The sequence below is a fragment of the Musca domestica genome, unplaced genomic scaffold (assembly GCF_030504385.1).
Source record: "Musca domestica strain aabys unplaced genomic scaffold, Musca_domestica.polishedcontigs.V.1.1 9, whole genome shotgun sequence".
In the NCBI taxonomy this organism is placed as follows: domain Eukaryota; kingdom Metazoa; phylum Arthropoda; class Insecta; order Diptera; family Muscidae; genus Musca; species Musca domestica.
Window position 1 is genome coordinate 1443189 of NW_026712435.1, and position 288358 is coordinate 1731546.

At 35.9% G+C, this 288358-nt stretch overlaps 2 protein-coding genes and 1 long non-coding RNA gene across 6 annotated transcripts in view; all 3 read left to right on the plus strand.

The window, feature by feature from the left end:
• Window positions 1-6642: 6642 nt before the first annotated feature.
• On the plus strand, window positions 6643-210618 carry LOC101896948 (intermembrane lipid transfer protein Vps13D). Of its 2 annotated transcripts, XM_059131498.1 has the most exons (11): window positions 6647-6933; window positions 6988-7778; window positions 42055-43173; window positions 43226-44142; window positions 44214-44350; window positions 113897-114022; window positions 114079-114697; window positions 130936-131046; window positions 131101-131455; window positions 176370-176513; window positions 210451-210618. In XM_059131498.1, exons 1-11 carry the CDS (start codon window positions 6837-6839, stop codon window positions 210481-210483), a joined length of 4449 nt encoding a protein of 1482 aa, XP_058987481.1. In that variant the 5' UTR covers window positions 6647-6836; the 3' UTR covers window positions 210484-210618. The 2 variants fall into 2 exon arrangements, with proteins under 2 accessions (XP_058987482.1, XP_058987481.1); XM_059131499.1 differs by lacking the exons at window positions 130936-131046; window positions 131101-131455; window positions 176370-176513; window positions 210451-210618 and adding an exon at window positions 121643-121959 and having other exon boundaries at window positions 6643-6933.
• A 29581-nt stretch (window positions 210619-240199) lies between these two features.
• Window positions 240200-288358, plus strand: part of LOC101897013 (intermembrane lipid transfer protein Vps13D) — a 352800-nt gene continuing 304641 nt past the window's right edge. For all 3 annotated transcript variants that reach the window (XM_059131502.1, XM_059131501.1, XM_059131503.1), the window contains exons 1-3: window positions 240200-240504; window positions 277713-277764; window positions 277829-278041. In XM_059131502.1, the coding sequence (XP_058987485.1) occupies window positions 240398-240504; window positions 277713-277764; window positions 277829-278041 (372 nt within the window). In that variant the 5' untranslated portion in view covers window positions 240200-240397. The remainder of the gene's footprint in view (window positions 240505-277712; window positions 277765-277828; window positions 278042-288358) is intronic.
• LOC131806804 (uncharacterized) lies at window positions 274702-275572 on the plus strand. Its single transcript, XR_009344169.1, has 2 exons — window positions 274702-275264; window positions 275320-275572. It is a non-coding gene; the product is annotated as an uncharacterized LOC131806804 (long non-coding RNA).

Sequence of the window (288358 nt, forward strand, 5' to 3'; positions counted from 1 at the left end):
CTGTGGAAAATGAATGTTCTAGCAAAATAAAAATATTACGTACTGATAATGGAAAAGAATATGTGAACTACCACATATTTGAAAGAACACGGAATAAAACACCAGAAAACTTGTCCGTACACTCCAGAACATAATGGAGTAGCAGAACGAATGAATCGGACTGTTGTAGAAAGGATGCGTTGTATGCTATTCGAGAGCAAATTAAGGGAACAATTTTGGGCAGAAGCAGCTATGGCTTCTGCGTATCTTATAAACCGTGTTCCATGCAGAGGTAACTCACGTGCTCCAGAGGAAATTTGGTCAAACAAAAAATCAAATTTAAAACACCTAAGAGTATTTGGTTGTAAAGCTATGGTTCATGTACCAAAACAGAAGCGGACAAAATTAATGAAAAAGTCCATTGAATGCATCTTAGTTGGATATAGCTCAGAGTCTAATGCTTATCGTCTAGTTAATCCCGCAAAACATGAGATTATCACTAGTAGAGATGTTGTTTTCTTCGAATCTGAATTTTATGGTAAAATGTCTGATCAACATAACAATCTATATTTTCCCGAAATAGAGCAAGTGGTGAATTATGAAGATGACAATTCCGAGGGAAGTACTGTAGTTGAATTGTCAAATGAGAGAGAACCAACAATCGATTTGGAATCGGATAATGATTTGGAACCCAATGATAATAACTCAAGAAGCAGTGATTTTATGGACGCTAATACACCTGATGTTCATAAAGCGGAATCTTCAAAAAATATAAATGAAAATCTTAATGTACGACTATCAGAGAGGTTAGCTAACAGGCCTAAACGATCCTTTGTTTTTAGTGCGATGGAATTTGTGTCTGATGATAAGACTAATATAGTCGAAGCAATTTCATCACCATATGCAGAGGAATGGAAGCTAGCGATGACGAAAGAATATGATTCGTTAATTGCAAAAGAAACATGGATTTTAACAGAGTTACCATCAAATAAAAAAGCAATTCCTGCAAAATGGTGCTTCAGGACAAAAGTTGGTACTAACAATGAGATTTTGCGGTGAAAAGCAAGACTTGTGGCAAAGTGTTATAACCAAGAAAAAGGAATCGACTATAGTGAAACTTTTGCTCCTGTAGTCAGGTATGAATCAATCAGATTTGTTGTTGTTGTTGTAGCAGTAGTGCATGTATGTGTTTGTGTTCTGCTAATCTGGTTCCAGCTCCAGGTTTAGAAATTCGGCTACTTTAACGGGCTGTAGCCAGAGATCCTCTGGAGTGAGTTGGGTAGGTTTGGCTGAGCAATTAAAAAGGTGTAGCGTATTGTGCGGGCCTGTATCGCACGCCGGGCAGGCGTCACGCACATCTTCATCAATTCGTGCCCAATACGAATTGAGGCGACTACACCATCCTGAACGTAATTGCGCCAAAACTACCCTGGTTTGTCTAGGCAGCTGACGTTCTTCGGCTGCAATGGATGGGGGGTGGACTCCGAGGACGGCATTCACTTTATAACTGCTCATAGCATCCGCGACTGCATCGGTGTGAATGCCACTCAGACCTGCCTGATAGGCTTCTTGATCTAGAGGCTCTCTCTTGTAGCGCTGGACCTCCCTCTCTAGATCATGTATGTCCTTCCTGACACGCCTGGGTGGGGGAGAGTTATCCACCATATGATGGTTGGGATGACTCTCACGGTAACACCCAAGCAGGTACTGCAACGAAAGCATATGATTATGCTGACGTAAGGGAAGGACTTTCGCCTCCTCATGTAGATGGTCCACTGGTGTCATGAGGAGGCACCCTGTCGCAGTTCTCAGGGCAGCGTTCTGGCAGGTCTGGATATTCTTCCACTGCGTAGCACTAGTATTCGCAGACCACACTGGAGCCGCATAGTTGACCACAGACCGACCTATCGCGTTATAAGAGGTCAACAAGGTTTCTTTGTCCGCACCCCAAGAGCTGCCGGCTAGCGCCTTGAGGACCTTGTTCCTACTTTTCATCTTGTCGCAGGTAGCTGTGGCTTGCGCGGACGACTTGAACATGCTGTCGAACGTTACCCCAAGAATCTTGGGGTAGTTCGTGGTCGGTATTAGATTCCCCTCGACCTGAACATTCAGCTGTGTTCTCATCTCCGCAGACCATGTGGTAAAGAGTGTGGCCGTTGATTTCGTGGCGGATATTTCCATATTCCTCGCGTGGAAGTATGCGGCAAGCTCCGCGAGATAGGGGTTCAACCTTTCGCATATGTCATCGACCACTGGACCCGACGCCATGATCGTACAATCATCCGCATACGTTACGATCTCAATGCCGTCTGGAGGGCGAGGAATTCCGGAAAGGTAGAGGTTAAACAGTTCCGGAGATATCACCCCGCCTTGGGGAACTCCCTGTTTCACTCTACGGGCTTTGGACTTCTTGTTCCGGAATTCCACGTACGACTGGCGTCCACACATATAGTTGATTATCCAACGTTTCAAACTTGGCCGGAGGGTAGTTCTCTGTACGTCCTCAAACAGTGTGGCATGATTGACCGTATCAAATGCCTTTGATAGGTCAAGGGCTACCAACACTGTAAATCAGATTTGTAATTGCTTTAGCTGCAAAATACAAATTGAAAATCCATCAAATGGATGCAGTTACTGCTTTCTTAAACGGTAATCTAGAGAAAGAAATATATATGGAACAGATCGAAGATATGAATGATCGAACAGGTAGAGTTTGCAAACTTTAAAAGTCCATATATGGATTAAAACAATCAAGCCGTGTATGGAATGATACTATTAACAAAGTTTTGTTGAAGATGGGGCTTACTCGATTTGAAACCGATCAATGCATTTACTACAGAATTCAGAAGGATAAAATAACATACATCGCGAATTACGTAGGTGATGTTTTGATTTTGTCAAATAAATCGCGTCACATTGAACGTATTAAGGAATCTCCGAAGAAAAATTTTAAAATGCATGACTTGGGTGAAGCTTCTTCAATGTTGGGAATATTTATATTTTCTCGAAGAGACGAAATTAGAATTCAAAATTCAAACAAATTGTTATCTTATTTATTAAATCCTATACGTTCAATTTTAAATAATAAAAATATGATTGGCTTTATCAAAAGCTTTGCTGAAATCGGTACAATAAAAATTGTATAAGATTAGTAATGTTTGGGAGAGAAAAAATACAGCTAAAATGAAAACCATTATATGGGGGATGTTGTCCTTCATAAGATGTTGTCCTTCATAAGTAATTTTTTGTCATGGGCTGTAGTATGCAATACGAACTTTAAATACGAAAATGTCTCTAATATCATAAAACTGGAAATGATTCCGGTGAATATTACCGCTAAGATCATCAAAATACGAAATAAAGGGAGGTGTCGTTATTTGTGGTCTATATGAAGACGTGGACCTACATACACAGGGTGAGATTAAAAAACTGCAACAAAGTCATAATTTTTACATTTTTTTATACCCTCCACCATACTATGGAGGGTATATTAATTTTGTCATTCCGTTTGTAACTCCTCGAAATACTCACGTCAGACCCAACAAAGTATATATATTCTTGATCAGCGTAAAATTCTAAGACGATTTAGCCATGTCCGTCTGTCTGTCTGTGTGTCTGTCTGTCCGTCTGTCTGTCTGTTGTAATCACGCTATCTTTCGAACAAATTGAGATAGAAGGCTAACATTTTGCACACATGTATATTTTGCCAGTAGGCAGGTTAAGTTCGTAAATGGGTTATGTAGGTCCAAGTTTTCATATAGCCCCCATATAACGGTAACTCTCGATATTCGGTATTTTGATGATTTTAGCGACATTATTCACCGGAATTGTTTCAAATTTGGCATTTAAAGTTCGTAATGGATACTACAGCCTACGACAGAAAATTATCTGTGCAGGTCCACGTCTTCGTATAGCCCCCATATAACGGTACCCCCCGATATTCGGTATTTTGATGATTTTAGCGACATTATTTAACGGAACCGTTACAAATTTGGTATTTGAAGTTCGTAATGGATACTACATCCTAAGTCAAAAAATGAGCCATGTAGGTCCACGTCTTCCTATAGCCCCCATATACCGTACCTCCCCCGATATTCGGTATTTTGATGATTTTGATTTTAGCGACATTATTTAACGGAACCGTTCCAAATTTGGTATTTGAAGTTCGTAAAAGATACTGCAGCAGAAAACAGAAAATGGACCATGTAGGTCCACGTCTTCGTATAGGCCCCATATACCGTACCCCCCGATATTCAGTATTTTGATGATTTTAGCGACATTATTTACCGGGATTGTTTTAAATTTCGCATTTGAAGTTTGTAATGGATACTTCAGCCCATGCCAGAAAATTGTCTGTGCAGGTCCACGTCTTCATATAGCCCCCATATAACGGTACCCCCTATATTCGGTATTTTGATGATTTTAGCTACATTATAAACAAATTTTTCTTCAAGTTTCTCATTTAAATGTTGTAATAACTTATGACAAAATTTGCCTATGCAGGTATACGTCGTCGTATAGACATTCGGTATTTTTAAGATTTTAACAGAATTTTTAAAGGATTTTTTTTTTTATTTTATTTATTTATTTATTTTATTTTTTTTTTTTTTGGAAATTGACAAATTTGTACCAAATGGTGGAGGGTTTTTTACTTGTTAATTTTATTGAATGAAAGCAAAAATGTCGGATATAGCATCAAATGGCACGAATTATGGCCTTCAAACGGCCTATGAAACCGTCACACGTCATTTTGGCCCATTCCCGGCGAAGCGCCTGCTTGAGGTGATCGGAATTTTTTAGTGCCAACCTTGCTTTAAAAAATACTCCAGACACAATAGTCGAACGGATTGGTATCCGGAGATTTTGATGGCCATTGTGCGCTGAAAATGAAGCGAGGAACCTCATTTTGTAACCATTCTTGTGTAGCGCGTGCTGAGTGCGATGGTGCTGAGTACTGTTGGAATATCCAAGGTCTGCGGCCAAAATGTTTGCATGCCCAAGGCTTTAATACACCCTCCTGAATATTTTCGCGATTATATTTGGTATTTATTCTGATGTCACGAGCGGAGAGCGATCATCGACTGTTATGTCAGCCCATGCAGTTTTTTTTTTCATTTCACCCTGCACTAAAAACATCAATACACCGAATATCGGGAGATTTCGTTTTATGGGGCTATACGAAGACGTGGACCTACTGAATTACTTTAAATGCTAAATTTGGAACCACTCCGGTAAAAACTGTCGCTAAAACCATCATGACTGCTATACGAAAACGTGGACCTACATGGCCCATTTAACAACATAAGCTCCCTACCTGCAAAATACACATGTATGCAAAACGTTAGCCTTAAATCTAAAATCGTTTTAAAAATAGCGTGATTACAACAGAAATACGGGCGAACATATCTAAATTGACTTAGAATACGCTCATCAATAATAAATATACTCTGTTGGGTCTAACATGAGTATTTCCAGGAATTTCAAAGGGAATGACAAAATTAATATACCCTCCCTCTTAGGTGATGCACCAAAAATAACAACACATTCGTATGATTCGTATACTGTGCATTGACATTCTAATGCAGTGCAAACAATGGAGATCGAAATATAATAAATAACTGATAAGTGTGGCAATTACTTTTGCTTAATGTTAGTCTAACTTTGTTATAATTATATAACATAATGTTCCTTAACAAACCGGTTTTTGCTTAAATCAAGCATTATTACGATTATTCCCTTAATGTATGAGTTAGCATCATACATAACTATTTGCACATATATATGCTATTGAAATATTTACATTCTATCTCTTGTTACTGGCAGCCGTCGCATGACCGTCAGTAATAAACATATATACGTTGATTGGCTGTTTTCTTTGTTACGTGTACTCTATACCACTCGGGTATAGTTTGACGCCAAGTTAGACACTTTTTGGAAATATTATATATAAGTGTGTGTATACATTCTTATTTCTATACAGGGTTGCCAATATTCGACAGACCCATGACTCTTTGGGCCCATTCCAATCGACGAGGCTTGTCCGCAGGCAACATTCTTTGCATCAATTGAATTTTGTACGGGAACAAATGCAAATCAATTCGAATAATCCGTTGTAAAGTGGACCGAGCCATGCCCAACTGCTGAGAAGGGCGTTTTTGGGATGTTCTTGGGGACCTCTCAACACTGGCTCGTACAGCAGCGATATTCTCGGCCGATCGCCTTGGTCGATTTTATATGGCCTCTTCGGATTAGAAAGAGAAAATTTTTCGTATAAACGCCTAATGGTGTTCTTAGAAGGCGCACTTCTCACATTTTTTAATGTTTTAAAAGCACGTTGAGTTTTCACAATTGACTTCTTCTGTTGAATGTAAATTTCAGCTACTTCGCGTGGCCTGTATTGGTTCATGGCAAAAACCTGCTTGGACTTGGACGCTTCAAACGCGGTATGTCATTAAGCGATGTGACATCTCTGTCAAAAGTTATGGCGTTGCCAGATGGGTCCGATATATTGGGTTTTAAATTCAGTGCCATTCTAAAACTAAATAACTTCGTCGACATTTTAAGTTTCTATTGGTGGAAATTTTCCAAATGTTTCTGTGTCGACGCGACTACCTGCATTCTTCTACTATGGACAATACATATGAAACAACATTTCGTCTGATGGAGCCTTAGTATATAGTTGTTTGCGGATCTCAGCATCGCCGATAAAAACACAATGTTAGGCATTGGAATAATAATGTTATTATTTTGTTAGTTATTGTTGTTCTGGTTGTGAGTTTTAATCTTATGAAATTCGAACAAGGCAAGCAAGGAAATAAGAGATTTTGAAATTAATATTTGGTGCTGCTGATATAATTATGTTGAATGAATTGATAACATGGGTGCTTAACACCTATCTTGGAAAATATCTGGAGAACTTCAATCCCGCGCAGCTTTCAATTGCTTTAGTTTCTGGTGAGTAATTTCAACGATATAGTATCTCTGTTTAACGTTTACGTTTATATACAGGCGAGGTGGAACTAGAAAATGTCCCTATACGAAGAGATGCGTTGAGGTCATTTGGGATACCAGTTGAAGCTCTTTCCGGAAGTATCGGCAGGATAAAGTTACAAATACCTGTCAGACAATTTCGTACGTCACCATGGAGTATTGTGATTGAACGTGTTTATGGCGTTTTTGGTCCAAAAAATCTCGACGAATGGGACAATGACAAAGAAATGGAAGCCGAATATGCTTATAAAGTACGAGTTCTTGATGCCAAAGAAGCAAACTGGAGGGTAGAGAATGGATGCAAAACAGAAAGTTACTATTCTTTATCATATTCAAATTGGATTAATTATGGTACATCTATAGCAACTAACATACTTGAGAATTTGGAACTTACGATAAAAGACGTACATCTTCGGTACGAAGACCCTCTAACTATGCCAGACTTGCAACACGCTGCCGGAATAAGGATTAACTCAATTTCAGCTCAAAGTTGTGATTGCAATTGGGTGCCTAGTTCGAAAAATTCAGACAAGCAAAAAGTATCTTTTAAAATATTGGAATTAAATGATTTTCGTTTATATTGGGATAAACTACATTTAAAAAATGTCTGCGGAAGCGTAAATTCAAAGGAGCTCTTGGAAAAAATGAACGAGCTTTGCAATTTTGACCATCATAATTTTCTAACCAATTCAATCAACGCAACACTGAAATTTAAAAGAGAACGGTGCAAGCAACCTCTTAGAAGCAAAACAAGACCACGGGTTTCATGTGATGTTTTATTTCATCAAGTTAATCTTTCGTTAAGCGATGTGAGTATACATGTGCCGCTAATCTATATATATATATAAACATGTAAAAAAGCTGTAAGTTCGGCCGGACCGAACTTTGAATACCCTCCACCATTTGGAACGAGTTTGGCAATTCTCAATAACAATAAAATCCTTTAAATCTTAGAAATATCGTGCATTCATAAGCCATTACAATATTCAAATGCGAAACTTAGAAAAAAACTAGTAAAAAAACAGTAAGTGCGGCCGGGCCAAATTTTGAATACCCTCCACCATTAGAAAATTTTCAAAAAAAAAAAAAAAAAAAAAAAAAATCATTAAAATGCTGTTCAAATCTTTAAAATACCTAATATCGGAAGGCGCCTACATGTGGGGGGATATACGATATTGTGGACCTATATAGACAAATTTATGTCTGTGGGTAAAACACTCACAAAGGGTACCGTTATATGGGGGCTATACGATATCGTGGACCGATATAGCCCATTTTCGAACTTGACCTGCCTGCAGACAGAAGAGAGATCGGTTCAAAATTTTAGCTTCCTATCTTAATTCGTTTCGACTGTATCGTGATTGCAACAGACGGACGGACATGGCTAAATCGTCTTAGAATTTTACGCTGATCAAGAATATATATACTTTGTTGGGTCTAAAATGATTATTTCGATGAGTTACAAATGGAATGACGAACTTAATATTCCCTCCATACTATGTATGGTGGAGGGTATAAAAATCGGTGAATAATGTAGCTATAGTCATCAAAATACCGATTATCGGCAGGTACCGTTATATGGGGCTATACGAAGCCGTGAACCTGTACAAACAATTTTCTATCTTAGGATTTCGTATTCAATAATGTCGCTAAAATCATCAAAATACCGAATATCGGGAGGTACCGTTATATGGGGGCCATACGAAGAAGTGGACCTGCACTTCAAATATACATTTCGAAACAATTGCAGTGAATAAAGTACCGAATATCGTTATATGGGGGATGTATGATAACGTGGACCTACATGGCCCATTTACGAACTTAACCTGCCTACTGGCAAAATATACATACATGTGTGCAAAATTTAAGCCTTCTATCTCAATTCGTTCGAAATATAGCGTGATTACTACAGACAGACAGACCGACACGGCTAAATCGTCTTAGAATTTTACGCTAATAAAGAATATATATAATTTGATGGGTTTGACATGAGTATTTCGAGGAGTTACAAACGGAATAACAAAATTAATATACCCTCCATAGTATGGTGGAGGGTATAAAAAAGTTGTGTTAGTTACTACGCTTATACTTCAAGAACCGCTGAACTGATTTAAATGAATAAGACAAATTCGGATTTTTCTCTTGGTAGAAAAGAATAAAATACAAAAAAAAAAAATCGCGTAAAAATATGAAATTTTAAAATTTTCATATTAATTTTGAAATGTACAATCGTAATGTTTTATTTTCAAATGTACATTTGTAGTGTTTTTTAATTCTAATATGAGTAATAATTGGGGAGCATAAAACGACAACGGGAGTAAAAAAATTGCAGAAAAAAACCTCATTGCAAAAATTCTAAAATTGGGACCAAAATCGAGAAAAAATTTTCAATGGAATCTAATTTCAAAATAGTCAATAATTCTATTGACAAACTTCGTAAGGATCTTTAAACATTTGCGATAAAAAATCCGCGAACAAATTGAAGATTTTTCTTTTTTCAATTAGTTTTTCTATTTTTGTCAATTTTATATAATGTACGACTTTTTTCAATTTGGCTTATCATACTGAATTCAATTGGTTTTTATGAACAAAATAAATAATTATTTTCACCACATAAAAGAAAGTTATGTTAGTTACTACGCTTATAACCCAAGAACGGCTTGACGGATTTTAACAATTCATACAATTTTGGAATGGAATCTTGGTAAAAAAAAGCCTGAAAAAAATGTGAATGAAAAAAAATTGGCGTGAAATTTTTTCAATTTGACATACTTTATTGAAGTGCACATTTTTTATTGTTTTGAATTCTGAATTATTAATATTAAAAATGAGATGAGTGCACAATACGATGTTAAATGGCGATATTTCGTGTATAAAATTGGCATCTAGCTTTCAACTCCAGGACCAACATCGCGCTTCAGCAGAAAGATGCGAACACATTTAAACAAACGAAAATGACCCACAAAGCTTTACGGGGCTCATTTCAAAACGTGGACCTACTCCTTTCATATGACAATAATTCGACCAATGAGAACTCAAAATGCAAAATTGATTGGGACTGTAATCAGTGAATTACAGTATACAAATGGCGGAAAATAGTAGAGCGAATCGGACATTTGTAAGATAATGATTTCTATCCTTTTAGAAATTCGTCCTATACTTTCAAGATACCTTAAATCGTTTTTGCAGGTCATGATATGGGTCATAGCCCCCGAATAAGGATACAACCCGATTTTATGTATATTTTACATTTTGACCATATTTTTCATACTAATTTTGGCTAATATTGGTAATTTGAGAACAAACTATCCTTGCAAAAAATGATCATGTTTTGGTACAACCATTATATGATATAATCAATTTCCGGGGTCTTGAACACTTTTTTAATTTTTTCGGAATGGGACATTCATCAATTGATTTGACTAAAAATTGTATTTAGGCTACCCTTAATTACAGATAATTGTCCACATAGGCATTTATTTAAGTATGGTCCCCACATTAGTGTTCCCGCAAGTTCGCTTTCCCAACTAATGTGTGGTCAGAAAAGACAATTTTGACATCTATTGAATTTGTAGGCCCAAAGAGAATATTGGTTGGGAACGTAGATTTGGGATATGTCTATATAAAAAAAACTCCGAAATGTCAAAATGGGACTCATTCAGTCGGAGATCGTTTCAGAAACATGAAAAAGTAGCACGGTACCGAGCATTTGCTTAATCGTATTTAAATTTTACTGCCACGAAAAATATGGACTTCATGGGGTCTCCAACGCACAATTTAAATGTCAAAAAATATTCAACTTATGCTAATGGTTTAAAAGAGTTGTTATCTTTGACTATTCTGAAATAATTTTGGACAAAATCATAAGGTAGACAAAACCAAATACCACGCAATACGGTATTCTAAACGTTGGAAATACAAATTCCAAATTACAGCTCATTTGAATGGAAAATGTTGCTAATGAGCTGAGTTTTCACATGGGGCTATTACAGATGTTGTATATCACATAACCTATTTAACACTATTCAAAATATCTAAAACCGAGGATAGCTGAACATCTATTATAGTTTTTGCCATGAATATTTATTTATATTTAGAAATTACTATGGAGTCATTACTTACGATAAAAATTGGCATTAAAGACTAAAAGTATGGGCCGGCAACACGGACCAGGGACTCAATTCTTGTTCTATGAAAATGTGAAATGAAAACCTTTATAGAGGAAAGAAATGTCAAATGAAAAATATTATAAAGGAAATATTTTTCATTTTATAATTTCATACAACAAGAATCCAGCCCCAGGTCAGCTAGTCTTTTAATAATATTCGAAATCCAGTTATACTTCACATAAGCGCAAGTTGAGTTTAGGGGCTATGCTCGGATTGATCTGAAATTTTACCACGTGTAGAGCTTTTTAACCTGATTACGGCAATATAATTTTCTGTGGGGGAAATACCCGGTTACCCGTTTGTTCGATCCGAAAGTTCGGATACAAAATCCAAGTTTTATTCGGTTCTGAAATATACAAAATGGAGTAATACAAAAAATTGGTATTTTTGTACCCATAAAAAGTTGAAAATGGGTCCATTATGGGGTATTAAAAACTGCATACTACATTGTAGCCTACACTCAGCCCTTTCCAGAATGGTGCCATAGGTATTGATGTCTCTTGTAGTTCCGAAAATATTAGTGTTGCAAATCATGAAATTGAGATTTTCTCCACTAATATGTATCTAACCTTTATAGTTTTGTAGTTCCGAAGATATTGACTTTAAAGTCGAATTCCGGCTACTTACAAAAATTACAAAGTTTTTAAAAAACTATGGATCGCGTAGCCGGTGTTGGACATACGTCTGGGTAGAAAATCTCAAGTCCCGGCCGAAGGCCGTCTACCAACAAAAAATAAAATGTTTAGAAAAACTATGGATTGCGTAGTCGGTGTTGGACATACGCCTGGGGAGAAAATCTCAAGCACCGGCCGAAGGGCGTCAACGTAAAAAAAGGATAGATACATATTGGTGGAGAAAATCCCGATTTCATGATTTGCATCAGAAATATGGATTGCGTAGTCGGTGTTTGACATACGCCTGGGGGGAAAATCTCAAGCACCGGCCGAAGGGCGTCAACGTAAAAAAAGGATAGATACATATTGGTGGAGAAAATCCCGATTTCATGATTTGCATCAAAAATATCTTTAGAACTATAAGAGATATCAGCACATATACCATTTTGGAAAGGCAAGAATATAGGCTATAAAGTAGCATGTAAAACATTTTTTTAGGGGTTTTTCAAAATGTACTGGTATAAAAACACCAATTTTCTTGCATTACTCCGGAATTGGTTCCAATAACCCTATCAAATTACACTTGCTTTCAAATGTTACCCATTTGGTACATAATAGTTTTCTAGAACCGGATGTTGTATTCGAATTTTCGGATCAAATAGCCGGATAACGGGGTATTTCCTCAAGTTGCTCCCCTAAATCGAAAAACCAATATAAATATACAAAGGAAACGTAGATTACAGTGAGGCGAGGTCGACCAACTTACATTTCACTTCCATTTTTTCTAGTTAAATCGGTTGGTAAAAAGTCTTCAAAATTTCGTTAAGGTCATAGTGCCGGTTTCTGTTAAAGTGATTGCCAAAGATTGAAATACCAAATTAAACAAGTAAAAAAGCTGCTAAGTTTCTTGCCGAACTTTTAATACCGTCCACTATTTTAAAGGAACTTGTACAATTTCCATCAAAAAAATCGTACCAAAATACCGCTCAAAGAAAACCCGTTATGTGGCGACTATGCGGTGAATAATTTCCCTAAAATCATGGGAATACCGAATATCGGGGGGTACCGTTATAGGGGGTATTGTGTTCGGAGATATTTATTTTAATGAATAAAATTAATAATGTACAATAAACATAAAAAGTCTTGAAAAGCTCCCAAGCATATTCAGTTTCAAAATAACATGTATATAATATAGTGGTTGCTTAAAATATACTCAACACTTTCTCTTGTTTTATAAGTTAACACAGATTTTATTTATAATATAAAAAGTTCAAGTGATCTTTAGCAAGAGGCTTGGTCATCATATCAGAAAGTTAATTTTCTATGTATATTTGCAATACATCAGCAGATCCAGCGTAAGTAGTTACAATACCAACACATCCTCCAAAATTCGAGTCGCTATAAAACTCGAGTATCTTTTGCCCCTTTCTTTCATATTTGAGGCATTTTGTTAAATTTCCAGATATATATCTAAACACTCTCTACACTTTCTTCATGTGTAGAATTTTTCAAGCATTAGATACATCAATTTTCCAATGGCTTGTCTATACGGAAACCCAGTTTTTGCTTTCTCTTCTATATTGGACGCTGTACTTTTTTCCATGGGCCTTTACATAGACTTGCAATCCATAAAGTTAAATCTTTTTAAAATTCGCTTGGCATATGTTTCTTGGTTGACCTTGATGTCCTTTGTGGTTTTAATTTCAGAAAATAATTGTTGTTATTTCCTAGAAAATAATTGTTGTTATTTTGAATTCCGGTTTTAAATCTTCTAAAAGTTCGTTTAACTCATCTCTATCCGAGGCCTATACTAATCCATCATCAACATACAATGCTATAATTAACTTATTTTCGTTTCTTTCTCTAATGTATTAACATGGATCAGTCGTACTTGCCTTGAAACCTAATTTTTAAAATTAACTTCCAATTCTCTTGTTTCAACATCATGGAGCTTGCTTTAATCCATATAAGCTTATCTTCAATTGACACACTTTTCTGGTACAATCGCTAAACCCTTCTGGTTGCTTCATATAAATAACTTCTTCTAATTCTCCGTATAGAAAAGCTGTAGAAGTATCGAACTGCAACATATGTAAACTTTCTGTAGTAGCAACACTTATTAGTGATCTTATTGTCGACATTCTAGCGACTGGTCTGAACGTTTGACCTATTTCTTGTTTAAACCCTTTAATCACCAATCTAGCTTTATACTTTTCTCCGCTTCCATCTGCGTTCTGTTTTACACGAAATACCCACTTTGCCGAGAGTGCCTTTGTATCGTCTGGTAATTCTGTCAAGATCCAAGTATTGTTCTCTTGCAAAGATTTAATCTCATTTTTCATTGTTGAAATCCACTCATTTCTCTCATTGCAATTTATTGCTTCCTTGTATGTTTGCGGTGTTTCTATTTCCTGTGCTATTAAGAAATAGTCATTATATTTTGATCGATATTGGTTCTTCCTCTATATCGGAATCTTTACATCTCCTTAAATGACACTTATCATTATCAAATTCTTGGAAGTCTTCTGCTGAACTTAGATCATCTCCGATTTCTATTGCTTCAAAATCGGTGTCTTTTCTAGACGATGTTTATGGCTTGTCAGTGGAACTGTAATGTATGTGTCATCAGAATTCTGAGGCTTCTTATCTTAATTTCCAATTGTAGTTTCTGAATCCTCTTTGGAACTTATTTGAAACTCATTTTTGCCAGACTTAATTCTCTCTTCAAATTTTACGTCTCTTGAAACTTGAGTAGTTCGAATTTCTGGTATATAAATCCTATATCTTTCCTCTCCATCATACCCTCCATCAACTAAATATCATTTTTGAGCCTTCTTGTCTATTTTTCTACGGATTTGTTGCGGTGTGTGTACATAACATTTTGACCCACTAATCCGTAAATGGTTTATCCTTGATTTCTTCTCAATCCATAGCTCATAGGGACTTACACCTTTAACAGATGACTTTAATGTTCTATTTAAAATGTAAATGTATGTCTATACCAATGCTGCCCATATTGATTTAAGAAATGTTATTTCAGGATTTGCATATTTGAAGTTCTTGCCATTTCAACAATTGTTCTATTTTTGCGTTCACATCTTCCGTTTTGTTGCGGTGTATAAGGTGCAGTGAATTTCTGTGTCATGCCATTTTCAGACAATATTCTTTTCACATCCATGTTGTTGACCATTACACTTTGCATGAGCCAACATTTGCGCAAGAGTATCTGTCGCCTCGGATTTATTTTTAGCTACATATCCATATCTGTATTTTGTATAGTCTTCTTTGTAAACAATAAGATACATGTAACCTTGAAACGAAGTGTGGAACGGGCCACAATATTTTTCTACTTGATTTCACATTTACACAAGGTTCCACCAATCACTTCCATATGACAGACCTTGTTCATTTGTGTTAGCACTAAGAGCAGTATTAACATTAATAGACGCGGAATTCTTCGCGGGTTTTACATCTGCAATCCATTTTCGACAGTTCTTTAGCCAGTGTCCCTTCTTCTTACAATAAAAACATGAGCCCTCTTTCTTGGAAAATTTCTTCCCTTCATTTTCTTTGTAACTTCTTTTGGGTTTCACCAATAATGCTTCATAATTATTCTTGGTCAATGTCTGAAACTTTCTCCCATATAGGCATATTTGCATCAACAGCTCATTCAATGATTTGTTTTCATTCTTGGTAAGTGTCAACCAACTTGAACGAAATATTTCATATGAAGAGGATAAAATATGCACTATTTTACAAATGAAAAGCATATCCGGCAACATTTTTCCACTTTCCAACAACTTTGTAATCTTACCAAGATGTGGATCCTTTCTTGTTTCCAGTGCAATTCGTTCAGCAGTTAGCGGTAATTGATTATTTTGGCGATTTACAAAACTGTCGAATTCATCAAGGTCATTACATATGGCCTTATCGATACTGAGCTTGTTCACTCCGTTGGCTGGAGTTACTCGAGACAAAAAATCGGCATTACTGTTATCTTTTGAGGTGTTGTGGACCACTTCAAACTCGAAATTAGAAAGGAAATCGGCGTAGTTTGCCATACGGGATATGCATAAAACAGGCAACGGTTTGTGGTCAGTAATCAGAGTCCAATAACGGTTATACAGGTACTTGAAAAACTTTTGGACGACCCACGGTATAGCCAGCGCCTCTTTATCGGTTTGTGAATATCGTTGCTCCGTCCGTTCATGGTGGGGCTCGCATAAGCAATTGGATGTTCCTGTCCATTAGAAAGACAATGTGACAGAACAGCTCACAGTCCTGTTTTACTGGCGTCCGTTGCATGTAAAATAGGCAATGCTGGATCGTACGGGATCAGCACTTGCGGATATATCAACAGTTGCTTAATTTTGGTGTATGCCGCATCTGTATTTTTATTCCAATAGAAAGTTCCTTTTTTTAAAACGTTCCGAAGTGGCCTCTTAAGTGTAGACAGGTGTGGTATGAAATTCGAATAATACGATGTCTTTCCCAAAAATAATTGTAACTCCTTCAACGTTCTCAATTTTGTCACATGCATAATCGCTTCAATGTGTTTGTTGGATTTATGAATTCCTTTGGAGTCGATTTTGTGACCTAGAAATTCATTCGATGTCACAAATACGCAGTTATTTTTGTTTAACTTAAATCCAAATTCCTTTAGCTTGCATAATGCAGTCTCAAGAACTTTCAACAGATCATCAACATCTGTTGCAAACACCAGAATATCGCCGAAAAAATTAAGAATATTAAGATTGCAATGTATAGCCATTTCCACCGTTCTTTGCCAAATGGCTGGAATGTTGGCGGCTCCATAAACTGCTCAAGTTGGACGTATCAGTCCATACAGCGTCAGGACATGGGCAAATTCCTCGTCAAGGACCAAGTGTGAATACGCGTCAGTAATATCCAAATGGGCAAATACCGTTGGACCCTCCATCCTCTTGGAAATATTCTCCGCTTTCGGAATTGGGTGTTCGTCTATTACAATTTGCGGATTTACGGTTGGTTTGCAGTTACCCGTAATACGTATACTTCCATTCTTCTTCGTCACTACATGTGTAGTAGATGCCCATTCTGAATACTCCCGCCGCAGTCTTAGCATCTATTTCCTTGGCATACGCATCCCGTAATGCGAATGGCATTTCTCGGGGTCTTCCAAAATTTGGCGTAGCATCTTGCTTTAATTGCACTTTAATAAGAGAACCTTTGAACTTACCCGCTACATCACTGAATATATCTTTATGTTTGGCTAATAGCAGCTGTAGCCGTTGCCGTTGAGGTTAAGACGGTATGGGTTTTTTATTGCTATAGATGATATCTTCTCTCCTGCCGCTGCTGACAACTCCGTCCCCGTTGATGCTTCTATTAGGTCTTGGAACAATTCGGCAAAATTTATTTCTCGAACAAAATGTGCGATCCACTCACGGCCACAAAATGTGTCAAAATCGCCATCAACTACGTATAAGTTCAGCCTACGACTGGTTCTGCCCAAAGAAACATTCACCACGGTACGTCCTATGTCCGTAATCTTGTGCCCCGTTTAACTTGAAAATCGCCGGTCAGCTTTCTTTAACACTGATGACTGCTTTATGTTCTTTAAATTCTCCAAGCTAATAATACTGCAAGGAGCACCCGTATCCAGTTCCATATCCACTTTCTGACCGTCTATCTTCATTGTGACCATTTTCCGATCGAATGGCCTTTTTGTTCTGACTGTTGCAATCTGAGACGTATGTGCCTCCTCACCCTCATCTGACAACAACGACTCCGCTTTGTATTTGACTTGCACACTTTACTTATGTGACCTACCTTGCCGCATGAAAAACACTTTGCGTTCTTGAATTTACAATCCTTCCGTACGTGTCGACCACCGCAACCATAACATCTCACCTCTGTAGTTTTATTCGACTTCTGCTTCACACCATTTTTTGTCTTGACAGGTATAAATCCCAATTTGCATGTCGGTTCTGTAGTAATATTCTCACTTGTATTTACTACAGCTGTTGATACTTGAGTTAACTCCTTTGCCGTGGCACACTCATATGCCTCCGCAAAACTTTTTGGTTGATTAGTAATAATCTCGTCACAAATATTACGGGATTCCACTCCAAATATCATCTGCTCAATCAGCATCCTATCCAGGAATGCCCCATAGTCACACGAAGCCGCAGCTTACTTCAAGTGCGGTGAAAAATTTGCCAACGATTCTCCTACATCTTGGCATATCTGTCGAAATCTGAATCTTTCCCCATAATTATTTCGCCTCCCTTCGAAATGATTTATCAATGTTGTTTTGATTTCTTCATTTTTCATTTGTTCTGGCTTCTTAGGACTAATTAGAATTTTGAAAGCCGTATTTAGCTCATATGTCAAATTAGTCTTTAAACGTTGAGCCATCTGTGCTTTTGTATTCACTTATTGCAAACCGTGGTGGTCTTGTTGTATTTATGTCTTCTGACGTCACAGACTGCGGCCACGATGTTTGAACAGCCTCCGTCACAGCCGTACGAATTGCCTCCGCCAAGGAAGCAAGAACTGCATTCAACTGCTTTATTTTCTTTATTGTATTTTTGAGGCTGAGTTCATAACCTATTGTGTTCGGTGATATTTATTATAATGAATATAACTAAAAATGTACAATAAACAGAAAAGTCTTGAAAAGCCCCAAAGCATATTCAGTTACAAAAAAAAAAAAAAATGCATATAATACAGTGTTTGCTTATAAAACATACTCAACAGGGGTATACGATATCGTGAACCGATTTAGCCCATCTTCAAACTTAAACTGCCTGCAGACAAAGGGCTGATCTGTGCAACATTTTAGCTGTTAAAATTATTCCAGTGGCAGCACATTATACTGTTTACAAGCGTACAAAATCATTTTTCACGAAAAAAAAGTTATTCGTGTTGGAATCCCAGCGTGATAGTGTGATTTCTTTGTATTTGGTTGAAAACCGCATGTGGCTATCGTTAGAGCAATGCAGCATTTAAATGGTTCGAAAAGTAAAGAAGTGACATAATCGAAAACCGCGTCGCAGTGGCCGAAAAATGGCTCGTGAGGTGAACGTATCACAATATTCCAGTCGGCAAATATTGAAAAATGAGGTCGGGGTAAAGCCATTGAAATTCCAAAAAGTGGAAGAACTTACACCGCAACAGAAAAAACACCCTCCACCATTTGGAACGAATTAGAAAATTTTCAAAAAAATAAAATCCATTAAAATTTCTTTTAAAATCTTTAAAATATCTAATAATCTAATGAATACCCTCCACCATTTGGAACGAATTAGAAAATTTTCAAAAAAAAATAAAATCCATTAAAATTTCTTTTAAAATCTTTAAAATATCTAATATAGGAAGGTGCCGATATATGGGGGGATATACGATATTGTGGACCTATAAAGACAAATCTATGTTTGCGTGTAAAGTACTCACAAGGAACTCCTTATGTGGATTTTCAGATAATTCCATTGGAAAAAGTGGCTAAATTGTGGACCTATATAGACAATTCCGTTTCAGGGGTAAAGTGCTCACAAAGACCTCCGTGTATGGATTTTCAGACAATACGATTGGAAAATGTGGGTAAAATCATCAAAATACCGAATATCGCGGGGTAGCGTTATACGGGAGCTATACGTTATCGTTAACCTATATAGAGAATTCTCTGTCGGGGGGTAAAGTCCTCACAAAGAACCCCTTGTGACCATTCCGTTGAAAAATGTGGCTAAAAACATCAAAATACCGAATATCGGGGGGTACCGTTATATGGGGGATATACGATATCGTGGACCTATATAGACAATTCTTTTTGAGGGGGTAAAATGCCCACAAGGGACTCCTTTTGTGGAATTTCAGACAATTCCATTGAAAAATGTGGATAAAATCATCAAAATACCGAATATCGGGAGTACCGTTATATGGGGGCTATACGATATCGTGGACCTATATAGAAAATTCTCTGCCGAGGTATAAAGTACCCACAAGGAACTCCTTGTGTGGATTTTCAGACAATTCCGTTGAAAAATGCGGGTAAAATCATCAAAATACCGAATATCGGGGGTAGCGTTATATGGGGGATATACGATATCGTGGACCTATATAGACAATTCTTTTTGAGGGTGTAAAATGCCCACAAGGGACTCCTTTTGTGGAATTTCAAACAATTCCATTGAAAAATGTGGCTAAAATCATTAAAATACCGAATACCATGGGGGTACCGTTATATGGGGACTATACGATATTGTGGACCTATATAGATAATTCTCTGCCGAGGTATAAAGTACCCACAAGGAACTACTTGTGTGGATTTTCAGACAATTCCATTGAAAAATGTGGCTAACATCATCAAAATACCCAATATCGGGGGGTACAGTTATATGGGGGCTATACGATATCGTGGACCGATTGACCTGCCTGCAGACAAAAGAGAGACCTGTGCAAAATTTTAGCTTCCTATCTTAATTCGTTTGGACTGTAGCGTGATTACAACAGATGGAAAGACGGACGGGCAGGGCTAAATCGTCTTAGAATTTTACGCTGATCAAGAATATATATATACTTTGTTGGGTCTAAAATGATTATTTCGATGAGTTACAAACGGAATGACAAACTTAATATACCCTCCATACTCTTTTTGGACAGTGTAAAATTCTAAGACGATTTAGCCATGTCTGTCTGTGTGTCTGTCCTTCTGTCTGTCTGTTTGTTGTAATCACGCTATCTTTCGAACAAATTGAGATAGAAGGCTAAAAGTTTGCACACATGTATATTTTGCCAGTAGGTAGGTTAAGTTCGTAAATGGGCCATGTAGGTCCAAGTTATCATATAGCTCCCATATAACGGTACCTCCCGATATTCGGTATTTTGATGATTTTAGCGAAATTATTCACCGGAATTGTTTCCAATTTGGCATTTGAAGTTCGTAGTGGATACTACAGCCTAAGACAGAAAAATGTTTGTGCAGGTCCACGTCTTCGTATAGCCCCCATATAACGGTACCTCCCGATATTCGGTATTTTGATGATTTTAGCGACATTATTCACCGGAATTGTTTCAAAATTTAGTATTTGAGATTCGTAATGGATACTACATCCTATGACAGAAAATTGTCTGTGCAGGTCTACGTCGTCGTATAAGCATTCGGTATTTTTAAGATTTTAACAGAATTTTAAACGGATTTTTTTTTTGGAAATTGGCAGATTTGTACCAAATGGTGGAGGGTATTAAAAGTTCGGCCCGGCCGAACTTACAGCTTTTTTACTTGTTAATCTTTCCTTCTGGTATTTGTAACACCAATATTTTTTTTTTTTTGAATTATGTATAATTATGTACTTTTTTTGAATTATGTTTGTGTTTGGCTATTCATGTTATAAATTCATTGTTTGACGTTTCTTTTTTTTTTGAATTGTATATTATTAGCTTTTCATTTTTCTTTTCTTCACTTACACTTGCACTTGTCTCAAAGAAGGGGGGGGGGGTGGTGGTATACTTGTGGTCTCGATTAGAATTCGATGAGAACTGATTGATGTCCAATTTGCATTGTCACAGCAAACTAATTTTTGGCTGTTGACGATGCTTATTTATTGGAAATCAGCATTGGAATTTACCGGTGGCTGCATAAATGTATGTGTGTATGTTCATGTGTTTACATTATTTATTTTGATGTTTTTTATGCAGCCGCCGATAAATACTCAACCAACAGTGTTGGGCAAAATTATAGTAATTTTATGAACAATTTGCTTCGCTTGGTCGAAAGTTTTGAACTGCCAAATTTGGTTTTCTCCGATGAGAAAACATTCGTTGTCCCGCAGTTTGAGTGTGTGGGCCGCCATAACAGCCGATGGTCGCTCTCCGCTCGCATTAATCGACCGTGGCTTTAGAATAAATGCCGAATATTTTCGCGAAAATATTCTGGAGGGTGCATCAAAGCCTTGGGCATTCAAACATTTTGGCCGCAGACCTTGGACATTCCAACAGGACTCAGCACCATCGCACTCAGCACGCGACACCCAAGAAATTACAAAATGAGGTTCCTCGCTTCATTTCCAGCGCACAATGGCCACCAAAATCTTCGGATACCAATCCGTTGGACTGTTGTGTCTGGATTATTTTGGAAAGCAAGGTTGGCACTAAAAAATACCAAAGCAAGCGCCTCGCCGGGAATGGGCCAAAATACCACAGAGCAACATTTGGCAGTGTGTGACGGTTTCATTGGCCGTTTGAAGGCGATGGTTCGTGTCAAAGGTGACCAATTCGAACAAACCAGAACTTATTCTAAAATTTGATGCTATTTTCGACCATTTTTGCTTTCATTCAATAAAATATTTCTTTTTCTCATCCTGTATATACTTTGTTAGGTCTAAAATTATTAAATCGATGAGTTACAAACGGAATGACGAACATAATATACCCTCCATATTGTGTATTGTGGAGGTCTGCTAAAAATAAAGCTAAAATCACCATAATACCAAATATTCGGGGTACCACCTTATGAGTGAAAAAAGAAATTATGAGCCAATTCCACTAGTGGTTTGTCACATAACAAACGCTACAATCCGAATTTTAAACGATTACCTTGAAAATGTGGCTATCAGAAGGAAGTACTGAAACAGGGGGTCTATAGGTAAATGTGAACCTTTATTAGCAATGATATGTCAGAGGAGGTAGAACCCCTTAAAAATTCTATTATATATTATATTAAATATATGATATTAAAAAATTCTGTTAGAAAATGCGATCTAAATCGTCAAAATACCGAATACTGTCAAAAGACAGAATTGTAATTAGGTTTTTATACCCCCACCCTACTGTTTTATAATACATGCTTAATGTAGATTAGGTTAAAGAATGCGCGAAATGAGAACATGGAGAACAAAATGTTCATTCCCCCTCTTCCTCTCACCCGGTCTGATAAATGACGTGACTTGGCAACCCGTCATTTCTCTTGGCTCAGATCATCTCGCGATAATCGCCTACTTAAGGAGGTAGCCCGATTTCATAACCTCTAAACGCCGCATTTTCCTTAACTATGGGAAAGCTCACTGGCCAGAATTCGGAGAATTCACCAACCGCCACTTCCGAGAACTGCGCCACCCTTCTGATCTTCGAGTAGCAGAGAGGATTTTCCGAAACACAATCAAAGCTGCAACCGCTCGCTATATTCCTGCTGGTTGAATACCCAAGATAAGACCAAACTTCCCAGCAGAGACAGCGGGATTAGCATATGAGCGTACATACATATACATACTGGGTTGGCAGCCGCTGGCCGAAACTGCGATGTTGTTGTTTCGGGTCAATCCGGAATCGTAGAACTCGCTGCCGTAGGATTGAGCAAATGAGCGTGATGAACTCCGTCGTACCAACCCTACTGATCCTAGAATCAATGATTTGACAGTGGAAGTCAGCCGGTTGGTAGAGGAGCATAAGAGGAGAAAAAGTGGCTACACCATCTGGAGTGTTGTAACATTGGAACTCGTGTGAGATGAGAACACAGCTGAATGTGCATGTCGAGGGGAATTTAACACCGACCACCAACTACCCCAAGATTCTAGGGGTCACATTCGACAGCATGTTCCAGATGAAAAGTAGGAACATAGTCCTCAAGGCGCTAGTCGGCAGCACTTGGGGTGCGGACAAGGTAACCTTGTTGACCACTTATAACGCGATGGGTCAGTATGTGGTAAGCTATGCCGCTCCAGTGTGGTCGGCGAATACTAGTGCTACGCAGTGGAGCACATCCAGACCTGCCAAAATGATGCCCTGAGAACTGCGACAGGGAGATTTATTAATTAGAGGTTAAACAGTTCCGGAGATATCACCCCACCTTGGGGAACTCCCTGTTTCACTCTAAGGGCTTTGGACTTCTTGTTCCAAAATTCCACGTACGACTAGCGTCCACACATATAGATTATCCAACGTTTCAAACTTGGCCGGAGGGTGGTTCTCTGCACGTCCTCAAACAGTATGGCATGATTGACCGTATTAAATGCCTTTGATAGGTCAAGGGCTACCAACACTGTTCTGTCACACGGCTTGCTCTGGTTCAGTCCTCTACTAATATGTGTGGAAATGGCGTGTAATGCTGTTGTGGTACTCTGTTGTGGACGGAATCCGAGCTGGTGGTTTGCAACTGTATAGCTTTCTCTAATGCTGGGGAGGAGTAAAGCCTCAAGAGTCTTGGCTACTGGCGACAAAAGCGAAATTTGCCTGTACGATTCGCCTTTACTGGCATGCTTGCCTAGCTTCAGTAGCGGGACCACCCTGTCCATTTTCCAGGTTTTCCAGGCACTATGTGGGTGGTTAGCGACAAATTGATAACTTTCGTTAAGTACTCGATTCCCGGCGTATCCAGCTGTTTCAACATTACCATTGAGATTCCGTCCGAGTCCAACGCTTTGAATGACTTAGCGTTACGGATGACATTTGCAACATCACCCATCGTAAACTTTGGTGGTTCCTCCCCGGCGGAAAGAGATCTGATACGACGTAGTACTCTTCGCTTCGCCCTGTCGCTCTCGGGGTGCTCGACAAATTGTCGGTTAAAATACTCCGCGCACTTTTCGGATCAATCACCGTTACGTCGTTAAAAGTGACTGAGAGTTATTTTGTCCAGGGTTCGAGAGCGACTTAACCGTTACCCACAGCTTACTCATATCGGTTCCAAAGTTGCAACACTTCATATGGTCTTGCAACTTTTTCCTCTTATGCTCCTGTACCAACCGGTTGACTTCCACTGTCAAATCACTGATTCTAGGATCAGTAGTGTTGGAGACGATTATCGAGAGATGGTCTGAGCCAAGAGAAATGATAGATTGCCAAGTCACGTCATTTATCAGACCGGGTGACACTCTAGGGTCACTAGAGACTAGCTTAAGCGAGATAGGTCTGCACTGAAAAGAATGGAATAACAGGAACACTAATCCCTCACCTCCACTTCTGGTGTGATCCTTCCTTAGTACGTTGTATCCATAACAACGTTCATTCAGCTTGGTTTCCTGAACCGCTGCTATCTTAATATTTCTCCGACTCATAAATTCGACTATCTCATCTATTTTGCTTCGGAGTCCATTGCAATTGAATTGCAAGAATGATGCACAGTCCGGAGTTGTAACAGCAACATGTGGCGTTAGATGTTGCGGTTTTGGTTGCTTTTCTGGAGACTGCGGTGGAGTTCCATACTCCGACGACGTCTCTGATGAGGACGACGAAGAAGTGAACTGCAGCAAGTCGCAACATAATCCCTTTCGCTGTAGTCTCGCAGTCCGGAACAGTTCTTAAAGTGCAATCATTCTCTACATCCATTACATCGCACCGAAACAGATCTGTGGTGGACGACGTTCTGTAATCTTAAGGTAATGTGTGACTATGTTTCCCGGCTTTGGGAATATAGGTCATCGTAATCTCCTTATACAGACGGGGTACGAAGTAAAACATAAGATAAGTCATAAAAGTCTTCTGTAAAATAGCCAACACTGAATCAGATGCATTTTGCAACATCACTTGTATAATGAAAGGGTTCAAAGGTATTGATCGCCCATAAAATCTTGGTGTAGCTTGTTATCCTTTCCGCCGCGCAATGTGGGTAGGTTGTTTGTGATATCTCCCTACCATCTACATCCTTACAACCGAGAAAGAGGGTACCTGGTAGGAGGTCAAGAGTCTCTTGTACCATAATCTCGCTTTGTACTGCATATTTACTTGGAATCTGATTCTTTACTTACTTTTGTACTTATTGCAGTCCGCGTTGTAGCCGTTGTTGGTTTGCTGGTCCTGTTTATCACCTCTTTGCTATTTCCAGGTGATTAGTCGCCAAACCGGGAGGGATTTCCCCCCAGGTAAATGGCAAGATTTCTATTAACTTGAACGAAGGACACTTGTGACAACATTCACTGCTATCTCGACATCGTTGATTGATTTCTCCCGTAAATTAAGGATATCAGCAGTGGGTTTACCATTACTACAAACTCCTTCCAGCCTTACGTTGTCGATGTCTCCTTTACTGAAATTGGACAATATTAGATTAAGTTTCTTTTCGCAAGTGAACAGGTCTTTATCGTGTCTCCATTTGTGGAGGTGAAACCCTTATAGTTCTTGCTCTTTATCCAAGAAACCCTATAGTAGAATAGGTAGGGCTCGTGTACCATGGCGATGTTGATTTTTGGAATCCACTGCTGCTTGTTTTGTAGGAAGCAAAAATGAATCCTTCACAACACCAAGGCATAACAGCCCCTTGGCTTCTAAATAAGTCCTCTCCGGTCTTGTCTGTTCCTACTTTAAGAACCATCCAGCTGTTTTTAGTAAAATAATTTAACACACGCCAATTTCCAAGGCTAACACCAGCATTCTGCATCTTAACTTCAGCTTCAGGATGTACTTAAAAGAATTGAAGAATGTGGAATTCACACTGAAGCCATCATTCCGCATGGGGTCTCCAATCCCTGAACTCATCGGAAGGTAGAAATACTGGATCAATATCCTCGCTAATGTACCCATTGGGGTCAGTTTGAGCAATGACCTCTAAGGCCGAGGTTCGTCTTTCCTGGGTACCTATATGGTTTTTAAACAATGCCTCCGAAATCAGAAATATTCCAGAAATCTGGAATATTAATTGCCGGTTATCAGAGAAAAGACACTGTAACAGTTTGTCTCGTTTTTGCCTTTTAGATATATGTTTCTAATTCGCTGTGCTCTTCGGGTTGAGGGAGGTTCTTCACCAAATTTATAATAATAATCTGTGTAAAGAGAAAAAGTTTAGACCGTTCCAAGACAAAATGAAAAAAAAAATGATACTTGAACTATTAAGTTGTTGAGTGTTGTTCGCCCTCCCAATGAAAAAAAAAAAAAAAAACAAATACAAACCGTACCCTTGTATTATTTGGGTTGCTTTCTTGAATTTTGGTCAATGAATCCTTTAAACAATAACAACCAACCATTCCAATGAAAATAATCTAGTTCATATTATAAAAAATATAAACACTTTGTTCAAATCGAGTACTCTTTAAATTTCTTTAAATTTCGACCCTTACTCTAATATTTTTTCGAATACTAATCAAATGAATATTTTATGTAATTTATATAAGTTGGTTGGTTTATGTTTACTTACAGTAATTGGATCGCTGTGATGTTATATAATATTTTAATGAAAATTGGCTGTCTGTAAATTCACTACATTAAGTATTACACATGGCTTCTACCGCATGTAGGGAATTTACTCGTTTAAACTAACACAGGCAATTTATATTAACGAAAATTTAAACTTAAAAAATATTAATAAATATAAGATTTACAATTTTAAGATTTAATATATTTTTTTTATTTATTGTAATATACTTTAACATTAGTAGATGTTTTTAATTATAACTTCATAAAACTTTGGGGTTTAATAATTCAAAAAAATTCCAATTATTATAAACTTTTTATTAACAAACATGATGATGAAGTTAAATAGGGATAGGATATATAAGTTTCAAATTTGAGTAATTATTTATGAGAGGAAATAATTAATTAAATCTTTAATAAATTCTTCTTCCAAATGATGAACCAAACCCGAAGGTAAACAGACAAAAATTAAGAAGATCCACCAATAGGACTTCTCCACATTGGAAATACAGGCATTAGATTATAGATTTAGATGGTTGTTTTCTCCGTAACTTAGTTCAGTATAATTTTTTTTTTTTTTTTTTTTTGTAAAATCAGTTTTGGTATTGGAGTTTAGCAAGATTTCGTATATATATTGTCGGCTAATAAGTTCAAAATATAATTTGGGTGTGGATAATTATCATTTGCAAACTCACTTTTTTTAAAAAATTATCACATTTTTTGACACTTTTTGTCGTAATGTCTTTAAACTCGATGGTTTGGGGATCAGAACATAAGAGATCGATCTTAATAATAACATGTACAACCTAACCCTTAACAAAAGCCACTTTTTTCTTTTCCTCTTTGCTATTTCCAGGTGATTAGTCGCCAAACCGGGAGGGATTTCCCCCCAGGTAAATGGCAAGATTTCTATTAACTTGAACGAAGGACACTTGTGACAACATTCACTGCTATCTCGACATCGTTGATTGATTTCTCCCGTAAATTAAGGATATCAGCAGTGGGTTTACCATTACTACAAACTCCTTCCAGCCTTACGTTGTCGATGTCTCCTTTACTGAAATTGGACAATATTAGATTAAGTTTCTTTTCGCAAGTGAACAGGTCTTTATCGTGTCTCCATTTGTGGAGGTGAAACCCTTATAGTTCTTGCTCTTTATCCAAGAAACCCTATAGTAGAATAGGTAGGGCTCGTGTACCATGGCGATGTTGATTTTTGGAATCCACTGCTGCTTGTTTTGTAGGAAGCAAAAATGAATCCTTCACAACACCAAGGCATAACAGCCCCTTGGCTTCTAAATAAGTCCTCTCCGGTCTTGTCTGTTCCTACTTTAAGAACCATCCAGCTGTTTTTAGTAAAATAATTTAACACACGCCAATTTCCAAGGCTAACACCAGCATTCTGCATCTTAACTTCAGCTTCAGGATGTACTTAAAAGAATTGAAGAATGTGGAATTCACACTGAAGCCATCATTCCGCATGGGGTCTCCAATCCCTGAACTCATCGGAAGGTAGAAATACTGGATCAATATCCTCGCTAATGTACCCATTGGGGTCAGTTTGAGCAATGACCTCTAAGGCCGAGGTTCGTCTTTCCTGGGTACCTATATGGTTTTTAAACAATGCCTCCGAAATCAGAAATATTCCAGAAATCTGGAATATTAATTGCCGGTTATCAGAGAAAAGACACTGTAACAGTTTGTCTCGTTTTTGCCTTTTAGATATATGTTTCTAATTCGCTGTGCTCTTCGGGTTGAGGGAGGTTCTTCACCAAATTTATAATAATAATCTGTGTAAAGAGAAAAAGTTTAGACCGTTCCAAGACAAAATGAAAAAAAAAATGATACTTGAACTATTAAGTTGTTGAGTGTTGTTCGCCCTCCCAATGAAAAAAAAAAAAAAAACAAATACAAACCGTACCCTTGTATTATTTGGGTTGCTTTCTTGAATTTTGGTCAATGAATCCTTTAAACAATAACAACCAACCATTCCAATGAAAATAATCTAGTTCATATTATAAAAAATATAAACACTTTGTTCAAATCGAGTACTCTTTAAATTTCTTTAAATTTCGACCCTTACTCTAATATTTTTTCGAATACTAATCAAATGAATATTTTATGTAATTTATATAAGTTGGTTGGTTTATGTTTACTTACAGTAATTGGATCGCTGTGATGTTATATAATATTTTAATGAAAATTGGCTGTCTGTAAATTCACTACATTAAGTATTACACATGGCTTCTACCGCATGTAGGGAATTTACTCGTTTAAACTAACACAGGCAATTTATATTAACGAAAATTTAAACTTAAAAAATATTAATAAATATAAGATTTACAATTTTAAGATTTAATATATTTTTTTTATTTATTGTAATATACTTTAACATTAGTAGATGTTTTTAATTATAACTTCATAAAACTTTGGGGTTTAATAATTCAAAAAAATTCCAATTATTATAAACTTTTTATTAACAAACATGATGATGAAGTTAAATAGGGATAGGATATATAAGTTTCAAATTTGAGTAATTATTTATGAGAGGAAATAATTAATTAAATCTTTAATAAATTCTTCTTCCAAATGATGAACCAAACCCGAAGGTAAACAGACAAAAATTAAGAAGATCCACCAATAGGACTTCTCCACATTGGAAATACAGGCATTAGATTATAGATTTAGATGGTTGTTTTCTCCGTAACTTAGTTCAGTATAATTTTTTTTTTTTTTTTTTTTTGTAAAATCAGTTTTGGTATTGGAGTTTAGCAAGATTTCGTATATATATTGTCGGCTAATAAGTTCAAAATATAATTTGGGTGTGGATAATTATCATTTGCAAACTCACTTTTTTTAAAAAATTATCACATTTTTTGACACTTTTTGTCGTAATGTCTTTAAACTCGATGGTTTGGGGATCAGAACATAAGAGATCGATCTTAATAATAACATGTACAACCTAACCCTTAACAAAAGCCACTTTTTTCTTTTCTTGAAAATCCTGAGTCAGGAGTCGGCACCCTGACTTCAAACTAAGGAACGGACCAAAATTTTTATGTAATTTGTATGCAACAGATACAATCATGGTGTTTTTGAGAAGGCGCTATCACGCACACGTACGATTTTTTATGAAATAAAACTCTTTTGTGCTTCTATTTAATTTTTCATGATTACTTGTTTTAAAAATTATAGATTAGATTGCTTCTAAAAGTTTTATACATCAATCAGTCTAGATACAGCATTCTTCGGGTTGAGGGAGGTTCTTCACCAAATTTATAATAATAATCTGTGTAAAGAGAAAAAGTTTAGACCGTTCCAAGACAAAATGAAAAAAAAAAATGATACTTGAACTATTAAGTTGTTGAGTGTTGTTCGCCCTCCCAATGAAAAAAAAAAAACAAATACAAACCGTACCCTTGTATTATTTGGGTTGCTTTCTTGAATTTTGGTCAATGAATCCTTTAAACAATAACAACCAACCATTCCAATGAAAATAATCTAGTTCATATTATAAAAAATATAAACACTTTGTTCAAATCGAGTACTCTTTAAATTTCTTTAAATTTCGACCCTTACTCTAATATTTTTTCGAATACTAATCAAATGAATATTTTATGTAATTTATATAAGTTGGTTGGTTTATGTTTACTTACAGTAATTGGATCGCTGTGATGTTATATAATATTTTAATGAAAATTGGCTGTCTGTAAATTCACTACATTAAGTATTACACATGGCTTCTACCGCATGTAGGGAATTTACTCGTTTAAACTAACACAGGCAATTTATATTAACGAAAATTTAAACTTAAAAAATATTAATAAATATAAGATTTACAATTTTAAGATTTAATATATTTTTTTTATTTATTGTAATATACTTTAACATTAGTAGATGTTTTTAATTATAACTTCATAAAACTTTGGGGTTTAATAATTCAAAAAAATTCCAATTATTATAAACTTTTTATTAACAAACATGATGATGAAGTTAAATAGGGATAGGATATATAAGTTTCAAATTTGAGTAATTATTTATGAGAGGAAATAATTAATTAAATCTTTAATAAATTCTTCTTCCAAATGATGAACCTAACCCGAAGGTAAACAGACAAAAATTAAGAAGATCCACCAATAGGACTTCTCCACATTGGAAATACAGGCATTAGATTATAGATTTAGATGGTTGTTTTCTCCGTAACTTAGTTCAGTATAATTTTTTTTTTTTTTTTTTTTTTTTTTGTAAAATCAGTTTTGGTATTGGAGTTTAGCAAGATTTCGTATATATATTGTCGGCTAATAAGTTCAAAATATAATTTGGGTGTGGATAATTATCATTTGCAAACTCACTTTTTTTAAAAAATTATCACATTTTTTGACACTTTTTGTCGTAATGTCTTTAAACTCGATGGTTTGGGGATCAGAACATAAGAGATCGATCTTAATAATAACATGTACAACCTAACCCTTAACAAAAGCCACTTTTTTCTTTTCTTGAAAATCCTGAGTCAGGAGTCGGCACCCTGACTTCAAACTAAGGAACGGACCAAAATTTTTATGTAATTTGTATGCAACAGATACAATCATGGTGTTTTTGAGAAGGCGCTATCACGCACACGTACGATTTTTTATGAAATAAAACTCTTTTGTGCTTCTATTTAATTTTTCATGATTACTTGTTTTAAAAATTATAGATTAGATTGCTTCTAAAAGTTTTATACATCAATCAGTCTAGATACAGCATTCTCCAACTATGTATCAATTTCTGGAAGAATTGGAGACTTTTAATTTTAAGGCTTTTTGCCAAATGACATTGTAATTTCATGCTTATCATTAGAGCATTCTATGTTCTTATTTTGTATATGAAGTAACATAGGTTGCATATCTGCGATTAAGTAATTTTTTTTCTACTTATAGGAAAATTAATTTCCTTAAAAAGTGAAAATAAAAACCTGCCTATAAGACTTTCCATTGTTTGTACAAAGAGTTTAAGCAGTTATTGTTTAGTTTTAGTATTAAACTCTTTCATGAATTAAGAGACAATAGTATAAATAGAGCAAACTTTCAAAAGTTCTTCAGACCAAAGGGCAAATTGTGCACAGTAGGATATTTTTCCGAGCTAACCCAGCAATATTTCTAGCAATGAAATCTTTAAGTCAGATATACTCTCTAACTCTTTCTTTCCTCTTAATTTCATTCTGGACTCGGTAAGTGCTATCAAGCTCGATGTGTGTTGAATTCCATCGTGTTCGTATATATTGCTTTAACGTTTTTCATCATTTTTTTTGTTTGCCTCCAGTCCCTGCTATCACGGCTAATCGGACAATAAAATATGATTGTGTTTGTCTATTTTTCTGCGTTTGGATCAGCATATTCCGGAATGCCTGCTCCGGATTTTATTGGTCCTTGCCGGGATTGAGGGAAAGCCCGGACCTTGGTTCTGCTCGGTTTGTTAGAAAGTCATCCACCACGGGTCTGGCGATGTTGATTTTTGGAATCCACTGCTGCTTGTTTTGTAGGAAGCAAAAATGAATCCATCACAACACCAAGGCATAACAGCCCCTTGGCTTCTAAATAAGTCCTCTCCGGTCTTGTCTGTTCCCACTTTAAGAACCATCCAGCTGTTTTTAGTAAAATAATTTAACACACGCCAATTTCCAAGGCTAACACCAGCATTCTGCATCTTAACTTCAGCTTCAGGATGTACTTAAAAGAATTGAAGAATGTGGAATTCACACTGAAGCCATCATTCCGCATGGGGTCTCCAATCCCTGAACTCATCGGAAGGTAGAAATACTGGATCAATATCCTCGCTAATGTACCCATTGGGGTCAGTTTGAGCAATGACCTCTAAGGCCGAGGTTCGTCTTTCCTGGGTACCTATATGGTTTTTAAACAATGCCTCCGAAATCAGAAATATTCCATAAATCTGGAATATTAATTGCCGGTTATCAGAGAAAAGACACTGTAACAGTTTGTCTCGTTTTTGCCTTTTAGATATATGTTTCTAATTCGCTGTGCTCTTCGGGTTGAGGGAGGTTCTTCACCAAATTTATAATAATAATCTGTGTAAAGAGAAAAAGTTTAGACCGTTCCAAGACAAAATGAAAAAAAATGATACTTGAACTATTAAGTTGTTGAGTGTTGTTCGCCCTCCCAATGAAAAAAAAAAAAAAAACAAATACAAACCGTACCCTTGTATTATTTGGGTTGCTTTTTTGAATTTTGGTCAATGAATCCTTTAAACAATAACAACCAACCATTCCAATGAAAATAATCTAGTTCATATTATAAAAAATATAAACACTTTGTTCAAATCGAGTACTCTTTAAATTTCTTTAAATTTCGACCCTTACTCTAATATTTTTTCGAATACTAATCAAATGAATATTTTATGTAATTTATATAAGTTGGTTGGTTTATGTTTACTTACAGTAATTGGATCGCTGTGATGTTATATAATATTTTAATGAAAATTGGCTGTCTGTAAATTCACTACATTAAGTATTACACATGGCTTCTACCGCATGTAGGGAATTTACTCGTTTAAACTAACACAGGCAATTTATATTAACGAAAATTTAAACTTAAAAAATATTAATAAATATAAGATTTACAATTTTAAGATTTAATATATTTTTTTTATTTATTGTAATATACTTTAACATTAGTAGATGTTTTTAATTATAACTTCATAAAACTTTGGGGTTTAATAATTCAAAAAAATTCCAATTATTATAAACTTTTTATTAACAAACATGATGATGAAGTTAAATAGGGATAGGATATATAAGTTTCAAATTTGAGTAATTATTTATGAGAGGAAATAATTAATTAAATCTTTAATAAATTCTTCTTCCAAATGATGAACCAAACCCGAAGGTAAACAGACAAAAATTAAGAAGATTCACCAATAGGACTTCTCCACATTGGAAATACAGGCATTAGATTATAGATTTAGATGGTTGTTTTCTTCGTAACTTAGTTCAGTATAATTTTTTTTTTTTTTTTTTTTTTTTTTTTTTTTTTTTTTTGTAAAATCAGTTTTGGTATTGGAGTTTAGCAAGATTTCGTATATATATTGTCGGCTAATAAGTTCAAAATATAATTTGGGTGTGGATAATTATCATTTGCAAACTCACCTTTTTTAAAAAATTATCACATTTTTTGACACTTTTTGTCGTAATGTCTTTAAACTCGATGGTTTGGGGATCAGAACATAAGAGATCGATCTTAATAATAACATGTACAACCTAACCCTTAACAAAAGCCACTTTTTTCTTTTCTTGAAAATCCTGAGTCAGGAGTCGGCACCCTGACTTCAAACTAAAGGCCTGCACAAGACGAATTGTATGAATTATGCTTTTTTCGACACACTGACTTTGTCTACTCAATCATGCGCTATGTATTTGAAAAGCAATGACAACCAACAACATCCCCCATTTTGATTCATGTGTGCCATTGTCTAAGGTTCGATCGTGGCATGGCTGACTCGAATATTTGCATGGTGTTCTCGAAAAATGCAGGGTGTCAACGATGACATCGAACCGTGTCATCGTCAAATTGTGTGTCATTTGTGTACGTGTGCTTAAATTGAGAGTGTGTGTGTGTGTTACTTTCGACGACGAGGGTGTGTTTTGTGTGTGCTGTAATTTTGAAGTAACAAACACCGCGTAAATATAAAATTGAGTTCAATAACAAAATGTACATGGGCAACAACAAATGAATAGAAAAAATGAAATATATGCTTAATAATCCCAATTTATTGGTGATTATCATAAAATGTTGGTCATAAAAAAGAGGTAAATATTGTTTGCATATTTTCAATCTACAGATATTGTTCTTTTAAAATTAAAGTTTGTGGGCAGAGATTTGACTCTCATTCGATAACAGAATATACATAGAATTGATAATGGTAGTATATAGTGTTGTTATGTGAATTACAGTAGCACTCATTCTCATTTACATATCAATACCTGAGGCAAACATTTATGAAATTATAATCAAAATGAGAAACATTTTCAGGGGATTATTGTTTTTTAATAAGGATTAACATTTTAGATTGTTTCGTCAATAACCACGAAATGTGAACATTCTGTGTGGACCAATTAGAAGTACCTTTAATATTTTAGTAATCGCCAAGAAATTCTTTATTACAAAAAATGTATTTTTTCACATATCGGAAAAGCAGGTAGCGATTGCGCTTTGCCTTCATCATGTGTGTGTCTTTTTCGTTGGCAATTGTTTCATAATTGTTGTTGTTTTTTGATAGAACATTTCTGTATGACACACTATTCAACATTCCCTTTTATTGGTCATTACATGTTATGACGATGGGTTTGAGTGTGACCGACATGACGAGACATCGAGCATTTAGTTGGATGTCACGTACTGTTATGCGTTTGATCAAACAGGGCACAACATGACGAGCGTTTTTTCTCCATGACATAAATAGAGAAAAGTGTCACATTTGCAGCCCTTTACTTCAAACTAAGGAACGGACCAAAATTTTTATGTAATTTGTATGCAACAGATACAATCATGGTGTTTTTGAGAAGGCGCTATCACGCACACGTACGATTTTTTATGAAATAAAACTCTTTTGTGCTTCTATTTAATTTTTCATGATTACTTGTTTTAAAAATTATAGATTAGATTGCTTCTAAAAGTTTTATACATCAATCAGTCTAGATACAGCATTCTCCAACTATGTATCAATTTCTGGAAGAATTGGAGACTTTTAATTTTAAGGCTTTTTGCCAAATGACATTGTAATTTCATGCTTATCATTAGAGCATTCTATGTTCTTATTTTGTATATGAAGTAACATAGGTTGCATATCTGCGATTAAGTAATTTTTTTTCTACTTATAGGAAAATTAATTTCCTTAAAAAGTGAAAATAAAAACCTGCCTATAAGACTTTCCATTGTTTGTACAAAGAGTTTAAGCAGTTATTGTTTAGTTTTAGTATTAAACTCTTTCATGAATTAAGAGACAATAGTATAAATAGAGCAAACTTTCAAAAGTTCTTCAGACCAAAGGGCAAATTGTGCACAGTAGGATATTTTTCCGAGCTAACCCAGCAATATTTCTAGCAATGAAATCTTTAAGTCAGATATACTCTCTAACTCTTTCTTTCCTCTTAATTTCATTCTGGACTCGGTAAGTGCTATCAAGCTCGATGTGTGTTGAATTCCATCGTGTTCGTATATATTGCTTTAACGTTTTTCATCATTTTTTTTGTTTGCCTCCAGTCCCTGCTATCACGGCTAATCGGACAATAAAATATGATTGTGTTTGTCTATTTTTCTGCGTTTGGATCAGCATATTCCGGAATGCCTGCTCCGGATTTTATTGGTCCTTGCCGGGATTGAGGGAAAGCCCGGACCTTGGTTCTGCTCGGTTTGTTAGAAAGTCATCCACCACGGGTCTGGCGATGTTGATTTTTGGAATCCACTGCTGCTTGTTTTGTAGGAAGCAAAAATGAATCCTTCACAACACCAAGGCATAACAGCCCCTTGGCTTCTAAATAAGTCCTCTCCGGTCTTGTCTGTTCCTACTTTAAGAACCATCCAGCTGTTTTTAGTAAAATAATTTAACACACGCCAATTTCCAAGGCTAACACCAGCATTCTGCATCTTAACTTCAGCTTCAGGATGTACTTAAAAGAATTGAAGAATGTGGAATTCACACTGAAGCCATCATTCCGCATGGGGTCTCCAATCCCTGAACTCATCGGAAGGTAGAAATACTGGATCAATATCCTCGCTAATGTACCCATTGGGGTCAGTTTGAGCAATGACCTCTAAGGCCGAGGTTCGTCTTTCCTGGGTACCTATATGGTTTTTAAACAATGCCTCCGAAATCAGAAATATTCCATAAATCTGGAATATTAATTGCCGGTTATCAGAGAAAAGACACTGTAACAGTTTGTCTCGTTTTTGCCTTTTAGATATATGTTTCTAATTCGCTGTGCTCTTCGGGTTGAGGGAGGTTCTTCACCAAATTTATAATAATAATCTGTGTAAAGAGAAAAAGTTTAGACCGTTCCAAGACAAAATGAAAAAAAATGATACTTGAACTATTAAGTTGTTGAGTGTTGTTCGCCCTCCCAATGAAAAAAAAAAAAAAAAAACAAATACAAACCGTACCCTTGTATTATTTGGGTTGCTTTTTTGAATTTTGGTCAATGAATCCTTTAAACAATAACAACCAACCATTCCAATGAAAATAATCTAGTTCATATTATAAAAAATATAAACACTTTGTTCAAATCGAGTACTCTTTAAATTTCTTTAAATTTCGACCCTTACTCTAATATTTTTTCGAATACTAATCAAATGAATATTTTATGTAATTTATATAAGTTGGTTGGTTTATGTTTACTTACAGTAATTGGATCGCTGTGATGTTATATAATATTTTAATGAAAATTGGCTGTCTGTAAATTCACTACATTAAGTATTACACATGGCTTCTACCGCATGTAGGGAATTTACTCGTTTAAACTAACACAGGCAATTTATATTAACGAAAATTTAAACTTAAAAAATATTAATAAATATAAGATTTACAATTTTAAGATTTAATATATTTTTTTTATTTATTGTAATATACTTTAACATTAGTAGATGTTTTTAATTATAACTTCATAAAACTTTGGGGTTTAATAATTCAAAAAAATTCCAATTATTATAAACTTTTTATTAACAAACATGATGATGAAGTTAAATAGGGATAGGATATATAAGTTTCAAATTTGAGTAATTATTTATGAGAGGAAATAATTAATTAAATCTTTAATAATTTCTTCTTCCAAATGATGAACCAAACCCGAAGGTAAACAGACAAAAATTAAGAAGATCCACCAATAGGACTTCTCCACATTGGAAATACAGGCATTAGATTATAGATTTAGATGGTTGTTTTCTCCGTAACTTAGTTCAGTATAATTTTTTTTTTTTTTTTTTTTTGTAAAATCAGTTTTGGTATTGGAGTTTAGCAAGATTTCGTATATATATTGTCGGCTAATAAGTTCAAAATATAATTTGGGTGTGGATAATTATCATTTGCAAACTCACCTTTTTTAAAAAATTATCACATTTTTTGACACTTTTTGTCGTAATGTCTTTAAACTCGATGGTTTGGGGATCAGAACATAAGAGATCGATCTTAATAATAACATGTACAACCTAACCCTTAACAAAAGCCACTTTTTTCTTTTCTTGAAAATCCTGAGTCAGGAGTCGGCACCCTGACTTCAAACTAAGGAACGGACCAAAATTTTTATGTAATTTGTATGCAACAGATACAATCATGGTGTTTTTGAGAAGGCGCTATCACGCACACGTACGATTTTTTATGAAATAAAACTCTTTTGTGCTTCTATTTAATTTTTCATGATTACTTGTTTTAAAAATTATAGATTAGATTGCTTCTAAAAGTTTTATACATCAATCAGTCTAGATACAGCATTCTCCAACTATGTATCAATTTCTGGAAGAATTGGAGACATTTAATTTTAAGGCTTTTTGCCAAATGACATTGTAATTTCATGCTTATCATTAGAGCATTCTATGTTCTTATTTTGTATATGAAGTAACATAGGTTGCATATCTGCGATTAAGTAATTTTTTTTCTACTTATAGGAAAATTAATTTCCTTAAAAAGTGAAAATAAAAACCTGCCTATAAGACTTTCCATTGTTTGTACAAAGAGTTTAAGCAGTTATTGTTTAGTTTTAGTATTAAACTCTTTCATGAATTAAGAGACAATAGTATAAATAGAGCAAACTTTCAAAAGTTCTTCAGACCAAAGGGCAAATTGTGCACAGTAGGATATTTTTCCGAGCTAACCCAGCAATATTTCTAGCAATGAAATCTTTAAGTCAGATATACTCTCTAACTCTTTCTTTCCTCTTAATTTCATTCTGGACTCGGTAAGTGCTATCAAGCTCGATGTCTGTTGAATTCCATCGTGTTCGTATATATTGCTTTAACGTTTTTCATCATTTTTTTTTTGTTTGCCTCCAGTCCCTGCTATCACGGCTAATCGGACAATAAAATATGATTGTGTTTGTCTATTTTTCTGCGTTTGGATCAGCATATTCCGGAATGCCTGCTCCGGATTTTATTGGTCCTTGCCGGGATTGAGGGAAAGCCCGGACCTTGGTTCTGCTCGGTTTGTTAGAAAGTCATCCACCACGGGTCTGTTTCGGTGTTCCGGACTAAGGCGTTTGCGGAGTATGGTCTCCGAACAGCATCCAATACCGCAGTATCTTACGCCACATGTTGCTGTTCGTTTTTGCAATTCAATCAACGGAATCCGAGGCAAAATTGATGAGGGAGTGGAATTTATGAATCGGAGAAATATTAAGATCGCAAGCTGAATGAAAATTGCAGCCATACAACGTTGTTATGGTTGCAACGTATTGATGAAGAATCGCACCAGAAGTGGATGTGGGGTATTAGCGTTTCTGTTACACGATTCTGTTCAGTACAGACCAGATCTCGGTACAGACCAGATCTCGCTTGGAACTGCCACTCCCAGTCAAGTGCGGAACGAGGTAGAAATGATTAATAGATATGAACCGCGTTTTTTGCCAGATATTAGTTAATTGTTGGAAGGCCCGGTACTAGGGGATTTTAATGCCCACCATGAGTTGTGTCATTCCGCCATAGGTAATTACAAGAGGGGATCAGCGTTGGCAGAGCAGAGGATGTAAACGAGGATGCACCCACCCGAATAAGAGGAGAGTGTGACAGATCGCCAAACTTAACCATAGTGTCACCCTGTTTGATAAATGACGTGACTTGGCAATCTATCATTTCTCTTGGCTCAGAACATCCCCCGATAATCGTCTCCATAAGCAGGTCGCCCGATTTCATAACCTCTGAACGCCGCACTTTTCTTAACCATGGGAAAGTTCACTGGCCAGATTTCAGAGAATTCACCAACTGTCACTTTAGAGAACTGCCCAACGCTTCTGATGTTCGGGTAGCAGGAAGGATTTTCCGAAACACCATCATAGCTGCACCCGCTCCCTATATACCAGCTGGCCGAATACCCAAGATAAAACCAAATTTCCCAGCAGAGGCTGCGGTATTATCAATTGAGGGTGATGATCTCTGTCGTTCCAACCCTACTGATCCTAGAATCAGTGATTTGACAGTGGAAGTCAACCGGTTGGTACAGTAGCATAAGAGGAAAAAGTGACTAAACCATCTGAAGTGTTGCAACATTGGAATCGATATGAGTAAGCTTTGGGTAACGGTTAAATCGCTCTCGAACACTGGAAAAAAGGATGATAGGACCTCAGTCACTTTTAACGACGTAACTGTGACTAATCCCAAGAGGTGCGCTGAGTAATTTAAAAGATAATTTGTCAAGCACCCCGAAAGCGAAAGGGCGAAGTGAAGAGCACGTCGTATCAGATCTCTTCCCGCCGAGGAGGAACCATCACATTTTACGATGGGTGATGTTGCAATGTCATCCGTAACGCTAAGTCATTCAAAGCGTTGGGCCCAGACGGAATCTCAATGCTAATACTGAAACAACTAGATACGTCGGGAGCCACCCACATAGTGACCGAAGCCTGGGAAATGGGTCGGGTGCAAAGGCGAATCGTACAGGCCAATTTCGCTTTTGTTGCAAGGAGCTAAGACTCCCGAGGCTCCCAGCATTAGAGGAGGCTGTCCAGTTGCCAACTATCAGAGTACCAAATATGGGGAGGTTCCATTGTATCGGGGTTATAAGAAAATATGGACCTATATAGAAAATGTTCTGCGACGGAGATAAAAACAATTATGAACTGCAAATACGGAATTTGCACCAATTCCGCTAGAAACTGCGGCTAAAATCGTCGAAATATCGAATATGGGGGGTACAATTGTATGGGGCTATGTGAAGACGATGGCCGATATATCTCATCTTCGAACTTGATCTGCCTATAGATAAAATACAACTCTATCCTAAATTTTAGCATCTTAACACTTGCCGTTTGGACTCAAGCGTGATAACTGACTGACATTGCTAAATCTACATAGAATTTTACGCTGATCAAGAATACCTATACTTTGTTGGATCTAAAATGATTATTTCGATGAGTTACAGACAGAATGACAAACTTAATATACCTTCCATATTATGTCTGCAGAGGGTATAAAAGCTGCTAATAATATGGCTAATATTGTCAAAATACCAAATATTGGGGGTATTCCAGTAATCATCTGCCACAGAACCCATTACAAACTCAACGTAACGAATTTTAAACGATTCCCGTGAAAAGTGTCTAAAATTATCAGAATACAGAGTACCTGGAGGAACAGAAGGCTATAGGTAAACCTATATACGCAATATTCTGCTAAAGGAGGTGGAACCCGTTACAAACTCTAAGTACCGAATTTTTAACAATTCCGTTTTAAAATGTGGCTTAAATCTCCTAACGTATAATATCGAGTGGTACTGTGGTCTTTAAGAAAAGGGTGACATATATATACAATTTTACTTACTTAGAACTTACAATCTCTAAGTATCGAATGTTAAACATTTCCATTCGAAAATGTGAATTAAATCGTCCAAGTACCGAATTTTGGGAGATACAGTTATATGGGGGCCATAAGAAAACGTGAAGCTATATAGACAATGTTGTGTCAATGTTTTGTTCTGCTTTTGCGAAGTATTCTTCAATTCGTTTAGACATTTCGGAAAAAAGAGATCTCTAAATTGTTGTACATAGGTATATGTATGATAAAAAAAAGTGATTCGGAATGGGAAATTAGTTCTACTATAGATATCTAGCGACCGAGAAGAGGTAAGCTTCTTTTGTATGTATTGTATTTTCCATTAATGTGAATGTTCACTTACGAAGTATGTAGGACTTGCTTGTATGCTTGATAATGATGTGGTACATCAAATTTGTAGACGCATTAAATGAATATTTTTTAGGAAGATTAAGTATTTTATATGTGATTTGAGATTGTTCTTCACCTTTCAAAGATATTTTCAGCAAAACGTACGGGATCTTATAGTATACCTTGCAATTGGGCAATTTCCCGTTATTAGAGTTACACACATGGTACACATATTGTAAAAATTTCTTTAAAACTTTATAAAATTTGTTTATTGTAAATTTAAGTTTTTTAAAATAATCTAATAAATGTATAACATTAATTTTAATTAAAATAATGTTTTTTTTTTAGATTCAATACACTGAAATCGTTAGATGCTTGAATGAACTCCAAAATATAACCCAAAAAAGGGAATTCAAGATATTACGACCTTTGACTCCAATTTCGGTCGACCCAAAGTTATGGTGGAAATATGCCGCAATGTGCCATGGTTATACTATATGTTCTTCATATGAAAAAATTGAATTAGCAAGAGAAAATATTAAATATATGTTGATTTATAAACGTCTGCTCATAAATCCGTCGGAAAATCTTGCAAAGGAAGAGAGACACTTCAAAATCAATATAGAAAAAAGAAGAAGTCTCGATAACTTAAAGCTACTTCGAAAAGTATGTTGCGATTACGTATGTTCCAAGGGTATGAACACTCGTCAACGCACTATTGTACAAGGGAGAAATATTCTATATCATTGGTTTCCGAACTGGCTTGGATGGTACGGAGTTTCAGATAACACAATTGGCGAGGATGCAGCCGTAGTAAACGACGATACGTATAAACACATAGAAAATGATATATTGTGTGCACTAAAGGAATCTATTGAGAATGAAGCATTCTCTAAGCGAGACGTGATATTCGGAAACTTTACTTTTACATTATCTGATGTTAAAATTGCATTAAAGACTGTGAAGTTTCAAAGAGAGTTGACTATGTTGGATATGGAATTAACAAACTTATTCTGTTTCATTGAAATTAAACCGAAACTTACATCGTATCGAGTGGGATTATCACTTGGGTCAGTCCATTTAAATGATAAATTAACACATTCTACAGAATTCCCTTATCTAATTAAGCCACAAAACCAAGGAACAACAAACCCAAAATCATTTTATACTGAGTTTCTAAGTTTCTTCTCAAAGCGGGATGCAACACATGCCAGCGAAGAACCTTGGTTTCAGTTGCAGTATGAAAGAAATCCGCCGGAACACCATTCAGATTATCGCCTTATCATAAAGTCTAAGAGTTTGGACATCGTATATAACGAAATTGCGTTAAAGTGGTTAGTTACTTTTTTGATCCAGCCTATAAAAGATATAAAAAATATAAAAACTGTAACGCTGGCTACAAAAGAAAAGGAAATATCCCGCCTGAAATTTTTTAGACATTGGAAAAGTGTTTTAGTTGGTCAAAAGGTAATTAAAGTTTTTAAATGCATAACTTACATTCATTATTTTTTTTTTACAGGATAACAGAAAAAAATGGTCCTTTGAGATTGATATTTCAGCTCCAAGAATTATATGCGTCGAAAACTTTAAAGACAAAAATACTTCAGTAGTAATAATAGATTTCGGGCGTTTTCACCTGTTTAAAAATGAACGCTCCCCTGTGGACTTTCAGGTTGCTAATGTAGACATAAGTGAAGTCGATAGCGATGAAGAGCTTTTTATGACACCTTGTTCCACACCTCCGGGTTCTAAAACCAGCCTTTCAGATATCCCAGTTCTAAATCCAACTACTGGGGATGACCACTTGTTTTCAAGATTTGTCATTAACAATGATACAGGACTGGAAAGTGATGCACATAACGAAATTTATGACAAATATATTATTAATTTAACTGATTTGCAAATACTTGTATGTAAAAATCGAGAATGTGTTTTTGCATGTGCTAAAAGTTCTTCATGTTATCATTTATTAGACAAGTTTAATATAAATCTCCATTTAGAACGGAGAATTGTAATCACAACAGATCCTGAATACCCGTCCTTTACGTTGTTTGGAAACCTTAATAGAATCGTAGCTCATATAAATGAACAAAAGATATCTGAGTGTTTAAAAATACTAAATCCAATTACTTTCGACTTATTTAATTCGGTGGAAAATTCAAAGTTGGATGAAAAAAACATTGAGAGTGATTTCGAAGCTATACACAGTGGCAACACGACGATTATCCAATTTATTATAGACCAAATTATATTAGAAATTCAATCAAGAGAGAAAAGCATAGCTGAAATACAAGTAATTGGGGCTAAAGCTGGGGTTACGCGAAAATCAGATGCAGTAAATATAAGCATGTCTGTGCACGGATTTCTTCTTGTAGACGCAATTCAGTCGTTTGGGCCGGACTTTGAGCTTCTTATTGCTAGCCACAGGCATGTAGAGTAAGTACATTTTGAAAAGCGTTTAATCTCCCAAAATTTAATATATACGTTTTTATTATTAATCTGTAAAGAATGGACAGCAAATCGGGAAGTATTAGACAGAGTGAACCTTGCTCTCCCACTTCCCCTGGCTCACCTGATCCGAATGGTCATCAACGTTGTGCTAGTCCCAATATAATAAACAGGGCATTAAACGATTTGCAAACTGGTAAGCCAAATAATCTCAGTGACTTTGATTTCTTCTTATATTCCTCTAATATTTTTAAATGGTGAAAAACAATAAAGAAGTAAGTAAAGGATACAGTCGGTCTGAGCCGACCATGTGATAGTCTACAACTTGGTAGCGAACGAATTCTATAGATTTTGCGATACCTAATTGTACTTCATTTCATTTCATTTATTTACCTTACAAAGAAATATAAGTAAGCCCACAGGGCCCATAACTTATATTATCTATCTACAATACCCTAACATAATACAAATTCAATGATTAATTCAAACTTAACAAATAAAATATTAAACCTAATAATTTATCTTAATAATTCACGAGAAGCTCGAACCCTACACCTCGATTCACCATCACCAACTAAACAATAGTCTAGTAGAGCAGTGAAAAAGTGTAGCAGAAACGAGCTAAAAATAAGAAAGAACTATTTTATTACTCACAAAACAGAGTATAAATAGTAACTCACATTATACCCAAACAAAAAGAAAAACAAAAAGAAAACCCATAATAAACCGACGCAACCACTACAAAAACATAGCCTACATATTTAGGCGAAGGTATTCAATTACTTTAACCCTAAACAGATAATTGGTATGGGCAAAAGTACGTAAGGCCAAAGGAAGCCGATTCCACAATCTCACCGCCCTAACCACAAATGATCTCTCACCAATGAAGGACGAAAACCTTGGACACAACAATTGAGGATTTCGAGATGATCTACAAAACACAAAATTGTCACGAAGAGGCGAGTCAAAATTGCACATAACACTGTAATGAAATTGAAGAATACGAAGATCAACGTAGCTGCTAAATGGCAATCCCAGGAGATCATTAACAAAACAAGAAACATGATCACCACGACGCAAGCCATACACATAACGAACAATCGAATTTACCGCCCTACGGATACGTTGCATTTGAGAAGAAGTAGTGCCGGAGACTACCTCTAGACAATAATTTACCTGCGATAGCAGCAAGGATACAACCACTCTCTTCCTAACATGACAAGGCAAATAAGCATTAAGACAATACAGCCTCCGCAGCTGAAATCTTATGCGACAAAGCAAGGAATCAATGTGTCTCTTAAAGTCCAACTTCCGATCAATTATAATACCAAGACATTTCATTTCATCAACAAATTTCACTAACACAGAACCCACAGTAATATTAAGAGAACCACCATTACCATGATCATTGAACAGCATAGCTTTAGTTTTATTCCAATTAATCATAAGGCCTTTTAGCGAAATCCACGACGAAAGAGACAAAACAATAGAAACAACCCAACCCAGCAATATCAGCCTCTCTGAAGAAAACATGAATATCATCTGCATACAAAAACAGACAACACCTGTCATCAACAACTGAGTGCACAATGTCATTAATGAACATAATAAATAACAACGGTCCCAGTACAGAACCTTGCGGGACTCCACATTGGACACTACAAACTTCAGACGAAACACCCAAATGAACAACAAACTGAGACCTACCCTCCAAATATAAAGCCATTAAACGACACGCAGAAGATGAAAAACCAAACTTAAACCTCAGCTTGTCAAGTAAAAGGGAATGGTTGATCGAATCAAAAGCCTTTGACAAGTCAAGGCCCAATAATAACCCAACATCAGATGATTTAAATACATCTCTAATCATGTCAGTAAGATATAATAAGTGCGTGGTCGTACTACATCGTCGCCGAAAACCAAACTGAGAACTACTCAATAGCCGTGTTGGCAACCCTGTTGTGATTAGTTCAAAAAATTGTGGTGCTCCATGCTTTTGAAAAAAAATTAATAGTTATTGTGTTATTAAATTAATTAATCTGGTAAAAAAGTGTTTAAAAGTGTTCAATAGTGATTTGTAACTCAAAGTGATAATTGGTGTAGTGTTTTAAAATCTTGTTTTGTGTTTTAAAGTTATATCAATTTTAAAATTGTGTAGTTTTACATTTTCCTTTTATCCTCTTTCTTTTGTTACATTAGCTAATTAGTTGTTGTAACATTATCGTCTTGTTTTGTTTGTCATCTCAAAAGAGTTGCCAACATTTAAAAAAAAAAATAAATAAAAAAGAATAAATATAAATAACAAAAATTCCAGCTACAGATCTAATCTTAAATAAAATATTTGGAACTTGTGTATTAAAAAAGAAATAGTTATAATTAAAATAAAGAAAATGTCGTGCCCTTTTGAATTGTGTAATATTGTTGCTGAGGATGAATTGTGTGTTACCTGTTGGTTTTGTCTTAATCAATGGCATGCAAAATGTGCTAGGATTAATGCAAAAGTAGTAGACACAATTAGAAATAATGTTGGTGTTCGTTGGTGTTGTGTGCAATGCAGGAAACTCTCTGCAGACTTTTATAATTTTGTAAAGGATTTGCAGTCGGAATTGACATCGATGAAAAAGATTTTTCCTCATTATCACTCCGATTTGAGAATTTCTCTACATTGTTTGAGAAATACCAAGAGTTAGATGAGTTTGTGTCGTCACCGTCAGTTTCTGGACAGAAACGCAAAAGGGCTGCGAAAAAGGCACCAACTAAGGGAATGCCTAGTCGCAAAGCAATAGTTTCTGTTGAGAACACTGTTCCACAACCGGTCTCAGTTAATATCACTGATACAACTGAGAATGGACGTGAACAGTCGTATGCCAGTGTTATTACACACCCAGTTCCGGTAGATAACAGCGGTATAGGTAAAGGGGTAATTAATCCTGATGTTATGAATATTGATAGTGAGGTTTCGAAGAAAACCTCACAATCTACTCGTGACATACAGGAATTATCATTTCCTTCACTTATCACTAGTGATCGTCCCGAGACTGCTACTGGCAAAACTCAACCTGTCCAAAGATCAAATGTTATAAGCTCCGATCTGCATTTTCTGAAAGTAGATCTTCTTTCAAAATCGTTGTGCCTGACAATATTTTTGTACAGTTGATTTTAAAAGAATTTTGGCCTGCTAGGGCATTTATTAAAGAATTTGTGGAGAGATCCGATAATTTAGCTCATTTGCCTCTTAGACCAGACTCGGTGCCAAAAAACTAAATGACTCATTTTCTATCTGCTATCAGAATGTAAGGGGGCTTAATACAAAATTAACCAGTTTATATACTGATAGCATTGGTTTCAATTATAATGTATTGGTTTTCTCCGAAACTTGGTTAAAAACATCTATATTAAATAGTGAAATATTATGTTCAAAATATCAAATATTTAGAAAAGATCGTGTTTGTAAAAAAGGTGGTGGCGTCCTTATTGCAGTTGATACCAAATATACCACTAATTTAATTGATCTAAATGATTTTCTTGATATAGAATTTGTTTGTGTTTCCATTGAATTGGGCATATCTAAATTGTTTGTAACTTGCTCTTATATTCCCCCCTCATCTTCACTTGACATTTATAATCAGCATTTATCAGAAATAAATTTAATTACTGAAATAATGAAAGATTCCGATCGCATTCTGATCCTTGGTGATTTTAATATGCCCTCCATTAAATGGCTTCCAATGCCAGATTCTGAAGCTTTGATTCCTTTGCCATCTGAAATGAACAGTACCCAGTATACATTTGATGTTGTAAATAGTTTGTGTGACTTAAATCTTTATCAAATAAACAGTGTAAAAAATTCGCATGGCAAAATTCTTGATTTGGCGTTTGTAAATATAACACAGCATTTTGATATATTCAGAATTCCTCCAATATGCACTCCTGAAGATATATACCATCCAACTTTATATATCTCCATGACTCACAGTTATGTAATTGAAGAAAGTCAGTCCGACTCATTTAAAACTGTCCTTAATTACAAAAAAAACTAATTTTCGAAAACTTAATACTCTCATTTCCTCCATAAATTGGGCTTCTGTGTGCCTGTGTAACAGCCATACAGATTTAGAATATGTAATTGATAAATTTTATGATATTTTAAATAGATTTAAACTGGAATGTGTTCCAACCACTAGAGTTAAAAATTCAAATAAATATCCATGGATAACCCCTGAGTTATCAAGTTTAAAAAATTCTAAAAATAAGCTTTTTCGTAAATATAAAAAATCAGGCTTAACAATAGACTATACTAATTACTCTGTTGCTAGATCTAAATATACTTTAGAGTCTCGACGATTGTATAATCTTTACCTAGACAAGATTAAAAATAATGTTAAATCCAATCCTAAATCTTTTTATGATTTTGTTAATCTAAAACGAAAAGTTTCCTCAAAGCCCTCAGTATTGAAATATAACAATAAAGAATTTGTCACAGGCACAGATATTGCTGAATGTTTCGCAGATTTTTTTGCCACAACCTATTCCAGTACATCTTGCCAAATTAAAGATTCGTATCCTTATAAGTTATCACAGGCTGATCAAATTTGTATGCCTTTTCTACAACGTCATGATGTGTCCAATAGTCTGCGTAGTTTAAAATCGATTAAATGTCCAGGACCTGATGGCATACCTAATATAATTCTTAAATATTGTTCAGAAACATTAGCACTTCCGTTAACTATATTGTTTAATTATTCACTTAAATTTGGTCACTTTCCTACTTTTTGGAAAAAATCTTATATTATACCTTTACATAAGTCTGGTAGTCTTACTAATGTGTCAAATTATAGAGGAATTGCAAAATTAAGTGCCATACCAAAATTGTTTGAAAAATTAATTACTGCAGTAATTTCACAGAAAATTCAATCTATATTGAGTCCATATCAGCATGGTTTTCGTAGTGGTCTTTCAACTACAACAAATCTTATAGAATTTACGTCAACAGTAATAAAAGAATTTGTTCAGCGTAAACAAACTGATACAATTTATACCGATTTTAGTAAAGCTTTTGATAGGGTTAACCATGAACTCCTAATATATAAATTAAATTATATGGGTTTCAACACAAACTTAGTCAAATGGATATCATCTTACTTACAAAATAGATCACAACTAGTTTTGTTTGAAGGGTATCTATCCAAAACGATTAACGTTCCATCGGGTGTTCCGCAAGGAAGTCACCTTGGACCGGTCCTCTTTCTTTTATTTATCAACGATTTACCTAATTCCATAAATTACTCGAAATTGTTAATGTACGCAGATGATGTTAAATTATTCATTTCCCATAATTGTGATAAACAAGCGAGTTTACTTCAAAACGATTTAGATAGCCTTTTTAAATGGTGCACGTTAAATTGTATGGAGTTAAATTTAAGCAAATGTAAGCATATGTGCTTCTCCAGATCTTCTTCTCTGATATTAAAATATAATATTGACGGTCATTCATTATCAACTGTAGATTCATTTGTTGATCTTGGCCTCTTGATGGATCCAAAATTAAATTTTAATAGCCATGTAATAACAATGGTAAATAAAGCAAATGGTGTTTTAGGTTTTGTTAAACGGTGGGCCAAAGATTTTTCTGATCCATATATAACAAAACAGTTATTTACGTCTCTTGTTAGACCTATATTGGAATACGGTTCTGTTGTATGGGATCCTCAATATGCAATATACTCAGATAAAATAGAATCCGTGCAAAAACAATTTCTGCTATTTGCCTTACGAGGTTTACATTGGAATAGTGATTTTGTTTTGCCTTCTTATGCTAGCAGGCTAAAATTAATTAGATTGCCTACACTTAAAAGCAGACGTATTATGTTGAACTCCATGTTTGTACTAAAAATATTAAATGGTAATATACCCTCAGATTTTCTGATTTCATCTATTAGAATTAATGTTCCGTTTAGATCTAGTAGATACTACCAATTATTATATACTGATTTTCACCGCACGAATTATTCAATGGGCGAACCTCTTAGTAAAATGTGTGTTGACTTTAATTCTGTGTACAGTAATGTAGATTTTGGTATGAGTTTAGAAGTTATTAAATCTAGAATAATTTTATTTTTAAACAATTAACATACATGTTTTATTATTTGACAAACTAGCTGAGGAATTAAATTCTGTAGCTGGTTTTAAATTTCCTACTGAATTCCCATTATGATGCGGATCATGATGTGTACGCGATCCCTCCGTAAAGGGAGGTCGCCCCCTCGGTCGGCAGGGGTGGGAATGTGAGGCGTGGGAACGTTCGAAAAAAAAAAAAGTCAACAATCGCTTCTTTAATAATATGCTCAACGACTTTTGACATAGCAGGTAGAATGCTAATGGGACGCAGATTCGACAAATCAAATGATTCACCAGTTTTCGGCACAGGAACAATTCGTGCAACCTTCCACGCTCGAGGAAAAGTAGATGTCATAAAAATCGAGTTAACAAAATGCAGGAAATGTATGGGAATATAAGTTTAAAAAACTTTACTGGCACGCCATCAACCCCCACAACTCCCGACTTAACTTTATTTAATGACCTTACAACATCAGAATAAAATATGCAATAAAACCGAAAAACATCATCTCCCACATAACCCTCACTATGAAGAGACTGACCACGCTCACCCGCAAAACCAGGATTCCCACTGGAAAAATAATGATTAGCAGCATTGACATCAATTGGTGGAGCTTCATTACCACTACCCAAAACACCAAACGACCTTAGAGATTTCCACAGCTGATTATTATTCATACGACCAAAGAAATCATTATAGTACTTACGCCTCTCATTCCTCATCACAGTCTTACAACGATTCCTATACATACAATATATTATTCTATTACCCTCCATAGGTCGCTTGCGCCACTCAAAGTACGCAAGATCTCTAAACACCCGTGCCGATTTCACCACATCAGATTCCAACCATGCATCATTCCTGGGGTTGACCTTACGAACAGAAACAGGAACGAAAGACAATAGCGCGTTAAACAACAAATCAAATAGTGAAAGTTGACAATTCACATCAGAAGTGGAATATAAGGGGTTGAAGTCAAAATCGGATATGAAATTTAAAATGCCCAACCAATCCGCTCGGCCAAAGTTACGATACTCAATAAATCTCTCCTCTGAAAATACAGGCAGGTTAAGCAAACCAAAAACAAAGGCATGGTGTGATATACCAGGACATCGACCCTAAGACGAGAAACCCAATGACAAATTATCACTAGTAAGGCAAAAATCAATTAATGAGGTAGAGTTATGGGCCAAATCATAATGGGTAGGTTTCATGTTATGCACAATAGTTAGCCCCAATGATCTGCATAATCCTCTCATCGAAACAGAGTTCGAAGACACAAATAAATTACAGTTAAAATCACCAAGGACAATGATATTAGAGAAGCGATCAAACAAACTCACAGCTGAACGTTTAGGTCGAGGGGCACATAATTCCGACCACCAACTACTTCAAAATTCTTGGGGTCACATTCGATAGCATGTTCAAATCTTCCGCTATCTGCGATAAAATTAAAAGTAGGAACAAGGTCCTCAGAACTTGGGGTGCCGATAAGGAAACCTTGTTGACCTCTTATAAAGCTATAGGTCGGTCTGTGGTTAGTTATGCGGCTCCGGTGTGGTCTGCGAATACGAGTGCAACGCAGTGGAAAACTATTCAGACCTGCCAGAATGCCGTCCTGAGAACTGCGACAGGGTGCCACCTCATGACTCCTGTGGACCAATTACATGAGTAAATGTTTAGGTGTTATCGTGGGAGTCATCCTAACCACCATATGGTGGACTGAACTCCCCCACCCAGGCGTGTCAGGAAGGACCTGCATGATCTAGAGAGAGAGGTCCAGCGATATAAGAGGGAGCCCCTACATCATGAAGCCTATCAAGCGGGTCTGAATAGCATTCATACTAAGGCAGTCACAGATGTAGTAAATAATTACAGTATGAATGCCATCCTCGGAGTCCATCCCCCAACCACTGCAGCTGAAGAAACCATGGTAGTTTTGGCCCCACTACGATCAGGATGGTACATCCCTCTCAATTCGTATTGGGAACGAATTGACAAAGATGTGGGGAACGCCTGCCCAGCGTGCGATACAGGCCGGCACAATACGCTGCATCTGTTTAATTGTCCAGCCAAGTCTACCCAACTCCATCCAGAGGATCTCTGGCTACAGCCCATGAAGGTAGCAGAATTCCTAAACCTGGACATTGAGAAAGAATCGGATTAATCAGTCTATAAACAACGGAGCATATTAACACTGCTACAACAACAACAGTTAAGCAAGAAAAAAACCAAAATGATCAATACATGACACCGCTATCACTCGTATCACTGGTGTTAGAACCAGATTAGCAGAACACAAACACACCATGTATAAGTGTAACAATAACAGAAACAAGCACAGAAAATAAAAAATAATAACGTATTTCAATGAAACAAAAAAAAAAAAAACAACCATAAAAATGTCAAAAAATGTCACGGCGTCCGATTCTATGTACCGGATTGACTCGAAGGAGCAAATCTTTGACCAGGGGCCGCCAACCCACCAAAAACATGTTCGTGTTCGTCCATTTTTCTGATGTGGAAACAACATTACCCGGAATGTTTGCTCCGTATTTTCTTGGTCCGAGCCGGGATCGACATCAACACCGGGCCATGGTTCTGCTTCTTTTGTCGTAATCGCATCCTCCACAGATTGGTCTCGGTGAGATGCGACGGATGCAAAGAGCATAAGCGGAAAAAGTGGATAAAACATCTGATGCATTGCAACATCAGTACCGGATCGAGTAAATTGGATAAATATGAAGATATCCGCCACTAAATCGAGGACACACTTTTCACCACATGGACTGTGGAGATGATTCTGTAATTCCGACCACCAACTACCACCCCATAGGTTTTAAGGGTCACATTTGATAGCAGGTAGAATGCTAATGGGACGCAGATTCGACAAATCAAATGATTCACCAGTTTTCGGCACAGGAACAATTCTTGCAACCTTCCACGCTCGAGGAAAAGTAGATGTCATAAAAATCGAGTTAACAAAATGCAGGAAATGTATGGAAATATAAGTTTAAAAAACTTTACTGGCACGCCATCAACCCCCACAGCTCCCGACTTAACTTTATTTAATGACCTTACAACATCAGAATAAAATATGCAATAAAACCGAAAAACATCATCTCCCACATAACCCTCACTATGAAGAGACTGACCACGCTCACCCGCAAAACCAGGATTCCCACTGGAAAAATAATGATTAGCAGCATTGACATCAATTGGTGGAGCTTCATTACCACTACCCAAAACACCAAACGACCTTAGAGATTTCCACAGCTGATTATTATTCATACGACCAAAGAAATCATTATAGTACTTACGCCTCTCATTCCTCATCACAGCCTTACAACGATTCCTATACATACAATATATTATTCTATTACCCTCCATAGGTCGCTTGCGCCACTCAAAGTACGCAAGATCTCTAAACACCCGTGCCGATTTCACCACATCAGATTCCAACCATGCATCATTCCTGGGGTTGACCTTACGAACAGAAACAGGAACGAAAGACAATAGCGCGTTAAACAACAAATCAAATAGTGAAAGTTGACAATTCACATCAGAAGTGGAATATAAGGGGTTGAAGTCAAAATCGGATATGAAATTTAAAATGCCCAACCAATCCGCTCGGCCAAAGTTACGATACTCAATAAATCTCTCCTCTGAAAATACAGGCAGGTTAAGCAAACCAAAAACAAAGGCATGGTGTGATATACCAGGACATCGACCCTAAGACGAGAAACCCAATGACAAATTATCACTAGTAAGGCAAAAATCAATTAATGAGGTAGAGTTATGGGCCAAATCATAATGGGTAGGTTTCATGTTATGCACAATAGTTAGCCCCAAAGATCTGCATAATCCTCTCATCGAAACAGAGTTCGAAGACACAACTAAATTACAGTTAAAATCACCAAGGACAATGATATTAGAGAAGCGATCAAACAAACTCACAGCTGAACGTTTAGGTCGAGGGGCACATAATTCCGACCACCAACTACTTCAAAATTCTTGGGGTCACATTCGATAGCATGTTCAAATCTTCCGCTATCTGCGATAAAATTAAAAGTAGGAACAAGGTCCTCAGAACTTGGGGTGCCGATAAGGAAACCTTGTTGACCTCTTATAAAGCTATAGGTCGGTCTGTGGTTAGTTATGCGGCTCCGGTGTGGCCTGCGAATACGAGTGCAACGCAGTGGAAAACTATTCAGACCTGCCAGAATGCCGTCCTGAGAACTGCGACAGGGTGCCACCTCATGACTCCTGTGGACCAATTACATGAGTAAATGTTTAGGTGTTATCGTGGGAGTCATCCTAACCACCATATGGTGGACTGAACTCCCCCACCCAGGCGTGTCAGGAAGGACCTGCATGATCTAGAGAGAGAGGTCCAGCGATATAAGAGGGAGCCCCTACATCATGAAGCCTATCAAGCGGGTCTGAATAGCATTCATACTGAGGCAGTCGCAGATGTAGTAAATAATTACAGTATGAATGCCATCCTCGGAGTCCATCCCCCAACCACTGCAGCTGAAGAAACCATGGTAGTTTTGGCCCCACTACGATCAGGATGGTGCATCCCTCTCAATTCGTATTGGGAACGAATTGACAAAGATGTGGGGAACGCCTGCCCAGCGTGCGATACAGGCCGGCACAATACGCTGCATCTGTTTAATTGTCCAGCCAAGTCTACCCAACTCCATCCAGAGGATCTCTGGCTACAGCCCATGAAGGTAGCAGAATTCCTAAACCTGGACATTGAGAAAGAATCGGATTAATCAGTCTATAAACAACGGAGCATATTAACACTGCTACAACAACAACAGTTAAGCAAGAAAAAAACCAAAATTATCAATACATGACACCGCTATCACTCGTATCACTGGTGTTAGAACCAGATTAGCAGAACACAAACACACCATGTATAAGTGTAACAATAACAGAAACAAGCACAGAAAATAAAAAATAATAACGTATTTCAATGAAACAAAAAAAAAAAAAAAAACAACCATAAAAATGTCAAAAAATGTCACGGCGTCCGATTCTATGTACCGGATTGACTCGAAGGAGCAAATCTTTGACCAGGGGCCGCCAACCCACCAAAACCATGTTCGTGTTCGTCCATTTTTCTGATGTGGAAACAACATTACCCGGAATGTTTGCTCCGTATTTTCTTGGTCCGAGCCGGGATCGACATCAACACCGGGCCATGGTTCTGCTTCTTTTGTCGTAATCGCATCCTCCACAGATTGGTCTCGGTGAGATGCGACGGATGCTAAGAGCATAAGCGGAAAAAGTGGATAAAACATCTGATGCATTGCAACATCAGTACCGGATCGAGTAAATTGGATAAATATGAAGATATCCGCCACTAAATCGAGGACACACTTTTCACCACATGGACTGCGGAGATGATTCTGTAATTCCGACCACCAACTACCACCCCATAGGTCTTAGGGGTCACATTTGAAAGCCTTTTCAAGTCGTCCATACCACAGTTATCTGCGACAAGATTAGAAGTAGGAACAAGGTTCTCAAGTATCTAGCCGGCGGCACTTGGGGAGCTGATAAAGAAACCTTGTTGTCCTCTTACAACACGAAGGCCGGTCTGTGCGGTTCCGGTGTTGTCCGCCAACGTTACTATGTAACTCGATTTGAAAGTAAAATATTTCGGATGCGAATTTTTCCTACCAACTAACTCGAATTCGCATACCCTTTTCCTACTTTCGGATTGCCATATCCGAGTATAGTATAATCATACTCTACTTTCGGATTTTAATCACTATGTACTTCGAATTTAGAAGTCAAAGTCGTTCGAAAGTTTTCTACTCGTAAGATATTTAGCTAACTAATACGAATAAAAAACAGGGAAAAAAGTTGTTGAAATTCAAACAAACTTTCGAGAGTATTTAACCATTAGCTATATCGTATTCTATTAATAATAAAGTGGGTTGAACCGTTGAACAAATACCGAATCTATACATATAAAAGAAAGTTGTGTTAGTTACTACACTTATAACTTAAGAACCGCTGGACTGATTTTAATGATTAATACAAATTCGTCTCCTAGCCGAAAAGGATAAAATCCAAAAAAATCGCGTAGGTTAGGTTAGGTTAAAGGATGTGTGGTTGTGTAAAAACAACCACTCCACTCGGAGACCTATTGGCCCATTGTGATCATCCTAATTTAGAAAAAATGAATGTGAAAAAAGTTAGGTTAGAGTAGAATAGATAGGAAATAAAAGAGTTAGTCGGTTTGCATCCACGGTGTAGTCAGCGTGTCGTCCTTAGCCATTTTAGTCTTCTGGCTAATTGAAGAATAACTACCGGCTCGGTTTCGAAGAGGCTTGACAAATCGGGCAGAATTTGCTTACCTAGAAGCCTTTGTCTTACTCCGATCAGGGTAGGACAGTGAGAGAGTAAGTGTTCCACCGTTTCTGTTTCTTCCTCATCTTGGCAAAGCCTGCAGTATTCAGTGTCGTCACCCCCCCCCCCCATTTTGAAGTCATGGCCTTTATGTTGCAATGACCAGTAATTAGACCCACCACAAGCTTCAGGTCCAACTTCGTCATGGATGTGAGTGACCGTGATCTCTTTTCTGAGTTCACTGGCGAAATCTTTTTGGAGATGTTACATCTCCTTCCAGATAGCCAGTTTTGTTGAAATCTCCCAAGATAGTGATTATGAAGTACTTGAAAGAAGTGACATAAAGATGGCTTCACTGAGGTCTCAATCTCTAGATCTACTGACTCAGATCCGCGTCTGGCCAATTCATCGGCAGATTCATTTCCAGAAATGTTGCAGTGTCCAGGAACCCAACAGAGCTTGACAAATGCCTTAACCTTTTCCAGCGCAATCTTGCACTCCAGAACAGCCATAGATTTGATTATAAAAGAATTTAGAGCTTTTAGGGCCGCTTGACTATCGACATATATAGTCACCGGTCCGTCCCGTTCATTGATTTTGTTTTCCAACAGCTCTATGGCCATTCTGACCTGTTTAGTCTGAAAGATCGTTGGATACTTAAACTTTCACAGTAGACTCCAGCCCCCGTTCCACTTTCCATCTTTGAACCATCAGTATAGACATCTATACCGTTAAAAGGTGGAGTGCCATGGGACCAGATATCCCTGTTTGGTATGCGGATGTCGAGTAATTCAAAGCTGTGCCTAGGGAGTATATAGTCACTAGCTATGGCCTGATTACTTACGTTCTCCACATACTTAAGAATGACAGAGTGTCCGATGGATTGACTCCGCCATTGTCCCAGTTGATTGAGTCGCAGGGCACACCTAGCAGCTAGTTCCTCTACAAATAAGCCTAGCGGCTTTAAATTAAGTAGGGAATCTAGAGCGGATTGTGGCGTGCTCCTGACCGCACCTGTAATTAGTAGCGATGCAACTCTTTGAACTTTATCAATATTCTTGCAGAGGGTGGTTTCCTTAAGGAATGCCACCAAACAAGTCCCCCATATGTTAGGATTGGTCGGACGATTGACTCATATATCCATCGGATAATAAGGGATTTAAGCCCCCAACTCTTTCCTATGGAGTTTTTGCAGGTGTAAAGTGCATTTAAGCCCTTCTTCGCTCGCTCCTCGATATTCCTCTTCCAGCTTAGTTTCTGGTCTAGGATAGTACCGAGATATTTTGCTTTCGAAGAAAGGCTTAGAATTACACCGTCCAGCATTGGTAGAGAGAAGACAGGTAATTTCCGCCTCCTTGTAAAGAGTACAAGCTCAGTTTTGGATGGGTTCACGCCTAAACCATTGCAGCGCGCCCATCTGGATAGTTTAACTAGAGCTCCCTGCATGAGATCCGAAACAGATTGCAGAAACTTCCCAGCAATCAGCAGGACCACATCGTCGGCGTAAGCCACGACCTTTGTTCCGCTGTGTTCCAGATCGAGTAAAATGCTGTTTATCACCAGAAGCCAAAGCAGTGGTGACAAAACGCCTCCTTGGGGAGTACCCCTAGTGACCGTTTTCCTAACAGAACACTCCCCAATGCTTGAGTTGATGATTCTGCTGCTAAGTATAACATCAATCCAATCAATGAGAAGTAGTGGCACACTAAGTCTTTCGAGAGAACTATGAATTGCCTCAATTGTAACATTGTTGAAAGCCCCCTCGATATCGAGGAAGGCCGCCAACGTGAAACATGAGTTGTTCAGGTTCTTCTCTATATAACCCACAACGTCGTGTTGCGCTGATTCAACGGATTTGCCTTTCATATAGGCATGCTGAGCAGTGCTTAGCGATGTCAAAGGTATTAGAGATCTGATCTCTATGTCTATTAGTCTCTCTAACGTTTTCAATAGAAAGGACGAGAGACTGATAGGCCTGTAGTCTTTTGGAAGTACATGGCTTGGCTTCCCAGCTTTGGAAATGTAAGTGACTGTTACTTCCCTCCACAATAATGGAATGTGAGGAAGACGCAAACCAAAAATCACTTCTAGGAATGGTATTATCACCGTCGATGCTTCTGTAGCATAGCAGGGAAAATGCCATCTGGACCCAGTGACTTGAAAGGTTTGAATGAGTTTATGGCCCACAAGATCTTGGGGGCGTTTACAATTCTATCAGCCAGACTTACGTCTTCCGTCCCACGATGCTGACTAGGCCGATCTACCAATCGGTCATATACCGCATCAGAGCAGTTCGGAAAGTGAGTATTGGCTAGTAGATTGAGAGTCTCTAGACCTGAGTCAGTCCAGCTACTGTCAGCCCGCTTTATGCTTCCAATGGATTTTGGATCCTTTGAAAGTACTCTACGGAATCTGGAGGCCGCGTTGACATCATGTATGGACTCGGTAAAACACACCCAAGGCCGTCTTTTGGCCTTCTTGATCTCACTGTTGTACTTATTGAAGGCTGATTTATAAGCTTCCCAGTCCGTACTCAGTTTGGTCTTGTTGGCCCTATTGTAGAAACGTCTGCTTGTCTTCCTGAGCTGGGCTAGGTCTTTTGACCACCATACAGGCTGGTGCCTTTTTGCCGGGAAGGTTAGCGGACAAGCTCTTTCGTAGCTACCGATCAAGATCTTTGTTAACAACTTGACAGAGTCGTCCACATCCGATGCAGAAGCCACTGGAAGATCTCCAGTGGACCTTAGCATCCATGCAGTGTGTTCTGCAAATTGGTTCCATCGAGCCTTTCTCGGGTTCCTATGCGGTTTTTGATGCAATCCCTCTACCGAAATTTGGAATGTTATTTTCCGGTGATCCGAGAAGGAGCACTCAGTCGAAACTTTCCAGTTCAGTATGAGCGATTCATCTATGTTAGTGAGAGTGAGATCTATGACCTCCTCTCTATTTTTGTCACAAAAAGTTGCCTCCTTTCCCCAGTTACAAATTTTGAGATTATGTGTTACAATTTAGTGTTGCTGCTGCCCCATTGAGAGTGGTGAGCGTTGGCATCACATCCAACGATGAGACCGCATTTTCCACCCAATTTTGTGACCAGCTCCTCAACCACTTGGCCTGGCGGGTCGGAGTATTCGAAGGGTAGGTACAGGGAGACGAGGAAGATGATTTTGCCCGTCCGAGTCTCCAGTCTGACCGCCGTGGCGTCTCCTCCGCTGAAATTATTGAGGAAGATTAAGTTTAAGTTTTTCCTAGCAACGATACACGTTCTAACCTTTTCCCCGTTGGAGGTGGCATAGGTGATGTACCGCTCACTCCCTAGTCCAGTTACCTTATTCTTAAAGATGTTAGGTTCCTGGACCAGGGCTATGTCAACTTCAAGCTTGGAGAGGGATAGGAGAAGCTCAGCCCCTGCTGCCTTACAGTGATGCAGATTTATCTGCACGATGTTAAGCAGCTCCTCCCTCCGTACTTGAGCCAACTAAGCGCCAGCTGTCCGTACAGAGATTGGGATTTTGTTTCCCCAATATTGTCAGCACGCGTGACGGGTCCACAGAGGGCGGCGGCACCCATGCTGTCAATATCCTCCTGCAGGGGATTTCCTTCAGGGATACAGCAGCAAGTGCACTTCCATCCCAAAGTCCTTGAAGACCAGCTACTGCGGTCACAAGAAAGTTCTTCGACTCCTCATTTTCGCAGCAGATGACCTTCACTCCTGCACTTGATTGCGTTGATGGTGCATCAGCCGAAGCTGTTTTACCATCTTCGGGAGTGGTGTTGCCCTCCACCCCAGCCTCGTTAGTTGGCTTGTCCTCAGACGGACTTACCTTCTTGGCGAGGTCTGTAAAAAGAGAGGCAAGGTCCTTTTCGAGTGAACATTTTGGCAGTTCCGGATGGTTCTTTTCGAACTTCCGTACTGCCTTTAGGTTCCTCGGGGCCTTATCCCTCTCTGTAATCTGTAGGGGATCACGACCGATGAAGCTTTTACAATATCTCACCGATCGTTTGTATCCCCTCCTTATTTTTCCCTCCTTCGATCCGGAGTCATCGTGGTTAATAGGAACAACTGTGTCCCCTTCCACGACGCCCTCCTCGACCCGGAGGTTGGCCGCACCGGTAGGTACCGATGGAACCCCTTCCACAGGAGTTGACCTCGCATTGGCACTAGATTGAGTGTCCCCTTCAGTATTTCGGATTAACTCACCCCTCAAAGATGAGGGTATGACGGTGACGTCGAGCTCCTCATCAGAGAGGGGTGAGTCATTCCCAAAACCGAAGGCACACTCTCTTGGCTGAGCCTCAGAGTGGTCTTCTCTAGAAGGGCGGACAGCTGTTCGCTTTGTCGCTGTATGCTCTCGCATACCACGTCTCTGTATGTTTGCAGAGTCACGTCCATGCCCGAAGTTAGAATCTTGTCCGTGGCCATGTCATGGGTCGACACCTCCGAAGAAGTGGTTGAATTTTTGTCGGTTGTTGTTGTTGTTTTGTTATTAAAAGAGTTCTTCATACGATATTTGGACAGTGGAGGTGACGAGGTCCGCCATGACATAGCCTCCATATCATGGTAAGGACTTGGCAACTAAGCCTGTTACTCGTCGAGGCGTCCAGGTATCGACGAGGCAACCGTTCTAATACAGTCGGTACCCTGACTGCAAACCTTGAAACACTGATAGTGATATATTAACATTTTCATTTTGACTTTTGAAATGTACAATAGTAATGTTTTATATTTCATGATTTTTCTCCATTTTGACTTACTTTTTTTCTAATGTACATTTGTAGAGTTTTTTATACTTTATTTTTGAATTTGAATATTAATACCAATTTATTTAATTGATTTGATTTCTTGAGAACTGAAATTGAAGGCGGGTTACATGGAAGTGTAGTACGAAATATGTGGTGACGAAACGTAATAGATGATATCAAAATAACTTAACGCGGTCACACCAAAGGTAAAAGATAATTACTTTTTCAAAATCGCTAAAAACTACGAAAAAAATCTCATTGAAAAAATTTTCAAATCGGGAAAAAATCGAAAAACAATTCAATGGAATCGAATTTTAAAATAATAGTACATTCTATTGACAAACATCGCAAGGGCCTTTAAACTTCTGCTGTAAAAAATCATCGAACAAGGTGAAGATTTTTTTCTTTTTCAATTGTTTTTCTTTCCTTTTTTGTCAACTTTATGTACGGTTATGTACGGTTAAATCGATTTTTTGTAAGCAAAATATAGAATTATTTTCACAATATAAAAGAAAATTATGTTAGGTACTACGCTTATACCTAAAGAACGGCTTGGGGGATTTTGACAATTCATACAATTTTGGAATGGTATCATGGCAAAAAATCTCGGTAAAATATATGGGTGTGAAGATAAATTGGAAAGTTAAATTGGATGTTAACAGACACAGTTACTTAACAGAGCTCTGTTAAGGACTTAACAGAGCTTTGTTAAAGACTGAGTAAAAAAGAAAATTTTGAAAAATATAATTATTTGTTAATTATTATATTAAAATTTATTACTTCGGTAATAAAATAGCTTGAATACAAATTAAATAAATACTATGCAGCACCAACTATAGAACAAACCGTTTCAGACACTCAAATTGGGTCATATCTTTATTATGATGTAAAAAAACGGAATGGATCACTGTGCAAAGCCTATAAAACCTGCGCGGATCAAACTAGGCTTAAATGAAAGGGCTCTCCGAGCACTTTCAGCCCATATATAGGTTATAGTCCAAAACCGTTTCAGAGACCCAAATTGGACCCATCCTTAATAATAATAAGGTTCTAACAGATTGAACCACTGTGCAAAGCCTATAAAACCTGCGCGGATCAAACTAGGCTTAAATGAAAGGGCTCTCCGAGCACTTTCAGCCCATATATAGGTTATAGTCCAAAACCGTTTCAGAGACCCAAATTGGACCCATCCTTAATAATAATAAGGTTCTAACAGATTGAACCACTGTGCAAAGCCTATAAAACCTGCGCGGATCAAACTAGGCTTAAATGAAAGGTCTCTCCGAGCACTTTTAGCCCATATATAGGTTATAGTCCAAAACCGTTTCAGAGACCCAAATTGGACCCATCCTTAATAATAATAAGGTCCTAACAGATTGAACCACTGTGCAAAGCCTATAAAACCTGCGCGGATCAAACTAGGCTTAAATGAAAGGTCTCTCCGAGCACTTTCAGCCCATATATAGGTTATAGTCCAAAACCGTTTCAGAGACCCAAATTGGACCCATCCTAAATAATAATAAGGTCCTAACAGATTGAACCACTGTGCAAAGCCTATAAAACCTGCGCGGATCAAACTAGGCTTAAATGAAAGTTCTCTCCGAGCACTTTCAGCCCATATATAGGTTATAGTCCAAAACCGTTTCAGAGACCCAAATTGGACCCATCCTTAATAATAATAAGGTCCTAACAGATTGAACCACTGTGCAAAGCCTATAAAACCTGCGCGGATCAAACTAGGCTTAGCACATATATAGGTTATAGTCCAAAACCGTTTCAGAGACCCAAATTGGACCCATCCAGATAACAAGAAGGTCCTAACAGATTGAACCACTGTGCAAAGCCTATAAAACCTGCGCGGATCCACCTTAAAAAATTCCATGGGACATACACATGCATGCTTCACCAATATTTTTCTTCAACATTTCCTCTTTTATGTTTTATCGCTAAAGTTCTTATTTTATTTTTAATTTCTTTAAATATTCTACGTCTAAAAAAGTAATAAAACAAAATTCCCGTACCGGGATTCGAACCTACGACCCAACAGATTTATGCGAAACACTCAACCGACTCGGCCACTGCGCAAGTGTAGGCGTTGGCTTAAAGTTATTAACAGTGCCGTACAGTATGAGATCATTTTTGCTGTTGTCAACGTTGATAATCAAAACAAAATCGGTAACGGACATTTTATTGGCTTCAGAACCTCTTATGCAGTGGGTTGCATATTGGCGTAGGTAGGAGGTAGGTTTTTTACTTATACCTATTTATACTATTAAATGTACATATTTTTTTATTTGTATATATTTAATTTTTTTATATATATTTATTTTTTCCATTATAGTTTTATATTTGTATTTTCATAATTCCGTATTTATATTTATTAAAATATATAACTTAATTCAAAAAAATATTTTATTTATTATATTTTATTATAAATATGTTAAAATGTTATATTAAAACTAATCCCTTTATACTTATTTATCTTGTTGTTAAATAGAAACATTTTTTATTTTGAAATACCCACATTACGATATTTCACACATTCACATCAGTTCATTTTTTGTATTCAATTGCATTCATGTGAAGTAACCTATCTGAAAAGCAAAATTCCAAGGAATGTGAACCGTTACTTTTCGCACGTACCATTGTTGTTGTTTGTCTTAATGTACGTTTTTTTTTTGACGAATAACTCTTGTTTATGTTTTCACAAAAAATACTACACAACTTAAGTTCAGTATCGTCGTGATCTTGTTGTAGGTTAAGGGGTAAACCCGTTGTGTCTCATGTCTTGTGTCGCGAGTTCGAATACCGCACAGGGCGTTTTTTTTTTCTATTTTTAAAAAATATGTTTTTTTTGCATTTAATTTTACTAAGAATTTTTTTTAAGAATAAATGTAATTTATGTAAGTGTCTGTTTGTAAAATTGTAAAATAATTAACATAGCTGTAAGCCAATTTATAATAGATATGTATATATGAATAATATGGCCTGACAGAATTTTAGACTTAATGATGGCCTTCAATATGTTTACAATTATTTGTCCACTCTTGTTGTTCGAATTTCACTGCATGAAGACTTTAAATATATATATATGATATATTAAATGCAAAAAAAAAACATATTTTTTAAAAATAGAAAAGCACGCCTTGTGCGGGATTCGAACTCGCGACACAAGACATGAGAGACAACAGCTTTACCACTTAAGCTACCACAAGATCACAACATTGGTGAACTTAAGATGTGAAAGTACCATCAACAATTTTTTATGGAAACATAAACAAGTTATTCGTCAAAAAAAAAACGAACATTAAGACAAACAACAACAATTTTACGTGCGAAATGTAACGGTTCACATTCTTTGGAATTTTGCTTTTCAGATAGGTTACTTCACATGAATGCAATTGAATACAAAATATGAACTGATGTGAATGTGTGAAATATCGTAATGTGGGTATTTCAAAATAAAAAATGTTTCTATTTAACAACAAGATAAATAAGTATAAAGGGATTAGTTTTAATATAACATTTTAATATATTTATAATAAAATATAATAAATAAAATATTTTTTTGAATTAAGTTATATATTTTAATAAATATAAATACGGAATTATGAAAATACAAATATAAAACTATAATGGAAAAAATAAATATATATAAAAAAATTAAATATATACAAATAAAAAAATATGTACATTTAATAGTATAAATAGGTATAAGTAAAAAAACCTACCTCCTACCTACGCCAATATGCAACCCACTGCATAAGAGGTTCTGAAGCCAATAAAATGTCCGTTACCGATTTTGTTTTGATTATCAACGTTGACAACAGCAAAAATGATCTCATACTGTACGGCACTGTTAATAACTTTAAGCCAACGGCTACACTGGCGCAGTGGCCGAGTCGGTTGAGTGTTTCGCATAAATCTGTTGGGTCGTAGGTTCGAATCCCGGTACGGGAATTTTGTTTTATTACTTTTTTAGACGTAGAATATTTAAAGAAATTAAAAATAAAATAAGAACTTTAGCGATAAAACATAAAAGAGGAAATGTTGAAGAAAAATATTGGTGAAGCATGCATGTGTATGTCCCATGGAATTTTTTAAGGTGGATCCGCGCAGGTTTTATAGGCTTTGCACAGTGGTTCAATCTGTTAGGACCTTCTTATTATCTGGATGGGTCCAATTTGGGTCTCTGAAACGGTTTTGGACTATAACCTATATATGGGCTAAGCCTAGTTTGATCCGCGCAGGTTTTATAGGCTTTGCACAGTGGTTCAATCTGTTAGGACCTTATTATTATTAAGGATGGGTCCAATTTGGGTCTCTGAAACGGTTTTGGACTATAACCTTTATATGGGCTGAAAGTGCTCGGAGAGAACTTTCATTTAAGCCTAGTTTGATCCGCGCAGGTTTTATAGGCTTTGCACAGTGGTTCAATCTGTTAGGACCTTATTATTATTTAGGATGGGTCCAATTTGGGTCTCTGAAACGGTTTTGGACTATAACCTATATATGGGCTGAAAGTGCTCGGAGAGACCTTTCACTTAAGCCTAGTTTGATCCGCGCAGGTTTTATAGGCTTCGCACAGTGGTTCAATCTGTTAGGACCTTATTATTATTAAGGATGGGTCCAATTTGGGTCTCTGAAACGGTTTTGGACTATAACCTATATATGGGCTAAAAGTGCTCGGAGAGACCTTTCATTTAAGCTTAGTTTGATCCGCGCAGGTTTTATAGGCTTTGCACAGTGGTTCAATCTGTTATGACCTTATTATTATTAAGGATGGGTCCAATTTGGGTCTCTGAAACGGTTTTGGACTATAACCTATATATGGGCTGAAAGTGCTCGGAGAGACCTTTCATTTAAGCCTAGTTTGATCCGCGCAGGTTTTATAGGCTTTGCACAGTGGTTCAATCTGTTAGGACCTTCTTATTATTAAGGATGGGTCCAATTTGGGTCTCTGAAACTGTTTTGGACTATAACCTATATTTGGGCTGAAAGTGCTCGGAGAGACCTTTCATTTAAGCCTAGTTTGATCCGCGCAGGTTTTATAGGCTTTGCACAGTGATCCATTCCGTTTTTTTACATCATAATAAAAATATGACCCAATTTGGGTGTCAGAAACGGTTTGTTCTATAGTTGGTGCTGCATAGTATTTTTTTCAATTTGTATTGAAGCTATTTTATTACCGAAGTAATAAATTTTAATATAATAATTAACAAATAATTATATTTTTCACAATTTTCTTTTTTACTCAGTCTTTAACAAAGCTCTGTTAAGTCCTTAACAGAGCTCTGTTAAGTAACTGTGTCTGTTAACATCCAATTTAATTTTCCAATTTATCTTCACACCCATAATTTTTCTCTGGTTTACTACTCCCTCTCTCTATCTCTCACTCTCTCTCTCTCTTTATTAATTTACGAATTTTACAGTAGCATTTTTAGCTGCTAGTACAAGAGGTTAAAACAAAATTATTGTTCAATTTAAACCTCTTAAAGCAAAAAGCAGGAATTGCTTCTGTACCGATTCGATTTTATGGGAATAGAGAGTATATTGACGGTCCCACACAGAGGAACCATATTCTAATATTGGTCTAACAAGATACGAATAAAGTTGTTTAGTTACACAGTTTAATAAAACCTAAGACATCGGATGCTTTATTTACCCTTGAAATAATATGGTTATTAAAATTTAATTTGGGGTCCATCAAAAGCCCCAGATCAGCGAAGGAATCTACTGTTAATAGCACATACCCATTTATACTATACTGATTTAATATAGGGTTAGATCTAAAAACAAATATGCTTACATTTTTTTAAATTCAACTCCATGGCATTGAAATGACACCAATTAAGAAGGCTATTTAAATCTCTTTGCAGTAAGTCAACATTTATTTGAGATTTATGAGTCATGAAATTTTACATCAGCGTACATTAATAATAAGAATACTCAATTGAATTTGGTAGATCATTACCAAATAACAAAAATAGAACAGTCCCACGATGACTTCCATGTGGAACACCAGATGGGACATCGATAGATTAAGAATGTCAACCTTCAAGCAAAACTATATGTAACCTATCGCGCAAATAGGACGAAATCCGTGAAATTAAATTTCTATTAAATCCTATACGTTCAAGTTTGAATAAAAGTAACGTAACCTTTATCAAAAGATATCAGTTTGTTTGTTGTGAAAAAAAAACCTTTAATTACCTCTGATGAAAAGTGGATAAGATTAGTAATGGTTGAGAGACCACTGCGGAAACCATGTTGGAATGGACTTAGGGCAGATTTAACTTTATGGGAAATTATATCAGTAATTAATCTTAACTTTGGTATGGCACTCCACTTTGCAATTCCTCTATAATTGGAAACATCTACCAAGCTGCTACATTTATGTAGAGGCACCAAATACATTTTTTTCCAATCGGAAGGGAAATTTTAAAATTTAAGTGAATAATTGTGCAAGAGTGTTTAAGGGACTGACAAGGTATTTGAATGTCAAAAAAATGTCGGTCTTTTTAATGCTTTTAAAGTAGACCTTTTGAAACTTCTTAAAACTGAAAATATTGTTAATAGTTACTTCAGGAATTTCTGGTAATTTATATGACAAGGAAACATTTTTTGGAAAGTTGTCATAAGAATAGACAGACGCACAAAACTTAGTAAAACATTCAGCGATTTCAGTATCAGAAACATATTCATTATCATCAACTTTTAACACACAAGGTTTAAAAGATGTTTTTCTTTTTTACATTTAAAAAGTCGTAAAAGGACATTGGGTTACATTTAAAACTTTTTTGACTGTATTTAGATAATCTTTTTGTACGAGCTTCTATAGTATACCTTGATCTAGCAATTCAATAATTAGCATTTTCGAAAAAGTTTGTTCTTAGAGTTTTTAATAGTTAACAAATCAAGAATTTTTTCGTAAGTATGTCTACACTATTTGTTTGATGAAGATTTTATTCGCAAAAGCGATTCACAACATCAAATGAAAAATGATTAGAATTCCCAGATGTGGTTAAAGGTGTCATCGATACTGAATCTGGCAATGAGAGCCACTTAGTGGATGGCAAGTTAAAATCACAAAGGACCAAAATATAATCAATAACATCCATTTTCTGAACTATTATTGATATTGCTGAAATATGGCGATAATATAAGGTAGCATCTTACGATGGAGGTATATAAGAACATAGACAAAACAATTATATATGCCCAAACCGAAAATTATTCTGATAAAATCAATATCATTAAAATCTTTTGAGTTTTGCCTTGTTAAGGCGAAGATCATATGTTTTATGATTTATGTGTTTGTTTTCTCTTTCGAGACGAGCTTAATGATCTGAAATTTACAGTGAAAAGGAAAGCCAGATAGACACTATCACACACTCACCACTATGCGACGCGTTTCGCCGTTGGTTAAGCGGCTCATCAGGCATATTTGGTGTGGATGATGGCTTAGAAGGGCCGTTCTCTGGAAAGTAGTATATATTTCGAACTTATTACAAATTAGCATATGCGAATTATACACTAGAAACTCTCCAGGTTCGACTCAGGTTCTATTGGCAGATCTTTTTCACAGCAAAGTTTTGTTTTTGTAGTGATGGATTTTTTGTCCACAACAACTACATTGTTTCCAATGCATACACTAGTTTTAGTGCTGCTTTAGGAAGACGGGTTAATGGCTCTGAACGTAGAGACGGCAACATCTAGTTGGCTGCACACCGAGGTCCGCGGTTCAAATCCCACAGCCAGGCTCGGCTGAATCTTTGAGTTTTGCCTTGTTAAGGCGAAGATCATATGTTTTTATGATTTATGTCTCTACGTTCAGAGCCATTAGCACGTCTTCCTAAAACAGCACTAAAACAAAGTACTACTCGAAACCTTTCATTTGTGCCCAGCCTCGACAACGCTTCATTTTTAGTTTCTGTTCTCTGGACCCTTTTATCTGCAATTTCCCTAAAATTGAGCGATAATTCTTCAGAAATTTCTAAAAATTCCTAAGTCTGAAATTCTTTTTGACTATAAGAACCATATATTCCGAAAGTACTACTCGAGACCTTTCATTTGTACCCAGCTTCGACACCGTTTCATTTTTAGTTTCTGTTCTGTGGAATCTTTTATCTGTAATTTCCCTAAAATTGAGCGATAATTCTTCAGAAAATTCTAAAAATTCCTAAGTCTGAAATTCTTTTTGACCATAAGGTCCATATATTCGGAAACTACTTCTCGAGACCTTTCATTTGTGCCCAGCCGTGACACCTCTTCATTTTTAAATATTTTGTTCTCGGTTTAAAAGTAGAGTTAAGGGTTTCAAAGTTTTTCAACGTAAATTTTAATTAGGGTTTTATTTAGCGATTTCATTTTAAATTTGAAATTTGTACGGAAAATTATGAAATTTGATGAAAACTAATATTATTTTATTTACCTTTAATTTTTCTCTGGTTTACTACTCCCTCTCTCTATCTCTCACTCTCTCTCTTTCTCTCTCTCTCTCTTTATTAATTTGTGAATTTTACAGTAGCATTTTTAGCTGCTAGTACAAGAGGTTAAAACAAAATTATTGTTCAATTTAAACCTCTTAAAGCAAAAAGCAGGAATTGCTTCTGTACGGATTCGATTTTATGGGAATAGAGAGTATATTGAGGGTCCCACACAGAGGAACCATATTCTAATATTGGTCTAACAAGATACGAATAAAGTTGTTTAGTTACACAGTTTAATAAAACCTAAGACATCGGATGCTTTATTTACCCTAGAAATAATATGGTTATTAAAATTTAATTTGGGGTCCATCAAAAGCCCCAGATCAGCGAAGGAATCTACTGTTAATAACACATACCCATTTATACTATACTGATTTAATATAGGGTTAGATCTAAAAACAAATATGCTTACATTTTTTTTAAAATTCAACTCCATGGCATTGAAATGACCAATTAAGAAGGCTATTCAAATCTCTTCGCAGTAAGTCAACATTTATTTGAGATTTATGAGTCATGAAATTTTACATCAGCGTCAACCTTCAAGCAAAACTATATGTAACCTATCGCGCAAATAGGACGAAATCCGTGAAATCAATTTCTATTAAATCCTATACGTTCAAGTTTGAATAAAAGTAACGTAACCTTTATCAAAAGATATCAGTTTGTTTGTTGTGAAAAAAAAACCTTTAATTACCTCTGATGAAAAGTGGATAAGATAAGTAATGGTTGAGAGACCACTGCGGAAACCATGTTGGAATGGACTTAGGGTAGATTTAACTTTATGGGAAATTATATCAGTAATTAATCTTAACTTTGGAATGGCACTCCACTTTGCAATTCCTCTATAATTGGAAACATCTACCAATCTGCTAGATTTATGTAGAGGCACCAAATACAATTTTATCCAATCGGAAGGGAAATTTCAAAATTTAAGTGAATAATTGTACAAGAGTGTTTAAGGTACTGACAAGGTATTTGAATGTCAAAAAAAAGAAAAATGTCGGACTTGGTCTTTTAATGCTAAGTAGACCTTTTGAAACTTCTTAAAACTGTTAAAACTATAGTTAATAGTTACTTCAGGAATTTCTGGTATTTTATATGACAAGGAAACATTTTTTGGAAAGTTGTCATAAGAATAGACAGACGCACAAAACTTAGTAAAACATTCAGCGATTTCAGTATCAGAAACATATTCATTATTATCAACTTTTAACACACAAGGTTTAAAAGATGTTTTTCTTTTTTACATTTAAAAAGTCGTAAAAGGACCTTGGTTACATTTAAAACTTTTTTGACTGTATTTAGATAATCTTTTTGTACAAGCTTCTACAGTATACCTTGATCTAGCAATTCAATAATTAGCATTTTCGAAAAAGTTTGTTCTTAGAGTTTTTAATAGTTAACAAATCAAGAATTTTTTGAAGTATGTCTACACTATTTGCTTGATGAAGATTTTATTCGCAAAAGCGATTCACAACATCAAATGAAAAATGATTAGAATTCCCAGATGTGGTTAAAGCTGTCATCGATACTGAATAAGGTAATGAGAGCCACTTAGTGGATGGCAAGTTAAAATCACAAAGGACCAAAATATAATCAATAACATCCATTTAAACTATTAATGATATTGCTGAAATATGGCGATAATATAAGGTAGCATCTTACGATGGAGGTATATAAGAACATAGACAAAACAATTATATATGCCCAAATCGAAAATTATTCTGATAAAATCAATATCATTAAAATCTTTTGATTTTTGTCTTGTTAAAGCGAAGATCATATGTTTTATGATTTATGTGTTTGTTTTCTCTTTCGAGACGAGCTTAATGATCTGAAATTTGCAGTGAAAAGGAAAGCCAGATAGACACTATCACACACTCACCACTATGCGACGCGTTTCGCCGTTGGTTAAGCGGCTCATCAGGCATATTTGGTGTGGATGATGGCTTAGAAGGGCCGTTGTCTGGAAAGTAGTATATATTTCGAACTTATTACAAATTAGCATATGAGAATTATACACTAGAAACTCTCCAGGTTCGACTCAGGTTCTATTGGCAGATCTTTTTCACAGCAAAGTTTTGTTTTTGTAGTGATGGATTTTTGTCCACAACATCTACATTGCTTCCAATGCATACACTAGTTTTAGTGCTGCTTTAGGAAGACGGGTTAATGGCTCTGAACGTAGAGAGGACAACTTCTAGTTGGCTGCACACCGAGGTCCTCGGTTCAAATCCCACAGCCAGGCTCGGCTGAATTTTTGAGTTTTGCCTTGTTAAGGCGAAGATCATATGTTTTAAGATTTATGTGTTTGTTTTCTCTTTCGAGACGAGCTTAATGATTCTGATCTCGGTTTTCGACATTATATAAGAACTTATAACCTCAGCAGATGTGTCTGGTGCGAATCTCGATACAAAAACCATTTTCATGGCCGGAGCCATAGATAATGGGTTATCTTTAACTTGTAGAGGTTGTGCCACAGTCTTGTGTCTTGATTAGAAGATTTTTCGTATTTGGGGCATAAAATGATTAAAAATACCAAAAAATCGGCTAAAAATATATAGGGGAGCTATACTAATCTTGATAATTTTTGTGGATTCTGACTTTTTCATGGATTAGACCATATATGTGACCTTTACAGCGATTTCGTGGAAATCCAACCATGACCCAATATAAATTTCTATCGAAATAAAGGTCGCACAGGTGGCACGTATGAACGTTATCCGATTGCCATAAAATTTCAGATTTAAGATTTTTGGATTAAATGGAAAAAATAGGTGGGTGAGGGGAGCTATTGAAAAACCAAAACTTTTTTTGTCATCCTAATGGCCATGCACTCTTGTTCGAAATCGGAGAGAGATCGACTGGCGTACGGTATTATGATCCCGTGTTCAGTGTGACTTTAAAAAAGAGCTACCTCAGACCTAGACTGTCGTCCGTTTCGAGAAAGAATTGGTGTGGAAAATCAGTACAATTACAGCACTCGACAAGGTCTCCACTTTGATCTAGACATGTTTTATCACATACAATTGCAACATCTCACTCATTTTGAAGGGCAAACGGCATTCAACTCTTCTAGTTAATTCTTCCAGTTAATTTCTTTATCCAGCGTATCCAAAAACCATTTTCAAGGCAAGTAAATATTGCAACCCAGCGTTTCTCAGTCCATCTTCTTATCTTAACGTCGAAAGGTAAGACTAGATCGACACCGCAGTACCAAAAAGGACGAAGGAAAAACCTAGGTTAGGTTAGACCTGCTAGTCCATTGTAATCACACTAGTTTATAGAGAGACGGGGGTAAAAAGTATTGTTAAAAGATTATATGGAAAGTGAAGAGTTTCCACGAATCGTGTCTATCGTGTCTTCTTTAGCCATTTTAGTTGTTGCTGTAGCAGTAGTACATGTAAGTGTTTGCGTTCTGCTAATCTGGTTCCAGCTCCAGGCTTAAAAATTCGGCTACTTTAATGGGTTGTAATCAGAGATAGTCTGGATTGAGTTGGGAATGCTAAGCTGTACAATTAAATAGGTGCATCGTATTGTGCGGGCCTGTACCACACGTAATTGCCCCAAAACTACCCTGGTTTGTCTAGGCAGCTGGCGTTCTTCAGCTGCAATGGCCTGATAGGCTTCTTGATCTAGTTCCTATGGCGTTGAACCTCCCCCTCTCTAGATCGTGTATGTCCTTCCTGACACTCCTGTTTGGGAGAGTTGTATCCACAATATGATGGTTGGGATGACTCTCACGGTAACACCCAAGCAGGTACTGCAACGAAAGCATATGATTATGCTGACGTAAGGGAAGGACTTTCGACTCCTCATGTAGATGGTCGGTCCACTGGTGTAATGAGAAGGCACCCTGTCGCAGTTCTCAGACCACCGTTCTGGCGGGTCTGGATGTGCTGCCACTGCGTAGCACTAGTATTCGTGGACCACACTGGAGCCACATAGCTGACCACAGACCGATCTATCGCGTTATAAGAGGTCAACAAGGTTTCTTCGTCCGCACCCCAAGTGCTGCCGGCTAGCGCTTTGAGGACCTTGTTTCTACTTTTCATCGTGTCGCAGATAGCTGTGGCTTGCGCGGACGACTTGAATATGCTGTCGAATGGGACCCCTAGAATCTTGGGGTAGTTCGTGGTCGGTATTAAATTCCCCTCGACCTGCACATTCAGCTGTGTTCTCATGTTGCAACACTTCAGATGGTCTAGCCACTTTTTCCTCTTCAGATCTGTTGTGGATGACGTTCTGATAAACCGAGCAAAAGCAAGGTCCGGGGTTTTCCTAAATTCCGCTACGGACCAATAAAATCCGGAGCGAGCATTCCTGAATATGCTGCTCCCAATGCAGAAAAATAAACAAACACAAACATCTACATACTAGGTTGGCATCCGCTGGCCGAAACTGGGATATTGTTGTTTCGGGCCAATCCGGTATTGTAGAACGCTCCGCCGTGGGATTGAGCCATTTTAGTCTACTGGCTAGCTGAAGAATTACTGTTGGCTCAGTTTCCTGTGATGATGCACGCTACAAGTTTTAAATCTCTTCTAAAGGAGTATTGGCCAGATTCTCTTGGAGATATTACATCCCCTTTTGTTGAATTCTCTCAGAGCAGTCTCTATGAATTACCTGGAAGAAGTGACAAAATGGTGGTTTAACCGAATTCTCAACTTCAACTGATTCGGACCCTAGCTTAGCCGACCTCCTATGTTCTCTACATACCTCAAAAATGACCGAATGTCCAACGGATTGACTACGCTATTGACCAAGTTCATTGTTAGGGTTCTACTGTAAACATTCAAAAACTAGGCATCATTGTTATTATGAAGGCACACATACACACACACTACCCTCAGCTACACTCTTTCTCACTCACTCAGTCTCTTTCAGTCATTTAGACAACTCAGTTAGTACACAACACAATTGTCTTACACTGCAAGTAGCAACGCAACCAGAATAAATCTTGCTCAAGCTTCTTAATTTATCAACATGTGTTTTATTAAAAACGTAAAAGCGCAACTAAATCTTTTACACGAACGTAAGAGTACAACATCTGGCGACGAGGACGTTTAATAAAGAAATAAATTCTTGCATCTCAATTTAATTGAAATTACTAGCTGAACAGGAAACGGCTATGAATCTTCAAACGCAGTTACTACAACAATTAACAAATCTAATTCAAGCACAGATTACTGGAAACACCAACAATGCTACGAGTCCCAGCACTTCAAAAGCAGCATTAATGGAATCTCTTTCGCATTTCATGACAGACTTTGTTTATGAACCGGCGAGCGGATTACTTTTTCAAGCGTGGTACAACCGCTACCAACACGTTTTCGAGAAAGAAGCCCAATCCTTGGACGATCATGACAAAGTTGCGTTACTTTGGAGAAAGATGTCAAACAGTGTTCACGAACGATTCAGGAACTACGTTCTTCCAAAGAATCCAACAGAAATGAGTCTCAAGGACACCCTAGAGAAACTTAACAAATTATTTGGTAAGGTAAAAACTCAAGTGTCTCAACGCTACAAGTGTTTACAAATGAAAAAACTTGATGGAGAAGACTATAAGGAATACGCCGGTAGAGTCAACTTACAGGGCGAACTCTTCAAGCTAAATGAAATGCAAGTGGATCAATTCAAGTGTCTAATCTACGTCTTAGGTTTACACTCAAGCAAAGACAACGACGTTCGCTTACGTTTACTCAAATTGCTAGACGAAGCAAAGGACTCCACAACTCTAGACACTCTTGTAGATGAAACTCAACGACTCATGGATTTGAAAACAGACAATACATTGATCGAGCATCAATCGCAATCAATTTGCGCAGTTAAGAAATTCGCCAAGAACAACAACAAGCATTCCCATAAAATTCCTAAAACGCCCTGCTGGTTATACGGAGATATGCATTACTCAAAATACTGTCCATTTAAAAAGCATAAATGTTCAGTGTCAGCAGACAGGTCACAAGAATAACTTTTGCAAAAGTGCAAAACGAGGCAAGTCCACTACAGACAAAGCCAAAGTCAAGTCGGACAAAACAAAATACAACGCCAACGCAGTTTTCTCATCGAAACAACTTAAATTCCAACAATTGCGAAAATACACTACCGTGAAGATAAACGAGAAACAAGTCAAATTTCAATTTCAATATTTCAATCATATCACGATCAACATGGGAATCTATAGGTTAACCACACCTACACAAAACAAATTATACTGCAACAGACGTAAATTCCAACAGCATCAGCCTAAACGGAAAGTGTCAATGCAACGCAACGGTATCAGACAAAACGCTAACTCTACAATGCTACGTCACGGAAATCGATAACTTAAATATTATGTGTATCGACTGGATACAAAGTTTTAACCTTTGGGACAAACCAATTTCAGCTTGGTGTCGCCAAATATCAAACGATGAATACATATCTAACCTGAGTAGCAAGTACAAACCTGTTTTCGATAACAGCAGTCTGAGCCTTTGTACAAAAATCAAAGTGCATATTAAACTTCTTCCAGACGCAAAAGAAACAATCATTGCAAAACGTCCAGTACCATACGCCGTGAGAACAGACAAAGAAACAGAGCTAGATAGACTTGAAAAAGAAAACATCATCACACCAGTCAATTCTTCAAAATTTGCAGCGCCAATAGTCGTGAGTTGAAGGAACGTTAAAATTAGAATTTGTGCAGACTATTCTACAGGCCTCAACAATTTAATTGAACCAAATCAGTATCCTTTGCCTACTCCCGAAGAAATTCTATCAGACTGTCACGATTGCACGATATTTAGTCATTTGGATCTCTCTGACGCATATCTTCAAGTAGAAGTCGACGACCAAAGCAAAGACTTGCTAACTATTAATACTCACAAAGGGTTATACAGATTTAATCGCCTCACTCCAGGTATCAAATCAGCACCAGGATCCTTCCAGCGAATCATGGATGAGCTATGCACAGGCATCCAAGGAGCTCGAGCGTACATAGACGACAGTCTTGACAAGCAGATCTCTTCACGATCACAAAACTAGTCTTAATTTGTTATTCACAAAATTCAAGATTACGGTTTCAAACTCAAATTCGAAAAATGTCAATTTTTCAAACCATCAATCAATTATCTAGGTCAAATCATAGACAAAAACGGCATACGCCCTGATCCATACAAAATTCTTGCAATACAGAATCTCAAGGTCCCTGAAAACATTTCCGAAGTACGATCCTTGCTGGGCTCCATAAACCACTATGGAAAGTATGTCTACAACATGAGGAATATCCGAAAACCACTAGATGATCTCTTAAAAAACGATCACAAATTCCTTTGGACCAAAGAATGTCACCAATCTCTCGACGAATTCAAACGCATTCTAACATCGGATTTACTACTAACTCATTACAATCCATCACTACCAATTCACATTGCAGCGGACGCATCATCATATGGCACCGGAGCGGTAATATACCATACTTACCAAGACAACAGTGCCAAAGCCATTCATCACATCTCAAGATCACTTACTCCAACGGAACGAAATTACAGTTTATCGAAAAAGAATAACTAGCACTAATTTTCGCCGTACAACGTTTCCACAAAATGATTTTTGGAAGAAAATTCACCCTACATACCGGCCATAAACCATTGCTCACAATATTTGGTTTCAAAAAAGGTATTCCGGTCTATACTGCGAACAGGTTACAACGTTGGGCTCTTATCCTTCTCACTTACGACGGTGACGTTCTGTCAAGATTGATAAACGTACATGAAAAACCATCAGATGAGTACATCATAGCTTCCTTCAACCTAGAAAAAGACATAAAGTATGGTATCACTGACGCCGTATCTACACTCCCAGTTAGTTTCAAAATTATACAAATTGCTACCAAAAACGATCCAACCTTACAAACAGTTTCAAACTACGTATACAACGGCTGGCCAGAAAACAAAAATAACATAGATTCATTAATTGTTCCATGCTTCAACAGGCAAGATTCAATATCAATAACAGATGATTGTCTTATGTTCAATACGCGCATAATAGTACCCGAATGCTACAGAAAACAAATTCTCAAACAACTCCATCGCGGACACATAGGAGAAAAAAGAAGCAAATCAATCGTTTTTTTTTTCAAAACAAATACGCCTCCCTTTGAATTCCTATGGAATTATATTCCAATATCCTCCCCACCTCCTGTATGTAAAGAGAATCATTTTTAAATTGAATATGAGTAAAAGTGTACTGCAATTCTTGCCAACTCCGTTCCTCCATTGCTACCGTACAATTCCCCCCATCCAAAGTCTGACAAAATTTCGCGCTTCAATTGTTGTTGTTATTATTATTATTTTTGTTTCCCCTGTTTTATTGGCAAGCAAGCAATATGGAGCTGTTGCACAGGCAAAGTATTCATCACAAGGGTATAATATGTTGGTTTATGGCAAACCCACCTCCCCAGACCCACATATATGTCTCCCCTATATGCCATACAGTGTTTACATTTGTCATAAATATCCTGGCATTCAAAAAAAAAAAAAAAAAAATAAATAAATAAATAAATAAATAAAATAGCTCTACATGGTATAGCTGAATGGGAAGCAAAATGCCTGCCTTTATTTGCCTACAAGTGTTGCTTATGTGTCGAGGGGGGAGTTGAGAAGTGGGGGCTGAAATCTCTATAAGTGCCTTATTCCTCACAAGGGGAGATTTCTGCCATAGCTACACAGAGAAAAAACATCCATATTTACACTTCATCTCTCTCCCTCACTTCCTTTTCCTCTCCCCCCAAGTCATCATCATTCATTTTATTTAACTATAGCATTTTTATGGCAAACAAGAATATAAAGACTACCCATAAAAAATGTAAACATTTATTTACAATCAATTAATCAATTTTTTACACGAACGTAAGAGTACAACATTCATTGAGCCTCAGGGCATATCTTGCTGCCTGTTCCTCTACAAATGGACTTAAGGGTTTCAAGTTGAGTAGGGTGTCCATGTAGATTGAGATCACTTTCGGAATCGGTAATAAAACCGCCGGTGTATGCTGCAGCATGGCGGAGATAATACCGGTGGTTTAAATGGTTTGAAGGCGTCAATGGCCCTAATGATTTTGGGAATGCTTCCAATCCTGTTAATCAGGCTTATGTCCTCAGCCGCACTGTGTTGGTAAAGTCAATCTGACTGTTGACCACTTGTCGTCTCTATTCAATTCAGAAAGTGAGTAGTGGTCAACAGATTTAGAGTCTCTTGCCAGAATCGGTACACGTACCACTTTATGATTCCAATGGATCCTTTGAACGTAATTTTTGTCGAACCTGGAACCTTCATTGACACCAGATTTCTGTTTAGCCTTATTAATCTTACTATTGTACTCTCTGTACTCTATTGTACTATTGTACGCAAAATTTGACCTAACGGGTCAAAAAACAAAAAGAAAAAAAAATTGAGTCACCGCGATTTTTAGGGATGTTGGTGGGTGTAATACCCTCCTTATCACATTCTACAATGGCATCCTGTACCTGGAGGTTAATAGCATCGGTGCATGCCGATGGTTTCCCTTCATTAAATTTTAAGGTCTGGATGCTTTCGCAGACCACATCTCTGTACGTAAGCAGAGTCTCTTACCCACCCGAATTTAAAATCGTATCCGTGGCCGTTATTTTGGTCAACACATTCGAGGAGGCGGCTGAATCGTGGTCGGGAATTTTGTTTGTTTTTATTGTGTTTATTTTCGTTTTCCAAAAAAAGTTTGGACAGTGGAGGTGACGATGTCCGTCATGACATAGCCATCATACCATGGTAAAGACTTGGCAACTAAGCCTGCTACTCGTTGAGTTGCCCAAGTATCGACGAGGCAACCGTTCGAATACAGTCGGTATCCTGACTGCAAACCTTGGAACAGTGGTAAACGCAACACACCAGCGATAGGGAATCCAATTGTAGTGGACCATTCCGTTCACAGGTTAGTTAGTGGATGACAGTAGCTTCGCATTGTCGAGTCCAGGGATAATGGGCACTCGGGTATATAGTACGAGACTCTTTCCCCAGAAACCGCTGAGCTGTCTGCGACGGCTTATTTAATTCGCAGTTGTTCCACTATCCGCAACCAGAGAACGCGCTTTGTGGCACTCAGCTATGCATCAGGGAACGACCGAAAAGGAAAAGCCTAACTCTGTCTTTAGAGGTTGATATGGCTTGGTTTTCAAAGTTTGTACATGCTCTGCACTGAGACGAAGTACCAAACCTTTCCCAAAATAATCAGCCACCTTGTATTTTCTGATAGAATTGTTGCATTTGCTTAACGGCTATTAACTCTCATGAGCCCCTTCTCATCTAAATAGGGATTAAGTGATGAAATTTGGCTGGATATTCTAATTGAAGATTTTGCGCCAATGCGTATTTTTCGCTGAATGAATGATTGGCAATATAATAGGTTAGGTTGAAGAGAGAGGCGAGAAAATTGCCGCTTGTCCTGATGGACATACACTTAAGTCAGCAAAGGCATGTTTGTTACTCTAGACTGAATGTTATTAAAAGACGACGGACAGTTTACAGTCTATTATATTAGAAATTGAACTGTCTTAACGGTTTTATTTAATATGCCATGATCTGATGGTATGGAGAATTGGGATCTGATATTTTCAAAAGTTTGGCATTGAGAGAGAAAATGCTCCAACGTTTCATTATCTTCCGCGCATTTAACTACGTCTGCATTGTTCCATAGGGATATGTGAGCGTTTGTTGCAATCCGTTGTATACCGCAGAATTTTCTTTTTGGTATGCCACGTTGCCTTTATTTATCCATTCGTCCGTCACCTTGAGCCTTATAGCCGCGACTGCCGGTTCATACCGTACCTGAGTGTCAATTGGGTGTACATATAACTCTAATTACGCTTTGAATAGTCAGTGTGTCATCTTTGGATTGAATCTGCATTTAGAACCTACAGCCCTTTTATATTTTCCCGGAATCTTAAACAGCTTGATGGCTTTTGATTTCATTCTTTGCCGTCGATTCATCAATTGTTGGAGCTTCATCAATCACATTTCCTTTATCTACCGATATATTTACGTGTGGCGTGTGCTAGGCATTATGTTTCCTTGTCCTAGCTTTTCTTTTACTAGTCTCCCAAATTTCATGTCGTCAGTTTTGGCTTCGTTCCGATGTAGATATTAGTGTTGGTAGGGATAGTGAATAGAAAATAAAACATGAATGTTTGTGACATATTATACAAGTTCTCAGTGACACCCTGTATTGAAAGAGAACAGTATGGTTTAGACCTGAGAACTTGCTTTGATTTCTGAACTAATCAAATCTTACCAGTATTCATTTGTGCCATCAGATCTACCGTTGCCGTCTCGCTCGGATTAAGGTTTATCTGGATATAATAATTGCTGGCGGCACGACTTTGAGATGTTGCACATCATCGCCATCGTTCTTTCTCCGAATATTTCAGTGCAGTTTATGTTTTCGGTAATCAAACTTTATCCATTCTATAACTGTATGAGTTCCCAAATTCATGATTATTTACTTTATTTTCTTATAAACTGCTTCATTTTCTGAATAAAATGAAGGGGAAAAACACGCTTTTCCACAATTGCTTTCAGAGTTTTGTTCCGGGAAATATCAGCTGTTTCTGCGGTAACATCAAAAACGAATCACAACTTCTTTTAATTTGATTTTATAACGCATTCAATGTGAAACAAATCGAGGTGTTTCTTTATTTAGGTCATTGGTCTGCTTAAAATGAACAAAAATTTTATAGGTCAGTTATATGCTGACATAGAATATAGAATAAAACTACTAAGTAATAAAACGTAAAAAATGTATATGCAAAAAATGTGCTATTTTGAACGTTCTCCCCCACATTGAACGGGGAATGTCTGGTCAATGACGTATGATGATACTGACTTCCGGGGTATAAGTGTTGGGTTGAAGTTTTTGGAAGTTGTGTAGTGGCGAAACTGACTGTGACGTATATGGCTACTCCAATTCCAACTCCAAGAGCTAAAAAGCTGGTCAGCAGCGGGTGTTTAATAGGTTCTGTTTAATGTTTTGTTGAGCAAGACGTGCTTACTGGATGAGATTATGGAGTACAGTTGCTTAAGTCTCAGATATGATGTGTGCACTGTTGCTTTGTTTTTGAAATGGTCGCATATTATAAAGTTGTTGTCTTAGAAAAAGGCCCAATCTCTAAAGTTTCCAGCCCCATGCATCTCCAGGTATGTAATTTTTGTACCAGAAACAAAGGATATTTCTATTATATTGGCTAGTGTAAACATCCATTAATTTTTTGTGCAATTTGTCTCCAAGTTCGGTGATGTATGGTTGACACCAAGTCACAAGTTTCTGACGATTTATTCCATAGGAATTTCACTTCGCATTCATGTGATCGATCGCCGTAGCTAAACTTTGCGTGGTTATCGGAAATGAAAACGTCATTTGTGGTATGTATGCATGCATTCTGCATTTCTTCTGCTGTTAGCGATATGAACTCGTCCCGTTGGACGTTGTTGTATAAATATAAAAAATACTGCTCAAGATCCACTAATGGAAGGCGAATTTCAAATATGATATAGGTTTTTATAACCCTTCCCTCACTCCTCATTAATTTGAAGAAATCCGTCATGTTATCTTGATCCTTAATGGCTTGGAGCTCAATCAGCATCAATGTGGGGTAAATAGCAATGGGCTTATACGATGATGAGCATCAGTTAAGACATCCATGATGTTATCTTCTATATGTTTCAACCTTGATGAAAGTAGCATGAGCCGCGAAGTGAGGAAGATTACTGATTGTGTTGCCTTTGTAATATCTTCCACCTTCCTTACCTTATTTGCCAGCAAGTTCATTTCTACTTGCATGTTGGCGAAGGTTCTTTAACTCATACCTTCATCCTTTCTGATTATGTTGATTGTTGAATCAATGTCAATGTCTGATCCATTAGCAGCTCCAGCAGATGTTGCTTGTCTTCATTTACCTTCTCAACTGTGACAGTCATTTGTTCCGCATATTCTGCGTCCAAGAGACTAAATAATGAGTGTGCGAGTTTCCCTACTATGCTTAGAGCTCCTCGTCTGCTGCGCCTGGGAAATATGTTCAGTTTACTGAATTCCAACTTCTTCTGTACTTAAACGAGATTTTCTGAATGTATCTCACAGCTTTTATCCTCAACAGCTTCCTAGCTTAGCCCCCGAAATATCATTTATATCTGCTGAAAATGGGGAAAGATCATAATAAGTGATCAATTTCCATTCCGCTGTCACTAACTTCTGGACTCCAATTCCATCACAGTAAATGTCGGTCTTATTCTTACTTGTGTATGTTAATAAAGCCACAAGCATGACCGTTACTAGCATGCTGATTGGCGTCTTGAATCGCTTTGACGATGGCCCTACTACTCTCTCTATGTATAGATGGTAGAGATTCCTTTTCATTTTCCCATAAAGGAGCTAATCTGTTGATGGCTCTTTTAACTTCGCCGTTTCGTGTCTTTGTGCAAACGCAATTTTGCACAATATGCCATAGCCTTCTGTGGAGCTTCCATGCTTGTATCCTCTTATCCATTCAGCAAATCGTAGGAAATAACCGACAATTTGTCGTAGTCGACTAAATGAACTCTTGTTGTTGATTCCATATACGATATCCTGTAACCCACTCTTTGAAGTAATTGTTGACAATGTAAATTTCGTCTTAAATTCCAGATAAGTTCGATCTTTTCATTATTTGAGAAAGGTTCCGGTCAGAGAAATTATTTCCGTGTAGAAATTTGGGTCCATAAAACCACATCATGCAACCTGACAGCCGATCCGGTTTCATGTCTCTAGATATGAAATCTGCTGGATTATCCTTTGTCCCCACATGTCGCCATTGATTGCTTAACGATCTACCTTGTATATTTTTAACCTTGTTGATCCAATTCAATGTAATATCTGAATCTGATCAATATATAGTTCTTAGATCTTCGTTACCCAATTCGGCATTGACTTTAGCAGTAAGTTTTGCTCATAATTCAGCGGCATAAAGCTCTAACCATGGCAAAGTGATCTCTTTTATCGGTGCTATTTTCGATTTTGAACAAAGAAGTCTGACTAAATGCCTTTCATCTGGTAGCATAGTCCAAAGATACATCACAGCTCCGTATGCCTTTTCTGAGGCGTCCACAAATGTATGTATCTCAATTTTTGATGGCTTCTCTCCATCGAACATGTATCTGAATCAGATGTTACTTTCCGCTTGGTGATGATGGTACATTCATTCAAAGAAACCCGGTCTGTTTGGGAAATCCATGTTAATCCCAAAACCTTGGTTGATGACTTGTCAAAATTAAGATCTACTTCTCTATCTTCTGGAGGAACTTCATGCAGCAGTTTCAAGTGGTTAGCACACCATTTTCGTAGTCTAAATCCTGCTTCCAGTAGTAATGTATTAAACTGTTTTTGTATCTCAATTGCCGTTGCTAAACTATCAGACCCGCACATGCAATCGTTAACATAAAAATTCTTTTCAAGTACCAGCGCCCCCAATGGATATTTTTGTTTGTTCGTATCCTTCGTAGACTTGTCAGACATCTTGTAGCAAGATATGTGGGGCACGTCGTACCATATGTTAACGTATTCAAAATGTTATGATCGAGTTCCTTGTCTGGGGTGTTTCTCCATACGATTAGCTGATATTTTCGATACCTTTTGTTGACGAGGACTTGTCTATAAATTTTCTCTATGTCTATTGTGAACCCAAATCTCGGGAGTCTGAACCGAAACAACATTCCATACAGATCTCCTTGAATTCTGGGATATGAGTTTAATGTATCACTGAGTGACCACCCAGACGATGACTTGCAACACTCCTCGAACACAACCGAGAGCCTTGTTGCGCTGCTATTTGGGCGTAGGACACAATGATGTGGGATGTAGTAATGATTACCACATACCTCTCTTGCTTGTATTTTCGTCATATCCCCCAGATCCTCATACTCCTTCATAAATTTAGCATAGACTTGTATCCTTAGATAAGTGACGCTCCAACGCATAGAATTTGGGGGCTACAATATTTAAGGATTCTGATTCTCTGGACCGTCTGAAACGGTAATCGCACCACAAAACGACCATTCTCATTGACTGTTGTATTTTGGTTGAAGTGGTTTTACATTGTTCTTCAGCTATGGTCAACTTCTGATCTTCACAAACTTCGTCTTGTTTCCAGAACTTCTTTAATATGTCTTCCAGAGCACGTTCATCTTCTTCGTAAACTGCGCATGTCGCATTACCTAATTCTCTCTGAATTCTTCCACTAGCAATCCTTGGACATTCGAATTTCTTGTGATAGATCCAGATTGATGTAGAAATCTGCTCCAATTTTCTGCTCGTTTAATAAAAAAGGGATATAATCAGGCATGTCACAGAATGTAAAATCGTTCAAGAGTGAAAACGAAAACGGTTTTAGCTTCTCTAAAAAACGGAAAACGCAAAAATTTTGCGTTTTGATATCACTTTCAAAAAGCAGGGTGAAATTGAAATGTTTAGTGATTTTAACGTAAAAAATAAACAGAAGACACATACATTTAACAGAAAATATTGTATTAACCAAATTCTCTTAGAATGAACATATTTTTGGAATTTATTTTACAAAAAATCTATTATTTTTCTAATCTATTATAAAAAAGGGATTCGTCTTCGGAAGGTTTAACCATTCTAACGTGAGTTCCGTCAATGCATCCTACAATTCCTGGAATTTCATAATTTTCAAAAAAGTACAATTTCGACTTTCTTTTTTCTTTGGAAGACATTCTTAATTTGATCCAATGAGGACAAATTTCAGCTTCAATTGCATTAATAACTCTCCACATAATTGTAGAAACTGTACTTCTCCCAAGGCTTAGCTCCACATCTCTACCTATAACTCCTTGAAATGCACCCGTAGCCAAAAACCTAAGCGTTGTTGCAAGCTGGATAATAGCCGGTATATTGAAACGTTTGAGGTGGGGAGAAATTTTTTCCAAAACTAAAACAAAAGCTTCTTTATTTAGCCGATAATAAGTTATAAATCTGTAGAAATAAATTATTATTAAAATAATTTTGAAAATAACTCATTGCTGGTGGATCCTTACTCTGCATTTGAGTGAGATAAAGGATCTGATGCGTTCCTCAATGTCCGGCGACGAATTTTTTCAGTAGACCGCTGATTTCTTTCTTCATCCATTACAGCAAGTATTGAAGCCCCTGGCATTTTTACTTTTGGTGTTTATATTATAAAAAACAATTTAAACTCCTTTTTTAATTGTCAATAATTTGTTTACGACTTTTTTTTTCATGGAGTTACCATATTTTTATTTCAAAAATGTGAAATGATTTATTTTCCGGATTAGTCAAAACGTACGAGTGCTGAAGAAGCAAAAGCAAATCGTAACGATTTGGAAAAGGTGAAATAAATCGATTTCGTAAAACTTCTGTGACATGCCTGAATATTATCTTTTCTGGAATAGGCCTTGATGTGATGTTGGTATTATATTTGGTAACACAAAATCTTTTGGACGCGTTCTGAATTTGCTTGCCAGCGACTGATGTTCCACGTTGACTCAGTGGTTTGCGGTTCTTGACCTTCCGCCAACACCTTCGATACATAAAGATGCTTCAATGGGTTTGATATTTTGCCTCTGCTCTAGACGTTCTGACACCAGATTAATCTTCGACACGGATACAGAATTGCTTTAAACTCTTAGCTTCTTCCTTTATTGGCTTTGATAGCTACCCGTGAGGTTGCAAGGAGGCTCCATTCGCCGATGCCACTGATGTGTGACATCTACAGATTGTTGTGAAAGCAACCGTCGCCGCTGGTCAACTCTTCTGAATCCCGTTAACTGATTCTAATGATTCGAAGCGACCCCTCAAACATTTCACGAAATGCACCATTGTTTTGAGCTTTTTAGTATCCACAATCGAATGTTTATACAAAACATATTTAGTCTTGTCCATCCAACAATGTGTATTAAGAGTGGATCCCATTTTTTTGGCTTAACTCCAGTGCCAATGACGATTCATGAAGTTTGTCATGAAAGTCCATCACTGATCTGCTATCGCCAGACATATTGGACAGGTTTAGCATTCTTTCAAGTATGGTTGACACTTGAGCTCTCTTGTTGTTTTATCTGTCTTGGAGTGTCTTCCAGGCAATGTGATATGAGTTTTTCGGCTTCCATAGTTACGTTGGCCTTGAGATACCACATTTTTTACAATTGTGGCAAGGCTTGCTCGTTGATCGCTTTCCCAAAAATGTCAGCAAACGTCTGCCACTTCGAATAATCCCCATTGAATTGTGGGATTTAATTTTTGGCAGATTAACTTGAGTTGCCAAGTTGCCGCCGGATCTTTGCTGAGATAATGTACAATCGAACTGTGTTAGCGTCGATACTTTTTTCATAAATTTTAATGTATATTGCATTAAAAGAATATATACTGATGCTGATGACCCCACCAATGTTGGGTCATCAAAATTCTCGAACATGCTGAAGTGGATATCTTTGGCCACAATTTCTCAATTGCAGCCACTGTCTGACTGGGAACAGCTTGACCTGAACTGTCCCTTACTGTAGTTTGAATCGATTGCATTATCGTTGTAAAGCACTTCGTGTACTTTCCTATGATTATGTGGTACGACACTAAGCGTACATTTGTTCCAGATTCTGCATAGCCACCACCAGGGTTAAAAATATATGAAATCGTTGTTTGTTGAAATACGTTTAAAGTTGACGTTGCCTATTCTGTGAGTAAGAGATATCTCTTTCATGAGAGCTATGCGTTTTTTCCAAGCTAGCTTTATCTTACATATTTAAAGTCGTCGGTTAGACTTATAAGTTCGACCATTTTATTGAAATCGTGTCGCCTCATATAATATCGGTTCTCCGTCGGAGACAAATATACGATCTAGGTGGCTCAGATAATTGAGTTGGCGGCGGGAAATCGCCGCATGATTAATATATAATGACTTTTTCTCTGTTCTGTTGCGGACGATTGTAGAAAAGTGTTCAATTTGGTTTAGAAACCGCTTGAGTGGGAAAAACTCTCCGTCTTCGACACGGAAGTCTGCCCAAGATAAGAGCTCTTCTAGTGATGATAGTAGACTATTGTAGGAATGTTATGGATGTTCCGGCCAAGAGTTCGGATATCGAAAATTCAAATTCCCTTTCCAAGTTCACAGCCGATGCATGTGTTCGTGTTCTCCAATATGTTTGCTAAGTTGCTTCCGCAAATACTACAACATAAAAAACTTTGCCCTCGAGTCTGACCTTTTGGTTTTGTTCCACCAACTGCTCTCATTTCAATAAATAGATCCAACCAAGGAATTTCGTACTCAAATCGTCGGTCACTTACAAATTTCCGTCATTATTATTCGACGAATCCTCGCTGCCAGTTGGTTTAGAGTTTACGCTGTTAGTCTGGTCCCTGCTCTGGTGCCATTTATAACAAATAGTTTTATCTAGGAGTGAGGCGAGATCATTCGCTGGCAGGATCAAACTTAGGGCCTACAAACCTTGAGTAAAACACGAGCAATTATAATTTAAATTTTTATTGCAATACTGTGGTGTATATACTACGACTAATAAATAAAGAATATGGAGTGGTTTTGATGATACCGGTTGGAGCGAATATTGGCGGATTTCTTAGTATTCTGACATTTCCATTTTTCGTTGAGTCCAATATTCGACTCATAGTCAAGTCGAACTTCATGTCTATTCCGATGACTCGGAAAAAAAATTCGCGGGGATAGCATATATTTGTGATGTTGCCTCTAATGGGAAAATTTTCACATATTTGCTTACATGCAAAACATTGAATCCATATCCTTACCTCGCTTAGAACTAGTTAGCAGTATTAGCACCCAAACTTCTCAAAGATGTTTTGAATGAAATTGACACAATTATTTTTTGCTGGACTGATAGTCGGTCTTCATTCGTTGCCAAATAGGGTATGTCGTATTCAGAAGAATGTTGAACTAAATAAGTGGTGTCACGTTCGATCTGAGAACACTTCTGCTGATTTAAGCAGCAGGAGGATTACTCCTTCGGAGTTGCCCTATTCTAAAATTTGGTGGCCTAATTAACTGTCCCTAACAGTTCTAATTGGGAAATTCCAAATTTTTCCGTTTACACTAAGACCACTCACTTCTAAAGGTGTCGATTTCGCGGTCCCATTCAACATTAAATCCTTTTCAGACCATGTTTTAAATTGTGTTTTCCTGGGTCTATCTACGAGAGTGATCAGTTTAGAACCAGTCTCCGATTTATTTATCACAAACTTCCTGGCTGCTTTTTATAGGTTATCTTATATCTTCTCACGGAAATTGAATCCAACTGGAGCTCCACACTTGTGTGGACGTTGCATTTAAAAGCTTTACAATTCATTTTATAAAAATTAATAAAAATTTAAATTATACTTTTGAAGAATTTTCTACAATATTAATAATAATTGACTCTAAGGCAGAGCTTGGGCATTTCCTTATCGGATCTCCGATCTTCTCCCCTCTAGATCCCATTACTTCCATTGGATATTGTTAGCCGGTATAGAAAATTAAAATCGCTTTTACCAAAATTCTGCCTTTGGTGGAAACAGGAACATTTATCTCCCATGGCGTGAGAATTTACTACCACGCTCGTACGGCGTCTTCTCTACTGGAGCTTGTACTTGTTGTCCACGGAATTCAACAACGAATGCTAGTAGCCGGAATGGCTGCTCTTCTACGGGAGGTTAAACCAACATTTCCGCCGAAACTTCTAAAGGGAAATACACAGTTAGGTAACAGTGATTAAAGGCTAATTTCCACACCATTTTGGAGCAAACGTGGAGTGTCTTTTTATTTTTGACGCGCCCAACAATTAAGCTAAACAGAAACACAAGAACATTATTGGCATTTATTTGTTGTAATACCCTATTTATTTTGTTGATTCAAAGATAAAATAATAATAATAAAAATTGAATGTAATGAACTTTTATTTTAGCTCTGCAAATTTTCTCTTAACAATGATATTGTCAATTCCGTCAATATATTTGTATTTTAAAGCGCACTTGACAACACAAAGCAGAGAATTTTGAATCCTTTTGTAAAGATTTTAGAGAAAATTCAAGTACTCAATGCAGTATAGTTGGTTCAAAAATAATTTACCCTTAATGTTATTATTTTCATCTATCTCTACTTAGTATTATCATCTTAATCTATCATTTTAGGATTGATTGTTGCGCCACTTAGAGCAAAATTTATCAAATTTAAGTTTATCTTAATAAATAAACTTCTTTACTCATTATAAAGAACCACTTAAAAAATCAGATCGATTAGTTGCATAGGTACATTTTTGTCTCCAATTACCATTTCTTCTCCATGAGTGCTCCATAGAACTTCTTCATCGTCAGGTTTTTCCTCATCCATCTGTAGCAATTTTCCTCCGCTATAATATACGAATCCGTCATTCATCGGTTGCTCTATTTTCACCGAACTTCTATAGTAGTTTTTTATAATGGGTCCAAAAATGCGTAGTTCGCTAGATTCGGCCAGGAAAAATTAACCCACAGGCTTCCAGGGAAATTCAACAACTCTACTAAGTTTAACACTCGAAAATATGAGTTCTATTATAATTAATTCAGGACATCAGATTATAAGAACAAATTAAAAACACCTGAAATTCCTGCTTCATCATGTCAGAATATTTTAATAGCTTCTCTAAGTTCATAAATAGTGTGGTGTGACTAATATAAAAAACTTGTTGGTCCGTTGAAGCCAACCCATTTTTCTATTACTAGCAAAGCAACAAAGTCAAACGCCATAATTTTTACATTTCGTTTTTTTAAATTTTATTGATTGAAAGCAAAATATGTCGGAAATAGCATAAAATTTTAGAATAAGTTTAGATTTGTTCGAATTGGTCACCTTTGGCAAATTGTGGCCTTCAAATGCTGGGAATGAGCACGAAATTGGCTCATTCCCGGCGGAGCGCTTGCTTCAGGTGATCGACACTTTGGTATTTTTTAGTCCCAACCTTGCTTTCTAAAATACTCCAGACACAACAGTCCAATGGATTGCTATTCGGAGATGTTGGTGGTCATTGTGCGCTGGAATTGAAGCGAAGAACCTTACTTTGTCTCTCATAGAGGAACGACCACTCCGCTTTTAGTAGCCAAATCTGTCGATTGAATTCCGTTGAAGACGGGTGCAAGCTCACTTTGTCTCTCATTGAGGAACGACCACTCCGCTTTTAGTAGCCAAATCTGTCGATTGAATTCCGTGGAAGCAGGTTCAAGCTCCTGTAGAGAAGATGCCGTGCCAACGGTCCAGGCAGAGCCTTCGGGGGATGCGGTCCTCGCAGGTGCAATCTCGAAGCGAGGAACCTCACTTAGTCTGTCATAGAGGAGCGACCGTTCCGCTTTTAGTAGCCAAATCTGTCGATTGAATTCCGTGGCAGACGGGTGCAAGCTGCCGTAGAGGAGATGTCGTGCCAACGATCCAGGCAGAGCCTTGGGGGGATGCCGTCCTCGCAGTCAAGTCAAGTTTCAAGACTATCAGTCATGGGACAGATCAAACGGGAATTTAATATCAATTCTAGTTTCACGAAATGCACCATTGTTTTGAGCTTTTTAGTATCCACAATCGAATGTTTATACAAAACATATTTAGTCTTGTCCATCCAACAATGTGTATTAAGAGTGGATCCCATTTTTTTGGCTTAACTCCAGTGCCAATGACGATTCATGAAGTTTGTCATGAAAGTCCATCACTGATCTGCTATCGCCAGACATATTGGACAGGTTTAGCATTCTTTCAAGTATGGTTGACACTTGAGCTCTCTTGTTGTTTTATCTGTCTTGGAGTGTCTTCCAGGCAATGTGATATGAGTTTTTCGGCTTCCATAGTTACGTTGGCCTTGAGATACCACATTTTTTACAATTGTGGCAAGGCTTGCTCGTTGATCGCTTTCCCAAAAATGTCAGCAAACGTCTGCCACTTCGAATAATCCCCATTGAATTGTGGGATTTAATTTTTGGAAGATTAACTTGAGTTGCCAAGTTGCCGCCGGATCTTTGCTGAGATAATGTACAATCGAACTGTGTTAGCGTCGATACTTTTTTCATAAATTTTAATGTATATTGCATTAAAAGAATATATTCTGATGCTGATGACCCCACCAATGTTGGGTCATCAAAATTCTCAAACATGCTGAAGTGGATATCTTTGGCCACAATTTCTCAATTGCAGCCACTGTCTGGCTGGGAACAGCTTGACCTGAACTGTCCCTTACTGTAGTTTGAATCGATTGCATTATCGTTGTAAAGCACTTCGTGTACTTTCCTATGATTATGTGGTACGACACTAAGCGTACATTTGTTCCAGATTCTGCATAGCCACCACCAGGGTTAAAAATATATGAAATCGTTGTTTGTTGAAATACGTTTAAAGTTGACGTTGCCTATTCTGTGAGTAAGAGATAACTCTTTCATGAGAGCTATGCGTTTTTTCCAAGCTAGCTTTATCTTACATATTTAAAGTCGTCGGTTAGACTTATAAGTTCGACCATTTTATTGAAATCGTGTCGCCTCACATAATATCGGTTCTCCGTCGGAGACAAATATACGATCTAGGTGGCTCAGATAATTGAGTTGGCGGCGGGAAATCGCCGCATGATTAATATATAATGACTTTTTCTCTGTTCTGTTGCGGACGATTGTAGAAAAGTGTTCAATTTGGTTTAGAAACCGCTTGAGTGGGAAAAACTCTCCGTCTTCGACACGGAAGTCTGCCCAAGATAAGAGCTCTTCTAGTGATGATAGTAGACTATTGTAGGAATGTTATGGATGTTCCGGCCAAGAGTTCGGATATCGAAAATTCAAATTCCCTTTCCAAGTTCACAGCCGATGCATGTGTTCGTGTTCTCCAATATGTTTGCTAAGTTGCTTCCGCAAATACTACAACATAAAAAACTTTGCCCTCGAGTCTGACCTTTTGGTTTTGTTCCACCAACTGCTCTCATTTCAATAAATAGATCCAACCAAGGAATTTCGTACTCAAATCGTCGGTCACTTACAAATTTCCGTCATTATTATTCGACGAATCCTCGCTGCCAGTTGGTTTAGAGTTTACGCTGTTAGTCTGGTCCCTGCTCTGGTGCCATTTATAACAAATAGTTTTATCTAGGAGTGAGGCGAGATCATTCGCTGGCAGGATCAAACTTAGGGCCTACAAACCTTGAGTAAAACACGAGCAATTATAATTTAAATTTTTATTGCAATACTGTGGTGTATATACTACGACTAATAAATAAAGAATATGGAGTGGTTTTGATGATACCGGTTGGAGCGAATATTGGCGGATTTCTTAGTATTCTGACATTTCCATTTTTCGTTGAGTCCAATATTCGACTCATAGTCAAGTCGAACTTCATGTCTATTCCGATGACTCGGAAAAAAAAATTCGCGGGGATAGCATATATTTGTGATGTTGCCTCTAATGGGAAAATTTTCACATATTTGCTTACATGCAAAACATTGAATCCATATCCTTACCTCGCTTAGAACTAGTTAGCAGTATTAGCACCCAAACTTCTCAAAGATGTTTTGAATGAAATTGACACAATTATTTTTTGCTGGACTGATAGTCGGTCTTCATTCGTTGCCAAATAGGGTATGTCGTATTCAGAAGAATGTTGAACTAAATAAGTGGTGTCACGTTCGATCTGAGAACACTTCTGCTGATTTAAGCAGCAGGAGGATTACTCCTTCGGAGTTGCCCTATTCTAAAATTTGGTGGCCTAATTAACTGTCCCTAACAGTTCTAATTGGGAAATTCCAAATTTTTCCGTTTACACTAAGGCCACTCACTTCTAAAGGTGTCGATTTCGCGGTCCCATTCAACATTAAATCCTTTTCAGACCATGTTTTAAATTGTGTTTTCCTGGGTCTATCTACGAGAGTGATCAGTTTAGAACCAGTCTCCGATTTATTTATCACAAACTTCCTGGCTGCTTTTTATAGGTTATCTTATATCTTCTCACGGAAATTGAATCCAACTGGAGCTCCACACTTGTGTGGACGTTGCATTTAAAAGCTTTACAATTCATTTTATAAAAATTAATAAAAATTTAAATTATACTTTTGAAGAATTTTCTACAATATTAATAATAATTGACTCTAAGGCAGAGCTTGGGCATTTCCTTATCGGATCTCCGATCTTCTCCCCTCTAGATCCCATTACTTCCATTGGATATTGTTAGCCGGTATGAAAATTAAAAGCGCTTTTACCAAAATTCTGCCTTTGGTGGAAACAGGAACATTTATCTCCCATGGCGTGAGAATTTACTACCACGCTCGTACGGCGTCTTCTCTACTGGAGCTTGTACTTGTTGTCCACGGAATTCAACAACGAATGCTAGTAGCCGGAATGGCTGCTCTTCTACGGGAGGTTAAACCAACATTTCCGCCGAAACTTCTAAAGGGAAATACACAGTTAGGTAACAGTGATTAAAGGCTAATTTCCACACCATTTTGGAGCAAACGTGGAGTGTCTTTTTATTTTTGACGCGCCCAACAATTAAGCTAAACAGAAACACAAGAACATTATTGGCATTTATTTGTTGTAATACCCTATTTATTTTGTTGATTCAAAGATAAAATAATAATAATAAAAATTGAATGTAATGAACTTTTATTTTAGCTCTGCAAATTTTCTCTTAACAATGATATTGTCAATTCCGTCAATATATTTGTATTTTAAAGCGCACTTGACAACACAAAGCAGAGAATTTTGAATCCTTTTGTAAAGATTTTAGAGAAAATTCAAGTACTCAATGCAGTATAGTTGGTTCAAAAATAATTTACCCTTAATGTTATTATTTTCATCTATCTCTACTTAGTATTATCATCTAAATCTATCATTTTAGGATTGATTGTTGCGCCACTTAGAGCAAAATTTATCAAATTTAAGTTTATCTTAATAAATAAACTTCTTTACTCATTATAAAGAACCACTTAAAAAATCAGATCGATTAGTTGCATAGGTACATTTTTGTCTCCAATTACCATTTCTTCTCCATGAGTGCTCCATAGAACTTCTTCATCGTCAGGTTTTTCCTCATCCATCTGTAGCAATTTTCCTCCGCTATAATATACGAATCCGTCATTCATCGGTTGCTCTATTTTCACCGAACTTCTATAGTAGTTTTTTATAATGGGTCCAAAAATGCGTAGTTCGCTAGATTCGGCCAGGAAAAATTAACCCACAGGCTTCCAGGGAAATTCAACAACTCTACTAAGTTTAACACTCGAAAATATGAGTTCTATTATAATTAATTCAGGACATCAGATTATAAGAACAAATTAAAAACACCTGAAATTCCTGCTTCATCATGTCAGAATATTTTAATAGCTTCTCTAAGTTCATAAATAGTGTGGTGTGACTAATATAAAAAACTTGTTGGTCCGTTGAAGCCAACCCATTTTTCTATTACTAGCAAAGCAACAAAGTCAAAAGCCATAATTTTTACATTTCGTTTTTTTAAATTTTATTGATTGAAAGCAAAATATGTCGGAAATAGCATAAAATTTTAGAATAAGTTTAGATTTGTTCGAATTGGTCACCTTTGGCAAATTGTGGCCTTCAAATGCTGGGAATGAGCACGAAATTGGCTCATTCCCGGCGGAGCGCTTGCTTCAGGTGATCGACACTTTGGTATTTTTTAGTCCCAACCTTGCTTTCTAAAATACTCCAGACACAACAGTCCAATGGATTGCTATTCGGAGATGTTGGTGGTCATTGTGCGCTGGAATTGAAGCGAAGAACCTTACTTTGTCTCTCATAGAGGAACGACCACTCCGCTTTTAGTAGCCAAATCTGTCGATTGAATTCCGTTGAAGGCGGGTGCAAGCTCACTTTGTCTCTCATTGAGGAACGACCACTCCGCTTTTAGTAGCCAAATCTGTCGATTGAATTCCGTGGAAGCAGGTTCAAGCTCCTGTAGAGAAGATGCCGTGCCAACGGTCCAGGCAGAGCCTTCGGGGGATGCGGTCCTCGCAGGTGCAATCTCGAAGCGAGGAACCTCACTTAGTCTGTCATAGAGGAGCGACCGTTCCGCTTTTAGTAGCCAAATCTGTCGATTGAATTCCGTGGCAGACGGGTGCAAGCTGCCGTAGAGGAGATGTCGTGCCAACGATCCAGGCAGAGCCTTGGGGGGATGCCGTCCTCGCAGTCAAGTCAAGTTTCAAGACTATCAGTCATGGGACAGATCAAACGGGAATTTAATATCAATTCTAGTTTCACGAAATGCACCATTGTTTTGAGCTTTTTAGTATCCACAATCGAATGTTTATACAAAACATATTTAGTCTTGTCCATCCAACAATGTGTATTAAGAGTGGATCCCATTTTTTTGGCTTAACTCCAGTGCCAATGACGATTCATGAAGTTTGTCATGAAAGTCCATCACTGATCTGCTATCGCCAGACATATTGGACAGGTTTAGCATTCTTTCAAGTATGGTTGACACTTGAGCTCTCTTGTTGTTTTATCTGTCTTGGAGTGTCTTCCAGGCAATGTGATATGAGTTTTTCGGCTTCCATAGTTACGTTGGCCTTGAGATACCACATTTTTTACAATTGTGGCAAGGCTTGCTCGTTGATCGCTTTCCCAAAAATGTCAGCAAACGTCTGCCACTTCGAATAATCCCCATTGAATTGTGGGATTTAATTTTTGGCAGATTAACTTGAGTTGCCAAGTTGCCGCCGGATCTTTGCTGAGATAATGTACAATCGAACTGTGTTAGCGTCGATACTTTTTTCATAAATTTTAATGTATATTGCATTAAAAGAATATATACTGATGCTGATGACCCCACCAATGTTGGGTCATCAAAATTCTCGAACATGCTGAAGTGGATATCTTTGGCCACAATTTCTCAATTGCAGCCACTGTCTGACTGGGAACAGCTTGACCTGAACTGTCCCTTACTGTAGTTTGAATCGATTGCATTATCGTTGTAAAGCACTTCGTGTACTTTCCTATGATTATGTGGTACGACACTAAGCGTACATTTGTTCCAGATTCTGCATAGCCACCACCAGGGTTAAAAATATATGAAATCGTTGTTTGTTGAAATACGTTTAAAGTTGACGTTGCCTATTCTGTGAGTAAGAGATATCTCTTTCATGAGAGCTATGCGTTTTTTCCAAGCTAGCTTTATCTTACATATTTAAAGTCGTCGGTTAGACTTATAAGTTCGACCATTTTATTGAAATCGTGTCGCCTCACATAATATCGGTTCTCCGTCGGAGACAAATATACGATCTAGGTGGCTCAGATAATTGAGTTGGCGGCGGGAAATCGCCGCATGATTAATATATAATGACTTTTTCTCTGTTCTGTTGCGGACGATTGTAGAAAAGTGTTCAATTTGGTTTAGAAACCGCTTGAGTGGGAAAAACTCTCCGTCTTCGACACGGAAGTCTGCCCAAGATAAGAGCTCTTCTAGTGATGATAGTAGACTATTGTAGGAATGTTATGGATGTTCCGGCCAAGAGTTCGGATATCGAAAATTCAAATTCCCTTTCCAAGTTCACAGCCGATGCATGTGTTCGTGTTCTCCAATATGTTTGCTAAGTTGCTTCCGCAAATACTACAACATAAAAAACTTTGCCCTCGAGTCTGACCTTTTGGTTTTGTTCCACCAACTGCTCTCATTTCAATAAATAGATCCAACCAAGGAATTTCGTACTCAAATCGTCGGTCACTTACAAATTTCCGTCATTATTATTCGACGAATCCTCGCTGCCAGTTGGTTTAGAGTTTACGCTGTTAGTCTGGTCCCTGCTCTGGTGCCATTTATAACAAATAGTTTTATCTAGGAGTGAGGCGAGATCATTCGCTGGCAGGATCAAACTTAGGGCCTACAAACCTTGAGTAAAACACGAGCAATTATAATTTAAATTTTTATTGCAATACTGTGGTGTATATACTACGACTAATAAATAAAGAATATGGAGTGGTTTTGATGATACCGGTTGGAGCGAATATTGGCGGATTTCTTAGTATTCTGACATTTCCATTTTTCGTTGAGTCCAATATTCGACTCATAGTCAAGTCGAACTTCATGTCTATTCCGATGACTCGGAAAAAAAATTCGCGGGGATAGCATATATTTGTGATGTTGCCTCTAATGGGAAAATTTTCACATATTTGCTTACATGCAAAACATTGAATCCATATCCTTACCTCGCTTAGAACTAGTTAGCAGTATTAGCACCCAAACTTCTCAAAGATGTTTTGAATGAAATTGACACAATTATTTTTTGCTGGACTGATAGTCGGTCTTCATTCGTTGCCAAATAGGGTATGTCGTATTCAGAAGAATGTTGAACTAAATAAGTGGTGTCACGTTCGATCTGAGAACACTTCTGCTGATTTAAGCAGCAGGAGGATTACTCCTTCGGAGTTGCCCTATTCTAAAATTTGGTGGCCTAATTAACTGTCCCTAACAGTTCTAATTGGGAAATTCCAAATTTTTCCGTTTACACTAAGACCACTCACTTCTAAAGGTGTCGATTTCGCGGTCCCATTCAACATTAAATCCTTTTCAGACCATGTTTTAAATTGTGTTTTCCTGGGTCTATCTACGAGAGTGATCAGTTTAGAACCAGTCTCCGATTTATTTATCACAAACTTCCTGGCTGCTTTTTATAGGTTATCTTATATCTTCTCACGGAAATTGAATCCAACTGGAGCTCCACACTTGTGTGGACGTTGCATTTAAAAGCTTTACAATTCATTTTATAAAAATTAATAAAAATTTAAATTATACTTTTGAAGAATTTTCTACAATATTAATAATAATTGACTCTAAGGCAGAGCTTGGGCATTTCCTTATCGGATCTCCGATCTTCTCCCCTCTAGATCCCATTACTTCCATTGGATATTGTTAGCCGGTATAGAAAATTAAAAGCGCTTTTACCAAAATTCTGCCTTTGGTGGAAACAGGAACATTTATCTCCCATGGCGTGAGAATTTACTACCACGCTCGTACGGCGTCTTCTCTACTGGAGCTTGTACTTGTTGTCCACGGAATTCAACAACGAATGCTAGTAGCCGGAATGGCTGCTCTTCTACGGGAGGTTAAACCAACATTTCCGCCGAAACTTCTAAAGGGAAATACACAGTTAGGTAACAGTGATTAAAGGCTAATTTCCACACCATTTTGGAGCAAACGTGGAGTGTCTTTTTATTTTTGACGCGCCCAACAATTAAGCTAAACAGAAACACAAGAACATTATTGGCATTTATTTGTTGTAATACCCTATTTATTTTGTTGATTCAAAGATAAAATAATAATAATAAAAATTGAATGTAATGAACTTTTATTTTAGCTCTGCAAATTTTCTCTTAACAATGATATTGTCAATTCCGTCAATATATTTGTATTTTAAAGCGCACTTGACAACACAAAGCAGAGAATTTTGAATCCTTTTGTAAAGATTTTAGAGAAAATTCAAGTACTCAATGTAGTATAATTGGTTCAAAAATAATTTACCCTTAATGTTATTATTTTCATCTATCTCTACTTAGTATTATCATCTTAATCTATCATTTTAGGATTGATTGTTGCGCCACTTAGAGCAAAATTTATCAAATTTAAGTTTATCTTAATAAATAAACTTCTTTACTCATTATAAAGAACCACTTAAAAAATCAGATCGATTAGTTGCATAGGTACATTTTTGTCTCCAATTACCATTTCTTCTCCATGAGTGCTCCATAGAACTTCTTCATCGTCAGGTTTTTCCTCATCCATATGTAGCAATAATATACGAATCCGCTATAATATACGAATCCGTCATTCATCGGTTGCTCTATTTTCACCGAACTTCTATAGTAGTTTTTTATAATGGGTCCAAAAATGCGTAGTTCGCTAGATTCGGCCAGGAAAAATTAACCCACAGGCTTCCAGGGAAATTCAACAACTCTACTAAGTTTAACACTCGAAAATATGAGTTCTATTATAATTAATTCAGGACATCAGATTATAAGAACAAATTAAAAACACCTGAAATTCCTGCTTCATCATGTCAGAATATTTTAATAGCTTCTCTAAGTTCATAAATAGTGTGGTGTGACTAATATAAAAAACTTGTTGGTCCGTTGAAGCCAACCCATTTTTCTATTACTAGCAAAGCAACAAAGTCAAACGCCATAATGTTTACATTTCGTTTTTTTAAATTTTATTGATTGAAAGCAAAATATGTCGGAAATAGCATAAAATTTTAGAATAAGTTTAGATTTGTTCGAATTGGTCAACTTTGGCAAATTGTGGCCTTCAAATGCTGGGAATGAAATTGGCTCATTCCCGGCGGAGCGCTTGCTTCAGGTGATCGACACTTTGGTATTTTTTAGTCCCAACCTTGCTTTCTAAAATACTCCAGACACAACAGTCCAATGGATTGCTATTCGGAGATGTTGGTGGTCATTGTGCGCTGGAATTGAAGCGAAGAACCTTACTTTGTCTCTCATAGAGGAACGACCACTCCGCTTTTAGTAGCCAAATCTGTCGATTGAATTCCGTCGAAGACGGGTGCAAGCTCACTTTGTCTCTCATTGAGGAACGACCACTCCGCTTTTAGTAGCCAAATCTGTCGATTGAATTCCGTGGAAGCAGGTTCAAGCTCCTGTAGAGAAGATGCCGTGCCAACGGTCCAGGCAGAGCCTTCGGGGGATGCGGTCCTCGCAGGTGCAATCTCGAAGCGAGGAACCTCACTTAGTCTGTCATAGAGGAGCGACCGTTCCGCTTTTAGTAGCCAAATCTGTCGATTGAATTCCGTGGCAGACGGGTGCAAGCTGCCGTAGAGGAGATGTCGTGCCAACGATCCAGGCAGAGCCTTGGGGGGATGCCGTCCTCGCAGTCAAGTCAAGTTTCAAGACTATCAGTCATGGGACAGATCAAACGGGAATTTAATATCAATTCTAGTTTCACGAAATGCACCATTGTTTTGAGCTTTTTAGTATCCACAATCGAATGTTTATACAAAACATATTTAGTCTTGTCCATCCAACAATGTGTATTAAGAGTGGATCCCATTTTTTTGGCTTAACTCCAGTGCCAATGACGATTCATGAAGTTTGTCATGAAAGTCCATCACTGATCTGCTATCGCCAGACATATTGGACAGGTTTAGCATTCTTTCAAGTATGGTTGACACTTGAGCTCTCTTGTTGTTTTATCTGTCTTGGAGTGTCTTCCAGGCAATGTGATATGAGTTTTTCGGCTTCCATAGTTACGTTGGCCTTGAGATACCACATTTTTTACAATTGTGGCAAGGCTTGCTCGTTGATCGCTTTCCCAAAAATGTCAGCAAACGTCTGCCACTTCGAATAATCCCCATTGAATTGTGGGATTTAATTTTTGGAAGATTAACTTGAGTTGCCAAGTTGCCGCCGGATCTTTGCTGAGATAATGTACAATCGAACTGTGTTAGCGTCGATACTTTTTTCATAAATTTTAATGTATATTGCATTAAAAGAATATATTCTGATGCTGATGACCCCACCAATGTTGGGTCATCAAAATTCTCAAACATGCTGAAGTGGATATCTTTGGCCACAATTTCTCAATTGCAGCCACTGTCTGGCTGGGAACAGCTTGACCTGAACTGTCCCTTACTGTAGTTTGAATCGATTGCATTATCGTTGTAAAGCACTTCGTGTACTTTCCTATGATTATGTGGTACGACACTATGCGTACATTTGTTCCAGATTCTGCATAGCCACCACCAGGGTTAAAAATATATGAAATCGTTGTTTGTTGAAATACGTTTAAAGTTGACGTTGCCTATTCTGTGAGTAAGAGATAACTCTTTCATGAGAGCTATGCGTTTTTTCCAAGCTAGCTTTATCTTACATATTTAAAGTCGTCGGTTAGACTTATAAGTTCGACCATTTTATTGAAATCGTGTCGCCTCACATAATATCGGTTCTCCGTCGGAGACAAATATACGATCTAGGTGGCTCAGATAATTGAGTTGGCGGCGGGAAATCGCCGCATGATTAATATATAATGACTTTTTCTCTGTTCTGTTGCGGACGATTGTAGAAAAGTGTTCAATTTGGTTTAGAAACCGCTTGAGTGGGAAAAACTCTCCGTCTTCGACACGGAAGTCTGCCCAAGATAAGAGCTCTTCTAGTGATGATAGTAGACTATTGTAGGAATGTTATGGATGTTCCGGCCAAGAGTTCGGATATCGAAAATTCAAATTCCCTTTCCAAGTTCACAGCCGATGCATGTGTTCGTGTTCTCCAATATGTTTGCAAAGTTGCTTCCGCAAATACTACAACATAAAAAACTTTGCCCTCGAGTCTGACCTTTTGGTTTTGTTCCACCAACTGCTCTCATTTCAATAAATAGATCCAACCAAGGAATTTCGTACTCAAATCGTCGGTCACTTACAAATTTCCGTCATTATTATTCGACGAATCCTCGCTGCCAGTTGGTTTAGAGTTTACGCTGTTAGTCTGGTCCCTGCTCTGGTGCCATTTATAACAAATAGTTTTATCTAGGAGTGAGGCGAGATCATTCGCTGGCAGGATCAAACTTAGGGCCTACAAACCTTGAGTAAAACACGAGCAATTATAATTTAAATTTTTATTGCAATACTGTGGTGTATATACTACGACTAATAAATAAAGAATATGGAGTGGTTTTGATGATACCGGTTGGAGCGAATATTGGCGGATTTCTTAGTATTCTGACATTTCCATTTTTCGTTGAGTCCAATATTCGACTCATAGTCAAGTCGAACTTCATGTCTATTCCGATGACTCGGAAAAAAAAATTCGCGGGGATAGCATATATTTGTGATGTTGCCTCTAATGGGAAAATTTTCACATATTTGCTTACATGCAAAACATTGAATCCATATCCTTACCTCGCTTAGAACTAGTTAGCAGTATTAGCACCCAAACTTCTCAAAGATGTTTTGAATGAAATTGACACAATTATTTTTTGCTGGACTGATAGTCGGTCTTCATTCGTTGCCAAATAGGGTATGTCGTATTCAGAAGAATGTTGAACTAAATAAGTGGTGTCACGTTCGATCTGAGAACACTTCTGCTGATTTAAGCAGCAGGAGGATTACTCCTTCGGAGTTGCCCTATTCTAAAATTTGGTGGCCTAATTAACTGTCCCTAACAGTTCTAATTGGGAAATTCCAAATTTTTCCGTTTACACTAAGGCCACTCACTTCTAAAGGTGTCGATTTCGCGGTCCCATTCAACATTAAATCCTTTTCAGACCATGTTTTAAATTGTGTTTTCCTGGGTCTATCTACGAGAGTGATCAGTTTAGAACCAGTCTCCGATTTATTTATCACAAACTTCCTGGCTGCTTTTTATAGGTTATCTTATATCTTCTCACGGAAATTGAATCCAACTGGAGCTCCACACTTGTGTGGACGTTGCATTTAAAAGCTTTACAATTCATTTTATAAAAATTAATAAAAATTTAAATTATACTTTTGAAGAATTTTCTACAATATTAATAATAATTGACTCTAAGGCAGAGCTTGGGCATTTCCTTATCGGATCTCCGATCTTCTCCCCTCTAGATCCCATTACTTCCATTGGATATTGTTAGCCGGTATGAAAATTAAAAGCGCTTTTACCAAAATTCTGCCTTTGGTGGAAACAGGAACATTTATCTCCCATGGCGTGAGAATTTACTACCACGCTCGTACGGCGTCTTCTCTACTGGAGCTTGTACTTGTTGTCCACGGAATTCAACAACGAATGCTAGTAGCCGGAATGGCTGCTCTTCTACGGGAGGTTAAACCAACATTTCCGCCGAAACTTCTAAAGGGAAATACACAGATAGGTAACAGTGATTAAAGGCTAATTTCCACACCATTTTGGAGCAAACGTGGAGTGTCTTTTTATTTTTGACGCGCCCAACAATTAAGCTAAACAGAAACACAAGAACATTATTGGCATTTATTTGTTGTAATACCCTATTTATTTTGTTGATTCAAAGATAAAATAATAATAATAAAAATTGAATGTAATGAACTTTTATTTTAGCTCTGCAAATTTTCTCTTAACAATGATATTGTCAATTCCGTCAATATATTTGTATTTTAAAGCGCACTTGACAACACAAAGCAGAGAATTTTGAATCCTTTTGTAAAGATTTTAGAGAAAATTCAAGTACTCAATGCAGTATAGTTGGTTCAAAAATAATTTACCCTTAATGTTATTATTTTCATCTATCTCTACTTAGTATTATCATCTAAATCTATCATTTTAGGATTGATTGTTGCGCCACTTAGAGCAAAATTTATCAAATTTAAGTTTATCTTAATAAATAAACTTCTTTACTCATTATAAAGAACCACTTAAAAAATCAGATCGATTAGTTGCATAGGTACATTTTTGTCTCCAATTACCATTTCTTCTCCATGAGTGCTCCATAGAACTTCTTCATCGTCAGGTTTTTCCTCATCCATCTGTAGCAATTTTCCTCCGCTATAATATACGAATCCGTCATTCATCGGTTGCTCTATTTTCACCGAACTTCTATAGTAGTTTTTTATAATGGGTCCAAAAATGCGTAGTTCGCTAGATTCGGCCAGGAAAAATTAACCCACAGGCTTCCAGGGAAATTCAACAACTCTACTAAGTTTAACACTCGAAAATATGAGTTCTATTATAATTAATTCAGGACATCAGATTATAAGAACAAATTAAAAACACCTGAAATTCCTGCTTCATCATGTCAGAATATTTTAATAGCTTCTCTAAGTTCATAAATAGTGTGGTGTGACTAATATAAAAAACTTGTTGGTCCGTTGAAGCCAACCCATTTTTCTATTACTAGCAAAGCAACAAAGTCAAACGCCATAATTTTTACATTTCGTTTTTTTTAATTTTATTGATTGAAAGCAAAATATGTCGGAAATAGCATAAAATTTTAGAATAAGTTTAGATTTGTTCGAATTGGTCACCTTTGGCAAATTGTGGCCTTCAAATGCTGGGAATGAAATTGGCTCATTCCCGGCGGAGCGCTTGCTTCAGGTGATCGACACTTTGGTATTTTTTAGTCCCAACCTTGCTTTCTAAAATACTCCAGACACAACAGTCCAATGGATTGCTATTCGGAGATGTTGGTGGTCATTGTGCGCTGGAATTGAAGCGAAGAACCTTACTTTGTCTCTCATAGAGGAACGACCACTCCGCTTTTAGTAGCCAAATCTGTCGATTGAATTCCGTGGAAGCAGGTTCAAGCTCCTGTAGAGAAGATGCCGTGCCAACGGTCCAGGCAGAGCCTTCGGGGGATGCAGTCCTCGCAGGTGCAATCTCGAAGCGAGGAACCTCACTTAGTCTCTCATAGAGGAGCGACCGTTCCGCTTTTAGTAGCCAAATCTGTCGATTGAATTCCGTGGCAGACGGGTGCAAGCTGCCGTAGAGGAGATGTCGTGCCAACGATCCAGGCAGAGCCTTGGGGGGATGCCGTCCTCGCAGTCAAGTCAAGTTTCAAGACTATCAGTCATGGGACAGATCAAACGGGAATTTAATATCAATTCTAGTTTGTAATTTAGAAAATTCTTCAAACGTATATTTGAAGTTTTTAGCCATTATTCTAAAATGAGTTTTAAAGCTTTTAACCGTAGTTTCCCAAGGTCCACCATTTGTGGAACTCCAGTTCGGTTAAATCTATCACGAATTCTATCTAATGCCTGCTTAAATTCTCGTTCTATCTTACGATATGCAACAACAAAGTTAGTGCTATTGTCCGAGAAGATAGTCTTTGGATATCCACGACGAAATATAAATATATGAAATGCAACCAGGAAGGCTGTGGTAGATAAATTCGAGGCTGGCTCTAAATGGATCGCTTTCGTAGAAAAACACATTGTAAAACACACACAATATTTAAGGTGTAAAGTTGAAAGGCCTTATCAAAACCGTTCTTTCTAGAGAAGAAATACCACAATTTGAGTACAAGTACGTTTATTTGCTAAAACGCAAAATTTGACCTTATCAGTTAAGTAGCGCGAGGAATCCAATACTACATGCGAAGCATACGGAACATTAATTGGTTTCCTCCATGGAGCGAATCTATATATGAATTTGTTCCAACAACAGTCATGCGAATTTGCTACGATATGGTTAGAGAACAGAATGCCGTTCAGAATAGGAAAGAGTCGGAGACTGCAATAGGCGTCCATTCAATCGTACTACCCCTTCTTTATCCAGAAATGGATTTTAAGAGTTAAGTGGTCGTTTATGAAGTAAGCCATAATATTTCTCTGGATGGTATGCCTTCTGAGCATCGCAATGAGACGTTATTTTGCTGCTTGGATTTCTGAATTGCTAGGAAGAAATTGCTGAAAAGAGTGCGTATTGCGGAAAAATCGAAAAATACATGCAATGGCACTAAATACCTATCTATGGGAGAAAACTTGTTAAAAACATCATCACAGACTTTCATAAAGAGTTCCCATAAAGAGGTATGACTTTTAACAGGATGAAGTTCAACCTCAGAGTCAACGGGAACATTTCAATGTTGGAACTATCAAGGTTTATCCAATGAGGACCGTGCCACCAAATTTGAGAAATGGCAAACATCGAAGGAAAAAGTTCCCTACTCCCTAAGTCATCAGGATTGTCCTTAGATCGAACATGAAACCATTTAATTTGCCCAATATTCTCCTGAATGCAACGAAGGTACACCATGTAGATAACGTTATTTGAAGCCGAGAAAGGACGATCGTGAAATCGGCACAGCAAAATATGTTATTAAAAGAAAGAAAAGAAAAGGCAATCTTCGAAGGCGAAAGCCACCTACTACCTAAGTCTGCAGGATTGTCCTCAGATCTAACATGAAACCATTTTATTGACACAACATTCTCCAGAATAAGTTAACGTTTTTTGAAGCCGAGAAAGAGGGTCGTATGTCAATTTGATTCAAAATACACTTGAGAAGTTCGGATGCTAATACTCCGCATAATTCTAAGCGAGGTAAGGAAATGGAATCAAGCGGAGCTGCTTTTGCTTTGCATGTAGCAAATTTATGAAAATTTCCCCTTTGAAGCAATGACTATGTACGCTACCCCCGCGTATGCCTTTGTCGAGGCATCAGAAAAGACATGAAGTTCGACTTGACAAAGAAGTGAGTATTGGAACCAAAGATGGATGGAAATGGAAACCATATTGCAACCTTGATAGGAAACCCCAAATTGTTCCCGTTCTGTCGAAGACGGAAGCTAATCGTCCCAACCAATGTTATCTGGCCAAATACGCTGCATGATGATACTAACTTCCCGTTTATAATATTTGGCCTCATTTTGAAAGAATTGGCGTAAGTAATTGGTCCTAGAATGACCAAGTTGGCCTGCGAATTTAGGAATGATAGCAGGTGTGACAATATATCTGCATTCTGAGTTCCGTCGAGTCGTATTTTTGAAATAGTCCTCACAGAATTTGTCCGAAGGAGACAAGATAGAGCGTTTGGGAAGTTCTTTCAATTCCCAGAATCGAAGAAGAGTCTTGTTTAGACCTTCTTTCTGATTATTGATTATGGTTGTTACAACTGTAATGGTAGAATTGGTAATGGGGCCAGTAATGATCTAGCCGAAAACTCTTCTCTGTTCCATTAAAGAACCTAAGACGTTCGATTGAATTAGCTGTAAAAGGATTCTAGGATATAAATCAACGCCTAGTAGAAGGTGAACTGGTCTAGAATCCCTGAAGTTTCTATCAGCCAAACGAATATTTGGCAAACGTAAAATTATACCATCACCTATTGAAATAGAGAGTAAATTACCTGAAATAGCGGGAACTACTAAAGATGAGACTTCAAAGAAAATTGAAAATTATTTTATTGAATATGATCATTGTACTTTAGTGGATTGAAAATTAATTTAAGCACAGGTACACCATTCTCTTCAAATCTTGAAAATGACACCCTTCCGCCGAAATCGCGTATTGAAACGAAATTCACTGAATATTTTGCAACGACAAATTCACTTTTATGTATTGGAAAATGTGCACTTTTTATGAAAGGAATAAAAGTACAAATATACCTTGTGTTTGATGAAAGTGGAAGACAATATAAGTATGTAAATTAAGTGGAAACACAATATTTCTCCCAGATGAATTTCAAAATTGGATAGAGAAAAAATAATGGAATAAAACACAAGTGCGTCGAGCAATGGACCATAGTGTAAATTGTAACAGTATGCCTTTTCAATGCACTACGATATATGCTTTTGCAAACGATATTGCGTATAGCGTGTCCGAATGACAGCGAAATCCCTAATGTCCATAGGAGGCTACAAAACAAGTGACAACAAATTACTCGTTAAAATGTCAAAGTGACTAGCACAATGATGCTATAAACAGAGAGGGTAAATAAAAATAAATATTTAAAGTGACTCTAAATTAAGCATCGTTACTGTTTTTCATTGTAATATGAAGTCTATAATTTATTTCGACTAAAGCTAAATCTCCTACTTCGAGATTAATTTAATTTGTAATTTCTTATCAATAATTTTGCACGTGCTATTTGTGACCTATACTTAGTATCCTTAAGATAATCATCTATATTATAAAGGTGGTCTTCCATTTGTTAATGGAACCTCATTATTTGTTATTGAGGTTAAGGAGGCCCACGTCGATGTCATAATTGATAGGATTATCTTCATTTTATACTGTGCATTTATATCCTATATGTCAGCACCAGTATCAATGAGTAATATTAGTGGAAAACTAGACTTGGATTAAAAATATATATGTTTTCCGTTTCCCGATTGTGTCACATGCACATTTCTGATATTATCTCTCTGTCTATTTTTATAATGCGGTGACTAAATAGCCTAACTTCTAGTAATCATGGAAGTCACTTCCTTTGGAAGCGAAATTTTGCACAGACCTGCCTTTTGTCTGCAGGCAGGTCAAGTTCGAAGATGGGCTATATCGGTCCACGATATCGTATAGCCCCCATATAACGCTATCCCCGGTATTCGGTATTTTGATGATTTTAGCCACATTTTTCAACGGAATTCTCTGAGAATCCACAATAGGAGTACATTACCCCCTGGAAGGGAATGGTCTATATAGGTCCACGATATCATATGTCCTCATAGACAGGATTTATACGATGCTTAGTAGCAGAGCACGCCGCATGGGGGTGTCCTATCACCATTACTCTGGTATTAGAGGAAACGGGGACAAAAGTAGCCGCATACGCTGTTGATGTCGTCCTACTTATGCCGGTAAATTCCTGCAAACAATATCTGACTGGATTGATACGATGCTTAGTAGCAGAATCATCAACTCGACCATTTAGGAAACATCCGTTAGGAAATCGGTTACTAAGAGCACGCCGCAAGGGGGTGTCCTATCACCATTACTCTGGCTTTTGGTTATTAACAACATACTCATAGATCTAGAGGAAACAGGGACAAAAGTAGTCGCATACGCTGATGATGTCGTCCTACTTATGCCGGTAAATTCCTGCAAACAATATCTGACCTAATGCAGGGAGCTCTAGTCACCCTATCACGGTGGGCGCGTCGCAATGGACTAGTCGTTTTTTTCACTAAGAAACGTAAATATCCTTCATTTATACCATCTAACCTGGATGGAGTCACTTTAAACCTCTCACCAGAAGCCAAATACCTTGACACTATCCTCGACCGCCAATTAAGTTGGAAGAGGAACACTGAGGAACGAGCTAAGAGAGGCTTGATCGTACTCTATTCCTGTAAGAACTCCATAGGTAAAAGCTGGGGCCTCAAGCCACACATCATTAAATGGAAGCATGAGTCAATTGTTCGCCCCATTCTATCCTATGGATCTCTAGTATGGTGGCACTCTTTGAAGAAGTCAACCTACTTACGACACATTAACAAAGTTCAAAGAGTCGCATCCCTACTAATAACGGGTGCCTTCGGGAGCACGCCCTAAGCAGCACTGGACACCCTACTGTGCTTAGTGAGTATACATGTAGACGAATAGGCATTCAGGAGTGCTAATCGACTCAGAGAACTAAACGAATGGCGCAGTCAACCCTTTGGACATTCTGCGATTCTAAGACGTGTAAGGAATGTGGAAGTGGTAGCCAATACAAGTGACTATATTTCACCACGGTTGAGCTTCAACCCACCTGACATACACATACCTAACAGAGACGCCTGGGCCCATAACAACCCACCATTTCGCGGCATAGCTGTTTATACCGACGGTTCAAAGATGGACTGTGAATGGGCTGGTGTCTTCTGTGATACCCTTAATGTTCGTGAATTCTACAAGCTTGGAAACAACTGTAGCGTATTTCAGGCGGAAATCTTTGCGGTTAAAAAGGCCACAGACCTGCTGGTCACGAGGAATACTGAGGTCAGCGGTCCGGTGTCTATATTTGTCGATAGTCAAGCGGCACTGAAGGTCTTAAATTCCAATACCATTAAGTCTAGGGCTGTTTTGAACTGTAGGAAAGCCTTGGAAAACACTGGGTTGTTTATCAACCTCTGTTGGGTCCTGGTCATTATAACATCCCAGGTAACGAGACTGCAGACAATTTGGAGAGGCTAGGATCTGAATCAACTACAATTAAAGTAGTAGAAATCGAGACAGTCGAACACTTGCTCTGCCATTGCCCAGCACTCATTAATGTGAGACTCACGCTGGTGGGAGAACTAGTGTCACATGATCTGTCTTCTTTTTCTAACACTGACCCTATAGTAATCCTTCAATTAGCCAGAAGATTCAAGTGGCTAAAGACGACACAGCAAATTCCTCAGCCGTAGATCGCCCTCTATAACTCTATCTCCTATCTTCTATCAACCACTCCTCCCTTATTTCTTACTATTCTTCTAGGATGAACACAATGGACCTATAGGTCCCCGAGTGGAGCGGTTGCCATATGGTAACTGCGCGTCCTTTAACCTAACCTATATAACGGTTCCTCTCGGTTCAGTATTTTGATGATTTTTGCGACGTTATTCACAAGAATTCTTTCAAATTTCGTATATAAAGTTCGGAGCAGTTACTACAGCCTATGACCAAATTACTTATGCACGACCACGTCTTTGTATAGCCCCCATATAACGATTTTCATTTAAGTGGTATTCTCAGATGGAATTTTTTTTTTTTTTTGAAAATTTTCAAGTTCTTCCAAATGGTGGAGGGCATAAAAAGTTCGGCCCGGCCGACCTTAGCAGCTTTTTTACTTGTTCGTATTTAAAATGTGATGTCCGGCTTTGGAATCGAACCCAGGTGTTCAGAGAGCAAAGCTGGCATGCTTACCACTGCGCCACTGCGGCTTATATTCCTCAGATAGACTAAAGTCTTATTTTTGTTCAATTCGTAAGTAATTGCAAGGTATCGATGATTTATGCGATGGAAGCCACGAAATAGTGTCTGCACATCTTATTTAATCTTCCTTGGCGCCACTACGTAGTAACTCCGTGACGATAGAAAGTAGGCAACAGTAGTTTTGTTATTGTAAATGTACATATCGGATTTATTGGGATTAGAAGCGTCTTAAAAAAGGAGTGATTGACTTACATTCAAATGCTTGTCACATATACCCTTTGAAGCCACGGTATAGGGTATTACACTAAAATAATGCACTGCTATTGCACTGATTCGGTGCAACTATTCACAACTATACATGCGGATATTTAGTGCGGCAGAAGAGAAAATTTTGCTTATTTACGTACCCGCTAAGATAGAAGTGGACCTCGTCACTCATCATTATTTTTGATGAAAAATCATCTTCTTCTTGTTGGTGATTATGGATGGCTTGAGCGTATGTTAGACGCGATTGACGGTCAGCAGCTAACAGCTGATGCATCATCGGGACTTTTTACGGAAACATCTTCAATTCTTGTACCATTTTCGTGACACATTGTCTGGTTGATTTCGACGGCGCTTCCATGACATCCTCGGCTACAGCAGCAAAATATTCTCTGCAGAACGGATACTCCGAAGTCTGCCATCTTTTGTTGTGCCAGTCTCTTCGAGGTGAGCGGCTAAACGTCGCAGTGTTTCACCAGTAGGTGTTGGACGGCCAGGAAATCTGCGACGAAATTGACGTTGTGCCAAAGTCAAATAAATAGTCACCAATATTCCGCGTTCCGGACAGAGTAGCGCAAAATTGTTTAATAACGTGTATTTCGGATGTGTTTACTACAAAAATGCCTAAACAGAACGGACATTAGGAGCCAATCGTAAAATTGATACAGTTCCTGATAAGAGGATTACTTTTGCGCTACCGTATATATATTTATTATTTCTTTTTTTATTTTACTATTTTTGTCAAGAACAAATTACATCTTTTAGACCTTACTAGTGCTTGTTGAGCACTTGGTTTTTTCTTATTATATAATTCTTATAATCGTTATTGTATTGAAGGTTTTTGTTCTAATGAAGTTCTTGATTCTTACTCTAATAAGTCTATTTTCCCACAATTGATTTCTTCTTTCGCAGCTTTGTTCACAATGTGTTGTATCACTGCTATCTGCCTTCCTCTTTTAGCAGAGTAGTCACTCCTTCTTTACCACATTTAAGTTGATGACTCTCGCTCGCTTTCCATCGTTTTATTAAAACAGTGACTCACTAGATCAGTTTTTGTTTGTCGATGACTTAGTTGAGAATATGATTGTGTCATATCGACTTGTAATGTATTGGATTTTAGTCTATATTGTAAAATTTGTTGTTTTTATTTTTCAAAACAATAAATACATACACAAAATTGCCAGAAGTCGGGCACACTTTGAAAAAAAAACAAGTAAAAAAACATTAAGTTCGGCCGGGCCAAACTTTTAATACCCTCCACCCTAGGGTAAAAGAACATTAGAAGAAATGTTTCAAAAAACATTAAAATGCCGAATATCGGGAGGTACCGTTATATAGGGGCTTCACCAACACGTGCACCTATAATTACAATGTTTCGCCACACGAACTAGGAGCCATTATGACCCACAAATACCAACTTTTACACAAATCAGTGAAAAAATGTGACATAAATCATCAAAATACCGAATATCGGGAGGTACCGTTATATGGGGACTATACCAGAACGTGGACCTATACATGCAATGTTTTGCCACACGCTCAGGGACCCGTTGTGTCCTACAAATACCAATTTTCAGACAAATCCGTGAAAAAATGTGGCATAAATCATCAAAATACCGAATATCGGGAGGTACCGTTATATGGGGGCTATACCAAAAGTGGACCTATACAGGCAATGTTTTGCCACACGCTCAGGGACCCGTCATGACCTACAAATACCAATTTTCAGATAAATCCGTGAAAAAATGTGGCATAAATCATCAAAATACGGAATATCGGGAGGTACCGTTATATGGGGACTATACCAGAACGTGGACTGATATATCTCATTTTCAATACCAACCATCCTAGAGACAATACACACACTTGTGCCAAATTTCAAAGGTCTACGTCAAATAATGTGGGCTCTATCGTGATTTCAACAGACAGACAGACAGACGGACAGACAGACAGACAGACGGACAGACAGACAGACAGACGGACATCGCTAAATCGTCTTAGAATTTTATGCTGATTATGAATATATATACTTTATGGGGTCTACGACGAATATTTAGAGGTGTTGCAAACGGAATGACAAAGTTAATATACCCTCCTACCCATGGTGGAGGGTATAAAAATTGTAATCAGCTGGTAGCTCTACCTTATGCCATGGTACAAACCTAAACTTTTTAAATTTTACAACTGCTAAATTTTCTATTTTTGTTTTGAATAAGAGGAAATATGTTCCAACGCATTTCATTGGTTTGCTATTGAATATGTATCATTGTCATATATATTTGCTTTATCAATGCTTTTCGATCTGTACGTATTTTATTGTTAGCAAGCATAAAATTGGAAATAGTTTCATATGTTACCATTCTCTCATATTCGGCCGGACCGAACTTTAAATGCCTTTTTTACTTGTTAAATTTGTGTTAATCCCATAATTATATTTTTTACAGGATTGGATTCAAAATTCGACGAGGAAAATGCTTTAATAACCGTAGATTTAAGTTTCATTCATTCTTCAGAAGAACTGGATTCTATGCAGATTGCAAATATAACGTTTAATAATTTAGATGTCATTGGTAAACATTGCATTGTCTCAAATCAAGTACGTTTTAATTAATTTATTCCGTTCTAGCCAACCAAGAAACTATTGTCGAAATATTGGGATTCGTAAAGAGAATTGTAGATAACTACAGACTGGTTAGAAATGTATCTACTAAGAACAATCAACCGAGTGATATTGCACAACCTACAGATCCAGGGCTGATTTGTAAAATGAAGTCCGAGATTAGTTTCGACTTCCACCGTTTGAATATACTTGTATTCAGAAGTACTCGCTTGGATAGCCTTAACATTGGGAGAAAAGTCGGAACTTTAACAATGAGTGAGGCTAAAATTCATGCCTCGATTGGAAATGAATTTTCCGTCTCCGGTGCTTTGGGTGGAATACAAATTGTGGACATTACGCCAGAGGGATTTAACCATCAACGAATATTTTCGGTTGGCAAGGATCCTTTAACGGACCCTCCTTCTCTATACACAAATGATATCTTGTTTACATTAACGAATGAGATGTATGGCAATGATATTGACGATGATAATTCATACCTAAATGCCCTCAGCTTTAAGATAACTCATTCGAAATCATCGCAGATCGTAGCAAAAATTCGAATGGCTTCGGTATGGTACACTCATTGCCCAAGATTTATTGAAGAGATTTATTTATGCGTAAAAGAATTCAAGCAATACTTTAAGTAAGTAACTTTATTTATAGTATTTATATATATAGAACCCTTGTACTCATATCAGAAAGATTTAGAATTTGTTTTTATAGGCCAGAAATTTTTATTTATGGGACTGTGTTATGCAAAAATATGGTCAATATATTATATTAAAAAAACGCACATTTTATAATTTTTGAAGAAATATATACATCAATATATAAAAGGCCAGGCGTTGTTAATTGCATATGTGAGTCCAAATGTTCAATCGGCTCAATTTATTCTTCGTCTTGACATGTTCTACAGTAGTCAATACCATAGTTGGCCCATTTCGAGGTCATTGCCCTCACCTTGCAGTGACCTGTGATGATGCCCACCACAAGTTTTAAATCAGGTTTCGACAATGACAGTAGCGACTTTGTTCTCTTCTCCGAGAGTGTGGGCCAGATTCTTTTGGAGATATTGTATCACCTTTCGACCAGCAATTTTTGTAGCATCGTTGTCTGGAATATTGTAATGACCAGGAACCCAACAGAACTTGATGGACAACCTACCATTTTCCAGGATAGTGCCGGGGTATTTAGATTCAGAGGAGAGGTTTAGCGTGATCCCACCTAGCATCGGTGCTATAGAAGAATGACATTTCGTTTCCTCGTGAAGTGGGCGAGCTCTGTGTTTGATGGGTTCACGCCTAGTCCATTGAGACGTGCCTTCCTTGATAAGATGACTACAGCTCCCTGCATCAGATCAGAGATAGTTTGCAGGAATTTTCCAGCAATCAACAGGACAACATCATCAGCATAAGCGACTACCTTGTCCCATTTTGCCCCAGATCTATGCGCAGGTTGTTGATAACCCAAAGCCAGAGTAATGCTGATTGAACACCGCCTTGCGGCTTGACCCTGGTGACCGATTTCCTGACAGGTATTTCCCCAATGCTTGAGTTGCTAATTCTGCTACTCAATCCAATTTATGAGGAGTTGGGGTACCCTAAGTCTGAAAAGGGTATCGTGATTCAATTGTGGCGTTGTTGAAGGCTCTCTCAATATCAAGAAAAGCGGCAAAGGTGAACAAGGAGCCACTCATGTTTTTCTCAATGAACCCTACAACATCTTGTTGAGCTTTCATGTAGGCATTTTGAGCAGTGCTGATGATAGTCGTTGCAATTATAGATCTGATTTCTATGCCTATAAGTCTTTCTAATGTTTTCAATAGGAATGATAAGAGACTGATTGGAGAAAGTGTTGGTCCTATTTTGTAAAGTCGTCTACTGTACCTCCTTAATTTGGCTAAATGTTTTGACCATCAAACTGGTTGGCATTTCATACCCGGGTAGGTAAGCAGATATACTTTTTAATAGCCCTCAAGCACGGCACTCTTTACGGAGTTGTCAATATCAAAGGTTGAGGTTAAGACCAAGTTGTCGAAACGGTGAAGCCTAGGCCAAATCCGCAAATTTGTCCCAAATTGCCGATGGAGGCTTGAAGCATCGGAAACGGCCGAAGATCCCTCCTGATGTTGAAACTTCGCACAAGTCTCATGAGAAGTGTTCGTTGTGGCTTTTTGAAGTGTCTCATCCCTTCCATATAAGGGAATGACAGCGATATCAAGTTACTCGTCAGAAAGGGATGAGTCATTTCCATTTCCATTTCTCAGTGTCTTAGTCTTCTCCAGAAGAGCGGACAATTGTTCACATTTCTGGTAAAAAAGGTCACGGATAACGTCATTATCAGTCTTGATCGTGTCGTCCTCCCGAAATTATACTCGTTTCCTTTGAACGGTCCAGGGTCATTGGGTCAATTTGGTCATTGGTGATGTTGGGGTTTTAATATTTGTTTTATTTAATTTTTTCTTCTCCATATCAATTTCGAATTTTGGAGGAGACGAGGTCCGCCATGGCATATCCTCCCTACCATGGTAATGACTTGGCATTTCAGCCTGCTACTCACTGAGGCGCCCAGGTATCAGTGAGGCAACCGTTCGAATACAGACGGTACCCTGACGGCAAACCGAGAAACACTGTTGGGCGCTGTTTACGTAACACCCCAGCGTTAGGGAATCTTTTATCTCGGTAGACAAACACCGATCACTGGTTAATTAGAGGCGCCAGCTATTCGCCCCGTCGAACCAAGGATCACGGGCACTAGTACCGCTGAGCTGTCCGTGACTGCCCAATATATTTATTGGGAGTTCCACTATTAGCAACCTGGTTTGCGTTAATTTGATGGTTTTGTGCTGGGTCAATGCTACCTGATACCTTCACTTAGACTGTGAGATATTAAACATATTCCTTTATTCCTTCTGTTTTATATTGAGTGTATGTGATATGTTTTGCTGTAATTGAACCGCATAGTAAGTAGCACATCTTGTATCGCATTACGAAATTCAAAGTTCTGTGTGAAAAATAGTTTGCGTAATAAAACTGAAATTATCTCATTGAAATATTCATTTCGCATGATTTTCTTTTTTGAAAGGAACAATCTGCTGAAAAAGATTAATTAAGAACGTGCAGAAAGAAATGCACGGAGACGTACCAATATTGCACAGGTCTCCGCTGCACTATCACCACTCACATTGACCAACTGCTTTCGAATACGATTTCTTAATAGCCTACAAGATCGTCGCATTTAAGTTTACATCTCCAATTACAAATAAAAGTTACACATACCAATTCAATAACGGACATTTGCGTAATGAGGTCTGTTAAATAAATTCGGGGAGATTTCACTACGAATAATTATTTCGAGGTAAAATTTTGTTAAGTACCGAGGATTGAAAAAAAATTATAGCCCTTAAATTTAAAAATAATTAACACATTTTTTTGGCCTTTTTATACAAGTGTGACGTTTTTTGCTTTCTTAATGCTGCGAATCAGTAGATCAAATCGTTCGTCTCCCACTCATAACGAAAGTAATAAAAGAAAAGATATCAAAAAACGAAAGGAGAACATAGCAGCTTTAGTATGGTATACTTTCTTTATAACACACAAAAAAAAAAAACATAAATAAGTTTCTGAAAGTATTGAACATATCAACATTCTGAAAATCTATATTAACAACGAACATCTTCTTCAGCGTTTGTATTACCTCCAAAACACAGCTGGAAGGTTAGACAACGAATCTTTCGGGGTAATCACAGGTTATCAACAGTAATATCCAAAGTGGCCAATAGTTGTTAGGGACGAATGTATCCACGAGAGAAATTGTAAACTACAAAATCAATTTTATGGCAATTCCACATCTTTTTTTTTTTGCTTTTATAAATGATTTCAATATATCACAAGTACCTATATGAAACAAATAGTTAAAAGACGTTAAGTTCTGCGAACTACAAATAGCAAATAGTATAATAGACATATCCGTGGGAAAATGTGTCAAAAATCATCATACTACCGAATATCGGGGGGTTATACCAAAACGTGGGCCGATACATCATTTTCAATACCAACCATCCTAAACACAATACAAGCTACTGTGCCAAATTTCAAAGCTCTACGTCAAATAATGTGGTCTGTATCGTGAATTAGGCAGTAAGACTAGATTAGGTTAAAGGTTGTATGAACAACCACTCCACTCGGAGACTTATTGGTCCATTGTGTTCATCCTAATTTAAAGAAGATAGGAGAATAGAATAAAGAGAAGGAGGAAATTAAGAAGCGAGAATCTGAATAAAGAGTAGAGAAGTCCAGCTTCGTCATGGATATGAATGACCTGGATCTCCATTCGCAGTTCACCAAATCTCTTTGGAGACATTACATTCCCTTCCAGTTAGCCAGTTTTGTTGAAATCTTTCAAGATAATGCTTATGCAGTATTTGGAAGAAGTGACATAAGTGTGACTCTCAATCTCTAGATCTACTCTACTCAGTTCCGCGTCTGGCCAATTCATTGTTTGACAAACGACCTAACCTTTTCCAGAACTGTCATAGATTTGATTGATTCTACTTGCCAGCAGTTCTATAGCCTTCCTGATAGCAAAGATTTCCGAAAAAACGCTACAGTTGTTGTTTAGTTTGAATGATCTTTGGATACTTAGATCTACCTTAGTCTACCGTGAAGACTCCAGCTCCCGTTTTACTTTCCATCTTTGACCCATCAGTATAGACAGCTATTCCGTCAAAAGGTGGAGTATCGCGGGTCCAGATGTCTCTGTTAGGTATATGGATATAAAGTAGTTCAAAGCTGTGCCTATGTGATATAAGTCGCTAGCTTAGCCTAATTTCCTATGCTCTCCACATACTTGAAAATGACAGACAGTCGTTGTCTTCGTTCATTGAGTCGCAGGACACACCTAGCAGCTTATTCCTCTAAAAATAAACCTAACAGTTTTAAGTTGAGTAGGGTGTCTAGTGCGGATTGGGGTGTGCTCCTAAACTCGCCTGTAATTAGTAGCGATGCAACTGTTTATACTTTATCACCACCAAACAAGCCCTACATAGGTTAGAATTAGTCGGAAGAATGACTCATATAACCATTTGATTATGTGAGGCTTGAGTCCCCAGCTTTTTCCTATGGAATTTTTGCAGGAATAAAGTGCAATTAAGCACTTCTTCACTCGCTCCTCGATGTTCCTTTTCCAGTTTAGTTTCTGGTCTAGGACGGTACCGAGATATTTGGCTTCCGAAGAAAGACGCCAAGTCCATTGCAGCGTGCCCATCTGGAGAGTTTAACTAGAGCTCCCTGCATAAGATCTGAAACATTTTGCGGGAATTTCTAGCAATCAGCAAGACCACGTCGTCGGCGTAATCCGATGACCTTTGTTACGCCGATCCGATGACCTTTGTGTTCCAGATGGATTAGAATTTCATTTATCACCAAAAGCCAGAGTAGTTCCTAACTGAACACTCCCCGATGCTTGAGTTGTTGATTCTGCTTCTGAGCATAACATCAATCCAATCAACTGGAGTGGTGGTATACTAAGCTTTGCGAGGGAACTATGAATTGCCTCAAGTATGAGGCGAGAAAGGCTGCCAAAGTGAAGCACGAGTTGTTCAGGTTCCTCTCTACATAACCCACGACGTCGTGTTGCGCATATTCAACAGATTTGCCTTTCATATTTCATGTTGAGCTGTGCTCAACGAGGTCAAGAGTATCAAAGATTTAATCTCAATGTCTATTAGTCTCTCCAGATTGAGTTAAAATGCCAAGTTTATTTATAAGTTTTTTACTAACAATTGATGCCTTAGAAGAAGGGTCTACAATTGCACGAGCAGTGTATGATTTGCCATTATAAACGATGTTGACTATTGCAGTTCCCAAGAGCTCATTTTCCTGAATGGTGTTGGCAGACTGGCTGTTAGAATTATTTTCAGCAGAGGGTGGGTGCGTTTTAGAGGACTTTGAACCTCGACTTTTGACCTTCGTAAAAGCCGGAGGGTACTTTGAAACTCGACTTTTGACCTTTGTAAAAGCCGGAGGGGTCTTTGAACATCGACTTTTGACCTTTGTAAAAGCCGGAGGGGTCTTTAAACCTCGACTTTTGACTGTGGTAAGAGCCGGAGGTATATTCTTAGATTTCAAACCGAGTGCTTGGGAAGGCATGCAGGATGGTGAAGAGTGACTTTTTGTATAATTAGTAGATACCAGAGATGGTTTTAAGAGTGATGCTGCAACAACTATACTAGATTGTGGCCGGTGAAGAAGGCTGCGATGCCTTTGTTTGCAAGATTTGCAACTATTTGTGCTATGACAATTTTTAACTACATGGCCACGCGAAAGACAATTTATACAACACTTATTCTTTTTCACAATTAAGAATTTGTCCTAAAACGAAAGTTTTTCAAACTGTGGGCAAAATCGGAGAATATGACTTTGTTTAGGACAAATTGGGCAATAAGTGTTTGGCCGAGGAGAAGGAGCAACACAGTTTGAATCATGTACCAATGACCTGTTAATGGTGGAACTAGATGTACAATCATGCTTAGATGCTAACGATCTAGAGGAGGAGCGATGAGGTGAAACATTTTGTGATGATAACGATTTAGGCAAGAAAGTAGGAGAAACAATGTTTTTGGGCAGATTTCTTCGAATATGTTGAATACATTGCAAAGTTTGTATTCTTTCGGTGAGAAAAGCATCTACTTCTGGCCAGGAAGGCAACAGGGACTTATTTTTGATACTTTGCTCCCACAAAGTAAAGGTGGTTAAAGGCAAGCGCTGCAAACAGATATGTACAAGAATTGGATCCCACTGATCCGTGGCGACGTCATAGACGGCCATTGTAGCAAGAACACTATTTATTCCACTTTGAATATTTTTCAAACCCGAACTAGTTTCGATTTTTAGTGTAGGAATGTCAAACAAGTTTTTGATGTGGCTATTTACTATGATGCGCTTATTGTCGAAAGCCTCCATCAAAGCTTTCCATGTCAATGGAAAGCCGCTATTGGTGAGTGGAAATCTCAAAACTATGGTTCTGGCCTCACCAGTAGTCTTCTGCAAAAGATAGGAGAGACGCTCTATGTTTGAAAGACGTTCATTTTTTACAAAGAGTATGGTGAACAAATCACGAAATGTGGGCCAAGCGACAAAATCACCAGCAAAGACTTCGATATCTAGAGGTGGCAACATGGAACATTGATTATGGAAGGATGGATTGGAGCAACTATTATTGGGAGAAGATTTGGAGAAAACATCAACGGGTGGAGAAACAGACTGCACAGGAACCGATAAGATAGATTCGCTCGAAAGCAAGCCTGAAGGTGATGTCACATTATCATTATTAAGTGCAATAGTGGAGTTTTCAGGAGGTAAGGTCTGAGGAGCCACAGCAGGGGAACAATTATCACTGATTGGGGCTTAAGGCGGTCAAGATGCTTTTTATGTGGTGGTCAAACACCAATGGTATGCAATAAATGCATTATTGTATTTATCCTCAACGACATCAAAATGGTCAGCCTGTGCTGTCTCGGATGCCGTGAGGTAGTTTTTACACTCAGTGTAAGTGTTCTGAACCTTTTCCCATATTTCTTGAATTTCAGAAAGACGATTTTCGAGGCTGTAAATAGTAAACTGTGTGACCTCAATTTGTTCGAAATATTCAACACTCCTCAGAACAATGTCAGCGGCTCTAGTAAAACGCGTGAGAGGAGTGAACGACATTTTGTTACTAAATTTATAACAAAAACAAACAGTATGCAAAGGAAATAAAATTCGAACAAATGTTGCCGTGGTCCAAAGGAAATAAGAAATTTCCACAAATAAAAAACTCCAAATACTTCAAAATATGTTATAAATATTGAGGATATAGCAGGGTTCAATAGGAGAGAAATTAAGAAAATCTTTTCCTATGTGACAAATATTACTAAAATTGCTCCAATATAAACAAATTAAGAAAATAAATGATTTGGTAATGCCAACTGGTATTTTGCAAAATGTATTTACAGTTTTCAGTACTATCTTTGTACAAGTATTTTCCAAAAGTCTTGCAAAATGAAGTATTTTTACAAAATATTTAAAGCTGAAGTTGGTAAACTTTTAAAGTTTATGCCGAAAGTAAGGTATATTCTTCCAAAAAAATTCAAAACTCTACGGAGAATCACAATCAGTATCAACAACTATTAATAAATTGCCTAAACAATTTCCAGAAAAGCCACAAAAAGGAAAAATTTCAACGAATATATGTTGCTAAAATATGTGCAATGAATGCCGTATGTAGGGTGAATTTGTCCAAAAATTCCAAAAAAACCTACAACCACTTGATAATATTTCAATAAATTATCAAAAAAATAGATTCAAAAATAAATTACAAAAATTCACAATTTTTACTGTTTTACCCCACTGTGTCGAACCAACAACGGATATCGCACAAAGAGGAATAAAGCACAAGCGACGTCGGCAGAGAAATGACTATGCGTAAGCAGCTACGCACTAAAGGGCTGCAAATGTGACAATTTTCTCTATTTATGCCATGGATAGAAAACGCTCGTCATGTTGTGCCCTGTTTGATCAAACGCATAACAGTACGTGACATCCAACCAAATGCTCGATGTCTCGTCATGTCGGTCACAATCAAACCCATCGTCATAACATGTAATGACCAATAAAAGGGAATGTTGAATAGTGTGTCATACAAAAATGTTCTATGAAAAAAACAACAACAATTATGAAACAATTGCCAACGAAAAAGACACACACGTGATGAAGGCAAAGCGCAATCGCTACCTGATTTTCCGATATGTGAAAAAAGAAATTTTTTGTAATAAAGAATTTTTTGGCGAATACTAAAATATTAAAGGCACTTCTAATTGGCTCACACAAAATTTTCACATTTCGTGGTTATTGACGAAACAATCTAAAATGTTAATCCTTATTACAAAACAATAGTCCCCTGAAAGTTTTTCTTTTCCATTGTTCAATTCTGTGCATATTCTTTAATTTTAAAAGAACACAATATGTAGATAGAAAATAGGCAAACAATATTTACCTCTTTTTTATGACCAACATTTTATGATAATCACCAATAAATTGAGATTGTTCAGTATATATTTAATTTTTTCTATTAATTTCTTGATGTCTATGCATTTTTTGTTATTATACTCAATTTTATATTTACGCGGTGTTTGTTACTTCAAAATTACAGTACACACAAAAACGAAAGTAACACACACACACGCTCTCAATATTTAAGCACACGTATACAAATGACACACAATTTGACGATGACACGGTTCGATGTCATCGTTGACACCCTGCATTTATGGAGAACACCATGCAAATATTCGAGTCAGCCATGCCACGATCGAACCTTAGACAATGGCACACATGAATCAAAATGGGGGATGTTGTTGGTTGTCATTGTTTATCAAATACATAGCGCATGATTGAGTAGACAAAGTCAGTGTGTCGAAAAAAAGCATAATTCATACAATTCGTCTTGTGCAGGCCTTTACTACGCACCGACACAACAAGCGACGCCACAAATGATCCAACAGTGAGAGTTGGAGATCAAAACAATTTGTTGGTGTTTTAACTGAATATCAAACCGACGCTTAAAAAGGGCGCATGGAATGATGGGCTACTGTTGTTGTAATGTTTTGCAATGTAAATTCTAAACTGAGTATCGATCGACGTTTAGAGAAACGAAGGTGATTTACAACAAAGTGAGGACGACAAAATAACCAACGACTGTTATAACAAGTGTTTTGTTTTTGCAAAAGTAGAACAACAAATGCTTATTACAGGGCTCAGCCTTTAGAGGGGAAAAGAAATGTTGGAGTTAGAATTACAGTACAATTTGGTTGGTGAGGAATGCAAAAACAAATAAACAAAACGACCGAAAGTGATGAAATATGTATGTGTGCTGCAATAACAAATGTGGTGATGCATATTCTTGTGCTAAGGCGAGGGAGTAGGGCAACAACGAGGGGAACACTTTCTATTCTCATAAAGGGTCCAACATTTGAAATGAGATTTAGAAATGAAAATAATGAACGAAGCGAGCAAGAGCACCAAATATTTTTATATGATCAACGCGACGACGGATGATCAGTACAAGGAACTACTTGTTGTAGGGGAATGCACTTAGTTAAAACAAGAAGTGTTAATATAAGTCGACCAACTGACTTTAGGATGATCAGTACAACGAATGCAATTTAATGCAACAATAGTGGACTGTATTTGAATTGCAATGAGACACGCGAAGGGTGATTGAAAATCGACCAATATTATGTTTTTTCGAATGAAAACAATTAACTTACGCACTAACAAACGCGGGTAGCTCACATCAAATAGAAATCTGAATTTACGTACCTGGTTTTTAGTCTTATGTATGTTGATGATTATGATGATGAGAGATGTTCCAAGTAATCTCCATCCAAATAAAGGGAGCAACGACAAATGCAAGGCAACAGGCTTCTATTCGGCTCGATGCGACCAATGTTTAACTCAGGGGAGTGGAGGAATGGCAGACAGCGGCAACAACAATGAGAACTCCCCAGAGTTATTATGTGATGGTGAGAGGTTTGGTGAGGTGCGGGTGATACGCGTGTGTGGTGTAGGATAAAAGAAAGACAAATGCAAGAAATAAAACACAGAAATATAATTAGTGGAATTGAATATAAATTCATGGTTTTATTGGTGATTCTTTCTTTTCTAAACGACAAATTACCTTCAGTAATTGGGGTGGCGACAGAGGCCGTGTGCTTACGTTTTCGTTTCTACAAGACAAGTGAACGCAGAGGTTCTAAGTGATCGCAGAGGATCCCTTGTCTATTTCTAATACATATGCAAATACAGACAAGTGAACGCTGAGGTTCTGAGTGACCGACTGAGTGAGGGTCCCATGTCTGTATATTATTACAACTACAACTACTTCTAATGAGAGCAAGGTGAGCCTACCGCCAACAACCAATACCCAGCGGCGATCCGCTCACTACGGTATCCGCCAAGGGAATTGTAGAGGAGATGCCAGTGTGCCAATCAGCATCCGTGATTGACGAGTATTTGAAAGTTGTGGTGGAACGTATCGAACTTATACAGTCTCCTTTGGAACCTCGGGCCTTGTTTCCGTCGGGGTTCTTCTTTTTCTTCCTCTTTCCTGTGTTTGATACGGTAAGAACAGTGCATAATTCCGTCGATGGTGCAACAGCCGAAGCTGTTTTTTCATCATCAGGAATGTTGCTGCATACCACCACAGCCTTGTTGGTAAGTTTGCCCCAGCTGGACTCACCTTCTTCACGAGTTCTGTAAGGAGAGACAACATCCTCCTCAAAAGAACATTTTGGCTGTTGCGGATGATTCTTTACGAAATTCCGCACTGCTTTTAGGTTTGTCTTGATTAGTGTCTTTTCCCTCTCCGTAATCTGTAGGGGAACAGATAGACTAACACCATTAAATCGACTTAGTATTTTAAGTTCATCATAAATATATATACTTTATGGGGTCTATGAAAAATATTTAGAGATGTTACAAACGGAATAGCAAATTTAATATACCCTTCTTTCCAAGGTGGAGGATATAATTATAAGACAATATTTGCCGTTGTGATGTGAAGGTGACGTTTGTCAGTTTTTATTGCCGGCACTTGAGAATAATCATTAGTAAGAAATAACATAAATTTGGATATAAATAAAAAGAATGTAATCGGTCTGCTTTAATAAATGTAGCTTGTTTATTGGAAACTATCAAGTTGCAGCGAATAGCGCGTTACGCCTTTTTTGTTCTCAAAGAGCATACATTTTCTCTTTGACAAAATTTTCTAATCATAACTTCATAATTTTCAGACTCTTAAGGCATTTCTATATTATTCAAAATTTTCCATTTTTGGAAAGAATATAAATATATATATATAGGGTCCGCCATATACATTTGTTTTAACTAGGGCTTATTTCGTGAATGGTAACAGTTAGCTCATGCCTAATTTGAAAGATAATTATATTTATCCTTCCGCTAAACGAATATGGTTGTGTATACGCTTGTATTATGCTGGGAAATATTGCGACATTACGTTGAACATCATGGTAATGTTGCAGAATGTGTGTGAAAATTGCAAATGGATTTTGGAAGAAGAGAAGCACTGCCGCATGGAAACAAGCAAAATTGTCGCATTTGAAAAGCCGACACACCCAAAACGAGTCACTGCGGTTTTTGCCCAGAGCCACAAGGGGGCCATTTAAGTTATCAAAAAAAAAAAAGAGTAGGATATCGGCAAAATTTTGTTCCAACAGGATGGCGCTACGTGCCACACAGCCGAAGTTAAACTTTAAACTTAAGTTTCCGTCCTGATTTTGAAGATCGCATTATCAGCCGCAGAGCTGATGTCGGTTGACCACCTCGGAGCTGCGATTTGACATCGTTGGACTATTATTAATTGGGTGCCGTCAAAGATAAGTGTTACGTCGATAAAAAATGATTTGCCGAAACCTGTATTTTCGATTTGAAATTCTACCCCTCGTTGGACGGAATGAGAGGTTTGTATCGGATTTGTGTTGTTGCAGCTTGTATATGGCTACTCCAATTTCAACGCAAAACGTCATATAGCTAATAGTATGCTGGAATGGATTTCATTAATTTCGGCAGTGTTCAATATCTGTAGATTTCAACTGCTGCTGTAAAGTGATGAGCTCAGCTATATGCTTCATTGGGTTGTGTATTGTTGTGTTTAGTAAGGTGAACTTTCTGGTCGATAAGATTGTTTCCAGTGGATTTAGCGGAATTGTTAAAATACAATTTAGCCCAATATTTTAAGTTCCAGGAAAGTTCTAATTTTGTTTTGTTGTCTAGGATGAATGTCTCTAATTGGCAAGCTTCTGACATTTTTTGATGGAATTTTTTGCACCTAAATTTAATCGGTCTGCTTTACTAAATGTAGCTTGTTTATTGGAAACTATCAAGTTGCAGCGAATAGCGCGTTACGCCTTTTTTGTTCTCAAAGAGCATACATTTTCTCTTTGACAAAATTTTCTAATCATAACTTCATACATCGAACTTAATTTTCAGACTCTTAAAGCATTTCTATATTATTCAAAATTTTCCATTTTTGGAAAGAAAATGGGGAAAATGTTATCTGTTACACCAAAAATATTCAAAATTTTTGAAAATGACCGAAGAGGATATTAGGAATACCACTGCAGAATGGGCCCATATCCAATTTTTCTGCCCATAACTATTTCAACGTTTCCATGTGTAAACCCAAGAAACCTATAGTAACCTCAATAGCAAATTTCAGAAATTCAGCTCTATCCCAGCAACAAATTTAGTAACATTTATTATGCATATCCAAAACAATCCTCACCTCTCCATCCTAGACACCTTCCACAAGACCTGAGATCATAGAGTGTATAAAGAATTTATTGCGACATTGTTCCCTCTTTGAGTCGTAGGGCATACCTGATTGCGTGTTCCTCTACGTGAGAGAGAGGATTAGCGTGACTAAATTTTACCATATACGCATTTTGTAATAATTGCAAAGTTGTACAGATTGATTAAAATTGAAAAAAACAACCCTAAAGCTAAAGTATTGTAACTTCAAATGTGGGAATAACAAATGCAACAACTTGTTTGACACTTTACTCACAATATCTTAGTTTATGAAGAAATCGAGACATATAGATGGAACGGATAGAATAACTGTATCGAGTTCTTAATATGATTACGTTTTTTTTTTTTTCATTCCAAAACACAAACGTTATTCTCCCCAAAGGCTGTATATATGAATTTAAATTTTGAAAAAAATTGCACATTTTCAAAATTATTTTATTTATTATTCAAAATAATGCATACACTTACAAAAACTGTATATGTGTTACTATACAAGACTACTAAAAGAAAATATTGTATTCGGGTTTTTGCTATATCCTACTAATACTGCGTACTAAAGGCCTGCACAAGACGAATTGTATGAATTATGCTTTTTTTTCGACACACTGACTTTGTCTACTCAATCATGCGCTATGTATTTGATAAACAATGACAACCAACAACATCCCCCATTTTGATTCATGTGTGCCATTGTCTAAGGTTCGATCGTGGCATGGCTGACTCGAATATTTGCATGGTGTTCTCCATAAATGCAGGGTGTCAACGATGACATCGAACCGTGTCATCGTCAAATTGTGTGTCATTTGTATACGTGTGCTTAAATATTGAGAGCGTGTGTGTGTGTTACTTTCGTTTTTGTGTGTACTGTAATTTTTAAGTAACAAACACCGCGTAAATATAAAATTGAGTATAATAACAAAAAATGCATAGACATCAAGAAATTAATAGAAAAAATTAAATATATACTGAACAATCTCAATTTATTGGTGATTATCATAAAATGTTGGTCATAAAAAAGAGGTAAATATTGTTTGCCTATTTTCTATCTACATATAAAAAAATTTAAAATTAAAGAATATGCACAGAATTGAACAATGGAAAAGAAAAACTTTCAGGGGACTATTGTTTTGTAATAAGGATTAACATTTTAGATTGTTTCGTCAATAACCACGAAATGTGAAAATTTTGTGTGAGCCAATTAGAAGTGCCTTTAATATTTTAGTATTCGCCAAAAAATTCTTTATTACAAAAAATTTCTTTTTTCACATATCGGAAAATCAGGTAGCGATTGCGCTTTGCCTTCATCACGTGTGTGTCTTTTTCGTTGGCAATTGTTTCATAATTGTTGTTGTTTTTTTGATAGAACATTTTTGTATGACACACTATTCAACATTCCCTTTTATTGGTCATTACATGTTATGACGATGGGTTTGATTGTGACCGACATGACGAGACATCGAGCATTTGGTTGGATGTCACGTACTGTTATGCGTTTGATCAAACAGGGCACAACATGACGAGCGTTTTCTATCCATGGCATAAATAGAGAAAATTGTCACATTTGCAGCCCTTTACTGCGTACCCCGCGATTAGCAGAACCACATAGGCATAGGCAATGTCCCATTTTGTTCCAGATCATTGAATGTGTTAATAATGACTATCAAGCACAATGGTATCAATGCATTCTATAGGTAGCTGGGATGCAATAAGTTTTGAGAAAGAGAGAGAGAGAGTTATGAATGGATTAGAGTGTGACATTGTTAAAGAAAGTGAATGGCTTGGTTTATCAGCTTTGGAAATGTAAGTGAGAATCGTAGCTATTCCCATCGAAGCATATTGTAGCATAATAGCTTCTTGTCCAATTAATTTAAAGGGTTTGAAAATGTCTATGACCACCTTGATTTCGGGGATGCTTACAATTTGGACTTTGTGGAATCTGGCAGCGCCATTGACGGAAACTATATTGAAGGCAATCTTCGGTGATATGAAATGGTACACTCAGAAGATAGCTTCCAATCTATGGGACCAATGATCTCCTCCCTGAACCTATTTTGAAACGTCGCATCGTTGCCCCTGTTACATATTTTGAGATTATATTTTTGAATAAATTATTACTGTCCCGTTGAAAATGGTAGGCATCACAACCCTTACTACCCAGCTCAAGGATCAGCTTCCTTATTCCTTGTCCTGGCGGGTCGGGTTGTTCATACGGCATGTCGAGAAAGCCGTTATATCTCCTCCGCTGAAATTACTTAAGAAGATTAAGTTTAAGTTTTTCTTATCTCCATTGTAGGTGGCGTGATTGAAGCCCAGTCACCATATTTATATAAATATAGGGTTCTTAGACTAGTGCTACGTCTCTAGGGCTATGCTGTCGGCAGCAGCCGCTGGGGCCTGTCCTACTGGGACCACTTTGTCATAATTGGCTTGCTCACCGACGAGGCTGAAACCGCAAGTTGTGGCAAGGAAGTTTGAACTGCCGGCCTCATGGCCTCAGGATATTGTTCTTCAGTAGAACGACCTCTCTTCAACGTTGAGCGTGAAGCGGATTCGGCTTTCTTCGAATCCGCCTTTTGCCTTTTTTTTCCGGGAGCTTTTGACACAGCGGTGAAAGCACATGCTTTGCGGTTGCAGATGGTTCTACTCGAATTTTTGTATTAGCTTGAGGTTTAACATGATCAAATTCTTCGTGGTGGTGTCTTGACCAATAAACTTTTTACAGTATTTTACTTACTTCCCTATAAGCCCTCCTCGCTTTGGCCTCTATTCCCTCATTTGATCCATTTCTGTGTTAGATGGCATGACAAACTCGCGGAATCGTGAGTATTAGATGATACTGTCAGCATGCCTAATCCAATTCTTCAGTGGTATATGTGAATACTGCTAAATGTTGACTTCAACGTGCCAGAAATGCATTGTCTGCATTAGACTTACAAGGTAAGACATCGGAAGTTGTACCATTGTCCTATGAAATTACAATTATTCAAGATCATATTTTAGTGTTTGTTGGAAGTTTTCGATGGAAAAAGGTAAAAATTAACCTTTATTGATTTCAATCGAAAACAAAGTTCGCTCATTGGGCGCGAATAATTTCTTTTATGTGTAATCAGAAGTTATTACATATATTACCAATATTTTAACAGCTATTTTTAAACCATATATCCACCATTTTTGGTCAACATTGACGTAATTGTTATCGTTATGGAGGCAAAACTATTCGTTTCAAAAATAATGTGTGATGTAATATTTTAGTTCAAAGGCCACTAAATTAGGAAAATGGATGTGTAGTTCAGAGGATGTTTTCTCTAACTTGTTAACTAGGTGCAAAACATCCCGGATACATCACAGCTAACGGCCTCTAAAAAATAGTTGTCCATAAAGCTTTTTTTGTAATTTTTACTCACATTTTATTCAATTTTACTCAGCCTATCCGTGTGTGTCAAATTTCTCACCTACTCTACAAAATGCATTTGGAAACACTGATTCATATAATTTTTTTTCTTTTTTTTTTCAGAAATTTTGTAAAATCAATACGGAACAAGGCTAGCAACATGGCAAAGGGTTTGGCCCATCATATTGGATCAAGAAACGTTGAGAACAGTTTTAGTAAATTTGGTGAAATTTCGTAAGTACTTAAGATTTTATTTTAAATAATTATTAATTTGATAGATTTTTTCAGTCTCGATATTATACTCAGTACTCCTGTATTGGTTTTGCCTAGATCCTGTCAGAGCAATGAAGTTTTGGTGGCAAATTTAGGAAAATTTACCGTATGCAATAAACAAGAAAATTATGTTCAAACAAATCCCACAGAACACTCCAAAAGGATAACATATTTCATCGACGTGAGAAATATTAATTTATTTTCTTTGAACACCCAGAAAAGAAAAAAGAGCGCATTGCCAAAAGCAAATGAAATATATTCATGTCAAGAAGATGCAGTACCAATCCTTCATAATACAGCCCTACTGTTTCAATTTGTGTATGAATCTAAGTCTCTCTTACCACAGAATTCCATAGAAGATACGATTTTGGTAAGTCTTTTTAAGTTAATAGTTCAAATTAATTAATTTATTCCTTAAAAAATTATTTTAATATTATTGTAAATGTGAGATTTTTCGACCTTTTTTCAAATCCTTATTATAAAAAAAAAACTTTTTTACCTTTAGACCAGTTGTTAGTTTTATTTTAGTAGTGATTAAAAATAGAAACAAACAAAAAACTCTTATGACACCAAAATTGTTTACTTGTATACAATAAACAACAACTTAGCTTAAAACTATGATAGGATTCATATCATCGTCGGTAGATAATATTAGACTTGCTTCATGATTTATTATAACTAATCACTGTCGCACTATGTCGCGAGTTCATATTAACGGTGGCCTAAAATAGAAGATGATAAAATAGAAGGAAATATAAAAGTATATATTGGAGAGTTAGGTGCACGTTTTCGAATAGTCCTCATATTCGGTATATTGTTGATTTAAGTCACATTTTATTGTCTTTATTTATATATAAATAATATTAAAATGTTGATTTATTTATGTGTACAAGTTCATAATAATGCGACGTTATCAACATACTTAATTTTTGAAATTTTTTGAATTTCACGCAACAATATTTTGACATTACATTTCTTTAATTTATTATACATCGTAATATAAAGAAGTCCACAGGCCCACAACTATTATTATCTAGCTAGCTATTTGGTTGTTGTGTAGTGTGTGACAAGGACTGTTTTTTATTCTATAGGTTTACTTTTAGCTCTGTGGTCATATTTATGACAACTTGGCCTGGTTTTTAATTTTTTAACGTTGGAACTGTCGTCATTACATTTTATTTTATGTACCACATTAGATTTGTCATCTTGAGGTATTTCTGATTTTGTTCTGCTGATTCAATTATAATAGACATTGAAATTGTGTTTTATCCTGTTGACCTCTGGTACAGTGACAAAAAAAGCACAAGATTTTATTGCATAGCTTTAGTTTTATTCCAACTTATTATAAAAAATTGAATAAGTTAAAGACGAAAGAGACAAGACAATAGAGTTCATCGATTCATCTAAACTAGCAATATCAAAATATGGATATCATCTGTATGTAAAAAAAGACTGCACTTGCTATTAGCAACTGAGTGCACCATATCATTAATAAAAATAATACATAAAAAGGGACTCGAGATAGAATATCGCGGGACTTTACATTGGACACACAAATGTCGGAAGAAACTCCTAAATGAACAGTAAAACGAAGACCTGCCTTACATATATGAAGCCATTAAATAACATGCAGAATCCACAAGATTAACAAGATAACAACCCAAACTTAAATTTTAAACTTGTCAAGAGAATGGTTGATCGAATCAAAAGCCTTTGACAAGTCAAGGACTAACAATTGAATACATCCCCGATCATATCAGGAATTCCTACGGCAACGCCGCCGAAAACCAAACTGAGAACTCTAAAGAACCTACGATAATACGAGAAACTCAATAATTTCATCTTAAGTAATATCTTCAACAACCTTCGGCATAACACGTAGAATGCTGATGGAACACTGATTGGACTTATCAAATGACTCGCCCGTTTTTGGCACAGGCACTATACAAGCAACCTTCCACGCTCGCTGAAAAGTTGATGTCATAATAATATATTTGAAAGAATACTAAAAATGACAAAAGATATATGGGAAAATACGCTTACAAAATTTAACGGACACGCCATTATCTCCCATAGTTCCTGACTTGTTCAAAGCTCTTGCAATATCACAACAAAATGTGCAATAAAACCGAAAAACACCATCACCTTCATTAGCCTCATTATTACAATTGACCACGACCGAAAAACAATATTAAATAATGATTCGATTAATGATTATTATTCATACGACCAAAGAAATCATTATAGAACTTACGCCTCTCATTCCTAATCACAGCTTTACAACGATTCCTAAATACACAAACACATTTCCTATCATTACCACCACATCAGTTTCTAACTACGCATAATTTCTTGGATCTTGGAGCAGAAACAAAGGACAACAGCGTGTTAAAGAATCAATCACGTCGTGTAGTTGAAGATCCATATCAGAAGTGGGTTTTAGAGGATTTAAATTGAAATCTCGAAAAAAATATATATTATAAAAGCGTAATCAATCTCTCTTCAAGAAATACACTCAGATCAACAAACCAACAAATAAAGACACTAAATGATATAACTGGACATCAGTCCTGCAGCGGGAAACCTAAATACAACTCCGAGGACGGCATTCATTTTATAGTATCCAGTACGAACTCTAAATACCAAATTTGAAACAATTACGGTGAATAATGTTGCTAAAATTATTAAAATACCGAATATAGGGAGGTACAGTTATATGGGGGTTATACGAAGAAGTGGACCTTGCACAGAAAATTTTCTGTCCTACGCTGTAGTATCACTTTGGAACTTCAAATACCAAATTTGAAACGATTCCGGTGAATTATGTCGCTAAAGTCATCAAATAACACCAAATTGGAAACAATTCCGATGAATAATGTCGCTTAAATCATCAAAGTACCGAATATAGGGAGGTACCGTTATATAGAGGCTATACGAACACGTGGACCTGCACAGACAATTTTCTGTCTTAGGCCGTATATCCATTACGAACTTCAAATATCCCAATTCCGGTAAATAATGTCGCTTAAATCACCAAGATACCGAAGAAAGGGAGGTACAAATAATAGGGGCTATACGAAGATTTGGACCTACATGACATATTTTCAATACCAAAAGTCCTGCAGACATAATGCACATTCGATTAAAATTTTATTAACCTACTTCATTTTGTTCGGAAGCTAGAGTGATTTCCACAGACGGACGGACATCGCTAAATCGACGTAGAATTTTATGCTGATCAAGCATATATATGCTTTGTAGGGTCTAAAATATATATTTCGAGGTGTTACAAACGGAATGACAAACTTAATATTCCTTCTATACTATGTTGGAGAGTATAAAAATTATAAATACATTGGCAGCAACACACGTAGCACCATCTGACTGCTAAGGATAGGTTCGAGCAATTTTAAAGGCCCTTGTAGCTCAAATGGGGAAAAGGGAATTTCTTGTGTGGAGGGAATAAAATTTCACAAATACCGCTCTACGCTTAGATATGTAACAGCAGTGTTGCATGTCACCAAGAGATGGGAGCTACCCACATTAATCACCTTAAAAGTATCGAATCTATTAAACCTGCATTTAAGCGCGTTGTTTATATACCATAGCTCACAAATTTTACCAGCAAGCTTCTTCTCAGCCGCCAAAGCCGTGCGGCAGAGATTGCTATCTTTAGCTCAACTACAGATTTTTTAAATTCAACCACATCACGCCTTCCTTCAGATATTTGAGCACTGAAATCAAACAGAGCATCAGTTTTGCCTCTGAACTTAGGCAGACATCTAGCCATATACATTGTTGCGGGCCTTGTAAACGCAAAATCCTAAGTCGATGGCTAAAAAAAATTTTGCGTGGAAGTGCTTTAGGAAGTGGCCTTTTCGCCTACATGGTGGCCACAAACCATGAAATACCACTAGCTCCCAGTATGTGCTAGAGTTGGGGAAGCCAGTGGTAGCTACAGTGAACACTCCCGGATGGGCAGGCCACTGTAATGCATCTCGTGACCTGCCGTGTTCACTATTTTTTTTTTTTTGTGGATGGAGTAAATAATGGAGACACCTAGGCACTGAAAGGGGGGTAGACATAGTATCAAGTATGTCGTTTGTTTTTTTTTTTTTGGCGCATTAGTTCGTTGTGGTGTAAGAAATGGTGGGGGACTGGATTGTCATGCCATTAATCCGTGGTCCACACTGATCAAAAACCCCACATGTGAAATGCTGGAAACAACATTCTCCACCATTGGAAGGCCAAATAACCGCTGGGGAATACTTGCCTCTATTGAAAGAGTTTGAAGTTCCCTGCATCTCATCATGGGGGCTATACCTGCAACAAAAAGCTGAAAAGAAAGAAAAAAAGTATTACAGTATTTTTTGCTTACCTGCACAATCAAAAATTGCACGACATCTTGTGCAGCAATGCCCACAATGCAGGTAGCTTTATTGCATTTATCTGCACAATGAAGCAGGTATCTTTAATTTTACTTACGTGCACAAAAAGTGCAGTTATCTTTAATTTTCTATTCGTGCACAACAAAGCAGCAGCATAACCATCTTTTAGTGTGGGAGAGGAAGCGAGAATATGTTTTTAATGCATGCTCTTTTCTTGTGTTGTTATTGTTTTTGCGAATACAAAAACAAAAACGAAGTGGTAGTTTTTAGTGTCTTTTTTGAGTTTGCAAAAAATTTTCTTGTGCAGATAAATACAACTTTTGTAACCAAATTAAAAAAAAATTACCACATTTTTGAGGCAGGAATGTCCAATGTGCAGCTATCGATTGGGTACTTAAATACAATTCAAATAAAGGGATTCAAAAAAAAAATGGCATAAAAAAAGTTTTTTGGTCTGCAAAGGCCAATGCGCAGCTAATGTTGATGCAGGTAAATAGAAACCACTGTAATAAAAAATGTTTAACTAGATGAAAACTGGAACGATACCGCTTGGTGTTGGCTGTTGGTGTTTTGCGTGATTTTGACATCTTCGTCATTTTGACAATTGGATCATATGGTGAATCTAAGACTCCAAATTTTAGGAAGTGTTCGGATAACCAAAAGATACGTTTCGGAAAAAACAGGGCGTGAAAACATTTAATGATACGGTATTATCGGCAAAAGGGGTTGTATTTAAGAGTGAAAGTTACTCTTAAAAGGTTGGGAGAAAATGGGATTTCAGAATGTTGCAAAGGGTTTGTTGCAGATAAATCTAGAGGGGGACGACTTGTGTTAGGAAAAAAGGGACAAATCTTGAGGGCTAGGAAAATGGCTAGTAATGGAAAGGACACTTTTTTTTTCCAACCTATAAAAGGTAGTACTGATGTGACAAAAGATTAGTTATTTAGTGGTGTTGAGCTAATAAGACTTTTAATGCGCATAAGCGAGATATATTGACGTTATAATTTGCAAAAAAAAATCTTTTGTTTTATGAACAGAAAATTACAAATAAACGTCTAATTGGTAACAAGGTAAAAATATTTGAAGTAAAAGAATGGAAATGTGCAAAAATGTTAAAAATTATGATACATTAGGTGACTGTGAGGTAGGAGATAACAAGCCTTAAGTGTCAAACGTTGATTGAACTTCTTTTCATAAATATACTCCGACAAACAAATAAGGTAAGAAGATGAGGTGCTAGATATGGACAGGAAAAAAATCCAACGTAACCATTCTTGTTTGATTCGGCAGGTCGGAGTCGGTAAAGGACAGCGACATCTTGTGGGCAATAATCACATTAACACCACTGACCAACATCCGTAGAAAACGTGGAAAGTCCCCTGTTCACAACAATATAGTGTATTCCGAGTACCATCTATGGGTAAACTGACACATTAAATTAAATCTCAGATCAAAGCTCAGCACTCGAAATAATACCCAATATACCTCAAACTTTGATTTTAAGCTGTGAAGTCTCCAACCCGTTTATTAACGTCACAGTGTTCCGGAATTACATATAACCCTCTAACTACTTAAGTAATTCCAACCCAACGAATTCTTATTTTAACTGTTAAAAAGTTGCGGATGTGACGAAGTATTGTCTTTGGTATTGTTACACCTCATCGAAATTTTAATGGTCGCAGAGGTGACCCTGGAGTATCAGACATCGACAATCATATCACGAGTTTTATTATTATTTTTTCTATCACGAGTTTTATTATTATTTTTTTTACGAACAACAAATACATATTTTTAAGTTTTTTTATTTGTATTCCTCTACGTATATTAATTGATATTTTAAGTTTATATATGTGATTTACTGTTGAAGTTAGGTACGTCAACTTTAATGTTTTATTGAGTTTGGATTTGGACATTATTCGTTTACGTTCCTAGCAGGCAAGTTTTGAAACTGCTCATCGGATCCCCTTTGAGTCCAGTGTAGAAAAAGAGCTCTTTTTTGGGTGACGTTAGGTTGGGTCGAGCACTCGAATGTGTAAAGCTTGTTTATTAGAGGACCAAAGAAAACATTAGAGTTATCTTCTAATATAGTCAAAAGACCGTTCGTTTAAAAAATTTAAAAAAAAAGAAATACTTATTCAACTCCAATCCTTAAAGGAAAGACAATAGAAATATATATTTACTTTATTCTAATTTCTTTTAACGAGTTATTTTTATTATTATAGTTTCATTTATATTTTTTATAATTTTATTTATACAATTTTGTGTTAGTTTTTTTATATTAGGTTTAAAATTACTTATAATAAAATGACTTAATGTATGCTTAAAGAAAAAAATGAGGATGTGTTAAAGAGTTGTTAAGGAGGGAATAAGAGAGAGGTAAGTGGTGTGGTATTGTGCGGAAAAAGGGGTCATCAGGACAAGGAAAGGAAGAGATGAACAAAAGTATGGAGGACGGCAAAATGGCCTGTATGCCAACGGACGTTATGGACTTGATGGTATTGTGTTCATCATTATAGTGTTTTTCTTTTGTTGCGAATTCCCGTAGTTTATTGTTGTTGTTCCTGAACCGGATGTTGGGATGGGACTCACCCCAATGGGAGTCGGGAGTTGGAAGCCTGTGTTTTATATGGAAAGTATGTGATGATGAAAGTATGTTGTGACCCGCTGATCGGAAGGTTAAACGGTTTCGCACAAATTGTCTTGGATAGATAGCATAGAATAGTATCCGTTTGAACTTTAATAGTGACCCAGATTCATTAACAGTGTATCCGCTCTGGCTTTAACCAGAGGGCAGATGTATCCGTTTAGATGAACTGGAAAGCTTTAACGTCCTCGCTGGGAGGCGCTCTAATGAACGCATTAAATTGTTATTTTTTTCTTTTTTATTTTATTTTTGTTAGTGTTTGATTAATCCGTCATTTCCATAAAGGCCACAATAGCCTGAAACTGCACACACCACTCCTCTCCGAAAAAACCTCCTTTAAAGACAGATAAAAAAATATTTATAATTAGAATTGTGTTTAAAGTGTATTTTTGCGTTGATTAAAAGAGGTAATGAGTACAGGTACTAGGTCCAAAGTAAAAGCTAAAAAGAGAGATAGACCATTGTTATTTGATTTAATAGAACCAGAAGGAAAGGAAACCAAGATACCCAGTGACTCAACAAAAATGTCTGGAGAAACAACTACAAGTGGCAGTAACGTCCATGATTTTTCAGAGACGATAAATAGCCGAATTCCCTAGAACCTGTGTTCTTGCAAGGTGCCTTGGACCAAAATAGAAATGTGTAGAATACAGACCAAATAAAGGCCTTAGACCAAATAAAGGCCTAATACAGCCCAAATAAAGGCCACGATTAATATGCAGAAGATCGTTCAAAATACGGTTCAGTCTACACAACCTCTTGCGAAGGACCAATAGCTCTAAATCCAAACACCAATATAGCTCAAAATGCTTCAGCCCGACACGACAATATTCCTAATCATTCTCGTAGCAATACCGTTCCAAACAGCGACGCCCCAACGGCTTCCAATAATAGTTTACCCCCAATAAGTACTTATCCGGGTAGACCACTCCCCATTGAACTAACCAAGGGAATAAATAACGTTCGTATAAACAAACTGGGATTTTGTTTATAGGTTTGAGTATTTCCAGAAGCAGTATAAAATTCCCTGGACTGAGATAATTAGGGATTTCCCACTTTTGGTCTCCCGTAGAGCAGAGTCGTGGTATTGGCTCCTCCAAAAGACCCATCAATTTCATGACTGGGAGGAGCTAAAGTACAGTTTATTGAGTCAGTATCAATCATCTCGTTCTAATTTTGAGATTCTTACTGACCTGGCCCAAAGAAAGCAACACGCAAATGAATCGGTAGATAGCTTCTTCCACACAATGGGTCAAATCCGAACAAAATTGGTTCAACCAATTTCGGAATTTGATATGATCAAGATAATGAAAAAGAATGTGAAAGAAAACATCGGGGGAATTATCTACCCGATACAGGTCACCTCTGTTGAGCAACTCCGAATCAAGTGCAACGAGGCTGAAAAAAACTTCTTGAGGCGAGAAAATAAACCAGCCTTTACAACATCTCGACCAATTAGACAAGTTAGCGAACTTTACGAGGAAATGGACTTAGTGGCAGAACAGTCATATGGAAATGAAGAAATTGAAGTGTCCGCTGTGACTTGCTGGAATTGTAGAAAAAAAGGACATAGTTTTCGTTAGTGTGAAGATACCACGAGATCCCTTTTTTTGCTACAAATGTGGCAATCCTGGGACTACAACGCCAAAGTGTGGTATTTGTCAGCAGGGAAACTACAAGAAGCTCACGTCCGAATTACAACGCCGGAAAGTAATATCTCCAAACATTAAACTACAGAACAATAATGAATGTCATGACGCAAAAACCTATGCCCAAAGTAGGCATCAAATTTCGCTTGATGAGCGTCAGAAAAATTATAATGAAGTTAGGGATAGAATATTCGGGGAAATGAACTGTTCAAATCAATCAATTAATTCCCAAAGTTCGTCAACAAATTAGAGATAAGAGAAGACATTTTTAAATGATTGTCGAAGCCATAAGCCGAAGCAGTAATAGCAGTGATCCTAGACCTTTTGCCGATGTTGAAATCGAAGGAATCCGATTTAAAGCGTTGCTAGACTCAGGGGCCTCAGTAAGTTTAATGGAAAAGGCTGTAGGGAAATTATACAAGAATTAGGAAAAGAAGTAGCACCCATATTTTCTAATGTAAAGTTTGCCGCTGGGAATCAGCACCGAATAATCGGTAAAGTAAAACTAAAAACCAAATATAATGAGCTTGAAAAGGATATTGAATTATAACTACGCCCTGTTTTATAACTACGCCCCTGAGGTAATTAGAGTCGATGAGATGAAGGTAGATCAGATTCAAAAGGACATGGTCGATAGAGAGAACTATAATTTAAACACCCATGAGTTAACACCACAGAAACAGGAAAGACTTGATAAAGTCTTCAAGAATTTTGATACATTCAAGGAAAAAGGATTGGGCAAAACATCCTTGGATAAACATTCCATTAGGTTGATAGACGGCGCCTGTAACCTGTAAAGGATCGCCATTACCCTATATCTCCTGCAGTTCAATCCATCGTATATGCGAAAATAGACAAAATGCTTACTTTAAAGGTTGTAGAGGAAAGTGAGGGTCCGTGGTCCAATCGGACTCACGGTAAAGGACGCGTATCCGCTTCAAAATATTGATGGCATCTTAAGCAGAATCGGCGAGACATACTACATCAGCAGTGTTGATTTAAAGTTTGCATTTTGGCAGATAGAATTAGATGATGAAAACAAAGCATACACAGCGTTTACGGTCCCTGGTGGACAAAGTTATACCATCACACCTGAAAGAAAACGTTTTCGTCTATTTAGACGACCTGCTGTTCATCTCTAGTGATTTTGACGAACATTTGCGTCTATTATGGGAAGTAGCAGAGTGCTTAAAGAAAGCTAATCTAACGATAGGTCTTAAGAAATCCCAGTTCTGTTTCCGCGAACTGAGGTATTTGGGATTTATCATTGGTGATGGAAAACTAAATACGGACCCAGACAAGGTAAAAGCAATTAAAAAGATCGCAGTACCACGTTGCGCAAGAGAAGTTAGAAGCTTCTTAGGGACAGCGGGATGGTATAGGCGTTTCATTAAAGATTTTGCTACCATCTCCGCTCCACTTACCGATACCCTCAAAAAGAGTAAACAATTTAAAATCACTGAGGAAGCTAGAAAAGCTTTTGAAGCATTAAAGAAGGCTTTGACATCTGCCCCAGTCCTCCGCCATGCTGATTTTTCAAAATATTTCTACATTCAATGCGATGCTTCAGAATGTGGCATTGGGACTGTGTTGTATCAACTGAATAATAAGGGGGAAGAACACCCTCTAGCGTTTTATTCACAAAAGTTAAATTCATGTCAACGCAATTATAGCGTAACGGAAAAAGAATGTCTGGCTGCGGTGATGGCTATCAAGGTGGCTACCATATGTGGAAGGGATGCCATTCACTGTATTAACGGACCACGCTTCTTTAAAATGGCTCATGTCCTTAAAGGATTTAACGGGAAGACTAGCTAGGTGGTCATTACAATTGCAGGCATTTGATTTTAATATAGAACACCGGAAAGGAAGCGATAATGTTGTAGCGGACATTCTGTCGAGGGCTCCAGTGACCAATGTTAGTGAAATCACGAAAAATGACTACTTAGATTCTGAAACCCTAGAATTCGAGAGTCAAGAATATCTTGATCTCATTAAAACTGTTGCCGACAACAAAGAAAAGTTGCCAGATTTAAAAGTAAAAGATGGGTATGTTTTTAAAAAGGTGTTACCTGGTTTAGAAGAAAATTAGGAACTCACATGGAGGTTATGGATTCCCTCAAATATAACCTTAGAAATAATAAAAAAGCCCACAACTCTATTACGTCTGCGCATAGCGGGATAATAAAGACCCTTGAACGTATCAGATGATTCTTCTATTGGCCTCGAATGACCGTTCAAGTGCGTGAATACGTGAGGAACTGTCAGGTTTGTAAGGAAACCAAAGCTTGCAAACGGCATATGATGCCCAGTATAGGAAAGAAGGTAGTAACTGATAGGCCGTTCCAAAAGCTCTATATATAGATTTTTTAGGAAAATTCCCAAGATCCAAAAAAGGTTATACTTACATTTTCATCGTTGTTGATCACTTCACTAAATTCACCTTTCTCAAAGCAATGAGGGAGGCAACCGTCGGCAACGTGATAAAATTCCTTGTCGATGAAATGTTTTATAAATTTGGTGTTCCCGAAGTGATCCACAGCGATAATGGTGCACAGTTTACCTCCAAAATGTTCAAAGAGCTGATGGACACCTATCAAATAAGCCATATGAAAGCAGCAATATATTCCCCACAGTCCAACGCATCGGAACGTGTTAACCAGTCGGTGATTTGTGTCATTCGGACATATCTCGATAAAGATCATAGAGACTGGGATATGTATTTATCTGAAATAGAATGTGCATTGAGAAATTCTGTACACACGTCGACTGGTGTTAAACCGTTCTTTGCGTTGTTTGGCTTTCATATGTATTCAATTGGACATGATTATAACTTGACAAGGAAATTGAAATCCTTAACCGACCATTAGCTAATGGATATGGATAGACCAAGTAAGCTAGAACTCATAAGAGCCGCATAAAAAGTTCTGAAAAATATAATAAACGTGCAAGGGTGTGTAAATGTTGACCTGGACAAGAAGTCTATAGGCGAAATACCGTCTTATCCGACTTTTCGAAAAATATTAATTCAAAATTCTGCAAAAAAAAAATGTTAAAGCTCGAATTGTCAAGTCCTTCGGACAAAATATGTATGAACTCGAGGATATGCAAGAGAAACCTATTGGTATTTACCATGTCAAAAACATAAAGTATTAGTGCAATAAAGATTTAAATTCCGTGATAGACAAGTGCAAAATTAGAATTAAGTTAATTTATTACATGTCGTGCTTGTCCATTCATACATTTACTTCTATAGTGCAATATACACTACGTCTGTGATATACCCTATATATACCTGATATTCATTTAGAAGTTATTATTTTCATGATTTATACCCTGTGTGGTAATTAGATGTCAATAATATGACTTACGTAATCTTCCGATTTATTCGCGCATGATTGTGAGTGACCCGATTTCTGTTCCAATTTTTTTAGATACAGTCGACTGACCTGTAAATACACACCAAGTAAGGACTTATGTGACTGACTTAAAAAAAAAAATACTTCCCTAAATTAAAAGTTGACTCAGAGCCCGGCATAATCTCAGGGCGTGGGAGTTCCCCACGTTGTGCCTGATTCCGGACGTAACGTAGCTCGATATAGCCCGCACACCAGTCCTGTCTTCATGCCTCGTCAGCCCGGGAGTTTTGTTGCAGGCCTTGTAAACGCAAAATCCTAAGTCGATGGCTAAAAAAAAAAATTGCGTGGAAGTGCTTTAGGAAGTGGCCTTTTTTGCCTACATGGTGGCCACAAACCATGAAATACCACTAACTCCCAGTATGTGCTAGAGTTGGGGAAGTCAGTGGTAGCTACAGTGAACACTCCCGGATGGGCTCATGACCTGCCGTGTTCACTAATTTTTATTTTTTTTTTTGTGGAGGGAGTAAATAATGGAGACACCTGGGCACTGAAAGGGGGTAAACATAGTATCAAGTATGTCTAGCCATGCTCAGATGCCGTGTAAGAAATGGTGGGGCAACTGGATTATCATGCCATTAATCCGTTGCCCACATTGATCAAAAACCCCACATGTGAAATGCTGGAAACAACATTCTCCACCATAGGAAGGCCAAATAACCGCTGGGGAATACTTGTCTCTATTGAAAGAGTTTGAAGTTCCCTGCATCTCATCATGGGGGCTATACCTGCAACAAAAAGCTGAAAAGAAAGAAAAAAGTATTAATAAAAAAATATTTATCTAGATGAAAACTGGAACGATACCGCTTGGTGTTGGCTGTTGGAGTTTTGCGTGATTTTGACATCTTCGTCATTTTGACAATTGGATCATATGGTGAATCTAAGATTCCAAATTTTAGGAAGTGTTCGGACAACCGAAAGATCCGTGTCGGCAAAACAGAGCGTGAAAAATTGAATGATACGGTATTATTGGCAAACGGGGATGTATTTAAGAGTGAAAGTTACTCTTAAAAGGTTCGGAGAAAATGGGATTTCAGAATGTTGCAAAGGGTTTGTTGCAGATAAATCTAGAGGGGGACGACAGGTTTTAGGAAAAAAGGGACAAATCTTGAGGGTTAGGAAAATGGCTAGTAATGGAAAGGACCCTTTTTTCCCAAACTATAGAAGTTAGTACTGATGGGACAAAAGATTAGTTATTTAGTGGTGTTGAGCTAATAAGCCTTTTATTGCGTATAAGCGAGATATATTGAAGTTATAATTTGTAGAAAAGAATCTTTTGTTTTATAAACAGAAAATTACAAATAAACGTCTAGTTGGTAACAAGGTAAAATATTTGAAGTAAAAGAATGGAAATGTGCAAAAATGTTAAAAATTATGATACATTAGGTGACTGTGAGGTAGGAGATAACAAGCCTTAAGTGTCAAACGTTGATTGAACCGTCTTTTTTTAAATATACTCCGACAAACAAATAAGATAAGAAGATGAGGTGCTAGAAATGGACAGGAAAAAAATCCACCGTTACCATTCTTGTTTGATTCGGCAGGTCGGAGTCGGTAACGGACAGCGATATCTTGTGGGCAATAATCACATTAACACCACTGATCAACATCCGTAGATAACGTGGTATCCCGAGTACCATCTATGGGTAAACTGACACATTAATTAAATCTCAGATCAAAGCTCAGCACTCGAAATAATACCCAATATACCTCAAACTTTGATTTTAAGCTGTGAAGTCTCCAACCCGTTTATTAACGTCACAGTGTTCCGGAATTACGTATAACCCTCTAAATATTTAAGTAATTCCAACCCAACGAATGCTTATTTTAACTGATGTTAAAAAGTTGCGGATGTGACGAAGTATTGTTACACTTCATCGAAATTTTAATGGTCGCAGAGGTGACCCTGGAGTATCAGACATCGGCAATCATAAACATATACTTTTTATCACGAGTTTTATTATTATTATTTTTTTTTTTTGACCAACAACAAATACATATTTTTAAGTTTTTTTTTTATTTGTATTCCTCTACGTATATTAATTGATATTTTAAGTTTATTTATGTGATTTACTGTTGAAGTTAGGTACGTCAACTTTAATGTTTCATTGAGTTTTGATGTGGACATAATTCGTTTATATTGTTTAATGTTCGTCCAAAGGACCAAAGAAAACATTAGAGTTATCTTCTAATGGTCAAAAGACCCTTCGTTTAAAAAAATCTAAAAAAAGAAATACTTATTCAACTCCAATCCTTAAAGGAAAGACAATAGAAATATATATTTACTTTATTCTAATTTCTTTTAACGAGTTATTTTTATTATTATAGTTTCATTTATATTTTTTATAATTTTATTTATACAATTTTGTGTTAGTTTTTTTATATTAGGTTTAACATTACTTATAATAAAATGACTTAATGTATGCTTAAAGAAAAAAATGAGGATGTGTTAAAGAGTTGTTAAGGAGGGAATAAGAGAGAGGTAAGTGGTGTGGGATTGTGCTGAGAAAGGGGTCATCAGGACAAGGAAAGGAAGAGATGAACAAAGGTAGGGAGGACGGCAAAACGGTATGCCAACGGACGTTATGGACTTGATGGTATTGTGTTCATCATTATAGTGTTTTTCTTTTGTTGTTGAATTCCCGTAGTTTATTGTTGTTGTTCCTGAGCCGGATGTTGGGATAACAACATGTTCATTTATTGTTTCAAAGATACAATAACATTTTCATGCATTCAAGGAAGCATCAACTGTGGCCTCAACTCTGCATCCATCAACTATAAAATTTACTCATGATCCATGATCGACCAGACAAGCATCACCAATACCACCAGCAGTTCGAACACAACACACTCAGTATCAAAAATCCAAACCCAATCCAAAGGGAAAAATAGGCACAGATCTTCCAAACAATCTTATACTTAGACTTGGAAATATGGTCCTTACAAATATTACAATTTAATTCCGACGTTATTTTATGGTTTACTTTGGTAGCTGTGAATATATATCAAAATAAAGCACCAAAATAAAAATGCACAGCTACAAGGTCAAAAAGCAAGAAAAATTCAACTTCACCTAAACCACAGCTCTACACCTTCAAACAGTATCCTCCAAGAAGTAGTAGTATAGCCACTTTGAAAATCACTCCATTTGTTAAATATTTAATAATTTTCTTGGCAGAGCTCAAATTTGTAGGGATCCTTAGGTCGTGGTATTTAAACAGTGTTTTCAACTATTTTCCCGGAAATGTTAAAATTAAAATGATTTGATTGTAATTTCACAAGTCACATTTTAAATATAATATGAGCGAAATCAGAAAATCGTATTTACATTTATAAAATGTATTTCAATTACAAAAACCTTTGATACTATCAAATTAAAAACAAATACCTATACCAAATTTGACTGATAATGCATTCATTGTAAATATGAATAATATAGAAATCGCGTCCGGGAATGTTAAAATACGCAAATTTATTTAACCGATGCCACACATTTGTAATTTTTGGCAGAATATTCAAAAAGGTTACATCAAAAATTTTTGATATGCCGACAAAAAATTATTTTATTGAAATAAGGAGTAGAAAAAACTGACTAAAACATTTTAAACTGCAACGAATTGTGTTTCAAACAAGCACCAATATAACTACAGTATTACAAAAAATTGTTGCAAACTCTCCTCCAAAAATCTAAGTTTTTCAATTTGAGTTGATATTGTGTCTGTGGGATTTTCTTCTTTCTAAACTCGTATTGCAAATTCACTGAAACTTGGACGTTGTGGAAAAATACAATATTTATATATAATATAGGTGTAATGATTTATTGTATTAATGACTTGAAAGGTAGGTAGTGTTAATTTCCTAAGAATGATTGGAGAAGAATAAAAGGTGGTTGCAATTTTACATATCCGTGTTGATTAATGTTGTGTAATATGTGATGTAAAATTGTTAATGGGTGTTGCCCCAACATTTCTCTCCTTAAGATGAAATAGATGATATTGAAATCAGTGTGACTGCGAATCGTAATCCTTTTGGAGGTCCAAATTTGCGAACCTTTTGCAATCAAAGGCTATTTACTTGTTGATTTTTTTGTCTCTGTGTCAAAGTTGATAGGAATGAGAATGTACAATAACTTTTTTGTTTCCATCGTCGATTAACGTGTTGGAAATAAATGTTCCTTAACGTTCGATAATTTCAACCAAATTTATTCTTCGTCATGAACTCTTTGGTTTTGGTATAATTCAAATTGCACGGATTTAGAATTTAAAAATTCAATGACATATGTAACTACATGAATACTGCGCGTTTCGCAATAAATAATAAGCCACAATTTTCCTCCAAAGATCTCGTAATTTTTCATTTCTAGTTTTCACTGGATAGGTAACAGCTTTGGAAAGTCCCATTTTGGGTAAGTCCCATTTTCATTAAACCTTCATATAAATGTACAACAGAATGAGGGTCTGAGGGTTTCAGGCTTTACAACCTGTCAATGTCGTATATCCGGTTACATTAAATGATGTACTCCACATTAGCGCCATTTGCGTTTGCAACTTTTGAGACATTTTTACAACAATTACACCAATTTGAACCAATGTATATTTATTATATAAGGGCATGTCTAAATATTGTCTTTGTTTAACTCAGGGGAGTGGGGAGAATGGCTTCGACAGCGGCAGTAACAACGAAACTCCCCAGAGTTATTATGTGATGTGAGAATGAGGTATGCGATGTGAAGGTGAGAGGTTTGGTGAGGGTGATTCGCGCGTGTGGTGTAAAGAAAGAAATATGACAAGAAATAAAACAAAGATAAATTAGTATTTTCTAAATATAATTTATGCTTTATTGTGACTCTTTCTTTTCAAACAACAAAATTACCTCTTTTCAAATATGGTGTTGGCGACAGTGGCCGTGTTGGGTTTCGTTTCAAAGACTAAAGACAAGTGAACGCAAAGGTTCTGAGTGACCGCTGAGGATCCCATGTCTGTCTACAATTACAACTACAACTATTCCAATGAGAGCAAGGTGAGCCTACCGACAACAACCAATGCCCAGCGACGATCCGCTCACTACGGTCTCCGCCAGGGGAGTTGTAGAGGAGATGCCTGTGCGCCAATCAGCATCCGTGATTGATCGAGCATTGGAAAGTTGTGGTGGAACGTATCGAACTTATAGATTCCGGCCCCCTTGCTAGAACTACGAGTCTAGCAATTAATATAACTTTATTTTAAGTTAGGAGAGAACGTAAATTCAGATTCCTTTGTGAGCTATAGTTGCAGATTTTCGTATTTTCATCATAGCGATTTGACGAATTGCCGATAGATTCGGTCTACAATTTCCATGTTTAGTGCTATTAATGTTTTCAGCAAATTTCGATTATAAATGATACGATTCTTTTTTTCTAAATTGGTCGATTTCAATTTTCGGTGCAAGATTGCGTTACAGTCGAGGGAGGTACTGAACCGGTAAGAATGTACCCGAAAATAGACTTTTGCGCCAGCAACGAATCCAAAACAATTATTGGAGGTTCAGCTTCTAGAATTTTGTGATACAAGTCAGCGCCAAGTAGCAAATTTATTGGACTGTCATCGAAAGAATCCGCTAATTCAAGATTAGGAATTCGAGTCTTTAAGTTACAAAAAGATGATGGCGAGAACAACTTCCCCTTGACCTTAGGCAACACTAACGCTACTGTTTCCACAATTCTAGATGCGTTTTTAGGGGGAGACAACTTAAGAGAACAGACTTCTCTCGGCGAAGTAGATTTAGATTTGTTTGTCAAAGAACAAGTTGAAATACCAAGTGCATTTTTAAGGTTCTTACTTATAATAGATGCCTTAGAAGAAGGGTCTACAATTGCACGAGTTGTAAAAGATTTACCATCATGAACGATGTTGACTATTGCAGTTCCCAAAAGCACATTTTCTTGAATGGTGTTGGGAGACTGGCTGTTAGAATTATTTTCAGCAGAGGGTGGGTGCGTTTTAGAGGGATTTTGACCTCGACTTTTGACCTTAGTAAAAGCCGGAGGGAGATTTGGACCTCGACTTTTGACTTTGGTAAAAGCCGGAGGTAGCTTCTTAGATTTCAAAGCTACTTTTTGCGATGTTGAAACAACTCTACTAATTTGTGGCCGGTGAAGGAGGCTGTGATGCCTTTGTTTGCACGATTTGCAACTATTTGTGCTCTGACAATTTTTAACAGCATGACCACGAGATAGGCAATTTATACAGCACTTATTCTTCTTGACAATCGAAAATTTGTCCTCAAACGAAAGATTTATAAAGCTTGGGCAGAGTCGGAGAACATGACTCTGGTTAGAACAAATGGGACAATTACTATTCGACAATGAATTAGTTGACCGAGGGACACGCACAGATTTTGGCCCATGTGCCAATGGCTTTTTAATGGTGAAACTAGATGTACAAACATGCTCTGATGCCAACGATCTAGTGGAGCAGCAATAACGTTCAACGCTTTTTGGCAACAACGATTTCTTTGTAGATCTGGAAGTAACATTCTTTGATGACAACGAGGAATTGGGAGAAACAACGTTGGTGGATGGATTTTTACACAAATTTTGAATACATTGTAAAGTTTGTATTCTCTTTGTGAGAAAAGCATCTAGGTCTGGCCAGGAAGGCAACAACGACTTATTTTTGATACTTTGCTCCCACAAAGTCAAGGTGTTTAAGGGCAAGCGCTGCAAACAAATATGTACAATAATTGGATCCCACTGATCCGTGGCGACGTCATAGACGGCCATTGCAGCAAGACAACTATTTATTCCATTTTGAATAATTTTCAAACAATAGCAGTTCTCTTTTCCAAATGTAGGAAGCTCGAATAAACGTTTAATGTGACTATTTACCACGATGCGCTTATTATCATACGTATCCGACAAAGCTTTCCAAGCTAAATGGAAACTACTATTAGTGAGTGGAAATCTGCTAACGATTTCTCGAGCCTCACCGGTAGTCTTCTGTCGAAGATGACAGAGACGTTCAATATCTGAAAGGCGTGCATTTTTCACAAATAGGGTGGTAAATAAATCCCGAAACGTGGACCAAGACACAAAATCACCAGCAAAGACTTCGATATCAATAGGTGGTACTACGAAACAATGACTATCGAAGGGTGGTTTGGAGCAACTATTATTGGGGGAAGATTTGGAGAAAGCATCAACGGGTGGAGAAACAGACTGCACAGGAACCGATAAGTTAGGTTCGCTCGAAAGCAAGCCTGAAGGTGGTGTAACATTATCATTTTTAACTGCAATAGTGGAGTTTTCAGGAGGTAAGATCTGAGGAGCCGCAGCAGGGGAACAATTATCACTGATTGGGGATTTAAGGCGGTCGAAATGCAATTTTATGGTGGTCAAACACCAATGGTATGCAATAAATGCATTATTGTATTTATCCTCAACGACATCAAAAAGGTCAGCCTGTGCAGTCTCGGATGCCGTGAGGTAGTTTTTACACTCAGTGTAAGTGTTTAGAACCTTTTCCCACAATTCTCGAATTTCCGAAAGACGAATTTCGAGGCTATAAACCGTGAACTACGTGGCATCAATGTGTTCGAAAAATTCTACACTCCGCAGAACAATGTCAGCGGCTCTAGAAAAACGTGTGAGCGGAGTGATCGACATTGTGTTGCTAAATTTATAACAAAAACAATACAAACGGTATGCAACAAAGAAAATTCGAACAAGGGTTGCTATTGTTGAAAGGAAAAGAGAAATTTTGCAAAACTAAAAACATCCAAATACTTCAAGAAAGTTATAAATATTATTCAATAGGAGAGAAATTAAGAAAATCTTTTCCTATGTGACAAATATTACTAAAATTGCTCCAATATCAATAAATTAAGAAAATGAATGCTTTGGTTATGCCAATGATAGGGTGTTTTTTCCAAAATGTATGACAAATTTCCAGAAATTTACACCAGTACGATATTTATACAAAGATAGTCAAATGTGCTGCAAATTGAGTAGATCTACAGAATATTTAATGCAAATTTTGGCAATTTTTACAAGATTATGCCGAAAGTAGGGTATATTCTTCCAAAAAATACCCAAACCCTACAGAGGTTCACAAATAGTCCTAACAACTATTAATAAATTGCCCAAAGAATTGAAGAAAATAGCCACAAACTAAAAGTTTCAACGAATATATTTTGCTGGAATATGTGCAATAAATGCCGAATGTAGGGTGAATTTGTCCAAAAATTCCAAAAACCCTACGTAGAGTTGCAAACGTTAAATAATATTTACAAATTTTACAAACCTAGCCAAAAACGATAAATTTTTACTAATATTTGTTGCTAAATGTTTCTGCAAAGAATGCCGAATGTAGGGTGAATTTGTCCAAAAATTCCAAAAACCCTATGTTAAAACATACATAAATATTTTTTTTTATTGTTCTATAAACATACTTTAGATTTAATTACCAAAACAAACAATAAATACAAAAATCAAGCACACCTACATATTTATAAGTTTTAAACTGCTTATACAGCATTATTATATCACATATTTGGACTATTTTATTGTTACAGTTAATTTTCTTTATTTTAGTTCATTGGCCATTGGTTCATTCACTTTTGCAATGTTTTTAAGTTTCTTTAACACATTTATTTATTTTGCTTACATAGCATTTAATGTCTACTAGTAGCCGACCTACATTACAATTAATTTATATCAGCATTTATCAATAGCATTTTAATTAATTATGTTAAGAAATTATGTATATAAAGACAGCCAGAAATAAAGAAAATTCAGTCGTCTTTTGTAGTGACTAAACCAAGAGTTTTAATTACTATCTAGGCGGCTTCCTTCAAGTTCATGTGCTTGCAAGGAAATTAATTTGGATACTAAGTGTCAGTTCAAATTTATGTGTTTGAATTGAATCGCACTAGATCCTACTATCAAAACATTTTTGGTGACCCCGACGTGATCCTGACAGTAACTAAACCGAAACATTTTTTGGTGACGTTATCCACAAGGTGTGAGGACGTAACGCACGCGTACCAATTTCAAAAACCCTCTTTTTGGAGCTCTGGAGGAAAACCAGGAGGAAATTGCCTGTAACTAATCATCATACAACAACTGCTGCTACTCGCTGATAAATCAACAAACAATAATGGCAAACGTCCAAGAGCTTATTTCTCAGCAAGAAGAAAGAGGCAGCAATTTCGAAAAATTCGTCTCTACTATAAAGAAGGCACCTCTTGAAAGGAGAACGGAAGAGTTCTACAAGAGCAAACTTGATGAACTAAGGCTGTTATGGCAGAATTTTGAGAAGGCAGAAAACAGAATTCGCGATGATCCATCATTGTCAGAGGATGATCCGTATATTGCTCGGAATCTATATAGAACGATTGGAGAGAAGTTCAGCTCAACAATGGAAAATATAGACGCGGAAATGGAGAAACTGAGGTCAGCCAAAAGTAAGCCAGTTCCCACCTTGAGAGAGAAATCGACTGAAGTTGTCGCAGGAGACAAAATACCTTCCCGTGTTGATGGGCTTGTCAGAATGATAAATGCTCGAATGAGTGCCCTTAGTCGTCACTTTCAAGGCTTGGGCACAATCGAAGCGGAACAGCCGAAGCAATTTTATAGCATCAAAGAAGATACTATAAAAAAGCTATGGAATCAAATAACGGAGCTCTACGATGAAATATTGCAGCAGATTGAAGATCCATCGAAAATTGGATTAAGTCAAGAAAACTACGATATGCTGGAAGATTCGGTACAAGACAACTTAATAAAACTAGCAGTCATGAAAGACAAATGCAGCGAAACCGTGACCATTGCACCTCAATTAGGGAGTGACATTATAGCACACAGTTCACTCTCACTACCAAAGGTAACAATTCCTCAATTCAATGGGGATTGTTTGAAGTGGCGTCAGTTCTATGAACTTTTCTTGGAGATGGTAGACAAACAGTCTCTTCCAAGTGTTCAAAAAATGTGGTATCTCAAAACCAATTTGTCTGGCGAGGCTGGCAAACTAATCAGTCATCTATCCTTGACAGAGGATAATTACAAAACGGCATGGATGTTGCTGCAAGAACGTTATAACAATAAGCGGGTTCTTGTTTCCACTCTAGTAGAACGGATTCTGAGTCAACCAAATGGAACTTCATCAACGGCCTCCATCAAGGCTCTGCATGACACGACAAAGGAATGCATGCTAGCCCTCAACAATCTTCAAATCGACACAACGTCTTGGGATGCTCTATTGATTCAATTGATCACAAAGAAATTGGATCACGCTCTGTACATACGATTCATGCAATCACTGGCGAATCCGAAGGAAGTTCCTACTATGAAAGAGCTGTTTTCATTTTTGGAACTGCAATTTGAATCAATGCAATCGATTGGAAAAGCGGCATCTACTCACAAGGGTTCAATCAAAACTGTTTCGTCCGTAACATCAGCGGTGGATCACAGGAGTTGTAAACTATGCAAGAACGACTCCCATCCAATTTATCATTGTAAGAAGTTCTTGGCAATGACAGAAGGTGAGCGATTGAAATGGATACAGCAACATAAATTGTGTGTAAATTGTTTCAAATCGGACCATGCAGCAAAAACTTGTTTTTCTGGCAACTGCAAAATATGTAGTAATAAGCACAATACATTGCTACATTTGCCAAAAAAGTCTCAACCGTCGCCGAAGGCCTCAAATCAATCACCACCAACAAAAATCGATATCGCACCAGTCAACGTTACTGCAGTTTCTTCGGCATCAGCAGAAGATCAGAAAAGGGTAATCCTAGCAACGGCTAGAGTCATCATCAAAGCGACTAACGGTATGTCAGGCGAATTTAGAACAGCAGATGCCTCTTTATCTATTTCCGGAGTCGGAAAGATTCAGAAGAGGGCTTATCATCGGGTAAACATACAAATGTTATCAAGCAATTCTGAATTTTCCACAAATTTGGAAGCATTTGTTTTGCCCACAATTATACCTCCGCAACCAAATCATGATTTGGATATACAAAACTGGCAAATTCCCAAGAATATTAGATTAGCAGACCCTAATTTTAACGTTCAAGGAAAAATTGACATTTTACTCGGAGCTGAGTTTTACTTCAGTTTAATTCAACCAGGCACAATAAAACTAAATGGTCATCAACCCATACTCCAAAATACTGCGCTTGGCTGGATTGTAGGTGGTTTAATTCAACAATCGTCAACGGACGACACATCAGCAGCGCTAACATGCGCAATTTTTAGTGAAACATCACTGGAACAAGCTATCGAAAAATTATGGAAACTTGAGGAAGTGGAATCAACTGAAAAGGTCATGTCTCCATTAGAAACCCTTTGCGAATCTCACTTCAATCAACATGTTAAGACGGATCAGAATGGTCGTTTCATCGTCAGCTTTCCGTTTCAAGAATCTCCAACAGCATTGGGGAAATCACATGCAATGGCTTATAACCGATTTATGAGCCTTGACACATGCAAAAGATTGACGTGTGTACCGTATCAAATCCTAAATATTTTATTCCGCATCATTGTGTTCTCAAGCCCGATAGTACAACAACAAAACTTAGGGTTGTATTTGACGCATCAGCGAAAACTTCATCAGGTCAATCGTTAAATGATCTAATGTATACAGGACCAATCGTACAAAGTGAATTGTTTTCTATTTTGCTGAGGTTTCGATTGCCAAAATTCGTCTTCACAACCGATATTGAAAAGATGTGCAGGCAGATTTTAATGCATCCCGATGATCAAAGGTATCAGCTAATTATCTGGAGAGAGGATCCATCCCATCCAGTCAGTTATTACAAACTTCATACGGTCACATATGGGACACGTTCAGCACCGTATCTGGCTACAAAATGCTTACAAAAGATTGCAAACGAGAACATGGAGCGTTATCCATTAGGCTCACAAATGCTGAAAGATAATTTTTATATGGATGACGGTCTCGGCGGTGCAGATAGCCTAAGTACAGCTATTGAAATACAAAAGGAGTTAATAACAATCTTGAAAAAACACGGCTTCATTCTAAGGAAATGGTCATCCAATACACCAAGATTGCTGAAGGACATACCACATAGCGATCGAGAAGTGAACCTGGATCTCAACGAATCTCAAACAATAAAGACGTTGGGATTATATTGGATGCCGCAAGCAGATCAATTTTGTGTAAAAACGAACATTGATCATAATGAAATCATATCAAAACGAGTAGTTACGTCTGAACTAGCAAAATTATTTGATCCGCTTGGCCTACTTGCACCGATTGTGGTGAAGGCAAAAATATTTATTCAGCAGCTGTGGCAACATACATTAGATTGGGACGAAGCATTACCCGAAAAACTTTGTGCCACTTGGAAAACATTTCGAAGGTCTCAACAACTTTAAGATACCGCGACATGTATTCTGTGGGGAGATCCCGACGAAAATCCAGTTGCATGTGTTTGCCGATGCATCGGAAAGAGCTTTTGGCGCGGCTATTTATATTCGTTTTATTGGAAAAGATGGACGAGTCGTTGTACGTCTGATCTGTGCTAAATCCAGGGTAGCTCCTTTGAAAAAACAAACTCTACCACGATTAGAGCTATGTGCCGCAGTAGTAGCAGCTCAACTGGCTACCAGGGTGAAAAATGACCTAAGGCTTCAGAATAATCCGATGTTTTTATGGACTGATTCTGAAATAGTACTCGCCTGGATAAAATCAAGGTCCAACGTATATAAGACTTTTGTGGCTAATAAGGTATCCACCATACAAAACTTAACATTGCCAGAACAATGGAACCACGTTAAGTCAAAAGAAAATCCTGCCGACATTTTATCCCGAGGACTCTCGCCAGCTGATCTTTCTAAATGCCGATTATGGTTTCATGGTCCAGTTTTTTCATGGAAAGGAAGAACTATGGCCGACCAAATTCTCTCCGCAAGAGGATATAACAAATAGCATGGAGTTAAAGACTGCAGCTACGACGTCAATAGTAGCTTCTGACATGCATCTAATACATATGATCGAGCACAAAAATTCATTCAGGAAGTTACAAAGAATTTTGGCATACGTGCTTAGATTCACCAGCAATGCACGTATGCAAAAGGCACACCGGCCTCAACATATAGCAGTGTCTTCCAACGAATTAGACGACTCCCTTCGTCGAATAATTCAAGCCGTACAATCATCCGAATTTGCAGCTGATATCAACGCGTTGAAGGCTGAAAAGCAGATTAATAAGCATAGCTCGCTATGCAGTTTATCACCGTTTTTGGATGATGAAGGCATTCTTCGCGTTGGAGGAAGGTTGGAACATGCTATGCTACAAATGGATGCGAAACACCAAATGATATTGCCTTATACTAATCCTTTGGTGAAATTGCTATTTAAGACAGTTCATGAAGAAAATAAACATTGTGGAGCTCAAGCCCTGTTAAACGCAATAAGACAGCGATTCTGGCCAATAAAAGGCAAGATAACAGCAAGGTCTACTGTTCAAAGATGCATAAAATGTAATAGAGCGCGACCACAACTGTATCAACAAATAATGGGAAATTTGCCAGCAACAAGGGTAGTTCCTGCTCGACCATTTATCAACTCTGGAGTCGACTACTGTGGGCCATTTTGGATACATTACAAGGTCAGGGGCAAGCGACCAACAAAGGCTTATGTCGCTGTATTCTGCTGCTTTGCAACAAAGGCTGTTCATTTAGAGCTCGTATCGGACCTATCAACCGAATCATTCATTGGCGCTCTTAAACGATTTATAGCTCGCAGAGGTCACTGCCAAAATATATACTGCGATAACGCTACAAACTTTGTTGGAGCCAAAAATAGTTTAGAGGAATTATCTGAAACCTTATATTCGGAAAAGGCGCAAGAGCTACTTTTATCAGCTGCAAGTTCCAAGGGCATACAGTTCCATTTCATTCCACCAAGAGCTCCGCATTTCGGAGGCTTATGGGAAGCTGCAGTGAAGTCCGCAAAACGCCCAATCTTAGAAAAGGAGATATGGTCATTATAAAGGAAGACAATCTACCTCCAATGAAGTGGCCATTAGGGAGAGTTCTTAACGTATTTTTCGGTGATGACGGAGCTGTAAGAGTTGCTGAAATAAAAACCCCAACCGGAGTATTCAAGCGGGCCATCCATCGACTAGCACCACTGTTTCCAGAAGATCATGATAATGCTATAATTGACAAAGATACAACTCAAGAAAGCACAATTTCCCACAAGAAAAAGCCGGTAACAGATGAACATGGAAGAGATGCCATTCCGGCAAAAAGAGTGAGAATTGCAAACAGTCCTATAATACTATCAGTATTATTAACATTGTTCCTAATACCTATGGTCCTGTGCAACAATTTGAAAGTTACACAATTTCACAATGATCCGGGATTATATTTTGAAGGGTTAGGAACAATGAAACTGAATACGCCAGAATGGAAGATGTTAGTATATTATGACTTAAAGCCCTTTGTTTCGGAAATAGAGTCATTGGCATCCGGCTTACAAACGTTGCAGCAAATGTGCCATGTAATGCATCAGCATGAGATGTGCAACATTTTTGTAAACAACCTGAAGCAGACGAAAAATGAATTACTACAAGACAAAGAATTATTCATCAACAAACGTGTAAAAAGATCTCCATTCAACATAATTGGGAATATTGGGCACTCACTTTTTGGCGTTCTTGATACGGACTATGCGGAAGAAATGTCAAAGACTATCAACCAGGCAAAAGGCGAACAGGACCACATAATTAGTCTATTGAAAAATCAGACTTCAATAATTGATTTAACTATTAATGTTATAAAACAGGATGAGATTAACACTCATCAAAAAATACGGGAGATTTTGAAAATGATTGACAAACACAATAACGATCTAGCTGAAGAATCCGCCCAATTCAACAATTCTCAACTGTTTGGACTTCTATCAACGCATTTGATGTTATCCGCAATAAATCTACAGAGAACACAGGCCGAAATCATTAATGTACTTACTGATACTCATCATGGAAAAATAAGTCCCCTGTTATTGGCTCCTCATCAATTGAAAGAAGAAATTAGTGTCATTAAGGCTAATCTTCCAATTTCACATGCTTTGCCAACATCAGGTGACAATTTGATTCAACTTTATAAGCTTATGAGTGTCAAAGGGGCAGTTACAAAATATGAAATCATTTTTGAAGTGAAGATACCCTTAGTTAACCAACAGTTTTTTGAGTTGTTCAAAATAGTTGCAGTTCCAACAATACAAAATGACACCTTAATCGCCATTCAACCAGAAACGGAATACATATCTACCGATGCACATAGAGAAGAATATATTCTTGTCAAATCAGAGGATATTTCAAGCTGCCTCAAACCAAACGATGATGAATATATTTGCAGAAATCAGCAGTCAAAGCTCAAGAAAAATGCACTTGTTAACCCTTGCGAGATCAATATCTTCAATAACCAATCAACTAGCAATTGCCGTTTTCACAAAATTACTGGAACAGCAGTTTGGAGTCAATTACATCATCAAAATAAATGGATCTTTGCTACTACAGCCAATATTGAATCTTCAATGGTATGCGGATCTGAAACCAACCTCATCATCATTAAAAATTCCGGAATAATGGAAATTGGTCCCAACTGCGTAATAAAAAACAAATTTGTTACGATACATGGACATTTTGCAGCTTCCAGTAGTTTACATACATCCTATGTAAAATTGAAAGGCATTCAATATATAAGTCGACAAGAGGAAATTGAAAAGGTTTCAACAAATACCAATACCACCTCTTACAAGATTCATCAAGAAGAATTGGATAATATACAAAAACAGTTGCATGAATCAACTCTAAAACACCTACCACAATTAATTCACTCATCAAATCAACATCATCATGCAGTTAGCTACGCATCTTTAGCTTGCTGCATTCTTATTTTACTTGGCCTGCTGAGTTGGAGGATCCACACAAAATTTAAGAAGCCATCTCAATTCATACCTACACCAGCTATAAGATCTCATCAATCAACAATCGATGTTACAATGGAGTCATTCCCACATGCATCCAACCCAGGCACATTACTTGAACAATGTCAACGCGGCGGAGAATGTTAAAACATACATAAATATTTTTTTTTATTGTTCTATAAACATACTTTAGATTTAATAACCAAAACAAACAATAAATACAAAAATCAAGCACACCTACATATTTATAAGTTTTAAACTGCTTATACAGCATTATTATATCACATATTTGGACTATTTTATTGTTACAGTTAATTTTCTTTATTTTAGTTCATTGGCCATTGGTTCATTCACTTTTGCAATGTTTTTAAGTTTCTTTAACACATTTATTTATTTTGCTTACATAGCATTTAATGTCTACTAGTAGCCGACCTACATTACAATTAATTTATATCAGCATTTATCAATAGCATTTTAATTAATTATGTTAAGAAATTATGTATATAAAGACAGCCAGAAATAAAGAAAATTCAGTCGTCTTTTGTAGTGGCTAAACCAAGAGTTTTAATTACTATCTAGGCGGCTTCCTTCAAGTTCATGTGCTTGCAAGGAAATTAATTTGGATACTAAGTGTCAGTTCAAATTTATGTGTTTGAATTGAATCGCACTAGATCCTACTATCAAAACATTTTTGATTCTCCGCCGCGTTGACAACCACTTGATAATATTTCAATATATTATCAAAAAATAGATTCTAAGATAAGTTACAAAAATTCACAATTTTTACTGTTTTACCCCACTGTGTCGAACCAACAACGGATATCGCACAAGGAGGAATAAAACACAAGCGACGTCGGCAGAGAAATGACTATGCGTAAGCAGCTACGCACCCACACAACAAGCGACGCAACAAACAATCCAACTGTGAGAGTTGGAGATCAAAACAATTTGTTATTATTTTTACTGTATATCAAACCGACGCCAACAAGGGCGCGTGGAATGATGAAGTATTTCTGTTGCAATTTTTTGGCAATGCAAATTCTCAAGTGAGAATTGATCGATGGTTAGAAACAAACGAAGAAGAATTGCAACAACAATAGATGCGCGTTGGCGACGACGACAAAGTACTCAACCGACAGATAGATGCACTGTTATTACAAGAGTGTTGTTATTGTTAATTAGAAACAAACAATTCTCGTTAAAGGGCTCAACCTTTGAAACGTGAAGGGGGATAACAACAGCGAACGTTTGGTTGGTGAGAAATTGAACAACAAATAAACCAAACGACCTAATATAAAAGAATGTGCATGTATGCTGTGGTTATGCAAATTTTTCTTCAACTAAGGCGAGGGAGTAGGGCAACAACGAGGGGAACAATTTTTTGTCAAATGAGACTTTCTTTTCTCACAAAGTGTTCATTTGAAATGAGAGTTAGAAAACGAAACAAATGAACGAAGCGAAACAAGAGCACCAAATATTTTTGTATGATCAACGCGACGACGGATGATCAGTACAAAGAAATCTAATTATTTTTACAGCGACAGAACTACTTGTTGTAGGGGAATGAACTTAATTAACACACGAAGTGTTGATATAAGTCGACCAACTGACTTCTTTCCAAACGAAAGGCAATTGTATGATCAACGCAACGTAGGTTGATCAGTACAATGAAAAATATTTTTTTTATGCAAAGACGAGAGTGGACTGTATTTCATATGTTACACGCGCGTAGAGCAATTGAGATTCGACCAAACCGAAACAATTTAAATATTCACTAAGAAACCGCGGGTAGCTCACTTCAAATGGTAATCTGAATTTACGTACCTGTTTCTTAGTGTTGATTATAGTGATGAAAGAGAATCCAGTGATTTCTTCATGCAATACAGGGAGCAATGACAAAGGGATGGCTTCTATCCGGCTCGATGCGACCAAATGTTAAACTCAGGGGAGTGGGGGAAAGGCTTCGACAGCGGTAGCAATAACAAAACTCCCCAGAGTTATTATGTGATGTGAGATGAGGTGTGTAGTTGAGGGATGAGGCGAGGGTGATTCGCGCGTGTGTAGTAGGATAAAAAGAAAGACAAAATCAAGAAATGAAACAAAGATAAATTAGTATTTTTCTAAATATAATTTATGCTTTATTGTGACTCTTTCTTTTCAAACGACAGAATTACCTCTTTTCAAATATGGTGTTGGCGACAAGTGAACGCAATGGTTCTGAGTGACCGCTGAGGGTCCCATGTCTGTCTACAATTACAACTACAACTACTTCCAATGAGAGCAAGGTGAGCCTACCGACAACAACCAATGCCCAGCGACGATCCGCTCACTACGGTCTCCGCCAGGGGAGTTGGTGGGGAGGAGATGCCTGTGCGCCAATCAGCATCCGTGATTGATCGAGCATTGGAAAGTTGTGGTGGAACGTATCGAACTTATACAGTCTTCATAGAAAATTTTCAATGAAATAAATAAAATGTTGGTTTTGCGATTTTAGTCACTACCAAAGTTAAATACGTATAGTCCAATAATTTTGTTCATTTTTTGCGTAAACGAAGTCTCAGTTTTCGTACCGCGTTTATGCAAGACATTATGTTCAGTCCGCTGAGATTTTCTTAGGGCGCACTATGGTGCAATGGCATGGTTTGATGCAAAAGATCACAGGGACGAGCTAGACCTCCCAAAGTTCGTCTTTATGTGCTTGTTTTGGTGATAACAACATCTGCCGAATTTCTTTCAAATCGGCAACAATATAGATATAGCTCCCACATATAACTTCATCCGATTTCAGATTTAGGCATCTCAGAGTCATAATACGAACTCTATAACATGACATTCGGCACGAGGTATCAGATACAGCTTAGGAATACGATGAATTATTACGCATTCTATAACTTGAGAATGACCCTGAGCGGGGGAAGTAAGAGAATAAGTGGACCGATAGTCCATATATATTTGGTAAAACTATTGTGACATACGAAGTTTGCAGACATATTTTTAATTGATTGCTTGTTTTATAAATTGCCCGTTACGTGAAATTGTATTAACATTTTTGCGATACGTATTTATTTCTTTTTAGTCGAGTCATTATTTATACTTAAAATTGTGCCACTTATGTGAGCCAGATCTGTGAATTATTATACTTTGAAAACAATGCATTAAAGACTGAAACTACGGTCCGGCGACGCGGACAGGGCCAGTTAGTAAGTTATAATTATTCAAAATGTCGACCTTTGTGGGAAAGGTACCAGAAGGAGTTGTCCGATACTGATATAAACATTAGTATGATCCTTTCGTGTTCTATGAATATTTTCATTCATAAATACTAGCTGGCCCGGTCCGCGTTGCCGGCCTGTACATTAATTCCCTAACGCATATTTTTTAAAGCACAAGAAATCACCGATCTGACAATTTTTATTATAAGTATTGACTCCATAGTAATTTCTAAATAGAAATAAATATTCATGGCAAAAATTATTTTTGTCATAAAAGTTATTTTTTAAATAATCAGGAAACTGATGAGGATTGGTGGCTCTTTCCGAAACCTAGGTATTCCCTGCCTTACCCCCTGATACATTACCATCGTTCTCCACTAATAAACAAACTTTGTTTTTATAAAAACAACAATAATGAGATTAAGCCTGACCATTTTGCAACAACAAAAATTATAATAGATGTCGGTTTTACATATTTTGAATAACCTGATCTTAATTTTCAGTCATAGGCTTTAATTTGAGTGTTAAACACCAATATGATATAGAACATCTAAAATAGCCCCAGGTGAAAACCCTGCTCAATTTCGGGTGTGTTTTTTTTTTTTTTTTTTTTTTTTGGTAAAGCTTAGCAGGATTTTCCATTCAAATGAGCTGTAATTTGGAGTTTATGTTTCCAACTTTTAGAAAACGTTCTGTGTGGTATGTAGCTTTGTCCACATCATAATAGATGACAGAATGATTTCAGAATAGTCAAAGATAATTGCTATTTTATGCGCATTACCATAAGATTTGATTTAATTCCATATTTTTCTTCATAATATAATTCAATGGCGATTAAATAAATATTCTGTCCCGTGATACTTTCTAATATTCGTATTTTTTCTTGTTTCTGCCACAATTTCCAACTGACGGAGTCGCTTTTTCACATTTCGCAGTTTATTTCACATAGATGTACATCCCAAATCTACGTTCCCAACCAATAATCTCTTGGGGTTTGCAAGTTCAATAGAATAAAAAATATTATTTTTTGACCGCACATTGGTTGGGAAAGTTGACATGGGGGTACACTAACAGTACGTTTATATATATGAGGGTTAACCAATTGGATTTGGATTTAAATTGTCATATCCATTACTTTTACTTCAAATAAATCCTCTCAAAGTAGGTTAACCCTACAAAAAGTTCTAACGTAAACATGGTTTGATTAGACTTAAATAAATGCCTATGTGGACAATTATCTGTACGACGCACAGAGTGGTGAAATCACAAAACACGGAGATTAATTGAAAAATGTTCGTCTTTTGGTATAAATGTTTTTAAACTATTATAGAACACTAAATTCTATTCAGTACCGAAAATTTCAAAGTCATACGTTGTTTAGGTTTCTAATTACATAGTGGCAAAGTTAAGAAATATTTCACTTTTTCGCAAGAAGAAGGAAAAAATTTGTCTTTGGTTTTTTTGAAGTGCAATAATTTAGTTGTTTTTCATCAAAAGTTATTATTTTAAAATTGAAACATCGGTAGTTATCACTGTTTTAGAATAAAAAAGTTTTAAAAATAATGAAGTAAAAATATTTTAAAAATTAATTCAAAATATTACCATATTTTCGCCATATCCGATAAGTATGTGGAGTTTTAGAAAAATAATATCGAGAAGGTCTTATAATTGTAATGTTGTATTTTAGTATGGAATGTCATCTTTCATAATCGAGAAAAAACTCGTGCCCTTTTTTGCCGTTTTTGTTTAATTTAAAAAATGGTGAAAATAGTCAACTGATTTTGCGGTGAATGTACTTTGATCTTGTTCTCTGTTTTATTCGTTTTTTTTTTTTTTTGTTGGTCTTTCTATAGAAGTTTCTCTTGGGGTTTTATCCTGTCATTAACTGGAATTCTAAACTATATATAAAACTATACATAAAAGTATTTCAGTCTCTTTAAAAAATCAGTGGTGAGGTTATTTATTTCCCCTCAATTTTGACTGATGATCCAATTTAAGACAATAAGAGAGATGTAAAGGAGGATGATAAGGATGATTTTTTAAATGTCAGTCACATATATTTTTTTTTTCTAAATATATTATAAGGTTTTAGTCTATTTCAGATAGGAAGGCCAATTTTGTATACGTATGCCAGCCAATTTTGTATAATTTTTTTTGTAGTTATTCGTTTCCTCAGAAAAATATGTAGTATTTTTGTCTTCAGATTTAGAAGGTTTTACAAAGGATAAATATTTTTTTTGGCTTAACTCAAATTTTGGATTTATATAGGCAATTTTTGTAATATTTCCATCCATCCATTGGGAAACAAAATACGAAATAATAAGTTTGTAAAAAGCTCTCTATGAAACCCTCAAAATACCTAGTATTAGGAAGTACCATTATATATTTTGCAGGGAGAAATTCCCAAAATACATAAAATTTGGAAGAGCCGTTATATACGGTCAATACTTAATAGGGGATTTATCTTCACAAAATTTAGCAGGGAGAGATTTTGTCCGCTCAGAACTCAAAATGTCAAGATACTCATGATTGCGTTTGAAATTACGGGGCCTTACCGAAACGTGGGCCGATATGTCCCATTTTTAATGCCAAACATATTAGAGGTAATATGAATGTCTGAGCAAAATTTCAGAGCGATAACATGCTTCCCTGAATTAATCTCCGTTTTTGGGCATCTCACCCCACTGTGCAACGGTTATCTACCCCTGAATAGCCTAAATATATTTTTTTATCCAAATCAATTGATGAATGTGGTCTAGACCAAGATGGGCCCTTTCGAAAATTGAAATATTTATGTGATTACCGGGTTGTACCCTAATGCTGCAAAAGCGATTTAAGGTATATTGAAATTTTAGGAAGAATTTCGGGAAGGATTGAAATCCTTTTCTTACAAAATGTCCATTTCGCTCTACTATTTTGCCCCCTTTATTTCACTGATTGCAGTTCCAATGAATTTTCCATTTTGAGTTCTCACTGGACGGATTATTGTCATAGGAAAGAAGTAGGTCCACGTTTTGAAATGAGCATATAAAGCTTTGTCAGTCAATTTTTTTATTTAAATGTGTTAACATCTTCCAGCTAAAGCACAATGTAGGTAATGGAGTTGAAAGCTAGAAGCCAATTTTACACATGAAAGATCGCATTTAAAATCGAATTGCGCACTCATTTTAAAGAAAGGAAAAAATATTTTACATTTATTATTTTATTTTACAGAAAATGTTTAAAGGTCCTTATGAACTTTGTACTATAATTTTGAAAATCGATTCCATTGAAAAATTTTTTTTTTTCGATTTTTTTCCGATTTTAGAATTTTTGCAAAAGATATTACATTCTTTTTTTATTTATGTTTTTTTAGCGATTTTGAAAAAGTATTTATACTTTAACTTTGGTGTGACCGTGTTAAATTATTTCGACATCATCTATTCATTTTCGCGACCACATGATTCTGTACTACACTTCTATGTAACCCGCCTGCAATTTCAGTTCTCAATAAATCGAGACAATTAAATAAACTTAATCAAAATGAAAAACCGTTCGTACACAATAAAATATTGATTTTTTTGTTAATAGCTTATTGTTCATATCTTCTTCTGAAATGATTTTAATCGTATAGTTACACTTACCCAATAAATACATAAAATCTATACATAAATACCAATCAATAAAAAATATATGTCCGTTTCCGCTTTTAACTCCCCAAAAAATATCACACATCATATTAGAATTAAAAAAAAAACACTACAAATGTACATTCGAAAATAGTAAGTCAGAATTAAAAAAAAGTCGTGCAAAATAAAACATTACTATTGTACATTCCAAAAGTCAAAATGAAAATATTCAAATTGAACAATTGAATATTGGTGTTCGATTGGTCTATAGAGATAACCATCTATCATCAGAATTCGTCTTGGAAAGATTATCCGGGACCACGTTAAGACTACCAGGTCTGCTTCAATTTTAAACTTGTAATCCTGAAGTTTTATCGTCCTCCGATCTTGCCGTGTGCTAAGGTCTATTTCAGACATGAGCTCTTCTCACACTACAGACTCCATTACTCCTTGGCAACTGTACCACCAAGACAGCTAAGTGAATCTCCGACATCCATGAGTCCCAACATCCTCTTCTCCAGAAAATTAACCTCTATCAAGAATGGAACAACTGAGGACCTTTTTACCACTGAATATACTAACTTCTTGCTCAGATCATGTAACATCTTCGTTTTCAGTTAATTACTGACAAATCTCATTCTGAGTGGAAACTTCATTTAATCCAGAGATTCTTTCTGAAATCACCCATCGGATCATTAACACAACCTGCTAGTACTAAATTCGTGGATGTCACATCACTACCGTAATATTTCCGTAGAGCTGTCTACAGCTTGTTTCAGCAAAAGTTGGTAACGGCCTATGGTATCTACAGTACTAATCTGCTGCATTACAATCGAGAAGCAATATGGCGTTCCTACACAAGAGATCATAGTTGGGGTCAAGTATCGGGTCGAGATGCAAAATCAGAAGAGAATGATAAGTTGGCGTAACCGAAGCTGAAAGCCCTATCCTAGATCTATTTGACAAATTGGGATTCGTGGAGGTTTATACCAAATGCACGTTATTCTACAGCCGGGAGTGTTTGCATTTGGGGAGGAGGGGTGCACTGGGTACAGACATGAGTTGTCATAGGTGAAGCCGATATGATATTATGATGTAAGCATGGATCATCTGAAGCCGAAATCAATGTAAAAATCCTGATTTCCATGTAGTTATAATGTTTAGGAAAACTTACACTATATCACATATTACTTTACACACTTTCATTCATATATTTTCATTTATTTCTTCATATTTCACAAATTACTGCATAAAATAAGCCAAAAACAATCACGATTTCTAGCAACAAAATTTTCTTTATATGTACATGTACAGGGTCTCCCATACCGTTCTAGGGTTATAATATAATTCAGGTGGGCATAAAATGGTCGACAGATGTGGATGTGTTTCATTACGACTTTCTAGCAATATAAAAGGTTTGTATTGAAATGTACTTAGTCTAGACTTGTACTTCTAAAGCCCGGTCCGCGTTGCCGGCCCGTAGTTTTTGTCTATTTGCCAAACCATAATTATTCACAGATATGACTGATATAAGTGTTCACGTACTGGTCGATTACAAGTGTTTTAAAACACTTGTACCCATATTTAAGCCGTGGGCTTCAATATTTAAACCGTGGACTTCAAATGTGTGGATGTGCTATACAAATCCATTAAAAAGTATATATCAATCTTATCCCCACGTAAGGGATCAAATTAATTTTTAGTATGCTAAAAATCGTAGCAAAGTTTTCCAGTCAAATGAACAGTAATTTGGAATTTACTGTGTTTTGTACACCTCACAATTGAGGGCTGGATGAAATAAGAATAACCATTATAATGATTTTATACCCATTAGCACCCCAGGTGTTTTAGAGTCCTCATAAGTCCCCCTAACCATGTCGGTCTGTTTGTCCGCCAAAAGGTGGACTTGAGGGGGTACTATTACATATAGACAATTCTCAAATTTGTAGATATGTTGAAATTTTTGTGTAAGATTTCCACCCCAAATATACATTTTTAGCCAAATTCTTTGAAATATGGTAAAATCAGGAGGTACCTTTATAATCCAATATGACAAATAGAGTCCAAATCAAATATATAACTATTTTACACCCATTACCGTAAGATGGGAATTAATTTTATTAAATTGTAAGTCCATATTTTTCATCATAATACAATTCAATGACGATTCAACAAATATTCGGTCCTGTGCTACTTTCATATATTTATAATTTGTTCATGTTTTCACAATTTATTTCATATAGATGTACATCCCAAATCTACGTTTCCAACCAATATTCTCTTAGGGGTTACAAATTCAATAGAATACAAAATTTTCTTTTCTGATCACACATAAGATGTGAAAGTGGACTTGGGGATACTCCAATGGGGACTTTAGGATGGGATAGGTTAAAGGACGCGCGGTTACCATATGGCAACCGCTCCACTCGGAGACCTATAGGTCCATTGTGTTCATCCTAAAAGAATGTTAAGAAAAGAGGAAAAAGTGATTGGTAGAAGAGGTGAAGATAAAATATAAAGTTGTAGAATGTGATCTACGGCTGAGGAGTTTGCCGTGTCGTCTTTAGCCACTTAAATCTTCTGGCTAATTGAAGGATTACTATAGGGTCAGTGTTAGAAAAAGAAGACAGGTCATGTGACACTAGTTCTCCCACTAGCCTGTGTCTCACATTAATGAGTGCTGGGCAGTGGCAGAGCAAGTGTTCGACTGTCTCGATTTCTTCTTCATCTTGACAGATCCTACAGTAGTCAGTGTCGTCGCTGACCCATTTCGAGGTCATAGCCCTCACCTTACAGTGACCTGTGATGATACCCACCACAAGTTTTAAATCAGGTTTTGACAATGACATCAGCGACCTTGATCTCTTCTCTGAGAATGTGGGCCAGATTCTTTTGGGGATGGTGCATCCCATTTTGTCCATCCATTTTTGTTGGATTTTCTCAGAGTAATGTCTGTGATTAACCTGTAGGAAATGGCACAGTGGTGATTTAACCGAGTTGTATATTTCAATTGTAGTTGATTCGGATCCTAGTCTGGCCAATTCGTCTGCAATCTCGTTACCTAAGATGTTATAATGTCCAGGAACCCAACAGAGCTTGATGGACAACCCAGTGTTTTCCAAGGCTTCCCTGTAGTTCAAAACAGCCCTAGACTTGATAGTAAAGGAACTCAAGGTCTTCAGTGCCGCTTGACTATCGACATATATAGTCACCGGACCGCTGATCTCAATGCTCCTCGTGACCAGCAGGTCTATGACCACAACGATTTCTGCCTGAAATACGCTACAGTTATTTCCAAGCTTGTAGAATTCACGAACATTAAAGAAGAGAGTATCACAGAAGACACCAGCTCCCTTACCACACTTCATCTTTGAACCGTCGGTGTGAACAGCTATGCCACGGAAAGGTGGGTTGTTATGGGCCCAGGTGTCTCTATCAGATATTTGTATGTCAGGTGGGTAGGAGCTTAATCGTGGTGAAATATAGTCACTTGCATAGGCTATCTCTCCCACATTCCTTACACGCCTTAAAATCGCAGAATGTCCAAAGGGTTGACTGCGCCATTCACTTAGTTCTCTGAGTCGAAGAGCACTCTTGAATGCCTGTATATATTTAGCGGGCTTAGGCCCAGTAGAGTATCCAGTGCTGCTTGAGGCGTGCTCCTGAAGGCACCCGTTATTAGTAGGGATGCGGCTCTTTGAACTTTGTTAATGTGTCGTGAGTAGGTTGACTTCTTCAATGAATGCCACCATGCTAGAGATCCATAGGTTAGAATGGGGCGAATGGTTGACTCATACATCCATTTAATGATGTGTGGTTTGAGGCCCCAGCTTTTGCCTATGGAGTTCTTACAGGAATAGAGTGCAAGCCTCTCTTAGCTCGTTCCTCGGTGTTCCTCTTCCGACTTAATCGGCGGTCAAGGATAGTGCCAAGGTATTTGGCTTCTGGTGAGAGGTTTAAAGTGAATCCATCTAGTCTCGGTGGTGTAAATGAAGGATATTTACGTCTTTTCGTGAAAAGGACGAGCTCTGTCTTTGATGGGTTCACGCCTAGTATATATTTAGCGGGCTTAGGCCCAGTAGAGTATCCAGTGCTGCTTGAGGCGTGCTCCTGAAGGCACCCGTTATTAGTAGGGATGCGGCTCTTTGAACTTTGTTAATGTGTCGTGAGTAGGTTGACTTCTTCAAAGAATGCCACCATGCTAGAGATCCATAGGTTAGAATGGGGCGAATGGTTGACTCATACATCCATTTAATGATGTGTGGTTTGAGGCCCCAGCTTTTGCCTATGGAGTTCTTACAGGAATAGAGTGCAAATCTCTCTTAGCTCGTTCCTCGGTGTTCCTCTTCCGACTTAATCGGCGGTCAAGGATAGTGCCAAGGTATTTGGCTTCTGGTGAGAGGTTTAAAGTGAATCCATCTAGTCTCGGTGGTGTAAATGAAGGATATTTACGTCTTTTCGTGAAAAGGACGAGCTCTGTCTTTGATGGGTTCACGCCTAGTCCATTGCGACGCGCCCACCGTGATAGGGTGACTAGAGCTCCTTGCATTAGGTCCGAGATTGTTTACAGGAATTTCCCGGCAATTAATAGGACAACGTCATCAGCGTATGCGACTTCTTTCGTCCCTGTTACCTCTAGATCTATAAGTATATTGTTAATAACCAAAAGCCAGTGTAATGGTGATAGGACACCCCTTTGCGGAGTGCCCCTAGTGACCGATTTCCTGACGGATGTTTCCCGAATGCTCGAGTTGATGATTCTGCTGCTAAGCATGGTATCAACCCAGTCTATGAGGAGTTGGGGTACCTTAAGTTTTGATAGTGAATTATGAATGGATTCTATCGTGACGTCGTTGAAGGCTCCCTCAATATCGAGGAAGGCAGCCAAGTTGAATAAGGAGCCATTCATGTTCTTCTCTATATACCCTACGACATCGTGTTGGGCTGTTTCAACAGATTTAGCTTTCAGTATTGGGGATATTGACGCTGAGACACGCTGCATCATAGCGGGAATAATACCGTCTGGTCCTGGAGATTTAAAAGGCTTGAATGTGTCTATAGCCCACTTAATTTTGGGTAAGCTTACTATTCTGTCTGCCAGGTTTTGGTCTCTAGCCGTATGATCACGATGCACTTGATCGGTTTGCCGATTGGTTGCCGTGTCGATGCAGCCAGGGAAGTGTGTGTTGGCTAGCAGGTTAAGAGTTTCTAGTCCAGAGTCAGTCCATGCGCCGTCAGTCAGTTTTATACTTCCTATGGATTTAGGATCCTTCGAAAGGACTTTACGAAATCTTGAGGCATCGTTGACACTTTCTATCGACTCCGTGAAGCATACCCAAGATGTGCGCTTGGCCTTCTTGATCTCACTGTTGTACTTGTTAAAGGATGCGGATTATAGGCATCCCAGTCCGTACGTAGTTTGGTCTTGTTGACCCCATTATACAGTCGCCTTCTATCCCTCCTTAAATTGGCTAAATGTTTTAACCATTAAACTGGTTGACATTTTTTCTCTGGGTAGGTTAGCGGACAGACTTTTTCATAGCTGATTGTACTGATTGTACTCCCAAAAAATTTTGCATTTTGAGCTCTCATTGGACGGATTATTGTCACATGAAAGAAGTAGGTCCACGCTTTGAAATGAGCCCCATTAGGCTTTTTCGGTAATTTTTGTCTGTTTGTCTTGTCTGTGTTCACATCTTCCAGCTGAACGATGTTGGCCCTGGAGTTGAAAGGTAGATGTCAGTTAACATCGTATTTCGCACTTATTTCATTATTTTGTTGAAAAATTGTATATAGTGAAAATAAATATTCTTTATTTTGTTCACAAAAAAATCCACTGAATTCAATATGATAATACAAATTGAAAAAAATTGACAAAAGAAGAATTACATATTTGAAAAATTTTCAACTTGTTCGCTGATTTTTTACAGCAAATGTTTAAAGATCCTTACAAAGTTTATCAATAGAATGTATTATTATTTTAAAATCCGATTCCAATGAAATTTTTTTCGATTTTTCCCGATTTGAGAATTTTTGAAACGAGATCTCTTTTTTCGTGATTTTTTAGCGTTTTAGAAAAAGTAATCATCTTTTAGCTTTGGTGTTAAATTATTTCAATATCATCTATTTCGATTCGCCACCACATAATTCGGTACTACACTTCCATGTAACCCGACATCAATTTCAGTTCTCAAGAAATCAAGTCAATTAAATAAATTGGTATTAATATTCGAATTCAAAAATAATATATAAAAAACACTACAAATGTACATTGGAAAAAAAGTAAGTCAAAATGGAAAAAATCATGCAAAATAGAACATTACTATTGTATATTTCAAAAGTCAAAATGAGAATGTTAATGTATCATTTAAACATTTTTACGCGATTTTTTTGGATATTATCCTTTTCGGACAGGAGAAAATTCCGAATTTGTATGAATCGTTAAAATCAGTCCAGCGGTTCTTAAGTTATAAGCGTAGTAACTAACGTAACTTTTATATATATATATATATATATATATATATATATATATATATATATATATATATATATATATATATATATACACTGGTGGCCAAAACTAAAGCAACTGAAATTACAAGGACATTCATTCCCCTGTAACTTTTTCAAAAATTAAGAAAATGAGAAAGTTTTTCTTGTTTTAAATTAGGTACTTTATTCATTTTTTAAAAACCTAAAACATAAAACCAAAATTCATTTTTATATAAAAAATTATGTTTGGTAAAGTCAATTAACCCGATTTTGGCTTGGACAAAACAAAAGCAACTCTGTTGTACATTCATATAACCGCTGCAATTTCAGTGGTTTTTACTGTGATATTTATCGCTTTTTGCTTCCTTCGACAATTTCGCTTGTCATAAATCCTTTTTGAGAAGTTTTTTACAACAGTATGTGTTTTTCTTTTCGTTTTTTAAGTACTGCCAAAAAAAATTTTAAATGGCTAGAAGCAAATACTATACCTGAATAAAACAGCAAATTATCAGTGATTATCAAAACAACATATCACAGAAAATGATTTCCGAGAAATATTTCATAAATATTTATGTGATTTCATAATTATGTCTGTGCACTAAGTCGGTTTTTTGAAACTGGATCAGTAGTAACAGTCCATAACGGATGAAGGCCGTGAAGAACTTCAGCCCATACTGATACACAAATTGTGAGAGAAATAAAAAACAACTATTTAAGAGTTCAACAGGATTGGTGAGGGAGCAATCATTGGATATAAGCTCGAGATCAGTGCGTAGACGAGTAGTGGCAGCTGGTCTGCGTGCCCGTAAGACATCAAAAAACCATTTATATCTGAAAAAATCAAAAAGGCTTTCGGAAACGATAATATTAAGTGGAATCAAGCTCAATGGAAAAAACATTATTTCTGGGATGAGTCTACGTTTAATATTAAAGGCTCAGACGTGAAAAATTTTACGGTGAGAAGACCAAAAAATGAAGGACTCAAGCCGCAGTGTTGCAAAGGTACAGTGAAGCATGAGGGAGGGTCAAAAATGGCGTGGCGCTGTTTTTTCTTTCTATGGACTTGGGCCTATCCACAAAATAAAGGAAGTTGTGGATCGGTTTGTTTACAAAGATGTGTTGGACATCACGTTGTTCCCTTTCGCTGAGTAAAATATTCGGCTGATTTGGGTGTTTCAGCATGACAATGATCCCAAACTTGTATCAAAACTTGTCAAATATTGGTTGCGGGAGTCAAAAATTCATGTTTTGTTATGGCCGGCACAATCACCTGACCTAAACTCCTTAGGAAACCTTTGGAGTATCGTAGATATGAAGATCAAGAGAGATTCGGAAATAAATAAGCACAAAATTTTATAAAGAATTCGGAGTGCCTGGGAAGGCACACCCAAGGATCAAATTGAGCGTGTTATAGATTCAATGCCTCGTAGGTGTGCAGCTGCTATCAAAAATAATGGTTATGCTATCGACTACTAGCCAAAATTTAATTATTTTAAAATAAAAAATCAAAAGTTGCTTTAGTTTTGACCAAGCAAAAATTGGGTCATTTTAGTTTTCCACATATTATTTTTCGTTCAAACTTATTTTTGTATTTTTATTTTTAGTTTCTTGAAAGTGAATTAAACCCCTCATTTAAAACTGGAAAAATAATTACGATTCGTTCATTTTTGTAAAAGTTACAGGACATTTATTGTCTTTGCGATTTAAGTTGCTTTAGTTTTGGCCACCAGTGTATATATATATAGATTTAACTCTGTTTTCAATGGCAAAATTTACACAGAATTAAGTCTTCGGCTATGTGTTCTTGATTTATACTCATAGAATTGTTAGGTACAAATAAAATAATAGCTCCAAATGGTTATTAGTGGTCCGTGGTACGTGAGCATGTATGTAGATATTTGTTGTATTTCGTTGGCAAAACTCGTTGTTTTGGGTCTGTTATTAATAGTTCAATATAGCTTTAATATTTTTTCTTAAACCGATTAAGTAGATCTTTTGTGTTTCAGAAATCTTTCTTGATGTATTTTCATCACTTTTACTCCCTAAGTTGCCCTAAGTTGTTGCAGTCCCGCTTACAGCACCCTATATTCATCTATACAAAAAATAACGACTAAACTTATTGTAAAACTATAAAAGAAAGTAAATTAAAAACGTGATGACACCCGAAAATTGTAGTAGTTCTTATTTTTGCTGTAATGTAGTGTTTAATTCATATAATTTGAAAATTTTCCACATTATATATTAGCTAATAATATCAAGAATTAAAATAATTTCAAAAACCATAAATTTCAAAATCTTAAGAAACAAGTTGAAAAATATGATTTTTTAGAATGCTAACTTGCTAACCATTATGATGTGGTATGCCTATATACTAATAGATGTATGTAATGTTGTCATGTATTAGGGCCAGACCCATTTTATAATTACACCCAAACTCCATATCCCTAAAAATAACAACTACTGGAATTAAAAATTTCGCTGAGATAAAGACATATAAAAAAGATTCTGGTTAGAGTTTGTGATCGGATATAGCAGACCAAAAACAAAATTTAACAACATCTCGGTCTGGTTGCTAGCCACTGCTGCTACTGCACTGGCTGTTGGCGTTGCGTATTCTTTATGTACGTTTTGCATTCGTTCTGTTATATAGTTGTTGTACACTAATATGGCTGCTGTACTTTTGTTGTTTTTGTACTGTATATTTTTTGATTGATGTACATTTGATGGTAGTTTGTTGGCAAATATAGATTGCTGTAACACTTCGTATCAACATATCAATTAAAAAAATAAAAACATATCAATTAAAAGTTTTTATGGGAGAACTCAATCATACACGCTATGATTATAACTATAATTTAAAGTTCAAAGACCTAAATATGTCGAAGCATTTGTATCTTTTAAATTCGGACTTGTATTGCCCATTTGGTGCAAAATTAATTTGAATGGGATCAAAATATATATGGGAGCTATATCCAAATCGGAACCGATCTCGATTTCTGAGCTGTGTTTGATATATTTTCCTGAATATCGTTGTTACGGAGTGCATATTAGGGCTGTGGGTAACAAATCGGATGAAAAATATGTATGACAGCTACAGCTATATCTGAACCGATTTCGATCAAATTTGGCATACTTATTTTCAGGCCTAATTGTTTACAAAAATACATGGACAGACGGACAGACTTAGAATGTGATTTTTTTTTTGCCTGTTACAAACAAATGCGTAAAGACATAATAGCCTGACCACCTTGTGGTGTAGGGTATAAAAAAATAGTTGTAACAACAACTTTATACAACATTCATATTGAAATAAAAAATTAACAGTTAAGTTTATAGATCGTCAAACTAAAAACCAAGAAGCACTGACGTAAAAAGTTTAATTTTAAAAATAATCATAACACAAAAATTAAGGAGGAAACGCCCCACCGTTTCTAGTATATACCAGGATACAATGCAAATATATGGAATGGGTACTTTATGTTTGTTTGGAACAAAATATTGTCACATCTTGAAATATTTATCATAAACCTATATTTTAGCATTCCCCATACCGGATGGAATTACGCAGTGATTCTCCCTAAATCTACATGAAGGCTTAGGTAAACCCAGAGTATATTTGAGCACACACCTTATTTTGTTATTTTGCTTTTGATTGATTGTTATATTAGCATAATTCTACGTTTTGGTTAATAATATCCATTATTTTTTCAAGAGTATAGTAAGTTTTTCTTAAGATTCAGAACTGCTGAAATCACCTTATACATCATTTTAATGCACCCTTCTATGTTGTCTGTCGCTGGGATTAAACAAACAATCATCTGATTTGTAGTTAAACACACTGCACTTTAAACTTTAAGGATTGTTATCGTTATGATCGTACAATACTTTTCCTTTTCAATTACTAATTTAAAAACTGTACATTTCTTTCTTACAGGTAGACGGAAGTGTTACCCAAAATTTGCACGTTTCCTTGTCAAAGTACCAATACGAACAGCTGATTGAATCATTGAATTACGCTACAAATATTGTACTGGCAGAAGGGTTCTTTACGTCGAATGAAGACGAAAGATATCTCGAAGTAAGAGAAAATCTTTGTGCAAAAAAATCATCAAATATCCAAGTGATAAGCGTACAGTTTTCCGTCCCAATTCTAAAATTTGATTTACGTAATGAGCACAGAGTATCATTGATCCAACTCACATTTCAAGAGTTTAGCTTTAAAAATATAAATATTGCTGGAAAAAAGAAAGAATTTGAAATTTTGCTTCGCTCTGTTATCATGGAAGATTTGAAATGTCCTGTAGCATCTAAGTATCGAAAAATGATAAACTCCTGTAATGACATGAATGAACTGCAGTTCACTTTTCGAAAACAAAAATCAAGTTCTTGCTCTGACCTTTTAAAGAAGACAAATTTATGTGCATGTAAAGTATATGGTTCCACACCTTCAAACCTTAACAAGTTAGTGAAACCATCGATTATAAAACGAGAAGAAAAGTTTAAAACTCTTAAAGTATTAGATGATATCAATTTAAATAATCAAAAGATATCTGCTGACAATCTAGTTATATACAGATCAACAGCGAGCTACTCGCCCCGCAAGGAAGACATTGCTGCCATCAGGAGTTCAATTGATTTTAATTGTTTAAATTTGATTATATCAATTGACAAATGGTTCATGGTATTTGATTTCTTTGGATTAATAACCAGTCATCGGGAACAAGAAGAACCCTCAAATAAATCTAATGAGAATGGTAAGTTCATTATCGCTCCAGAGGCATCTAAAGTATTTAATAATATGTAAGATAAATACCTTGACTACTTCTTAAAAACGGATACAGAGACCGCGACAACTCGCAAACATGCAATTTTTATCGCAGTTCGTTTACCGCTTGTTTTGCTGTTAGGTTGTTTCTATCGGGTTGATATGTCGGTTATCTGTATGGAACAAATATAACTCATTTATTTCCCGTTTGACTCAACTTTTATTTGCGTAGAGTTTTATTTTTTATAACTATTAAGAATCCTTTCGAAAAAAACATTTACCAACAACATTTATTGTAACTAGGTAATTTTCTAATTCATTTTCGGAAATAAACCGAGCAAAACATATTCGGCCCAATTGCGGTTGTAGTTTCTCGTCGTCGTCGACGTTATGTGCAAGTCGCCATCGCCGTCATTTCAAAAATGGTATTACGGTAAGGCATAGAAGCGACATCGGAAGTTTAAAAAAAGTTGGCAGACCTTCCTTCTTGTTGACAAAAAAGAAAAAATGTTGTTTGCAGCAGCGGGTCCTAAGGCAGCAAACAAACATATTTGTATTGTCTGTAATTAAGGCTTAACTCTAGTTTAGTAAAAACTCTTTAATTTTTTTGAAATATTTCCAGTGGTAGGTATTTTTACCCTGATTCCGGGAAACTATGTTTTTCGGAGGACGGACCCGGGATCCTAGATTTTGACCCGAAATTCCGGGTTCAAGTCCCGGATCCACTTACCCAATATATACAATATAGTTCTGGAAGTTATAGTCAAATTATCGATTTTTTAGACCCGGGTTTTTTATAAAACCACCAAAAAGTCGAAAAAGACCCCAAAAAATGTATGCCAAATTATAGGTGACACTCTTACCTTTCCAAAATGCGACAATATTGCTAATACCTATTCTGGGTATGTTTTCTAAATTTAACAGTTATTGTAAGTAGCCGGCCTTCGGCCCCATCATGTGACCACTTGTTGGATAGCAAACAATACATATATTGCCTATATCTGGTAAGAGCATCTGGTTCTTGAACTCGGACTTTCAAGTTTCACGGAATCGCAAGTAGTGTAATTCTCAATATGAAGACCGCAAATGGATCAAGAAGTCTGACTTCAAATCATAGCATTGACCAAGATGATTTAGAAAATGTTTGAGTTTTAAGTCCTAAATATCATAATGATGTTGATATTGTTGATATTTTTAACATTTTAGAATTGAGTGCCATTTACATTTTCACTCATACCCCTGAAACGACATAGATCCAAATTTTTCCGATGATAAGCGGTGAGAATATTTCTTTGTCTATATTTTCATTTACCTATATCATAATATAGTGTTACTAATGCAAACCTTAATCATTTATATTCAAAGCTATTAAAAGCGTCGGTCATATACATAATCCACTCCACGCTTTTATAGCTGGTTTATATTGGGGTCTATAATATTTATTCTTCTTATGTTCCACCTTAGCGAAGAAAATTAAAAGCTCCCATTGTCAATTTTTACCAACAACAATAGCACTATACTATTCTTGTTCAAATCTAATAGAAACATATGAGGTGTTATGTGGTAAGGATATTCTTTATTCCCTAAGACTATAAATAAACCTAAATGTTGAACATTAAATTTTGAATTAAAAAGGTAAGAATTACACTACTATTTTGAATTTTTAATTGAATCGTTTACTCGTTATCAATGTTGTTATGGTACTAATATAAATACACAATCCCTAAAGTTAGTATGAGCTATATTCAATAACGATTAAAAGACATACAGTGGAACGAAGGAATGGAATTATTTAATTTGTATCACCCATATCTATATAGAATAAATTATTCCAATTTTCAATGGGTCAATAAAAGTTAAACTCAAAACAGAAAATTGTTAAATATTCATCAACAAATGCCCTTGTCCTTAATATGGAAAAAACCGAAATAAAAACATTTTCAGCATTAGTCCATATTTCAAAATATTTTCAAAATGAAAAATGTTTATGTTTGTTTTAATGTCTCAATAATGCAAAAACCGCTGAACGAATTTTTGCAAATGTTTTTTGTAATTAATAATGTGATTCTATAACTAGTTTACTACAGAGCTAACGCAAGTAATCGATAACGAAAATTTGTAACACAAATCCACCAGATTATGAAAGCAGAGCTAAAAATATAATGTAATGGCGTTTTGAAAGTTAACGTCGCAACGTAACCTGAACAGGGCGGTCAAGTTCTGAGTGAAAATCTCCCTTTATACATAACTAGATGAACCCTGTGCGCTTCGCTACCACTTTTGATTTTATATGCATTCAAAATTTTTTACACGAATATTTGCTGGTTAGAAAAATAAATAAAACAAATACAAACATTTTAAAAACGTGATTATTTTAGTACTTTAATGGGTAAGCAAACAAAAGCTCGCAGGGCAGCTGACCATGAGAAGAGCAGGAACATGCAAAATTTAGTCGCATACACGAAGGGTTTGTCCTTCGGATTTATTAACATGCCAGGAACAGCTGACCATGAGAAAAGCAGGTACCCAAATTTAGTCCGCGGGTTTGTCCTTTAGATTTATTAGTTTCACAGCAAATGCCAAGTGTGTAAGAAACTGCAATCTTTTGAAGTTAAGTGGCACTTCTGTTGCAATTAGAGAATTCGAGGTAGCAACATACTTCCCCGTAATAATCGTATCCTCAATAAAATTGTTGCGTAGTTTTTTACAGTTAGCCCAATACCATTGCAAAGGCGTTGTGGGTCAATGCAAAGGCCGAGAATATACATATATGGGAGTCATATCCAAATCTTAACCGATTTTTAATTAATTTGTCAAATTTATTTTGTAACCAAATTCCGCCACAATTTCTGAATTTCATTTGAATCGGACATACATATCGTGTTTCATGCATAGAATACATGATATCGCCCGAAATATGTATGAGGGAGCTATACCCAAACCTCAACCGATCTCTATATAATGTGACAAATTTTTTGGTACCAAATTTCGTCTCTCTGTCTGAATTTCATTGGAATCGGCTATACATGTCGCGTTGGGTGCAACGGATCGGCCGAAAATATATATGGGAGCTATATCCAAATCTGAACCAATTTCAATATTTGGTACATCAAATACATGAAATCAACCGAAAATGTATATGGGAGCTAAATACCAATCTGAACCGATTTCAATATAATTTGGGAAACTAATTTTTTAGACAAATTCCATTACACATTCCAAATTTCATTGAAACGTGGCGTAAACAGCGTGTTTAGTGCATCAAATACATGAAATCGGACAAAAATATACATGGGAGCTATATCCAAATCTGAACCGATTTCAATGTAATTTGACATGTACTTTTTCCGAATTCGCTGCAAATGTTCTTATAATTTCGCAACCAAAATTCGAAGTGGATTTGAGTATGTTCAGTATGTAGATCAAATCACCAAAAGAGTTTAAGGTTTGTACATGAGTAACTAACTGACCCGGACCGCGTTGCTGGTCCGTAATTCAACATTATTTTTATTTAAATTTTGATTTCATCTTACGATTTTTCAGTTCAAAAAACCTATACTTTGTTCAGAAGTGTTGGCTTGCAACTGAAGTCAATTTAACCATTGATGAAATCTTTTTCAATTTATTTTTCTCAAAGTCACAATATTTAAAGTACTTGTCGTATTCTAATGTGATTGGTATTGAAATTGCTATTTGCTGTAATTTAGTATTAATTGTTGCAAATGAGTTGAATAGTTCTCGGAAATTAGTTAATATAGGTTTTGGTTTTATAAGGGTTTTATATTTCAACAACATTCATTTTTCAGTAAACATCTTGCAAAAAAAGTAAAAGTCAAAATAAAATCAGGATGTCTTCACTAAATAAATTATTTTTAACACCCGCCGACTTTTTGTTTTTTTTTTCTACCGAGGAGCTGATATATATGATATGTTGATGAATCAGTGGGAAGAAAACTTTCTGCTAACAATTATTCAATGTATATCAACTATATGCTTTAGCCTCCATACCACTTAATTTGAAGTTTTTGAATATATATACCCTTTATTATACCCTCAACCATACTATGGAGGGTATATTAACTTTGTCATTCCGTTTGTAACTCCTCGAAATACTCCATTCAGACCCAACAAAGTATATAAATTCTTCATCAGCGTAAAATTCTTAGTCGATATAGCGATGTCCGCCTGTCTGTTGTAATCACGTTATCTTTCAAACGAATTGAGATAGATGGCTAAAATTTTGAACACATGTTTGTTTTTTCAGTAGGCAAGTTAAGTTCGTAAATGGGCCATGTAGGTCCACGTTTTCATATAGCCCCCATATAACGGTACCTCTCGATATCGGTATTTTGATGATTTTAGCGACATTATTCACCGGAATTGTTTCAAATTTGGTATTTGAATTTCGAAATGGATATTACAGCCTAAGACAGAAAATTGTCTGTGCAGGTCCGCGTCTTCGTATAGCCCCCACATAACGATACCTCCCAATATTCGGTATTTTGATGATTTTAGTGACATTATTCACCGGAATTGTTTCAAATTTGGTATTTGAAGTTTGAAATGGATACTACAGCCTAAGACAGAAAATTGTCTGTACAGGTCCACGTCTTCGTAAAGCCCCCACATAACGGTATCTCCTAATATTCGGTATTTATATGATTTTAGCGACATAATTCACCGGAATTGTTTCACATTTGGCATTTGAAGTTTGAAATGAATACTACAGCCTAATACAGAAAATTTTCTTAACAGGTCCATAGTTACTTTTGAGGATCGTCATAGAATCACTTTCTGAGTTGATTTATGCATGTCAGTCCGTCCCTCCATGTATTCTTGTGAACAAAATGCAGGCCGCATTTATATCAGATTAAGATGAAAATTTCCAAACAATATTTGTTTGGCCCAAGGACGAACCCTTTTGAAATTGGTGATAATCGGATCAGATTTAGATATAGCTCGCATATATCTTCAACCGATTTCGGGTTTATTGTGCAACAAATGGCCAATATAAGTCAAAATTACCTGAATTTTGGTGAATCCCACCGAATTCAGTCTAGAAGCAAGTACATCAAATTTGAAGAAAATCGGTTCAGATATAGCTATAGCTCCCATATATATGTTTCATCCTATTTGGGGTTTTAAGTCCCTCACATGCATCTGCATTTCACAAGAATGATACTTGGTATCGGACATCAGGTACTGCTCGAAAATACCTCTGTCAAATTGTATCGAAATCGGTTCAGATAAGGATATAGCTCCCATATATATCTTTATCCGATATCAAGTTTATTGTGCACCAAATGACTAATATAAACTCAAGTGGACCGAATTTTGGTAATTACTACTGAATTCATCCTAGAAACCAGTACTTCAGATATCAGATACAGCTCTGAAATAAGTGTATCAAATTTTGTTAAGTTCTGTTCAGATTTGGATAAAGCTCCCATATGTATCTTCAACCGATTCGGGTTAATTGTGCACCAAATGGCCAATATCAGTCCAAAAGTCCTGAATTTTGGTATATCCGTATATCCGACCGAATTTAGTCTAGAAGGAAGTACATCGAATTCGTAGAAAATCGGTGCAGATATAGCTGTAGCTCCCATATATAGGTTTCATCCGATTTGGTGTTTAAGCCCTCACATTCGTAATATATATATATATATATATATATATATATATATATATATATATATATATATATATATATATATATATATATATATATATATATATATATATATATATATATATATATATTTATATATATATATAAATATAAATATATGTATAATAGCCCTGAAAGTTGTTCTAGAAAACATTTGGCAAAGGCATTTCTTAGCCCTATATGATATCTGCTACCAAATTTCGTTGTTGTCGAATGCATATTACGAATGTGAGGGCTTATCCAAATCCGAACAGAACTTAACAAAATTTGATACACTTATTTCAGAGCTGTATCTGATATCTGAAGTACTGGTTTCTAGGATGAATTCAGTAGTAATTACCAAAATTCGGTCCACTTGGGTTTATATTAGTCATTTGGTGCACAATAAAGTTGATATCGGATAAAGATATATATGGGAGCTATATCCTTATCTGAACCGATTTCGATACAATTTGACAGAGGTATTTTCGAGCAGTACCTGATGTCCGATACCAAGTATCATTCTTGTGAAATTCAGATGCATGTGAGGGACTTAAAACCCCAAATAGGATGAAACATATATATGGGAGCTATAGCTATATCTGAACCGATTTTCTTCAAATTTGATGTACTTGCTTCTAGACTGAATTCGGTGGGATTCACCAAAATTCAGGTAATTTTGACTTATATTGGCCATTTATTGCACAATAAACCCGAAATCGGTTGAAGATATATGCGAGCTATATCTAAATCTGATCCGATTATCACCAATTTCATAAGGGTTCGTCCTTGGGCCAAACAAATATTGTTTGGAAATTTTCATCTTAATCTGATATAAATGCGACCTGCATTTTGTTCACAAGAATACATGGAGGGACGGACTGACATGCATAAATCAACTCAGAAAGTGATTCTATGACGATCCTCAAAAGTAACTATGGACCTGTACAGAAAATTTTCTGTATTAGGCTGTAGTATCCATTTCAAACTTCAAACACCATATGTGAAACAATTCCGGTGAATTATGTCGCTAAAATCATATAAATACCGAATATTAGGAGATACCGTTATGTGGGGGCTTTACGAAGACGTGGACCTGTACAGACAATTTTCTGTCTTAGGCTGTAGTATCCATTTCAAACTTCAAATACCAAATTTGAAACAATTCCGGTGAATAATGTCACTAAAATCAACAAAATACCGAATATTGGGAGGTATCGCTATGTGGGGGCTATACGAAGACGTGGACCTGCACAGACAATTTTCTGTCTTAGGCTGTAATATCCATTTCGAACTTCAAATACCAAATTTGAAACAATTCCGGCGAATAATGTCGCTAAAATCATCAAAATACCGATATCGAGAGGTACCGTTATATGGGGGCTATATGAAAACGTGGACCTACATGGCCCATTTACGAACTTAACTTGCCTACTGTGCAAAATTTTAGCCATCTATCTCAATTCGTTTAAAAGATAACGTGATTACAACAGACAGGCGGACATCGCTATATCGACTAAGAATTTTACGCTGATGAAGAATTTATATACTTTGTTGGGTCTGAATGGAGTATTCCGAGGAGTTACAAACGGAATGACAAAGTTAATATACCCTCCATAGTATGGTTGAGGATATAATAAAGGGTATATATATTCAAAAACTTCAAATCTTCTATATATATAAAAATCAAATGTTGTTTGTTGGTAACGGAATCAGTTGGAAACGGCTGGACCGATTTGCATAATTTTTTGTACAAACGTTCGTCATACCCCGAGTTAGGTTTTAAAGAAAAAAATATTGACCACGCCTCCTTTTACGCCCACTATTACGATTTATCTAAAATCTTTATATTTGCCAAAATAGTGAAGATATCGGTTTGAGAATTATTACACGAGATGCTGTTGGCTTTCCATCCTACCCTAAGTAGTTATTTAGGGGCTGGGAAACGCGCCTACTTTTAAATCTATCTCTCTATATGTAGAAGAAAGTTGTGTTAGTTACTACTCTTATAACATAAAGACCGCCGGTCTAATTTTAACGATTTAGACAAATTCGGATTTGCCTCTTGGCCGTAAGGAATAAAATTCAAAAAAATCGCGTAAAAATGTGAAATTTGAACATTTTCATTTTGACTTTTAAAATGTACAATAGTAATGTTTTATATTGCATATTTTTTCCATTTTGACTTACTATTTTCGAATGTACATTTGTAGTGTTTTTTTTTTTTTTTTTTTGAATTCTAATATTATGTGTAGGTTTTTTGGGTAGTATAAAGCCACAACGGATAAAACTGTTATTTATAGATTTAATGTATTTATTAGTAATACCCAATAAATACATAACATCTATAAATAACAATTTTATCCGTTGTCGCTTTATATGAAAATTCTAAAATCGGGAAAAATCGACAATTTTTCAATGGAATCGAATTTCAAAATAATAGTACATTCTACCGACAAAAAAATGACCAAAGAAGCGTTATGGGGTTAATTTCAAAAAGTGAATCTGCTTCTTTCATATGACAATAAATTGTCAAATGAGAACACAAAATACATTGGGACTGCAATCAGTCAAATACCGACTATAAAGAACGCAAAATAGAAATTCTACCTAAACATTCAAGATACCTTTAACGCTTTGGCAGGTCATGATATGGATCATAACCCCTGATAACGGAACAACCCGATTTCAAGTATATTCTACAATTTAACCATATTTTTCGTACTAATTTTAGCTTATGTTGATAATTTAAGAAGAAACCATCTTTGCAAAAAGTTATCACGTTTTGGTATCACCAAAGGGGGAAGAAAACCTCTTCTTATAAATTTTTATTTTTCGGAAAAGTGCGCATCTTAGTCTTGAGGCTACCTGGGGTAGAAGATCATCTTACAAATAATTATCCTCATAGGAATTTATTTAAGTATAGTCCCCACATTAGTATACCCCCAAGTCCACTTTTCCAACCAATGTGTGGTCAGAAAAGAAAATTTGGTATTCTATTTATTTTGTAACCCCCAAGAGAATATTGGTTGGGAACGTAGATTTGGTTGTACGTCTTTATGAAATAAACTCCGAAATGTCAATCTGGGACTCATTCAGTCGGAAATTGTGGCAGAAACATGAAAAAATACGAAATTATAAAGTAACTTTATTGGATCTCCACCGCACAATTTAAATGACAAACAATTAATGTCCCTCTTCGGCAATCGGAGCAAAAGAGTAATTTCTTTGGCTATTCTGACAAGTATGAGGTGGACAAAACTGAATACCACGCAGTACGGGATTTTAAACGTTGGAAATACAAATTTCAAATTATAGCTCATTTGAATGTTTTTTACAACATCAAAAATTGAGCTGAATTTTCACATGGGGCTATTATAGATGTTCTTTATCATATAGGTATTTAACACTCAAATTAAAGCCTATAGCTGAATAATAAGATCAGGCTCTTCAAAATATCTAAAACCGACGGAAATTATAATTTTTGCCATGAATACTAATTTATATTTAGTCATGGAGTCATTACTCATAATCAAGTCATTACTTATAATCAAAATTGGAGTAATTATAATGGCGTCATTACTTATAATCAAAATTGTGCCGCCTACATAAGTCAGATCTGTGATTTATTATGCTTTAAAGATTGAAACTACGGGCCGGCAACGCGGACCGGGCCAGCTAGTCTATATATATAATAATCAATTGTTGTTCGTTGGTAATGGAATCAGTTGAGAACGGCTGAACCGATTTGCATAATTTTTTGTTCAAACGTTCATTATACCCCGAGTTAGGTTTTTAAAGAAAAAAATATTGACCAAGTCTAGTTTTACGCCCACTATTTCGATTTATCTAAAATCATAATATTTGCCAAATAATGAATATATCGGTCTTAAAATTATCACACGACATACTGTAGGCTGCCCGTTCAATCATAAGTATTTATTTGGGGGCTGAGGAAATGACCACGCCTACTATTTAATCTATATATAAACCAATTGTTGTTCGTTGGTAATTGAATAAGTTGAGACCGGCTTTAACTATTTGGATATTTTTTTTTTTAATGCGATTTAGGGTTTTATGCAAAGAAAAAGTGACCACGACCAATTTTGCGCCCATTTTTTCGATTTATCTAAAATCCCAATATTTGCCAAAATCATGAAGATATCTGTTCCACAGTTAGTATACGACGTAATCTTGACTCTCCCCTCACCCTAGGTATTTGTTTGGGGTCAGAGGAACTGGCCACACCTACTTCTTTAAATTTATATGTAAAGAATTTGAAAAAGTATGGTAACACATCAGTTGAGAACTGGGCCGATTTGACTCAAATTTTCTTTTGGTTATTTGTAATTACAGTGGAAACGTTGTTATGAAAGAAAATTTTGAGAAAATTCGGAACTGAAAAAAAATGACTTTTCTATTATGATATGGAATTTTGTGTAGAATTGTTTCAGAATTCCTTTTGGAATTGAAAATTCTTATTAAAAAAAAAACCGAGAAAATCGAGAAAGTTTACGTATTTTCTGTTATTTGCTGTTATATAGTTGCTATACCAAAATTTTCAATTTTGATTAGATATGGAAATACTCCATCCAATGAGAACTCAAAATGCTAAAAAAATTGGGACTTCAATCAGTGAAATACCGAATATGAAGAGGCACTGTAATATGCGGACAATACAAATCATGAGGAATCATTTGTACAAAATATGTATCAGGTTGGTCTAAATTGTGATATAGCCTCTTTAAAATTCCTCAAATGTTGGTAAAAGATTTTAGAAAGAAAAACAAATTCTTTCAAATAATTATAAGTATAGGACCATGCTTCATTATAACTCTTATGTGAAGGTATCCGGTGATTTTAGCTATTACAAGCGTCTTGGTCACATTTTTCAATTGGTTTTGCCCTTATTTGGCATCTAGCCTCTGGTAAAAGACCTCTTCGCGGAAATTTTTCAATGTCAATGTTTCGGAGTAGGGCTCATATAAAAGTACCTCCTGATTTTACCTATTTCGAGGGTTTTGATTATATTTTCGATTTGATTTGACTTTTAAAGTGTGTTTAGGCTACTTTGGGTGTAGAGAACCATCTTACATGGGCCTATTATAAACATTTAATGTATACTTTTTAATATATATGCTATATTATTTAATTTTTTAACTCTAAAATTAAAACCTCTTACTGAAAAATAGTATCAGTTTTTTTTTAAAACACGTATTTATTTCTATTTAATCGAGTCATCATTTATACTAAAAATTGTATCACTTATGTGAGCCAGATTTGTGAATTATTATGCTTTAACAAGTAAAAAACATTTCGGCCGTGCCAAACTTTTAATACCCTCCACCTTAGGGTAAAGGAAACATTAGAAGAAATGTGGCAAAAACCATTAAAATGCCGAATATCGGGAGGTACCGTAATATGGGGGCTATACCAAATCGTGGACCTATAATTACAATGACTCGCCACATGAACTGGGACCCATTATGATCTACAACTACCAATTTTCAGAGAAATTCTTGAAAAAAATGTGTCAAAAACCATCAAAATACCGAATATTGGGAGGTACCGTTATATGGGGACTATATCAAAACGTGGACCTATAATTACAATGACTAGTCACAGGATCTAGAACCCATTATGACCCACAAATACCAATTTTTAGACAAATCAGTGAAAAAATGTGGCAAAAACCATCAAAATGCCGAATATTGGGAGGTACCGTTATATGGGGGCTATACCAAATCATGGATATCATACATGCAATGTTTCGCCACCGGAGCTGGAACCCATTATGGCCAAAAAATACAAATTTTTAGACAAATCCGTGAAAAAATGTGGGAAAAACAATTAAAATACCGAATATCGGGAGTTACCTTTATATGGGGCCTCAACCTATACATGCAATGTTTTGCCACACGCACAGGGACCCGTTATGACCTACAAATACACATTTTTAGACAAATCCGTGAAAAAATGTGGCATAAATCATCAAAATACAAATTGCTCTGCTAAATTTTGGCGCTCTACGTCAAATAATGTGGGCTGTATCGTGATTTCAACAGACAGACGGACATCGTTAAATCGACTTAGAATTGTATGCTTATTATGAATATATATACTTTATAGGGTCGACGACGAATATTTAAGGATGTTACAAACGGAGGGTATAAAAACTATGCATTAAAGACTAAAACTTCGGGCCGGCAACGCGGACTGGGCCAGCTAGTTATATATATATCAATTATTGTTTGTTGGTAATGGAATCAGTTGAGAACGGCTGGACTGATTTGCATAATTCTTTTGTACAAACGTTCGTCATACCCTGAGTTAGGTTTTTAAAGAAAAAAATATTGACCACGCCTACTTTTAAGCCCTCTATTTAGATTTATCTAAAATCCTTATATTTGCCAAAATAATTAAGATTTCGGTTTGAAAATTATTACACAAGATACTGTTGACTTTCCATCCACACCTAAGTATATATTTTGGGGCTGAAGAACTAACCACGCCGACTTTTTAATCTTAACTACGCTTATAATTCAAGAACCGCTGATCTGATATTAACGATTTAGACAAAATCGGAATTGTCTCTTGGCGGCAAAGGATAAAATCAAAAAAATTGGGTAAAAATGTGAAATTTGAGCATTTTACATTTTGACTTTTGAAATGTACAATAGTAGTGTTTTATTTTGCATAATTTTTTTCCATTTTGACTTAAAATTTTCGAATGTATATTTGTAGTGTTTTTTTTTAATTCTAATATTATGTGTAGTCTTTTCGGAGAGTATAAAGCGGCAACGGACAAAACTGTTATTTATAGATATAAGCTATGAACAAAAATATTTTAATTACTTTTTTAAAATCGCTAAAAAAAATCGCGAAAAATGCCATCTCATTGCAAAAATTCTAAAATCGGGAAAGAAAAATGAAAAATTGTTTAATGGAATCGAATTTCAAAATAATAGTACATTCTATTGACAAAATTCGTAACGACCTTAAAACATTTGATGTAAAATATCAGCGAACCAGTTGAAGATTTTTTTATTTTTTTCAATTTGCTTTTCAGTTTTTGTCAATTTGTATAATGTACGATTTTTTCAATCGATCGTTTTTTTTTTTTTTTTTTTTTGTGAAAAAATAAAGAATTATTTTCACCATATATAAGAAAATCATGTCGGAACTCAAAATGCTAAAGTCATTGGGACTGCAATCAGTGAAATACCGAATATAAAGCGAATTGGACTTTTAGTAAGAAAAGAATTTCTTCCTAAACTTTCAAGATACCTTAGATTGCTTTTGCAGGTCATGATTTGGGTCATAGCCCCCAGATAAGAGTACATCCCGATTTCAAGTATAGTTTACTTTTTAACCATATTTTTTTCATACTATTTTCGGCAAATGTTGGTAATTTGAGAAGAAACCATCATCATCAAAAAAATTAATTTACATCTTTCGGTAATGGGTGTAAAAAAGTAATTATCTTTGACTATTCTGAAATCATTCTGCCCTCAATTATGAGGTGGACAAAAATAAATACCACGCAGCACGGTATTCTAAACGTTGGAAATACAAATTCTAAATTACAGCTCATTTTAATGGAAAAAATTGCAAAGCTCTTTAAAACACCGAAAATCGAACCGACGGTAGGTGAACATCTATAATAATTTTTGCCATGAATATTTGTTTCTATTTAGAAATTACTATGCAGTCATTACTTTTTATTAGATGAATCAGATCTGTGATCTATTATGCTTTAAAAAATAATTTTTAAAGACTAAAAGTACGGGCCGGCTAGTGTATATATATATATATATATATATATATAAAATGCTAAAAAAATTGGGACTTCAATCAGTGAAATACCGAATATGAAGAGGCACTGTAATATGCGGACAATACAAATCATGAGGAATCATTTGTACAAAATATGTATCAGGTTGGTCTAAATTGTGATATAGCCTCTTTAAAATTCCTCAAATGTTGGTAAAAGATTTTAGAAAGAAAAACAAATTCTTTCAAATAATTATAAGTATAGGACCATGCTTCATTATAACTCTTATGTGAAGGTATCCGGTGATTTTAGCTATTACAAGCGTCTTGGTCACATTTTTCAATTGGTTTTGCCCTTATTTGGCATCTAGCCTCTGGTAAAAGACCTCTTCGCGGAAATTTTTCAATGTCAATGTTTCGGAGTAGGGCTCATATAAAAGTACCTCCTGATTTTACCTATTTCGAGGGTTTTGATTATATTTTCGATTTGATTTGACTTTTAAAGTGTGTTTAGGCTACTTTGGGTGTAGAGAACCATCTTACATGGGCCTATTATAAACATTTAATGTATACTTTTTAATATATATGCTATATTATTTAATTTTTTAACTCTAAAATTAAAACCTCTTACTGAAAAATAGTATCAGTTTTTTTTAAAACACGTATTTATTTCTATTTAATCGAGTCATCATTTATACTAAAAATTGTATCACTTATGTGAGCCAGATTTGTGAATTATTATGCTTTAACAAGTAAAAAACATTTCGGCCGTGCCAAACTTTTAATACCCTCCACCTTAGGGTAAAGGAAACATTAGAAGAAATGTGGCAAAAACCATTAAAATGCCGAATATCGGGAGGTACCGTAATATGGGGGCTATACCAAATCGTGGACCTATAATTACAATGACTCGCCACATGAACTGGGACCCATTATGATCTACAACTACCAATTTTCAGAGAAATTCTTGAAAAAAATGTGTCAAAAACCATCAAAATACCGAATATTGGGAGGTACCGTTATATGGGGACTATATCAAAACGTGGACCTATAATTACAATGACTAGTCACAGGATCTAGAACCCATTATGACCCACAAATACCAATTTTTAGACAAATCAGTGAAAAAATGTGGCAAAAACCATCAAAATGCCGAATATTGGGAGGTACCGTTATATGGGGGCTATACCAAATCATGGATATCATACATGCAATGTTTCGCCACCGGAGCTGGAACCCATTATGGCCAAAAAATACAAATTTTTAGACAAATCCGTGAAAAAATGTGGGAAAAACAATTAAAATACCGAATATCGGGAGTTACCTTTATATGGGGCCTCTACCTATACATGCAATGTTTTGCCACACGCACAGGGACCCGTTATGACCTACAAATACACATTTTTAGACAAATCCGTGAAAAAATGTGGCATAAATCATCAAAATACAAATTGCTCTGCTAAATTTTGGCGCTCTACGTCAAATAATGTGGGCTGTATCGTGATTTCAACAGACAGACGGACATCGTTAAATCGACTTAGAATTGTATGCTTATTATGAATATATATACTTTATAGGGTCGACGACGAATATTTAAGGATGTTACAAACGGAGGGTATAAAAACTATGCATTAAAGACTAAAACTTCGGGCCGGCAACGCGGACTGGGCCAGCTAGTTATATATATATCAATTATTGTTTGTTGGTAATGGAATCAGTTGAGAACGGCTGGACTGATTTGCATAATTCTTTTGTACAAACGTTCGTCATACCCTGAGTTAGGTTTTTAAAGAAAAAAATATTGACCACGCCTACTTTTAAGCCCTCTATTTAGATTTATCTAAAATCCTTATATTTGCCAAAATAATTAAGATTTCGGTTTGAAAATTATTACACAAGATACTGTTGACTTTCCATCCACACCTAAGTATATATTTTGGGGCTGAAGAACTAACCACGCCGACTTTTTAATCTTAACTACGCTTATAATTCAAGAACCGCTGATCTGATATTAACGATTTAGACAAAATCGGAATTGTCTCTTGGCGGCAAAGGATAAAATCAAAAAAATTGGGTAAAAATGTGAAATTTGAGCATTTTACATTTTGACTTTTGAAATGTACAATAGTAGTGTTTTATTTTGCATAATTTTTTTCCATTTTGACTTAAAATTTTCGAATGTATATTTGTAGTGTTTTTTTTTTTTAATTCTAATATTATGTGTAGTCTTTTCGGAGAGTATAAAGCGGCAACGGACAAAACTGTTATTTATAGATATAAGCTATGAACAAAAATATTTTAATTACTTTTTTAAATCGCTAAAAAAAATCACGAAAAATGCCATCTCATTGCAAAAATTCTAAAATCGGGAAAGAAAAATGAAAAATTGTTTAATGGAATCGAATTTCAAAATAATAGTACATTCTATTGACAAAATTCGTAACGACCTTAAAACATTTGATGTAAAATATCAGCGAACCAGTTGAAGATTTTTTTATTTTTTTCAATTTGCTTTTCTGTTTTTGTCAATTTGTATAATGTACGATTTTTTCAATCGATCGTTTTTTTTTTTTTTTTTTTTTTTTTTGTGAAAAAATAAAGAATTATTTTCACCATATATAAGAAAATCATGTCGGAACTCAAAATGCTAAAGTCATTGGGACTGCAATCAGTGAAATACCGAATATAAAGCGAATTGGACTTTTAGTAAGAAAAGAATTTCTTCCTAAACTTTCAAGATACCTTAGATTGCTTTTGCAGGTCATGATTTGGGTCATAGCCCCCAGATAAGAGTACATCCCGATTTCAAGTATAGTTTACTTTTTAACCATATTTTTTTCATACTATTTTCGGCAAATGTTGGTAATTTGAGAAGAAACCATCATCATCAAAAAAATTAATTTACATCTTTCGGTAATGGGTGTAAAAAAGTAATTATCTTTGACTATTCTGAAATCATTCTGCCCTCAATTATGAGGTGGACAAAAATAAATACCACGCAGCACGGTATTCTAAACGTTGGAAATACAAATTCTAAATTACAGCTCATTTTAATGGAAAAAATTGCAAAGCTCTTTAAAACACCGAAAATCGAACCGACGGTAGGTGAACATCTATAATAATTTTTGCCATGAATATTTGTTTCTATTTAGAAATTACTATGCAGTCATTACTTTTTATTAGATGAATCAGATCTGTGATCTATTATGCTTTAAAAAATAATTTTTAAAGACTAAAAGTACGGGCCGGCTAGTGTGTATATATATATATATATATATATATATATATATATATATATGCTAAAAAAATTGGGACTTCAATCAGTGAAATACCGAATATGAAGAGGCACTGTAATATGCGGACAATACAAATCATGAGGAATCATTTGTACAAAATATGTATCAGGTTGGTCTAAATTGTGATATAGCCTCTTTAAAATTCCTCAAATGTTGGTAAAAGATTTTAGAAAGAAAAACAAATTCTTTCAAATAATTATAAGTATAGGACCATGCTTCATTATAACTCTTATGTGAAGGTATCCGGTGATTTTAGCTATTACAAGCGTCTTGGTCACATTTTTCAATTGGTTTTGCCCTTATTTGGCATCTAGCCTCTGGTAAAAGACCTCTTCGCGGAAATTTTTCAATGTCAATGTTTCGGAGTAGGGCTCATATAAAAGTACCTCCTGATTTTACCTATTTCGAGGGTTTTGATTATATTTTCGATTTGATTTGACTTTTAAAGTGTGTTTAGGCTACTTTGGGTGTAGAGAACCATCTTACATGGGCCTATTATAAACATTTAATGTATACTTTTTAATATATATGCTATATTATTTAATTTTTTAACTCTAAAATTAAAACCTCTTACTGAAAAATAGTATCAGTTTTTTTTAAAACACGTATTTATTTCTATTTAATCGAGTCATCATTTATACTAAAAATTGTATCACTTATGTGAGCCAGATTTGTGAATTATTATGCTTTAACAAGTAAAAAACATTTCGGCCGTGCCAAACTTTTAATACCCTCCACCTTAGGGTAAAGGAAACATTAGAAGAAATGTGGCAAAAACCATTAAAATGCCGAATATCGGGAGGTACCGTAATATGGGGGCTATACCAAATCGTGGACCTATAATTACAATGACTCGCCACATGAACTGGGACCCATTATGATCTACAACTACCAATTTTCAGAGAAATTCTTGAAAAAAATGTGTCAAAAACCATCAAAATACCGAATATTGGGAGGTACCGTTATATGGGGACTATATCAAAACGTGGACCTATAATTACAATGACTAGTCACAGGATCTAGAACCCATTATGACCCACAAATACCAATTTTTAGACAAATCAGTGAAAAAATGTGGCAAAAACCATCAAAATGCCGAATATTGGGAGGTACCGTTATATGGGGGCTATACCAAATCATGGATATCATACATGCAATGTTTCGCCACCGGAGCTGGAACCCATTATGGCCAAAAAATACAAATTTTTAGACAAATCCGTGAAAAAATGTGGGAAAAACAATTAAAATACCGAATATCGGGAGTTACCTTTATATGGGGCCTCTACCTATACATGCAATGTTTTGCCACACGCACAGGGACCCGTTATGACCTACAAATACACATTTTTAGACAAATCCGTGAAAAAATGTGGCATAAATCATCAAAATACAAATTGCTCTGCTAAATTTTGGCGCTCTACGTCAAATAATGTGGGCTGTATCGTGATTTCAACAGACAGACGGACATCGTTAAATCGACTTAGAATTGTATGCTTATTATGAATATATATACTTTATAGGGTCGACGACGAATATTTAAGGATGTTACAAACGGAGGGTATAAAAACTATGCATTAAAGACTAAAACTTCGGGCCGGCAACGCGGACTGGGCCAGCTAGTTATATATATATCAATTATTGTTTGTTGGTAATGGAATCAGTTGAGAACGGCTGGACTGATTTGCATAATTCTTTTGTACAAACGTTCGTCATACCCTGAGTTAGGTTTTTAAAGAAAAAAATATTGACCACGCCTACTTTTAAGCCCTCTATTTAGATTTATCTAAAATCCTTATATTTGCCAAAATAATTAAGATTTCGGTTTGAAAATTATTACACAAGATACTGTTGACTTTCCATCCACACCTAAGTATATATTTTGGGGCTGAAGAACTAACCACGCCGACTTTTTAATCTTAACTACGCTTATAATTCAAGAACCGCTGATCTGATATTAACGATTTAGACAAAATCGGAATTGTCTCTTGGCGGCAAAGGATAAAATCAAAAAAATTGGGTAAAAATGTGAAATTTGAGCATTTTACATTTTGACTTTTGAAATGTACAATAGTAGTGTTTTATTTTGCATAATTTTTTTCCATTTTGACTTAAAATTTTCGAATGTATATTTGTAGTGTTTTTTTTTTTAATTCTAATATTATGTGTAGTCTTTTCGGAGAGTATAAAGCGGCAACGGACAAAACTGTTATTTATAGATATAAGCTATGAACAAAAATATTTTAATTACTTTTTTAAATCGCTAAAAAAAATCACGAAAAATGCCATCTCATTGCAAAAATTCTAAAATCGGGAAAGAAAAATGAAAAATTGTTTAATGGAATCGAATTTCAAAATAATAGTACATTCTATTGACAAAATTCGTAACGACCTTAAAACATTTGATGTAAAATATCAGCGAACCAGTTGAAGATTTTTTTATTTTTTTCAATTTGCTTTTCTGTTTTTGTCAATTTGTATAATGTACGATTTTTTCAATCGATCGTTTTTTTTTTTTTTTTTTTTTTTTTTGTGAAAAAATAAAGAATTATTTTCACCATATATAAGAAAATCATGTCGGAACTCAAAATGCTAAAGTCATTGGGACTGCAATCAGTGAAATACCGAATATAAAGCGAATTGGACTTTTAGTAAGAAAAGAATTTCTTCCTAAACTTTCAAGATACCTTAGATTGCTTTTGCAGGTCATGATTTGGGTCATAGCCCCCAGATAAGAGTACATCCCGATTTCAAGTATAGTTTACTTTTTAACCATATTTTTTTCATACTATTTTCGGCAAATGTTGGTAATTTGAGAAGAAACCATCATCATCAAAAAAAATAATTTACATCTTTCGGTAATGGGTGTAAAAAAGTAATTATCTTTGACTATTCAAAATTCAACAAAATTTGTCGATAAAAAAGCGGATTTTCTGCCAACTTTTCTAGGGCCCATTCACTGAAAATTCGACGTTGTGGCAGATCGTTCGGCTTCAGTTCTTGCACGAGCTGTATTTTATACGGTTTTACACCAAGATCTTTGCGTAAAATCTTCCATGTGGTCGAATAACACAAACCCAATTGCTGCGAACGGCGACGAATCGACATTTCACAGTCTTCAGCAACACTCTCAGAAACAGACGCAATATTCTCTTCTGTACGCACTGTACGCATTCGTGTGGTTGGTTTAATGTCCAATAAAGTAAACCGAGTGCGAAACTTGGTCACAATCGCATTAATTGTTTGCTCACTTGATCGATTATGTAGACCATAAATCGGACGTAAAGCGTGAAACACATTTCGAACCGAACACTGATTTTCGTAATAAAATTCAATGATTTGCAAGCGTTGCTCGTTAGTAAGTCTATTCATGATGAAATGTCAAAGCATACTGAGCATCTTTCTCTTTGACACCATGTCTGAAATCCCACGTGATCTGTCAAATACTAATGCATGAAAATCCTAACCTCAAAAAAATCACCCTTTACTATGGAACAAATATCTTCATTATTTTGGCAAACATATATTTTCTTTGCATATAGATTAAAAAGTAGGCGTGGTCAGTTCCTCTGACCCAAATAAATACTTAGGGCTGGATGGAAAGTCAACAGTATCTCCTGTAATAATTTTCAAACAGATGTCTTCATTATTTTGGCAAATATAAGGATTTTAGGTAAATCAAAATATTGGGCGTAAATGTAGGCGTGTCAATATATTTTTTTAAAAACCTAACTCGGGGTATGAGGAACGTTTGTACAAAAAAATATGCAAATCAGTCTAGCCGTTCTCAACTGATTCCATTACCAACGAACAACAATTGATTTTTATACCCTCCACCATACTATAGAGGGTATATTAACTTTGTCATTTCGTTTGTAACTCCTCGAAATACTCATGTCAGACCCAACAAAATATATGTATTCTTGATCAGCGTAAAATTCGAAGTCGATTTAGCAATGTCCGTCTGTCTGTTGTAATCACGCTATCTTTCGAACGAAAACGGTATTTTGATGAGTATTGATGAGGTATTGTACCTAGTACCCACCGAAATTGTTTGAGATGTCGTATTTGAAGTTCATAATGGATGCTACAGCCTATGACAGAAAATTGTCTGTGCTGGTCCAGGTCTTCGCACAGCTCCGATATATATATATATATATATATATATATATATATATATATATATATATATATATATATATATATATATATATATATATATATATATATATATATATATATATATATATATATAGTTCCCTCTGAAACCAAACTATAACTGCTCTAAAGCCAAATGTTGATAGGCGGTAAGATTTACTTCAAATAAATTATTTTTTTACGGGACATCTACTAAATATGCATAGTAGTGTAGGGTGTAATATAGTTGACCCCGCCCGACTTTTGACTTTTTCTTACTGGTTTAACACTGAAAAATATTTAGTTTGTTGTCTGGTTTGCTTTGTAAGCATAACATATGTTTTCTGTTTTGCTTATAACTTCAATTAATTACATTTGGTGAGTGAGAAAAGAAAACAAACGGAATGGTTTGGCTGTAGATTCAGTTGTGATTTTATTTAAAAAATATGTTTCTTAAGTGCTACTGAAACTAATCTAAATTAACCTAATCGCAGCCACACAATTATTCTTATCTATTCTAATATTGAATGGAGAACATTGCAGGGCTGCTTGTCATTTCATTCAAGTGGTCTTGTGCATCTACTGAGCGCATCGATATCTGTGCCTGTGGGTTATAACCTTTATTATCTCACACATTATTGTATGCGTCAGCGCACAAGATCACTGAATTCTTCACATGTGATATTTTATGGCGGCTAGGAAATATTTAATTTTAGAATATTTTTTGTTTATTGCTAGATTTCCCCAGCACCGCACTCGAAAGTATGTACAAACCGCACTCAAAAGTATGTACAAAGTATTTTGTACATTTGGTATCTCTCTTCCTCTCTTGTACACATTATATAAGTGTATCTTCTCCAAACTTTGAATACCCTCCACCATTTGGAACGAATTTGAAAATTTTCAAAATAAAAAATCTAAAAAATTCCGTTAAAATATTAAAAATACCGAATATAGCCGTTATATTGGGGTATATACGACTGTAACGTGGTTTTCTCGTCGGCTGAGGTAAGCTCAGCTGTACCCAGGGTCGCCATAAGGACCCACTAAACCTTATGAAATAATAAGAGTAGATTTCTCCCTTTCCTGGGGGTAAATATCGGATGTTTTATTGATCTTTAATTCTAGATTACAATCTACTCGGGTTGAAATACGATAAGATAAGTATTGAATATAGGATGGCAAAAGGACTTCGGATATGTTCGTGACTCCAAGGTGATGATGCTTAATTGGTGATCGGGGATTCGATGTTGACTCGTATCGTAGGCAGGCGGATGTACGATTCGTGAACAATCGGGAGTGATGATGTCGGGTGTACGCAATGAGTACTCGGGTGGTTGATATGAGTGTGGCTAGTCGACGATCGGATACTCGGGGATGACCGTCGGAGGTTGATTGTGAAGAAGATAGGGAATTACGATGTTGCGTTCGGGTGACGCTTGCGTTGACGATTTGACGGTAATCGGGAACTTGTGGTCGTCGGTCGTCGACGATCAGATTATTACGATGATTGCGTTCGGCCGATGCGGTCTGTTGACGATTTGACGGTAATCGGGAACTTGTGTTCGTTGACGATTTGGAGGTAATCGGGACTTGTGGTCGTTGACGATTTGAAGGTAATCGGGAACTGGCGTTCGTCGGTTGTCGACGATGATTGTGTTCGGGTGATGCGTTCTGTTGACGATTTGACGGTAATCGGGAACTTGTGTTCGTTGACGATTTGGAGGTAATCGGGACTTGTGGTCGTTGACGATTTGAAGGTAATCGGGAACTGGCGTTCGTCGGTTGTCGACGATGATTGTGTTCGGGTGATGCGTTCTGTTGACGATTTGACGGTAATCGGGAACTTGTGTTCGTTGACGATTTGGAGGTAATCGGGACTTGTGGTCGTTGACGATTTGACGGTAATCGGGAACTTGTGGTCGTCGGTTGTCGACGATCAGGAATTAAGATGTTGGTGTTCGGGTGATGAGGGTTGTTGACGATTAGAAGGTAGTCGGGAGCAGCTGTCCAGGTCTTCGTGAGCGGATTGACATTCGTACTGGTTGGGCAGCTCGTTGAGGGTAGATTCGGCAACCGATGCGTTCGTGTAGATGGTTCGGGGCTCGTTCGTGTTCGACAGCTCGTTGAGGGTAGATTCGGCAACCGATGCGTTCGTGTAGATGGTTCGGGGCTCGTTCGTGTTCGACAGCTCGTTGAGGGTAGATTCGGCAACCGATGCGTTCGTGTAGATGGTTCGGGGCTCGTTCGTGTTCGACAGCTCGGGTTTCTGTTATTCGGGTCGGCTACAGGGGCGAGATAACTAGCCTAGCTACGATTCTCTAACTACGTCTACTCCACTACCAACGTTTGACTATAATACGGAACAGCGAGCCGAAACTCCTGTGGAACAGCGAACCGAAGTTCCTGTGGAACAGCGAGCCGAGACTCCTGTGGAACAGCGAACCGAAGTTCCTGTGGAACAGCGAGCCGAAGCTCCTGTGGAACAGCGAGCCGAAGCTCCTGTGGAACAGCGAACCGAAGTTCCTGTGGAACAGCGAACCGAAGTTCCTGTGGAACAGCGAGCCGAAGCTCCTGTGGAACAGCGAGCCGAAACTCCTGTGGAACAGCGAACCGTAGTTCCTGTGGAACAGCGAGCAGAAGCTCCTGTGGAACAGCGAGCCGAAACTCCTGTGGAACAGCGAACCGAAGTTCCTGTGGAACAGCGAACCGAAGCTCCTGTGGAACAGCGAGCCGAAACTCCTGTGTAAATGAATTACCAGCCACTCAAATTAATGAGAGCCAGTCTTGGAAAAAGTATTCCCGACTAACGCTTTTGTTAGTCGGAGGACCGCCGATGATCTTTAGAAAAATCACTAGCTACCCTTTGGCAAGCTCCTGCAGTAGCGAGCCTTCCTTTATCGCACCTCAAACCGAACACTATATGTGACCGGTTCTACCAAGTCATTGCGAATTTTTAGCCTTACGCTGTGAGCAACACACCACCGAAAACTACTTTGTTCACCACGCGCCCAATGAATGCTGCGTTTGTTGGCTCGTGCTGTTGTCGCCTTGTTGACTGCGTATGACCGAGTCGTGTGTGTATGGTGGTGGTGGTTGGTTGGTGCTGTTAGCGTCGCACTTGCAGTGGCCGCTGTTGTTGTTCTCATTGTGTAATAGGTGCGGTTGTTGGTTCGTATAAATGTACGTGATGAAATCAGCACGTTACACGACGTGGACATGCATAGGCATTGTTTGTCATAAACCATTATCATATTCAAATTCGAAACTTGAAATAAACCGCGAATAATGTAACTAAAATTATTAAAATATCGTATTTAGGGAGGTACCGTTATATCGGAGCTGTGCGAAGACCTGGACCAGCACAGACAATTTTCTGCCATAGGCTGTAGCATCCATTATGAACTTCAAATACGACATCTCAAACAATTTCGGTGGGTACTAGGTACAATACCTCATCAATACTCATCAAAATACCGTTTTCGTTCGAAAGATAGCGTGATTACAACAAGCAGACGGACAGACAGACGGACATTGCTAAATCGACTTCGAATTTTACGCTGATCAAGAATACATATATTTTGTTGGGTCTGACATGAGTATTTCGAGGAGTTACAAACGAAATGACAAAGTTAATATACCCTCTATAGTATGGTGGAGGGTATAAAAATCAATTGTTGTTCGTTGGTAATGGAATCAGTTGAGAACGGCTAGACTGATTTGCATATTTTTTTGTACAAACGTTCCTCATACCCCGAGTTAGGTTTTTAAAAAAATATATTGACACGCCTACATTTACGCCCAATATTTTGATTTACCTAAAATCCTTATATTTGCCAAAATAATGAAGACATCTGTTTGAAAATTATTACAGGAGATACTGTTGACTTTCCATCCAGCCCTAAGTATTTATTTGGGTCAGAGGAACTGACCACGCCTACTTTTTAATCTATATGCAAAGAAAATATATGTTTGCCAAAATAATGAAGATATTTGTTCCATAGTAAAGGGTGATTTTTTTGAGGTTAGGATTTTCATGCATTAGTATTTGACAGATCACGTGGGATTTCAGACATGGTGTCAAAGAGAAAGATGCTCAGTATGCTTTGACATTTCATCATGAATAGACTTACTAACGAGCAACGCTTGCAAATCATTGAATTTTATTACCAAAATCAGTGTTCGGTTCGAAATGTGTTTCACGCTTTACGTCCGATTTATGGTCTACATAATCGATCAAGTGAGCAAACAACTAATGCGATTGTGACCAAGTTTCGCACTCGGTTTACTTTATTGGACATTAAACCAACCACACGAATGCGTACAGTGCGTACAGAAGAGAATATTGCGTCTGTTTCTGAGAGTGTTGCTGAAGACTGTGAAATGTCGATTCGTCGCCGTTCGCAGCAATTGGGTTTGTGTTATTCGACCACATGGAAGATTTTACGCAAAGATCTTGGTGTAAAACCGTATAAAATACAGCTCGTGCAAGAACTGAAGCCGAACGATCTGCCACAACGTCGAATTTTCAGTGAATGGGCCCTAGAAAAGTTGGCAGAAAATCCGCTTTTTTATCGACAAATTTTGTTCAGGGATGAGGCTCATTTCTGGTTGAATGGCTACGTAAATAAGCAAAATTGCCGCATTTGGAGTGAAGAACAACCAGAAGCCGTTCAAGAACTGCCCATGCATCCCGAAAAATGCACTGTTTGGTGTGGTTTGTACGCTGGTGGAATCATTGGACCGTATTTTTTCAAAGATGCTGTTGGACGCAACGTTACGGTGAATGGCGATCGCTATCGTTCGATGCTAACAAACTTTTTGTTGCCAAAAATGGAAGAACTGAACTTGGTTGACAAGTGGTTTCATCAAGATGGCGCTACATGCCACACAGCTCGCGATTCTATGGCCATTTTGAGGGAAAACTTCAGAGAACAATTCATCTCAAGAAATTGACCGGTAAGTTGGCCACCAAGATCATGCGATTTGACGCCTTTAGACTATTTTTTGTGGGGCTACGTCAAGTCTAAAGTCTACAGAAATAAGCCAGCAACTATTCCAGCTTTGGAAGACAACATTTCCGAAGAAATTCGGGCTATTCCGGCCGAAATGCTCGAAAAAGTTGCCCAAAATTGGACTTTCCGAATGGACCACCTAAGACGCAGCCGCGGTCAACATTTAAATGAAATTATTTTCAAAAAGTAAATGTCATGGACCAATCTAACGTTTCAAATAAAGAACCGATGAGATTTTGCAAATTTTATGCGTTTTTTTTTTTAAAGTTATCAAGCTCTTAACAAATCACTCTTTAGTATATGACGTACTCTTGACTCTCTCTCCAACTTTAGGTATCTGTTTGGGGTCAGAGGAACTCGCCACATATACTTCTTTAAATTTATATGTTCACAATTTAAAAAAGTATAGTAACACATCAGTTGTGAACTGCTTAGCCGATTTAACTCAAATTTTCTTTGCATTATTTGTAATTACAGTGAAAACGTTTTCCTGAATGAAAATTTTGAGAAAATCTTCTAGAAAAATCACGGAATTGAAAAACTTAACTTTTCTATTTTGATGTGGAATTTTGCATAGAATTGTTTAAGAATGCCTTTTTGGAATTGAAAATTCTTATTGAAAAATAAGAGAATTTTGCATATATTCTATACAATTTTGAATTAAAAATACTTCTCAAAGCATAATTGCCGGTATTGATTTCACAATACTGAAAACGTTAAATGTCTAATTACAGTTAATTCGGTAGATATTAAACAAAAACATACAAAGGACGAGTGTTCTGCGGTATTATTATACCTACAAGAAACGTATATATTCTAACTTCCTAGCAATATTGTATAAATGTTCAAAGATTAACTAACGGCCACATACACAGGCATCCGCCTGTATATATTAATTGACATAGGATTTTGCACAAACATGGACTTCTAAATGTTTCAAATTCAAAATTACTTTTGATTTAGAAAATATTGCTAAGACCTTTATAATACTGACAATTGAGGTTTGAAAATTTAATTAAATACGATAAAATAACGAATATATATAGGTACTGATAAATAGGAAATAAATCATGAAGTAGACTTTTTTGTAATTTTTTAACAAATGATTTATAACCTCGAAAATGCTTTTGAGGCCTTCAAATTACCTCAAATTGGCAGGTTATATGGGAAATCAGTATTAAAGGACTAGACTTGAGTGTACTGAAATCATAAAATGCCTCTACGTAATTGCAAATAGTGAACGGACAGGCTCACGGACATAATTTAATCGACAAAGATTTGTACACTTCAACATAATTTATGGGGTCCATAACTTTTATAAAATATATACAAATGTATATGGAATATGTCCTTCATTCGCCGTAAATATTGTGCACTCTAAATAAATAAATTGAAACGAATACAACAATAAACCGCAAAACAAGGAAAACAGCAATAATCATGAACACCACAAATTTGTAGTTGCAAGCCAACATTGTTTATCAAATTTTATGCTTTTTAAAGAAAAGCTTTCTTAGGTTTTTAAAAATATGCATTACACGCTAATACTATGGGCCAGCAACGCGGTCCGGGTTAGCTAGTATTAAATAAAAATGGAACAGTGTTAGAATTTTTTTGGGATGCCGTTGTTGTTTTATTGTTGCAAAATAGTAGGATTAATCCATTTGTTCACGGATAAGTGAACATGTTTTTATAATAAAAGAGAACAGCGGGGTCTACCTAGTGTAGAAGAGAAGGGTTAGTTAATCAATCTTTAATACAGTCCACATTTAATACGATAAGAACATGTGGCGAGCAGACCTTTGAGTAGGAAATAAATAATTCAATTGCTGCATGTGGTATGTTTGAGTTAGATTACGGGATGAGATCTTAACTCATACTGATAAGCAAGTGTAGCATATTTGCTTGCCTCAAGTGAGATAGCTACGCATGTTTTATGACCTCCCCTAGGATTTATGGCGGCATGGTGCACAGGTATACATGTACATTTGTATCTCTCTATTTCTCTCCCTCTCTCTCTCTCTCTTACACTTTATGCTAAATTAGGTTAAGGAAAATTATCATAAGTAGAACTTAAGAAAATTTTTTAAATGAATAAAACAGTGTAGTAAAAATAGTCAAACGGTGCATACATTATTCCGCGTACACCATTGATCTTAGTGGAAAATGATGGTAACGTTTGCCAGGGGGTAAGGCATGGAATACCATGTTTTCGGTAAGAGCCACACCAATCCTCATTTCATCTTACGATTTTTAGCACATTCTGATGTTTTGATGCCTAAAAAATTATAACAAACCCAGTGAAATAATTTATTAATTATAAAAAAACATATGTAGCATTTTGTTTTAGATACCGTAGTTATTTGATTGTTGCAAAATGCTTAGGATTAATCCATCAATATTAGTGGAGACAGATCTTAACATTTTTTTTCTGGGAATAAGTGCAATAGAAGAGGAATAAAAGATTCTTCTAAATCGCACTTATAAACATCTTTATATCTCTACACTTATTTTGCGTTTGTTTAACTGAACGAAATCAGCATTCGTTGACGGGGCCTTGTCTATTAATAGAACTGTGTTGGAATTTCGTTTGGGTTGCTGTTGTTGTTGAAAATTTGAATGTTCACATTTGTAAACAAATTTGCTCCATGATTCGCGAGATTTGTGTATTGTTTGTTGTGGAAAAGGGATATAAAAAGGCCGTCTGTTTTGCAAGGCACTCAATGAGATTTTGGAATAAATATTTAATTATGTACTAGTTACCATAGTATCATCACCAAATACGCAAATGCAATTTCTAATGTTTTTACGTTAGATGCCACAATTAAATTTAATTGGAAACTAATTATTTTTTATTTGAAACTTTTGGCTTATTAAGGCAAATATCATTTGTTGATAGATATTTGATAATTTTCTCTTTCGAGTTGTATAGGAACAGAGCTGAACTAATAAATTCTAATCCAGAAGGTTATTGGTATTAACGAGTATATTTTAATGGATAACGAAACTCCACGACATATAATTAGCAATTAATTACCATTACTTTCAGAGAAATTGAGGTGAACAAACCAACAACAGGCATCGCACCGAAGAGAAGCCCGTTGTGTAAACCGTGATTAAATGGGCTCTGAAGTTGTTTGTGTAGCTTGTCAATTTTCACGATCAGCTATATCACGAGTATGAAAAATTTTCCATAATGAACAATATCTACAATTGCAGTTGAGTTGCAGAAAACTTCGAATCTAAACATTTGTCTGTTGTTTAATACAACTCTACTAAGGTACCGATAACAATCTATTGGTGTTGGGTTCGGACCAACCAAAGCCTTACATAGTGTAGCATATCACATGGTCGACTCCATGTATAGTTTCTTTTTCTTGTATTAATATATATTAATATATATTTGTTATTTCTCTCATTGTCAAGCAGACCGGTCTTATGCCATTTCGGTGATATTCCAACAATACAATTTTGTTATGCTATAAATTTTAGGTTAATTGATAATATATAATAACAATGGTAAATATAGGAAAAGTTCTTTTAGGTTTTATTAAACGGTGGACCAAAGAATTTTCTGATCCATATATAACGAAACAGTTTTTTACGTCTCTTGTTAAACCTATAAGTGTAAGTGTGTCTAAGTTCGGCATGTCCCAGTAGTCGGCAGTTTGGAAATTTAAACTTAAATAACTAAGAATAGAATTGACCAAATAATGAAATAATTGCAAAAAACGACAACAGTGTTCTCTGCTCTCTTCCTGTAAAAAATGAGCTCCGATCATTTATTACGAGAGAATAACGGTTTTCGTCAGTGAGTGTCTTCCAACGAGTGCGATAGTGCTTGTTTGTAAAGGAAAAATTAGTGGTGGCGTCAACTTAATAATCGCTTTGAGTAAATTAAATTTAATATTTTTGGAAATATTCTATAACAGTAAATAATAGTCTAAAGATCATTTTATAACTTAAAAACATACAAATCAAGCATTTTTCTATATAATTTAATGCCGACATTAGGGACAGAAAAAAAGAGGTTTGCCAGTAGTCGGCGGGGAGTGCCGATTGCTAGAAAAATATCATTTTTGACCAATTTCACCAAAACTTGAGAAAAGTATTAAAAAATAATCCAAAAACTACTCAGATAAAATAATAGTTTTGAGTCGTTAATTTCAAATTCTGGATTAAACTGTGAATTAGTAACTATACTATTTGAAATAAAAATATATACAAAATAATATTTTTTTTACTGAAATACCATATGCCGACTACTGGCAAATGGACATGCCGAGCATTGGAAAATGGTGCCGACTACTGGCAAAAAACTACTATTTTAGTAAAATTGCAAATATTGACAATTTAATAAAAACAAATTCAATTTTTGTTTATTATTTCGAAAACTAAACAAAGTTTGGAATCTGAACAACTTTATTTTTCTGCAATTGAAAAATTTCACTCAGAGTGTTGAAAGATTGAAAAATCTAAAATCCTAAAAGTGCCGACTACTGGTACACTTACCCTATGCAATATACTCAGATAAAATAGAATCCGTGCAAAAAAATTTCCGGCTTTTGGCCTTACGAGGTTTATATTGGAATAGTAATTTTTTGTTTGCCTTCTTATGCTAGCTGGCTAAAATTAATTAGATTGCCTACACTTAAAAGCAGACATATTATGTTGTACTAAAAATATTAAATGGTAATATACCTTCAGATTCTCATCTATTAGAATAAATGTTCCGTTCAGATCTAGTGGAAACTACCAATTATTATATACCGATTTTCACCGCACGAGTTATTCAATAGGCGAACCTCTTAACCCTCAAGGACTATCGCCTGTGTGGAATCCACCCATAAAGCTGAATTTCTTAGAGAAGTTTATAATTTTTCATGAAAATCCTAACTAAAATTAATGTAATCCTCATTTAAATAGTTATTGATATAAAAAAGCATTATTTACAGCTACTAGTATGGTAATTTTTATATAAAGCAGGTTTATTGAAAGCCTTGGGTGGTTTACACCCTCGATAGTAATGGCGATCCGCAATTGTGGGTGTTTTACACCCACGATAGTTATCAGTATTGAAATATATCAGTATAAAATAATATTATATTTTCCTTGGAATTGGTACACAAAAGGTACGGCAGTGGCAGATAATGAATGAAATAGTTATGCAGTAAAGAGCGTAAGACACTTCACGCTCACCCCTCCCCCAAAAAATACTGCAAGAAATGCTGTCACTTTTCGCTTAACAACGCATGGTTTTCTGTGTTAAAAGTAGATTATAAATTAGTGTACAGTTACGCCAAGTGTGGTTAGAAATTCTTTTTTCAAGAGCGACTGATGGCGCTTTTATAAGATGTTGACTTGGATCAAGAAGAAAATATTGGTGGTGAAAGCAGTGATGAGGAAATTATGAGCAATCATGACTCTGATACTGAGCAAGAATTTGATAAAAATGAAGATAATGATGTAGTGCAATACATTGGGAAAGATGGAAGTATTTGGCAAAATGTTCCATTTCCAAAAACGCGAGCAACGGCTGAAAATATTTTAACAAATGCTCTAAAAGTAACAGCTACGTCACAAAACGTAACTACTCCTTTTGAAAGTTGGGCAATTTTTTTTTAATTTTGTGGACCTTGTTGTGGAAAAAACAAACATTTACATCTTGAATAAATAAAATACAAAGATTTGAAAAATGCACTTTTAACACATAGAGATGAAATAAATGCTTTATTTGGATTGTTGTATATCGGTAGTCTACACAAGTCTTCACATGTAAACGTAAGAGATTTATGGGCGTCAGATGGTACTGGGTTAGAAATATTTGTAGCCACCATGTCATTCAATCGATTCTTATTTCTAATGCGATGCATTCATTTCGACGATGTTAACACCCGTATGGAGCGTCGAAAATTATATAAACCAGTCCCAATACGAGGAATATTTGAAATGTTCAATCAGAATTGTGAAAAAAATTTTCCTGCATAGTTATATAACGGTTGATGAAAAATTGGAAGGCTTTCGTGGACGCTGCAGTTTTAGACAATACATTCCTAATAAGCCAGCAAAGTATGATATAAAAATATTTTCCGCGGTGGATTCAACAACATATTACACATCTAAATTGGAAATCTATTGCGGCCAACAACCACTGGGTCCATATAATTTATCAAATAAAGCAGAGGCAGTAGTAAGACGAATAACCCAACATCTCCAAAACTCGGGTCGAAATATAACGACTGACAATTGGTTTACGTCTTACAGTCTAGCAGAATACTTGTTGGAAAAAACTACACCTGTTGGAACCATGCGAAAGAATAAGCGTGTCTTACCCCCCTCATTTTCTCAACCCAAAAATCGGGAAGTTAAATCAACCATTTTTGGATTTAGAAAAATCTACAATCTTATCGTACATTCCAAAACGGAATAAGTGTGTTTTGTTGCTTCTACATTTTATAGAGATGGAAAAATACTGGATGGTCCAAAGTGTTTACCAGAGATTGTTGAATTTTACAATAAAACTAAAGGTGTCAAAAGTCACACCAACCCTCTTTGTACGTACTGCCATGGACCAGCTTTGCAAGATACGAACTTAATCTATGACGATATGTTTACATGCTGTAATGAGTAATTTAAATTTGTAAGTATTTAGATCACGTTTAAGAAAAAATTTTACTTTATGCCAAAAAAAAATTATTAAATAGCTTTTTCTTTTATATATTCTCAGCTTTCCAAATTAGTCCGTTAAAGGATCATGATGCAAAAACTCAAGAAGTTGAAGCTGTTTTTGCAAAGTGCATTTTTAATTTTTTTTCTAATTGTTATATTCCTAACCAAATCATTAAATAAAATAAAATAAGTGAATTAAACATAGAATTTTGCTGTTTTTCAGTAGTTGGGTATTCAGTCTTAAAAACAAATCAGTTATTATATAAGTTCATGTCATTTGAGAAAACCAAATACTAACGTTATATGGATGGAAACAACCCATCTATAGTACTGACGTAAGTGAAATAGACGATAGTATTCGAGGGTTAATAACATGTGTGTTGACTTTAATTCTGTGTACTATAATGTAGATTTGGTATGAGTCTAGAAGTTATTAAATCTATAATAATTTTATTTTTAAACAATTGAAATACATGTTTTATTATTTGACAAACTAGCTGATGAATTAGATTTTGTAACTGGTTTTCAATTTCCTACTAAATTCCCATTATGAGGCGGATCATGATATGTACGCGATCCCTGCGTAAAGGGAGATCGCCCCCTCGGTTGGCAGGGGTGGGAATGTGAGGCATGGGAACGTTCGATTAAGAAAATATATATATATAAAAATAAATTAAAAATGTAAATAGAATTTTTTGTGTTTTTCCCTGCAGATAAATCTTCTTCCTCAAAGGAGTTATTGGTAACAATTCGATCGTTAAACTTGATTTTGGTAAGGAATGAGTCTGAACTGGCTAAGGCGAATGTTTCTAACGTTAAACTTCATATCAACCGAGATTTGTATATGCAATCTATAGATGGACGGTTGGGATCAATATCCATATATGACCTTACCCCTTATGGACACCTGTATCAGGAAAAGTTTTCAACATCAGGAATGGAAGCCCTCAGCTTTACATACAAAAGGTAATTTTTACATATTGTATTATTAGTGTTGGAAGTGTTGACAGAGCTACACACTGAAAGAAAAAGCTTCATACCATAAATTAAATCCTACGTTCCGTCAATGAAATTTCTTATTGATTTTGAACCAACGTAGAGGTTCATTGAATAAATGAAAAAAGTTTCATTGAGTTTCATTAATGTAAAGTTAACGAAATTGTTCATTAATATAATGAAAATTCTTCCTTGATTCAGTGAAATGAAAATGGTGGAGGGTATTAAAAGCTCGATCCTGTCGAACTTTGCTTTTTTACTTCTTAATACCTACATCACACTGTGGTAGTGGGTAATTTGTCGTTGTGCATTCGTTTGTAACAGGTAGAAATACGCGAGATAAACCCTACTTTTTTGTATGATCTTTATAAAATCACGTTCTGAGTCGGTTTATGCATGTCAACAAGTCTGACCCATATATTTGTGGTCTAATACGCGAGATAAACCCTACTTTTTTGTATGATCTTTATAAAATCACGTTCTGAGTCGGTTTATGCATGTCAGCAAGTCTGACCCATGTATTTGTGGTCTAATAACGAACTCCATAATGTAACGTTTCATCCATTTCATTAAATTGGAGCACAAATTTAAATATAACAATTATCACAATTTTCCCACTAATTGTTAATACTTTGGTTGCGTATTTGTTTGTATAAGACAGCGCTATTATGTATCATTTCAATATTCACATTTTTTACTGAATTTTGTAAAAATAATTAGTTTCGTAATATTAATGAAATCCGTTTCATATATTCAATGAGACCAAAAATCATTGATTTTAAAAGCAACGTAAGTTTTCATTGCATGAACAAAAAATTATTATATTAATGTAGCTTTTCATTGCATCAATGAAAAAAATCAACGAAACCGGTTCATTGATACAACGAAGCATTTTTCTTTCAGTGCACTGATGAAGCAACTGTTGAGAATAGAAACAAAGTCCAAAGAATTGGTTAACTTAAAGTTTATTTGCTTTTTAAATGTGGAATAGGTATTAGAAGGGGTGGACCGATACGTCTTCGTCGTCCTCTTCTGAGTACTGAACTCCATTGCAATCTCATGAACACCTACCCATACCGGACCATCTCACGCCACATATTGCTGTTCCAACTCCGGATAGATGGAATTTATGAATCGGAGGAATATTTTCATCGCTGCGGTGCAGTAAACCAAGCTCAATAAGAATTATAACTTACAACGTTGGTGTGGTCACAACATACTGAGGAAGAAATGCGCAAGGGGTGGGGGATTGGCGTTGGAGAGCGATATAGCGAAGCGAAGAGTACTACGGCGTATCAGATCTCCTACTGCCAAGGAGGCACCGCCACAGTTTACTATGGGTGATGTTGCAAATGTCATCCGAAACCCTAAGTCATCGAAAGCTTTGGGTCCAGACGAAATATTGAAACAGATGTGTACCCCGGGAGTAGAGTACCTGACAAAAGTTCTCACCCTTTTCCACAAATCACAGTAGTAGTTATTTGTATGTATGCAGTATTTTCAAACCGAACTCGGGTCATTAAAATGTCGTGACAATACAAATGTCGTTTTATAACTTCACCTCTTTTCCTTTTGTTTTGTTTCCTTTCAATCGTATTTCTAATGTAATTTGGTGCGATTAAAGACAAATCGGTGCGATAAAAGATGATGATTCAGATATCAGCATGTTACAGGAAAGAGGAGTAAGTTAGAAAATCGATGGCAATCCGTCTATAAATCGACGCGAGAGTCAAAAAATTCGGAAAATATAACCAAAGAGTGTCTGCATTTAGAAGAAAGTGAATATAATGATATTGATATTTTTGAGGGAGATTTTTCTTCTTGGCCTTCATTTCGGAATTTGTTAAGCACCATATAAATAAATAATACAGGGTTGAGTGCTGTCGAATGTATGTTTTATTTGCTTAATAAAACTATCGGAGAAACTCGGGAAATCGTTTATCTAACAAATCGTGGTTTTTGCTGTTGCTTGGAAAGCATACAACAGTATCCGAATATTGGTTCATCATCATCTGAAGTCGTTATTTAATGTTCCAGTTATTGTAAGGGATACTGCATCGGGTCTAAAAGAGATCCGACGAGATAGTAATAGATGCATTTTTTGTTTTTGATCTATAACGTTCTCACACATTAGTACAATCCGATCCGTTTACCGAAAGAAACGCAATTGCTATGGGAACAACGTACCAAAGATTTCAACGTGGAAAGATTTGAACATTTTTTGTTTGATTTAGAATGGCATTTAATATGGTTTTTATTGACCGATGGTTGGTCCTTAACTATTCGTTAAACCTTTGGAAAATACGGTTAAAATCGTCAAAATGCCGATTATCTGGAGTTACAGTTATATCAGGGCTATAAGAAAAACGTGGACCTATATAAAAACCAACCTAACTAGGGTGGTTGTTGTTGTAACAGTTACATATTTTACATTTGAGTTTTCCTAGTGTGGTTCTAACTCCAGTTTCGGTTACTTTAATTGGCTGTAACCAGAGGTCTTCTGGTAACTATTCTAGTTTGTGTAAGCAGTTTGTTATGCACTGTCACAGATCTCAGGGCATTCTGGCATGTCTGGATATTCTTCCACTTATATTCGCAGACCATTTATCGCATTATAATTGGTCAACAAGGTGCCTTGAAGAATTTGTTCTTACTTTTCATCTTGTCGCAGATAACTGTGGCTTGCGCGGAAGACTTAAAGATGCGGTCGAAAGTTACCCCTAGGATCTTGGAGTAGCTCGTGGTCGGTATTATATTTTCCTCGACCTGCACATTCAGCTGTATTCTGATCTCCGCAGAACATGTGGTAAAGAGTGTAGCCTTTGATTTCATATTCCTCGCGGTGTCAACATCGGGGCCCGACGCCATGATCGTACAATCATCCGCATATGTAACGATCTCCATCTGGAGTTCCCACCTTGGGGAACTCCCTGTTTCACTCTACGGTGTTTGGACTTCTTGTTCCGGCATTCCAAGTACGACTCGCGTCCACACATATAATTGATTATCCAACGCTTCAAACTTGGAGTTTTCTCTGCATCCTCAAAAAGTGTGATGTGGTTGACGGTATCTGTTGATGTCAAAGGGGCTCTGATGGTGAAACGCCGAATGCGTCCATTAGCAGACCGTATGGTTATGTAAATATAAATAAAACGCAAGTGTTGTCTTAATATATAAACAAGTATTTATTCTTATTTTGGTTGGTGGGTAACAATATTACCTTTGGAAACAATATGCATTTTTATGAACAAAGATGTGCGCTTGCAAACGATATTGGTCTTGTCTGTCCGAAAGACAGCGAAATACTAATGACGTCTAAGGAAGGCGGTAAAAAAAGTGACAACGACGACGTAGCGCGTACATTTTAACGAATAATTAAGGACCAAAGCCAAGGTCAATAAAAACAATATTTAATGCCATTCTAAATTAAACATGCCGACCCCCTTTAAACATCAAAGCCTACATCAACACAATTTAAATAAATCTAAATAAGTCCCGATGGGATGTACGGGATGTGATGCAGTGTGAGCTTTATATTCTGACAAATTGTGGGCAATGGAAACGCAAATAAATTTGCAGTAACAGATTCGGGATCCATCCCGCTACAACGTCAATATGAAGTCGTAGTTAAATCTGCAGTAACAGATTGGGACTTTAATCAATCTATATTAATTCACGAAATATAATACTTTGAAGTCGCAGAAGTTCCTGCAATTACCCCGGAAGCTCTCCGAGACCGATTTCATGCAAGGTCGTCTTACCACATTGTTTACAAATTTAACTTTAGTTTTATGTCATCCTCCCGATAAATTCCATCCATCGTTATCCACTAATAAACAAGCGATGTTTTTATAAAAACAACAATAAAGGGATTAAGCATGAAGATTTTGCAGCAACTAAATTAGTTTTTTTACATTTATCAATTTCATTGTCGACATTTTGTATATCGATTTGAACGAACAATATCCGATTTCTTCCTCTAGACTCCAACCTATGTTGAGGATGTACATTTAGAAAGACAAGCAACTGGGGCTGAAGCTGACAATATCGATTTTGAGGAGCTGACCGAATCCTTTGTAGGCAGAGGTACCGAATTATTCGGTTGTAATGTCTCGCGACGCAATAAAATGTTCGATACTTTGGTTACGCCAAGGTATATGTTCGATACATTGTCCCCCATTCCCCTGCATTCCAATTAATTACATTAATTGGCCTCTCACTCGAGATCAATGGGGAAATCTTCTCTGCCTCTGTTTTAGGAGTCACATTCGCCTAGTTCGGATTGTGGGGGAGAGCTTACGCTCTCTTCTGCACTTTCTCCTAAAAGTCATATTCGCTCAGTTCGGATGCAGAGAGGAACTTTCCAATGCTGCGGTCGTCGATGATGGTCACGACCTTGTTCCGCTATTGTGCTCATCTGCAACATACTTGTTCTTTCGTACTCGTTGTGATCACACGCATAGACTTTACCTTATGCGTGTGATCACAACGTTTCGTTTGAAACTCACTACTTTACAAATAACCCATTTGATATATGTATTTTCAAATACACAATTACATAATCCTTGTTTTATTTTCTATTCTTTTTGGGTTTATTTCTATCGGTATCACGCCAACATTTTGGTCCGTTCGAGCCGGATAATTTATCGAAGCCTTGATGTTTGTTTGCTAATTGCTGTTTTTTTTTTCTTATTTAAAAAGGAGAAAATTCATCAAATCATCAACATCCCCCTCATCAGTACACATCACCTTGTCATCAACATCATCTAACCAACATCGTCAAAAACTCGAAGGTACGTAATTCAGTTTCTTTTGTATTGAGCATAACGCGAGTGTTGTTATTTTTGCATTTTCGTTTCTAACAATCATTAGTTTTCGTAAGTTTTTCCTCTACGTCGCGTACTGGTCGCCTTACAATTGCCTTAACGCGTGTGTTCTAAAATAACATTTTATATACAGTCCACTAATCGTCGTTGATTTTGCTAAATTATTGTGTTAAAATAAATAATTGCTCTAACATTGAGAATTATTTTAATACAATCGCGCATTATTTACAAAAAATCGATAATATTTTACTTTTAGTCCTTCTTAGTTATTTACTATTCGCATATTATTGATTTTATTTGTCTGTCGGTGATTGATCTGTAGTGCTTGCTTGTTATTTCTCTCCAAACACCAAACATTTGTCGTTAAATTCGCCAGCCACTAGTGAGTAAAAACAATAACAACACTACAACTATCCATCGTGCCCTTTTTTCTTGCAATTTACAATATACCAACAATTTCTTCATATTCCCGACTCTCACTGTTAGATCGATTTCGTTGGTTTATTTTTCGTTTATTTGCAACAACAAGAATACCCAAATATTCCAAGCGGCTTTCCTAGCGCCGGTTTAATAATATTCAAATCTACCAACAATTTACTTCTCTCCCCACCTATCACTGCTTGATCGTCGTCGTTGGTTGTTTGGTAGTGACGTAGTTAACTGCGCACCTACGTTGATCGTTCTGCCGATGCTGCTTGTGCTTTATTTCGTTTTGTGCGGTATTCGTTGTTGGCACTTGCACAGTGGGTTCAGGTGTGAAAAAAGTGCAATTTACTTTAATAATTTTTTATTGAAAAATAATTTTATATTTTTGTTGAATATTTCTTCTAGTCGTGATTCAATTTCGATTGATCATTATATTTTTTAATAAAGCACCTTACAATCGGTAGTAGTGACTTTATTTACGCACTAAATTAGAAAAATTCAATTATAGTAGTGGAAATTATTTATAAATATTTATTTATAAATTCAATTTTATATTTTGAAGAATATTGCATTTTTTGCCGTTTAGTTTGTCGTGCACCCTACTGTCGGTAATAGTCGAATTTTAGGTAATTTTGTCAAATATTGGTCATTTTTCTTGGAAATTTAAGGTAAACTGATTTGGATTTCATTCCTATCAGCTCAGTTCTTTATTCTCTTGCGTTTTTAACTTTTGGTTGGCAATTAGACCGTGAGCACCCTACATTCGGGCTTTTTTCCAACAGTTAAAAATTACTTTTTTTGACATTTCTTTGAGTTTTTTGGTCGATACTTTTGGGTTTTTCTTGTCTTTAACCATGTCGGTCACTCCATTAGCCCAATTTATTCGTGCATCTAACAATGTTGTCAAATTTCTTGTCGGCTTTAAGTTGATTAAAGCGGAAAATCACACAGTTTTCGATCTTGAAGTTCGAAACACAGAACTTCAGGATTTGTGGAAAAAGGCAAAGGATAATTATGATAATTATCTATATCATTTGATTTCTGTTGAAGGTATTAATTCAAAAGATATTTCTTCTGCTGATGCAAAATACCAATCCACTTACGAAAGCTTTATTGATTGTATGTCGGAAATTAACGAAAAATTGCAGCAGCTTAAATCGGTAAAATTTCCAAATTCCACACCAGCTGCTGTAGTCGTGAGTACTCCTCAAAATAGTCCATCTCTACCTAATTCTCATAGTTCGAATCTGCCAAATTTGTCAAGTACTTCTGTCCAGAATACCTCAGGCATATCGATTTCTAATTGGAGTTTGCCACCCACTGCTTCAAATACCATGCACAATCTCAACTTACCACCGTGTGAGGTAGATGATTTTCATGGAGATTTCTTGTCGTGGCCTACATTCCGGGACCTTTTCACAGCAATGTTTATAAATAACTCTCGGTTAAGTGACATTGAGAGGCTTTGTCACTTAGTACAAAAAACAAAATCGTGTCAAATTTTCCGCTCACTAATAGAAGTTTCGCGTTGGCTTGGCAATCGTTAAAGAATACGTTCGATAATAAACGTATTTTGGTTCATAATCATCTCAAGCTTCTATTTGATCTTTCGGTGTTCGATACTGAGACTAGCTAGCTCTAATTTGAAAACTTTACAGCGTGGGATAAAAAGTTGTATTTCTGCAATGTCAGTTTATGATTTAGTCACGGATCACTGAGATCCCATTTTGGTTTTTATTTGTCAACAGCGTTTGCCTAATTTAACTGTAGCATTGTGGGAGCAAAACATAAAAGATAAATCTTCCTTATCCTCTTGGGAAGTATTAGACAAATTCCTTACGGAAAGAATACAAACTCTAGCTTGCTTGCATGACATGAGAGGTTCCCCATCTAGTTCAGCCCACAAAACTAGAGTTAAAACTCATGTTGCTAACTCTGCTATTAAAGATAAATCGAAAGCGGTATGTATACTTTTTCGAAATACATATCATTCCTTGCGTTCTTGTCCCAAATTTAGAACCCTCTCATTTGAAAAAAAAGATTTGATGCTGCTAAAAAGCAGGGATCTTATCTTGTCTTTCGGTCGGTTATTCTGTTAAGAATTGCTCAAGTAGCCATACTTGTAACCTTTGTAAAAGTCGTCATCATACGTTGTTGCATAGACCTTCTCCAGCCTCGTCATCTGCTCCATCGAACACATCCTCGTCAAATAATGTAAATTCTCAGCAGGTAGATGGAAATTCTGCTTCCACGTCTTCTGGCGCTAATTCTAGATTAGTAAATAGTCAAGTTTTCCATGCATCCCAAAATAGAAATGTCTTGTTAGGAACTGCCATGGTTTACATTGTTCACTTAGGAGTTTTGTATCCAGTTCGTGCTCTCATCGACCCAGGTTCGGAGGCTTCGTATATCACAGAAAATCTACAAAAACGCCTTAAGTTGCCCACCCGGTCTATCTCTGCCACAGTTTCTGGTGTAAATGGTTTAACATACGCCACTTCAAAGAAAAATTGTACCCTGCGGATCAGTTCTCGATTTGATTCTTCCTCAATTGTCGAAACTAGCACGTTCGTACTTCCAAAAATTTCTGTAAATCTCCCATCATTCCCCCTTAGTTCAGACATCACTTCTCGTTTGCATAATCTTCGTTTGCCTGATTCTAATCTCTATAATTCTCTATAATTTATATCCGAAGTTTTTGAGAGAAGGTACGCAAATTAACATTTTAGGTTCCTTGTTAGCCCAAAACATGATGTTCGGCTGGATTCTGACTGGTCCCATGCCTTCTTCCTCAGCCCAGATCTTTACAACTGTGTTGGATTTCGCTGAGGAAGAATCTCTCCGCAGAACACTACTCCCGTTTTGGGAAAAAGACGACCTACCCAAATTGAAACTTGTTTCACCATCGGACATTTTCTCTGAGAGGAACTATCGTGTCACGTCATTTGGAGGGTCGTTCCAGCCCGAATTTCCGCAAACATCGCAATTGGGGGACCCTTGTATTAGCTCTTTGAAATAGTTTGTCGGTCAGAAAATTCACTTTTTTGTATATCTTCGTAGATATTGTCGAGTTTAGTTCTAGCTCCTTTCGTTTTTATAATAATTGTCGTCAAATTCTCAAACTCATCTAATATTTGCCTCTCCTGCTCTAAATCCCGCTGAAAAAAATGGTCAAGCTCCGTCTATTCATTATTGTTCTAAAGTCGTATTTTGGTGAGGAGTATAAATGTTAGATTAGTCTTCATTACTTTCGAAAAGATCACTTATTTCACGCAAGACGGTGTCATGCGCCTAAATGGCCGTTTAAGACTCTATCGCTGTCTTACACGACACATCAACCTATAATATTGCCGTATTCTTGTCGATTTGTTCGTTTACTTGCAGATTTTGCTCACGCAACCGTACCCTTCATATCGATTACTGAGAAAAAAAACTTATTCGTTGTCAATCGCTTTAAGACTTTTATTCTTGCAAAAAGGCGTTCTTGGGCTTAAAACATGAGCGCTCTTCATCGGAAAAGGACTATTAGTGTTCCTCTCGCAGTTTCTATTGATATGAAGTCGTTTACGGGTAGAGCGTGTCGTATCACAAAGGGTTATGTATGTGTCTTCGTCTGCTTTTCAACCAAAGCAGTTCACTTAGAAGACACTTCGATCCTGTCTTCTGCTTCATTTCTGGTTTGCTTTATGGGTTTTTGGTCGTCGCTGTTGCCCTACTCTGATAAGGGGACTTATTTTGTCGGTGCACCTCTCGAAATTAAAAGTTATTGTTTGTCGACCAGTCAAGAAATTAATGTTTATCGATCCTGAATAACTATGCACGTTCTTTCATTGTATTAAAAATCATTTAGTTTTTATAGAAATGGATTCATCTTCAGATATTTTCGCGGTACTCGTTTTGTCGTTTAAAAAATCGAAATTGCAAGCTAATACTCTTGAAATAATAAAAAAATGCTCAGTGAAACTGAATTATCGTACCTACTAACCAATAACCTTAGTTTAAGCCGCAAATTTAGTCTAACTCTTGTTGCCTCGCAGATAGCGCGTCAAGGCGGGCGGCTAATGTATAAGTTCGATACTTTGGTTACGCCAAGGTATATGTTCGATAAATTGTCCCCCCTTCCCCAGCATTCCAATTAATTACATTAATTGGCCTCTCACTCGAGATCAATGGGGAAATCTTCTCTGCCTCTGTTTTAGGAGTCACAATCGCCTAGTTCGGATGGTGGGGGCGAGCTTACGCTCTCTTCTGCACTTTCTCATAAAAGTCATATTCGCTCAGTTCGGATGCAGAGCGGAACTTTCCAATGCTGCGGTCGTCGGTGCTGGTCACGACTTTGTTCCGCCATTGTGCTCATCTGCAACACACTTGTTCTTTCGTTCTCGTTGTGATCACACGCATAAGGTAAAGTCTCGTTTCGTTTGAAACTCACTACTTTACAAAGGAACCATTTGAAAATACACATAAACTGTATAATCCTTGTTTTTATTTTATATTCTTTTTGGGTTTATTTTTATCGGTATCACGCCAACAGTATATATATATATATAGACCGAGGCATCAGAATATATTAAAGCCTTTCGGCCGCAGACTTTGGACATTCCAACAGGACACAGCAGCATCGCACTCAGTACGCGCCACCCAAGAAAGGTTACAAAATGAGGTTCCTCGCTTCATTTTCAGCGCACAATGGCCACCAAAATCTCCGGATACCAATCCGTTAAACTACTGTGTCTGGAGTATTTTGGAAGGCAAGGTTGGCACTAGAACATACCAAAGTGTCGATCACCTCAAGCAACCGCATCGCTGGGAATGGGCCAAAATACCGCAGAGCAACATTCGGGCAGCATGTGACGGTTGGCCGTTTAAAGGTCATAATTCGTATATATATCAACTAGCTGGCCCGGTCCGCGTTGCCGGCCCGTAATTTTAGTCTTTAATGCATTGTTTTTAAAGTATAATAATTCACAGATCTGGCTCACATAAGTGGCACAATTTTTAGTATTAATAATGACTCAACTAAATAGAAATAAATGCGCATCGCAAAAATGTAAATACAGGTTCACGTAACGGACAATTTACAGTGTTTCAAAAAACCTGATCCTATCTTTCAGGCAGAGATTCTAATTTGAGAGTCAAAGCCCTAAATAATAAGTCACATATTTAAAAAAGTATACATCAAATAATAGTCCATGTAAGATGGTTCTCTACCCCATTTTAAGCCAAATCGATTCGAAAATATAACCAAAACCCTCGAAATAGTTAAAATCAGGAGGTACTTTTGTGTGGGCGCTTCTCCGAAACATTGACATTGAAAAATTTCCGCGAAGAGGTCTTTTACCCCTTTAGAAGCTACGATACCAAATGAGGGTAAAATCAATTGAAAATGTGACCAAGACCCTGGAAGTAGCTGTAATCAGCGGATACCTTCATATAAGGGTTATACCAAAGCATAGTCCTATACTTATAATCATTCGAAAGAATGTGTTGTTTTTTCTAAAATCTTAAATTACGAACATTTGAAGAATTTGAATAGGGCTGTATCATTAAAGGGGGGCTATATCACATTGCACACCGACCTGATACATATTTTGTACTAATGATTTTGCATGTAACCCTTAGGATGGTATCAAATTTAAAACTCCATCGTAACTTTTGCGGAGTATAGAGCAAAACATTTGAGGCCCTTTGTGTATGGGTGAGCTATATAAAATAGACCCTAAAAACTTTGGACCCGAACAATTTCCCAAGTGTAATTTCCCGCAGTGTAATAACTGACGATAGCGCATAGTCCCCGTATAACCTTACATGTGAGTTAAGGTTACTTTTAAGGGTTCGGAAGAATTTACCGAGGATATGAATCCTTTTTTAAATAAATTTTCAATTCTCTCCACTATTTTGTATAGTCCGCATATTACAATGCCTCTTCATATTCGGTATTTCACTGATTGCAATCCCAATGAATTTTTGATTTGAGTTCTCACTGGATGTGTTATTTCCATATCTAGTCAATTTTTTGGAGGTTTGGACCTCAAAATCGAGAGTAATTTCTAAGTTAAAATCTTGGCAATATGACTTCAGTTTAACTATCATAAATAAAGTTTCATCATTTATAAAAGTTAAGGACCTCATAAAGTATGTTAAAAAGTAAAAATCTTTGTTGATTAAATTACGTCCGTGAGCCTCTCCGTTCACCATTTGCAATACGATAGAGGTTACCAAATTTAATATGTATCTTTCAAACTTTGTACAGGTTTTTATATTATTCTTAGGATGATTGATGTTGCAAGAGATATATATTTGTTCCCCTTTAGATATAACCCTCATATAATATTATATTCTAATATTCGTCGACCAAATGAACTCTTATTTGGCCGATTTGAGGTATTTTGAAGGGCTCAAAAGCATTTCTAAGGTTAGAAATCTTTTGTCAAAAAAGTAAACATAAGTCCACTTTATGATTTATTTCCTATTCACCCGTGCATTTTATATACGTCATTTCACGAAGTTACAATATGTCCGTTTCGTTTAGGTATACTAATACCACTAAAAATTAATCTTTTTGCATGTTTTTGTTACAATTTCTACCGAATTATCTGTAACTTGACATTTAAAGTTTTCGGTATTGTGAAATCTATATATATAAAAGAAAGTTTTGTTAGTTACTACGCTTATAACTTAAGAACCGCTGGACTGATTTTAACGATTCATAAAAATTCGGAATTGTCTCCTGTTCGAGAAGGATAATATCCAAAAAATCGAGTAAAATGTAACATTTTCATATTGACTTTTAAAATATACAATAGTAAAGTTTTATTTTGCATGATTTTTTTTCCATATTGACTTACTTTTTCTAATGCACATTTGTAGTGTTTTTTATATATTATTTTTGAATTCGAATATTAAAACCAATTTATTTAATTGACTTGATTTCTTGAGAACTGAAATTGATGTCGGGTTACATGGAAGTGTAGTACCGAATTATGTGTTGGCGAAACGAAATAGATGATATCGAAATAATTTAACGCGGTCACACCAAAGTTAAAAGATAATTACTTTTTCAAAATCGCTAAAAAATCACGAAAAAAAAGATCTCATTGCAAAAATTCTCCAATCGGGAAAAAATCAAAAAAAAATCAATGGAATTGAATTTTAAAGTAATAGTACATTCTATTGACAAACTTTGTAAGGATCTTTAAAAATTTGCTGTAAAAAATTAGCGAACAAGTTGAAGATTTTTTCAATCTGTTATTCTTCTTTTGTCAATATTTACAATTTGTATTATAATATTGAATTCAGTGGATTTTTTGTGAACAAAATAAAGAATAATTTTTCACTATATACAATTTTTCACCAAAGAAATGAAATAAGTGCGAAATACGATGTTAACTGACAGCTGGAAGATGCGAACACATTTGAACAAACAAAATTACCGAATTACTCATTTCAAAGCGAGGACCTACTTCTTTTATGTGACAATAATCCGTCCAATGAGAGCTCAAAATGCAAAATTCTTTGGGAGTACAATCAGTAAAGTACCAAGTATAAAGGGTGGAAAATAGTAGCACGAATGGGACTCTTAGTTAGAAAAGGATTTATGTCATTCCAGAAATTCTTCCCAAACATTCAAGATACCTTAAATCGCTTTTGCAGGTCATGATATCGAGCATAACTCACGGATAAGGGTACAGCCCGATTTCATATTTATATAACCATCGTATGATTTAAGCTGTTATTGGGGTCTTGGCCACTTTTTTCATTTTATGGCCCTTATTTGGCATCTTTTTTTTCTAAGGGGGTAGAGAACCTCTTCGCATAAAATTTGAAATTTTTGGAGTAGGGCCCATATTGGTCTTGACCACATTCATCAATTGACTTGGCTAAAAAATTGTATATATGCTACCTTGGGGTAGGAAACCATCATACAGATAATTGCCCCATAAGAATTTATTTAAGTAAAGTCCCCATTGGAGTATCCTCAAGTCCACTTTCACATCTTATGTGTGATCAGAAAAGAAAATGTTGTATTCTATTGAATTTGTAACCCCCAAGAGAATATTGGTTGGGAACGTAGATTTGGGATGTACATCCATATGAAATAAATTGTGAAAACATGAACAAATTACAAATATAAGAAAGTAGCACGGGACCGAATATTTGTTGAATATGCTACACTTTTTTAAAAATATTTACATATTGATTTAAAGAAGTAGGTGTGTCCAGTTGCTCTGACCCCAAACATATACCTAGGGTTGGAGGGCGAGTCAAGATTACGTCGTTTTGCATAAAAACCTTACTCGTGATAGAACAACCATTTTTAAAAAGATTTTCCAAACCATCCCAGGCGTTCTCAACTGATTAAAATACCAACGAACAATTTTATTTATATATATTAAAAAGTAGATGTGGTCAGTTCCTCAGGGCCCTGTAATGATTTTTTAAACCGATATCTTCATTATTTGGTAAATAAAGGATTTGAAATAAATCAAAATAGTGAGCGTTAAAGTAGGCGTGGTCAATATTTTTTTTCTTTAAAACCTAAGTCGGGGTATGACGAACGTTTGTGCAAAAAATTATGCAAATCGGTCCAGCTGCTCTCAACTGATTCCATTACCAACGAACAACAATTGATTTTTATATATAAATATATATTTTAATATAATATATTTTATATATTTATATTTTTTTTATTAATTAATTAATAATTAAATACATTAATTAATAATTAAATACATACATTATATATATATATTTACACATCTTTTTTATTGCAGAGACAAGGCTGAAGCACTAAGTTCATGTCGAACGTTAGAAAGCGATGCCCTTTTATCCATAAATATGTCGTCAGTGAAATACGTTCACACCAAACGATTCCTTATAGAACTACAATTGTTTGTCAAAGAACTTATTCAGCTTCAATCGGTACGTAATATAGTCACTTATCTTGTTGATTCTTACTAATGTCCATATTTTATTTATAGCCCGTTATGAATCGCATAAAAAATAACAACACCAGAAAAAGGAATAGGAATAATAAATCGCAACAAATTGGCTTAGAAGTTAATGCCGACTCTCCAATTATACTTCTTCCGGTATCATTTAATAGTAATCATATGTTGATTGCAGATTTGGGGAAAATCACGTTGCGGAACTGTTTTAAATTTTCTGATGATCTAGTTCCTCTGAACACATCTCAACCAACGCCGTCGTTACGCAAGGAAATAATCGATGTAATGCATGTTGACCTTGTTAATATTAACCTCTTAACTGGAGAGAGAGAACCGAACAATTCTGCATGCAACTCCAGCAAAAATTCTAATGTATTGCACATAGGAAACTTTTGCATTATAAAACTTGGTGGAACCATATTTAAAGAAAAATGTTATCTTAAAATTCAGATTATGAGAAATACTGAAGCGGATGTAAGTCACAACAGTCCAGACATTACTGTTAAAGGCACTCTTTCCGAATTAAATGGACTAATCAATTTGCAACAATATAAATTAATAAGAGGATTTCTTAACTACAACCTGGGTGAATCTATTGATGACGTATATTATAATTATGAAATGAATTTAAACGAATCGCTTGAAATATTGTCTTCGATATCAAAAGTGAATGTTTTGGAAAAACAATCGATTGTGTGGAATACTTTATCTATAAATTTCATACTCGACAATGTCACAGTATATTTGGCAGACCCTCAGACAACGCAAAATTGTATGGGTATGAGCACAAATTTGGCTTGCATAAAATTTGTAAAGTCTAACCTTGAAATAGACTCATTCAGTGATGGATCACAGGATATTGATCTAATTTCTAGAGAAATACTCCTTATGGACGCCAGAGACAACGATTCCTTTTTAACTGAACACAATTGTTTTAAACGTATTTTGGAACCTACTCAAAATAAGACCTGCCAGAATACTGTTCAAGTAGAGATTCATAGTCGTAGACGGGGTGGATTTTCCAAATACACAATTTTATTGAATAACATGAGAATTATGGCATTACTGGACTATTTAGAGAGATTGAAGAATTTTTTAAATGAAGAGCCTTATATGTCGGGGGCTTTAGAGAAAAGTGATAAGTCAGATACTAGAATCTCAGTCAGTACAACACCTGTTCAACAACATGCAACTACAAGGGGATCGCCTTCGTCCAATGACTGTTCAAAGTATGAATTTGTTTTAAATATAACTAATTCAGAAATTGTGTTCGTCGAAAACCGTTCTCAGCACGACTCAAATGCAATAATCCTAAAAAGCACAACAGTATTTTCATATAAACCTAATAGCAGTGTCGTTCCAATATCTATCGACATAAACCATTTGGAAATATTCTCCTGTATTTTGGGATTTGAAAATGAAAGTTCTCTGTCAATTATTGATCCTTTTACACTGAACATTGAACTTAGAAATAGCTGCTTCCAGATTTCCGTTCAAAGCCAAATTTTTTTAAGAGTGTCCTACAACGATGTCATGCTTTTTTTGCGCTTGATGGAGTCAATACCTAAACAAACTGTAAAAAATGCTTCACATATAAAAGTTTCGGATGACGCTGAAAAAATTGCACCCTTGCTCACTATGGGCTTCAAGCCGGATGAATGTTCTCTTGCCATGCAAATAAGTAACAACAATATAAATGAAGCTGCAATCTGGTTATCGCAACAAAAAAGAAAGAAGTCAAATAATGGAATAAATATAACAAGAATTGCGTTGAATGCCAACATCCTTTCTATTTGCATAATAGACGATTGTTTAGACGCCGATGTACCACTTTTAGAAATTTCTTTATCACAATTAAAAATACTCCAAAAATTTGATTCATTAAATGAGGAAAATCTTGGGAGATGTTACGAGGGCAACGTGGAAACTGTAATATCAAGCAATTATTACAACAGACGTTTAAGCGGATGGGAACCGATTATTGAAGCTTGGGATAGTTCCGGTAATTGGAAATTTTGTAAATCAAATGCTGATCACTCCAAGTCTCTGCATATCCATATTAATAGCAAACAGATATTAAAGTTCAATATAACTACTACTATCGTAGAACTTTGTGAACTTGTTCGAAAAAACTGGACAGAGGACTATTTTCTTCGGATATGCTCCAATGAGAATATTAACATAAGAAAAAGAAATCCATTTGTACCATTTGCACTAAAAAATTTGACTGGAGAACCCCTAATTTTTAAAACATTCTTCTCTCATGCTGGTGGTATTACACGCACCGAAGTAACTCAGGAACTTTTAATGTGTGATTGGATATCAGCGCAACACAACGAGACCGTTTCCTTTGATTTCGGCCCTCAGAGTAAACTAAGACATTTGGATTCGCACAAATTAAACATGCATCAGATATTAGTTCAAATACACGGATGGACATTAATAGGCCCGATATCTATTGACAAAGTAGGAATATTTTTCAGATATGCGAACTTAGATATGCAGTACAGCAAGAAAACGAGGATAGTGTTTGAGATATCACTTATTGGCTCTGCCCAAAAGCTTATAACCGTACGTTCAGCGCTAAATGCAGAAAACAATACCAGAAAAAAGATTTTTCTGCATTTAAAGTTAAGACAAGAAAATGAAATTGGAGTTATGTCTATTAATCCGGCAGAGAAAATAAATATCCCTTTAAGATATGTGGATTCGCTAATTTTCTTAAAACCATATATTGAGACCGACCCCATGAATAAAATTTACGATTTATTAAAAAATGAGGAAAATGGCTCGTTTAGAAAATATTATCTGCAACAATTTGAAGAATCTGGATTTTGTACGAGATCAATATCCTGGCTAAATTGTATAACGCAGGATTCTGTTCAAGATATTCATTCATGTTTTTTACCAAACAAACTTCCCTTTTTTATAATTTCGGATATAATAAAAGATAAATACCCATTGCGAGATACTGGAGCAATGCCAGGGCATACAATACGCATTTTACCACCTCTAAAATTGAAAAATCTGCTTTGCTGCGATATCCTTTACAAAATTTCTGATCACGCTGAGGGCAGGATTGATGCTGCAAAAGATATAGAAATATATTCTATAGATATTAAAGAATCGTTTTGCTTGAGTATCACTTTGGACAACTACAGACTTTCTGGCCAAATTAAGATCCCTATGGGCCACAGTGGGATTGTGGAGCCCAAATTTAAGTTAATAGATATTCTTAACAGAGAACTATACTTAAGAGTTTCCATTCAATCGTTCCAAGGGAAAGGCATAGAAATCTATATAGGTGCTCCTATTTGGATTGTAAACAAAACAGGCTTACCGTTAATATTTAGACAAGAAGGTACAATCCAACCAGCCTCAGGACAATTTGTTGAACATGAACATGCTCGAGAGACGTCGCCGCTTATGTTTTCTTTTTCCGATCAAGAAGGACCACCTCTGCTCGAATTTCGTTTGGGAAAAAGTTATGGTGACAACAATCCGGTAAGTAATTTATTATAAAATATGTATTTTTAACATTTTGGAAATACCATTAGCTTAAAACGCAAAAGCCATTAAATTATATGTTATGATATTGAAGATTTTTTTGCTGTCGAGCGTACACTCAATAGTCATAACTATAAAGTGTTAGTTATATTATTTTACGCTGTTAAATAGCAAAATATATTTGTAACACGTACCACCAAATTGTAAACCGAACTATGTAGCATCTTTGGTAACTTCTGTTTTTTTAATAAAACAAACGTTAAAGTTGAAAGGCCTAAATATATAACACGATTCCGAATATATCCATATAACGGTAGCACTCCATACTCGGTATTCTAATTGCATTAACCGATTTAACATTTGGTATTGCAAATTCCTTATACTATTAACTTGATCCGCCCGATCTTGTTTTTAAGGTTATAATATTTTCTTATGTTATTAACAGAGTAATTGTAATTGTTATTGGCCCGGTCCGCGTTGCGGCTCGTAGTTTTAGTCTTCAATTACTTTTAAAGATCTGGCTCATATTAGTGGACCTGGGAGTAAAGATATACGTTGTTGTTGCAAAATCGTCAGGCTTAATCCCTTTATTGTTGTTTTTTATAAAAACAACAATAAAGGGATTAAACAAAACACCGAATAATTTAAAAAAATACAGAATAATTTCAACATAGGTATACATTTTGGTATAGTATAATTATTTTTAAAATTATGAAAAATTAAAAAAAATATATACATCACAAAAAAATTTTAACTCACATTTTTATTGACGTATTTTTACGCGATATTTTGGATTTTATCCTTTTCAGGTCAATAGACCATTCCGAAATGTGTGAATTGTCAAAATCAGGCCATCCGTTCTTGAGTTAAAGACGTAGTAACCATCATGTAATTTTTTCACATTGAAAAACACGTACATGATTCTTGAACTTGTTCGCGGATTTGTTACAGCAAATGTTTAAGGTCCTTACGAAGTTAGCCAATAGACTGTGCTATCATTCGATTCCATTGACAATTTTGTCTTCTTATTTTCGTTATTTCTTACCGATTTTAAAATAGTAATTATTCTTTCACTTAGGTGTGACTGTGTTAAATTATTTCAACATCGCCACTACAAAATTCGGTAACAATTCAATGTAATTCAAGCAATTCAATGTAACCTGCCCACAATTTCCATTCTCAAAAATCGTCAATAAATTTAATCAAATTGAAAAAACCATTTAAACACGCTATTATTTTTTTTTCATATCTTATCTCCTTCTGAATAACACAATGCATAAAATTTATAAACAACAGTTTTGTCCGTTGTCGCTTTATACTACCCGAAAAATACTACACATCATATTAGAATTTAAAAAGAAAAAAAAAAACACTACAAATGTACATTCGAAAATAGTAAGTCAAAATGAAAAAAAAAAAATCATGCAAAATAAAACATTACTATTGTATATTCCAAAAGTCAAAAACAAAAGTTCAAATTTATTATTTTTGCGAGATTTTTTTTGGATTTTATCCTTTTCCGGCAAGAGACAATTCCGAAGTTCCTTGGAGTTCCTTGTGAGTAATTTATCCCCTGGAAGAGAATCATCTTATATAACGGCAACTTCCGATATTAGTTTTTTTATGATTTTAGCCACATTTTTCAATGGAATTGTCTGAGAATCAACACAAGGAGTTCCTTGTGAGTGCCTTATCCCCTAGAAGATAATTATCTATATAGGTCCACGATATCGTATAGCCGCCATATATCGGCACCTTTCGATATTAAGTATTTTTAAGATTTTAGCAGAATTTTCAATGGATTTTAATTTTTTAAAAATATCCTAATTCCTTCCAGATGGTGGAGGGTATTCAAAGTTCGGCCCGGCCGAACTTAATGCTTTTTTCACTCGTTAGTTATTTCTGTTACTATTATTAGTATAAGAGGTGTTAGTATTATTATGCTCGGTTTTAATTTAACTTGTTTATATTATGCTAGTCACTTTTCTATCTTAGGCATATTATACATTTTCATACATATTATATTTTGTTTAATCCCTTAATTTATTGCAATGTAATTATATTTTCTCGTTTTGCTTGTAACTCCTTGTCCTGTTTATTTTGTTACACAAGCTTATTAATTCTTATATAATTAACATTTATTCTTATTAAGTTTGTTATCTCAAAAGAGTTGTCAATGTGTTGTCTTTTTTTATTTTTTACCTTAATGAGAAAAACATTCCAGCTCCAATTTTTATTCGTTAAATATTAAAATAAAATGTCTTGTTCATAGGAATCGTATGATATTATTGTAGATTACGAATTATGTGTAACTTGTTGGTTTTGTCTTAATCAATGTCGTATTAAATGTGCTCGAATTAATACATAAGTTGGTCGATGGTGTTGTTTTCAATATATAAAATTCCGCCGACTTTTATAATTTTTGTAAAGGATTTGCAATGAGAATTACCACTGTTAAAAAAACCATATATTTGTGGTTAGTTTTAGTTAATATCGCTTGTATGTCTATTGGCAACTCTGCTTCGATTACAAGTGTTTTTGTGTCTTCTCCAAAACTAAATTTACTCGGTTAATTTTGCGTTTTTGAGTGTTTTTTAGTGTTAATTTTATTAAATATATAAAACAATATTTGAAGAAAGTGAAGTTTTTGATTAATCTTATGTTCTAAAGTGTTTTCGCAAAAACTAATATTTCTGTTTATTCATCCATACACTTTATTTTTCATTTTTGTTTTCTTTTTTCTTCGAAGCTTTGTTTTTGTTTTACTTTGACGTTTGTGCTTTATTCGTCTTGTGTTACATCCTACTAAATTTCGTTCTTCCTGAGCATAATTTCAGGCATTTTTTTTAAATTATAAAAACAATACCGTTCACACAGCTCTACTTTAACTCTGTCGTTTACACCTATAGCAAATACTCATATTTCTATTTGTAACTCTTGATAATGGCTTGCTCTTATAAGGATTGTAATATTAAAAACCCTTAATCTTAAGAAATGCAAAAAATTTTCCTTTTCAAGATCTCAGCCAATACATTCTAACTACTTTATCGGTTCATACAAATTAGAAAATGTTGATTCCTTTACTGACCTCGGTGTTATTCTAGATCCTAAAGTACGTTTTCATTTACATATTGACTCATGTGTTAATAATGCCAAATCTTTATTAGGTTTCATAAAACGCTGGTCTAAAGAGTTCTATGATCCATATGTCACCAAAAGATTATTTGTAAGCTTAGTTCGCCCAATATTACAGTACGGATGTATTCTGTGGAGTCCTTTTTATAAATGCTACTCAGATAAAATCGAATCAGTTCAAGTTCAATTCAACTGGAACCCGTCAGAATTACTTCCACCTTATGAAAATCGTTTACTGTTAATTGATCTCCCAACACTTGAAAGGAGACGGTTTATGCTAAGAGCGTTATTTATTATCAAATTAACACGCTGTTTGATTGATTCTCATTTTTAAACTGGGGAAGTTACTTATAACATTCCTTCTCGTAGAACTCGTAATTTCGAACCTTTAAAATTATCTCTCGCAAGAACTAATTTCGCAATCAGTAACCCATTGAGATCCTTATGTGAAATTTACAATAGTCTATGTAATAGTATTTGTTTAAGTAATTCGTTGAACTCTATTAAAAGATATATTCTCCACATGTGATTGTATATGTTCACTTACCTATTTTTTATTTTAAAAAGCTCATTTTTGCGGCACCTGATCTACATCTCCCTTTGCGGAACCAGTAGACCCAGCCTTTGAGCACTAGTTATCAGAATCTTTAAGTTCATTTTCACGGCACCTAGTCTACAATTCCCTCTGCGGAAACAATAGACACCAAACTTTGAACAGTAGTCTTTGTTTAACATATTATTTTCACCGTTATTTGTTTATATTTGTTGTAAATGTTACATGTGTTGCTCTAAATGCTTCCTCAATAGACTCTACTAGACTGTAGCTGGCACCACTAACTCACAACTAACCCACCATTCCCGGTCTTTGGTGTATACGCGCTCCCTACGTATGGGGAGGTCGCCCCTCGGTCGGCAGGGGTGGGAGTGAGAGGCGTGGGAACGAACGAAAAAAAATAAAATAACTGAGACCGAGCGTGAACAGTCTTATCCCAGTGAGAATTGTATTTGCGTCCAGGTTTGCACTAGCGTTACCGACTGATGATATAAATTATTATTTTCAAAAAATGAGTGTAATTACTTATTGAGGTGTTATAATCGTCGATGTGCATTTTCTAAAAGTAGATTTTCCATGTGGTGCCTGAATTTTTGTTTTCAATTAATTTTTTGAATCTATATATATAAAAATCAATTATTGTTAATTGCTAATGGAATCAGTTGAAAAAGGCTGCACCGATTCTCATAATTTTTTGTACAAATGTTCGTCATACCCCGAGTTAAGTTTTTTTTATTGACCACGCCCACTATTTTGATTTATCTAAAATCCTTATATTTGCCAAATAATGAGTATATCGCTTTAAAAAATTATTAAATTACAGGAGATACTGTTGAGTACCATGCAGCCCTAAGTATTTATTTGGGCGCTGAGGAACTCACCACGCATACTTTTTATTCCATATATATATATATATATATATGCCAATTAAAATAGCATAACTTCTTCAGAAACAAGGACTTCCTTTAATTTTCTAAAGGTCTGCATTTGCTCTTCATTAAAATTTATTTTCACCCTTTTTGATTGAGAAGCACTAATCTTGCCGTTTTCGCCCTTTAGAATATCTGTTAGCGGCTTGGCGATAGATGCGAAATCTTTAATAAAGCATCTGTAATAACTTGCCAATCCTAGAAACGACCTTACGTTGAAGAGTGTTGAAGGTGTTTCATAATTAAGGATGGCCTTTACTTTTTCCGGGCTCGTTCTGATGCCATTTCTGGACACAAAAAAACCGAGGTATTCGACACTTTCCCGAAAGATATGTGATTTTTCCCGAGAAATTCTCATATTGGCCCCGTATAATCTCTCCAGTACCCACTCAATATGCTTCACATGGTCTTCTTCGGTTTCAGAGAAAATAATGACAACGTCGACGTAAACATAGCATGACTTTCCAATTTGCTCTCTCAGGACATCGTCGATGGCCCTTTGGAAAATGCTGGGGGCATTCTTCAGACCAAAAGGAAGACGGCAAAATTCATATTTTCCATTTCCAACTGAGAATGCAGTTTTTTCACGATCTTGCTCAGATACTGTTATTTGATGGAAACCTGATTTAAGGTCAAGTGTCGTAAAAAAATCTTGCTTTGCCAAGATTTGAGAGAATGACGGGTATTTGGGATATTGGGTATTTGTCATCGATCGTAATGCTGTTCAGTTTCCTGAAGTCTATAACTAATCGTTTTTTGGAATTACCGTATTCATCCTTGCCTTTTTTTATCAACAACCCAAACGGAATTATTGTAGGGTGATCTGGAAGGTCGTATTATGCCGTTATGCAGAAGTTCTTTTACTTCATTGTTAACAAAATCTGCTACACCCATGGGATATGGGTATAGTTTTGTATAAACGGGATCACTAGAATTAGTTCTAATGGTAGCTACAATATTCGTATTATATGGAAGTGATTCTTTGGGGTTTGCAAAAACACCCAAAAATTTTTTTATCACTTCCTTAAATTTTTCCGCAACGATTTGAGATATTTTCATGTCCTCAACTTGTGTAAAATTTACATTTACGCATTTTAAAAATTTGATCTTTTCGATCCCAACTATAGTTTTAAGTTCCCTACTTTCAAAAATCAACGTTGCACCTGTCTGTGTTAATAGACCCAGGCCAATTATATCATCAAACGTTGATAGTGATGGTAATATAAAAAAATTACTATTGGTTTGAAAAATATTTATGGTACATTTTTCCTTAATTGCTGTGAAACCATGAATAGATTTCACTATGAACGGGTTGGCTACGGGAATAATACCTTTTAAACCTTTTATAGGTTTGATATAATTCTTCGAAGCCCCCGTATCAATAAGCAATTTTATGATTTTCCCTGCCACTTTCCTTTCTATAAATGGTAGCAGGGAGTTGTGCCTAAAAAATTAATCTGATCAAATTCATCCCCAGCATCGATTACAATATCGTCTGCTTCGGTTTCTGCCATTTGATGGTAGTCTTGACCACATTCGGACTCATCTTGAGAAATGTGATTAATTCTCTGATGTTTTAGCCCAGTGTATTTTGCCGTACCACTGTTGGGTCTTTTCACGGTCGATTTTGATCGTATTGATTCTGAGGCTTGAATTTAGTTGATTGTCTGAATCGCATAGATTCATCGACCTCCATGGGTTCTATTTAATTATTTTCGTTCTTGTTTGAACGATTTGAATTTCTTTTAGAAAAGTACGGATTTTTACTTTGAACATTTCCGTGTGCGAAATGTGTTTCATACTTATACTTATCTCTGTCCTCGCGTGATTTAGCGAAGTTTGACGCGAATAGGTATCTTTCCCGATTTGACTCAACCTCTGATGGTAAGTCGGATGGACGAGCGGAAAATAATACATTACTCAAATCTTTTTTGTGCCAGAAATGAAAACGCGTAACGCATCCATTCTGTATTTTTCGTTCATACAATTTGCGACAACACTTTCATATGACATAGTGGTTTTGTTGGTAAGTAATGTCAGTTTCTTTTCTACTTCATCATTGAATTCTAGTAACGTCACATTACCCTGACGAAGAGTGGACAACTCTTACTCAATTAAGTAAATTGGACGCTTATCCGATTAAGTAAAGTCCAGTCGGGCAATAATAGCCTTAAAATTTAACACTGTATTGAATGAGGATAACACCATATCGGCTTGACCCTTTATTTTATTTCGAATTATTGCTACTGCCTGATAGTGTTTAGAACTTCCATCGTAAGGCTCGAACAACTTATAAGCTGTATGAGCAGCCTGGCACCATGAAACGTACGTTTCATGCTTGCCTTCAAAGTCTGGTAAGGATTTTACAACCTCTAAGGACTCATCACACCGGATTTCTTTGTTAATTTCAACATCCTTATAAGGCACAACTTCAGAAGTCGATAAAGAGAATTTTTCAAGTTTATTATTTATATCGGAAATTTGTTTTTCAAATTGCTGTCTTTGAACTTTCAAAGCCGCCGAAATGGCAGAATCAACAAGCACACGTATGCTTTCTGCGGTAGTTGCCATTATATTATTATTGTCAGATCTTTTGTCTACAGGAATTTGATTGAAGGAATCTATTATAAATTCTACTTCTTGGTCAAGATCGCGATTATTCATTAATATCAGAAAAAAACGAACAGGCTTTTTTTAAATTTCACGAATTTCGAAAAAGAAACAAGCGGAATTAATTTTAAATATTATCGAAACCAATTTTTGCTAGCAGCCACTCACTTCTTATTAAGATCTTTATGATTCACTATATAATATTTATCATACACACTTTTCCAAACACTCGATTTGTGTTATTTAATATTAATTTGAATAATAAATGTATTATTCAATATTTATTATCTTACAATTGTATAAATAGAGACTCCATTTTATGTTGTGGGTGTCCTCTCCGCTGATGATGTTGTCGCCGTTGTTGTCCTCTTGTCTTTCTTATTTCTACGCAGCCCAGACTGATTTCGAAGCCTGGTGACGCACCTTCTTTCCAAGTTTTCACTTAATGTTTTAAGTTTTTTATAAACTTATTTTATATTTTTTTTAACCCTGTTGGACGCCAGTTAATTATTTTGGGTATTTGTATGGTGTTGTTACACCTTCTTTATTCCAGTTCTCTTATCAAACTAACTTATTAAGATACTTAAAGATATGAATAAACTTATAATTATTGTTTTCTACTGCTGACTCTGCGCCTTTTTGTGGAGTATTATATTGCAATATGTTGAATAAATGCTCGTATGTTTGGTGTTGGCTAAGCAATGATGATGAATATAATTGCTGACACTGTGCCTCGTGTGGAGTGTTGCATTGCAATATGTTGGACGAACAATTATTATAGTTCGCCATCGTTTGACCAAAGTATTAGGGTGGGACAATGAAGATTGTGTTAACTTATATATAGCATTTTCAGATTAAATGAAACCTTTTGCAATTCAAATGAAACTTTTTGCAGCGGGAATGAAACCTTTTGCAGTGGAATTGAAACAATTTGCAGTGGAAATGAAACCTTTTGCAGTGGAAATGAAACTTTTTGCAGCGGGAATGAAACCTTTTGCAACCGAAATGAAACCTTTTGCAACCGAAATGAAACTTTTTGCAAATCAAATGAAACTTTTAGATTTTTGGAAGGAAAAATAACAAAATATTTTTATTTTTAGTAGGTTTAAAATTAAATCAACTAATTATAACTAATATATAGTTAAAGAGGAATTTTTATTGATTATTAATATCTATGTTTTTATAAAAAATTTTCTTAAAGCTTCCATAAAACACAAGTGTAGATGCAGAAAGATTGAAAAAAGTTTTTCAAGGTATTTTTTTCAAAGGACCCGAATTAGGTATCTTTTTATAATCTCCTCCATGGAAAGGATGATATATTAAATTTGTCATTCGGTTTGTAACACCTCTAAATATTCGTCGTAGACCCCGTTAAATATGTACAATCATGATCATAGTTGATTTAAAGATTTTCACTTATCTTATCTTTCAATTCCACTGCAAAAGGTTTCATTTCCGCTGCAAAAAGTTTCATTTGAATTGCAAAAGGTTTCATTTAATCTGAAAATGCTATATAAATAAATATATAAATAAATATATATATATATATATATATATATATATATATATATATATATATATATATATATATATATATATATACTGATCATATTCAATACCAAACATCCTAGACACAATGCAATGTTGTGCCAATTTTCAAAGTTCTTCATCAAATTTCATCTCAATATCGTGATTTCAATAGGCAGGTGGACATCATCCACGAATGACAAATTTAATATACCCTACTTTCCATGGAGGATTTTATGCCTATTGAAATCACGATATTGAGATGAAATTTGATGAAGAACTTTGAAAATTGGCACAACATTGCATTGTGTCTAGGATGTTTGGTATTGAATATGATCAGTAAGGCATTACATTGTGTACGCGATAAAGCGAACCATTCACATAGCAAGACATAGCAATAAAGGTGCGAAGCGGAAATCCTTTCATTTTCGTTTCATTTCCGCTGCAAAAGGTTTCATTTCCACTACAAAGATTTCAATTTCATTACAAAAGGTTTCATTTCCGTTGCAAAAAGTTTAAATTGCAAAAGGTTTAATTTAATCTGAAAATTCTATACATAAATTTCAGGAGTGCATATCGGAGAAATTCTAAATCCACCTAATGGAAAGCATATAAAAATCACCAAAAATCGAAGTGTAATCTGAATCATTCATTTTGTTTAATGATTTAATTTATTGCTGATAAATGCTAATTATAAATATCAAGTGATGAGAGAGTCGCAATATTATAAACAATTCAAATTTGCTCAATTTAATGGGAACGCCAAAAAATATATAACAAGAAAACTAGTTAGATCAATTAAGTTAGTCGTTCATTTGATATCAACTGCAACAAGGTCGCTACCACTTAAAAAAAAAGACTCGATATTTTCTAGAGATTTAATATTTCGAACAGTGAAATATTTATTTAATAATTAAATATAAATATTTTAATAGAAATAAATACGCATAGCAAAAATGTCAATACAGGTTCATGTAACTTGCAATTTACAGTGATTCAAAAAACCTGATCCTATTTTTCAGGCAGACATTTTAATTTGAGAGTCAAAAACCTAAATAAAAAGTCAAATATTTAAAATACAACTGTTTATAATAATGTAAATGTAAGATGTCCATTTAAGATGGTTCTCTACCTCATATTAGTCTAAACACACATTTTAAGCCAAATCGATTCGAAAATATAATCAAAACCCACGAAATAGGTAAAATCAGGAGGTACTTTTATGTGGGCGCTTCTCCGAAACATTGACATTGCAAAATTTCAGCGAAGAGGTCCTGTACCCTCTTAAAAGCTACGATGCCAAATTGGGGTAAATTAATTGAAAATGTGCCCAAGACCCTGGAAATAGCTGTAATCAGCGGATACCTTCATATAAGGCCTTTGTGTATGGTTGAGCTATATAAAATGGACCCTAAAAACGTTGGACCCGAACAATTTCCCAAGTGTAATTTCCCGCAGTGTAATAGCTGGCGATAGCGCATTACATGTGAGTTAAGGTTACTTTTAAGGGTTCGGAAGAATTTACCGAGGATATGAATCCTTTTTTAAATAAATTTTCAATTCGCTCCACTATTTTGTAAAGTCCGCATATTACAATGCCTCTTCATATTCGGTATTTCACTGATTGCAATCCCAATGAATTTTTGATTTGAGTTCTCACTGGATGGGTTATTTCCATATCTAGTCAATTTTTTGGAGGTTTGGACCTCAGAAACGATAGTAATTTCTAAAATTGAAATCCTGGCAATATGACTTCAATTTAACTATCATAAATAAAGTTTAATCGATTTATAAAAGATCTCATAAAGTATGTTAAAAAGTAGAAATCTTTGTTGATTAAATTATGTCCGTGAGCCTCTCCGTTCACCATTTGCAATTACGATAGGGGTTACCAAATTTAATATGTGTCTTTCAAATTTTGTACAGGTTTTTATATTATTCATAGGATGATTGATGTTGCAAGAGATATATATTTGTTCCCATTTAGATATAACCCTCATATAATATTATATTCTAATATTCGTCGACCAAATGTACTCTTATGGGGTCGATTTGATGTATTTTAAAGGGCTCAAAAGCATTTCTGAGGTTAGAAATCTTTTGACAAAAAAGTACAACATAAGTCCAATTTATGATTTATTTCCTATTCACCCGTGAATTTTAATATACGTCATTTCATCGTATTTAATTAAATTTTCAAACCTCAATTATCAGTATTATTAAGGTCTTAGCAATATTTTCGAAATCAAAAGTTATTACGAATTCTTAAATTTTAGAAGATCGTGTTGTAAGGTACTTTGTTTTTACCAGTGTAAAATCCTATGTCAATTAAACTATATCCGTCTGTGTGTGCGGCCGTTCGTGTGTGAAATATTTAGGTTAATCTCTGATCTTTTATACATATTAGAATATGTCCGTTTCGTTTAAGTATAATAATACCACTAAAAATTAATCTTTTTGCGTGTTTTTGTTACAATTTCTACCGAATTATCTGTAACTTGACATTTAAAGTTTTCGGTATTGTGAAATCAATACCGGCAATAAATATTTAAGAATTTTAAGCATTTTCAATTCCAAAATGCATATATAAAATGGAAGAGTCCATTTTTCCAGATACGCAATTTTTATAGAGGTTTTTATCAACATTTTCTTTCATAAAAACTTTTCCACCTTAATTACAAATAAACAAAGTCGTTCTCAACTGTTAATCTTGGTTTTTTAAAACTTTACATATTGATTATAGAAGTAGGTGTGTCCAGTTGCTCTGACCCCAAACAAATTCCTAGGGTTGGAGGGCGAGTCAAGATTACGTTTTGTACTAACGTCGTATATCTTCATGATATTTGCAAATATTATGATTTTTGGTATTGCTTGCATAAAAACCTTACCTTAGCTTAAAAACTTAGGCACACTTACCCTATATATATATATATATATATATATATGTTGTTTAGTTAAACTGATTCGACGTCTTTATTGTACTTTTCTGTCTTAATAAGACAGTGGGATTGTGGAGCCCAAATTTAAGTTAATAGATATTCTTAACAGAGAACTATACTTAAGAGTTTCCATTCAATCGTTCCAAGGGAAAGGCATAGAAATCTATATAGGTGCTCCTATTTGGATTGTAAACAAAACAGGCTTACCGTTAATATTTAGACAAGAAGGTACAATCCAACCAGCCTCAGGACAATTTGTTGAACATGAACATGCTCGAGAGACGTCGCCGCTTATGTTTTCTTTTTCCGATCAAGAAGGACCACCTCTGCTCGAATTTCGTTTGGGAAAAAGTTATGGTGACAACAATCCGGTAAGTAATTTATTATAAAATATGTATTTTTAACATTTTGGAAATACCATTAGCTTAAAACGCAAAAGCCATTAAATTATATGTTATGATATTGAAGATTTTTTTGCTGTCGAGCGTACACTCAATAGTCATAACTATAAAGTGTTAGTTATATTATTTTACGCTGTTAAATAGCAAAATATATTTGTAACACGTACCACCAAATTGTAAACCGAACTATGTAGCATCTTTGGTAACTTCTGTTTTTTTAATAAAACAAACGTTAAAGTTGAAAGGCCTAAATATATAACACGATAAGTCATTGAATGACTTTTTAGGTTAAATAGCGAAGGAATATAGGTTGAAACAGTTAAAATAATGGGCAAATATAGTAAAAAAGTATAAGGAATGACAAGTTTAATAAAGTGGATTGGAATACCATCAATACAAACTGCTTTCGATTTAATATTATAATTGCCTCTAAAATCTCAACCTCGGAAACACACATAAAAGAATAAGAACATTTTTCACTTACATCAACTGAATTAAACAATTGCATTTTAAGTTAGCGTGGCCATGGAATTATGTAGGATAGATATATTATACCGGGTATATATGGAACGGAAAGCATTCTTTTTGGATGTTTAAAGAGATTGGTGTAAAAATCGCCTAAAATGAAAACTTTGTAATACTTAGAAAAAAGGTGTCTATTATGGTACTCAAACTCAACTAAGTTTATATTGGGCAAATAGACAACACCAAATAATATGTTTTCATTGTTACAATGCACTACAAGAAATAACGATTCACATGCTCTCTCAGATCCGTGGAAAATTTTTATTATATAATTTGACAAGAATCTCAGTTTTCTTGCATATGAAAGATACATGGTTGATGTTGCTGCTAGAGATAGCTACATTCAAAAACTTGACAAGGATAAAACAGGGACAAGGAGATCTGCCATTCCCGTTGGTAATCCACCAATTAACAAGCCAGCTCGGTACAGTCTACGATGCTGAAAATTATCTCAGCTTTCAGATGGGCAATTTTTAACGTGTACTAGTTTCAACTTCTAAATACAGTAAAACATGATAACATTTCATTGTTGATGTCATCAAGTGCTGTTTTTATAGAATTTTGTTCTGATTAGTTATTTAGTATAAAATCATCAAATTTAGCATTTAGATTGCGAATTTAATCAACAATGCTGTCAATATTGTGATTGTATGGATGGATGCTGGTTTTAAATTTAGCACAAATGAAATGCGTATATATCATTGCACGTAACTCTAATAAGTTTTTATACCCTCCACCATACATAGTATGGAGGGTATATTAAGTTCGTTATTCCGTTTGTAACTCATCGAAATAATAATTTTAGACCCAACAAAGTATATACATTCTTGATCAGCGTAAGACATTGAAATCACGATATTGAGATGAAATTTGATGAAGAACTTTGAAAATTGTATATATATATATATATATATATATATATATTTATATAGCATTTTCAGATTAAATGAAACCTTTTGCAATTCAAATGAAACTTTTTGCAGCGGAAATGAAACCTTTTGCAGTGGAATTGAAAGATAAGATAAGTGAAAATCTTTAAATCAACTATGATCATGATTGTACATATTTAACGGGGTCTACGACGAATATTTAGAGGTGTTACAAACCGAATGACAAATTTAATATATCATCCTTTCCATGGAGGAGATTATAAAAAGATACCTAATTCGGGTCCTTTGAAAAAAATACCTTGAACAACTTTTTTCAATCTTTCTGCATCTACACTTGTGTTTTATGGAAGCTTTAAGAAAATTTTTTATAAAAACATAGATATTAATAATCAATAAAAATTCCTCTTTAACTATATATTAGTTATAATTAGTTGATTTAATTTTAAACCTACTAAAAATAAAAATATTTTGTTATTTTTCCTTCCAAAAATCTAAAAGTTTCATTTGATTTGCAAAAAGTTTCATTTCGGTTGCAAAAGGTTTCATTTCGGTTGCAAAAGGTTTCATTCCCGCTGCAAAAAGTTTCATTTCCACTGCAAAAGGTTTCATTTCCACTGCAAATTGTTTCAATTCCACTGCAAAAGGTTTCATTCCCGCTGCAAAAAGTTTCATTTGAATTGCAAAAGGTTTCATTTAATCTGAAAATGCTATATATAAGTTAACACAATCTTCATTGTCCCACCCTAATACTTTGGTCAAACGATGGCGAACTATAATAATTGTTCGTCCAACATATTGCAATGCAACACTCCACACGAGGCACAGTGTCAGCAATTATATTCATCATCATTGCTTAGCCAACACTAAACATACGAGCATTTATTCAACATATTGCAATATAATACTCCACAAAAAGGCGCAGAGTCAGCAGTAGAAAACAATAATTATAAGTTTATTCATATCTTTAAGTATCTTAATAAGTTAGTTTGATAAGAGAACTGGAATAAAGAAGGTGTAACAACACCATACAAATACCCAAAATAATTAACTGGCGCCCAACAGGGTTAAAAAAAAATATAAAATAAGTTTATAAAAAACTTAAAACATTAAGTGAAAACTTGGAAAGAAGGTGCGTCACCAGGCTTCGAAATCAGTCTGGGCTGCGTAGAAATAAGAAAGACAAGAGGACAACAACGGCGACAACATCATCAGCGGAGAGGACACTCACAACATGAAATGGAGTCTCTATTTATTTATACAATTGTAAGATAATAAATATTGAATAATACATTTATTATTCAAATTAATATTAAATAACACAAATCGAGTGTTTGGAAAAGTGTGTATGATAAATATTATATAGTGAATCATAAAGATCTTAATAAGAAGTGAGTGGCTGCTAGCAAAAATTGGTTTCGATAATATTTAAAATTAATTCCGCTTGTTTCTTTTTCGAAATTCGTGAATTTTAAAAAAAGCCTGTTCGTTTTTTTCTGATATTAATGAATAATCGCGATCTTGACCAAGAAGTAGAATTTATAATAGATTCCTTCAATCAAATTCCTGTAGACAAAAGATCTGACAATAATAATATAATGGCAACTACCGCAGAAAGCATACGTGTGCTTGTTGATTCTGCCATTTCGGCGGCTTTGAAAGTTCAAAGACAGCAATTTGAAAAACAAATTTCCGATATAAATAATAAACTTGAAAAATTCTCTTTATCGACTTCTGAAGTTGTGCCTTATAAGGATGTTGAAATTAACAAAGAAATCCGGTGTGATGAGTCCTTAGAGGTTGTAAAATCCTTACCAGACTTTGAAGGCAAGCATGAAACGTACGTTTCATGACGTCAGGCTGCTCATACAGCTAATAAGTTGTTCGATGGAAGTTCTAAACACTATCAGGCAGTAGCAATAATTCGAAATAAAATAAAGGGTCAAGCCGATATGGTGTTATCCTCATTCAATACAGTGTTAAATTTTAAGGCTATTATTGCCCGACTGGACTTTACTTAATCGGATAAGCGTCCAATTTACTTAATTGAGTAAGAGTTGTCCACTCTTCGTCAGGGTAATGTGACGTTACTAGAATTCTATGATGAAGTAGAAAAGAAACTGACATTACTTACCAACAAAACCACTATGTCATATGAAAGTGTTGTCGCAAATTGTATGAACGAAAAATACAGAATGGATGCGTTACGCGTTTTCATTTCTGGCACAAAAAAAGATTTGAGTAATGTATTATTTTCCGCTCGTCCATCCGACTTACCATCAGAGGTTGAGTCAAATCGGGAAAGATACCTATTCGCGTCAAACTTCGCTAAATCACGCGAGGACAGAGATAAGTATAAGTATGAAACACATTTCGCACACGGAAATGTTCAAAGTAATAATCCGTACTTTTCTAAAAGAAATTCAAATCGTTCAAACAAGAACGAAAATAATTAAATAGAACCCATGGAGGTCGATGAATCTATGCGATTCAGACAATCAACTAAATTCAAGCCTCAGAATCAATACGATCAAAATCGACCGTGAAAAGACCCAACAGTGGTACGGCAAAATACACTGGGCTAAAACATCAGAGAATTAATCACATTTCTCAAGATGAGTCCGAATGTGGTCAAGACTACCATCAAATGGCAGAAACCGAAGCAGACGATATTGTAATCGATGCTGGGGATGAATTTGATCAGATTAATTTTTTAGGCACAACTCCCTGCTACCATTTATAGAAAGGAAAGTGGCAGGGAAAATCATAAAATTGCTTATTGATACGGGGGCTTCGAAGAATTATATCAAACCTATAAAAGGTTTAAAAGGTATTATTCCCGTAGCCAACCCGTTCATAGTGAAATCTATTCATGGTTTCACAGCAATTAAGGAAAAATGTACCATAAATATTTTTCAAACCAATAGTAATTTTTTTATATTACCATCACTATCAACGTTTGATGATATAATTGGCCTGGGTCTATTAACACAGACAGGTGCAACGTTGATTTTTGAAAGTAGGGAACTTAAAACTATAGTTGGGATCGAAAAGATCAAATTTTTAAAATGCGTAAATGTAAATTTTACACAAGTTGAGGACATGAAAATATCTCAAATCGTTGCGGAAAAATTTAAGGAAGTGATAAAAAAATTTTTGGGTGTTTTTGCAAACCCCAAAGAATCACTTCCATATAATACGAATATTGTAGCTACCATTAGAACTAATTCTAGTGATCCCGTTTATACAAAACTATACCCATATCCCATGGGTGTAGCAGATTTTGTTAACAATGAAGTAAAAGAACTTCTGCATAACGGCATAATACGGCCTTCCAGATCACCCTACAATAATTCCGTTTGGGTTGTTGATAAAAAAGGCAAGGATGAATACGGTAATTCCAAAAAACGATTAGTTATAGACTTCAGGAAACTGAACAGCATTACGATCGATGACAAATACCCAATATCCCAAATACCCGTCATTCTCTCAAATCTTGGCAAAGCAAGATTTTTTACGACACTTGACCTTAAATCAGGTTTCCATCAAATAACAGTATCTGAGCAAGATCGTGAAAAAACTGCATTCTCAGTTGGAAATGGAAAATATGAATTTTGCCGTCTTCCTTTTGGTCTGAAGAATGCCCCCAGCATTTTCCAAAGGGCCATCGACGATGTCCTGAGAGAGCAAATTGGAAAGTCATGCTATGTTTACGTCGACGTTGTCATTATTTTCTCTGAAACCGAAGAAGACCATGTGAAGCATATTGAGTGGGTACTGGAGAGATTATACGGGGCCAATATGAGAATTTCTCGGGAAAAATCACATATCTTTCGGGAATGTGTCGAATACCTCGGTTTTTTTGTGTCCAGAAATGGCATCAGAACGAGCCCGGAAAAAGTAAAGGCCATCCTTAATTATGAAACACCTTCTACACTCTTCAACGTAAGGTCGTTTCTAGGATTGGCAAGTTATTACAGATGCTTTATTAAAGATTTCGCATCTATCGCCAAGCCGCTAACAGATATTCTAAAGGGCGAAAACGGCAAGATTAGTGCTTCTCAATCAAAAAGGGTGAAAATAAATTTTAATGAAGAGCAAATGCAGACCTTTAGAAAATTAAAGGAAGTCCTTGCTTCTGAAGAAGTTATGCTTCTTTATCCTGACTTCAAAAAACCTTTTGATCTTACAACAGACGCCTCTTCATTGGGTCTGGGAGCAGTTCTCTCACAAGGGGGAGGCCAATCACCATGATTTCCAGAACCCTTAAAGATAAAGAGCAAAACTATGCCACTAATGAGCGAGAGCTCTTAGCTATTGTTTGGGCTCTTCAAAAATTGAGGAACTTTTTATATGGAGTAAGATATTTAAATATTTACACAGACCACCAACCACTTACACTTTCAGTCTCTGATAAAAATCCGAATGCTAAAATAAAACGGTGGGCAGCATTTGTTGACGAACATAATGCCAAAATTATTTATAAACCTGGAAAGGAGAATTATGTGGCGGACGCCCTTTCACGACAGAACATCCATACTCTTAATGTAGAATCTATGCGCACCGAGAAACATTTCGAGCCTCAATCTTTGAATACTTTGGAAGAGGGTAATCACTCAGATCTCGCAACGGTACACAGCGAAATATCTTTGACCTATACCATTGAGTATATAGAAAAACCGGTCAATTACTTTAGGAACCAAAGTGTCCTCCAGGAGGCAAATTTCCTACTTAAAAGAAATTTTATTGTCTTTACTGAGAAGACTCGACATGTGATTGACTTCACAAGCAGGGAAACATTGCTAAACGAAGTAAAATCAGTGATCAATCCAAATGTCGTAAATGCAACTTTAGCCTGTATTCAGCATGAATTGGTTAGATACTTTCCCGCTACTAAATTTTGGCACTGCAAAAATTTTGTCCAGGACATTTTTGATAAAAATGAACAGAGGGAAATTATTGCCATCGAACATAACCGTGCCCATAGGGCGCTCAGGAAAATGTTAAGCAGATACTTTCTGATTATTATTTTCCAAAAATGGCAAAGTTGGCAAATGAAATTTCTGCAAATTGTAAAATCTGTTCGAGGGCTAAATACGACAGACACCCTATGAAACATGAGCTTGGGGTAACCCCAACACCATCTTACGTAGGGGAAATGCTTCATATCGATGTATTTTCAATGGATAAAACATTTTTTCTAACATTCATCGATAAATTTTCAAAGTTTGCGGTTGTTCAACATATTCCATCTCGTACAATAATAGATTTAAAAGGCCCGATTATACAAATAATGAATCTTTTTCCACACACGGAAAATATTTACTATGACAACGAACCTTCACTAAAATCTGAGACTATTATGTCCCTGTTACGGGATTAATTTAATGTTAAAGTGGAAAACGCTGCTCGCTTTCATAGCACACTTTCTGAAATAGCTAGATGCCTCAAATTAGAAAAGAAAATGGAAAGCACAGTTGACCTTATTTTAAAACAACCATAAAATATAATCGGACTATTCACTCAATAACCAACAAACGACCGATAGATATTTTCCAATTCTCCTCATCCGAATTAAGGGAGGAAATTAAAGAAAAAATTTCAAAACCTCAACAGACCGTACTAAATAGAAACAATGCCTCCAGGCAAAATAGAACATTTGAAGTTGGTGAGTCCGTACTAGTGAAAAACAACAAATGGCTAGGAAACAAATTGACCCCGTTATACTCTGAAGAAACAATAGAAGCCGATCTAGGAACTACGGTTCTTATTAGAGGGAGGGTGGTCCACAAGGACAACATAAGATAATTCAAAATTTGTATAATCCGATTATAATTAACAACTCTTTTAAACAAATTTTAGGACTTTGATGATGTTGCTTATCAGACCCCTTACCACAAAATTAATTGACGATTGAAGATGGGGATGTTATAATTTGGCAGGACTTTGACTACTTACGACATACATCAAATCTGACAATATATTTGGAAATTGCGGACGAAACCGAAAAACTTATGGAACATTTCCCCTCCTCGCATATGGTGAAAATACACGAGTCTGATATTAAGCGAATACGTTCCCTCCTACAATCACTGTATGTTCACCACAGACACGCGAGAAGTATTGACATCTTGAGAACAGCACTGAAAATAATAGCGGGGACTCCCGATTTTGACGACTTTGAGGAACAGAAATTTCGACAGAAGGAACTTATAAATTCAATTAACAAACAGGTTTCAATCAACTCTAAAACACAGGATCAGATAAATAAGTTAACAGATATTGTCAACAAAATTATTGGAAATGCTAAACCTGAACAAATTCATACAGGGTATTTATACGAAATACTACTTGCTCGAAACAGAATTACAATTGCGGAAATCGAAACATTAATGCTATCAATCACTCTTGTAAAAGCAGATGTAATTAATCCTACGCTATTAGATTCCGATGATGTAAATGAATTATTACAAATAAGTTCAACAAATACAACTGTAACAGACTTGCTAGAAGTATCACTAATTAAGGTCCTACTGTATAATGAAATGTTGCATTTTCTTATTAAATATCCCAAGCCCAAATTAGTATGTAAGAAAATAATTATGCACCCCGTCCAACATAATGGCACAATACTACATCTTGCTGAAACCAACAGCGTCGCTAATTGTGGAAATCGTATAATTGCAATAGGAAACTGTACCTCAACGCTAACTTCATCATTTTGTCAAGAATATTCTCAACCAACTTGTGCTCAACAGCTTCATTCGGGTACTATAACACACTGCAGCACAAGACCAAGTCATCTTGAACCATTGGAGATTGTCGATGATGGCGTCATGATAATAAACAACAACAGAGCCACTATAAAAAACCCAGAAGGAACCGTAACAATAATTACGGTACATATTTGATTACGTTTGAAGATGAAATCAGTATTAATGACTCCATATACAAAAACCAGAAGATGGTACTGAAGATGGTGCCGACGTCGGCTATATCTACTATAGTTAATATCACAAGTCATCAAGAGATATTGAGCCTGCCGTATCTTCAAAGATTAAATTTTGAAAACTTACAACACATCGATGTCGTGAAGAACAGGACAATAACCGGTCCAGTGGTCTCTGGACTTATAAGCATTATTTTAATCATCAGTCTTTATATTTCATTCAAATTGTGTCGAAGACGAACAGTAAAACGCGATGTTATTGAAGCTGTCATTGATAGCTACAAAAGACCCGAGGACGGCCCTTACTTAAGTAGGGGAGGAGTTAACACAATCTCCATTGTCCCACCCTAATACTTGGTCAAACGATGGCGAACTATAATAATTGTTCGTCCAACATATTGCAATGCAGCACTCCACACGAGGCACAGTGTCAGCAATTATATTCATCATCATTGCTTAGCCAACACCAAACATACGAGCATTTATTCAACGTATTGCAATATAATACTCCACAAAAAGGCGCAGAGTCAGCAGTAGAAAACAATATATAAGTTAACGTTAACTTCTTTATTTCTGTTTCTGTTGCGCGTGCAAGTTCGATGGCACTTAAATATGCTTGCAAAATGCTTACAATGCATTCATGTCATTCATTCGTATAAACAACAGATAAATGCTTACATTTTAAGAAACCTAACTCTAAGAAATAATAAAATCAAAAGTGCTAACGTTGCACTAAATACATTGTCCAACAAAACTTAATTTTAAGAATAAAGGAAAAATAAAGTCAGTCCCATTTTGTCACTCGAAAAAGAACGTTATGTTTAATTGGCGCCCAACAAAAAATTAAAAGCACCCAAACGGCTGCAAAGTTAATAAAGGCACCTCATGAAGCTGCAAACTGTCAACTAAAAATTAAAGCACCCAAACGGCTGCAAATTAATAAAGGCACCTCATAAGCTGCAAACTGCTAACTAAAAACATCAAAACCTGTGGAAGAAGGCACCTCATAAAGCTGCGTACTGGTAACTAAAAACATCAATAACCTGTTGAAGAAGACACCCTATAAAGGCTGTAAATCAACACTAAATCCCCAAAAGCTGTGGGAAAAACTTGTGGAGTACGAGAGAGTCAACGACATCCAGCCGGCTCAAAAGATTGAAGACACCCCCTTAGTAGCGGAAGCAAAAAGGAATACGGAGAATCAACAGGAGACGGCATGCTCTACAAAGTTTTATTGTAAGTTTAGAAAGAAAAGTGATAGTGTTTAAGTGAAGAAAAAAAACTAAAAACATTGATAAAAACAATTTCCCTATTATTAATTTTGAAAAGTTAAAACAAAACAGACGGCATGCTCTATAAAGTTGTATTGTAAATTTAGAGATAAAAAGTGATAGCGTTTAAGAAAAAAAAAAAAAAAAACCCAAAAACTAAAAACATTGATAAAACAATTTTCCTATTATTAATTCTGAAAAGTTAAAACAAAACAAAATTGTAAAAATATAATTTGTGTTCTAAAAGGTTAACAACTAAATAGTGATCGTTTAAAATGTCCAACCCAAATAACCTTATCCGACCACCCATCCTTAACGTCAATAACTCCGACGGACAAAATAATAACGGACAGAATAATAATAACAATAATAGCGCAATAAATTCAGCAAACATGGAACAAACCATTGCCAGAATCTGTGCACAGCAATGCCAAATTGCCATAGCCCAATTTTTAAGACCTAGTTCAGACATAGCAGGCGAAGACGAAACTATCGACGTCAGATATAGAGAGAACTTGACAGATTTAGATAAAGTACCCGACGTAGTGAGAAGCTTGAGAGAATTTTCAGGAAAAGCATCGGAATTCAGCTCTTGGAAAAAGAGTGTCGAAAGGATCCTTAAGTTATACGAATCTACAAAAGGTACCCCAAAATACTTTGCCATCCTTAACACCATAAGGAATAAAATCATCGGTAATGCCGATGCGGCCTTAGAGTCTTACAATACACCCCTTAATTGGAGTAGTATTTCAAAGTGTCTAACGCTTCACTACGCAGATAAGCGTGATCTTACGACACTAGAATATCAAATGACAACCTTAATACAAGGTAACAACAGTATCCAAGATTTTTATCAAGAAGTGTATTCACACCTTACGCTTATTATGAACAAATTGTCATGTCTCGATGTAGGTAAAGAAGCTCTAGATATCCTAGCCCAAACTTATAGGGATAAAGCTTTAGACATTTTCATAAGAGGACTAAAAGGACAAATGTCAATTCATCTTGGCATGAAAGAACCGACGGATCTCCCACAAGCACTACAATTATGTCTCAAAATGGAAAATCAATTCGCTAGAGCACAATTTGCTAACTCACACAATCCAACAGTTAAAAATAATAGACTAAATTTTCAGAAACCACCCCATCCAAAAACTCATTTTCAAAATACGAATCAGATGCCATTTTACCCACAATTGGCATATTTGCCACAACACTCTGGTGTTCGACAAAATAATTCTAATCCTCCTATTTATCCTCGTAATAATTATAATCAACATAATTACCCCCAAAATCAAAATTTGCAACCACCAAGACCAACAGCACCAAAACCTCAGCCCAAGCCTGAGCCGATGGAAATAGATGCTTCCATGCAATCCCGAGCTGTTAACTACATGAATAGGCCAGCACAAAATAATAGATTTTATGGAAAGAGACCATCAGAACATTCTGACCAATTTAGGAGACCTGATAAGGCACAAAGAAATTTTCATGTAGACACAGATGAATTAGGTCCCACCGCTGAAGAATACGAAACAATGTTAGAACAGTATGAAAATCAAGAACAATTATCTGATCTCAATGATTACATAAAAAATCAATATGATGTTCTTGACAACGATGACAAAGAAGATACACAAGAATTCGTAGATATTCATTTTTTAGATTAACGAATTCGTCCTTACCCTATTTTGAATGTAGGACGAATTCAGGGCAAATTCTTAAAATCTTGATTGATACGGGTTCAAATAAAAACTATATCCAACCTGGACTTATAAAAAATCCTTTAGAAAATAAAACCCCGTTTTTTGCAAACTCAGTAGGAGGAAAAACAGCAATAACACAACACACTTTTATTAATCTTTTTGACAAAAATTGTTGCCCTCTACAATTCTTCCTTTTACCAACCCTTAAATCTTTTGACGGAATTTTAGGAAACGATAGCTTAAAAAAATTATCTGCTGTCATTTATACGTCAAAAGACTACATGCTTATAGACAATAGAATAAAAGTGAAAATAAAGCAGAAATTATCTAGATCTGTGAACACTATCGACCTTAGGACAGACCATTTAACCCCACAAGAGAAACAAAAATTAGATCTAGTGATCCAAAGGCATAAATCACTCTTTGGGGAACCAAATCAAAAACTTACTTACACTACGACAGTAGTCGCCGATATTCAGACTACCAATGTCGAACCAGTTTATTCAAAATTTTATCCCTACCCTATGCATTTGAAAGGAGAAGTAGAAAAACAAATAAAGGAACTCCTCGATCAAGGTATAATTAGACCTTCACGGTCACCATATAATTCACCCATCTGGATCGTGCCAAAAAAATCGGATGCATCAGGCAAAGTGAAATACAGAATGGTGATAGACTATAGAAAATTAAATAAGGAGACAATTCGAGATAGATATCCCATCCCAGAAATAAATGAAATCCTACCACAAATAGGAAAAAATAAACTGTTTAGTGTATTAGATTTAAAAAGTGGATTTCACCAAATATTACTTAGGGAAAGTGATAGAGAAAAAACTGCCTTTTCTATTAATAATGCAAAATACGAATTCACTCGACTTCCATTTGGTTTGAAAAATGCTCCGTCCATATTCCAACGAGCCTTGGACGACATTCTTAGGGAGCACATTGGCAAAATATGTTTCATCTATATGGATGATATAATAATATTCGCAGAGGATGAAGATTCACATCTCAAGAATATTTCAACCATATTCGAGACATTAGAGAAAGCCAATATAAAGGTACAACTCGACAAATGTGAATTTTTGAAAAAAGAAGTTGAATTCCTAGGTTTCATAATATCCGATTCCGGTATAAAAACAAACCCAAAAAGGGTTGAAGCAATAGAAAAATTTCCACTTCCGTTAACACTAAAAGACTTAAGATCATTTTTAGGACTTTGTAATTTCTACAGACGCTTTATTAGAGATTATGCCAAAATTTCTAAACCTCTGACAATATATTTAAGGGGGGAGGCAGGACGTGCGTCCAAATACGTTTCCAATAAAATGACTATAGATCTCGATCAAGAAGCAGTAGAAGCTTTTAATAAATTAAAGAGAATATTGTCATCGGAAGACGTAATATTGGCATATCCCGATTTTAATAAAGAATTTGAACTTACTACTGACGCTTCGCACTATGCAATGGGCGCAGTGCTTTCACAAGATAATAAACCAATTGTATTTTTGTCTAAAACTTTCAAAAAGGAAGAGGAACATTATGCAACAAACGAAAAGGAGATGCTTGCAATTACTTGGGCTCTCAAATCCCTCAGAAACTACCTTTACGGTTCTGCCAAACTTAAAATTTATACCGATCACCTTCCACTGACATACGCATTGAATAATAAAACAGCTAATTTCAAGCTAAGAAGATGGAAAGCCTTCCTTGAGGAATTCAATTACGAATTACTATACAAACCCGGTAGTACAAATGTAGTTGCCGATACACTATCAAGACCTCCTAAAGAACCAGAAGAGATAAATGCTCTGACTTCGACCCAACACAGTCATGAAAGCTCATCTCATAATTTAATACAATACACTGACGCTCCGATAAACGCATTTAAGAATCAAATTCTCATCTCTTCAGAAGATGATGAACCATCTTATAAATTTGAAATTGTCTTTCCAACTTATCACAGACATACTATAAATGAACGAAATATTACACCAGAATTTCTCAGAGACATTTTGAAGAAATATTTAAACCCATCGGTAACAAACTGCTTAAAGACTAATGACGAAATCTTGGGAGTATTGCAAGAAGTGTTCCGTGATAATTTCACACAATACAAAGTCAAATATTCAAGACAAATGGTAACCGACTTGAAAAATGATGAAGACCAAGAAAACAAGATTATTGCTGAACATAATAGAGCACACCGAAATAGCGTAGAAAATAAAGCACAGTTATTGACAAAGTACTACTTTCCCAGAATGCAAGCTAAAATTAAGAAAATAGTCGATCAATGTAAAGTTTGCAAAGAAAACAAATACGATAGACATCCTAATAAGATAGGCCTACAGGAAACACCTATCCCACAAAATCCTGGACAGATTGTTCACATAGACATTTACATAACCGAAAAGACATCCGTATTGACGGCTATAGACAAGTTTTCTAAATACGCTCAAGCAAAAATTCTGAAATCAAGATCAGCAGAAGACATTAAAGAACCACTTAGGGAATTAGTCATATCCTTTGGAATTCCTGAAATAATAGTTATCGACAACGAAAGATCTTTTAATTCCAAAGCAATAGTTTTCATGTTAGAAAATCAGTACAACATCAAATTGTTCAAAATCCCGCCGTACAGTAGTACTGTAAATGGGCAAATTGAGCGGTTCCACTCTACACTGTCAGAGATAATGAGATGTCTAAAAGCACAGAACTTACACAAATCCTTCTCAGAACTTTTACATAGATCCATTTACGAATATAATAACACAATACACTCAAGCATTCAAAAGAAACCAGTTGAAGCATTTCTTGGAAAAAGGGCAAACATGAGTCAAGATGATATAGAGAAAGAAAGATCCGAAATTGCCCAAAGGCTTAAAGAAAAACAAGCAGAAGATATTAACTACCACAATAAGAAAAGGACTCAACCAAAAACCTATACGCCAGGAGAAATCATATTCGTAAAAGAGAATAGGAGACTTGGGACAAAGTTAAGTAAGGCATACAGACAAGAAATAGTAAAAGAAAACCAAAATACAACTGTTATTACAGAATCAGGAAAAACCGTACACAAAAACAATATCAGAAATTAAGAAATCAAATATTTTCAGATTTTTATTCGCCACGGCGACCGCCTATGTCAAGATTTTGGACTATACAAACTCTCAAATTGTTGCGTTTGATTCCGGTTTGGCAAAAATTCAAGATGGTAACTTCAGGATAATTCATATCATTGACATCGACAAATATCAAGAAACAATAAATTCCCTACAAAACATCCTTTCCCAGAACATAACCAAACACCATTTCCTTCATCCCTTCCTAACCCATGAGCTGACAGAGATTCAAGGATACTTGGACCGTTTGAAGCCAAACGTGAAAAATAAACGATCATTGAATTTTATAGGTTCAGCGTGGAAATGGATTGCTGGAAATCCAGACCACGATGATTTTGAAATAATAACTCAGAAAACTAATGAAGTTCTAGAAAACAATAATAAACAAGTTGTAATTAACAAATTGTCATTGAGAAAAATTAATGAGTTAACACAAATAACTAATGAAATAATAAAAAGTATAAATTACAGTGATGTAAACAGAGATAGATTAAGTTCAAAATTAAAATTTAAAATAGAAATATTAAAACAAGAAATTGTAAATATTCAATACGCTATCCATTGGGCAAAAATAGGAATTGTAAACTCATTCATACTTTCATCTGACGAGATAAATATTATTAAAAATATAATTGAAAAAGATTCAATACCGTTTGTTAATGTAGAAGAAATCTTTGAATTTGCTCAAATAAAAATCGCAACTAATAATCAATCTATCATTTATATTATTAGAATACCAATGACAGACAACAAAGTTTGTAATAGATTATTACTTAAACCTATAAAATTTGAGAAGTTCGTCAATAAATTAAAATTCGAAAATGTAATAATGTGCAAACAAGATTTAAAATTATACGGAATCAAGAGTGAATGCATGAAATACAATAATATAAGTATCTGTAATAGCATAAACTTAGAAGCTATAGAGAATAACACCTGTATTTCTAATTTGTTAAATAGCAAGACATCGAATTGCACGGTAACTGATAACAAAACAGTACCAACAGTTGAAGAAGTTTCTCCAGGGGTAATCCTGTTAAATAATTTCAATGAAACAATCCTAATAAATAATGTTGCACAAAGACTTATTGGATCGTATGTCATCCAATATAGCAACACTACACTAAGTATTTCCGACAAATCATATTCCTTTTTTGAAATAAGCCATATTCAACCATTACCGGCGATTCTGCAACCTAGGGAGTCTGTTCTCAGTATAGAAGAGACGCTCTCTTTAGAGTCAATTAAAGAAATTCAAATTAGTAACACAAAAGCCATAAATTTATTGGGAGGCAAATACGAGTGGGGTCAAACCACAAATTTTGGACTTACCTCCTTCGCGATAATATTGATAATCGTTTTCATTATAAGGTCCAAGATCTGCAAAAGGGGAAAAGAAATTATACTCACCCCGTCTATAGCAGATTCATGTCCGTATGACGCACGTAATCGTGTTCCTATGCCGGAAGTAGTGGAATTGCCGGGAATACGAAGAATTTCTCATATTCCCTATTTTTGACCGATCGAGGACGCTCGGTTTAAAGAGGGGAGGAGTTAACGTTAACTTCTTTATTTCTGTTTCTGTTGCGCGTGCAAGTTCGATGGCACTTAAATATGCTTGCAAAATGCTTACAATGCATTCATGTCATTCATTCGTATAAACAACAGATAAATGCTTACATTTTAAGAAACCTAACTCTAAGAAATAATAAAATCAAAAGTGCTAACGTTGCACTAAATACATTGTCCAACAAAACTTAATTTTAAGAATAAAGGAAAAATAAAGTCAGTCCCATTTTGTCACTCGAAAAAGAACGTTATGTTTAATTTATATAAGTTTATTCATTGCTTTAAGTATCTTAATAAGTTAGTTTGATAAGAGAACTGGAATAAAGAAGGTGTAACAACACCATATAAATACCCAAAATACTTAACTTATATATATATATATATGGGATGGTTTGGATAATTTTTTAAAAATGGTTCTTCTATCCCGAGTAAGGTTTTTATGCAAACAAAAAGTGACCACGCCCAATTTTACGCCAATTTGATCGATTTACCAAAAATCATAATATTTGCAAATATCATGAAGATATACGACGTTAGTACACAACGTAATCTTGACTCGCCCTCCAACCCTAGGAACTTGTTTGGGGTCAGAGCAACTGGACACACCTACTTCTTTAAATCAATATGTAAATTTAAAAAAAAAAACAAGGTTAACAGTTGAGAACGGCTTTGTTTATTTGTAATTAAGGTGGAAAAGTTTTCATGAAAGAAAATGTTGATAAAAACCTCTATAAAAATCGCGTATCTGGAAAAATGGACTCTTCCATTTTATATATGGATTTTTGGTGTAGAATTGTTTCAAAATGCATTTTAGAATTGAAAATGCTTAAAATTCTTAAATATTTATTACCGGTATTGATTTCACAATACCGATAACTTTAAATGTCAAGTTACAGATAATTCGGTAGGAATTGTAACAAAAACATGCAAAAAGATTAATTTTTAGTGGTATTATTATACTTAAAGGAAACGTACATATTCTAATATGCATAAAAGATCAAAGATTAACCTAAATATTTCACACACGAACGGCCGCACACACAGAGGGATATAGTTTAATTGACATAGGATTTTACACAGGTAAAAACAAAATACCTTACAACACGATCTTCTAAAATTTAAGAATTCGTAATAACTTTTGATTTCGAAAATATTGCTAAGACCTTTATAATACTGATAATTGAGGTTTGAAAATTTAATTAAATACGATGAAATGACGTATATTAAAATTCACGGGTGAATAGGAAATAAATCATAAAGTGGACTTATGTTGTACTTTTTTGTCAAAAGATTTCTAACCTCAGAAATGCTTTTGCCAAATAAGAGTACATTTGGTCGACGAATATTAGAATATAATATTATATGAGGGTTATATCTAAATGTGAACAAATATATATCTCTTGCAACAAAAAACCTGTACAAAGTTTGAAAGACACATATTAAATTTGGTAAACTCTATCGTAATTGCAAATGGTGAACGGAGAGGCTCACGGACATAATTAAATCAACAAAGATTTCTACTTTTTAACATACTTTATGAGATCTTTTATAAATCGATTAAACTTTATTTATGATAGTTAAATTGAAGTCATATTGCCAGGATTTCAATTTTAGAAATTACTATCGTTTCTGAGGTCCAAACCTCCAAAAAATTGACAGGTTATGGAAATAACCCATCCAGTGAGAACTCAAAACAAAAAATTCATTGGGATTGCAATCAGTGAAATACCGAATATGAAGAGGCATTGTAATATGCGGACTTTACAAAATAGTGGAGCGAATTGAAAATTTATTTAAAAAAGGATTCATATCCTCGGAAAATTCTTCCGAACCCTTAAAAGTAACCTTAATGCGATATCGCCAGCTATTACACTGCGGGAAATTACACTTGGGAAATTGTTCGGGTCCAACGTTTTTAGGGTCCATTTTATATAGCTCAACCATACACAAAGGCCTTATATGAAGGTATCCGCTGATTACAGCTATTTCCAGGGTCTTGGGCACATTTTCAATTAATTTACCCCAATTTGGCATCGTAGCTTTTAAGAGGGTACAGGACCTCTTCGCTGAAATTTTTCAATGTCAATGTTTCGGAGAAGCGCCCACATAAAAGTACCTCCTGGTTTTACCTATTTCGAGGGTTTTGATTATATTTTCGAATCGATTTGGCTTAAAATGTGTGTTTAGACTAATATGGGGTAGAGAACCATCTTAAATGGACATCTTACATTTACATTATTATAAACAGTTGTATTTTAAATATTTGACTTTTTATTTAGGTTTTTGACTCTCAAATTAAAATCTCTGTCTGAAAAATAGGATCAGGTTTTTTGAATCACTGTAAATTGCTAGTTTCATGAACCTGTATTGACATTTTTGCGATGCGTATTTATTTCTTTTAAGTCGAGTTATTATTTATACTAAAAATTGTGCCACTTATGTGAGCCAGATCATTGAATTATTATACTTTAAAAACAATGCATTAAAGACTAAAATTACGGGCCGGCAGCGCGGTCCGGGCCAGTTGGTTTTATATAATTTTAAAGGTTTTTATCGAAAAACTTCTGGAGAAATCCGATAATTAAGCTCGTTTAGTATTAAAATAAAATTCATTCATTTTCTCTCATACTTATTTGGAAACATCTATATTAAATATTTCACTGTTCGAAATATTAAATCTCTAGAAAAAATCGAGTCTTTTTTTTAAAGTGGTAGCGACCTTGTTGCAGTTGATATCAAATGAGCGGCTAACTTAATTGATCTAACTAGTTTTCTTGTTATATATTTTTTGGCGTTCCCATTAAATTGAGCAAATTTGAATTGTTTATAATATTGCGACTCTCTCATCACTTGATATTTATAATTAGCATTTATCAGCAATAAATTAAATCATTAAACAAAATGAATGATTCAGATTACACTTCGATTTTTGGTGATTTTTATATGCTTTCCATTAGGTGGATTTAGAATTTCTCCGATATGCACTCCTGAAATTTATGTATAGAATTTTCAGATTAAATTAAACCTTTTGCAATTTAAACTTTTTGCAACGGAAATGAAACCTTTTGTAGTGAAATTGAAATCTTTTGCAGTGGAAATGAAATCTTTTGCCGCGGAAATGAAACGAAAATGAAAGGATTTCCGCTTCGCACCTTTATTGCTATGTCTTGCTATGTGAATGGTTCGCTTTATCGCGTACACAATGTAATGCCTTACTGAAACATCCCGGTATCATATTCAATACCAAACATCCTAGACACAATACAATGTTGTGCCAATTTTCAAAGTTCTTCATCAAATTTCATCTCAATATCGTGATTTCAATAGGCAGGTGTACATCATCAACGAGTGACAAATTTAATATACCCTACTTTCCATGAATGATGTTATAAAAAAATATCTAATTTGGGTATTTTGCTTGAAAAACTTTGTTTAATCTTTCTGCATCTACACTTACTTTTTATGGAAGCTGAAAATTTAATAAATAATGTTATGAAAACGTAGATATTAATAATCTATAAAAATTCCTCTTTAACTATATATTTGTTATAATTAGTTGATTTAATTTTAAACCTTTTATAAATCGAAAGGTTTCATTTGATATGCAAAAAGTTTCATTTCAGTTGCAAACGGTTTCACTTCCGCTTCAAAAGGTTTCATTTCCAGTTTCATATCCAATGCAAAAAGTTTCATTTCAATTGCAAAACATTTCATTCAATCAAAAATGCAATATCATCCAGCTTTATATATCTTAATTATTCACAGTTATGTAATTGATTAAAGTTTTCATGCTTTTTTGTAAATATAGAAAAAATCAGTATTAACTATAGACTATACCAATTGCTTGGTCTAAGTATACCATAGAGAAGTTGTGTAATCGTTAACTCGACCTTTTATGACTATGTTTACATAAGAAGGTTTCTTAATAATAAAAAATTATCACGGTCGTAAATATCTTATTCGAGTACCGTTTGTCAAATCAAAGATTCATATCCTTATAGGTGAAACTGGTCAAATGTGTATGCCTTTCCTCTTATATTAAAATATATCCAATAGTTTGTGTACTTTAAAATCGATAAAAAGAATTGCCTACCTAATATAACTTTCAAGTATTATTCTGTATTCCCTCTAACTGTATTGTTTAACCATTCACTTACATTTGGTCCCTTTCCTAATATTTGGAAAAAAGTCGTATATTATACCTTTACATAAGTTTGGGAGTCTAACAATTTTTTTAAATTACAGAGGAATTAAAAAAATTGTTGTCATTAAAAACTTGCTTGAAAACTTGATTTCTCAAAATTCTTGTTTTAATGGATTCTCAATTAGAACTGATCTTATTCGATTTTCATCAACAGTGTTAAAATTTTCCTTGCGTAATCGAACAAAAATTAAATAAAAAAATAAATTAAATTACATGGGCTTCAAAACAATCTTAGTGAAATGGGCTATATTTTTATTTACTAGATAGATCACATTCATTTTTTTTTTTTTTTTGGTAGACACCTTACAGATTCGATTTTCATTTTCATTCATTTATCAAAGATTTACAAAATTATATAAATTATTCGAATATGTTAATGTATGCAGATGATGTTAAGTTATTGTTTACACATACTTCTGATAAAATAATTTAATTCAATGTTGTAGGTCAAACTGTATAGCTTTAAATATAATTACATTAAAACATATTTGCTTCTTCAGATTTCTTCTTTGATATTGCAATATGTATTGATGGTCATATAATATCAACAGTAGAATCATTTGTCTTAAATCTTAATAATCATTTAATAACAAACGTAAATGAAGTAAAGGTTTTGTAAAACGATGGATCAAAGAATTTTCTGATCTATATATAACAAACTAGTTGCATATGGATCTATTTTAAAATATGGAAGATCTACATTAGAATTTGGTTCTCACCCCTTCAACTTCTCGAGTCCAGTCAATCACAGATGCTGATTAACACCATGGTCATCTTCTCTGAAACTTTCTTCGACGGAGAGTGCAGATGCTCTCCTTACTTTATTATGTACTTTGCACGTATTAACTATTCGTATCGCGTCAATAGAAATCAGACCTCTGAAGCCGCTCCAAATTACTTAGACTGCCTTGATGTGTAAGAAAAGGGAGAAAATACACAAACAAATTGTGATACTACTTAGAATTTAATAAAAATATCGTGTGTATTAAATCATCCCCCTTACTTATCTCTCACCCCCTCACCATCATAAAACTATGAGGAGTTCTTGTCGTCGTTGTCGCTGTCGAAGTTTTTCTCCACTCCCCTCAGATATACATTGATCTCATTGAGCCGGATTCGAGCTAACACTTGCTGTCGTATGTCATTGCATGGATTTGAATTGATCTTCCGGTTGTATATCAGTGTTGATCTAGGGCATATATATCAGTGTTGTGACACATCCAGTCCCAGTAATTACAAGAATAAAAGTAATGAAGTTATAGTCCTGAGGTGACATTTTGATAATTCTTACATCTAGCGTTCCTTCCTAGACTGCTACTGATCATATTGGCAAAGCCCAACCTTTACAAAGAACGTTATGATTGGTTCAAGTTACGAGAATGGCACTAGCATAACCGACTGATGAAATAAATTATTATTATCAATAAATGAGTGAGATTACTTCTTGAGGTGCATTTTCTAAAAGTAAATTTTCCTTGTTGTACCTAATTTTTTTTTCTCAATTAATTTTAAAATATTTTTTGCCTGCTAAGATTTTCATTGAAAACTTCGGGAAAAATCCGGTAATTAAGTTCGTTTACTATTAAAATCAAATTCCTTCATTGTGTTCATCGTTTACATACTGACATCAATAGTTTTTATTAAAATATATTAGTTTTCTTTTGTTGTTACAAAATGATCAGGCTTAATCTCATTATTGTTGTTTTTGAGAACGATTATTGTTGGAAAACGATTGTCATGTTTACCAGGGGGTAAGGCAGGGAATACCTAGGATTCGGAAAGAGCCACCAAACCTCATCAGTTCCCTTGTTTCTTGTATGGGATATTCTCCGCAGCATTTATTTTTTAAAAAGCTCCTATGACAAAAAAACTTGACGAGATCGTAACATAAAACTAAAATTCTTTTGGAAAATCTTACAACCGCACTTATAAACATTTTCATCTCTCTCCATTTTGTAACAACAAAATACTATGGTATCCCGAACAAACATACCAACACAGTTCTATATTGGTTTTCTCCAAGACTTAGTTGAAAACATTTATATTAAATATTTCACTGTTGGAAGTACAAAACATTTAGAAAAAGTCAATACAGTTGATACCAAATGTACGACTAACCTTATTGATCTAAATAGTTTTCTTGTCATACATTTTTGGCGTTCCCAATAAATTGAGCCAATTTAAATTGTTTCTAACATTGCTCCTCTCTCATCACTTGATATTTATAATCAGCATTTATCAGCAATAAATTAAATCATTAAACAAAAGATTACACTTCGATTTTTGGTGATTTTAATATAAAATTATTATTAATTATTAACAAAAAAATAAAATTATTTATCGATTTTTTGACATAAATCTTCAACAAATAAATAATTTAAAAAAACTGTAGTGTTTGTAAATGTTATGTATGGGTCGTTATTACATGCACCTGATTTATTATATTGTAATAGAGCGTTTATGTTTTTTAGCACTAAGTCTCTCTCATTATAACTTGTCTCCTTCTTTCTCAAATATTAATAAACCATTGATTGAGTAAATTCCAACCGAAGCGTTTCGATACATCACATTGGCGACGAGTTTAAACAAGCGATATGTATATACGGTCAAGTGTAATTACACATTAAAAAGATTAAAATAAATTTTGTTTCATTTTTTTAAATTTATTATTGGGGTATTATAAAAAACATAATAAATTAAATAAGTAAAAGAACTACATATAAAAACAACAATAAAAAAGTTTTTACTAATAACAAAATTTTTGAACATTTCAAATAACCAAAAACAACAAAGTTTTATAACCACAACCAATTTAAGTAAAAGAAGAAGAAAAAATAAATAAAAAAACAATCATGCTAGACAACGCGCAAAGTGGAACCGTTATGATTTACCATCCAAACAATATACCTCAGTTTTCGCCCCGCAATGAATCGTACTTGTTATGGAAAGAGAAATTAGATATTCATTTTGCCGAAATTAATTGTACCGAAGAGAATACAAAGAAGGCAACTCTCTTAAAATCAATAGGATCAAGTGTGTACGAAACGTTGCATAATTTATGTAGTCCAGATGCACCAGTATCCAAAACATTTAAAGAGCTTTGCAATTTATTAAAATCACACTACACTCCACCAGTAATTGTTTTTCGGGAGAGAAAGAACTTTTGTACAGCGGAACAAGATGAAAATGAAACGGTTGCAAATTTGGAGACAATTTAAATTCTTTTGTGTTGGATCGTTTTATCACGGAGATAAACAACAAAATATTTGAGCGACTTTGCGAAGAGGACGAGAAAATAACTATTGATAAAGCACTCAGAAAAGCACTTATTATGGAGATGAAATTGGTGGCCGAAGAAAATGATAATCAAGGCATGCAGGTTAGCAATGTCAGAGGAGGTAAATACCGAAATAAAAACTACAATAACCAAAACAAAACCAGATCAATTAGTTATGAAGGAAGACATGGAAAAAGGCAACCGGATAATCTAAAGAAAACAAACAATGTATGTTCGCACTGTGGATGACGAAACCATAATTCAAATGAATGCAGATTCAAACAAAGCAAATGTAACTTTTGTGGCAAAATTGGTCATCTAGCTTCGGTTTGTAGATTTAAAAACAAAAGTGTTAATTATGTAGCTGAATCGGATGTAGATAGTGAAGATTTTACTGAAAATAATTTTAATGATTTTTCTATTTACAGTATAAATAATGATAAAGGAGGTTGTGGTTATTCAACTGAGCTTTACAAAATTTCAATTAAAATAGATGGAATTCCCTTTGCTCCATGCAGTTTGGTATCAAAAACATTTGTCAAAAAATTAAGTAAAAAAGTAAGTCTCATGCCCTGTACAGATCCATATGTCGATTATAATGGAAACAAAATAGAAGTGTTAGGAGAATACATTGAGAACGTTGAAGTAAATGGTGTAAACAAAAAAGTTAAACTCATAGTTACAAATAATAATAACAGTCCTTTATTTGCAAGAAATTTTAATTTTGAACTTGTTCAAGTAAATTCAATTGACTCTCAAGAATGTCAAATTATTTTTGAAGAAATTAAAAATGAATTTCATGAAGTTTTTAGTGATGGCCTTGGAGCTTACAGATTTGGTGTTATTTCTTTGTCCATGGACACAAATGCAAAACCTATTTTCTGTAAAGAAAAAGAAAAGAGTTTAAGAGAGTTAATAGCCAGTGACATTTTAGAACCAGTTGATCATTCAGATTGGGGTACACCGCTTGTACCAATTTTAAAGCCGAATGGTGACATATGCATTTGTGGTGACTATAATAATTAATAAATATTTAACAGATTTTAAATATCCTCTTCCATTAATTGATAAGATTTTTGCTGCACTTCAGTTGTTTTCCAAATTAGATTTATCTAGTACATATAATCAATTAATTCTTGATGAAAAATCTCAGCTTTTATGTACATGGTCAACACATATTGGCACATTAAAAATGAAACGCTTACCTTTTGGTGTTAAGCCTGCAGCTGCCATATTTCAAAAGACAATGGAAAATCTTTTACAAGGTACACCATTCGTAGTTGTGTATCAAGATGATATTACAGTGTCAGGTAAAAATATGACAGAACATATTCGTAACCTAAAAAAATATTAAATAAGTTAATGCTGGCTGGATTTAAGTTGAATTTAACCAAATGCGAATTTTTCAAAGAAGAAATTAACTATCTTGGTTTAACCATTGATAGATTTGGTCTCAAGAAAAATAAAAACAGAATAGCTTCAGTTACTAATGCCCCCACTCCTAATAATGTTTCTGAACTCAGAGCATTTTTAGGAATGGTTAATTATTATGCAAAGTTTGTCAACAATTTTGCAAAAATGATGATTCCTTTGTATAGATTATTACAAAAAAATGTAAAATTTTTCTGGTCTAAAGAATGTGAAGAAGCGTATAAAAATATTAAAAAAGAAATTACTTCTGATAAAGTTTTAATTCATTTCAATCCAAAATTACCAATATTCCTCACTACTGAAGCTTCGGATTTTGCCGTAGCTGGCGTTCTTTCACACAAAATTAATAATGTTTTAAAGCCTGTAGCATTTGTATCAATGGCGCAGTCGAAAGCTGAACAAAAATACAGCACATATGAAAAAGAAGCTTTAGCAATAGTCTTCTGTGTTACAAAGTTAAAGCAATATTTAATTGGAAATGTTTTTACATTAAAAACAGACCATAAACCATTAATTTCTCTATTTGGAGAAAATAAAGTCTTACCAGTAATGGCTTCGGCACGTATCCAAAGATGGGCTTTTATACTTTCTGGTTTCAATTACATAATTGAACATGTTAAAGGTGAATTAAACGAAGCTGATAATTTATCACGAATGCCTCAACTCATAACTAGTAATAATGAAATTTTCAATGATAATTCTACATTTGTAAATTACATACAAAAAGATAATGTTTTAAATCTTGATTTCAAGGTATGTGAAATTGTTAAAATGGGTAAACTCAAAGAACTCAAAGATGAACAATTTAAGGCACTTGTTTTCAAAGAGTCTGAATTATCTGTCGACCATGATTGTTTGCTTTGGGGTTATAGAGTTATAATACCTACAAAATTGAGAAATTCAATACTTCAAATTTTACACGAATCGCACTGTAAAAACAAAAGCACTAGCTAGATCCTTTGTGTGGTGGCCTAAACTGGATTCAGACATTGAATATTTAATCAAGTCTTGTATTCCGTGCCAGGAACTTATGGCTACTCCAGAAAAAAATTTTCTAATACCATGGAGTCCTACAAGTTCTGTATGGCAAAGAATACACATAGACTTTGCAGGTCCAATTAAAAATTTTCATTTCCTTTTTGTCATAGATTCATTTTCCAAATGGGTAGAAGTTTTCAAAACTAAAGACATCACCTCCAATTTTGTAATTTCAAAACTTAGAGAAATTTTCTGTCGTTTCGGTATTCCTCATACCATTGTCAGCGACAACGGCAGACAATTTGTTTCTGAATAATCTAAAATATTTACTACAAAGAATAAAAAAACACGTTTTAACAGCTCCTGGACATCCAGCCACCAATGGCCAAGTTGAACATTTCGTGAAATCGTTAAAAAAATCTATTTATGCAAACTTGTCATCTGAAACAAATGAAAGTATTGACGTTATTTTAAATCGGTTTCTAATGGATTACCGTAATACTCAACACAGTTCAACTGGTGAAAGCTCAGCAAAACTTTTTATTGGAAGGTCAATTAGAACTCGATTTGATCTAATTAAACCACCTCTTGTCAGAGACAAGATAATTGAACAACAACATAAAAGTATTTTAACTTATAATGGTAAGAGATCTGTTGCGTTCGAAAAAGGTCAAAATGTTTTTATACGTGATTACACAAATGTTAATTCAAAGTCTTGGGCCCCTGCCATCATTAAGGATAAAACAGGTCCACGTTCATATCAATGTATTCTTTCAACAGGAAGAATTATAAAAAGACATACTGATCAGATTAGGGTAGGAGTGAATGAGAATCAGAATGCTGAAACAAAATATCAAAATGAAAATGATTCATCAGATTTACCATCATGCTCAAATGGAAATTCCTCTAATCAAGCTGTTGAAAAGTCTGGCGATAATAATGAGAAAAATATTGATGGATTACCTTCCAATTCAGAATGTAATAAAAAAGTAGACAACAATAACAATAACAATTTGTCGCATTTGAATAAAAACAAAGATAATGAAAATGTCCATTCAAGAGTTTTAAGACCTAGGGCAAATAAAAAATATACTTAATTTTATTATTTGTTTATAAATATGAATTGTATATTTTAATAAAGAATACAATTTTATTGGATTAAATAAAATTCATATGTACATTTGATATTATAAATATATACCTTTGTAAACTTACATGTATGTGAATTCTAAAACTTTATACAAATCATTATATTTGTACATTCACATATAATTAAAAATTATAATTATAAAAACTATCAAAAATCAAATTTAAGTGGAGGCGTGTTATGTATGGATGTACATGCACCTGATTTATTATATTGTAATAGAGCGTTTAGAACTAAGTTTTTTAGCACTAAGTCTTGTCTCCTTCTTTCTCAAATATTAATAAACCATTGATTGAATAAACTCCAACCGAAGCGTTTCGATACATCAGCATTTTGAAATATTTAGAATTTCTCCGATATGCACTCCTGAATTTATGTATCATCCAGCTTTATATATCTCCAGTAATTTATTAAAGTTTGCTTGTTTTTTTGTAAATATAGAGAATGGCACTAGCATAACCGACTGATGAAATAAATTATTATTATCAATAAATGAGTGAGATTACTTCTTGAGGTGCATTTTCTAAAAGTAAATTTTCCTTGTTGTACCTAATTTTTTTTCTCAATTAATTTTAAAATATTTTTTGCCTGCTAAGATTTTCATTGAAAACTTCGGGAAAAATCCGGTAATTAAGTTCGTTTACTATTAAAATCAAATTCCTTCATTGTGTTCATCGTTTACATACTGACATCAATAGTTTTTATTAAAATATATTAGTTTTCTTTTGTTGTTACAAAATGATCAGGCTTAATCTCATTATTGTTGTTTTTGAGAACGATTATTGTTGGAAAACGATTGTCATGTTTACCAGGGGGTAAGGCAGGGAATACCTAGGTTTCGGAAAGAGCCACCAAACCTCATCAGTTCCCTTGTTTTTTGTATGGGATATTCTCCGCAGCATTTATTTTTTAAAAAGCTCCTATGACAAAAAAAAAACTTTTTTTTTACCCAAGTGACGAGATCGTAACATAAAACTAAAATTCTTTTGGAAAATCTTACAACCGCACTTATAAACATTTTCATCTCTCTCCATTTTGTAACAACAAAATACTATGGTATCCCGAACAAACATACCAACACAGTTCTATATTGGTTTTCTCCAAGACTTAGTTGAAAACATTTATATTAAATATTTCACTGTTGGAAGTACAAAACATTTAGAAAAAGTCAATACAGTTGATACCAAATGTACGACTAACCTTATTGATCTAAATAGTTTTCTTGTCATACATTTTTGGCGTTCCCAATAAATTGAGCCAATTTAAATTGTTTCTAACATTGCTCCTCTCTCATCACTTGATATTTATAATCAGCATTTATCAGCAATAAATTAAATCATTAAACAAAAGATTACACTTCGATTTTTGGTGATTTTAATATAAAATTATTATTAATTATTAACAAAAAAATAAAATTATTTATCGATTTTTTGACATAAATCTTCAACAAATAAATAATTTAAAAAAACTGTAGTGTTTGTAAATGTTATGTATGGGTCGTTATTACATGCACCTGATTTATTATATTGTAATAGAGCGTTTATGTTTTTTAGCACTAAGTCTCTCTCATTATAACTTGTCTCCTTCTTTCTCAAATATTAATAAACCATTGATTGAGTAAATTCCAACCGAAGCGTTTCGATACATCACATTGGCGACGAGTTTAAACAAGCGATATGTATATACGGTCAAGTGTAATTACACATTAAAAAGATTAAAATAAATTTTGTTTCATTTTTTTAAATTTATTATTGGGGTATTATAAAAAACATAATAAATTAAATAAGTAAAAGAACTACATATAAAAACAACAATAAAAAAGTTTTTACTAATAACAAAATTTTTGAACATTTCAAATAACCAAAAACAACAAAGTTTTATAACCACAACCAATTTAAGTAAAAGAAGAAGAAAAAATAAATAAAAAAACAATCATGCTAGACAACGCGCAAAGTGGAACCGTTATGATTTACCATCCAAACAATATACCTCAGTTTTCGCCCCGCAATGAATCGTACTTGTTATGGAAAGAGAAATTAGATATTCATTTTGCCGAAATTAATTGTACCGAAGAGAATACAAAGAAGGCAACTCTCTTAAAATCAATAGGATCAAGTGTGTACGAAACGTTGCATAATTTATGTAGTCCAGATGCACCAGTATCCAAAACATTTAAAGAGCTTTGCAATTTATTAAAATCACACTACACTCCACCAGTAATTGTTTTTCGGGAGAGAAAGAACTTTTGTACAGCGGAACAAGATGAAAATGAAACGGTTGCAAATTTGGAGACAATTTAAATTCTTTTGTGTTGGATCGTTTTATCATGGAGATGAACAGCAAAATATTTGAGCGACTTTGCGAAGAGGACGAGAAAATAACTATTGATAAAGCACTCAGAAAAGCACTTATTATGGAGATGAAATTGGTGGCCGAAGAAAATGATAATCAAGGCATGCAGGTTAGCAATGTCAGAGGAGGTAAATACCGAAATAAAAACTACAATAACCAAAACAAAACCAGATCAATTAGTTATGAAGGAAGACATGGAAAAAGGCAACCGGATAATCTAAAGAAAACAAACAATGTATGTTCGCACTGTGGATGACGAAACCATAATTCAAATGAATGCAGATTCAAACAAAGCAAATGTAACTTTTGTGGCAAAATTGGTCATCTAGCTTCGGTTTGTAGATTTAAAAACAAAAGTGTTAATTATGTAGCTGAATCGGATGTAGATAGTGAAGATTTTACTGAAAATAATTTTAATGATTTTTCTATTTACAGTATAAATAATGATAAAGGAGGTTGTGGTTATTCAACTGAGCTTTACAAAATTTCAATTAAAATAGATGGAATTCCCTTTGCTCCATGCAGTTTGGTATCAAAAACATTTGTCAAAAAATTAAGTAAAAAAGTAAGTCTCATGCCCTGTACAGATCCATATGTCGATTATAATGGAAACAAAATAGAAGTGTTAGGAGAATACATTGAGAACGTTGAAGTAAATGGTGTAAACAAAAAAGTTAAACTCATAGTTACAAATAATAATAACAGTCCTTTATTTGCAAGAAATTTTAATTTTGAACTTGTTCAAGTAAATTCAATTGACTCTCAAGAATGTCAAATTATTTTTGAAGAAATTAAAAATGAATTTCATGAAGTTTTTAGTGATGGCCTTGGAGCTTACAGATTTGGTGTTATTTCTTTGTCCATGGACACAAATGCAAAACCTATTTTCTGTAAACCAAACGTTCAATTTCTTTTGCATGGAAAGATAAAATAGAAAAGAGTTTAAGAGAGTTAATAGCCAGTGACATTTTAGAACCAGTTGATCATTCAGATTGGGGTACACCGCTTGTACCAATTTTAAAGCCGAATGGTGACATATGCATTTGTGGTGACTATAATAATTAATAAATATTTAACAGATTTTAAATATCCTCTTCCATTAATTGATGAGATTTTTGCTGCACTTCAGTTGTTTTCCAAATTAGATTTATCTAGTACATATAATCAATTAATTCTTGATGAAAAATCTCAGCTTTTATGTACATGGTCAACACATATTGGCACATTAAAAATGAAACGCTTACCTTTTGGTGTTAAGCCTGCAGCTGCCATATTTCAAAAGACAATGGAAAATGTTTTACAAGGTACACCATTCGTAGTTGTGTATCAAGATGATATTACAGTGTTAGGTAAAAATATGACAGAACATATTCGAAACCTAAAAAAAATATTAAATAAGTTAATGCTGGCTGGATTTAAGTTGAATTTGACCAAATGCGAATTTTTCAAAGAAGAAATTAACTATCTTGGTTTTACCATTGATAGATTTGGTCTCAAGAAAAATAAAAACAGAATAGCTTCAGTTACTAATGCCCCCACTTCTAATAATGTTTCTGAACTCAGAGCATTTTTAGGAATGGTTAATTATTATGCAAAGTTTGTCAACAATTTTGCAAAAATGATGATTCCTTTGTATAGATTATTACAAAAAAATGTAAAATTTTTCTGGTCTAAAGAATGTGAAGAAGCGTATAAAAATATTAAAAAAGAAATTACTTCTGATAAAGTTTTAATTCATTTCAATCCAAAATTACCAATATTCCTCACTACTGAAGCTTCGGATTTTGCCGTAGCTGGCGTTCTTTCACACAAAATTAATAATGTTTTAAAGCCTGTAGCATTTGTATCAAGGGCGCAATCGAAAGCTGAACAAAAATACAGCACATATGAAAAAGAAGCTTTAGCAATAGTCTTCTGTGTTACAAAGTTAAAGCAATATTTAATTGGAAATGTTTTTACATTAAAAACAGACCATAAACCATTAATTTCTCTATTTGGAGAAAATAAAGTCTTACCAGTAATGGCTTCGGCAAGTATCCAAAGATGGGCTTTTATACTTTCTGGTTTCAATTACATAATTGAACATGTTAAAGGTGAATTAAATGAAGCTGATAATTTATCACGAATGCCTCAACTCATAACTAGTAATAATGAAATTTTCAATGATAATTCTACATTTGTAAATTACATACAAAAAGATAATGTTTTAAATCTTGATTTCAAGGACATATCTAGGGAAACTAGACGTGATCCTATACTTTCTAAGGTATGTGAAATTGTTAAAATGGGTAAACTCAAAGAACTCAAAGATGAACAATTTAAGGCACTTGTTTTCAAAGAGTCTAAAAACAAAAGCACTAGCTAGATCCTTTGTGTGGTGGCCTAAACTGGATTCAGACATTGAAGATTTAATCAAGTCTTGTATTCCGTGTCAAGAACTTATGGCTACTCCAGAAAAAAGTTTTCTAATACCATGGATTCCTACAAGTTCTGTATGGCAAAGAATACACATAGACTTTGCAGGTCCAATTAAAAATTTTCATTTCAAAACTAAAGACATCACCTCCAATTTTGTAATTTCAAAACTTAGAGAAATTTTCTGTCGTTTCGGTATTCCTCATACCATTGTCAGCGACAACGGCAGACAATTTGTTTCTGAAGAATTTAAAATATTTACTACAAAGAATAAAATAAAACACGTTTTAACAGCTCCTGGACATCCAGCCACCAATGGCCAAGCTGAAAATTTCGTGAAATCATTAAAAAAATCTATTTATGCAAACTTGTCATCTGAAACAAATGAAAGCATTGACGTTATTTTAAATCGTTTTCTAATGGATTACCGTAATACTCAACACAGTTCAACTGGTGAAAGCTCAGCAAAACTTTTTATTGGAAGGTCAATTAGACCTCGATTTGATCTAATTAAACCACCTCTTGTCAGAGACAAGATAATTGAACAACATAAAAGTATTTTAACTTATAATGGTAAGAGATCTGTTGCGTTCGAAAAAGGTCAAAATGTTTTTATACGCGATTACACAAATGTTAATTCAAAGTCTTGGGCCTCTGCCATCATTAAGGATAAAACAGGTCCACGTTCATATCAATGTATTCTTTCAACAGGAAGAATTATAAAAAGACATACTGATCAGATTAGGGTAGGAGTGAATGAGAATCAGAATGTTGAAACAAAATATCAAAATGAAAATGATTCATCAGATTTACCATCATGCTCAAATGGAAATTCCTCTAATCAAGCAGTTGAAAAGTCTCGCGATAATAATGAGAAAAATATTGATGGATTACCTTCCAATTCAGAATGTAATAAAAAAGTAGACAACAATAATAATAGCAATTTGTCGCATTTGAATAAAAACAAAGATAATGAAAACGTCCATTCAAGAGTTATTAGACCTAGAGCAATTAAAAAATATACTTAATTTTATTATTTGTTTATAAATATGAATTGTATATTTTAATAAAGAATACAATTGTATTGGATTAAATAAAATTCATATGTACATTTGATATTATAAATATATACCTTTGTAAACTTACATGTATGTGAATTCTAAAACATTATACAAATCATTATATTTGTACATTCACATATAATTAAAAATTATAATTATAAAAACTATCAAAAATCAAATTTAAGTGGAGGCGTGTTATGTACGGATCTTATTATATTGTAATAGAGCGTGATTTATTATATTGTAATAGAGCGTTTAGAACTAAGTTTTTTAGCACTAAGTCTTGTCTCCTTCTTTCTCAAATATTAATAAACCATTGATTGAATAAACTCCAACGGAAGCGTTTCGATACATCAGCATTTTGAAATATTTAGAATTTCTCCGATATGCACTCCTGAATTTATGTATCATCCAGCTTTATATATCTCCAGTAATTTATTAAAGTTTGCTTGTTTTTTTGTAAATATAGAAAAAATCAGTCTTAGTTTTTACATTGGTATTAGCCTAAAATCTGGCCTCACAAAGGTATGAAGTAATTAGGGTGAGGAGGACTTTGATTGCTTCCAGAAACAGGCAAGGATACTTCCCATAACTGAAAACCAGAACTTAGTTAATTGTTTGCGATTAAAAATACTTTTCACAGATGTACTTTCCGATAATTCAATGATATCTTCTCTTGTTTTTTCGGCTTACTTCTATGTAGTTGGTCCAGCAATACGTTGCATATCCAATTTTGAACTTTAAATATTAACAGCTGTATTTGGCACAGTCGTCCCTCCATTTAATAGCTTAGAGTACAAAAAAGTTCCTCATCAGTATGTCCTCTAAAATTGCGGTGCCAACAAAATATTTTCTCGTCCACCCATGGGGAGCCGAGACACTTTGAGAAATACTGTCTTGTTGAGGTTGTTTTCTCCTTTGTGTTCTTAAACAAAGTAACTTTAGTTGAATAAGAGTTTACATCACCACATTTGTAATTACAATCCACATATTACTTCACCTTTGATAGTTTGGTTTATTTGTTTTTCCATTTTTCACCAACCAGGCATATTAGGTGATGTAACTAACATTTCTCTTACAATTACACGGCACTTTGGTGAGAGTTCGTTTTTCTAGTTTTGCAATAACAACGTGCGTTACAAAACGTTGCTCATTTCTTGGTAGAGAACTTACATCACATAACAACAACCATACACCATCATTCCACTCGCCTTTTTAAGAGTCGATTTGATCCTTACTTTAAACACCAATAAATTGGATCTTTTGTAACGTCGCTTATTATTTGGGTCCATAGCTGCTTAAGCATAATTGTTTTTCTGTCGACTTGCCGCTTGTGTTTTATTCTTCTTTGTGCGATATCCGTTGTTGGTTCAGAACAGTAGGTCCGTTGAAAATTCTGTCACTTGATTGTTACAGCCTGTTCCACGATCTCGAAAGAAAATTTGTGCGAACGAAGGCTACTCACTCACTTTCGTATAAGAATGCGTTCCACTAACTTTCGTTCTTTCTTTCGCATAGCCTTACGTGATTCAGTGTTGCTAAATATTTTTTTGGAAAAATTAATCGCGAAATAAAGCAAAAAAACGTCAAATGTCTAATTTAAACGCGAAAAAGCAGCAGTGGCTCTGTCTCAACTGACATTTCAGTTGTAAACAAACAAATTGTAAATAAACAAACAAAATAAAATTTCTACTGATTGTGTTCAAACTATTTGTGCTCTTAGAAAATAAAAAAAAAGAATATTTCCGTAGCCCTATTTTTTATGGAGGAGGTTCGAAATGTGCCACGGAGGCATTTAAGAGATGCTTCGAATTTATTTGAAGTACCTAACAACCAGTAAGTATGATTGTATTTTTACATTTTTGAAATAATAAAAAATGATTTTTTCTAGGTTTGTGGCCAACTTTCGTGTGTCGAAGGAAGTTTTCGGGCTCTTTTGGATATGATGGAAGAGAAGTGGGTGCCCGGTTGCAGAACTACCCAAATCCGCCCTGATTTAAAACTTCTTCTGCTGCTTCCAAAAATTGGAACACAGGATTCTCCTCCATTTACTCAACTAGTGCCCGCAGCTGTGTAGTTGATGATTTTTTCGTGCTGGAATTGAGAAAATAAAAAAAATATATATTTGTTGTTCACATATTAAATTGCATTTATTATTTTTACTTACATTTTTGTTTCCATTTTCAATCAAGCAATGTTTATGTTAAAACAATTTTCCTTAATTGTTATTATACGATAGCAAACACACAAGTGACTGATTTTGACATTTGTGTTCGCATGCGTACGAAAGAAAAAAGATAGTGGAACGCAAAATTACACTGAAATGCTTACGTTTTCGTTCGCTTTGATTTTCGTGCAAATTTTCGTTCTGATAGATTTTAGTGGAACGGAAATCAGCTGTTTGTCGTGTAAAAGTTGTGCGAACGTGTTCTTTCGATATCGTGGAACTGGCTGTTAATGTCTGTAGAATTATAGAGATTTATATGATAAATGATTTTAATATCGTTGAGGAAAAATATGATAGGTCATACAGATCATACCTTCAATGATGTCTGCCATAAAGCAGCATCTAAGACGTCTCAAACCCACAAACTGGGTTTCGGACAATTCTGTCCAGCGGGTCTCTGTGCAGTTAGTTATTTCACCCATTAATGCTACCTTAGAATCTTCTGTCAACGCAGTCATATTTATATTCTATTCGAAGACTCTGATATACTTCAGTGCAAATGTGGAGTTATTTAAAAAAATACAACCCGTATAACAACAACTTTTTTATGTAAGTGACGATCACGATCTCAATAGAAAAGGAAGACTTAAAATATTTGTTTATAATTTACAAGAACAGTGTTGGTTTGTTTGTTCGGGATGCAAAATTGTCAGGCTTAATCCCTTTATTGTTGTTGTTATAAAATACAACGTTTGTTTATTAGTGGAGACCGCTGGTAATGTTAACCAGGGGTATGGCAGGGAATACCTAGGTTTCGGAAAGAGCCACCAATCCTCATTAATTTACCCTGTTTTTGTTCGGGATATTCTCCCCAGGAGTTATTTTTAAAATAACTTCTATGACAAAAAAAAAACTTTTTTACTATTAATAGATACCATAGTATTTTGTTGTTGCAAAATGTTCAGGCTTAATCTCTTTATCGTTGTTTTTATAAAAAAAAAAACCTTGTCTTTCCAAAATCGTTAAAATATTTAAAAACCCATCAATCAAGATATTTATCTCACCTGGACGAATGACTTTCATTGAAAGAATTTAAAAGCTTGTGCTTTAAGTGGTGCTGAATAATTGTTGTTTTCATAAGAAGTAAATTGAGTGATTTTTATATTTTTCTTTGAATAAGTAAGTGAACATTTCATTTGCGTGTGAACAACTACTAAATATTTGTGTTCTATTGTAGTATTTTTCTGGACATACAAAGAAAGTAAGGCGTTAGATAGGACTTAGTTTCGAATCTGATAAAAGCAACCATCAGAATTAATAATAGTATTGTTGGTGTTCGGTTATTGATCAAGTGCACTTCTAAAATATTAAAACTTGATGCAACAATATTTTTGTCTCATATGTGTTAAAACAGTATACCTGTAATTATAGTTCGAACATTTTTATTTGATTGTGGAATCAGCTTTAGAGCTTGCATATCCATGCACAATATCAAACAAACATATCACTTTCGTTTTTCCATCTCTCAAGTGTGTATGTATTTTCTGTTGAATTTATCTAGCAGCTTCATGCGAAGCGCAAATGTCACACATTTCGTTCCTCCGCTAAAAAATTTATATTTTTCTGATAAAAAATTCCCAAAATTTTAGATGTGATACCAAAAAAATCCCATTTTCTTGAATAAGTCACTTTCACTGCAAAAAAAAAAAAAACTTCATAAGTTTGCATATAGTTTTTAAGGTCAAACTGAAGATACAACCTGGTGACGTCGATAGTGAGATTCCAATTTTGGTACATTATCTAGCCATTTATTCTTCGTTTTTCGTAATATTTTCCACTCTTTGTTTTCTTTGCCCTTAAAACGTTAAATTTGCGTTTTTTCCTGTACCATTTAGGAAGAAACGAAGTCAAAACGAGCTTCATTCGTACAGTATAATGCTGGAGCAGTATAGAATTATATTGAAGTAGTTTTACAATCAATAACCTATTGGCTACTAATTATAATAAAATATATACACCTTATAAATATTACGTTATTGTAATAACACTGAGACTGATTTCTAACACTTGTTTTTGATTTTTAACATTTGTTTCTTATCAATCTTTTCTAATTGCAGTGGTGCAGCAGTTTCGGAATTCACAAGGAAAACACATTCCGTGATTTCTAACGTGATTTCTAACACTTGTTTTTGATTTTTAACATTTGTTTCTTACCAATCTTTATTATTTGCAGTGGTGCAGCAGTTTCGGAATTCACAAGGAAAACACATTCCGTGAATTGAAAGCCGAGAATTCGAAAACGAACTACGTTATTGGTGTAAATGTGCAAAGAGGAAAGGGCTTATATCTTACAACAACATTCATTACTCTTACTCCCCGCTTCCAATTATATAATCGAAGTTCGAGAGAGCTGCAGTTTGCCCAAAAGTGTGATATTACAAAACAGGTAATTTATCGCAATGTTAATATTTTCCACAATAGGTCCTGACCTAAGTATTATCTAACCATTTCAACAAGCCAAGTGCGGACAATATCTGGTACTCGATTTATTCTATATGACATATACGTATTTTTATTTTCTATATGTTTGAACTTTTGTAGCGGTGAAATAAAAAACAGTGAATCGATATGTTTTATTTTCACATAAGCTGCAATGTAAACACAATTATTGAGAAGTAAAAGCTTTAAAGATAATCGGACAATGATTTCCCACTTTAAGGAAGTTATTAGTATTCAAAATTTGGACCTCTTGTGGGGAAGTGCAGGAAGGAAGGGAACCAATATTGCTCATTTTCGATCCTAATCTATGTCTCGTGGAATTATTTCGATGTGGCAAGTTTGAACTATACCATGTACTTAATTTACTCAATATGCTACTTGTATATTTTACTATGTATTGAACTTTTGTGGAGAAGGTACTAAAAGGATTAGACCAATATTTCCTATCCCTGAACTCGATCTATGTTTGCCAAAGACATCACGATATACCAAGTTTAGACGATATCGGATTCTCCCTGCGAGAGTTTATGTGCAGCAGGCAGACAGAAGGACAAGGCTACATCGACCCCAAATGTCCTAAACTGGATTTCGGTGAAGCATTTTTGATATACATCCGCATGAGGCTGAAGGTATAAGCTTTACATGCTGCGTGTTGGGTTCTGCCTATATGTTTTCCCTCTGATTCAATCATAGGCTGTAGCAAAAACTTCTACAGGGAGTTGGGTAGGTTTGGCAGGCAATTGAATAAAAGCTGCGTAAACAAACTTTATGCACATTCTTAGCTTCGGTGGCAAAAAATACATGGTAAGATTGGTTGAATGTTTTAGGTATTCATAGCCCTTCCAAATAATAGCTTCTCTGCTCGTAATAAGTATACAGTTTAAGCCTTTTGAAGCCTCCTCCCTTTTATTAAGACAGTTGTCCCCAAGTTAGCTTCGACTATTTTTTCTATGTACAGATTTCTGACTTCATTTAATAGTCTCCTATTTGATTTTACTAAGTCTCATACTTGAAAAATTCTCTTCTTCTTTTGTTCAGATTATTTAGGATTAGTGAGTTCGGTTGGATTGGCTGTGCATTTAAAGATGTGAAGAGTATTGCGCGAGCCTGTATCACACGCCGGGCAGACATCACTCACATTTTCATCAATTCGTGCTTAATACGAATTGAGACGACTACATCATCCTGAACGTAATTGCGCCCAAACTACCCTGGTTTGTCTAGGCAGTTGGCGTTCTTCAACTGCAATGGATGGGGGGTGGGCTTCGAGGACTGCATTCATTCTGTAATTGCTGACAGCGTCCGCGACTGCATCTGCATATATCGAGTGCCACTCAGACCTGCCTGATAGGCTTCTTGATCTAGAGGTTCTCTCTTATAGCGTTAGACCTTCCTCTATAGATCGAGTATGTCTTTCCTGACCCGCCTGGATGGGGGAGTTGTATTCACCATATGATGGTTGGGATGACTCTCACGGTAACACCCAAGCAAGTACTGCAATGAAAGCCTATGATTATGGACGTAAGGGAAGGACTCAAGAGAAGGCACCCTGCCGCAGTTCTCAGGGCAGCATTCTGGCAGGTCTGGTTGTGCTTCCACTGCGTAGCACTAGTATTCGCAGACCACGCTGGAGCCGCATAGCTGACCACAGACCGACCTATCGCGTTCTAAGAGGTCAAAAAGGTTTGCTTTCCGCACCCTAAGTGCTGTCGGCAAGCTTCTTCAGGTCCTTATTCCTACTTTTCATCTTGTCGCAAATACCTGTGGCTTGCGCGGACAACTTCAACATGTTGTCGAATGTGACGACTAGAATCCTGGGGTAGTTCGTGGGCGACCTACACATTCAGCTGTGTTCTCATCACCGCAGACCATATGGTAAAGAGTGTGGCCGTTGCTGATGGTTGGCAACTGGGTGCTGATGGTTGGCAACTGGGTAGCTTCCCCTAATGCTGGGGAGGAGTAAAGCCTCAGGAGTCTTAGCTACCGGCGACAAAAGCGAAATCGGCCTGTACGATTCATGGCATCCTTGCGTGGCTTCAGTAGCGGGACCATTCGGACCATTTTCTAGGCTTCGGGCAATGTGTGGGTGGCTCACGACAGGTTGAGAACTTTCGTTTGGTACTATCAGTCACCGTTACGTCGCTCAAAGTGACTAAGGTCCTATCGTCCTTTTTTCCAGGGTTCCAGAGCGACTTATCGGTTCCAACGTTTCAACACTTCAGATGGTCTAGCCACTTGTTTTCCTCTTATGGTCCTGTACCAACCGATTGGCTTCCACTGATTCACTGATTCTAGGGTTGTTACGACGGAGACCATCACGCTCATTTGCTGAAGGTATAAGCTTTACATGCTGCGTGTTGGGTTCTGCCTATATGTTTTCCCTCTGATTCAATCATAGGCTGTAGCAAAAACTTCTACAGGGAGTTGGGTAGGTTTGGCAGGCAATTGAATAAAAGCTGCGTAAACAAACTTTATGCACATTCTTAGCTTCGGTGGCAAAAAATACATGGTAAGATTGGTTGAATGTTTTAGGTATTCATAGCCCTTCCAAATAATAGCTTCTCTGCTCGTAATAAGTATACAGTTTAAGCCTTTTGAAGCCTCCTCCCTTTTATTAAGACAGTTGTCCCCAAGTTAGCTTCGACTATTTTTTCTATGTACAGATTTCTGACTTCATTTAATAGTCTCCTATTTGATGTTACAAAGTCTCATACTTGAAAAATTCTCTTCTTCTTTTGTTCAGATTATTTAAGATTAGTGACTTCGGTTGGATTGGCTGTGCATTTAAAGATGTGAAGAGTATTGCGCGAGCCTGTATCACACGCCGGGCAGACATCACTCACATTTTCATCAATTCGTGCTTAATACGAATTGAGACGACTACATCATCCTGAACGTAATTGCGCCCAAACTACCCTGGTTTGTCTAGGCAGTTGGCGTTCTTCAACTGCAATGGATGGGGGGTGGGCTTCGAGGACTGCATTCATTCTGTAATTGCTGACAGCGTCCGCGACTGCATCTGCATATATCGAGTGCCACTCAGACCTGCCTGATAGGCTTCTTGATCTAGAGGTTCTCTCTTATAGCGTTAGACCTTCCTCTATAGATCGAGTATGTCTTTCCTGACCCGCCTGGATGGGGGAGTTGTATTCACCATATGATGGTTGGGATGACTCTCACGGTAACACCCAAGCAAGTACTGCAATGAAAGCATATGATTATGGACGTAAGGGAAGGACTCAAGAGAAGGCACCCTGCCGCAGTTCTCAGGGCAGCATTCTGGCAGGTCTGGTTGTGCTTCCACTGCGTAGCACTAGTATTCGCAGACCACGCTGGAGCCGCATAGCTGACCACAGACCGACCTATCGCGTTCTAAGAGGTCAAAAAGGTTTGCTTTCCGCACCCTAAGTGCTGTGGGCAAGCTTCTTCAGGTCCTTATTCCTACTTTTCATCTTGTCGCAAATACCTGTGGCTTGCGCGGACAACTTCAACATGTTGTCGAATGTGACGACTAGAATCCTGGGGTAGTTCGTGGGCGACCTACACATTCAGCTGTGTTCTCATCACCGCAGACCATATGGTAAAGAGTGTGGCCGTTGCTGATGGTTGGCAACTGGGTGCTGATGGTTGGCAACTGGGTAGCTTCCCCTAATGCTGGGGAGGAGTAAAGCCTCAGGAGTCTTAGCTACCGGCGACAAAAGCGAAATCGGCCTGTACGATTCATGGCATCCTTGCGTGGCTTCAGTAGCGGGACCATTCGGACCATTTTCTAGGCTTCGGGCAATGTGTGGGTGGCTCACGACAGGTTGAGAACTTTCGTTTGGTACTATCAGTCACCGTTACGTCGCTCAAAGTGACTAAGGTCCTATCGTCCTTTTTTCCAGGGTTCCAGAGCGACTTAACCGTTAACCACAGCTTATTCATATCGGTTCCAACGTTGCAACACTTCAGATGGTCTAGCCACTTGTTTTCCTCTTATGGTCCTGTACCAACCGATTGGCTTCCACTGATTCACTGATTCTAGGGTTGGTACGACGGAGACCATCACGCTCATTTGCTGAAGGTATAAGCTTTACATGCTGCGTGTTGGGTTCTGCCTATATGTTTTCCCTCTGATTCAATCATAGGCTGTAGCAAAAACTTCTACAGGGAGTTGGGTAGGTTTGGCAGGCAATTGAATAAAAGCTGCGTAAACAAACTTTATGCACATTCTTAGCTTCGGTGGCAAAAAATACATGGTAAGATTGGTTGAATGTTTTAGGTATTCATAGCCCTTCCAAATAATAGCTTCTCTGCTCGTAATAAGTATACAGTTTAAGCCTTTTGAAGCCTCCTCCCTTTTATTAAGACAGTTGTCCCCAAGTTAGCTTCGACTATTTTTTCTATGTACAGATTTCTGACTTCATTTAATAGTCTCCTATTAGATTTTACAAAGTCTCATACTTGAAAAATTCTCTTCTTCTTTTGTTCAGATTATTTAGGATTAGTGAGTTCGGTTGGATTGGCTGTGCATTTAAAGATGTGAAGAGTATTGCGCGAGCCTGTATCACACGCCGGGCAGACATCACTCACATTTTCATCAATTCGTGCTTAATACGAATTGAGACGACTACATCATCCTGAACGTAATTGCGCCCAAACTACCCTGGTTTGTCTAGGCAGTTGGCGTTCTTCAACTGCAATGGATGGGGGGTGGGCTTCGAGGACTGCATTCATTCTGTAATTGCTGACAGCGTCCGCGACTGCATCTGCATATATCGAGTGCCACTCAGACCTGCCTGATAGGCTTCTTGATCTAGAGGTTCTCTCTTATAGCGTTAGACCTTCCTCTATAGATCGAGTATGTCTTTCCTGACCCGCCTGGATGGGGGAGTTGTATTCACCATATGATGGTTGGGATGACTCTCACGGTAACACCCAAGCAAGTACTGCAATGAAAGCATATGATTATGGACGTAAGGGAAGGACTCAAGAGAAGGCACCCTGCCGCAGTTCTCAGGGCAGCATTCTGGCAGGTCTGGTTGTGCTTCCACTGCGTAGCACTAGTATTCGCTGACCACGCTGGAGCCGCATAGCTGACCACAGACCGACCTATCGCGTTCTAAGAGGTCAAAAAGGTTTGCTTTCCGCACCCTAAGTGCTGTCGGCAAGCTTCTTCAGGACCTTATTCCTACTTTTCATCTTGTCGCAAATACCTGTGGCTTGCGCGGACAACTTCAACATGTTGTCGAATGTGACGACTAGAATCCTGGGGTAGTTCGTGGGCGACCTACACATTCCGCTGTGTTCTCATCACCGCAGACCATATGGTAAAGAGTGTGGCCGTTGCTGATGGTTGGCAACTGGGTGCTGATGGTTGGCAACTGGGTGCTGATGGTTGGCAACTGGGTAGCTTCCCCTAATGCTGGGGAGGAGTAAAGCCTCAGGAGTCTTAGCTACCGGCGACAAAAGCGAAATCGGCCTGTACGATTCATGGCATCCTTGCGTGGCTTCAGTAGCGGGACCATTCGGACCATTTTCTAGGCTTCGGGCAATGTGTGGGTGGCTCACGACAGGTTGAGAACTTTCGTTTGGTACTATCAGTCACCGTTACGTCGCTCAAAGTGACTAAGGTCCTATCGTCCTTTTTTCCAGGGTTCCAGAGCGACTTAACCGTTAACCACAGCTTATTCATATCGGTTCCAACGTTGCAACACTTCAGATGGTCTAGCCACTTGTTTTCCTCTTATGGTCCTGTACCAACCGATTGGCTTCCACTGATTCACTGATTCTAGGGTTGGTACGACGGAGACCATCACGCTCATTTGCTAATCCCGCTGCCTCTGCTGGGAATTTTGGTCTTATCTCTTGGCTGCAATTTTGATGATGTTTCGGGTAGACCAGGTGACACTATGGTTAAGTCAGGCGAGCTGTGACACTCTCTCCTCCTCTTTCGGGGGCATCCTCTTTAACCGTGCAAAATGTGGAGCAGTCAATCTGATCTGCCAGCACTGATCACCTCTGGCCATTACCTAGGGGGGAATGCTACAACTCATGGTAGGCATTATATCCCCTAGTAACAGGCGGTTATTGCCTTCCAACAATGGGCCTATCCCCACCCCCACCTCCACTTCTGGTGCGATCCTCCCTCAGTACGTCGTAACCATAACAACGTTGTAGGCTGCAATTTTAATTCAGCTTAGTTTCCTGCGCCGATATCTTAATATTCCTCCGATTCATAAATCTGTCCATCTATTTTGCCTCGAAGTCCGTTGCAATTTTATTGCAATCCGGAGTTGGAACAGCAACATGTGGTGTTAGATGCTGCGGTGTTGGTTGCTGTTCTGGAGACTGCGGTGGATTTCCATACTCCGACGACGCCTCTGATAAGGACGACGAAGAAGTGGACTCGCTGGGGATTATGGTACTGCAGCACGTCGCAACATAATCCCTGTCGCTTTAGTCTCGCAAACGCCTTAGTCCGGAACAGTTCTTAAAGAGCACCCATTTTCTACATCCATTACATCGCACCGAAACCGATCTGTGATGGATAATGTTCTGAAAAAAGGAGCAGAACCAAGGTTCGGGGTTTTCCTCAATCCCAGCACGGACCAATAAAATGCGGAGCAAGAAATCCGGGATATGCTGCTCCCAATGCAGAAAAAAAAACAAACGCAAACATGTACATACTGGGTTGGCAGCCGCTGTCCGAAACTGTGATGTTGTTGTTTCGGTCAATGCGGTATCGTAGAAGCCGCTGCCGTGGGATTTGCACAACACCATTTTTGACACTCATTCATGCTTCACTGTACACTTGCAACACTGTGGCTTGATTCTTTCATTTTTTGGTCTTCTCACCGTAACATTTTCATGTCTGATCCATTAATATTAAACGTAGACTCATTCCAGAATAAAATGTTTTTCCATGGAGCTGGATTCCAATCAATATTATCGTTTCCGAAACCCATCCTGGCTCTTCGTTTTTTCAGATATAAATGGTTTTTTTTTTCGATGGCTTACCGGCATGCACAAATTCTTAAATGGTTGTTTTTTATTTCTATCACAATTTGTTGATGAGTACTGGCTGATATTTTTCACGGCCTTCCTCTGTTATAGACTGTTACTACTGATGCAGTTTTATAAGACCGACTTGGTATGAGAGAAATCACAGGAATATTTATGACATATTTCTCGGAAGATAAATAAATTCACATTCCAAACACCAACGTCGAATCAAGATAAATACAGCCAATAATGTGATTCAACAATAATTATAAAATTAAAATATTTCTTTAAGATAAACCATTGTCAAAGCTAAAGAAAAACCTATAGAAAAGAAAACAGAACTTGCCGCACTCAAACCTGGCATACTCCTAACTTTAAAAAGTCGAGTTAATTGTTCTGAGAATATAAATAAATGTAATTATTTGTATTTATTAATTGTTTATGAAATATTAAAATGCATGCCATTTGTTCTTTGATGTCCAATCACTGATAATGATCGTCGATGCCGATCTTAATATTGAAAATAAATAAATTAAATAAAATTATTTGTTTTATTATAATTTTTTTACTTCACAGAAATTCAATTTCATATTTACCCACAGTTTAATGGCAAGAAATTTTTGAAGACACCAAGATTATTGCGATTTTCCAGCCTGTTTGCGTAATTAATAATTATATTGAGTGATGGCCAGATCTTTGTCTACTTCTTTTACGCAGCTTTGTAAGAATAGTAGAATTACATAGATTTATATTTCTAAATATTTCTAAATGACTTAGTGACTGGTAATAAATAAAGCAATATAGATGTCATGCCAAAAATTAGTAATGGCAGGAAGTTTCTCTATTTCGTTCTTGTTGATGAAGACCTCGCTGAATATCCACAATTTTTATCCACCAAAGGAAATAAAAGCAGTGAAGAAAGTCTTAAAATCGACTTTATGATACCCTACACTTTGCTTATTTAGTAGAGCTCCACATAACAATTAAAAGTTTTTATGGGAGAATTCAATCATACACGCCATGATTATTATACCCTACAACACTATGTGTTGGGGATATAATAAGTTTGATTGGGCCAAAAATTATGTAACACCACGAAATATTGGTTTCCCACATAGGAAAGTATATATGGATCTTCTCGCCGAGCTGAGTCGATCTAGCTATGTATGTCCGTCCGTCCGTCTGTCCATGTTAATTTGTAATCACTCTACAGGTCGCAATTATGGTCCGATCCTCACAAAATTGAAAATGGAGGTGAGGTTAAGGTCAAAATAGAACCATATTTCTTTTAAAGAGGATCGCATAATATTTAGGGATTCAAATGGACCAACAAATTTTCTTGATTTTGCAGTTGCTCTACAGGTCGCAATTATGGACCAATCGACGTGGAAGTTAGCATGGGGCTAGAGATCAGGACTGGGCAGAAGTCTTCCAATTTTGATGGTCATCGTGTAATATTTAGTTGGTGAAATAGACCATAACATTTGTGTTAAATAAAAGTCACATTTTCCATTAAACCGCGAATATTTTTAATATCGGTAAAATCGCAAATAGACGAACAGGTCAATTCTGATCGTTACGTAGACGCCGATAATAAATATATTGGATATATATAGCGAAATATGTACAATGTGTGTATACAAAGGAAGGGGATATTAGCAAGAATGCTTATATCTCAAGAATGGCTGGACCGATTTCGACAAATTTTGTGAATTCAGAATGGCTTCTTGGCATAAAAGAATAAAATCTAAAAAAATGTATAAAAAAATGCTAATAATGATGTTAATATAGATTTTGTATTTTATTTTATTTTATGGCATGCGATTTTTTCAATTTGATTTAGTATTGAAATGTATATTTTGTAATATTTTTTTTTTGGGTATATTATATGCAGTCTGCAATTATCGTCCGAAACAGGGTAGGGTTAGGCATAGAAGGGCTAGGCATATTATTTTCAAAGATGTCCGCAATATATTTAAGGGTTGAAATGGACCAAAAACGGAAAAAACATTCCTGATTACACAATTGAAGCATTCGACATGCCTGAGAAGAGCGTTAAGGACAGGGAAGAATTCTAGCATTTTGGATGACCATTGGATTATATTTAGCTGTAAAATGGACCAAAACAACTAACAGCACGACGGTGTGCGTAAATATTGGGCAAATGTCCCTGTTCATAATGCTAAGAGTAATATGTGGGCCGTGCTCCGTAACGTAATTTCAAGAGCGAAATCTTCCAAAACGGATTTAGACATAAAGTGGCTTCTAACATATTGTAGTGTTGTAGGGTATCACATGGTCGGCACCGCGCGACTATAGCCTTTGCTTACTTGCTATAATTATAAATTAAAGTTTAAAAGACTAAACATGCAGATGCTTTTGTATCTTTTAAATTCGGACTTGTATTGCCTATTTGATATATATGGGAGCTATATCTAAATCTGAACCGATATTGATAAAATTTGGTAAAGATATTTCTGAGCTTAATTTCATATATTTCCTGAATATCGTTGTTATGGAGTGGAAATTACTGCTGTGGGTAACAAATACAACAAATCGGATGAACAATATATATGGGAGCTATAGCTATATCTGAACCGATCCTCACCAAATTTGACATACCAGCTTCTAGACTCAATTCGGTCGTAAGAGCCAAATTTCATCCCATTTGGGCAAATATTAGACGTTTGGTGCACAATAAAAAATAAATCGGACGAAGTTATATATGGGAGATATGTCCAAATCCGAACCGGTCTCGATAAAATTAAGCAAAGGTATTTCTGAGTTGTATTTGATATGTTTCCCCAAATATTGTTGTTACAGAGTGCATATTACGGCTGCGAAGGACAAAAATAAAAAATCGGATGAAAATATATCGCTATATTTGAACCTATTTCGATCAAATTTGGCATACATATTTTTAGCCCTAATTTGGTTGTATGTGCAAAATTCCATACTATTCGGGCTGATATTACACGTTTCGTGCACAATAAAAGGCAAATCGGACGAAGATATACATGGGACCTATATCTAAATTTTTTCCGATTATCTCTAATTTCAAAATGCAATAAATGCGAACTGTACTTTGTTTACAAAAATACATGGACATACGGACGGACATGCATAAATCGACTCAGAATGTGATTCTATGCAGATCATCAAAAAGAACTATTGGGCTATCTCGTTTCCTTTTGCCTATTACAAACAAATTGTTGAAATTGTTGACTTATCGGAATTAATGAAAATGATGCGAAGTTCAATAGAATCAGTTTTAGAAGGT

Bases quoted from the DNA above. Each gene is read 5' to 3' on its own strand.
- LOC101896948 (XM_059131498.1), top strand. From the start codon at position 6,837: ATGTTGAATGAATTGATAACATGGGTGCTTAACACCTATCTTGGAAAA. The intron at 114,698-130,935 runs GTAAGTAACTTT...TTTTTTTTTCAG, and splicing joins GAATTCAAGCAATACTTTAA to AAATTTTGTAAAATCAATAC. The intron at 176,514-210,450 runs GTAAGAGAAAAT...TTTTCCCTGCAG, and splicing joins AAGACGAAAGATATCTCGAA to ATAAATCTTCTTCCTCAAAG.